Source organism: Pecten maximus, chromosome 1, assembly GCF_902652985.1.
Source record: "Pecten maximus chromosome 1, xPecMax1.1, whole genome shotgun sequence".
Taxonomy (NCBI): domain Eukaryota; kingdom Metazoa; phylum Mollusca; class Bivalvia; order Pectinida; family Pectinidae; genus Pecten; species Pecten maximus.
Window position 1 is genome coordinate 46446634 of NC_047015.1, and position 270615 is coordinate 46717248.

Genomic DNA, 270615 nt, shown 5'->3' on the forward strand with positions numbered 1-270615 from the left:
ATCCCCACTCCTATTCTTCCAAAATAATAGTTAATTTTATGATTGTCTGCCGAAGGATACCGTAATAGGAACAACGTCCCAATTTTATAAGAAGTATTAAAAGGCTTATTCCCCTTCCTTTGTGGTATATGATGTCCGTCTGTAGTTACGGACTTAAGACCCTGTTTAGATTCGGATTTAGATGCACAAGACATATTCTAGGAAGGATTGCTTCCATTTCGACGGTCATCAGGGTATAATAGATAGTGGACACACATACTGGAAGTGCATAGCGAACAATCACAAAATTTGCAAGTGAGCGGGCGCTATATTGCAGAACAGGATAGTATAACGTACTGACCTGTCGGTCGTGTAGATATGTTCTCTTAGTTGTGCGAGTGCATTTGCAAAATAAACAGTGATCTTCATAGAAAACTATTGCATATCTGGGTCTAGTTTTTGTTATAGGTCATCGTGTTGTGAGAGCAATTACTACTTATAAACGCATTCAGCAAGGTCAAAGTTCAGGTACGACGACCGAAGACTTATCGGTAAAATGACCAATGTTGACATATTGACCCTGTAAAAGGTTATCCGAGAGACGGCTTAATGAAAGTTTCTGAAGATGAGGTTGAGGTTAGGTGATTTGTTTCTGTTGACGCTAGATGCCTTAGCATGAATCAAGAGTAAAGTCTTATCATAGTCCCCTGGGGTGGATGTGACTTCCCTAAGGGTATTATAAAAGTAGTTCCAGCATATGGACATCCATACCGTCTCACCAAACTCGCTTCATGCTGCAACATCAGTATTTGATTTTCAAGTCTACTCTCCAAATGTTAAAAATCGTCTTACTGGAGTACAGCAACGTTCTCTGATAAACTGGCGGCAAGATCCAACAACTTGTTCAAAATACAAATCGACATGTCGTAAACTGTCCAGTCCTGATCAACTTAGGGTTTTTGCTGTGGTGCATTTTGATTTACATCACTGCTTCTGTTCCCGTAATTTCTTTAAATTGGCTTTTCGTTCGGTAACAGCACGGTATTTCCTCTTGAAGTTTAGTCAATGTCCAACATCCTTACAGGCATCAGCCGTAAAATGCATATCTGACAACATTACGTTCAGATAAATAAAATCGAGTTAAAAAAAAACAATCATAAAACGTGTTGCATCATTTTATAGTGTATTAATATTGACAAGCTATCATTAATCATGTTGAATATCGTGGTATCTTACATTTTTACCAAAAATTCACGGTTGATCAAGCTCTGTCACAGTAGGCGTTTTAGTGTCCGCAAAGCTCAAATACATACCCAGATAAACACATTGTACCGACGAACATGGTTGCATTTCATGCCACTGATACATTTCTCGCACCTCGGACAGGGAAATCTCACGTGATACCCAGTGCTAGATTTTTCTATCTCGTCCGATCTGTCTGGTACCTTTACGTGAGTTTTGGCGGAATCTTAACCCATTCATGTATTCATCCGCGCAAGTTAACCAATATTATTAGAAATATGTGCATTCAAACTGTTTTTGTCATGTATTTAATTACAATGCATTGCTTGGTTGGTTGTTGTTTATTATTGAAATAATATGTACCGATTGATCATTGTTTTTCTTCTTTGATATAACCGAACTATATTTTTACGCGAAAGGACTGAATTCGAAGCGCAGATGAAGTGGTTAATCGGCTTTGAACCGGGAGGCCCCAGACGGGATACTTTTACACTCTAAACGCATATATAGATGGGTTGTTATTATACAACTAGATATATGTAAAAGATGCGAGATAAAAAAATCTATTACCTGTAAGTGATCAAGATCGGGTTATCTCAGTCTCGGGCTAAGATTCTGTAACATCCCAACCTCGGCTAACGCCTCGGTTGGGATTATGTTACAGAATCTTAGCCCTCGACTGAGATAACCCGATCTCGATCACTTACAGGTAATAGATTTAATTAGTCTATCACTCTTCGGGATCGTTTAAGAATAGACTTGTACATCGCTTTTTTTGTGATTACGTAAAATGTCCACACGTATTACGATTAAAGGCAGAACAGTAACTTACGGCTAGAAAACTCTTAAACCGATGTGGCAAGAGCGATAAATGCCAACAAAAGCACAATATGTCATCTTTACAGCCATATTAGACTAACTCGTAGAAATGAACTCGAACTGGCCGACCGAAGGTTAAGACGCCACGTAAAACACTAGCAAAGTGCTAGATCACTAGCGAAGTGCTAAATTCACGTTAACACGCGCGATTCAGAACGGCACATCAACAGCAGAAGTGACACAAAAGAATACAATCATACAATAAGCTGTGATGCTGAAATGAGACAAATTGAAGGTAATTTGACACATCAACGATACACTGGCATTGTGGCCATGTCTTTTGTCGACATGCATAACGTTATATTTTAAAAGATGATCAGTGCCATGTTGCGAGATATGCAATTGACTGTTCCCGCCAAAACAATGTCTGGACACGTTTCCGTAGTCCAAATATAGTACAATCTCTTGCTAGTCCAGTGTGCCACATGTTCGATCGGTGCTTTCGAACGCACCAAAATCCACTAGAGACTCTGTGCCAGGCGCTTCTGGAAGAGTTGAATATCACCCCCATAGTATAATTAAACTGTCTTATGAACTCTATGTGAATCGCGGTATTCGGCATCAACAAATTATCCTAGAGATCATACTTCCTATTGAAGTCGGGAAACTGCAAAGCTTAGTCTGGATTCTCAGTCTGTAGACTAAGTGGGTATCGCCGGTACTGAATTAACCAGATCATCCAGTGAAATAGATACAAATCCTTAAACAGACATATTATTCAGATAATAAAATAGCAAAACAGAGAAAAGAAGTACTTTCATTGTGCGTATATCACAATGTAATATTATTCAATTTGCTAAATCGCCGACAGAGGTATTCACGACATCTCACAAAATGTACATCACAGCATCAACGTTATAGAAATAGATTAAGGTAAGACCGACAAACGAAATGATGTAATGATAACGTCCTAATGATAATCGCTTATTAGTCCGAAAACTACATACACAATAAAAAGATTTAGCATAATATAATTTCTTCCGGATGAAATTGATCATTTATTGACATTAACTTTAAAGATAAAGTCAGAAGCTCAAAATGTTGAACGCTGAAAAACGTTAAGTATTAACGATTGGTATTGAATAAGAATGTACAACAAACTATTATTTGTTTCCGTTTTGTCGGAGATGTAGAATTTAAATACAAGAGCTGTTGTAGATCAGCATAGCAAATGTTTGTCAATAAATAAACGGACTCGGATGTAAAGTGTTAAGGTCTTTTAACACTTGCACCAAAAACGTTTGGTCAGCATAAAAAGTCCACAACATGTCAAAAAGCAGTTTTCTCCCAAAAAATCTTTTAGATCGACTCCGGGAGGGAATATTATAACCATACAGGACCCTGATACCAATACACCTTTTAACTTGCACTAAAATGTTAATATACTGTAAACGTACATATTTTAGCGGTAATTTTATTTTAGCGCTTTTCGCGCTAGAAGCCTTGCGCTAAATTATGATTGCGCTAATTACTTTTTCTACGTTCTATTTCTATAGAAAGTTCTGTTGATGCGCTAATTCATCATTGCGTTAACTGGCTAAAATCTGCAAATGCGCTAAAATTTGATTGCGCTAAAATAAAAATAAATACGTTTACAGTAAATAAACCAAGGCCAACGCCAACGCCAACGCCGACGCCTGGGTACAGATATCGCAACAAAGTAAACAATTAATACAAATGACTATCTGATATTACTCTATTCCATAGAGCGAAAATACATTTAGAAATTCGCTACATGGTTTTTACAATACACAATCAATTAACTCTCCGGAAATGTCCGCATAAAAAGCTTAAATTACTTATCAAGCTAATATATTTTTAGCTTCTGTAGAGCAACACAAACAATTCTGCATATTGTTTCCGAGACTATCAAATTAAAAGGTTAAACAAAGTATTTAGGGTTTATTTGTATACTTTCTCTGCTCTAACTGTGATCAATATCGAATTTAGATTTGCATTTAATTTCGTTTCGGAAGAAAAGAAACGAAAGACTGTAGACTTTGGTTGACGTTTAATTTAATTACACAAGTCGATAACAAATCCAGCTAGAGACATGTAGGTGTGCTTTGTGTGTTTGGCGTCTCTCAACAGATTTACATAGACACCAGAACGCCGTGGTATCACATTTACTTAATAAAACTAAGGAATACCACCGTAAACATAAAACTCTGTAACTCAAATCAATAAGACAAGCCCAAAAATACCCCAACAGAGATCTAAACGGAGACTTCAACCAAACTTTATGTTTGAAGATACAATTAAGACATACAAAAAATGTTATTGATAAAAGCTAAACTGTTTTGTCTACGCTATAAAGGAAATCTTAATTGTTTGTATTGTCGTCATTCTTGTAAATGGTCTAAAAAGATATTACTGTTTTTACAACATCTCATATATGCGAAGGATAGAAGAGTTTGGTTTGGTTTGGTTTATTTTGTTTAACGTCCTATTAACAGCTAAGGTCATTTAAGGACGGCCTCCCGTGCGTGCGATATGCATGCGTGTGGCGAGTGCGTATGTGTTTTGGGAGGCTGCGGTATGTTCGTGTTAAGTCTCCTTGTGATAGGCCGGAACTTTTGCCGATTTAAAGTACTACCTCACTGAAGCATACTGCCAAAGACACCCAGCATCACACCCCACCCGGTCACATTATACTGACAACGGGCGAACCAGTCGTTCCACTCGAAATATGCTGAGCGCTAAGCAGGAGTAGCAACTACCATTTTTAAAGACTCTGGTATGTCTCGGCCAGGGGACAGAACCCAAAGCCTTCCTCACAGGGGCGAACGCTCAACTAAAGGCCAAGAGTGAGGCATTGTCAAGGGAGACATTAGGAAGAAGAAAGTTGTTCAGAAAGAAGAGAAAGATCCCAAATTTAGTCGCCTCTTACGATCATGCAATGGGGGCAACAGGTACAATTCTTACGCCCTACCTGCAGGGCAGGGATAGAAGAGGAAACTAAAATGAAATACCTCTTAAAATGGCATTGGTAAAGAATAGATATCGCATATAGTAAATTTACGGTTAATTTGATTTACACTCCGTTCAACTTAAAAATAATCAGAGCAGGCGAAGCGATAGTCGGCCCTATGTGTAATGAACGATGAAGAGGCTAATCTAGTGATTGCTCAATCTTTAACCTGTCCAATGAAATCAACTACTTTGGAACTATTAGTTTAATGTTCCGACATAAATTTAATTATGGGAGAAGTCCGTTTAAATAGGTGACACCAATAATGGCGATAAAGAATAATTGCATCAATTTATTCGACGGATCGGGACTAAGTGTAATTCAGATCAAGTGCAGGAGGATGTTTTTTCTTATTGGATGACAAAGTTTTCTGTGTTTGATAGTGCTTTATCAAGATTTTATATAGTATATGTACAATTGTATATACACATATCATTAACAATCTAAAAAGAATTATTTTAATATACCTTTCGTCCCGCATTCACTTTTGTCTTTATGGTAATATTATAACATTTTTTACTTTAATGCACGTTGTATATTGTTGAATTTGAGTAATCAGAATTAGGTTCTAATTTAAATTGATATCGTATCCACTAACCAAATTATCGGGTTAAGAAAATACTGGGTTGCAGTTCGATGAATTAAAGTGCTATTCCTAGCAACTGTAATCTGATATTTTAAACCGTTCGTCTTGTCTCTTTTTCGCCTGCCAACGTGCAGGAAATATATTATACATATGTAATAGACATGATAAATGAAATACAACCTGGGCGCCCGCGCTAGGACTCGAACTACCGTCCCCTCGTTCTGTAACTCTCACTTTGAAATTAATAAAAACCATAACATGTATGTATATAGCAATAACTCCCACAACTCAAGTTTCAGATTTCACTCGTCGATAGGGCCAATCGGTAGTCCACTCAGATCTAAGCTCTGGTGATATACTGATATCTATCCGCGTCAATACACTTGTGAGGCGACAGATCAACAAGAGTGGGAGTAGTATTACTTATTCTTCAGTTAACCTCCTCAAGTATGATCTAAAAAACAGTTGAATGCGTGTCGTGTATTAAATTATTACTAACATATAACTATCTGTAGCGATGTATTTGAGCAACGTATTTTGTGACGTAGCAGATATAATATTGTTTTCACAAGTGGCGTATTCTGTCATAATGAGACAAAGTATACTGTTAGAAGCAGTTAATATATAGATAGTAAAACAACTGTGTTCTAATTGGAATCTGCTGTACATACATCCTTGTGGTCGGAAGAATTATCAAAGACACTGGTAATTAGATCAAACCCAGTAGTTATACATGTTGTATATAAATCACGCTATAAAACCTATTTGTAGCATATGTGACGACATTACGTTTTGATGCTGCAGTACACTCACTAGTTGTGTTTTTAATGTATGGCCCCGCTCTTGCCTTATAATGAAACCATTATGTGGACGAATAAATATAAACTCATACCTGTTTATCTTTACGAGCATGCACAGAAGACCTATCAAGTTTGGATGGAATTGATATTATAGATAAACTTCTTCGGCGAGGTTTTGTTTTCATAATAGTGCATAACATGAAATATTCGCAGGTACTCATTTTCGTGGTTTGTAGCAATTCTATAACAATAATACATACAACACTATTCGGTGTATTGTTATTTGTGGTTCCATGCAACAACGAAACATAACGAAAGTTTATAACTCATTCTTTGATTTAAGGTAAAAATCTGGTATTCTGCATACTTTTCCTCTTTCCATACAAAGTACATTCTAAAATAGAAAAAGGTTTCAAAATATATGTGCTAGCAATAAAGTTGTCTTAATAAAATGCGAACAAACATAAACATCTTGTCACAGGATGTAATTTATATAATAGAAATGTAGCAATGGTATAGTTTTCTTTTTACAAAACGTTTGTTGTTTTGTCTTCTAAATGCAAGAGACAAGAGGATACAAGTAAACGAATACATAATGTTTGGTCAAAGTTGATAAAAGAAAGGTGAAACATAAACAAAATATAGATCTAAACAGTTTGTTTGCTTGCCTTTTCGCCCCGTGAACAGCCAGGGTCTTTTTTGAGGCGGTTTGTGACTACCTCACTGAAGAACGTAAGGGTGGCGCGTCACATGCTTCCCAGTGGTATAGAGTAAAGTAGGTTGCCCATGGGTTAAACGCTTCCTATACGATCTATACAGAGAAAAAGAAAAATAGTATTACGTTCCGGAAGGATAAGCGTCCTTTACATCGACCCGTCAATGAATCCAGGTGGAATTCAGGTAAATAAGTACCGGCTTGGTGAAAAAAAAATATAGTTAAAAAGTTTTTATATATGTTGTAAATCTCCTTCCCGATGTAGAAGTAACGTTTTGATTAATATATATTATATTATACACTTGAGGTGTGTGTCTTCTTATTACTTTCTCACGACAATATAACTCCTCATTGAAAGGCAACATATATAGAGACTTACAGCCTTTAACGATAGACTGATCAATGGTAAGACATAAAGTCTTAACAGCGAGAGCTTCCTCACAATTACAGAAAGCTGTCGCCCTTCTGACCCTCACAGACGGCTAACACGATTGAAATGAGACGATAAGGTGATGATATCGTATGTCTGTACACGAGTGACAATTCAATCGACGTATTTCTGAACGAATGATTACGGATTGCAGGGAAATATTTTTCATCATATAGCTATAGCAACATTTAATTGGTATTAAAGAGGGGGGTTTGCTCTACCAGTTCCGGTCAGTTGATTGCTAGTGTTTCACTTCTAATCAACGTAATTAGATCAATTACGAACGAACGGTACATGGACGAAGTAAATTACCAACCCATAAGTTAATTTGACTGCAATAACATGCCGCATATACATGGGCTTATACATGTCTCCCGAGCAATAATTCTGAAACAGGAATGAAGATGTTTCCTTGAACATCCTTTCAATGCTTAACGTCAAACAGGTAACATTTTGTATTGTCCGTAACATTTTGTATTGTCCGATCAGACCTACCTGTCGTGTTGAACATTGATTAACATATTGATTGAAGACGAGTTGATAAGCATATAGGGGTTATAGGTGCATAACATAGGTGTTTATATGCAACAGTTTTTAAATGAATGATGTACACGAGTGGGCAAAGTGGTGCCGTGTTAATGACTTTAATATGTTAAGGAGCGGTGACAAACCTGATAGCTCTCCTGAGAGGGAAGACTGGCCACCAGACCCTATTTTTTTCGTTAAAAAGCTAAATTCTAATACTAGATTATCTGCCCCTAGTTATACACTTAGATCATATCCTAGAGACCAAAATCGTAAAGCTCAAATTTATTTATGATTTTAATATTCTAGAGACAGGGAGTGGGTCGATTTACTGAGAGGGCTGAAAGCTCAACTTACATGCTAACCATGATGCGTAATCATGGCAGATATTAGAACGAAAACAGACCTAAAATGAAGATATATGGGTAAAGATATATTGATTTTACATTTTATTGTCTATAATGATGTGACTTCGGGATAAGAAATAAAATCCATACGTCCTTACAATAGCATATAGGTTCACATAACATACCAAATAAAATAATTCATCGAGAAGTACACATACTGTAAACGGGTGTGGGCTATTTTTTCATAAATACCACATACATCACACAATGAAACCCATCGGGAAAGTTCGCGGTCATGTTGCATTTTTAGTGATAATTCCGCCCTCGCGAAAAATTCAACGTTTATAATATCTATTTTGGAAAAACAAATATCTGTTTTATTAATGTCTATCAATTTCAATTATCGAATGATATGGATATTTCTGAACATTATTCATATACAGTGCAATATCAATAATGATGTAATTTTATAACTAAATTCGACCTAACGCATTCGGCAAACTATTATATTCATATAAACCAGAGTTGCTCTGTAAAACACGAACATATACACGTGTGATGTGATGAAAGAAATATAGAACTCGTAAAATCATAAGTTGGGTTCTTTATACTGCCGGAAATTACACAATTAATACAGTCACATGGACCAGGTATATTATTCTTAAGTTCTTGATTCGCAATGTGTGTTTTATATATTTGGTACTTTAAAGGCCATTTAATGTCCCGTTAAGCTATAAAGTACGGATTTTACTACCAAGTAAGCGAGGTGTTGATGAGTTGGATGTTAACACGCCCTTCACTAATAAAACAGTTTATCCCTACATCATGTGTTTTTCTACTGCAACCGCATTGGTATTTTATGGATATATTTTTGTTTGATGCAAGTCATTAATTTTTATATTTGCCAGTGCCAATTCCTTGTTTTATGGTTAATGGTATGTCAGCATACATATTCGTTAAAAGATTACAAGCTTTAAACTCAATAGATATGAGATTTATCTGTCGTGTTATTTGTAACATTTCCATCAATTCCTTCTGCAGAAAAATAACTTAAGACAGCTATGAACATATTTTGTAAATTAAGTTAAGCAATCCTACAATTTGTTGATACTCTTTTGTCAAAATAAGAAATGAGATTTGACAGCGAAGTAGTAAAATGATGGATTTCAGGATAAATTTCCGTGAGGAAGGGTGTCGTAACATATTTAGTTTTTCTTTACAAAAACTATGATATGAGTTTCATCATCACCGTATCACCCTTATTGGTTCAGACAGTATAACGCATAGTCTTGATACTCCACACCCGTTACCATTAGATATATGTTATATCTAAAGATTATACAAAATTACCTACAGTGTATCTAAAGATTGTACAAAACTCACTATCTAAATATTGTACAAAACTCACTATCGAAAGATTATACAAAACTCACTATCTAAATATTGTACAAACTTACTATCTAAATATCGTACAAAACTCACTATCTAAATATTGTACAAACTCACTATCGAAAGATTATACAAAACTCACTATCTAAATATTGTACAAAACTCACTATCTAAATATTGTACAAAACTCACTATCTCAATATTGTACAAAACTCACTATCGAAAGATTATACAAAACTCACTATCTAAATATTGTACAAAACTCACTATCGAAAGATATACAAAACCCACTATCTAAATATTGTACAAAACTCACTATCTAAATATTGTACAAAACTCAGTATCTAAAGATTGTACAAAACTGTACGTGAAGTAAATCTTTAATTATGAATATATAAAAAGATACATCATGTCGGATATAAATTTAAAATTCAAAATAAACAGTGCGACAATAGTCAGCTTACCAGCGTACATGGACACGGATAGTTTGGTAAACCAAGGATAAGAAAACCTATTATCTGTGGAACTAATTGATATCGGTAAAATACGAGCCAACATATTCGAGTGACGTTACCACGCCACCTAGCGTCCACCACTAGAGTTGCCATCGATACGTTATGAGCAAAAGTTTAGAGGATACCCTTATTATGAACCAACATCTATTCAAACAATTTTACCGTCTATTGTGGTTAAGAGGTGTTACACTGTAAAAGCCAAATGAATTAAAATCAAATCATAATGTTATTCAACACATAAATAAACGGGAAACGTGTCTCAAACATTGAAAAGCATATTTTTACAATAGATGGTAATATGATCATAGTAAATACGAGGTGTAGTAGCTTTAAAATATTAATCAACCAAAACAAATATCTGAATATTGCCATTCCTAAGTAAGGGTTTTCCCTACTTACTGACTAGTGTGCAGACCGACTTAACAAAGCATGATATTTAATTATGGTTTACCAGTTCTAGTCAAAAGGACTGACATAACAAATCAATGGGGCGTGATTTTAGCTTATTAATCATTGTTTGCAATCCCCTGGAATAACTACTGTCATTAAATATAATGTTTTGTAAACCAACGAGTCGGAAGTGTTCCTTGTTATAAATAATGAACGTGTTTATAATTAAACGTTTGCGTATAACCACACCTTAATAGCAGTAAGTAATCGATAGCAGATTGTCTCTGACAATAATCCTTTCTTTAGAAAGTGAGGTGCCCCCGTTCTTGTACAACGATGGTGAATGTCTATACAATGCTGTCATCAATAGTGCTCATTGAAGTATGTAATAGGTAATTCAACAAAAGTTATAGACTGTAAAGTAATAGCAAGGGTGATAAACTCTGAAATAACTACATAAACACCGGCCGAATTATATTGAGCGTAAATATTTTCAATAAATCATGCCAAATTTTCGGATCTCTGCATGTAATGAGGCTTGTTAAGATTTGCACATACAGTCAGGGTCATTAAGTTTCTCTCAATACAATAAATATAATGTTAAGACTCATGCGTATATATGGCATCGAATTTCTCATGTCCATCTCCCTACTGGGACTATCCCTATTCTAACATAGCAGGTTGTCGGGATATTTCTACGCAATACCATCATTTTTGTGAAGACATGTTTTTGCAGTGGAATTTCAATTGCATTATCTTGATTATCAAAAACGATAATAGAGGTTTTTGATAGAAATTGAATATATTGTATAGTATAAAGAGTTATTACAATAGACTATAATTGGTATTTAATTGAATACTGTGTACTTAGTGTTAAATTATAAACTGTTCAAGTCATTCTTACCTAACTATCCATAGTTTTATTTTATATGCTGTATAATAGTGTTGTGAAAATACTTTATATTAATGTTACATCACATGTACAACTGTTATATATTGGATTACACTATATTATATAAAACTTAAGTGATATTTGAAAAAAGAAGCTTTATATAAACTGTCATCCATAAAAAGATAAACATACTCTATTGACTTGTTTTAAGTGTTCCGGTAACATAAACAGTTTCCTGAAGATAATTCTTATGAAAATAACCCGTCCCGAATCCTTGGAGAATCCTATTTCCAAATTTTCATTTAAAAATGCATAAGAAAATGTTTTAAATGATTACTATTGCGATACTCTCTATGAATGATACATTACATCATGCCATCGTCTTGGTATTCAGTGTATTTATCAATAGATGCACATATCACAAACAATTTAAATTTGGATTTATGGTCACAGCTTTATTGCCAAGATATGGCGGCCGGTCTGTCAATAGACCATAATGGCACGCCAACAATAAATTCAATTTCAATCAAACAAATTAATCGATTGATTCTGGGAAACAGTTCTCAACCAATTAAACAATACAATTCAAATCAATTAATCAGCTGATCCTGGGAAACAGTTCTCAACCAATTCAACAACAATTCAAATCAATTAATCAGCTGATCCTGGGAAACAGATTTCAGCTGACTACAAATCAATCAGATGACAATACTGATTAGTAGATACTGGGAAACAGATATCACTGATTCGCATCAATATGCGCAATATACATCAATCAATATCAATCAATAACTCAATAATCACCAATAAATGCTTGTACCGCGAAATCTGCCGTTCCGCGAAATCTGAACAAGTCAAATTGACTTCTGAAAGTTTATAACGCGAAATCCGCCATTTGAAGCAGGTCACAATAATCGTCAATAAGGAATAGAAGTTCGTCACAATACTCGTCACTAAGGAATAGATTTCAATTGGGGCTGTGAATCCGTCGTCGAAAAGGGGTCAGGAGCTGTGACTATCCTGCCTTCTCACACCACCGCTATAACAAAAAGAAAAAACAACAGCAGAACACAGATCCTATCCTAAAGGGGAGGGATTATGGGAGGGTGAAGAAATAAAGTATTTAAGCAAGTAAATTTTTGATAAACTTAGCCTGATAACTCTCTGGCTGATCTTCACAAAGTTGTCTTCCTTTAACAAGGGAGATAACTCGATTATCACTTTTGCCAAATAGGCGTCAGGTTGCACAACACCAATAATTCATGTGCCCTCTGATAACGGCACTATATGGTTTATTGCCATAAGTGCTATTATCAATAGATGCACATATCACAAACAATTTAAATTTGGATTTATGGTCACAGCTTTATTGCCAAGATATGGCGGCCGGTCTGTCAATAGACCATAATGGCACGCCAACAATAAATTCAATTTCAATCAAACAAATTAATCGATTGATTCTGGGAAACAGTTCTCAACCAATTAAACAATACAATTCAAATCAATTAATCAGCTGATCCTGGGAAACAGTTCTCAACCAATTCAACAACAATTCAAATCAATTAATCAGCTGATCCTGGGAAACAGATTTCAGCTGACTACAAATCAATCAGATGACAATACTGATTAGTAGATACTGGGAAACAGATATCACTGATTCGCATCAATATGCGCAATATACATCAATCAATATCAATCAATAACTCAATAATCACCAATAAATGCTTGTACCGCGAAATCTGCCATATGAATGAGTTATCCACATGAAACTCATTCACAGCCAAACGAAGACAGAAGAGGAGGCGACACATTTCCCGGTACAAGGCTGTGACCAAAATCCTAACATGTCATTATTGTTCCATGTTACTTGTAACTGTGAACTAGTAACTGTTAGGGAAGAACCTGTTTTTTTTTTTTTTTTTTTTTTTTAAGGTGTTAAGAAAGAGGTCATTACCCAAAGGAGACACGTGGACCCCATCTTTCAGAAAAAAAAAAAATGGTTATCTAATTTCAAGTCTGTATAAAGTACAACAGCTCCACTATGCTATAAAACATGATCAGAAATTGTATTGTTCAATCTCTTTCAGTCTTTTTTAAGTGCTTAATGACTTATGGCTTCGGGGTAATATTTACAAGCATATCAATAATGTCCCAGGGAACTCAGACATCAGGAAATACATGATCTTCTTTAATTATATTCAATGCACCCAACCCAAGTGTTACCTATGTCATTACCCCAACAGTGTATGACAAGCCTTGCTGGTTGATCAGTTTCAAATTTCCCAAGTGACAAATTTTACTTTTGATGTCCGAAATGACCATACATGTACCTCCTTTAAACTGCCACCACACTGTTAATCCAATGCGAGACAGCCCAAGGTGTACCCCTCCTGGGCAAACCCGACTGTGAACAAAGTCATATTTAATGATTGATGACAAGAATCCAGACCTTCCCTCAGGTACCTACAAATCTTAAAATGCGTACTAACACTTTACAATTATTTTTGGGGATGGAATTATGATGTATCTTTTGTAAACACTGGATTTCCACCTACCACATTCCATAATATCTTCAGTAGACATACCACATGGGGAGGTCGATGTAGTTACCCCAATTCTGAATGAATGGGACTTGTAAGGAAAATTAATGTTACAGCCAAAGCTAGTGCATGCTTTGGTGAGGACACTACTTTAGCAGCACTTCCCTGAAGTGATACTTGTGCAACAGTTACAACCCTGTAAGCCATGTCCCTACTACTACTGACAGTAATTTTTCCAACACGAAAACAATCCATAGAAAGCCAATGAACAGGCACAACTAAACAAAGCTAACCTCATATTGGGAACTGCATATTTTACATTTTTGTCAAGACTGTATAATGCCTGCTAACAGATCAACAGTAATAGGTAATCTGGCATGTCTAATCCCAACACTAAATCCACATTACTATTCCAAGACTTTTCCCTAAAAATAACAGCATTTGCCATTGAATTCACTTAACAATTGCAACCACATCTCTAGGTCAGCTCTAATATACCAATAGCTAGAGTATTTATTCAACTTTTTTTTTTTTTTTTTTTTTTATGTCCTGTTAGGCATACAAAAACCTTACTACAGAGTAAGAATATTTCAAGAATTAGTACAAAATGACATTATCCCTGCTACAGACTGTAAATCCTGTAATCTAACCTTTACCCCCTACCTAAAACTTCCCAAATCTCTGTCCTTTATACCACAACTTTTTCCTGTGGGACCCTAATTGCCATGTCCACTGTGTCAATTTCAAGACCTAAGGATATCAGTTGTAGTTGGACCCTCAGATTTCTACTCAGCGATAGGTATACCAATGTCTCGACATGTTTCAAGCCTAGGAGGCTAGCACATGTATCCTTTTTGTCCTTCCCAGTAAATATGAAGTCATCTATATAATGATCTAAACTTTGTTCACCAGACTTCTCTCCGACAATCCACTCAATAAAAGATGAAAACTTTTCAATAAACTACCCCACACTGAGCAACCCATAGGTAAACATTTGTCCAAGTATTTGTCTTGAAACTTCAAACCTAACAATGGAAAATCAGCTGGATGGTCTCTATCTTCCCCAATAATGCACCTTTGCCCAACTCAGCTATCATCTCAACAACTTTATCCAATGATGAGTATTGGGCTGAAACCATATCAGGGTCAATATTGCTATCCATGCTATCCCCTAATTGCAATGAGAGATGTGTTAGTAGGCACGACTTTCCATCCTGTTTGAGAACTATTCCACTGTGCGATGGGTTTGTTATCAAAGTAACCTGCCACCCTACCTAATTCTACTTCCTGCATAATTTTTTTTTTTTTTTTTTTTTTTTTTCCCCTTGGGGCAAAAATAATGAAGTTTAGAAACGCTCTTAAACCCTTGGAGAAGAAGCCTCCCTACAGACATGTTTGTATATTTAGTAACCCAGTGCTTATGAGCTGGACATTTTTAAAGCCATAACTGTTTGTGTTCCTTATCTTGCTTGTTTTGTTCTGGGACCGTAGACTGAGTGTATGAAGTTTGGTTTTGACTGAAAGGAATTGGAATTTCTATTGTTTGCCTTAAAGCAATAGAGAGTGGCATACCCTCCATTACACCGAATACATTTATGAGAGTAAGTACAATGTGACAGTGCACAACTGCCCTTGTAATTGAAATCAAAGCATTTTTGTGAGTTATGATTCAGTGTCTGTGGCAACGCCTGCTTCTGTGGCTGCATATATATCAAGTACATTTCATTGTCAATAATGTCCCATGTTCATGTGGGTTTTTTTTTTTTTTTTTAAACTTTCTAAGCCAGTACTGCTCATCATACTGCAACCATCCAGTACCACCACATCATTGTGCCCCAAGGCAAACAATCTGCATATATTTCAATAGCCCATGCAGTTGCCCTGAATGAACAGAGGTGTAGATACTTATATATATTATAAATGCATCCATCCATTTACTTATACCAGATATTTTGTGGGTTCACTACTTACTTCCCATCAATCAAAGAAATTTTGTGGGTATTTTCATATACCCCCATGGAGTGTGACAACAAGTGGGCAAGCTCAATATATTCCACATTGATTATTTTTTTTGCTTAACATTAGCTGCTACATGCAAGCCTAAATTGAACAGGGGTGTAGATACTTATATCTTATAAATGCATCAGTCCATTTACTTATATCAGATATTTTAGGGGTTTGTGTTTTGGGCTTCACTACTATAACTCCCCATCAATCAAAGAAATTTTGTGTGTACCGTCAGATATCCCCATGGAGTGTGACAACATATGGGCAAGCTCAATATATTCACCATTGATATTTTTTTTTTTTTGTTTGTTCAACATTAGCTGCTATATGCAAGCCTAAATTATCATTTACACTTGTCATATATGTGTTAGTATTGTCATACCCATTGTATATGTACTCAGGTTCCCTTGATGTCTGTTAATTGCCAGCTGTGATCTGTTCCTGTTGAACCGACTGTGGCCTCACATTCTCAGCTGACACCAACGGTTGCTCTACTGTAGCCTCCTCCGGTTGACTAACAGCTGGCTCCATGGTACCCCCTGTCCTACATTTTCTGCTCCAATACATGATCACTGTTTTGATATATTATTAGCAGATGAATAGTAGAGTATACGGGTAATTTCATATATTATTAAAGTATCAACTTTTATGAATTGCTTCCAAGTTCCATAATCAATATACATTAACATACTTTGACCTAATTTCAATAAAAGACAACTCGACCCTATATACGTGATGCCATCGGTTAAGTCCGACAAAGACCCAATTTGAATAAAAGACAACTCGACCCAACGTGGTGCGATTGGGTCGAGTCGACCATTGGCGTTTGATTTAAACATGTATAAGCACGGTGCGACAAAATATGCTACAATTGGACTGAATCTCAAAATTGTTGAGCCAGATATTTCAATCCGATGGCTTGAAGATTTGTTTGACTATCATCAGCGGTCTCAAATATATCATATACGAGATATGAAGAAATATGGACGACCACGCCATTTCATATATTGAACAACGATCCGGTGCCATCAACCGGTACACATTATTAATATAAGCAATTTTTACACTGACAATATATCATCAAATATCATTGAAATGTATTACATCTGAATATTGAAGAAATAAAGTATTTAAGCAAGTAAATTTTTGATAAACTTAGCCTGATAACTCTCTGGCTGATCTTCACAAAGTTGTCTTCCTTTAACAAGGGAGATAACTCGATTATCACTTTTGCCAAATAGGCGTCAGGTTGCACAACACCAATAATTCATGTGCCCTCTGATAACGGCACTATATGGTTTATTGCCATAAGTGCTATTGTCTTTGAATATTTTTCATATGTCACTAGTGAACTGTACATGTCCAATGTAAGATGTGTCACTAGTGTACTGTACATGTACAATGTAAGATATGTCACTAGTGTACTGTACATGTACAATGTAAGATGTGTCACTATTGTACTGTACAACTAAAATGTAAGATATGTCACTAGTGTACTGTACATGTACAATGTAAGATGTGTCACTAGTGTACTGTACATGTACAATGTAAGATATGTCACTAGTATACTGTACGTGTACAATGTAAGATATGTCACTAGTGTACTGTACATGTACAATGTGAGATATGTCACTAGTATACTGTACATGTACAATGTAAGATATGTCACTAGTGTACTGTACATGTACAATGTAAGATATGTCACTAGTGTACTGTACATGTACAATGTAAGATGTGTCACTAGTGTACTGTACATGTACAATGTAAGATGTGTCACTATTGTACTGTACATATAAAATGTAAGATATGTCACTAGTGTACTGTACATGTACAATGTAAGATGTGTCACTAGTGTACTGTACATGTACAATGTAAGATATGTCACTAATATACTGTACGTGTACAATGTAAGATATGTCACTAGTGTACTGTTCATGTACAATGTAAGATATGTCACTAGTGTACTGTACATGTACAATGTAAGATGTGTCACTATTGTACTGTACATATACAATGTAAGATATGTCACTAGTGTACTGTACATGTACAATGTAAGATGTGTCACTAGTGTACTGTACATGTACAATGTAAGATATGTCACTAGTATACTGTACGTGTACAATGTAAGATATGTCACTAGTGTACTGTATATGTACAATGTGAGATATGTCACTAGTATACTGTACATGTACAATGTAAGATATGTCACTAGTGAACTGTACATGTACAATGTAAGATGTGTCACTAGTGAACTGTACATGTACAATGTAAGATGTGTCACTAGTGTACTGTACATGTACAATGTAAGATGTGTCACTAGTGTACTGTACATGTACAATGTAAGATATGTCACTAGTGTACTGTACGTGTACAATGTAAGATATGTCACTAGTGTACTGTACATGTACAATGTAAGATGTCGTAGAGCGTTTTTCGTGAGCTGCGCCAGTCGGAAATCGACGCTGACGTCATAATATTAGCAATGAGGTCATGAATTGTGTATGGCGCAACAAAATGTCTATCATCGTTAGATTAAGTCCTCCAAGCCTGTTCCTCGTTCATTGGCGAATAACACTTACCATCAAAGCCCACTTATCTTTCATTACTTCTCTGGTTCCTACCCTAGACACCCCCCTCTCCTTGGTTTACTCTCTATGTATTCTTTACCCTCCTCGCCCCCTCCCCCCGTTAGTCCCTTCCTTACCTCCAGTATACTGTCCCTGACCTTTACTTACTTACCCTATTATCTTACTTACCACCCTACATTTCCAATTCCAATGACAGACCTTATATGATGTCAACATTTGACAGTTAACTAGGATTTAGTCTATTTGTAATAGAATATTTAAACACTATCTCGTTTTACCCGTAGTCAGCATTACTGGAACCCAATACTGTTGGGAGAGATATATATATCAATGGCGATGGTCATTCTTCACATTCTACCTCGACATCCAAAACAATGTAGTTCAATCAATAAAAAATACTAAATGACAAGACAAAAGAGACTAGAACAAAAGGCTCTATTTTGTAGCACAATATAAATCATTGATAGTATCAACTAGTCATTAAATGCCCTTCTAATAAATAAATAAATAAATCATAGCGGAATGGACTGTTATAGGAGCACATTGAACTCGCTATAAATAGTTTGAGGTGAAGGACCAGATGAGGAAATAACCTACATAGAAAATCTGTCATCATAATAACTACAGAAAATTCAAATTTGAACACAAATATGTCTTTGTTGGCTAAAAATAGTATATACACAATAAGATAAAATGTGACCGACTTTCAGCTGACAATGGTTTTAGCTTCCTCGAGTATTGTTTAATTTGTGTCGTTGCATACAGATGTACCCGTGTTTATTTAAAAACAGGAAATATTCTCATGAAGTTTGTTAATCTGTTTCGTGACGATAACCAAATAGTTCAGAAGTCAAAACAAATAATTGTAAAAAAAAAAAAATTCTTTTTCACATGCTGCTTCAAATTTTCCCAATATAGCAAACCACGTTTGCATTTTTATACTGTGCCATTGCGTGACTTGACCCGAGACTTGTATGACATGAGCGGGAGACGCGAACTATTCCCGAATGAAAGTTCTTATTTCCCTTGTACTATTTAAAACAATCCCGTGGTAATAAGTCTTTGTTTATTAAAGGACTTCGTTTTTGTATTATCCTACTGTTCTGTCATGATGTTATGGGGACATATGTTATGTTTATCCATTTTGTCCCTCACACAATCACGAAATATTTTTCTAAATTAAAGTATGGTGTGATTTGTCCTCTTTAGCAATACCTTCATCGACAGAATATCACATAAATGACTTGTCATTGTTAGCTTTTGTAAAGATTCTACATAATGTTAAGCAATATGATCGTTCCTTATTACTTACAACCACACCATAGTCATAATCAAAAGGTCTGTCTACATTATAATCCAACCGAGGCTTTCCTCGTTGTTTAACAAGAGAGATTTATTTTCTAATTAAAATAACAACGTGCTTTATCAAATATATTTACATTATCGACCTGTATTGAACTATTATTAACAACGTTTTGTCTAAATAAACCAGCCATTCGAAACCTCAATACCAATGCGGTGTGTAGAAATATAAAGTAGCACATACTCAATTTCTACTGTACATATTTAGCGGTTATGTAAACACTTCAACTTAAATATAGCAATATTTCATAGGACGAAACAAATCTATATAAACAATATCATCTATTGGAAACGTTACATTAGCAAAAAAAAACTCCTAATCGCTGTACTACGCGTGGGGTATTGACAGCTCGTGCCTTGATTTGTTCCAATTAATTACTTGTATGTGCAATCGGTTTACCAGTAGAATTCCAAAGAATTCAAAAGGTATAGACATACAATTTTTTGTCACTCGTGTTTGACAAGAGGTCCTGGGTTCGATACCGAGAGAGTTACCTTCGCTACTCTGTGTTTACAGTTGAGTATAAACCACTCAATGATCTTGATCTGGGAATGGAGACTAACTCAAACCGAGGATAATTCGGCACTGAACCCGATGATTACAGTTGACCATGTACATTGGTTAAAAGATAGGTCTAATGGCGGTTTCGTTTCGGAGATTTCTGATTTGAATATCGGTCAGTTTTGTTACATCTTCTCTCTTCTGTTCCATTCGCGTGTCACATTGTTACATGCTAGACACTTGGAAATATTGACAAAATATTTAGCCCTGCACTCACAAGAATCAATGCTTTCCCACTAATCTCAGAAATGAGGAGTTTTCATGGAGGTAGAGAGGGTTTATTATTTCGTAAAGCTATTAGTGTGTTCTTGTCCCCTCAGCCAAGAATAACTTATTCTATATAGTGTTCCACAGATGTAATCTAGACACTAACAGCTCTAATCCTGGCGAAGGCCATGGATAGCAACTATCGGTTAAATATCGGTTTATAATAAATCTCATGGCAAAAATAAACATTCGCGAAATTCAACGGATTAATAGTAACAACATAAAGTGAGTGCTGTATATAAACTTAACGAAGCACGGCTATTTATCAGTTACAGTATACATATTTCGGATATAAAAGCAGTGCAATATGTCTGTATATCGACGTGGTTACAACTTCCGGTCTCTAGTTTTGAGCCTTTGTTATCAGACCTGCTTCTTCGTGATTTCAGCTTCCGTCCGTGGTATCTTTCACTCGAGCAGATATTTTCATCATTATTTACACATAGTGCAGACGATCGATGTGAGCTATTCTATCTAGTACTTAGATTTTATACATGGAACGCCATTCATGTCCTAGTGTCGAGCTAGCCGAATTCTAAGCGACAGCTGACAAATTGAATAGCCACGTTCTGTTCTAATATACCTTGCCTACAGTACACAGACCAGTGTTTGATATTGCACTAAAGGTTTGGTTTGTTAGCTTTAAACGTTTGTAGAAATATAGAAATATGGTTATTTCATAATTTACCTCTTTTCAAATCCACCCGATTAACTTATTATGAAATATTCTAGTTAGCAATGACCTTAATCACGTACATTTCAGCATTCTTCGTCTTCATTCATGTATTTCCTCTGTGGACATATAATTCTATTTAATTGTCCCAATATATTAATTGCTCGATCGTTCGCCGATCTTAAAATACTTCTTTCAGAATAACATTGTCCCTCTTCCCTTTGTCAGTTATTATGAGCTTGTTTGATTAGCAGCTACATACGTCCCATTATATATTATTTCATTATATTACATACGATAACTGTATACCAGCCACTATTATATAGGGTCAAAACACTGATCGTATAACATTACTTAATGCGCTTGCCTTGTTATCTTGTTTGACATCGTAACAAGTCCCGCTGATTGTATTCTGACTACCCGTCCGTTTAGAGCGCCGTAACCGACTACTGGTGTATAAGTGTGTATCAGTGAAGTATAGTTGGTGTATTTAGCTGTTGGGAACCATACCATTGAGCGTTCATGTTACGGCCGATCTGTAAGGTAAGTAAAGATTGAAACGTGATATTGATTATTATTTATTGTTTAAGTGTTAAATGTTTTTATTTATAATAGCATTATGATGTACCTTCTATATTGACATCATAGTGATTCGAGAACTTATAATGGCGACTTTAACCGTGATACTGAATCTCGGATGTGTATCTGGTGTGGTTTTGAACTATTCAGCTCAGTGAAATTAGTGTATAATGCTGTTTACTGACAACAAACATTTAAATCATATTATGACATATGACATGATAATTACAGTTCATCAATTAAATATGGTGAAGCTCGAGAGAAAGTTGAATTAAATAGTTTGGTTCTTAGGGAATAATTCAAAGAAACTTCTAAAGATTATACCGGGTATTGTGCATTTACATGCGATAAAGGACGTTGTTTTTTACCTTCAGTCCAGAAGTAAAAACCTGTATGTGTTATTTTTAATTGAATTAGTAATATTGACAATATCAAACGTTTTCCGTGTACAACAGTACACATTTGATAAGATTACAGTTTAACCTCATAAATCTCATTCTGGATTTCCATAATTAGCTTTTATAAGGGCACACTACTAACGCGTTTGTTCGACTGTATAAAGCAACGTGAATCAAATAAATGTGATATCTAATATAGCATAGTCATTTTGATTAAATATATATATATTATCATTTCCACTACAATATGTCATTAAATACGATCATAGTATGAGATCTTTTCCTGAGTATTATGCTCGAGTGAGTCAAATAATAGGTCTAATTATAAATGGGAACGACACCCTATACCCACACATTCCTTATAGTTTTCTGATTTAAACTTAGACCATATAACTTTGTCATCGATTCTGGCGTTCACTTAATATGATTGTGCATCATTAATTTATATTCCAAACCACGATTAAACATTAAAAGGATCAAATAACTTGAAATTACATTCGCTATTCTTTTTTGACTTCACGAGCTTCCACATGTGATGGAAAAAGTGTAAGTTAACTTTTCAGTGAACAGTATAGCTAAAGTTTTGATAGGAAAATAATCCTATATATCCATCATCCGCCCATAGATATATTATAAATGTTGTCTATTTGGAAATATATTCAATACTAATGAATACGTATAGAGAACATTTATAGAAAGTCTAACCAAGGGAATTCATTTGATTCAGCGACATAGGTAAATCATTTTATTCAATCCAATCAATGTTTTCGTCAATGACGCTCATATTGTCTACATATAAAAGTCTATAGAAAACCCGGGAGCCACATTCGTAGATTCGTTATTCATTATTCAAATTAGCGGAGCGGCTAATTTGCGTAAACTGAGCATTATGAATACAGCAAATACTAAAGAATGCTATCGCTCAATCAGTGAATGTTTTTCAATGGTTTAAATGTCGTGCTGTCCTAACCAGCTGGGTAAAGTATTCATTAGAACTACTAGTCCACAAGGTCAGACTTGGTCTAAATAGTAATTACAAATGTCAATAATACACCAGAATTTATGACTTTCTGAGTGGTAAAGAACACTTTAAGGGATGATTGTTAATCTCCTTTCCACGTAAAAAATAGATGATATTAATTTACACTTAATCAATTAGACGGGATGAAAAAGATAGCATCTATTGTTATTCAAGGATTTAAGGATTCATGCATCGCTGTAACGGATATCTGTCGATAGGTAAATGAGCGTTTATTTTGTAAAACAACACATCCTTACGTATTTATATCGCCATCTGTCAGTTTAATTGAGCTATCTAGTTAACGGCCATGTAAGCAATTATCGGGGAATGACTGACATGTGTGAGGTTTTTATTTTCTAGCGATAAATGTTTGTGTTAAAAAGATCATTCTTATTTTCGGTGTCGTAATGCAGCGCAAATATCTTATATTGATTAAGTTTTTATTTATAATCTTTCCCTGTTTTACTAAGATATCATTTGCATTTCTTGTTCGCTCAATCATTAATTATCACGTCCGTGGTGCATTTAGGTGAAACAGAAACGACTAATCAGCTGTCCCGCGTCACCTCTGGATACGCATTCCTAAACCATACGTCAGACGAATGTACATTAATATTTGTCCCTTCAGAAAGTCATATCGTCGTAGACACACGATGTGTATATAGAGGAATATGATGCTGTTCTGTATCTCCTAGCTAATCAAATTTATTTCGCCAAGAAGCAGCTCGTCATTTTTGTCAAGTGTATCTGTTGAGGCTGTCGGTGTGGGGAATTATATGTCCTTTAATAGCCGTGGTCATCTTTCTCAAGCAGATGATTGATCATGAGGAAGAGAGGAAAGATTTACAAGCGAATTGAGTGATAACAGTACTACTGCAGAGGATGCAATTGGCGACTTTATCTGCTAATGTTGCAGTGCGATGCAACAATATACAAGGCATGTTTCGTTATGACACAACACATTAAATGTTTCATCAGTAGTACATGCATTTGCAAAGGACACAAAACCAAAAATGATTAACAGCATAAACAGTCTAGTGGCAATATCGGTCTCATTGAGAGTGATATAATACTAGCTAATTATCGACAGCTCTATAACCATCTAATCTTTATAAGACTTTTTATCAAGCTTTCCACTGTTAGTAAAAGCTTATATAATATCCTTAAAGCTAATTCCATTTAAAAAATATTTTAATGCATACGTTTAATCTTAAATTTATTCCTGGCACTCTTTTTTATTTATCAAATGATCGCATGTCAAGAAAGGCACTTTTAAACTGTTTGTACTCGTACAGAATCGCCGTTTTTTATTTGTTTTGTCCGTTCATGAGTTCATGTATTTATGGTACTACAGAAGTATCGGTGAGAGTTGGCAGCGATTCCAATGTGACCTCTGTCTATATTCGCACTTACATATAAAGGTATTCGAGTGACCGTTGTACATCCCAGAGCATGCAAAGATGTGGAATCCTTCCAAATCCAAAAGCTTTTAAAACTATTTGTATCTAAATATCTGATTATGTACCTTCAAGTGAAGGAGTCAATCTTGTCAAGAAGGAGCTTCAAACTTTTGACCTCGTCTTCGTTTACGTTGTAATTCATCACAAGCGTGTTCTTCATTATGAAGTATTGGCCTTTTGGATGCAATCATTCACAGGCTGTTGTGGCTCTCATTTGATCAGGGAAACCCTTGCAATGTCCCCTGTCCACTCACGCTTGCAGACGAGTGGCTGGAGAATCGGTATTGATGATTTATTCGACAAGTGTAGAAATATGCCTTGAACCGTTTTTCCTGTGCGGTTTCCACCATATGCGCTTAGTGTTAGTCAGTAATTAAAGTGTTCCGCTGGGTTTATACGATGGGCTATTTATTCAGAGCCGGGGCTGGTGTATAAACATATAAACTGTTTGGTATGAGATGGAATTTAGCTGTCATATTTTGTGTAAATATGAGCTTGGTCTGTCCCACATGCCGACTTTATACATGTACCAATACACCAGTGAAATACGTGGTTGTGCAGGAAATTGTCATCGAAAAGGGTAAGTTATATGCACATATAAAGAGCTACATGCATAACTGTACACAACATGTGGATCAAGGATAGTAAATGCATATATGATATTAATTAACGGCTCGGCGCTGAAACCTGCTATTGGTGTATTAGCTTATCATAACGTGCAGATTTGAAGCTCGAATGACATAATATTTCATGACATTTGACGGAAAAAGCCGAAAAAGTACTAATATTCCTCCTTTCCTGTATGTACTAATTGACAATGTGCTGTAATACAAAGGATTTAGGTGAAATTTCTGTCAACCGCTGACAGAAAAAAACATACAACACATGGTTTCGATAGATGCATGTTATCAAGTCTAAGGGAAAGTTATGTAGCCGACATCAAAATCAACTCCGCAAAAAAAAAATCTTCGTTAATGTACCTGGTGGTTCCGATTATTCTATCTCGGTCTTCATTTTAAGAACACGACATTTCACGGACTTGAAATAAATGTACACTTCGGCTGAAACCTTGGACGCTTAACATTCTGAAACATGTAGTTTCATTCTTTTTATGCGTTCTCTATGGTTTTCCTATGTATATGTTCGTAAAGTAGTTTGAAATCTATAGATATATAACAATAGGACAATATTGCTAATTTCATTTCTAGTTTCTCTATGTAACTTTGTTGGGTCATTATATCTCAACCAGATCCCAGCACCGATGTCGATTCCTGATGAAAGGACTAAACTCATATGCTCATTATCAAGCATATATTGTATCTATTACTTAAAGGCGTTAGTCTTTACAATCTATGTAGAGGTCCGAATGGATACAGTTGATTGATAAGATCGTTAGCAGTATGACTGAGAAATATGTTACACTCGTTGTTGCTGTCATGCACAACATACGGAGTTCAACGGGGTGATGGTCTTATCTTCTTGTACTCAATTATATGTACTGTACTCAATTATATACTGCACTCAATTACGTCTATTGTGGGCGACATTGCAAGCTTATAAATGATGTCCGTTTAAATCAAGCGTTCAGAAGATATAGCCAGGGGGGGATCTGAAGGGTTCCTTGTCTGTGAGAATAACAACATGCTCAGTCTATGTCGACTGTCGGTGTCCATTTAGCAGACATTTGGCTGACATAATCTCACGATATAGTCCCGAGGCGTTACTTTAACATCAGGCAATTTTAAAAAATGTTACACCGCCAGCTAATGTCCACTGTATCGATAAATACCCAGCTGACCTGATCACGAGAGATTTAATTTTATATAATCTATATGGCAAATTTGTTTTCTACTCAGAAAGCATCTGAAGCATTATATTTGTCAGATTTCCTATGCAAAGACGAATGTCTACTTCCATCCTCCTTTAAACTGTTCCATCGATCAGATTCGATCAGATCATTGACCATTGATCTTAATCATAATTCCAGTATTATAAGAGTGCGATTGAGACGAAATGTTTGGAAACAATTTTGACAGCTGTTTTCACAGACTCGGCAAGCTAGTGGTTGACATGTATTTTTTATATGTACGTGGCCTATCATATGCAAGATTTTCTTACAGGCTCAGGTTAAAATCTCAACTTCTTTTCGTATAAACATGTACTCAAATCGTCTTTACGGTTCCAGTGAAGTATTTGAGAGTGCAGTCAACATTTCTTTAAGGCTGAAATGTTATCAGTCTATGCAGACCCGCTATCAATAGGGTCATCAGGTTGTTGCTCTCGCGAGACTTAACGAGAAGTTATCACCATAACATGTCTTGTCTTAGACACACCTGCAGTCAGTATTAATGTTTCTATGAACTGATGAACAGAGCAGAAATCGATAAAAAGGGCAATCGTCTTTTACGGTCGTGTATGTTCATACGATGCTTTTTCACTTCAACTTGTTTTTTATGAATGACCGAGATAAATAAAGCCAGGGCAGCTGGATCCACAGAAGGGAAAATTAAATAGCATTATACATATCAGCTTGGTCACGACAGGTGGCATGACCAAACAGCAAGTCATTTACGTATTGATGTATTTATCACAAGGAATGGATCTTCTTACATCGGTCACTCCCCTTCTCTTCTGTTCCATATTAATCGGCGAAATGTTCCACACACTGTCAATAAAGCTTATTGTAAACCTAATAAGGTTTAGACAATAGACTATACAAAGAAAACAAAATACAAGACAATTGCTTTGGAGAAATGCCTAATTCACTGTCATGGATAATGATCCGCCATGGCAAATAGAGAATAGACCATATATCCTATAAATCAAGTGTTGACGGGAAATAAGATTGTAGCAATATGTTTGATGGTCAGACCGATATATTTCCATTTCTCCATAGTTTATATTTATATCTTATTTTGTATCACATTATTGGATACAGTAACCTAATTTAGACAATGTAGAATGAAAAATCCCATATCATTAACTGACATATACACATACATATTGATCTAACAGGATAACAGATATATCCTACATATCACGCATTTTCAACATGTCTTTCGACTTATTCCGTTATCTAATATGCTTGTGTTGCCTCCTATAGACGTCAACTCTTTATGCCCTTAGCGTCACAGTCATAGAAGAGAACGAATCACCTCTATGATGCCGTTGCATATTGACTCTACTGCACTAAATCTTAATTTGATACCTTATCTGTAGTAAACTCCTTGTAGAAATATAAACAATAAACAATCACAATAAACCCATAAAATCAAGCTACTATTTCACGTAGCAAAGGATATCTACTGAATGAGACTTAATCTACACTGCATACATTTTACGGCCAATGTCATGACTATTATTCCATATACGATTTTCGATGATTTTTTTTTTAAATGTCGTTGACTTTGTGGAGCGATGTCCTTGCCTTGATTTCCCCACTAGTACGGGAGCTTAAAACAGAGTACGGTTATATTTCCCATTCTGAGAAATGAGTTTATGATCGCGCTTGTTGATTGCTTGACAGTTGTTGTCTAATTAGAAAGATGTAGTTATATATCAATTCCACGTTAACATTTAAGCTTTCTAAATCTAGTCATTAGTGTAGTGGGCAGAATAAACACATTACCTTTCAATAAAAATATGTGTATCAATCTTACGTGTGTATATTAGGCGAACACTGACCAAGGTTAATGCAGGGGTAATTTAAATAAACCCGAACACGATGGGATCGGGCTGTTATCTAATTAGGCCCAGATAATGTTGTCGTATAAAAAGTTATGTCCCACTCACTACCCAGCGTCGCTAGTAATAAGATGAGGTTATATTCGATACAGGAGTCCTCTTTTGATTATTTAATGATATTTATGTCGGCTTGAAGATTTATAAACAGTATGGGACATACTGACTATCAATAAATATCACATAACGCCTTAAAGTAAAAAAGCACAGCTTTTAAAATATGCAAAATATTCCGCATTCCATTTGCAAGACATATTGGCAAATACCCTGGTCGATACGTAGCCTCATGAAATTGACTTAGCATATTTCTTCCTATGCTTGAGTGAGTATACAGCAACTCGGACCTCCCTTATACGAACGACCGATCTGTTGATAGTGTTACATGGACCTTAGTATGACTATCATGATTCGTATAGCTTACGGTGTCATCACAAAAAGCACCAAGTAGAATGTGTTCAATGTTTTACTTGAGGACAATGTTAACAGAAATAAGATCGAGATATATGTCTACATATAAGTGAAATATCGGTATCTAAAATTTGGTCATATGATATGTGAATTAGCGTAAAGATAGATACTGACTATTTACAGCCGATTGTAAATGATGATCTGATGATATTTCGGTACAATATTTATAAACAGAAACAAATTCTTTCATGTAAAATATTGTCGTCATTCAATTGACATTTTCACCAGTGATTTGCCACGGATTTCACATTTATTATAACAAAAATATAGAACTATGATATAAAATACATTTAGTATATGGGTTACAGCTAGTCTTTGACGGATACATTATTTACTTTATTATTCAAATCTTGAATGGTATAAATTGAACAATGACATCGCCGCTCTTGAGGAAGCAATGACAGTGAAGACCCTTCTGCATAATTATGTTAGTTACATCACTCCTAATTAACAACAATGACAGCTTTCTAATAGGATTTAGGGAATACGTGACAATTTAGATTTTCTGGTCATGAAATGATACATGTTTTGTAGTTCCAACCTTGAATTTCTCACCTATGAAATCAATATACTGCAGTTGGGATAGCTTTTCATCGAGGAAGCTTTAATACAAAAATGGAGGACCTTATATCTTTTAAATATCAAAATAATGAGATAGTGAGACACGGGGACAACTATTGCAGTCAAAGTGTCCTTGACTTTATCTTAGCTCTGATTAAAAATATATATTAGCATTATAAATCGAAAAGAATATATAACTCCTTACTCACCTATGAATTGGATCTCCACAACTAGTGATGTACTCTTGATTCTCGGATCTGGTTGCAAACCTGCCATCTGAGTTTGTGCTGATTTCTAGTGCCATAGATCTTCATTGCCACCGTCAACCATTCGTCATCGGGTACAATACCATCCTAAATTAATCAGATTAGGTACTAACATTAAAAACTACCTTGGTGACCTCTTTGTCCTATCTAAACATTGTGGTTGCATTAAGATGTATTTTTCTTGTACCAAACATGAATGCTAAGTGGTTTCCGGTTAGCGCAACCGAGTCTTTTAACATTTCGCCGCGGATTACATTACTTTAACAGCTATAAATTATATCACCCAAATTCAAGCTTTAAGCTTTATAAGGATTTTTTAAACCCTAAATAACTTATTCATCTATGATTTTGAAAAATGCAAATTTGAATCTCGTTGAGGTTGTTTTGTGGCTTTTCAGAAGAACAATATTAGTGTACGACCATATACAGATGACGTATTTATTTCTAGTTCTCTTGCTAGGTTTAAGCGACTGATCATGTTAACATGTAAGATATACTGGGTGATTTTATAGTTCTATTTGCTATAGGAATATCGGCAGTTTTATTATATCCACTGGTATTACTATTCCTATGATGTTGCTAAACCGGTTCTATATTCAAGACTGCAATCTTCCTGATATATATGACAGGTGTCGTCGATAAATCAAAGGCTGTTTACCTTTCTAGGATACTTGACTCTATTCTCCTAATATTCCATTGTGCTATTTCGTTCATACTTTGACATGATATGTACTTTCATTGCGTTTATTCACATGGGTATATATATGCTTATGGTAAGTATTTACAGAAAAAATAGCCCCTACTCTTGCTATATCAACAAGGTGAAACACTTGAAGATCAGACGATGCATCGACTGTGGAACGGAAGTAGGCTATTGATTGAATGACAATTATAGTTAGTATTGTTTACAGAGCTGTCGACCAATCAGATTGTCCCTTGCGTATGGCTCTAAACCATACAAACTGCTTCCGTTCAAAAGTCGATGGATCGTCGGCTATCACGACAACTTTTGATCCATTTTCGTATCTTTAAATATTTGTCACTGGGCAAAAGAATGGCATACATTGATATTTAATTAAGGCATTTGATATTTTAGTCGAAATGAATTTAAATTCAAAGTGATTCGAATCTCATCGTAACCTCCGACTTTTCTAGTGTTACACCTTATTGATATAGCAAGATACTAACCAGAAACAGACGTCTAACATATAAAAAGGTCGATGTTCCAAAGTCATCTCTCTCATTGTTTACGCATTTTTAAAGAACAATATCGACACATTAAACAAACGTAAATGTAAAATGTTTACACTGTTCCTTATATTTTAAGCAAGGTATAACCTGGCAATGTATTGAACTTCCTTTCTTTATTTAAAACTAAATTTAGCTCAGAGTGACTGTCTTGTAATTGTTTTATAAGCTCGCTGAACATGCTTTCTAATGATATCTTGTTGTAAAAGGAAGGAATCATGCTTATTGACGAAAGTTAACTTCTAGAATAATACTATAAGAAGCATCATGGATTGTGTTTTAGCCTTTGTTATCAATCTTCTAAATCTTTATGAAACACGTGTTGCATTGAAATCAATTGTTAATAGCAAATTGCCATGCCTTTGCCTTATAAAGATTCATATTGTATAAACAAAATACTTCGTATCTATCTGAAAATCGTACGTATGTAAATTACTTGCCCAGAGACAGAACGTCCTTCTGACAGAGGAGGTCACAGCACATCTTTATGTTATCTTGTAAAATCTTCTTTTTACGAATTCATGCGGGAAATCGAAAAATCGACCTATACATTCATTGATCCTTCGACTTTGTGGATTTGCTATTGCACGAAACTAAAGTTACGAATTATTAAAGACTGGATCGTACTTCATGCTGGTTTAATCAGTTAAACTTAAGCACAATTCTACATAGCGTCCGCAATTTATTAGGTTTCAAAATGTAGTGACCGAGCGATTAGAGATGATAATGTCGAAGTCTCGACATACAGAACAGTACAGTATTATGGTTTGGTGGGAATTTTCATCCCCGTCATTTGCAAATCATGGATTTGTCAATCAACATCGATGACATTTTAGGACGACATCTCCGTTAATGTGCGATTTGGGGAGGCTGGAGTAAGTTCGTGTTTGTCTCCTTATGACAGCACGTAACTGATGCCGACTTTATAGTGCTACCTCACTGAATCGTACATCCAGCAGAACACCTCATCCGGACACATTATACTGACAGCAACCGAACCAGACGTCCCATTCCCAAAATGCAGAGCAGAAAGTATTAACTACCTTTCATTAAGACTCATGTACGTCTCGGCAAAGGGACAGGGCCAAAACACTTCCTCCTATAGGCGAACTCTCAAATTAATGCTACCCTCACTGAATCGTACAGCTTTAGACATCCAGCAGAACACCTCATCCGGACACATTATACTGACAGCAACCGAACCAGACGTCCCATTCCCAAAATGCAGAGCAGAAAGTATTAACTACCTTTTATTAAGACTCGGGTACGTCTCGGCAAAGGGACAGTGCCAAAACACGTTCTCCCATAGGCGAACACTCAAATTAATGTCAAATGTGAAGCAATTTGTCAAGGGAAACATTAGGAAAAAGTCAGAAGAAAAATATATCCCAATTAAGTGCTCTCTTACGAAACATGACATAGGGACACAGATGGTATAATCCTTGCACATGTAAAAGAAGTTGATTTCCATGCTTACACATTAGATGATTTCATCACGTAAAGGGGCCTTTCGGAACTATTATACATGTATTAGGATTGGAACGGACATGTTGGACAGTTGTCAAAGACTTGTGGATGCATACTGAGTACTTACTGACCACACTGACCACTTCTATTTTTTTGGTTTGTGATTTGCTAGTGTGTTTGTGTGTTGGGGGAGTTGATAAAGTATTTAGAAAAGATAAGAAGAAACATGCAATGATAAAGAACATGCCAACTTACAAGTCCTGTAACTAGGCTTTAATCTGAATCACAATAAAAACGATCAATTATTACATAAAAAGGTCACAGATAAACATTAGCATATAAAGTAATTAAAAACTACGAATATATATTTCGATTTGTTAGTATGATTAAAATACATTTCAGTAAATACTCTGCGACCCCAAACAGAAATATGAGCTGTAATCACATTACCTTTTCTTTGATATCTAGGGACTTGTCCATTCCTGCAGGGAAACTCGCAATGGTTTTTCTTCACATATCAAAGCCAGGAAAAACTGTTAAAAAAGAACATTTTATTTCAGATTGAATAATTTGCCTTTCAAATTGGAATGTACATATATTTTGTTTAAATCTTTTTGATATGGTTATTTTGTGTCTTTGATATGGTTATAGGGTATATATTAAGTGTTTGATTGGTACCTACAATACCATGAGGACCTTAAAAGTCTTGGAACATTACCTTATATAAATTTACAGCTATAGTTAAGTCGTAAAATACTTACAGACCTTCCACGTGGTATAGTACCCCCTAGACCGTTGATGCAGGGACATGATGAACAGCTCAGAAAAAAATACGTCAGTCGAAAGAAACGTTTTCGTACTTTAGAAAATCCGAATCTCGCTTTTTGATCGAGACAATATTCATGGTCGGCCGGTTATATTATTGAACCATCAAAAATATTGATAATAATATCAAATGTATACGGTCATATGGGGTCCCTTTAATGATCACATAGGGTACCACAATTGAGTACATGGGGTACCTATATTGATCACATTGGGTACATCTATTGATCACATGGGGTACCTCTATTGATCACATTGGGTACCTCTATTGATCACATGAGGTACCTCTATTGATCACATTGGGTACCCCTATTGATCACATGGGGTACCTCTATTGATCACATGGGGCACCTCTATTGATCACATGGGGTACCTCTATTGATCACATGGGGCACCTATATTGATCACATGGGGCACCTCTATTGATCACATGGGGTACCTCTATTGATCACATGGGGTACCTCTATTGATCACATTAGGTACACCTAATGATCACATTAGGTACACCTAATGATCACATGGGGGCACCTGTTATGATAATATTGGATACGCAGATACTCTCAGTAACCAGTTCATTTCTACTCATCCAGGATGTCTTTTTTCTATTGATCTAAAAAAATCGTAAAATAAATAGATACACACTTACACAAAATGGGACATATCAAATGGGGTCCGAATTAACATGAAACCAGTATTGGACTGTAATATACAGTATACCATCGCCTGAAACGAAGAAAAATAGCATTCAAACTTGATGCGAAGAACTTTTTTCTATCTATATATATTTTAAGTTATCCTTTTTTACTTGTAACATTAATAAAGCAATTGTATGTGACTTGTATGTGTCTCCTACCTTCATCCACACTGCTATACTGTAGACACATCTTCATCTGCAATCATTATACACCAACGCATGCTTTTCAAACTTCTAATAACAAAACAGTACTGGAGGTGATTCGGATCTCCGACTTGATTTCAAACGGTACACGAGGCGTACATGTACGGAGGACGGTTTCGGTTCGCCGAAATTCTACACACCGTCCACAGAAAGTCCGACAAGTAAAGTGGAAAAATCTTCAGGAATTTTATAATCGTTGACATACATTTGTATTATAAGTGTTATGTTCACTTTTGAAAACTATTCTTCAGAAGCGAGACTGCATATGAATTAAGGGGTGCAAAAGTCTCGGATATATAATATTATGCAAGTACCAATGTATTTTTTTTTTTTTTTAGTTTCAGCTACTGAACCCCATGAAAAAATGCTTATTGTTATTCTTTGTTAAGTTCAACAGATATTTGACATACAGCCAAGGTCATTTCGGCCAATTCGGAGAGCTCGTAGAACAATGTTGTGGCATTCATGAACGATAGGACATCGGTATCTTGTGTTACCTAGTGATGGTGTGAAACTATCAAATCCGATGACAGTGGCACTGAGCTTAGAAATAACATACCACCTGTCTACATTATACTGACGAAAACATTCCTCTTGTTAAGCAGGGGCAACAACACTGCCATTTTTTAAGACTCCGATATGGATTATTTGGACAAATACTACTTAGCAAGGGCCAAAGGGTGATGGCAAGAGAGACATTAGTAACAAATATCTAAGGATGGAAATAAAAAAAATATGGTTTGACGTGGAAAGTAAACACGGAAACTGTCAAACTCGAGTGCGTTATAAATATTTTCGATACTGCGGTGTCAAAGTAACAGTAGAGAACCGCTCGCAATGAGAAGGGTTTTATTTTCTGTCTCCCTCCACGTCTCCGAACTGTCTGGTTTGAGTGACCCGACCGAGGAGGTTGAAACTCCAGCTATCACATCGATCGGGGTCATCAGAACATGCTAGTCTCGGATCTCTCTCGGGGAAATATGTGTTTTACGTCACTTCTCGGTCTTTGAAGTAAACGTCATGGAAGGTTGTGTAATAATCATATCACCTACGCATGTCGTACTAGAAGTAATCAACCAAAGAAACAGTTTGTTTTGGTTGAATATTTTCATAGCAATGTTATTTCTTTTACATTACCATGGGGAGAATAAATATTAGTTGGAAGTGAATCAGATACCCTGTATTTCTTAGTTTGATTTCTTTGTGTGTCTTTTCCAACAAAGAGTCTACAAAATAGAAGTTTCAACTGAAATGGACTGAGAAAACGGAGGCTTTCTTAACGAGTTAAACTTTTAACATTAAAAAAACTCAAACCAAGCCCTGACAAGTAACTGAAAAAATACTTAACGAGGAAATTAATGTTTCCCCAAGACTATCATTACTGAAGTATATTAAAAAAACGTTGTTATCTTGAAGAAGATGGTGTATATCTTGATACTAATTTGTACAGGATATTTTCCGTAGAATTAGGATGTGACGGTTCATGTGACGTCACAGTATCGTCATTCTTCTGACCTCGTGAGAGAAAACTCTTGAATAGGTGGAAGCGATAGACAATTTTAAAAAAAATGCAGGCTATGTTAAAGTATTTCCTTTAGTTTTAACATAAACAGTCGTCATAACAAAAAACGGAAAGATGATAGAAACCGGAAATGTTAGTAAAACCGGAAATTGGCAGTGGGGCATGCTGGGTACTTACGTGGTCTTCTTTGAATCTTCTCTTTGCATTTCAAAACAGGTATCATTACCGCGCATTAAGTAAAACATTAACTCACAGATTTGTTTTGTTTTATTTCATGTATCAAGTTCTGCAATTAATACAAAAAATAGATTGTAAAAGGTTTCATATCAATCGGCCATACTTACAAATACATACCTTTCTGCAATCTTCTCTTGCTCTTTACTGAATAAAATCGCGTTTTATTTTTTCGAAAGAGAGAATATTGTAAAGGAAAGATAAGGAATAGAGAGAACATCGACGAACTATGTACATATTTCATTAGCCCGTAAACAAACTTTTTTAAACTTTTTTTTATTCCTTTTTGTATAATAATATGACAAAGACAAAGTAAAATATACATAAAACCACTTCAACTTTACCTTAATTTTGTAAAATTTAAAGTACAGTGTGTGTATGCATTACATTTTTGTCAACATGATACATGAAGAAGTCAGTGTTAAGCTATCATTTACATTGAAAACACGAAATTTATTGAAAACTTACTTTTACATAAAGCATTAACATATCCTCTGTGACGTCAAATAAGTAAGTCAATTTGAGTATACAGTGTATATATAATTTTGCTTGCCCGGGTAGGAATATGTACATGTTTCGTAGGGCAGTGGGACCATGCAGGGGGACTTACGTTGATTTCTTTTCTATTCGTCTTGGTCCGTTAGGTTTCATCCTCGTTCCAGTTGTAATGAGGTGTGAATATGTATGTATACCCATCTGCAAAACATACAATGTACTAAAGACAATAGTCGCTATTCCATGATGTCCAATGTCGCAATTAGTTCACGACGCATTAAACACTAACTAGGGCATAACGTCATTTAGCACAAATATTTTCATGATCAAAATAGCTTTGGATATTATACTCATGATATACAATTTCAAAAAGTATGTATGTACTATGGAATTATCAAGTTACATTTAATACGTGAATGCTGTACCTTGATATCCGCCTGGCCATAATGTAGTCTGTTACAAAACATCAACTTCTGAGTTCCTTACGTTCTTCACAAAAGAAAATCCCTTGCAGTCAAACGGCATGTCAGCAAAGTGTGATTCTCCAAGATACAGTAATATGACGTCAGAATGGAGCGATCAAGTCGAATGGCAATTATACCTTTGTGTCAAAGATGTTTTCACGGGCGTCGTTGATGAAAGAAATGCGTAAAACAAGTATCACCAATGTTCCATTTATGTGTCGTGTAACATGCATATTATTTAAATTAAGATTAGTATAAACAAATAACGCAACAAAAGAAAAATGACAGGAACCGGAAATGTAAAAGATAACCGGAAATGGGCAGTGGGCGCATGCTGGGTACTTACTGTAATCTTCTTCCTGTCTCGTGTCTCTCTTTGCCTTCTAAAAATATCGCGTAATCAAAACCATTCACACAGACTTTTATATTTTTTATTTCAAGAACAGCGTGATGCAACGTATGGTGTCACGCGCAAGCTGTAAATGTTTTCAAATTAATTAAGAACCAGCATCAATGATACGTACCTTTCTGCTATCTTCGCCGTTAATGATAAACAAACGCGACTTTTGAAAGAAAGATGAAGAAAAGAAAGAACACAGGCGTTTGCATCTGGTTTGTATTTTTTTAAATATTAGTCCGTTCTCCTACAACATCAACAAGATGCAGACGCCTGTGGAAAAACTGACAGAAAACTAACAAAACATGTACATTTGAGATTCCGCTATCCTGTAATTTAAGACACAACATCTATGTGGAAATCAGCCATTGATATAACAGCTATCTTATAATTGATCAAAATCACTTATAAAAAACCGAATAATTTTATTACGTTCAGACCATTTAAAATGACTTGTTTGAAGTTATGCAAACGCAAACAAGCAAGGTACCTATGTAATTAAGATTAAAGTTTGATATATCTTACGTATATCTATCTTTACGATTTTTATCGTTTACAAAAATAACCTTTATCTATTTTTGTAATTGCCATTACAGGTTCGAGAGACAAGTGTACATGCCTCGTCGGGCAGTGGGGACATGCTGGGGACTCACGCTGATTTTTCTTACTTCCATCATCTGTCTTCGTCCATTTCGTCGTGTCCAAGGACTTCTGAATACATAAATATGGTAAGTAAAGTTCATCTATGTAGATAGTTTCCAGGTGTTTTTTTATGTTGTCTTAAGTACATGGCTTAATATTGGTAAATGGTGCATATATTTCGCCTCGCACTGCCTTTCATTATTTTTTCTATCGATGTATGAATGCGAGTATGTACATGTACATGTATGTACAGGTACATGTACTTGTAGATTGGGTACAATGTAGATACGGGGGTACACTCGATTGAAATATTAAAAATTTCTCTCTACATTGATATGTGATAGAGTGCGACTAAGGGGGCCGTAATATACATTATACAGGTATACAAAACATGATTTAAAAAAAAAAACACGTGTTCGGTTTTCTTAATGTGGGATATACAACGGGTCGCAATATACAGGTATACAAAATATAATATGAAAAAAAAACGCTTGTTCGGTTTTCTTAACTGGGGTGATACCAGTCTTAGTACTATATATATGTGGACTATGAAATTTGAATTCATGTCAAGTTCCTGTGGATGTAAAGGTTCATAAAAGCAGATATGAATACTTCCCGGACACGTTAAGTGTATACTCGGCGGTATGTTTTACCTGCACTACACATAAATATCAAATCGTCCGATTATTAAACAATGTAGATATGAGGATTAGACGGTGAAAATGAAAATAAAACAAACCTCCGTCTGATCCAGAGTTCTATGTTAAGCATAAGACTAAGCGTCAATATCGAGTCCAATAACTTTAGGACAGTTTATGTACTCCATAGCAACACAAAAATAAATAATTACATGTTTACACTAACAATTTCAACAGACTTTCTAGATGTAAGTTTACCCTCCCACCATCGACCCATCTGTTTACTGCCAGGGGGCCGGGGCCGGGCCGGGGCCGGGGCCGGGGTGGGGGTGGGGGTGGTGGGGGGAGGGGGGGGGGGGGGGATGAGTACAGAATCGGAAGTGTCATTTTTACATAGTTGACCCTGTGGTATTGATTGTCTCAACAATGTTGCCAAATTCTTAGAATATACAACAATATCACTTTACCTGTCGGATATAGGTTTTTCAGGAAATGGTGTAATACTTCCTCGACGTCCTCGTCTATCTAGGAAGACTTCTCAGCTAATTGTACTGCACGGACATTTGCACGTGCTAGTCATGTAAGGTACGGTCGTACGGGCTGACCCCCAGCTGTATTCACCGATCTACCTGTGCGCTTACATCCTGAACTCATCGGGTATTGTCGTTGAAATACGGTAGATTCGCGCGATCGCCGATCGAGGAGTTCCGGATGGGATAAAAGCACAACATTCAATAGACTTCATTACATTTATATAGCAATGTGGTAGTTTTTCATAGTGCATTTTCTGAACCCTGTGTATGTACATGTAGCTTAAATTATTATTATTATTTTTTTAATATGTTCAATGATATCTAATATACATCCCTGATGTATTATATTTGTTTGTTTGTCTATTTAGTCACATTATTTGCAGTTCGATCCATGATGTTGTCTATTTGGATGTAAAATGCAATAAAGTGATATTGAATTTAATTTAAATTAGGAGAGGGTTGGCTGGGTTGTATGTTGGACAACATCTTTATTCTTTCGTTTTCTCAAATCCATTACATTAACTAAATGCTTTTATTTGATCCATCATGAATAAAAAATCATCAGGTTGGGAGATAAAAAGAGTGAACCGTAAATATTTTAAAACAATTTGGAAAGTTAAATCAAATTATATTAATTACTCTTGCTGGCCCGTATGGAATTTACTCAACATCCGCGTTAGCGATCCTTCCTTCCTTCCTTCCGACTTTGTGTGATTTCGTCTCCTATTAAGACTCATCATTAAGACTCTCTGTGCTTTTTTTAGCGAAGGAATGAGCGGGTATTAAAACAGAATTGACTTGTGTGGTGCACCTACAAGTTACGTAACACTTATCACTAAACCTCACAAGTCTATGTCTGTACGTCCGCGCACTAGGGGGTCGTTACTGTTGGAGAAAACGGGCGGGTAGTGGACCGGCAGGGAAATGTACGTAAACACTGAATATACATAGGCACATGATTATTATACACATGGTAGTTTTGATGTACCCTTTAGGGGACGGGGGACGGTGTGTCGCAGTTGGGCTGTCGGGGGTGGGGTTGTCGGGGATGGGTGGGTGGGTGGGGGAGGGAATGGGGGGGGGGGCTGTGGGGGGAGGGGGCTGTGTGGCTGGGGAGAGGGGGCGGGTGTGGGGGGCTGTGTGGGGTGGGGGGGGGAGGGGGAGCGGGTGTGGTGGGGGTTGGGGGGGGGGGGGGGGGCTCATTTTTATTACATGCCACTGCGGCTCTAACGTCTCCATGATGCCTGACATATTTAATACATGACGATAATAAAAGTACAAAAAAAGGTAACCCCAAATAAACCTAAAAACTTTTGAAATGGATATGCTACTTTATAAGTGAACTTGAGAACGATATACAAGACCACCAATGCGATAAAGTTTATTATAAAGCTATAGCCCACATTTCGACCTGGATAATATCCGTTTCCCCAAAACCTATAGATTTTCATGCTTGGAGACATTTGAATATGCTGGTAAATGCAGTTACGAAATGTATTGAAAATATGGGGTTGAACCTTTAACAATCAGAAATATTCAATGACATCTATAGCAGGTCTAAAAGTCAGTCACTTTAAATAGACGTGAATAGACTTAATGGCAGTGTATTATGTTCGAATGCTAGGTATCTTGGAGACGCGGCCAGTTTAAGTTTATATAAGAATGTTATCGTTTTAAAGCCTTCTAATTATAAGGCATTGTTTCTGAGGCCCCTGGTCCGCCAGTGCACGGGTGGGTGCAGATTTAACAATGGGACGGTATAGGTGTAGGCACGGAAGGAATCGTTTGGCCGCCTTGGCACGCATTGATAAGCTATATATAGGTTATTTAAATGTATAACTGACTATCAAATATACTGTGTGAAGCAAAGTAAGTGTCTAGATGTGTTTCTCGTTAGAATCTAATTTACGTATAAAGGCCCTACGGGAGATTGAAAAGATCGAAATGTGAAAGGTGAGTGTTTGGTATTATCTAAAAGAGAGTTAGTATAGGCTAGTGGTATTGGAAGGAATTTCCCACAGCGAATACCACAGTTGGAAACAATACTACGTCTGACAATGAATATTTCATTCTTTTGTGATTAATGCATGTTGATGTTCTCTGGTTAGGTAACACCAAACCATATGTAACATTCAGATGTATTTGCTTATTTAACAAAATATGTTTTGTAGTATTAAATAATGTTAAAATATACTAATAATATATACTGAACCATCGCCCTACTAACACACTTGTAGCTCAATGCACAAACGGTCCATGCTTGATTAGATGTCGTTGGTCTGTTGTTCCATCTAGTCACATTGTATGATCTTATGACACATTTGACAGACAATCGCAACATCTCGGGGAAATTTCCGCCCGGAGTAGATTTCCGAGTGTTGCTGGAAATTTCCCCGAGATGTTGCGATTGATTTGACAGAGTGTTGCCACTTTTGTCTCCGCATGCAGACTTCCGGAACTCAACCCCCAAACCCGACACTGCATTGATGTTTACTGAAAGTGTTTTCAGAAAAAAGATGTGATATAAAGTTTATATAACAACGAACTTAATTAGAGTGTTGTAAATTTATAAAACAGAAGAATAACTTCCCGATATTTCTATTTTTGAGGTTTTTATATTGCTCTGTGATTGGTTTCGTAAAGCCATATCTGTATCGAGTGAGATCGCGTAGCAATCTTTAATTTAAATTTCCAAAAATAAAGTAATTTAACTATATATATTTCTCTCCCCAAACTCTAATAAATACTTCGAAGACCGCATCTCTTATATCACATACACATATCGTTTATGTAAGTGCCAAGTTTGCCTACATATACTCTACAGCTGTCGTACTCTCAACACCACCTGTCTACAGCGAAAACCTGTCTTTCGCACATTTTGTATGTCGTTTTCTTCCAGTTCTCTGACCTGCAGCTAAATAAAGGTTTTATAGTAAGATAATTGTACATATACTAGTAAACGAATAGGTTCTGATAATTAGATAGAACATGATCGCCTCTTCTTAACAGAAGGTCTGTAAACGATGACTTCTTTAAATTCATGGGTAGTTAACTGCTGTATTTAAAAGCATGTATTTCCCCAACACTAGGGATAGTGTTTCTAAAATTGTCGTCAGAAATGTTGGTGGTTGTCTGTATATCAAATTTGTTTATGTATTCTCTCTTGTAAATAGTTACAATGTAATCCACGCCTTTATACACGTGATACCGGATTGAGCTATGCGTGGGTACTTTGTAAGATTTTATACCGTGGTGAAGCATTATGATTATATACACAAAATCATTAAACGTTTCCCGAAACAAGGTACTCAAAGACTCGTATCTGTGCGAACTGGTCTAGAATCTCCCTATCAATCTGAAACCATAACACAATCCCCATAGAAAGCTATAGTCATTGTGACGTCATTTTGTTCGTTTGGATATTATCATACCATTGTGAATACAGTGTAATTGTTTTAATATTCATTAAAATGTAACTTTGAATGTAAGGACAGTTCAAACCTGAAAATATGTGTGTTGTCTAAATAACTGAAGAGAGCAATAGCAATAACAGCAGCCAACTACAACGTTCATTAGTTACAGTTATAATAGTTTTTTATTGCATTTTTTCCAGTGATATATTGAAATTTATCAAACTGATAAAAATGGCCAATGAGAGAGAAGCTTTGTATTAACCCTTATTGAAACTTGCCGATTTTTTCAATCGAAGCGAAGAGAGATAGATGGTAATTTTGCTGTATTTCTGAAATATTCAAACTATTTTTTGACAAAATACTACCGTGACGTTAGCTTTTCATGCACAGATTCTCCGATAATAGCAGAAAATGCTGAAATATCGTAGATAAGTCCTTTCAATATGGTGCCGTCAAGTTGAAGGGGAGTAACGTCACAAAGAGACGACGTCATGAATTTTGTTATTGATGACCGCACTTTTTGACACTGTGAATTTTTCGATGTTTTCATTTGTTCAGCATAAAAATGCAACAAAAAGAAAATCGAACGGTTTCCCGTTTAATACAGCATATATTTCACTCGTATGTCAGAATAAATCGATATTTTTCGTCGTACTCGTGAAAATATCGGTATTCTGTCATATTCGTGAAATATATGTTATATTTAACGGGAAACCATTCAATATCCTCTATAAAGTACACATGTAATTCTAAGCAAGATGGCTGAAAAACATTTAAACATGCTGACATGTGTTATTTCACTCGTCTACAACCCGTTAAGCCTATAACACTTAACAACATGTTTCAGTCACGATAAACCCCTGCTTAACATAATTCCTAGTAACAGTTTGAGAAGGGAGATGGGGCACTTAGGGAATTACAAAAATGAAAGCTGGAAATGCGAAAATGGGAGCTGGATACGGTTTTAAACATTGTACTCGTTTGTGGTCACAGCTGCGTTAATGAAAAGCCATACTTAAGTGCGATATTTCATTCTAAATAATGGTGTGCACGTGCCCTGCATTTAATGAAAGAATGTGTCACCCATAGGCATTTAACAAACCAATTCATTGTCGGCCATTGCCTTATTGATACACGTCTGTTCATAGTGAAATGAAACAAAATTCCACTAGGCCTCATACTTCATGGCGTTATGTCCGAGTAGTATTTTTAGGGATATAGATATACATATGTACATTGTATATCATCCATAAACAACCATATAGACCGTATTGTCTACTATTTATCGGTACTATTGTTCTACCAACAGAATTTATGACAGCTATACTAATAGCATTTAATAAATAGAATTTATATATATAACAATATAAAAGGATGATTCTGGTCGTGAAATTAAATGTACGGAGATGTTTATCTCTGTCGGATAATGGTGTGTTCTGTCACACGTCGGTCATACTCGGTCATACCCGGTTGACTGACCACTGACCAGTGGTAAAGGAACCCAGTGATGAACTGACCTTATTTCTAAATAGATTACATGGGCTGTAAGATACAATACATGTTAGAAATGGCATTATGTTCTTAAAGCCTACGTAAGCAGTAACTGGAGACAGATCAACGTTTGTTTTAGACATGAATTCACAGTGGGACATTGAAGCGTCTAAGTAACTTGTACGGTACGGTGATGGCAGGCGAACCACATGGCGTTTATACAGTAAAGAACAGCAGTTTCCTGGATACGACAGAGTGATTTAAAGTAAAAAAAAATCCTGTTATTGAGGTGTAAGCGAGGACAAATGAACTAAAAAATCCTTTTATCCGGATCAAGTTTGACGTCATTGACAACATCGCAAATCGGTGAAAGGTAATTATTTTTCAGTAATTTTAACGCATCTGATACTATCAATTTATTTAATATTGTTATTTAATTAATGTGAAGTGGACATTTAAGAGTGACGTGACGTAGCATAGCTAAGTATCAAAGACGGATATAAAACTGACTAACCATCTATACATATTTTAACCGAATTCTAGATTCTAGCGCTGAAAATGTGGGATAGTTGAAGATCTTACATTTGATTAGATGTCGATACTTAATATAATCAAATAACAAATGAACAATAAATATGTTACTCATCTTAAAAAAACTGATAAATATCTTACTCTAAAATTATATTAATAGAAACTAAGTGTTCAAAGCTGAAATTTTCCATATAAAACACTCACTAAAACATTATACGACCATTTCTTTTAATTAACATCTTCAATAAAACAGACTTATAAAATGTCGATGCGCCTTTCTTAATCAAATGTATAAATCGACCTACAATATCCCCTGGATTCTGTCACGTACAGTCTACACTGCCCGCGTCATTATACGATGACCTGCGAATGAACTACGAATTGGAAGATTGTATCTCGCATAGAACGACATTTTACAGCTTAATTGTAACCGTCAGCTAGACGCTTGAGTAGATGATCTAGTGAAAATCACGAGATAGAATTGACAATGTTTTTAACACAAAACCTAAGTCGATTGCCCTCAAGTCGTTTGATTTATCAAAATCAATTACTACACTTTAGCTCTATCTGGTTACCCGCCACTGACGTCTAACGTAAGTAAGACATTTCTTTAAATGAAAGTCCCCGACGAGGCTTACGATTTTTTTCATTTAATTATATTTTTAATAACTGACAATACATTCAACTGCACACGACGTACTAGTTTTATTTGGTATTTCTCACGATATTGAAAAGAACAATGTTGTATTCTCAATAATTATCATTACAATGCATCTCAATCATGTAATACGATAATTATATAGCATTTTTTGTACTGCATTATTTATGATGCATTGAATTAAATAATTAACTTTTATTCGCACAATTAGTTTTTCCCATTATTTGTATAATATTTGTAGTAATCTTTTGCACGAAAGGATATCTATGAAATATATTCTTTATGCTATAGATTCATAATTCTCCTCCAAATGGAATTTCAAATGAGCAGTTGCTTGTTAAGATATAATTTGTAAACAATTTACGAGCGCTAATTTTTCTTTATTAAGGAATGTCATATGAGTTTGTGCAGTTTTCATGTCTAGCTTTTATATTCAAATTAGAGCATATCTAGTTCTGTAATTTTAGAAAACATGAACTGACTAAAGATTTGAGTTTGATAAGTGCAGTCGTTGCACACAGAAGAATTCACAGCTTAGCAGATTTAGAAGGACTAGATAAATTGATAGCTGAAAAGTATACAGAGACCTAGAAACGGTCGCCATATCTAACTTAAGTTAAACATATAATCAATTTTTCATATGACATATAATATGATTTTGATAATATGAAATCAAATTGAATTCTATGATACTTGAACAGGCGTACCGTTCGGCCTGCGTAGCATCACACCCATAGATTGTAACAATCGTTTAATAGGCCTTCCCTTTTATATTAACATTCCTTAGGGTCCACTTTGAAACTTTCGTCCTCCTTTCTGAATCTTCACCTTTCACCAATGACAATAACACTGACTTTATTCTCGTAAACTGACACAGAGTAACAACCTCTCTATGCGTATCTTATCGCCTGTATCGCTCATACATTGTTATAGCTATCGTTTGATAAACCTTCCATAATAATATCCAGACCCAATCTGATTTCCTCGTCTTCCTGTCTGGATCTTCACCCCTGGTTTCTGGCCTCGCTTACAAGTTCTAGAAGGACGAAGCAATAGAAGGATTCAGTTTATATTCATTTTTCGCCATAACATGTATTTGTTTCATCAGCTTGCATTTCTGTTTACTGAGCTCACATTCGTTTTTATGAGTTCACTTTTTTATTGCTAATGAAAAGTTTTTGTTCAATTCCTGTGTGTAAGCTTCACATTAAAGGCGATTAGTCTAGTTACCCTGGCACCTCGCTGATATGAGAGTCTAATAAACTCATTAATTTGTTTTACATTGATGTTCAGGATTGAGAATTCTTTTGAGAATTGCATAAAAATGGTCTGCTCATCGGGTCTGACATCAGTATCACACAATCATTCCTTAATGGCGTCTGTCGTCGTGAGAGGTTGCCTAAAATGTATTTTATTGCAAATACCTCTCTCTTCGCTTCCTGATTTATTTAATCCAACAAAATCCAGAGCTGACAGTCTCGTGTATCTGTCAGTGTTGAAAGATGTATTTCCCATGTGATCTGGCCTAAGTCTACTATTACTTACATTGATTTAAATACATGTATCAGTTGCAGATTTCGGTATAACACAGGCTATTCTTATATTTATATGGATCTTTATACAATAATAACTGATAATTATTATACACGAAAGTGTGAAGTTGGATTGGCGGTGTTCATACTGTAAAATGGGTAGATCGCAACTATTGTCATTACATTTCCTTTGCTTGTAGACACTAATTATTGAATAAGATTTTAAATTATTCTCGTAAATTTTATTTGAGTAATACTTGTTTGTCATGTGGGTATTAACAACATCATTAAATAGTTCCTATCAGTTAGACTGGTCCGGACGACTTTCTGGGATCGGGTAGAGGCTCGATAGGCTACACCGTCGCTGTAGATGTCGATTCAGCTTGTTACAATTTTTATTTGTAAGATTTTGGTGTCCACACCTCCATCATTATCTGCCAAAAGTGACCAAAACGTCATACATAAAATCCATATTTAATGCGATACAAACAAATCTTTTCCCATTTATACTTACCTACCCGAAGAAAATGTTTAAACGTATGTCTTGTGTTAGACGGTTCAGGACCAAATATCGGTCTTGCACTATTGCATATTCCCCCTCGTGTTAAAGTCGAGTGTATTATGCTAAAAGAAAAAACATGAGAGGATTGAAAAAGTATAATTAGACCATGCGTTCCGAACTGGTGCGTCTTCTGCTTTCATTAACGAAAACCCAAGGCATATCTAACAAATGTCACGTTCTCCAAGAGAAAACCGGGCCGGTGATAATGAAGCCCAAAACCTGGTACGGATAATCAATAGTATCATATCACACAAAGAAATATGATAATCCTTTGAAAAAGATATCAAAATAACGACCTGAAAACTTTGAAATTATTTTAAAAGTGAAGGTTAATCCAGTTGTGACGAGATATGATTATTTTGAAATAATTTGGTTTTACGCTTATCAAAAGAAACCTGTTATAAAGGAATTCTATGATAAATTGAGCGAATGTTAAGAATATGCAGACATAGTCTGGAAAATTGAAGTTCATTATATTGTAATTCAATGGATATGATTTGTATTGCTCAACCTTGAAATAAATCATTTGTCAATAAACAAAAGGAAATTGTCATATCAGAATGTTTCTCAGGCAAACAATGTAATCAATAAGTCAGTGATATTCTTTGTAATCCGTAGACTTGGACACTGGTATGAGTCTGGTAGCTTTTATGGCCTTACATTTGTTCAATTGACAGGACGCCCAGGTGGTGACACATCCGAGGATCTCCTTAGAGAAAGAGATAAGAATCTTATCAAAAAGTAGCTGGGTAATTGGCAATGTATTTAAGTGAAGCAACACATCTAATGATTATCGACGCCACCTAACACAGGAAGGTTGTGGTGACTTCGACATTTATCATCACAGCCACCGTGTTCCTAGCCAGAATAGGTCCGGCACAATTAGACAAACTGGTGATGACTAGACTTGTCAACGCGTCTTTATACGCCACTGATTTTTTCACCTGTAAAATATGTTAATAATGGCATGGATAGTTAGCTACCGTTGTACAATAACGAATGTGTATTGTCCTTTAATATGGACCACTTAGATATAATGCTGTTATCGATTTTCATGGCAGTCTAAAGAAACACGCCGAGACATATATTGTTACGGGCTAGTACGCCTAGCTGTTATTTGTTGTAATACGGGTATTATTAATGACGTTGTAAGGATGCTGACCTGGTTCTAATGACGGTTTTTGTTTCAGCTGCAGGCGCTGCTACGGATAATTATCATACCAGTCTAAGGCAGCTTTCTATAGTTCACCACCGAATAACGAAGAATTTAAACTTGTGTGAGGAAACAATTTTCACTTCTCTTGGAATATGTGTGCAATGATTGTTTATATACAAAGAGACATATCCCAAAAGTATCATGAAGATTTTAATATGTGTGTGCGCGTGCCTGTTAGTGACAACTTGGATCGAAGCGAAAGTTCACAATGTCACTGTGGGTTACCTAACTGTGGATCAGTCGGATGGATATGTGAGGAACAAACAAGCCCGACTTATTTCGGGAGCAATTTCCTATGCCATTGAGCAAATAAATCGCAGCCCTTCCCTCCTTAAAGACTACCATCTGAATTTGGTGTGGAAAGATACAAAGGCAAGTACCCTTTTGGGTACCAAACTGCTCACCCATCTATGGAGGGACGGAGCGGTGGCCTTCTTCGGTCTAGAGGACAGCTGCAATGTGGAAGCAAGGGTTGCGGCTGCCTGGGATCTTCCAATGCTATCCTATGTAAGTATGTCTTAAATCAATTCAGTCTATGGTATAAATTTGCTCTTGACATCAAGCACTATTTCTTTTCTTAAATTGTAATACTGATAACCTTAATTCACATCTGATACAAGAAGGATCTCTTCCCAAATGTTTATCAATGAGCAATATGTTGATTGAGGTTTTATTGAATAATGCATACGTAACCAACTGATTTGCAAACGGGTAAGTCGCAGTCATAACATAGAACACTATGGGTTCCCATGTAATGATTCTTATGAAAATGCTGACCAAATTGTAAAAGAAGACCGTTTTTTAGCCGCTGTGGATTGTTGCAACACATATACTGAAATTGAGTGGCCGCGGTGGCCGAGTGGTTAAGGTGTTCCAACACTTTATCACTAGCTATCAACCGCAGGGACGCGAGATTGAAACACACATGGGGCAGTTGCCAGGTACTGGTCGATGGTTTTTTCTCCTGGTACTCCGGCTTTCCTCTACCTCCAAAACCTGGCGCGTCCTTCAATGACCCTGGCTGTTAAGAGGACGTTAAGAAAATAAACCAAATACTAAAATAGTATTTTTGCAACAAGAAATAGTCTATGTAATAGCATGTTGTCATTGAACCTAACATAACTGGTGTTAGTTAGTAAAAAAACATTAGGCAGTCATATTTTCTTTTCATAAATTGACATTTTGCTTTGTGAAGCTGTGTGTGACCATACTCTAAAATTGCATTGCTTGCAATATTATACTCATTGTATAAGTATACATGAGTATATTTTGTATAAAAACACTGATTGGATTATTCTGGCTATCTATATATATTACTATTCTTTTTATTTACTGTTTTGAAGTTTTCAAATTTGAGACTCAATATCTTTATGCCCACATCTTTAACAACAGCGTTTCGAAAAGATTATGTTATTTAAGCATGCGAATCAATCTGCCTTTGTATGGTATCGTATTGGGGGCCGCGGTGGCCGAGTGGTTAAGGTGTACCGACACTTTAACACTAGCCTTCCACCACTGGGTTGCGAGTTCGAAACCTCCGTGGGGCAGTTGCCAGGTACTGACCGTAGGCCGGTGGTTTTTCTCCGTGTACTCCGGCTTTCCTCCACCTCCAAAACCTGGCACGTCCTTAAATGACCCCGGCTGTTAATAGGACGTTAAACAAAAACAAACAAACCAAAAGTATCGTATCGATGGAATAATGGCACGATTTGGGTGTCATTTATGCTATCATCAATTGCAAATTTGTCTGGATTATAAGACTTTGCTATCCAAATGTAAGAGTATTTGGTTAATCTGTGGTTTCACGATAAGTGTTGCCATTAAAACTATATTATATTCAAATATCATTACTGTTCTTGTACAAGAAAGATGTTCACATAATCTTGATCCTATTTCACACTTCAGTTGACACTCAACTCTCAACATTTACAAAAACGTAATCCTATTGTATAACATAACTCACGTGGGGTTTTCCTTAAATATTTATTATTCCAATCACAATCCAATGTTTATTAACATTTCAGTACCAGTATCAACACATCCCAAAGCAAAATTCAGCCCTCGAATTGTTGTTATGGGAAGACAAGACACATCCAATGTGTCTGGTATTGTTTACGTTGGAAATTGGAGAGGAAATATGCACCAAGACCATCAGTTACTGTTGATCCATGAATTAAAATGCCCAAGAATTACTACACTTGATAAGGGAAAAGTATATTCATGAAGGTGATAGCGTAGCTTTATCAAGATATGTTTTATGTATTGTCTTCGTAAGCCCTCTCGGTTGGAACGTAGGAGACAGAGTAAGATTAGATTTAAACCAAAAAAAAAAAAAAAGATTTCCAAACACAATTTATTGATATAGACTCAGAATATATAAGTATATTGTATATTTATAACAACATATAAACACTTTGTCATTGAAATGTACGTCAAATCGCAAAACGAACTTACATCCCTGCCTTTCGGAATATCACAGGAATACAGGTACTTTAATGAGTTATCAATATTTATAAATGCATTTTGCTATTTTAACACCGACAGCTGGTACCTATGTATTAGAAATCTGGACATCTGAATTTAAGATAAATGAGTAACATAAATAGGGTATGATACCGTATGTGGGTAGCGTTCAGGAAATTAAAAACAAGCCGTAACCTGCGACATACATTAACAAAGTAGTTTATCAGGTAGGTTACCCCATTCAGGCGAGACAATCCTAATGGTATCATATGTTTGTAGATACACTAGTAGATTAAGGGCTAATTTGTCGTAGCATTAGGTTAAAAATGATTTCCAAAAAAATCATTATCACTTTTGATATTACCTTATATCAGACCTCGTTTTCTCAAGAGAGAAAAAAATGCAACATTTTGCAAATGTCCAGATACTTTTTTTTTACCAAGCTAAGAAGAAACATTTATTATTGCCTTGGCTACACCATTTTCAACAGCACAGCTACCCATTTTAGGCTAGTCAGTAAAAACAGGTCAAAGGCCATTACTGTGGCGTAACAACTATGTCTTTACCTTGAGGCGGAAACGGTAGTTCTATCACCATGGTTACTATACTGGATCTGATGGACTAGTACACTCGTGTCCAGGTATTAACGTGAGTAGAAATCTAGGATAAGGTATTTAGCGATGCAATACGTATTGTTACTCTCGTTACTCTTGTTAAAATCTTCACATTTAAAACGCCATTAAGGATTGGCGAGGGCGTTCATTTCAATATTGATCTTTATCCACGAGTTCATGTCTCCACGAAATAGTATTTTGAAGAAAACCACGAAATTTCAACCTCACGAAAATAGACTATTTTACTGTATTACAAAAATAATTGTTCATCAGCAAGTCCTTTAGCTTACTCCGTGTTTTATTCAAGGCAATGTTTTGCTTTATTAACATATTCCAGTCAATAATAAGTGATTTATGTGATTCCATTCGCGAGGGAAATTTCCCATAAACAAAATCTGTGCAAAACATGAGTCTGAATTATATATTTCGCAGCATATTTCAAAGATTAGTTATGTTCGTAATTATGCATTTGTTATGCATTAGTCCGTACTCTGAGAATCAATTGTCAAGTCATCATTAAAAACTCATACATATTATCATAATCTAAAATGGTTGTAAATGCCTTTATGTATCCAAAATACACTGTATATGAAAGCTCCTTAGCTCCTAAATCAACGAGTCTACCACGTAGGTGAATCTATCGTTTCTAAATATTCAGTTGGATGTATGCTTTCCTAGGAGGCGACTGATGTGGCATTCTTCTGTGTTTTCTGGTGCTATCAAAATAAAAATGAAAGACAGCCATCTCCTTGAGCGTCATTCCATCCCATGCAATTTTCCCCTTAAACTTTAGTATTTTCTTTCTTTCGATATTGGATTCATACGCATGCGCTTTCATATGACTTCATTTCATGTATTGTTTTTAAGATGTTCTGTTTAATGTCTGAATACTTTTGCAAAAACAGATTACAGGTTAAGTAGACACAGGTATTTATACATGATATGAAGTGAAAGGTTACTATTACACAGACAATTAAAGTGTTCAAACATCAGGAACAAAGAAGCCATCGCAATGATTCATTCTCAATACATTCTCAGTATATATACAAACTGATCGAGTCTCGTGTCAAACTAGAACAAATGCTTCAAATACAGAGAAGTTCTGTGTTGAATTAAGCAAACTCATACATTTTTCTGTACCTCGTTGTACCTTGTAAATGAAATGACATTATTAACAAACCATGAACTTTTTTTGTTCTATAATGGGTCTATGTGTTATTTCAGTAAGAATTTCCTAAATGCATCCAGTTGTATGACCGAAATAATGAGTTTTACTTGGCTTTTGTAGTTGTTAAATGTTGGTTTAGATTTGGCCCCCAGCATGAAAGAGTAGTAGTGCTTTGTTATGCCATCTGTTTACGCCTTTCTAATTCCCGATCGTTCGGATCAATATGTAGCGTCCCAGAGTATGTTTCCCTAACGGCGTTATTTATTAGAATTATGGTGTGTTTTTTTCTGTAAGTCATTCTTTTGGAGGGATTTTCCATTTAAAACTAGCACCGAGCTGCCTTCAGATTATGCTTCTACATTAAAGTTTTGGAACGGAAAACTTAAAAGTGCATGTGATTTTTTTTTCTGTGATGAATCACTTTTAACTCTGTCGAGAACCATGATAAGTTGGTAAAGCTATGTTGGTTAATCATTTTGTTTTTTCGAGTGAATACTATATCTTGTCAGTTGTAAGGTGTTTATAGTACTTGTTAATTACATTTTTATTTTAATGTGTCTTAAGTTGAATGGAGGAGGGTCCTCGTGTATTTTCTCGCTGTTCACGTCGGTTTTTCATAACTATTATTAATGTCTGATTTTGTCCTTTGCGTAATCGATACGGTAAAAATGAAAACCTCTGACGTCGAAGTTGGTTTGCTCTGACGACGTCATAATTAATCACACAAAAAACAAATGCGACATTGTAGAATTTTAGTCATGACGTCAGAATTTTGAAAATTGACTTAATCTAACATCAATGTCTCGTTTCTATTTTCACTTTGCAAACAACATACCTTTGTCAATTATATTTTTTTTTCAATATAAAAAAAAAAAAAAAAAATTATTATTATTTTATAGTCTTTGTCTGATGGTAGTGTATCTATTTCGTACGATAAATGCAGAGAAAAATGTAGTTTGGTGACGCAGTGCCTCTCACTTCGGTAAGCGGGGTCGATTCAGCGATTGAACGGGCTTCATTGCCCGGGTACTCCGGTTTCCTCCCACAGCTAGCCCCTCGATCGCTTCGATAGTAATTACTATAAGCTAATAAATCCTGTTTTTAGATAGTAGTAAAATGAAATTATAGTGTATAATGCCGTTGTTGTTATGGTGAGGAAAAGTTGTTTCTATGAATACCGAATGCTGAATTGTCGTTTACTAACAAGTCTCACAGTGTGCCCGAGTATTCTCGGTAAACATTGCGTTCTTTTCTCTAAGGACCTAATTTTATTCGATAGCCTTGCTTTAGAGTTTTTATAACATTAATTTCTTGCTTTCTTATTTGACGTTTGATATTATTTGTCCTGTTTAAAATCCTATCTAAATTCAAAGCTGTGCTTTGGATTCATTAAATCGATATTGACTTAACAGAGCAGAAAACCGTATGAGACGTTCTGGAAACAACTGTCTTTAAGATCGATATCTTAACCTATATATACCAACAACCAAGTGCGTTATCTTAGAAATAATACTTAATCAAATAATATAAAATATGTAAAACAAAGGAAATTGCTGCGAACATAAAAATGACATAACAGTAACGGAACATTATTGTATATAATTGTTGACAATTCCCTTAATAGATTACCAGAATGTTAATGAAGTTATCCAATGTATTGATATGGGTTTTTTAAAGATTGTACGACATGCATGTTTGTAAACTATTTACCGTGCAACTTTTCATTGGAATGTATTGAAGAACAAGCTCCGAGAGATCATTTCCATAACAGCATAACATTCTTTAATATCTATTCAAAATTCTTAACTCATACAAAATTTGAACAATCTGAAAGTTTTCTATTTGTAGCACAATATATGGTTATACATATGTTTGTTGCCTTCCGAAACATCTGGTATCATTTTCCACGTTCTTTTTCCAATGGTCGCCAAGCAAATATGTAGTTTTTGCTCATATTTTGCCCTCGTTTTGCGGATTTTGAGTCAGAATTACGTTTTTTTTTTATTCTGTCGGTATTCTCTGTTGATTTTGAGTCAGAATTACGGTTTCTCGTTATTGTCTGTTGTTCGTATCGCTGACAAACTGAACATGAGATCTGGTGAACATTATTGAGTTTGTCAGCAAAACCCAATGCATGCTACAGAGCCATTACACTATCTGAAAGAACATGCAATGTTGTTGGAATGTTACTGAATTCATATTTAAAGAGGACATTCACTTACGCGACTGTTGTACAATCCTTTGAAGTTAGAGATATATTTTAGAAACCCCCTTTTATATGGGCACGTACGCTTTGATGTAACCGTTTACACGTCGGTAATGCTTGTAAATGTATCGAAAGTGAAAATTTGTTTGATTTGATCCTCCAGAACCATGCATAAATGTTAGAATTCCCCAGACAGTATACGGCTACTAGCGTATGACAATACTGGAAAACAGACTTTAAAACTTGCTATGGCAAAACTATAAATCATGGAGCGAAAATTTTCAATGTCATTAAACAAAATATATCATAACTATTATTTTTACAAGAAATATGCTATGGTTGTCTACAATCAGCTGATTGATGTTGATTGACTAAAAAATACTAGATATTAACCCATTGTTATTTGAGTATATCTAGATCGTTATTTAGAGCCTGTTAAAATGATTTATAATCTCAACGATATTTTGACTCCTCGTACCAGTCATTATAAAGGTTTTTAAAAAGGTAGGTCATAACGATCCATTTATAAAAATACAACAGAAACAGCATAGGAAGAAAAAGACGAAACTAAATGACACATACAAAGATAAGTTTTCGAAACATCATTGATAAAATAAATGTTCTCAGATCTGAAGCAACAAACATGCCTTTTTGTGTTTTTATCCGTATGAAACTGTATCAAAGGCACAAAACAACACCCAAGTTTGATACATTAGAGCCAAACTGAGTGTAACCACAGCATACAGTGGTTTTGTCCATTTATGTATATTTACCATTGTATGGCACTGCCACTATATAACCCTACCAATTCAGTTGCGAGTTCACCAGCTTATGAACTGCCAACTGAAATTTGAATTTGAAAATTTTTCAAAAAAAAATCGCACGACAAATAAAAAATCGCATATGGTAAGTATAAGCATTGAACGGCTTTCAGTTGGCATTCATAGTCAATATGAATGCCAACTGAAAGCCGTTCAATGCTTAAATAACAATGCGTAGTACTGTCATTTGGTCCTATATATAGTGTAACGTCATTAACACTCAGATTCGCTCGCCTTTAGATATTGGTTTAATCAACTAACCACGCATTTGTTTTTCTTGAAGGTTTTTTTTGCATTGGTATCATACTATTGTCATTTTATTTATTAATTTAGTTATTCATTTATTAAACATTTAATATTCTAATTTCGATCGATATCAAACTGACAGATCAATATCAAATGTTTACATCTGCCGTAGTCTATGTTTTGGTACGACTAAATACGATTATGCAACCATTAACGGCCTTATATGTTATCGCTGCCAACACAGAACTATGACTATATCATCAATGATTACATCACAACTAGAGTTCATTGGTCTTATCGTCCTGTTTCCTACCCGAAGCATAACGTCGAGATGATAAATTACTCTTTTATTATTGATGTCTATTAAAGTTCTTGGGTTTTGGTATGTGGGCTAGCTCATTGTCTCTTATAAAAAGAATGTAGACCAGTCATTCCAAAATATGATATCACCATTTTTTCAAAAATCCCAATTAGGAAGACATGTACAGTTGGGATGAAATCAAGTAAAGAATCATTGAATAAATTGCTTAATTTGAATATAAGATGAAATAATATGGGCTAGTTTGCATGTCCTATTTAAGTAGGTTTGTATCAATTAGTGTCCAATAAAGGGGTCCGCAGTCAGTTTTTAATCAATTTCAAACCCGTACACAATAATAATGAAAATGGAACGCAGATTAGAATCAGGAGATTTTTAAGTTATATCAAAATAAATAAGCGTACCCGATCCATTGTCTGTTTTAAGATTAATATTAACGTATAAATACCGAAATTCCTGGGCCCATATGATACCAAAAAAAAACAGGAAATGCCTTCACAGATGGTTTAATCCAATGAAATGCCTCCTCTTACTTGAATGGGGATATTAAAAGAATACTCCACAATTATGTACGTCATGAAAGGCTTATTATATTGGTCTTACACCAAAGCGTATTCAAATCAAGTGTTTACACTTAACAAATATCACAGACGCTTGGCAGCAAAGATCATTTACCTTCACATCTGGCGAAGCTCTACCTTCTTAGATAAATACATATAATCAATACTCTGATCTTTTTATTTGACCAGTATTGAAATAAGTGGATACATGTGAACGGCTGGGTTCATACTGAACGCTTTGTTATCTTCGAAATCAGTAATAAACAACACGTGCTTTAGACAAGTACCGTAATTATATTCAAACGAGATGCAAACGATGCGTTTGTGTGAGAAACTTAAAGAGAATATCCCTTTTGCTGTATGTTATCATAGGTGTATACTCGCGTGTGTGTCTGAGTGGGGGATGGTTTACAAAAAACCTATCCCTATATATACATATATAAATAATATACTAACGCGTTTTATACTAACGCGACATTCTCTCTTTCAAGAAATTACATTTTCATTTTATTCCATATAAATGACGCAAAGTTCTAGATTTTGACTTGATCAGTTCGAGGAGCAATTAATGACCTCGTAAACAATCTATTACGTCAATATAGCATGTCATTTTTGTCCATGATATTTTTATCATTCCGTTGGCACTTGAATGAGTTGTAAAAAAAAAAAAAAAAAAAAAGCTTGGCTCACTGCCAATTTTCAGGTGTCGTATGGCATATCCTCGCTTTATCATAGTCTAATCAGACACGTCGATAATTGCTGTTTTAAGTGACATTGACCCTTTCACTTATCCATTGTTAGTAATTGATACCTACTATCAACAGAGTGAGTGATACTATAGGTGTTATCTATATATGGTGGCATAAAATATACCTTTAAATGAGAAGAATGTGGAAATTATTTGGGTTCATCAGGATGATATTTCAGAGCACTCATTCTTGCCCCATTGCAAAGATATAACTAAGTATACAACCACTACTGAATATCAAAGATACTACAATTTTGAATTCGAGTTGTCATGTTTTTGTCTTGTTCACGGCTATAAGCAACTGTCGAAATAACTAGCATTTCTATTTTTTATTTATGAGAATACTAAATCGAAGGCTCTGTACGCGCCATCTTGCAGCTATACAAGTTGACAAGCCTGTTATCGAATCGTGCTGAGTTCTCCTTTAGATGCATTAAGGAATTGCGTGGCGAAAACATTGACATCCATCATTAGGGCGCAGCTTTCGTGAAATCTGCAAAAGACGGATATAGTAATTATCAAATTTTTTGTATGTCTTAATCAACCACTATACATACTTTGAGTTCATCACATATTCCAAAGATGCAAAGACAAATTGGCACCTTCTGATTCCAAGACATTTACTCATAATTTTTTGGAGATACAACTTCACAATGTATTACAGCTTAGCAATGTATTGATTCAATGTAATTGGTTAAACATATGTATTATCAGGGGATTAAAACGTTGCTTAATGTTTGCATAACGAGAAATAAGTAAATCAATATTGCCATGTCAAAAGAGATAATAATAAACTCTTTACAAGGTTTGATTGATATCCCATTGGAGGATGTTTCATACCCCAAAAACGCCGTTAAATAGACCACATCACTTAACACAGAATCATGTAATTAAAGTACATGTATGTTCTACAGGAGAACGCAAAATCATAAATCATAAAATCTACATTATTCACGTGTAAAAATAGTTCCAGTGTACTGAGAAGCAACTCTTAAGTTGAATAAATGAATTCAAAAATATTTGACATTGTTTTGTTACCACAGTCATAATCGTAGTTATGGAGATTTTGAAGATTGGTTTCCGCCAACTCATAAATATATTTCCTATGATGATTGCCTGTCGACATACAAAACCGCATTTCTCGAATATCATTTAAGGTAAAAGAAAGTTTTTTTTTATTACAAATAACATACTAGTAGCTATATCAATTAAAACAGACAATGTTTTGAGAGAAAATATCGTAGATCCTATGAATTTAAAGTGTTTTGTAAATAGTGGCGCATACAAAATTGGTATGTGTACGATGTGTTATCACATTACCCCTCTCAACTCATGAGAACTCTGGTTAAGATATGTTGCCACCTAAATTATCCCGTACGCTTTTAATAGTTCCGGTCGAATGTAGTGGTTTAAGCTGTAAACAGTATCTCCCTAAACACCAATCTCTGCATGACCCTTGTGTAGCAAAACAATGCTGGTAGAAGAACGCCTACGAAGGCGGTTTCGGAGTAAACAAGGAAGACATGGCCGTTATCGGTGTGTGTATTTTTAAAAGTCTAAATATGATAATCATCAATTTGGTACATTGTATCCCTTGAGACAAAGGCGTCCACAAATCAGACTAGTTATATAACTGGAATGTAGAGCATTTCATACCTAATACAAAAGGTTAATGGGGCCTACATCTCCCACCTGCGTATGTCAGTGATACTTTTCCCATTTTGGGATCTGTTTCTCAATACCATGCGTTTGATTCAACACTTTCCATTTAGTGTTATGGTTCCAAAGACATTTCAAAATAAATTAAGTTGAAAAACACTCGACATTAAAACAGATTGACTTTGTTGTAAGGCCCCACCCCTCTGCCTCCTGAAGGAAATAGACTTTAAAGTCAATCCATATTAAGTTCATGTGGCCAAAGGCATCTGCACCAGGATGTTCAGAAGTAAACATTCTTTGCTTTCCTCTACTTTATACCTAATTTACTAATATTTCCCTATTGGATCGCACACATCAGGTCCCTAGGAAGCAAGAATCGCCCTTTATAGCAATTTGGTTCCCCTTTACCCAATGATGCTTCAGACCAAATTTTGAAATCCTTTCATTTTTACATTTCTACCTATTTCGGGCCGCCCCTTAGGCCCCCAGGGGTCAGACCCTCCGTTTATACCAAATTGGTTCCCCTTCACCTAAGAATGCTTTAGGCCAAGTTTAGTAGAATCTATTTGGTCGGTCATAACTACGTGTAGTAGCGATTTTATGAATTTAATTCTGATTGACCATGACTTGGTAATATGTATGTAAATATCTTGGTACGTTAATGCAATGTCAATATTGTCTAATGACGTCCCTTCAATTATGACGTCATAGTACTGAATGATTGTACTTTTTCTTCTCTTAGTAATTTTTAAGTTCCACCTTGTTTAATTATAAGGATATCTAATGTAACAAATACTACTCTTATTTCGAATAATATACATATACATGTATAATAATATGAATTTGAAGCCTCTTCTCGGTTAGTCGTTTTATTATGTTCATGATTCATTACCATACAATGTATGTATTTTCTCCTTAACAAGAACTCGTCGATAGCTGATTAATACTTTAAACCATTGTGTCATCCGATGGCGCTGTGATTCCCTACTGTGTCCCAAAGCAACACACGTGTATATATTTAAATGTCAAAGTATGATAGACTGGCTTTAGTTGGCTTTATTTATATTTCGCAATATGACAACTCCAAACATGCTATTGCTACTTTCTAGGATTTTACGTACGTAGATCGTGTTTCAAGAACGATTTCTATTTTGAAAGACAGTTTCATCTTAAGAAGGATATCCTATCACAGGCAGCCTTATCATATCGATTCTAATGTCGTGCACAACGTAATTATCCGCATTTTCATTCGTCTTAGACGCACGAGAAATTATATTTGAGAAAGTGTTAAAATTGTTGCGCATTATGTTTGTCACTGGCGTTACACTTCCATATGCTCTCTCTTATCACACTTCTAGTAGTTTGATCCTGAGTGGAATCGGTGAGTTCTATAACTATATATGCCGATTGCAAATTACCAAAAGGTCTAATTCCACATTATACAGTAATGTTTGTTGTGGAAATAACGTTAAAAAGTCAAATCAAAGCAAGGTCAGCTCAATAAATGTTATCACAAAATGTGCATCTATTCTATACTGAACAATGCTGTAAATAACATCAAGTTTACATATATAGTATGTTAAATTGTCAACATAACAAAACCGCAATGACGTTTCTAAAACCATCGTGTTTTCTCAATTGTCATTTTCGGTCTGTTAAGCAGATTTATGTTGCTCTTGTTTGGAACAGGGGTTATTCATGTTCGAGTTAGCAATAAAATGAGGCTATAAAATATATAACCATCTTGACCGTACTGTATAGGGAGGAACTCCTGCCTCTTCGTCACTCTACAAAACCACAAGTCTGTATGCAATCAGCTCAACATTCTCGGTCAAAGTATTCCTCGTTCTTGTCGATGAAAGATATCGACAGCTGTCCATACCCTTTTGTCGATCAATGAGTGATTTAATTACACTGCCATTGAAATACAAGACACTTGTTGGTTAATAAAAGCCTCCCACGGATATGATTTGATAACTTAAACTCAGACCGGTCATGATCGCTGCAATTATTCATACCTGAATATGTCTGTTTCCTTGATGGCGCTATGTAACGATCAATAATCCGCCCGTGTTTTATAATGTACTTCCTTTTTGTTACACAAATGTTCTATAATCACCAATAAAGATGAGTAAAACTTGGTCAGACTACATACAAGTACCAGCGAAAGTCGACTTATATAGTATTTTCTAAAATACAAATTATACTTTAAAACTCTTAATAATATGAAGTTACAAAGGACCATGATATCTCGGACAAGTTTGATTTTAAGGATTGTGGGACCAAGGTCACTGTTACTATTTTTAGAAAATACTTTGTCAATACACCAGTGGCTTTATTCCTCGTGGGATTTCGATCAACTTTCACACAACGACAACCGACCATAAAAACTCGGAAAAATTCGACTTTTGAGTTTGTTGGGCAAAGGTCAAGGTCATTGTTACTATTTGTAGAAAACCTAAGGCTCTGTTAAAATCATTCCAGTGTAATAGCTGGCGGGGGCCGGTAGTAGACATGCATTGCATTATTTAGCAACACTCAGTACGCTTGTTTACTTTTATAATAGGGAACCTAGACTGACAGTTGAAGTCATTCTTTTTTTGCAGTTTTTTTCTTTCTTTTCTCTTCATTTATTTTCTAATTTTTATTATACCTGTATGGTGTGATTTTTTTATGTGCTTAAGTCTTTTCAGTGACAAATCGTTTGCGACCTTACCCCGAGACCGACTGTTTTGAAGTCAATTTAGTGATATTTTTAATCCAGGTTACCCGCTATATAACGCATACATTATCTGACTACGTAAGTGTAAAATATGACACCGTACCTTTATGACCCCTTATGACTAAAGAATATAACCAATTAAACATCATGGATAAAATTATTCTTTCAGAAATGTGCTGATTATGACGTTTCGGATAAGAAGAAATATCCAACATTTGCACGAACGTTTCCTCCAGCAACACAAGTCACCAGGTCCATCATCTCAATCCTTCTACATTTCAAATGGAGTCGGTTTTCCTTGATTGTCGGTTCGTCACATAAACAACAGACGATTGCAGAGAAACTCCTTGAGCTAGCGAAGAGCTATGACATCGTACTTAATGATCGAAAGGACTACACAGAACCTCATATCCCGCTTACAACCGGCAACCCCTTCCCCGGAATTGTCGAGAACACATTTATTGACACCCGAGGTAGGTGCCGTTGAGGTTTGAGTTTGGTCCCTTATGTCATAGTTATGCCATACGTATTAAGTACCTGTGTCTTGTATTGATGTACTAAGTAACATTTTTTTCATGTAGGTTTCAAGGTATTTTCTAGACATCCTTGTAAGGACAGAAATGAAATTTTAAAAAATGACATATCAAGCATACACTTTCTTTGTAAAGAGCCACTTAATATGCGTGCGTGCGTGCGTACGTTTCTATTTATCTTATAGTTTAATCAAGGATTTGTCAAATGCCTTTTTATCTATTAGCTTCACAGAATATTATTATGTAGTAACGTATCATGAGTTAAAGAGTTGTCTCCCTTCCATTTAGGTTTACACGACACTACTACATGATTGTATTAAAAACATAAAACATGTTATAGATTATAAACCCTAAAACAGACGGTTGAGAACAATGTTCATTGCACTAATGCCATCAATATATTGAAAGAAATATCGAGGCTTACAAATGTAATTCAACCCAAAGGGTATCGGAAATATACAGCAATGAGAAAATTATTAAACTTGCTATCATTGACGTAATTCGAGCTTGATGTCACTGTCAGGCATGTGCCATTTCCTGGCAATAATAATACACCAATCTTATTCGATCAGTAATCACTTTCTTCATTAGAAAACGGAATAAAAAATGACAATGCTAAAAACATATTGTAAACTTGAAATGAAATACTGCAATAATACATCATCAATGAAACCTTGGAATATTTCCAGCCGACAAATATGATAAAGGCAGCATGTAGATGTTTTGAAATAAACTCAAATTACTTACTAAAAGCTTAAACTAATTTCAATCGTGAATTTATTTTGTTACACCATATAACGTTGCACTATTTCAATGTTATGTTTACCCCTATCGCCTCCGTATATCTACCCCCTATCTGTCTAATATAACAATATCATGACTTCTATCAGTGTATTGAATAAATTTGCTGCGACAATGTTCCGCCTAAACAACAGATTTGAATCTCAATAGGAAAACCCACGTTAGCGGTATTTCAAAGTAACAATTCTTTGTACAAGATTAATGAGTTGTATAGTGTTCCTATATATATCTGCAAATGGCAACACCCTCTTGTATCAATTGGATATACACTTAAGGCAATGAATACAATATGTTTGCAAAAGTGAAGATACGAGCGATTTATGTGACATGCTCTTCTTCAGTTTTGTAGATAACATCTGTTTTGTCGTAAATTGTCACAAGAGTTAGAAAATGACGCCTGTAGTTCCATAGATAACGAGAAAGCAATTTATATCAAGACGCATGTTTTCCGTATCAGCGATAACATACGAGGACTCTACATGACACTAGACTGCTGATGCTGAGATTTACGCCAGTGTACAGAGCAAAAAAGACCTTTTCATTCTAGTAGTCATCAATCTTTGCCGGTAATCTTACCACAAAAAGGATGTATCATTCTTGCGTAAGAAAGCTGTCTTATTAAGTCGGTCAAATATGAAGGAGTGTGAAATGCATTAATTTTCATTATGAAACTATTATTTTTATCAGCAATGCTCTTATGCTCTTTGTCCCTACAGTGTACGTTTTCCTGGGAGATATAAATGGTGTTGTGGATTTGATGACGAATCTTTACGACCGCGGGCTGCTCGACACAGGAGAATATGTTGTCATTTTTGTCGACCATGGAATGTTCGACGTAAACGCACCTCTAAAATACTTCAGACGTACGTGATGTGAATGTGTAACAATGCTGTTTCTTTTGTTGTACAACAATCACAGCAATGTTTATATCTTTTTTGTGGTTATCAAAACAATATTGCTACTTATTATACCCCCGCAACGAAGTTAGGGGGTATACTGGAATCAGGTTGTCTGTCTGTCCGTCCGTCCGTCAGTCTGTCTGTTGACACATTTTGTACGGACAACTCCTCCTAAACCGATGGGCCGATTCCAATGAAACTTCACACAAATATAGAGGACCATGTGTAGATGTGCATACCACTTTCTTTTTCCCAAAAATTTTAATTGCTATGGCAACTGGTCACTATAAACAGGTTTTCCGATAAGAACCATAACTTTAAGTTTGTCCGGACAACTCCTCCTAAACCGAAGGCCCGATTTCAATGAAACTTCACACAAATATAGAGGACCATGTGTAGATGTGCATGCCACTTTCTTTTCTCAAATTATAGTTGCTATGGCAACTGGTCACTATATTACTGGGTTTTCTTAGTTTACCTCAAATTAATAGTTCCAATTCACCATTGACTCGTGCAGATTACGGGGGTATTAGTCAGCCAACCTAGCGACAGTTCTAGTTAACAAGCCCTTTTTTATAAGATTCGTAAAATTGAAACATGTATATAGTCATTCTTATTTTGATAATTGATTTTATTGTCAGCAATTTATCCTTAATTGAAACAAATATATATATATATATATATATATATATATGTACATGTGTAACTGCGTGATAGGCCCATGTTAAATTTTTTCTATATTATGTATTCGCTTCCAATGAAACAAACACTCATTGTGCATCAGAGCGCTTTAACACTGTATCACACAAAAACATAAAATGGCGCGCATGGTAACATATGTTATTGGTGATTATTAAAAAGGTAACCAACTCGGTTATATGCATTCTTTATACATACAGGCACAACTGACAGTCCGAACGACACGAGAAACATAGAGGCTTCCAGATCCTTACTCATTATCACCTCTAGTCCTCCATCTAACCCTGACTACGAAGACTTTGAAATCACCGTCAACGATTACAACGAAAGGCCACCTTTTAATTTCCCTAACCCATTTAGAATTAGAAAAAAGGTGAGCGCGCGTCAACGTATGAAAAGTAATTCAGATATATTGCATATTGATAATTTATTTTTTTTATTAAATTTACATGATATGAATCAGGAATCCTCTGATGAGGAAACTTCTGTGATGATGTTTAAGTTTATATAGTTCAAGCAATTACTGGAAAATGTTCGTCATTTACATGTAAAATCAATAAATAGTGCGAGGTGAAGCGTATGTTTCAGTCTTCAATTTGTTTTAAAACAAGCATTACGCTCCCTTTTAATTAATAGGTGTTGTGGGCGTTTGATATCAAAGCTATTGAAAAAAGTCACTGATTTGTAATCATCGAACATTTAATTAAATAGAGTAAGATTAAAATGTCCTCTGGAATATGTATTCATTTTGGAAACAAATGAGAAAAAATCCTTATTAAAAGAAATCCAAATACATCAATGATCTAGCGGTTTTGATTAAGTATTTTACAACCCCTTTCCGTAACAATGACATTTTAACGACATTTTTATACTGCCGGTGTTAGGTTAGTCTCTTTGCCATATATAATGTTCGTTAATATCTTTAGATCACCGTGTATGCTGCCTACCTATATGACGCTGTGATGCTGTACGCACGGGCTGCTCAGGAGGAGTTGGACAAGGGAGGGAGCATCATAAACGGAACAGCAATCATCAATAGAATACTGTCAAGAGAGTATGAAAGTATGTTTAATGGGTTAGAATGAAAATTAATAGGTTTCTGTTGCAACTGTGACTCAAAATAAATGAAATAAATCAGACTTGCACAAATAACATGGGATGATTGAAGGCGTTCAAGAATTTGACTTTTTCCTATTTTGATGACACCTACCTTGTAAACCTAGGCGAACTCACAACACGAAACGTCATGATCTCAAAGATCGAAACGGGGTTGTCATAACCGCTAAACATACTCAGAAGCAAGCCTGCAAAATGTTATGTCATACAAGGAAATGATATCAATATGGTGACTGCAAATACATACATTATCATTGTTGACAATAAACGATATACAAAGATACACTACTTACTTAGGAAGCAATTAAGTGATATGTTAATGCACATACATTCATTTGAAAGATAACCTAATCAGATACTTGATGTTACCGTGAATATTTCCTTCTCCATAGGTATCCTAGGTGTAACGACAAAGATAGACAGGAACGGTGATGCTGAGGGCAACTACACATTACTGGCTCGTGTTCCATTTGTCACTAAGTCTGCGTCCTACTCTATGTTGCCTGTGGGGCATTTTGAAATGGCAACTGGTCACCACGTAAGTCAGCATTACATTAGAAATTGCAGATATATATTGATAGGTTTCCGTCCTTCTCTGATAGAATTCACATCTTTTTACTCTTTATATTGCATATGTTTTGGCGTGATGGTAAATTATTTACCCTTACAATAGAAAAAAGACGAAATTTATTCCGTGACGTACATTGTTGGTACCATGTTCAGTAATGGGACCAAACATATTGACGTACCACACAGAAACAAAACACTTGATCAAAAGTATTAGATATCGTAATTATGTGTCTACCCAGAAATCTCCGTTGTCTACGGATTGTTGTAGTTTGATCATCCATTGGCTTCTAATGGCCGTGATTGACATCCGACTTAGAATTAGACATCGAAACTATTGAACAATCATTTAATCAATAAAAGTTACAGAATTGTTGCATTTGAATCCGAGAACTTAGCAAAATCTCTTGATATATTTAGTGAATGAACGATCCAGAAAATTGGTTGACAGATGTGGTTGTAGCCTTATTCGTGCTGTATATACATGTATTATAACGGATTAGCAGTAACTCGTATAATGTACGAATGTCACAAGAGTTAGCTATATGAATGTAGCAAAAATTTCCCCTAAATTTTGCACTGTATATCGATATGCTGCTGGAAAGCGGATTTGATAGGTAGGTTGTTTCAAAGAAGTATCAACATCGGGACAATACCTTCGGTATGAGACCTATAAATAACGTTTGAACCTTACATTGGCCCTAACAAAGTCACGATCCAAATGTAGCTAAAAATGTATTAAAAAAGATTAAAACACACATTTCGCAACATTTATAAAAGAGACGAAGTTGCCAATAACATCTGGAGTACCTTAGCCGTTTTCTCAATTCAGAATTTTCAAAGCGCATGTCACTTTCTAAGATTTCGATAATTGCTAACATGTTGAGGATTGGAATCCAAGAAACTGCTATCTCTTTCTGTCTTAATTTTGACTACAAACGCCCAAAATAATAACTTCAGTTTGACTTTAATATCAACTAATTCATTCTTATATGTCTGAGTATATTGCACAGGTACACATGGAATACATTTCTAGTAAAACATTTTAAATATCAAATGCAGGTGCTTAGATTTTTCCCTGGACAATCTGTTGACTGGGTAACAGGGGAACCCCCGATTGATCAGCCTGCGTGTGGCTACAGAGGAGAAAAGTGCATTCCTGTAAAAGGTAAGATTTGGGATATTGCGAACATCAAATTATATTCAAACAACATAAAATACTGTTGCAAGAAAGTTAGACGAACTGAAATAGCAATAACAATGTGTGCGTTCTATTTCGTTATATTCCAGTATAGTTGATATAAATCGCGCAAGAATCGGTTCAAACGACTCTTGAATTGGCTAGGTTGACGTGTACTTTGCATGCCTTCTTTTATAGAAGAAGTCTTTTCTTGATTTTCTTCTCTAGAATATTTTCAGGACAATATTTATGGGAATACATATGTCATATGTATCACGACACGTGAAGTGAAATCAAGAATACGGAAAAAATTATGATTTGTAAAATTTTCTATTTATCATCCTTTAATTATATAATGCATCAAACAATAAGTTCGAGACTCAGCGTTAAAAAAAACGAAAAACATCCGTACATGGATACAGTTATTGTGTTTACTGGCTTAGAAATAATCTATAACCGTCTTATTTTCCATATCGACCTTTTGAAATATTTGTTTTGAATTAGGCTACACACTGGAAATCATCGGTGGTGTCCTTGGAGGTATAACGATGGTGGCAATTATCATAGCTTCGGTTGTGTATCGGTAAGTCTAATACAGCTAATCATATCCCTGCTTGTAGACATTCTTGTATTCACGTACGGGCGTATAACCGGTTATTAGATACCTCGGAGGTTTGTACTAGTCATCAGAGCTATGATGATACCTAATAAAATTTTAGTAAAGACATTTTACTGCATTACGCAGAGTTAAAATCATTAGATAGTTCGTGGCATTTCTCACTTGTGAATAATTTCAAAATGTCATACCACCATGTTTACAATAAAATGTAATTATAATCACCTATTAAAGTATCACTGAAATGTTATTGTCTAGGAATTGATATTTTCTTGATTATTTCTAGGAACTGGCGTTATGAACAAGAAATTGCAGGCCTTCTGTGGAAAATCCCTATATCAGAGATACACATGCCAAATCATTCTTCCTCGCCACATGAACGCCGCGACAGCCTAAGTAGCAAGGTAAGCACGAGACCAAACGTTTTAAACTATTGAAACGTCATCAATAAACACCCGCCTGACTCAATAGTCAAACGTGTCAAAGCCATAGCGAAAAGTGTCTTTCACTAAGAATTATATTCCTTTCCTGCCTATTATTTCATGACAAAAAGTGGTATTCAACTTTGATATGTCATACACCTAAATACTTGAGATATATCAGATTACATATATTATAAGACCTTCAATATATAGTGGACCCTGCGAAATCAGATTGATATGGTACGGTTAATGCTTTCAGTGGTAATAGAAAACTTGATGTCATTCATTTTTTTCCGGTTTTTTCTCGACATAGCATTTCTTCTTTCAACCTGATTTTCCTTTGAAGGCAACTTGATATGTTGTGATACCAGAAACAATACATTTGTATGGCATACATCATGTGTTACATTTATGTATATTGATTATTACACACAGATATCCCTGAACAGCCAGCAGTCGTTTGACTCAAGGATGTCGTTTACTCAAATCTACACTAGGACGGCTACTTATAAGGGGCAAATGGTGGCTCTTAAAATTTATGAAAAGAAGGACTTTGTGTTGAGCCGCAAGATGCAGAAAGAAATGAAAACGGTGGGTTAGGGATCGGGCACATATTTTATAGGCACTAATATTTAATGCAAATGAATTTACTTACCTCTTTTTGTTTAATCACCTAAAATTGACATGGCAGAAATGAAAGTATGAAAAATAAATGCGGCTGTTTAAAACTTCAGACATCAAATTAATAATAGTCAGTTTCTAATATCTAATATTTCTTGTTGAACAAACCTTAATATATTTAATGATTCTAAATGAGGTACATTAACTAGATTTACAATATCTTAAAATAATACAGTGGAATAGGGAACTATTTTATATCATTTATTAAGAAAATTATTTTGATTTTGAGAAAGATCTACAAACTTGGTGAGAAATTATATTTTAGATATTTGCTTATTTGTAAGAAACAAGGTGGGGTGTTAGAAATTAGCTCGAGTGAATGAAATAAGTAAAGGATATCACGAATATATTTTTTTTAATTTTAGATGCGGGACATCCGGCACAATAACGTTAACCCGTTTATAGGAGCATGTGTTAATCCTCCCACATTTATCCTGCTCACCGAGTACTGCATCAAAGGCAGTCTACAGGTAAGTGTTGTTTTCCCGAAGTGTAATGTATACATATATGGCCTTTATGTATAAATGCATCACATGACGTAAGTTTCTATGAATTTCAAATCCATATACATATATATATTCAAATTAATACATCGCATACTGGTCCAATAAAACTATAATGCAAATTTGATATACACATGTATCATATAATTTTTTTCAATTATTGTATAAAGAAGCACGATCCGCCAGGTAAATACGTTTTAGTGAGAATGTAGTTGCATTAGGAATATTTTTCTTATTCAAAGGACATATTGGAAAACGAGGTCATCAAGCTGGATGAAATGTTCATTGCATCGCTAGTAAAGGATATAATACAGGTACGAGTAGATCTATATATTAGATTTATAAAATATATTGACTTTTCTAAGTCCCTTAATTATAAGTAAAAGGGCCTACCGTATTTCATTACAGCTCTAAGCCTTGATAATCTGATCTCACTCAAGAAGCAGTAACTTGTATATCTATGTTATAGGTGAAATCCCCACGTTCATTTCCTTGTCCGTTTTGATATTTTATGCATCTCAACACATTAATTGAGTAACACCAACAGAAATGCAGATAAAAAATGGCCATTCAAAAGGATGAAGTTATATTCTTTACGGAAAAGCCCCATTTATAATGCTACGCACATCAAACGGAACAGTATGCAGGGCCATGATTTCCTTAATTGGTGTCTCCAGTAATTTTACTAGAACGACGTCTTGTGTGAAACGTTAAAGGGGTGTATAACTATGTAACCTTCTGCTTTTCCCAAGTTTATCCTCTTGATGCTCAATCAAACCCTTATTTACAGGTAGTTACCCTAAGTAGTTAAATAAAAGCAAATTGGATAATTTCCTTTTGCAGTTATGAATATTGTATATGCAATAGGTAATATCAATTATTTTGACAACGATATTTATTAATTATTTTTACATTATTTTCTCAAGGGAATGTCATTTCTGCATGGGTCCGAACTTAACGTTCACGGAAACCTGAAGAGTTCAAATTGTGTGGTCAATAGCCGCTGGGCGTTACAAGTGGCAGATTTCGGACTACTGGAAGTGAGGGCTGGGACATACAAAATGGAAGACGAGCACGCGTTCTATAGGAGTAAATACATTTCACTTCATCATCATTGATAATAATTATATGTATCAATAAGTTTTATAAAATGTAAATAATTGGTTTCTGTATAATCGACATAAACTTGTTCAACAGACCTACAATTATATCAAAATTTATTTCATTGATAGTTTATAATACATTACAAGAAATAAACAAAAACATATATTAAATAGCAAATAATTGAAACAGTTAATCAGAGCTATAAGCATTGTCTTTGGAAATTGCCCGTTGGATGAATTTATTAGCAACGTGCTAAAGTGATAATGTTATGTTATTCTTCTATCAGATTCATTCTGGCGAGCTCCTGAACATATCCGTGACCTTAACAAAAGTGGGTCACAGAAAGGGGATGTTTATTCTTTCGGAATCATACTACATGAGATTATTGGGAGGGCTGGTCCCTACGGCTACTGTAATATGTCGCCGAAAGGTAAGGAGAGACAACTTCTAATCATATACTATATATTAAAAAATTTTTTGTAATATCTTATCAGAAATGTGTTTGATTTATTTCCTAAAAGGATCTAAAATTTTGTGATAAATATTTCTATTTATTTTATGCAACGCTCTTCCAGAAATAATTGACAACGTAAAGAAAGGAGGTCGTCCAATATTCCGTCCAGATACCAAGTATCTCAAATGTGAACAATATGTCATTGACTGCATGCGCAGTTGCTGGGACGAAGATCCGGAACTACGTCCTGACTTTAGAGTTATATCTAAAACTCTGTCTCCGATGCGGAAGGGGATGTAAGTTGAATACTTTACACAGAAACATGCTTGAAAAATAGCAAACTCATACGGTTACTCTCCATACACCTACATACTACGATTCGACAAATCAGAAAAAGTGAAAAATATCAGAAAAAGTATCATTTTTCACTAATGAAAAAAATATCACTTTTGCTTTGTAGAACGAATAATTTTCGATATTTCACTGCTAAAAATATGATAAATAATCTTCATATGTTAGGCGATAACGTATTTCAAATGTCTGTATGCCTCAGTTTTGTTTCGAATATTCGTCACTCTTAATTCAAAATTTATAAAGGGAAACACAGCTGTATGATATGGTATTATGAAAAGTACAGCATAAAGTTGTACTGGCACTACTGTTACAGGAAGCGGAACATCTTCGATAACATGATGACGATGATGGAAAAATACCAGTCACATCTCGAGGAGTTGGTTGAAGCCCGTACAGACCAGCTGGTGGAGGAAAAGAAAAAGACAGAGGCCCTACTGCACCGTATGCTACCTAGGTGAGCAGTGTATACATATATCATGACGTATCATATATACATTCATGTTAAAATTGATTCTGTTGTTATGTGGTGCTTAGCAGACATATATCCTGAATTTTGTGGAAGGTAAAAAGATTATGAAAAAAACATATGTATAAACAGAGAATATGTACATGCAAACGAAACCATAAAATTAATAAAACGAAGGCAAAATATGACATAATATAGGATATAGTTGATAATGTAGAAATAGGATAGAGTCAAGTTTTACGGAAATTCTTCAGCTTCATCTATGATACCCGCCATGTAAGTCTTGGTCAAATCAAGATTAAGTCATGTCTTCGTAATGAGGGTGTTGACAATGGTATCACTAAGCATTTCAACAAGCATTGACCCACTTCATTCCTCACAAGGAACTAGAATATTGCCAATTGAGATGATGAGTTAGACCATAAACCTTTCAAATGGTATCAAATAAATATAAATCCTTATATAGGGTGTTTAACAACATGCTAAATCCCTGTTCTAGAAACACCCAAACTATACTGGGTTTTTTCAATCAAAGTTTTGAGCATTTCGCGATACATATTTGCTTAGGTCATTAGTCTTGGAATATATACATGTATATGACGTAACGTGCTGTGTTATAGTTCCATTGCTGAACAGCTGAAGAGAGCAGAGTATGTAGAGCCCGAGTCCTTCCAGTCCGTCACAATATACTTCAGTGATATATGTGAATTTACGCGACTGTCTGCGGAGAGTACGCCAATGGAGGTAAGAAATTCCGTGACTAATTAGTTATGATTTTTATAGGTTTATCATGTTACAAATATCGCCACAGGCAAATAATTTACATTTAAGATTATCCGCTGAAACATGTTTTTGTTGGGTGTATAATGAATACGACAGCTATCTACGCATATATAATATAGCATATATGTATGTGTTACAGTGCATAGTATGAAATAAATACAATGTGTATGTCCATTAATGCGTTGATTTACGTTACAAAACATTTTAAAACTTTAACATATAATGTTCAGCTGTTAAATTGTCGTTTGGTCATTTATGCATTATGTATGTTGCCAAATCAATTACATTATAGAATTAATTTTCTAAAATGTGTATCATTTTAACCTGTATGTTTACGTAGGTCGTTAACCTGCTGAATGACCTTTACACGTGTTTCGACTCCATAATCCGGAACTATGACGTGTACAAAGTAGAGACAATAGGTGACGCCTACATGGTAGTCAGTGGAATCCCCAACCGAAATGGCGACAATCATGCTGGTGAGATCGCATCAATGTCATTGGAACTCTTGAGAGCAATAAAGAAATTCACAATTCGTCACCGACCTAATGAAGTACTTCGGTTACGGATCGGCATACACTCTGGTAAAGATACTCACATGTGAAATGTTATGTATAATGCTTGTCAAAATATGTCAATATTATTTGGATTGGTATTATGTGTACCATCATGAAAGAATTTATTTTATGCTTGCATTCAGCGGACACTTCAAGAAGAATATTTGGAATGTTTATGCTCTCTTAATGATATTATCCGTAACTCGGAGTTGTTATAGGTTCTCTTAGGTCACTTCTGAAGTGGTTTATTAACACATGCGGTCACTTTATGATACAATTAACTTCTTAATAGAGATGGCCTGTTGAAACAGGTGATCTCTTGGTAATGGTTACTACCTATTACAGGTGGGCTATTTTATATAGATGTAACTTACAACTGGTGAATTCGTTGTAAAGGTGATCTCTTTACGCAAGTTGTCTTCTTACTGAAGTGATTATATTTGCCTGTAGTCAGTAGTCAGTAGTCTGAAATACTAGTAGGATAAAGCATAGATGAATAGGAATTCAACTGTATTCACTATATACGCAGATCTCCTACATATGCAGTCCGTCTTCAGTAAGAATTGTTATTATCGACATAACACGATGTTTAATTTCAGGGCCGTGTGTGGCGGGAGTTGTTGGGTTGACGATGCCCCGGTATACATTGTTTGGAGATACCGTGAACACGGCTTCAAGGATGGAATCCAACGGTGAAGGTCAGTGTCATGATAATGTTCTCACAAAAACACAACATTGACGATATCATGTGTCGTTTTGTATTAAAGTACAAGTAGTGACTGCGGGGTTCAACCTTATGCATGTCATCTTCTGTTGGTGCCTTTAAGTTTACATATGTATTTATTAAGTAGTTATATGGGATTAATGTTGCTTCAGTATATTGGAATCCTAAACTTCATAAACATATTAAACGTGTTAACACTGTGTTATTGTTGGAACCTGACCTCATTCTTGCTGCACTCTTTCAAATGCTTTTATGCTATTTTTTTTGATGATCTGACTATATTGAAATATAATGGTATGTATAATACAATGGAAATATAAGAATGATTTTGCGTTTAGGGACTTCATTCGAACTAATTATATTTCTCTTTAATCCGTTCTTAGCTTTAAAGATCCACTGTAGCAAGGAATGCAAGGTATTGCTGGAAAAACAGGGAGGGTACACGATGACAGAACGAGGTTTAGTCAGCATGAAGGTGAGTTCAACAACCAAAGCATGCACCCATACTTAAATGTGTTCTTACTTCCTCACTACAATATATAGAGAAGACGAATGCTATTTTGAGGTTGTAACGCCATTATCTAATGATAAAAAAGTGTTGTTAGAGAAGAGCTTGAATATTTATGAGTGATAAAAGATAAATGTTTTAATCTTGCTTCGAAACATTAGTATTTCGAAGTTTCTGATATGTACATTTTGCATAACACTTTTTTCTAGTTCAAAGTCAACAAAATACATACAAAAATCTTTCCATTCAGAAGTATCAATAAATCTAAAGTTAAAACGATATATATCTTCAACATAACAAAATCGTTTGTAAGTCTTAATTTTTTTTATATGAATGACTTTTTTAGGGAAAGGGAGAGCTGTTTACGTACTGGCTAATAGATGAAGACCCTTCTATTCGGCATGAGAGGCTGAGGCGGTGTAGTGAACTGTTCAAATACAATTCTCCCTGGGCACGTGAGAGCAGACGAGCGTATTTGCGTCATATAAACGATGATTACATGTTGGAAGAATCCCTTCCGGATTTGTCGTATTTAGACAACAATGGTGACATTCAGAAAAAGGCAGATCAACCAATTCTGGAAATTCTAAGAGAAAGTGAAGTGAACCCAATTAGAAGTGACTCTCCGAAGCATTTCTCTTCCACTTTAGAACGCGGGGAATCCCCGAGACAACATTCTAGTAGACTTCTCAAATCACCCATTGCTAACAAGATCCGGCATGGTCCGAACGGAATTCTGTTTGATGAACGGCGTTTACGTAATGTTGACCGGGCTGGTTCCGGTCAGGACATCGTAGAAAGGGCTGCTTTAATGCTGGATATAGATGATATGGACAGTAATATGTACACATGTGAGACGCGGAGTGGTTCTGTTGGAAACAGAAACCATGTAAACGTCATCATGCCTAACTCACTCCCGGAAAACTCAAATGGACATTCGTATATGGATACTGGGACAGGAAATAACAACAATACATCTGAAAAGGGGGAAAATATCGCAATGGAGGAACATTGGCACAATTCGGACATGGTTTCATCTCCGCTGCTTTAGTTCAGCATCGGTTACATCATGTCATGTGTATAAAATACATTTCTCAACGCTCATTACAGTGGCCTATATCAATGGTGTATCTCATCATATCATTAACGAGAAACTATATTGAAAACGATGTGTACAACATTGAATCAATGACTTCCTTATGTTGTACTTTTACTTGCAAGATTACTTAAACAATCAAAGTGCATTATAATTCCTTACAATATGGGACATATGCAAAACCAAAGCTCAGTGTAGGCTGTCGACATCCTACAGATGTCTTGTTTGTGTCTGTACAAAATGTTCTAATTTAATTCTCAAGTGATGTATTTACAATTCTATATTTTTCAGTGATATCTCCTTTAGAGCAGTATTTAAGTTTTACATTCCTTTTTATTTTATTTATTTCCATTATTTGTTTGAATTGTCTCCCATTTCCGTTTATGTCGCTCCTGTCATCTGTGGCGTACTGTTGCCAGTGAGTGCCAGCAATGACACTGATTGAATTGTCTCCTCTCTCCGTCTTCGAATCCGTTGGCTTTCATTTATCGCCCATGTAACCATTGAATTCTGTTGTCAAGACTCAGCTGACAGGGTTTACCGACTGAATTGTCTCCCCTTTCCACCGTATCTCGTTTACCCCGTGACTTTCCGTTGTCAGGCTGTGCTGGCAGTGTTACCGACTCAGGCTGTATCAGTGTTACAGGGTTTATTTATACCTGTGATATTCTCAATTAAACAAATCAAATATTAAAAGTGTTTTTTCTTCTTCTTGTTCTCAATGCTAATATTCATTATAATGTGTTCGTGACATGCAGGGTAACAGCAAATATCGGTGATATCAACTCCACCAGCAGAATTTACGACCAAACCATTTCAAAAGATCAGACATACAAATGAATAGCACCTAAACATACACTCCATAACCATCGTGTTAAGAATATCAACAAAGACTTTATAAACCAAAAACTATTTTTCTCATGTTGACAGATGTAAGCTATAAATAACCAGTGTCATCAACGTTGATGTCAACGTCAATCTTCCATCGATGATACTATAGTACTATAGTAATGAAACTGTGAGGTACGAATTAAACGAAGGCCCAGATCTGTTTTACTAGTGGTGGCTGACTATCTTATTAATCTTTCTTATCTCTAGTTTGTTGAAATATGTTATGTGACCTAGATTTCTCCCAAGCACATATTCATGCGTTTGTCGGTGAGCGTTCCTATCGACATTTCGTTTTCATGTCTACCAACCATGTTTTCTCACCTATATCCGTCGTATGTCCCATATGGTTTTAAAGCATTTGATTGATAGAAATTATATGCAAGAACGGAAAAAAATAAAAAAGATGTTCTTATTTTGCAAAGAAGCAACAGTATACATTATAAACAACGCAAAATGTAATAAATGAAAAAAAATGGATTAATACAAATTATTCAACACAATGCTGCTCGTGAAAAAGGTAAAGGGGACTAACTCCAATTAACATGTTTAAATCAAAACAGAAGATGTAAACATAATTGTTGACAATTTATTTCTGTATATACAGGTATTCGCCTATACAACATACTATTGCGCATAAAATTAATCCATGCATATATATCAACTTTATTTAACGGAAATCATATCTTGCCCAACAAATGCCTTATACAATAACAAAATGCGGTATATGTCAACGAAAAGCTGGTCACTGTTTCTAACTAGGAATAGACGAGAAAGGTTCGTTGTTAGCATATTTGCACGTATTTGATTCAAGAAAACACAAACGCGTTCATTTTTCAACCGTAATTAAAATCCAAACTTTACTACACTTATAGATTTTTACTTTTATGCACTGTACATAACTATGCAGATATCAAGATCCGACCTTTTATCAAAGAAATCGAAAGTTGTGACAAAATTATCATTTGTTTTGTTGAATATTAAATTCAAATGTATTTAGTCTATGAAATATTTTACAGATGATTTCAATTGTACAAAATGGATTGATTGATATGAACAAAAGCATGCCTGTGAAAATATGAAGTAAATCTGTTGTAGTTTTACATGTAACTTTCTATAGCATTCTAAAAGATGTCATTTTTTACTGGCTTTTATATTTGCGTAAATGATTACACCAGAGAAGAAAGCAAACATTTTGTTGTGACATTTAGGTAATCTATTTCCATGGTTGTATTTGACACTTTGTTGGGTAGGATAGCTTTGTTGTAGTTGGTAGCTACCTCACTGATCATACGGCAGTCCCCTAGCTTGCTATAACGGACCATTTCCGGTAAAGTTTGTCTGGCTCAATGACACAACCAGACCGTCCTGTTGTAGATCGAACCACACACCACAAATTGTCACTCGTGCTTGCATTAGTCCGATACCATATATTCATATAAAAATGATTCAAATGCATGTAATATACAAGTAAAACAAACAAAGCATATGAATACTGTATTTAAGAGTCACCATTCGGGACTAATATATCGATGTACATTATATAAAGAAATACATATAACACTGTGCACATTGAACATTGGAACTGACTTTCCTTTCCTTTGTTGTCAAGATATTTATACTAAACACATACACAACACAAGAGGCTAATTTATTTTTGGATAACATACAAAAATTAACATTTGTCCATGAACAAATATACAAATCAACTGAAAAAAGCTGTTTTAACACATTCCATAAGCCATGCATTCACTTATCGGGTTGGTATAACAGGTACTGGTACGAATTTGCTGTACTCGTAATAGAACGCGCCGTACCAGCAGATCTAGATCCGGACCAATTCGCTTGGTTCGCTTTCTCGGTTCTAAATGGTAGAACTGCGAGTCTTCAATCGTCAAGCAAACTGTTGTTGGTTAAAGACGACGCAGAGAATCATTATTTGCTGATGAAAAAAAGAAACATAATCGGTTTATGTTTTAAGGGAATATTTTGTAGAGACGGTCGCAATCCTGCCTATTCGGTACAACAAGTACAAATCCAATAAAAGGATCACTCTGCTAGATTATCTCAATCAATGGTATCTATATCGACAAAATGGACAAGTAATTCAACTTCTTCAGTCTATCGTAAAATGTACATCTTCTCGTAAGAAACAAACATTCAGGCAAAGCTTGAACAGAGCAGAGTATTTAAAAAGGCATACATGTCGGCTTAATCTAATAATAAATGCTAGATCAACATATCTAGGGTGAAATGCTAGATCGACACATCTAGGGTGTAATATTAGATCGACATATCTAGGGTGAAATGCTAGATCGACATATATAGGGTGTAATATTAGATCGACGTATCTAGGGTGAAATGCTAGATCGACATATCTAGAGTGAAATGCTAGATCGACATATCTAGGGTGTAATCTTAGATCGACATATCTGACAATAAGGTTACGTAATTGTTGACCGTATTTCATCAGAACGTCTCGCAATATGACCTATTTCTTTAAGTAATGGAGATGAACAGATGAAAACAGGAAGTCTCTGGGCTAAAATTGTTATCCTTTTGACGTTTTTTTCTTATGGTGATGAGGATGATGATTTGCGTGGTGATGATGATGTTGGTGATGTCTGCGGATTTTCAGAGATGCCGATAGTTTCTGTTTCCTGAAAACAAAACAAAACAAATTCCTTAAAACTATACAGTGAGGCAAATACCAGGTAATTAAAGAAAATTATATATTTCATATGTGTGGATGTGTGGATATATGGATCAATGAATCAATCAAATTTAAAATTAAACATGGCAAAAGAAGGAACTGTTAATATTTTCGGCAACTGTCATGAAGTAAATGAGCTAAAACTACACTAGTATGTTAACTACGTTTTATTTGTAGAAGTATGGCCGTACTCACCTTAGGAAACAGATGAAAGCTACGATCATGATGATGATGACTAGGCCCATTCCTACCGCCCCGCCTACGACCGGTCCCATCATTGGCTCGAACCCGCTGGAAATTCTCACTGAAAAGGAGGCATGGCAAAAACATTAGCTGAATACCATCTCTATTATAATGAGAACAAAACCTACATATGTATTTCTGAGAATATAAGCAACATAAATGTCATTTCATGGCGAAGCTCGTGATTACTTATAACTTCATAATTGTCGTTAAAATTTATTTTTTTATTTTGCAACAAAACTCTAAGAAGCATATACAAGATGTATAGCACTTCAGGGGTTGATGGCTCGAGAATGTGATTAATTCAATAAAACGCATAAGAAGCGATTTATATTAAATAGTGTAGAAAATGCGCGCACACAAGAAATAAATCGTGGGCACATTGACTTGATTTTGTACATATAATTGATGATACCGATACATTTATATCAACTGGGAAAGTCTTTATTTTAGTGAGATTTCTTACATCCTTTATTCAAATTAAGATGGGATATGTCATTGAAAATATTAATCATTACGTAGCATTACTCGATCTGTTATGTTCAAAAATAGTTTTTTTTAAATAATTTATCCTCTTAGCTCACCTGGGTGGTCATATTAATGATAAAGTTACGTTTTGAATGCTTAATAAAAGTAATAGTTAGATGTTTCTTTTGGTGACAGATGACGTAAATGAACTGGGAGTGAACAATAGATCAGAGACCGGTCACGGCGCCCATGTAGCTTTTCTTTCGGAGTAAAAACTTTCGTCTGACACACGCCCTGAGAAATGTGTTTAAGATTAACATTCGTACATGGAACAATATACTGATTCCTTTTTGAGAAATGAGGTCAAACACGACTCATCATGTGGAGAGACGACAGCGTATAGACTCTGTTGTAGTATACGGTACAGCCATAAACGCCCGGATTGGTATTCATATATGCGTGAACCTTGTCAGAATGGCCCTGTCAGTGTCACGTGCTACTCATGACGAGTCTCGTCGTCGTGACAAAGGCCATTTTAATATGATGAACACATTTCCTTATCTAACATAGCACAGTAAACAACTTATACATTCTTTTGAAATGTTTGTGTCGTGTTTAAACCGTTCATATTTCATTAATTATGTGCCTGTGGTTTGGTTTTCACTATCTCGCTAGCTTCGTTTGGTAAGTAAGATAACGCTCACTGATTGCATACAAAGATACAGAAGCAAAATCTATATTCATATATATGTAAATCAGTACGTCATGCAATATCAAATGCAGCCCTTTCCTAAAATAGTAAATTATTTATTCGAAAATTAGCATCCGAAATGTTTATCAAAAGTCCTATAAAGATCAACTTATATACCTGAATTTATATACGGTATCCTTTGGAACATTGTCTTAAATACTACAGAACATTTTTTACACCGATCATACTAATAACTATCTTCAACGCGGTGTACATTTCGGCAATGAATTTATTATTGTATAATACATTAGGTTTTCCTTGCCATAAAACATTGAAGATTTACTTACTTTGGCTTGCCGTATCAAATTGTTAATTTATTTAACAGATGATTTCTATTTTATCTAAAACGGTTATTTTTAAAATACCAGTGTATCACAAAATATTGACAATGAAAATGTTCTGTCCTGATACCTGCTTCAAAAGTATGTCAGTTTTCAGCTTCTATTCTGATCATGCAACTGACATTTCCTCTACGGTTTTTTTTTTTTTTTTTTGAAGAAATCTCCTTAATGTGATACTAATCATAAGGTTATAGAAGTAATATTGCATTGTTAGAAAATCTATCTTGTGTTTGTTTTAAAAGTATATGATTATATACCGTTTACAACAGTGAAATGTATATATTATCAAACTTAAAATATTTGATACGATGCTACAAGACTTAAGGCGGACTATAGTAGTTTGTGATATTGTTGCGTTTGGAAGAAGGCAATTGACCCTATTTACAGAAGTCCTTATTTATTTTGATTAGTATTTGGAAGCGTTTGTGAAGTCAGCTGTTAATATCTCTGAACATGATTTTGCAATGTTGGTTCCGTCATGCACATATAGTATTAGACACCTTTTTGACGCATTTCGTAATTTATATATTTACAATTTTATGGTTGATCGATTATGCTACTCGGGGATTTCAATTCAGTTGTTCAATTGCATTTTTTATTTTAGAAATGAGTCTAACCTTGCAAATAGAAACATCTCTGAGCCAGGATAAATCATTAACATTTCTTATCTTCTGCATTAAAGTTAAGATAAACAGCTTTAAATGTGTATGATCATCTACATGATAACCTTGGAACTATCATAAACATAATGATAAAATGTCCTTACCATCGCAGTGAAGTCCTTTCCAGCCTTTTATACAACCCGATAGGCATTGGCCGTTCTCTTGGTCACACTTATCAAGTTTGCATCTTTTACAGTGGGTATCACACGTTTCGCCAAATAGTCCTGGATTACACCCGTATAGACAGTACCCAGATGTTCGATTGCAATAGGTCTTATCCGATCCACACTCGGCCATAGTTGACGTGCATTGTTTGCATCCTTCTTCACAAGTGTTTTCGCACTCATCCCCCCAGAAACCAGAGTCGCATGTTTCACATAGACCCAATTTCTCGTTACATTGTGCACAATGTTCATTACATCTGGTCAAACAACGCCCGCCGTGCCATCCATGTCGACATCCTTGAAGACAAATTCCGGAAATATTGTCACATTTTCTACCAGCCCCAGCACAATGACTACTGCAAGACTGGCATCCATGAATGGTGGGGTACCATCCTTCGGAACACATTAGACAGTTCTCAGATCCCGTACTGTTTACTTCACACCAATCGCAATTAGAAACAGCGCATTTTGTACTACATCCTGAAATCTCTGAGCTTTTAGGATTTGTACCACACCCATCGGAACACTTATTTATACGCTGACATATGCCTTGTCCTTGATCACATGAGGAACATGGACAGCAAGAGTGCATGTACGGAAACCAACCTTGCTCGCATGATTTACATCGCTTTGTATCTGTTTCATATTCTTTGCATTTTGAATTTGTACACTCACATGACTTTTCTTCTACGTCATATGAACTGATGCAGCTTTCACAATGCACTTCTTCAGTAAAATCATCATAAAAGCATTCTTTACATTTTTGTGGACATTTCTGCTTACACAGATTTCCAGTCAAGCCTGGCAAGCATTCCTGACAGGATTCGGGGTTATCACAAGAAAGACAACCTGGTGGGCATCGCTGACTGCATGCATCGCCAAACCAACCTTCCTTGCATCCTACGATACATATGCCAGTGTCTAACTGACATTGTTCTTCTTTACAGTTTCTACATGCGTCAGTGCAGTTTGGTCCAATGTAGCCCTTTTCACAGATAAAACAAGCTCCACTCGTGATATTGCACAGTTTACAGTTATCTGGACATAGGTTTTCACACTGAATGCCCCAATAGCCAAGATCACATGACTTACAAATACCTTGATCATTGTCACAAATGACGCATGTCTCGTTGCACTTTGAGTCGCAGTGATTGCTATGCCATCCTTCATTACACCCATTCAAACAAACACCTGTTTCGTTGTTACAAGGGTGACCGTCCCCAGCACAGTTTTCGCTACAATCATTGCACCCTTCGTTGTTAGGATACCACCCGTCCTCGCACAAAGTACATATCTTGGCATTACCTCGTGTCAATTGGCAAAGAGTACAGTGTTTGTCCCCACATGGTAAATCGCATCCAGACTCTGTGGAGTAAAACCCTTCTTCACATCCTTTTGTACAACCTTGAGTACTATGACAATTGTCATTGCCTCCGCTGCAGTGAGCACACGGACAACATGTACCCAAATACTGAACTGTTCCATTTTTGCATTTGGTACATTCACTTTTGTCCTTGCTAAACTCAAGACACATATCATCACGACATATGCAGTCCTTTGCCGGAAGTTTGAGGCCAGCAGAACACGCAGTACATGATACCAGGTCAGACGTAGGGTCGTACATACACTCACTGCATACACTGGGACATTTTATATCACATTTAATTCCTGCCAAACCTGGATGACATATTGAACATGTGTCTTGATCGATACACACAGAACAATTTTCTAGGCATCTATCTTTGCATCTGGCACCAAACCACCCTTCTTCACACTCGTAAACGCATTCGCCGGATATCCGACCACAGTCTCGTTTCCAGCAATGTCCACATGTCTCTGTACAGTTGATACCGTAATAACCTTCATTACAGGAACGACATTCTCCTGTCGCTATATCGCAAGAAATGCAGTTTTCATGACAGTTTTTGGTGCAATCCGGTCCCCATCGAGCTGCCTTGCATTTTTGACAGCTACCCTTAATAATGTCACAAGACTGGCATTTTTCTTCACATGCGAGGTCGCAAAACTCTCCATACCAACCACGAGAACATTCAATACATTCACCATTAGTGCGATTACACAAGGCACAGTTTTCATCGCAGGCGAACTGACAGAGATCACCGTACCATCCTCCAACACAGTCATCACAGATACCTGTGTCAGGGCTGCATCCCGTAAAACAGTGCTCACTGCATGTTGAATCTGTAAAATATGTCATAATCATGATAAATGGATTTCACCAAGAAACCACGCGCAATTGATATTTATCAATGATATGAAAAGAACGAATTCTTAAAGACAATATAAGTACTTGGATTTAATTAATTCCATGTAAACCTAACGAAAAGATCGGTATGAGTGCTGTTTTTCTATTCTCTGTGTAGCATCATTTTCAAACAAAACTGTACGATCTACTAGTAATGTGTAGCATTACTGTTTATCTATTCTATGTGTAGCAGCATTGGAGAGAATAATATGTAAATTATCTTTAATCACGATACCATAGCCGTTAACATGTCTCTTTTAAAGTTGTTTTGGACAACCCTTATTGTGCAATAAATCATACACTATATATAACAAAGGTAAATATGTCCAAATATCCTCATTTACGGTAGAGGTAACTACGACTACACACAAAAAATAAACACATTGAAAATAAGATTTAAGGAAATAATCACGTGCATTTTTTTTTTATAATAATGAAATCAATTATAAAAAAAGTCAAGTAACATATTATCTTTACACCGACAGACATACTAACCCGGTGATTGTAGAGACCATGGAAGGCAATAAGTTCCATCTATCAGCCAGATTGTCGTTAGGAGTAAAACAGCGGTTAGCGTTGATGTCATCTTTAATAAATTGACCATTTTTATGCTAAAATTCCAGATGTGTTCTGAAGTCACACGAATTTACGCTTGTTCACTTGCGACATACCCGTGCGTTTAGCTCACATCCCCCGGCTCCACGCTGCCCTCTGCTCCTTTTGAAAGGCACGGTGAATAGAATCCCGACAATTCACGTCGGGGCTATCATCTTAAGTTAATTATTCTTAGTTTGCATACATAACCAGACAGCCTAACTGACCTACCTGCTGTTGTTTCCGTAATAAATTTCATTATCCTCTGGCAACGAATTTAAATAGTGCCCATTGTAACGTATGGAGATATTTTGTTTCCTAACGTCCGCCCACGTATGCTGTAAAAGTATGATATAACTAATAATATATTTTTGTATGTAAATATATACAAGTCGTTTTTCCTCTGTTGCTTAATTAATGCCTTGCTTTAGTAAACATAATTAAAGAAGCAATGAAGTGAACGGTTTAAAGTAGGAGATTGACAGCCTTCTTTAATGATAACAATTACGTTAAGGTCAAGGGTCAAAGTTGAACTAGGTCGCGATGGTGACCCCCAGCTACCATTTGCCACCAATCTACAGGTGTTTACCTCAACTTATAAATCTATTTCCTCAATGTCGTATATGTTCACGGATCATAAATCACATAGTTCGACAGCATTACTTGACAAAAAAATGTTTACGACTTAAAAACATGTTTTGTTTAATATGCAAAGTATCTAGTACATTAGTCTTTTCATCAGATAAGCTTATACGTAATCTATCTTGATCCAACTTCAAAGATGAAACAATTCATTAACTAATGAGTTGTCATGTTGTGATATACTCGTTTGTCTGACGTGATATTTTCATTTGGACGTGAAGGGCATTTTTGCCAAAATGTTGATATGTTCAATCTACTTTTGCAAACAATACTCCTATTATGAAATATAATTAAAATCACAAAGCAGCTACACCATAACACCAACGCCGCCAAATAAGAACAGAATAACATTTCATGAAGTTTAATAACGTGAAGGTATGATGAAGATTAATGTTATACTACCTAGCAGATCCGTCGCTGTATATCACGCCACGTGTTAAAATTAAAACGTCCTAATTGAGGAAGTATTCCTAGGGGACGTACTGGTCAGATCGTTGATGGGACCACGTGATCAACTGGGCGTGGTACAAGATAAATGATGCATTGCCAAAGGCGTTTTGGTCACATGCATTCCCTTTTCGTCTTATGTGAACTTAAATTCATGGATGCATTGAGTATTATCAACAAGGAATCATATTTAATACATTTGTCGCCAAGATCCCTTGTTTAAAAGTTATATGTTTTCATTTAGGTTGACGCATATTAAGCTATTTTAAATAGTCATATTCCAGATTTATCTGTAATATTTCAGTGTAAAACGTCCATCACGGGATATTTGATTGTGTTTATTCCTGATAACTTGTTTACACTCCGAATGCGTGTAGTGCACTTTAACACTGACTTCTGTGTCTCCGATCGTATGTTCCTGTGCGCTTGGGGTAAAGTCATATTCAGAGACATTATGCAAATGTGCGTAGTGACCTCAGACTATAGTGTTTAACTGCACCGTTGCTAATATAAAATGATGTGTAGTCGTTCGAGATTATATTATTTAGGAATGTTTTTGGAACAAGAACATGTCCTACATTTGTACATTTTTGTATGTTGAACGCCTACGTGGGATCAATGTCATGGCCATTTTTTCTTTGTAATAATAAAGTATAACTCTATAACAATACATTACTAACTTCTGTAATTAAAACAATACATCTAGGGTACTTCTTACAACAATGTTACAATTCGGGTAAACTGTTCTCGAAAACAAACGTGAAACCATTACAAAATAAGACATTTTTTAATGCACAAGAAACACATTTAAAACAGAAAAGGCATTTATTCATGTAGTTTATCAATAATATGTACAGTTTACACAAGCATTCGAATCTAATTGAGAAATACTGATTGTCGATTACTGATGATGATCAGTCAGAAGCAATACTCTTTTACCAGACATATGACACATTTTAATGTAATAAACGTATAAACACCGTCAATCGATGTGTGTTATCACAGGACACTTACATCCGGGAGCAACCTTTCACTGGGCACACTGTCATATACTGTAAAAGTGGAAATATTCGCGGTGTGGAAATTTTCGTTTATTTCGCTATCAGTAAATCTCCGCGAAAATTTCTACACGCGAATATATTAACACATAAAAATACTAAATAGAAAAGATACAAGTTAGCGCAAAAATATCTTGACGGCGCGAAAATATCCACACCGCGAACACTTTGGAAGCTGGCTAAGCGAAAATTTCCACACGCGAAAATATCCACTTTTACAGTATATGCAGAAGTTTATTCGTTACGTCATAAATGTACTCTATGGTGCAATAACTGTACTAGATGAGGAATATTGCTTTCCGTTAACATAGATCAATCTTTACTAGAAATGTTGATAAAAAGGGCTGTTTTTCAGCACATACCACAACTTAGATATACATATCTTGACATTGATATCAGTGATATGTGTTTCGGCACACGAAGCGGAATTGATTAACTTCATCATTTTACAATACATTCGTGAAAGTAGAAGTTTGGTTTGTTTTGATTAACGTTCTATTAACAACCAGGGTCATTTAAGGACGTGCCAGGTTTTGGAGGTGGAGGAAAGCCGGAGTACCCGGAGAAAAAACCACCGGCCTACGGTCAGTACCTGGCAACTGACCCACGTAGGCTTCGAACTCGTAACCCAGAGATGGAGGGCTAGTGATAAAGTGTCGGGACACTTTAACCACTCGGCCACCGAAGTAAACGTCATAGTAAAGTATAGGCAAATTTATCGTATAAAAACTTGATTTCTCGTGATCTAATCTGGTGTTTTTTATCTATACATGTAGCCAATTATTGCCGTCAAAATTTTCCAAAAAGTTTTAAAGGTTAATTGTGTTGATGTCGCGACTCATTTCTTAGGTTACTTTCCGGATATTTTGTAGAGCATGTACATATTGTGTTGAAAATAGCACAGAAATATAAACATTTTGTGATGTATATATATTTGGTTTGGCCACTGGGCTACGCGTAATTAATTCAACTATTTATATAGACTCAAACATCATGGATACGTAAAAATACAACAACGTCTCAAGTAATATTCTCTTAACACTATATCATTTTAATGTTGCTAACGACTTGTAGGAATCACATTTGTGAATAAAGACATAATAAATACATGTATACGACCACAGTATACTTTTTAAACAGGTAAACAAAATAAATAACAAAGAATAATAGCCTGAATATTGCGTCATTGTATCAAGAACTATTCATTCTTTAAATTTAGACAATGTCGCAAAATTGATATTAATTATCCCATAATTGTTAGCTTGATTACTAACCTGGCTTTGTTTAGGATGCTTTTTAATATTGCTAATTTATAAATTAAAGATGAAAGCACAAATTATGCCAACATCCATATTGGTGAGTATCCAACCAATATGAATATGGCATTCAATTGCGAATGGCATCGTACGCTCAAAATAAGTATTTATTCTTTAAAATCGACATTTTAGAGCAAACTACCTATCCTTTTCAATGCCACCATCTAGAAGAAATTGTTATGATTGGTACTTTTAACATAAATTTAGAAATCAATAGATCATTGACCATTATAGTTTTAGTTAATTTAGACGTGACTTCGATAGAAGTTAAACTTCTCTGCGCATGCCCTACTGACAGTCTTAATGTTTACCTACTGTTAAGGGAAACTACTTCAAGAGCAGGTCAATTTATGGAGTTGGATTCAAAATGAATACAAAATATAGGTTCGACTTATATGTCTTAGATATTGTCGTCCTCTAGGAGCAACACAATCATTTTTTATTGTAAATATAATTTAACATGTCTTTAAAACTGTCGATACAACGTCGTATAAAGCAACACATACCCGTTATTTACATATCTTAGTACATTAAAGTGCATGTCAAGAACGTGAACATGTATACATACTTCATTTTCACTATATACATAGAATAATAAATTATAAATGTAAAATTTATACACATATGAATTAAATATCTAGCGAACATTATTAAATACATTTTTTTTTTAAATCTATACACAGTTCACATATTATAATGCTTTTTACTTTATGCATATTATCACAGTTATTTCAGCATTTTAACACATATTAGGCAAACTATTGTTCAATATGCGTTGTTATTTATATAGCAAACCATCTACATTAAAACTTAACTACGTCGAAGTCGAGATAAACGATAAACAAAATCGGTTTATACATTGTAAGAGTTAACACTAATGCGGTATGAGGGAACGCATACTGAATTCGTGTTTATGAATTCCACATACCATATTTAGCACACGTAATTACGACATTCGTCTATTAATCATAATGGAATGACAATAGGATAACATTTTACATAACAACATAATACTAAACAAAGAATAAACCTAATATAACTCTGTTTGGTGGCGCACAGTCCTGGTAGAATATTTTCACAGATGCGATGTCAATGAAATAATTAAGTGATACATTTGAGAATCACATAGTGTATATTAGTATTGTCCAGACACGAGACATCTTTCCTGGGACGAGCTCTTAAAATGTAAAACACTATGTCTACTGTCGATTTATGACAGCAACACAATCCATCCTTATTATTTCTTCATTCCTTTCTCAAATATGAATCAGCTGAGTATTACAGGAGGAGACGCCTTGAGTCACTACCAGTAATTTTAAGTGTATACTATCCTTTAAAATCTTCCTCCTCTCTCTGTCTTTCTCTCTCGTTCTCTTTCACTCGAAATGAAGTCAATAGAATGTTCTTACTCACACAATAAAGACATAATGAACTTTTAAACTCTGCCTCAACAACATAAAAGTGCAAATATTTCCGTCAAAGGAGAAGAGGAATTTATCGACATTCAGTGATGTTTGGACGGAAGGACCAAAAAACTGTAACGATTATGTCGTCAATGTTTTTAATGGCTGACACTTAAACTATATCCTCAGCGAGATCGGCACTCTCCGGTCCCACGTATCCATTATTGCCATCCTTTACGAGCATTAAGGGCATTGTTTCCTGTTCCCGGAAGTAAGCACACGAGTAGTTGTGCGACTGCGTATTATTGTTTTGGTGAGTGTCGGGTACACTTGACGGTTGAGTGGTTTCACACTCGACTTGTCCCTCGTTGTGGACCCGGTAATCGCTACTTGTCAAATATTTCATAGACATTTCTCGAAGTTTTAACATACACTTTTCCTTTGGAATGTGGCCGTTTTGAGTCCTGAAATTGTACTTTGAGACAGACTGGTCTGTATCAGAAGGTTGGCTATCATGCGATTCCGTTCTCCGTAGTCTTTCTGATTTTGATATTCTTCGTATTCTAACGGACGTCTCCTGGTCTTCTAGGAAATAGGTGAACTGTTCTCCTTTTCCCTGTCAAAAAATAGCAGTTCAGATTTATTGTGCTCATAATCATGAACAATTGTATTCATTATTATTCAAAAGATCATACATTTTATGAGCTCGTTCTAAAAAGCGCTCACAGTATATTTAAATACAAATTATTTTATTCTGCTTTTGGAGATCGATAGATAACGTTATTTTCGTATAATCAGATAAAAAGAAGTGGAAGTTTGAAGAACAAACCTTGAAATGGAAATGAAAGATGAAGGAGAAAGAAGATTAAGCAAGGATGGGGAAGTCTCCAGCGATAGGGTATTTTTATATGGGTTATCCCTTGGGTCACAACAGTGGTTACACGCCCAATTCACATGGAAAATTAAAAAAAAAATCACTGTAAATTTAACTTAATGGTATGTATCATCCTCACCTTCATTGAAACATATCCCCGTTCAACTAACTTGTAGCCGCCCAGTTTGTCCAGTAAAGACTTGCACTCTCGGCTACAGTGGATCCGTAATGCTGAGGAAATAGGCACATAACACATTGTATCAATAACAGCGATCACTAAATTGTATTCACATAACAATTGCCCGATTGAATTTCGGTCTTTCTGCCATATTTTTAGAGTAACTGTTGTCCAAATTCAAATTATGTCAGAAACTTCTCTGTTGTCTTCAGATTTGGTACACATATAAAACAGACCCTTAGATTGTATTTGGTATAGATTTTATCCTGAAGCTAACGAATAAACTGCGAAAGACGAAATCTATATTTCGTTGTTGATTTAAATCTTAACAAATCTGGCAGAAATCTCTATTATTTTTCTGTTCTGTTTAAGATACTACATTATAATTATTATATGTTGTTTATTATTTAGCCATTGCTAAGTTTTACATATGTACCACTGTACCATGGATTTTGATAAGTTGTCAAATATTACGTCCAATTAGTTTGTATAATGTTAATGCAATAAAATGTATTTAATTTCAAATTAATGATATTCGGTACCAACTTATCGACACAATCATTAAACACTCTAAAAACATTTAATTATACAATATGATCATTTCATCATCAAATACGATCGATTCATCATATAATACGATCATTTCATCATACAATAAGATCAATCCATCATACAATATGATCATTCCATTATACAATAAGATCATTCCATCATACAATATGATCATTCCATCATACAATAAGATCATTCCATCATACAATATGATCATTACATCATACAATATGATCATTCCATCATACAATATGATCATTACATCATACAATATGATCATTCCATCATACAATATGACCATTCCATCATACAATAAGATCATTCCATCATACAATAAGATCATTCCATCATACAATACCTTCAGTCCATCATACAATATTATCATTCCATCATACAATATGATCATTCCATCATACAATATGATCATTCCATCATACAATATGATCATTCCATCATACAATACCTTCAGTCCATCATACAATACGATCATTCCATCATACAATATGATCATTCCATCATACAATATGATCAGTTCATCATACAATATGATCATTCCATCATACAATAAGATCATTCCATCATACAATATGATCATTCCATCATACAATTTGATCATTCCATCATACACTATGATCATTCCATCATACAATAAGATCATTCCATCATACAATAAGATAATTCCATCATACAATATGATCATTCCATCACATCATACAATATCATGATTCCATCATACAATATGACCATCCCATCATACAATATGATCATCCCATCATACAATATGATCATTACATCATACAATAAGATCATTCCATCATACAATATGATCATTACATCATACAATAAGATCATTACATCATACAATAAGATCATTTCATCATACAATAGATCATTCCATCATACAATAGATCATTCCATCATACAATAAGATCATTACATCATACAATATGATCATTCCATCATACAATAAGATCATTTCATCATACAATAGATCATTCCATCATACAATAGATCATTCCATCATACAATAAGATCATTACATCATACAATATGATCATTCCATCATACAATAAGATCATTCCATCATACAATAAGATCATTCCATCATACAATACCTTCAGTCCATCATACAATATGATCATTCCATCATACAATATGATCATTCCATCATACAATATGATCAGTTCATCATACAATATGACCATCCCATCATACAATATGACCATCCCATCATACAATATGATCATTACATCATACAATAAGATCATTACATCATACAATAAGATCATTCCATCATACAATATGATCATTACATCATACAATAAGATCATTCCATCATACAATAAGATCATTACATCATACAATATGACCATCCCATCATACAATATGATCATTCCATCATACAATAAGATCATTCCATCATACAATATGATCATTCCATCATACAATAAGATCATTAAATCATACAATAAAATCATTCCATCATACAATATGATCATTACATCATACAATATGATCATTCCATCATACAATATGATCAGCACATCATACAATATGATCATTCCATCATACAATATGATCATTACATCATACAATATGATCAGCACATCATACAATATGATCATTCCATCATTCCATCATACAATATGATCATTCTATCAAACAATATGATCATTCCATCATACAATATGATCAGCACATCATACACTATGATCATTCCATCATTCCATCATACAATATGATCATTCCATCATACAATATGATCATTCCATCATACAATATAATCATTCCATCATACAATATGATCATTACATCATACAATATGATCATTCCATCATACAATATGATCAGCACATCATACACTATGATCATTCCATCATACAATATGATCATTCCATCATACAATAATATCATTCCATCATACAATATGATCATTCCATCATACAATATGATCATTCCATCATACAATAATATCATTCCATCATACAATAGATCATTCCATCATACAATATGATCATTACATCATACAATATGATCAGCACATCATACACTATGATCATTCCATCATTCCATCATACAATATGATCATTCCATCATACAATATGATCATTCCATCATACAATATAATCATTCCATCATACAATATGATCATTACATCATACAATATGAGCATTCCATCATACAATATGATCAGCACATCATACACTATGATCATTCCATCATACAATATGATCATTCCATCATACAATAATATCATTCCATTATACAATAAGATCATTACATCATACAATATGATCATTACATCATACAATATGATCATTCCATCATACAATAATATCATTCCATCATACAATAGATCATTCCATCATACAATAATATCATTCCATCATACAATAGATCATTCCATCAAACAATAAGATCATTCCATCATACAATATGATCATTCCATCATACAATATGGTCATTCCATCATACAATATGATCATTCCATCATACAATATGATCATTCCATCATACAATATGATCATTCCATCATACAATATGATCATTCCATCATACAATATGATCATTCCATCATACAATAATATCATTCCATCATACAATAGATCATTCCATCAAACAATAAGATCATTCCATCATACAATATGATCATTCCATCATACAATGATCATTCCATCATACAATAAGATCATTCCATCATACAATATGATCATTACATCATACAATATGATCATTCCATTCATACAATAGATCATTCACATCATACACTATCGATCATCCATCATACAATATATGCATTGCCATCATACAATATGATCATTCCATCATACAATATGATCAATTCCATCATACAATATGACATCCCATCATACAATATAGACTCATTACCATCATACAATATGATCAATTCTATCATACAATATGATCATTCCATCATACAATATGATCATTCACATCATACAATAAGATCATTCCATCAACAATATGATCATTCCATCATACAATATAATCATTCCATCATACATATGATCATTACATCAATACAATATGATCATTCCATCATACAATATGATCATTCATCATACAATATGATCATTCAATCATACATATGATTATTCCACTCATACAATATAGATCCTTGCATCATACAATATGATCAATCCATCATACAATATGATCATTCCATATACAATAAACTTCCATCATACAAATGATCATTTCCCTCATACAAACAATATTCCATTACAAAATGATCATTACTCTACAATAAAATCTTCCATCATAAAATATGACCTTTCATCTACAATATTCATTTATCATACAATATGATCATCCATTTTAAAAATATGTCATTCCCTCATACAAAATGATATTCCCTCATACATATTCTTCCCATAAATTGATCATTTTCCCCATACAATAATCATTCCATATACCCAATATATTTAATCATATAAATATTCCCCCCAAAAATATATCAGTCCACTACAAGTCATTACATCATACAATAAACATTCCCTCATAAATAGATCTTTCCTCAAATATGATATTCCATCAACAAATATCTTCCTATACAATAAAATATTCCCTCAACAATAATCATTCCATCATAAATAAGATATTCCATATATAAAATGTATTTCATCATACAAAAGTCATTCCACAACAATAAGATCATTCCATCATACAATATGATCATTCCATCATACAATAATGATCATTCCATCATACAATAAGATCATTCCATCATACAGTATGATCATACCATCATACAATATCATGATTCCATCATACAATAAGATCATTCCATCATACAATATGATCATTCCATCATACAATATGATCATTCCATCATACAATAAGATCATTCCATCATACAATATGATCATTACATCATACAATCAGATCATTCCATCATACAATATGATCATTACATCATACAATAAGATCATTCCATCATACAATATGATCATTTCATCATACAATATGATCATTTCATCATACAATATGATCATTCCATCATACAATATGATCATTCCATCATACAATATGATCATTCCATCATACAATATGATCATTCCATCATACAATATGATCATTCCATCATACAATATGATCATTACATCATACAATATGATCATTCCATCATACAATATGATCATTACATCATACAATATGATCATTCCATCATACATTATGATCATTCCATCATACAATATAATCATTCCATCATACACTATGATCATTCCATCATACAATAAGATCATTCCATCATACAATATGATCATTCCATCATACAATATAATCATTCCATCATACAATATAATCATTCCATCATACAATAAGATCATTCCATCATACAATAAGATCATTACATCATACAATATGATCATTACATCATACAATATGATCATTCCATCATACAATAAGATCATTCCATCATACAATATGATCATTACATCATACAATATGATCATTCCATCATACGATATGATCATTTCATCATACGATATGATCATTTCATCATACAATATGATAGTTTCATCATACACTATGATCAGTCCATCATTCAATATGATCAGTCCATCATACAATATGATCATTCCATCATACACTATGATCAGACCATCATACAATATGATCATTCCATCATACAATATGATCATTCCATCATACAATATTATCATTCCATCATACAATATGATCATTCCATCATACAATATGATCATTCCATTATACAATATGATCATTCCATCATACAATATGATCATTCAATCATACAATATGATCATTCCATCATACAATATGATCATTCAATCATACAATATGATCATTCCATCATACAATATGATCATTTAATCATACAATATGATAATTCCATCATACAATATGATAATTCCATCATACAATATCATTTAATCATACAATATGATCATTCCATAATACAATATGATCATTCCATCATACACTATGATCATTCCATCATACAATAAGATCATTCCATCATACAATATGATCATTCCACCATCATATCAGTCCGTCATACAATATGATCATTCCATCATAAAAATGATCATTCCATCATAAAATATGATCATTCCATCATACAATATGATCATTCCATCATAAAAATGATCATTCCATCATACAATATGATCATTCCATCATACAATATGATCATTCCATCATACAATATGATCCTTTCATCATACAATATGATCAGTCCATCATACAATATGGTCATTCCATCATACAATATGATCATTCCATCATACAAATGATCATTCCATCATACAATATTATCATTACATCATACAATATGATCAGACCATCATATCAATTCATCATACAATATGATCATTCCATCATATCAGTCCATCATACAATATGATCATTCCATCATACAATATGATCATTCCATCATACAACATGATCATTTCATCATACAATATGATCATTCCATCATACAAATGATCGCCTAGTTCCTTGTGGCGTACATAAGTAATATCTACCAGTCTCACCAAACAAACGTAGAAAGCAGAACTTACGGACACCAGTAGTTTCCATCCGTGAGGCTGTGTTAACGGTATCCCCAAACAGTGTATACCTTGGCATTCTTAGCCCCACCACTCCAGCCACACACGGACCTATATTGATAGCAATTGATTAGCATATATATATATAATCAGTTTCAAAATACATGTACTCATATACAAATAATTAATGTTTAAACCTCTGTTAAGCAGCAATATTTGCTAATCATATCAGACGCATAGTTTACATCTACAAGACAATGCATTTGTTATGCATAGAAACTAGAAAGACATTACGAGGCTGTCGAAACAGAAGTCGGGTGGACTTTTAATCTTTTTTTTTTTTTTTTTTGTAATTAACATTTCAGTTTACAAGGAAAATCCCATTTCTCCTTGGCCCTTTTATATACATATCTCGATCGCACTTTCCCGGTACACGCTGTCGGAATTTATTGCGCTTCTCTTCAGTTTAATAAGTGGGGAAGACTGTCAATATTTGATAACTTTTAACGATACAAATAATATCTCTATAACGAACATGTATTAATATGATTTACAAAATCAACTTTCCATATCGCGTGCAATTACTTGTGTATATGATGCTATCAAATTTGATTGAGTGAAAGTCTATTTAGATTGAATACGTATATATACACACTATCTGTTTTCGTAACGTTTTCAATTACAGGCACTCTTGATATGTATAAATCAAATACCGACCAATATATGCATATCATACGATATATACACCAGTGTCGACTACGAATCTAAAGCTGATGGATTCGAGATTCAATTTATATGTGGAGATGTTTTCTTCTTCGTCGGTTAATTATTTCCTACAGCTTCGCTTTTGATTATTTGATATCATAACAGTGAGCACTTCGGCAGATCATTAAGCAAAATCAGATGGCATGGTTAAGTAAGATTATAATATCACGTGAAATGACACGTGAGCTGTGACCTGTTGTGAGGTGTCACAAATGAAAGGGGCGTGTTATATTTAACAATTACCCGATAGGCAATGTTCTTCCGTCAAGTACATTCGCCACAAAAGTAAAACAATATATATTTAAATACCATTAACACAATCTTTACAAATAAAAGAAATCACTTTATAAGGGTTTTCCCAACAGCTAAAGATTAGCTTAGCATTAGCTTAGCATTAAAGTCTTTTTTTTCAGATTTAAAGTTTATCATTAGGTTAAAGATAAAAACATGAGTCAAAATTCATGGATATAAACAAACTCGAAACAAAATTTAAGGCCTACAATAAACAGAAACAAAGAAATTACCACAACAAAAACTTATACATGTATGAGGGCTGATTGATAAGTTGTGAGCCTCGTATTGAAAGATTTGAATTTTGCCGGACATGTTGTATTATTTTTCAACAAAATCCCCTTCAGTATCAATACACTTTTGCCAGCCGTGTTTAGGGGCCTCAATGCCACTTTTTCTCGGTTGTTCAGAGAGTCATCCACTGCATGTATGGCGTCATCATTGGACTGAAAGTGGGTGCCTGAAAATGATAGACCTCTGTTTCATCCATAGTGACAAATCTCTGAAGAAAGTTTGCAGGATCGCCCTCAAAAGATTAGCACTATCGTGTGCCCCTGGTGTGCTTCTGATCAACTGTCAGAAGTCTTGGTACCCATCGGGCTTAAAGCTTATTCATTGCAAGATCCTCTGTCAGAATGGAATGTACTCTTTCCTGTGAAATGCCAGCTCTACTGGCTATATATCTCTCTAACTCGGCTGTCAGTCATAACAATATCATGAACTTCATTGACCATTTATGAGGTTGCAACATTGACAGGCCTTCCAGGATAGGGGATCATCCTCAAGGCTCTGTCAGACGCGCTTAAATTCCGCCACCCACCTTTTCACTGTAGCATATGAAGGGGACAGCTTTCCTTGGTGCTGCTACCATATCATTATGGATATCCTTGGGTGTTAAAAAACTTTTTATACAAATAATGGAGCACTGCTCTTTCAAAGCTTCTGTCAATTTTGCAAAAGCCGCTTGTCTTGTTTACTTTAGAGTGCTACCTCGTCGATATATACTAACCAAATAAGGCGAGTCCTTAGGTACACGGCCCTATATAGTCAGAGAATAGTAGGACATCCTTGAGTACCTCCTTCAATGCGAGCTTGAGGCTCACAACATATCAATCATCCCTCGTATTATAGGGTTACGTGGAGCAATAACTTTACTATATTTCCATTGGTTATTTACTGAGAATTGAAGAGACGTGCGCACTCATTTTTGATGACGTAATAGTGATGCTATTGTTAATATGTTACGCTATTGTTGATAAACGTACCGGAGTGTATTCCTATCCGTAGTTTAAGAGTGTCATCTGGTCGATGTGATATTCGGAAAGCCTTTATTTCCTTCAGTAAATGCAGAGACATTGATGCAATTTCTCCCGCGTGATGATTTCCGTTTCTAAGGGGGAGACCACTCACAACCATATAAGCGTCTCCTATTGTTTCCACCTTGTACACGTCATAGTGTTCTATGATGGAGTCAAAGCACGTGTAAAGCTCGTTCAGCATGTCTATCACCTGTCGAAATATAGAATTATAACATTGTAAGTTTGTAGAATACATTTTAACAACTAAAGCTGACACACAGTATTACATCGAAACTAAAGGCTTGCCGTTCACTCCTTTCTTTCTGATCTATCAGAGTAACTTCCCTTCGTCTCACTCTATCAGTTAAGCGATAGCCGATGGGGGCCGAGCAGGTCGAGGACAATACTTTCGCTAGGGATTTGTTTTCCAGAAACCGAGTCTGCTTATATTAAATTGTTTATTTCGCGCAGAAAAGATACATTGCATATAAGAAATAGCATATATATATAAAGTGTTAACCATTCTTCATTTTGATCGTGGAACAATGAAATTTGAGACGAATTTCGATCGGTTCTATGAGCAAAATAGCACCAGTCATAATTATGAAGATATTATTTCTGACTTCGCCTTAACTTACACGATGTGAGCTCGATTAATACGCACTTCCTGGTAAAACAAATCCAAGTCGACATGTAATAAATCGTCATAAAGCAGTCAGAATAGAGTATTTCATAACACTTAATTGCACAATGACATGCATATCAAAACGAAACAAAATTATCTTACATATATTAATTTTGTGATGATAAACGAACATTTCCGGGCTCATTTGCCCTATCATACAAGTAATCATTGAATTACATGTACACCTTTGCATGCTGATATGAATATAATGTATAACTAGTACCTCTGCTAGATCGAGTTGTTTCAGCTCAGGACAAACAAATGTCTAATGTTCATTTACAAGAATTGATTGGGGTAAAGAAAAATATTTACCCGAGATCGATATGAACTAGAGCACTCAGCTACTGACAACTGACCTTCGTTGCCCCTCGTAGATGTTTATTTTTGTTATAGTCTACAAACAACGTGTTACACTAATGGAGTTAAGATCAAATGACTCCTGGTAACGATGTTGTCATATTAAATAAAAGAATAAACGTATCTTTATGATGATGATTATGTCAATTCCATACTATCGGGAGGATTCATTAAACAGAAAACTAAACATTTTAAAAGCGTGATTCTCCTAGTTTGTTTAATCGCACGGATGAATACATAACGGTGTGAATGGCAAACAAACAGACAATTAAAAAAATCGATTGTACTGAACTACAGATCGACTTAAAGGAATGATGGAAGGTTGGGTGGATATGATAGGAAATGAATGTAGTAATAATGGCATAATGAAACAGCACTTGTATGGCTATCATTCAAACTTATAATATAGGTTGGTGATCCGAAGATTTGAATTTCCTATCGTAGTTGTACTGTGATGAATATTTATAATATGTGTACAATTCGCATCCAGGTATGTATATACATTGCGATCCATGTATTCATATCATCTAATAGACGACTCCCACTATGATCATGCTGACCATCACTGCGCCATTGAAATGTTCATTTTAGAACGCCGATATGGCGCAGCGGTATAAGCTGCGTGTATTTCTGGCTAGGCGATTTGGGTGCCGTAGATCGTGAGTTCGAGGCCTGACCTGGGCACAAGTCATAAAGTATCTGTCAAGACAAGTGAATTACAAACGATCACATACAGTCATAGACAATGGAACAGTTACACAAGTTTAGTTGACAAACAACAAACAATATCGTTATGTTTGAGTTAATGATCCCTTCGGTCGATAATATATATATTGTAAGAGAAAAGAAGGGAATATTAAAGACACTGTCGATATTTCATTAGTCATTCAACCCAGACACTTGATTTTTTTTTTATTGAATATGGGGGTGGGGGGTCGCGACAGTCTTAGAATAACAGTAATATCATTAAATATATAGTCTACATCAATGAAATAGAATCACTCTGATACGTCAATACATGGTTTCGGCTGTCAATGATTAAACAGCTTAAGATACACAGTAACGACCTTTCGTAGGAGTTGTATTCATGTTATTGTTATACATAAAAATCCTGTCTCGGATTGGATATACAGACTTCCGATAGAAAAGTTTCCTTAGAAATAAATCTTCCATGAAATTATTTTCATGAGAAATCTAGAATCATTGAAATGGTATATACAACGTTTTAAAACGGCCTTCTGCCTGTTATCAGTGTTTTGTCTTTACGGAGTTATATCCCTTGGACCAATACAAACGTAGTTACACGTGTGTTTTTGTTAATTCTTGTTAATTATTATATTTCTGCATTGCTTTATATATTTCTAGAATACTTAATGAATATTGACATCAAACACAACGCAATACTTCAGTTAGTTTCATGGAAATAAAGTAAGCATTGGTATATGATACATGTATGTCACTCGAGTGGGTAGGACAGAAAATAAGAAGGTGGATATGATTTAATCACGGTAATCCGGTCATAACTTGACCTATGTTTCAGGTATACACAATAACAGCGGGAAATCAAATCCCATTTTATCGAATAGGGACTATCAAGCATGGTAACAGAAATATTACGTGGAGTGATTTGATGATTATATAATTAGAACCAAGAAGTAGGGCAGAGCATGACGTCACATACCTGTAATGATGTAATACTACTCTGCAGATTTGATCAAGTCCGGTATTACATTAGATCGTATTAGTAATACAAGATGCCTTTTGCGTGACTCTTGGCTATTTATCAGATATTACATAATATAATGTTACGTAAGAATGATTCTCAACCTAGAAACCCCCGGGGGGAGTTGAAAATGTGATCAATCCAAATTCAATTTTTTGTGATATAAAGCCGTCAAATAATGTACATCTTGAAACAATATACTAATGATTCTCATAAAATGTACAATGCTTTCGAGGCCTGTGTTGTTGGTTTTTTGTTGTTGTTGTTGTTGTTTTTTCCTTTTTTCTTTCTTTTTGTTATTCTTTTTTCTTTTTTTTTTTTTTTTTTGTAATTCGTCCATATTTAACAAGACATGCCACCGATTATATAGAAGAATTTCACTATTTTGTCATGAGCGATACATTAGGGGTTATTTCTTCGGATTCGTAGTTGAAACTTAATCCCCTCTCTTCAATATTTTTCAGTGCAATCCTCACAACTAAAACTCATTTTTAAAAGTAAGAACCCATTACCATGCTGCAATGCATCATCCGAATTAGTAAAACGGCATAACCGGATACTCTCTCCTCAATACTACATTAACTACAAATGGTCTGATGGGGTTTTGGTTCAATCAATATTTCAACAAGAGCCATTCAAATAGAAGTAAGATGATTGCCCTTTGTACAGCTGTTTGTTGACCATGCGTGTGCAAAGTCAAGGTAATTCAGAATGACCTTGACCTTCCGATCATTATCACACCTTCATAGAAATATCGTACCATCTGCCACTTGTACTTTGCTCAGTTGTTTATTTAAGTACACAAAGACGTAGTTCACATAAATTGGTGACGTATGACCGAGGCTATGCAATACTGGGTATTGATCGTCCTTATATGGGAACGCAGTAGTTTATTCAGCTGGTGTTCGAGCAAAATACATGACATACCCAGGTATTAATGACGTATGACTACACTATGTTCTGATGAATATTGCTGTTGTAATATGATGATATATTAACACTTGTACTACACGTGGCGGCCTATTTCACGATATCTCTGTTATATCAAATTATACTTCAGCTCCTTATCGTTATTTTACCAATAGTGCTGATACATTACAACGAAATGTAGATTTCTATAAACGACAGGAAAATTAAATGACATCCAGATGTCTTTGATGTAAAAAATCAATTCTAAATGAAGAAGCCATATGTGGAACGGATTACAATTGAAGTAGTTGTGAAGATGACAAAAACCTCTTACTGATAATTACATAACTACTTCACGTAACATCCCAAACCGACCAAATCTTTTAAAATGTGTACTTAATCAATGAAATGAAGTGCTCATTGTCGAAATTAATGACTTGCATCTATCCGGTCCTGAAACCATATCATACCAATTCTAAGCATTCAGAGCGATCCTCGACAGACCGGGACAATTATTTCTAATAGGTTTCCAATCAGCTGTCATTAATCTGTTAAAAAATCAGTATTGCTTTTATGTTTAAAGAACCGAACAACACAATATTATGACATCTTATGGGAGCCCCATTTACGTCTGTCGCCCTATAGTAGTCTCACCCTCCTTTTGTCGATCGTTATGACACCGTCCGTTGGCTTGTCGTTATGTCACCGTCCGTTGGCTTGTCGTTATGTCATCGTCAGTCGGCTTGTCGTTATGTCACCATCCGTTGGCTTGTCGTTATGTCACTTTCCGTTGGCTTGTCGTTATGTCACCGTCCGTTGGCTTGTCGTTATGTCATCGTCAATAGGCTTGTCGTTATGTCACCGTCCGTTGGCTTGTCGTTATGTCACCGTCCGTTGGCTTGTCGTTATGTCACCGTCCGTTGGCTTGTCGTTATGTCACTTTCCGTTGGCTTGTCGTTATGTCACCGTCCGTTGGCTTGTCGCTATGTCATCGTCAGTCGGCTTGTCGTTATGTCATCGTCAGTCGGCTTGTCGTTATGTCATCGTCAGTCGGCTTGTCGTTATGTCACTTTCCGTTGGCTTGTCGTTATGTCACCGTCCGTTGGCTTGTCGTTATGTCACCGTCCGTTGGCTTGTCGTTATGTCATCGTCAGTCGGCTTGTCGTTATGTCATCGTCTGTCGGCTTGTCGTTATGCCATCGTCCGTTGGCTTGTCGTTATGCCATCGTCCCTTGGCTTGTTGTTATGTTATCGTCAGTCGGATTGTCGTTATGTCACCGTCCGTTGGCTTGTCGTTATGTCACCGTCCGTTGGCTTGTCGTTATGTCATCGTCCGTTGGCTTGTCGTTATGTCATCGTCAGTCGGCTTGTCGTTATGTCATCGTCAGTCGGCTTGTCGTTATGTCATCGTCCGTTGGCTTGTCGTTATGTCATCGTCAGTCGGATTGTCGTTATGACACCATCAGTTGGCTTGTCGTTATGTCACCATCAATTGACTTGTCGTTATGTCATCGTCAGTCGGCTTGTCGTTATGTCATCGTCAGTCGGATTGTCGTTATGTCATCGTCAGTCGGCTTGTCGTTATGTCATCGTCAGTCGGCTTGTCGTTATGTATGTTATGGCATTCTAGGCAAACAAAAACCGTTTAAAGAACAAAAATCCACTGAATTAGAGCTAGCTGGTTGAGTTTTAAACTAATAGTTCCAAGCAATAGTACATTGACATGTGGTATACGTTATACGGTAGTACATTGACAGGTGATATACGTTAACCGGTACTACATTGACAGGTGATATACGTTAACCAGTAGTACATTGACAGGTGATATACGTTATACGGTAGTCCATTGACAGGTGATATACGTTATACGGTAGTACATTGACAGGTGATATACGTTAACCAGTAGTACATTGACAGGTGATATACGTTAACCAGTAGTACATTGACAGGTGATATACGTTATACGGTAGTCCATTGACAGGTGGTATACGTTAACCAGTAGTACATTGACAGGTGATATACGTTAACCAGTAGTACATTGACATGTGGTATACGTTAACCGGTAGTACATTGACAGGTGGTATACGTTAACCGGTAGTACACTGACAGGTGGTATACGTTAACCGGTAGTCCATTGACAGGTGGTATACGTTAACCGGTAGTCCATTGACAGGTGGTATACGTTAACCAGTAGTACATTGACAGGTGATATACGTTAACCAGTAGTACATTGACAGGTGATATACGTTAACCAGTAGTACATTGACAGGTGGTATACGTTAACCAGTAGTACATTGACATGTGGTATACGTTAACCGGTAGTACATTGACAGGTAATATACGTTAAACAGTAGTACATTAACAGGTGATATACGTTAACCGGTAGTACATTGACAGGTGATATACGTTAACCAGTACTACATTGACAGGTGATATACGTTAACCGGTAGTACATTGACAGGTTATATACGTTAACCGGTAGTACATTGACAGGTGATATACGTAGACTATGCTTATTCACTGTTTGTATTTGCTTTCTTCATAGTAAATGCCCTCCAATACAGTTTGCTTGTAATGGGTTCATTTTACCGAAAACTTCATTTGTTGTTTTTCATGTTTGGCAATTTGTAATGTTAGCTTCTTTGCGCATATAATGCTATTGATCGTCTGTCTTGTTAAAGGCGGTACGCACTCGTATTTCCTTGCTTATTGTACTAAGGAAGCATTATATTCTAATATATTATATTATACTGACTTTTTGGCGCGGTGACAGTTATTGTCATGACGGCGTAAACTGACCGACAAAGAGAACTACGGTTTCTTCCCAAAGTAAGATCCCTCGCGCGCAGTAATCCAGGTCAGCAAGAGTGATTAATATAAGACAACGTTACTTATTTCATAATGATTGTAAAAGAAATAAAGTTATTTTTAAACCAAATATAAACGACACAGATATTATATCGTGTCATAAGTCCATTATAAAGGACCAGTATTTCAAAACAATGGCAAAATAGAAACAAAACGAGTACAACAATAACATCGGTTGTGTGAGAGGGTTGAGTGACTTAAGCTGCCTATGAAATCCTGGTAATGTTACGTTTTAAAACTAGAGTAAGGAGACGTCAGAAAGGGTCCCGTAATGTGTGTGCCTCTAACCTGAATGTTATATAGCGATTGGCACTACAGATTCTCTATTTATAGAAACTGACCTTGACCTTTTTGTTAGGGAAAAGCTATTCCAAACAAGTGCATTCTTTGATGTAGTACATGATAATGTATGATTGCAGTTGACTTACAAAACCCTAGATAGTGTGTGCAAACGAATTTTATACATGTGTATCTATGGTTACAGTGAACTTGACCTTTGGTTTCTTGGCATATAAATGAAACCCAAGAAAGCACTATCTTTGGGAAAACTTTGGGGTAACGTTCGAGTGCTATCTGGCCTTCAGAACTTGAATTATTGTTCGTAAACTGGTTTTTCTATTTATAGCAACAGTGACCTTGACAATTTAACATACGGACCTGAAAACATTATCAAAGCAAGCACTTGCCTACTCAGATATTGTGCGCAACTAAAAAAAGCGAACAAACAGACATATAGCATGATTACTATGACATTATCATGCAGGACCCTGATAAGAGTATGTGTTGATAAGAGTATTATAAAAAGACTTGCTGATTCACTCGTGACAATAATGAAATAAACACCATTTAAGTAGTATGAAATATGTTTGTTCAATTACGTGAGAGATGTACCCACGACTTGTCATTTTTTACGTAATGCGCACTGTACTTATTTGAAATATCCTAATGAACTGGTAGTCTGTTCGTCAATACGAGAAAAGCCTTCTTGTTGTTATATGACATATCCGTGCAAGGACAGACAACAACTACCGGTTTCCGGAAGAGTGATATTTTTTAAATCACTTTTATCTTATACTCATTAAACGCTACCGATAACACAGAAAAAACATACAAGTAATCATACAAGTAAATATACAAGTAATCATACAAGTAAACATACAAGTAAATATACAAGAAATCATACAAGTAAACATACAAGTAAACATACAAGTAATCATACAAGTAAACATACAAGTAAACATACAAGTAATCATACAAGTAATCATACAAGTAATCATACAAGGGAACATACAAGGGAACATACAAGTAATCATAGAAGTAAACATACAAGGGAACATACAAGTAAACATACAAGTAAACATACAAGTAATCATACAAGGGAACATACAAGTAATCATAGAAGTAAACATACAAGTAATCATACAAGTAAACATACAAGTAAGCATACAAGTAAACATACAAGGGAACATACAAGTAAACATACAAGTAATCACACAAGTAAACATACAAGTAATCATACAAGTAAACATACAAGTAATCATACAAAGTAAACATACAGTGATCATACAAGTAATCATACAAGTAAACATACAAGTAATCATACAAGTAATCATACAAGTAAACATACAAGTAAACATACAAGGGAACATACAAGGGAACATACAAGTAAACATACAAGTAATCATACAAGTAAACATACAAGTAATCATACAAGTATTCATACAAGTAAACATACAAATAAACATACAAGGAGACATACAAATAATCATACAAGTATTCATACAAGGGAACATACAAGTAATCATACAAGTAATCATACAAGTAAACATACAAGTAATCATACAAGTATTCATACAAGTAAACATACAAGTAAACATAAAAGGAGACATACAAGTAAACATACAAGTAATCATACAAGTAATCATACAAGTAATCATACAAGTAAACATACAAGTAATCATACAAGTAAACATACAAGTAATCATACAAGTAATCATACAAGTAAACATACAAGGGAACATACAAGTAAACATACAAGGAGACATACAAGTAATCATACAAGGGAACATACAAGTAAACATACAAGGGAACATACAAATAATCATACAAGGGAACATACAAGTAAACATACAAGGGAACATACAAGTAATCATACAAGGGAACATACAAGTAATCATACAAGGGAACATACAAGTAAACATACAAGGGAACATACAAGTAAACATACAAGGGAACATACAAGTAATCATACAAGGGAACATACAAGTAATCATACAAGGGAACATACAAGTAATCATACAAGGAAACATACAAGTAAACATACAAGTAATCATACAAGTAAACATACAAGTAATCATACAAGTAATCATACAAGGGACCATACAAGTAAACATACAAGGGAACATACAAGTAATCATACAAGGGAACATACAAGTAAACATACAAGGGAACATACAAGTAAACATACAAGGGAACATACAAGTAATCATACCAGGGAACATACAAGTAATCATACAAGGGAACATACAAGTAAACATACAAGGGAACATACAAGTAAACATACAAGTAATCATACAAGTAAACATACAAGTAATCATACAAGTAAACATACAAGTAATCATACAAGTAAACATACAGGGAAACATACAAGTAATCATACAAGTAATCATACAAGTAATCATACAAGTAAACATACAAGTAATCATACAAGTAAACATACAAGTAAACATACAAGGGAACATACAAGGGAACATACAAGTAAACATACAGGTAAACATACAAGTAAACATACAAGTAAACATACAAGTAATCATACAAGTAAACATACAAGTAATCATACAAGTAAACATACAGGTAAACATACAAGTAATCATACAAGTAAACATACAAGTAAACATACAAGGGAACATACAAGGGAACATACAAGTAAACATACAAGTTATCATACAAGTAAACATACAAGTAATCATACAAGGGAACAAACAAGTAAACATGCAAGGGAACATACCAGGAGACATACAAGTAAACATACAAGGGAACATACAAGCAATCATACAAGTAATCATACAAGTAATCATACAAGTAAACATACAAGGAAACATACAGGTAAACATACAAGTAATCATACAAGTAAACATACAAGTAATCATACAAGTAATCATACAAGTAAACATACAAGTAATCATACAAGTATTCATACAAGTAAACATACAAATAAACATACAAGGAGACATACAAATAATCATACAAGTATTCATACAAGGGAACATACAAGTAAACATACAAGGGAACATACAAGTAATCATACAAGGGAACATACAAGTAATCATACAAGGGAACATACAAGTAAACATACAAGGGAACATACAAGTAATCATACAAGGGAACATACAAGTAATCATACAAGGGAACATACAAGTAAACATACAAGGGAACATACAAGTAAACATACAAGGGAACATACAAGTAATCATACAAGGGAACATACAAGTAATCATACAAGGGAACATACAAGTAATCATACAAGGAAACATACAAGTAAACATACAAGTAATCATACAAGTAAACATACAAGTAATCATACAAGTAATCATACAAGGGACCATACAAGTAAACATACAAGGGAACATACAAGTAATCATACCAGGGAACATACAAGTAATCATACAAGGGAACATACAAGTAAACATACAAGGGAACATACAAGTAAACATACAAGTAATCATACAAGTAAACATACAAGTAATCATACAAGTAAACATACAAGTAATCATACAAGTAAACATACAAGGAAACATACAGGTAAACATACAAGTAATCATACAAGTAATCATACAAGTAATCATACAAGTAAACATACAAGTAAACATACAGGTAAACATACAAGTAATCATACAAGTAAACATACAAGTAAACATACAAGGGAACATACAAGGGAACATACAAGTAAACATACAGGTAAACATACAAGTAAACATACAAGTAAACATACAAGTAATCATACAAGTAAACATACAAGTAATCATACAAGTAAACATACAAGTAAACATACAAGTAATCATACAAGTAAACATACAAGTAAACATACAAGGGAACATACAAGGGAACATACAAGTAAACATACAAGTAATCATACAAGTAAACATACAAGTAATCATACAAGGGAACAAACAAGTAAACATACAAGGGAACATACCAGGAGACATACAAGTAAACATACAAGTAAACATACAAGTAATCATACAAGTAAACATACAAGTAATCATACAAGTAAACATACAAGTAATCATACAAGTAATCATACAAGTAAACATACAAGTAAACATACAAGTAATCATAAAAGTAATCATACAAGTAATCATACAAGGGAACATACAAGTAATCATACAAGTAAACATACAAGTAATCATACAAGTAAACATACAAGTAATCATACAAGTAAACATACAAGTAAACATACAAGTAAACATACAAGTAAACATACAAGTAAACATACAAGTAATCATACAAGAAAACATACAAGAAAACATACAAGAGAACATACAAGGAAATATATAAGGAAGCATACGAAAAATTTACAAGAAGCCAAAATATCAATTACTGCATAAATACAGAATCACAAACTGTCTACCAAGACAGTACTTAACTTGTTAACGACCATTTACTGTGTCTACATAACAAAACCAGGAAGATAAGGACACTTTATAACTATATATCATAAATATAGACATAACTAAATACGTTTTATTCTCCTTCTGTAATAGCCTGACACGTAATGGCTACCATTACAGTATACCCAATATCACAAATAGAAAACTTAACTGGTTCGTAATGTTAGAGATAACATCGACATATATTATAAAAACTGCGACAGCCACATGTCAAAAGCGAAAATAACATCATCGATGTCAATTTTATCACTTGTTTAAGTGTGTTTTCTTCTAATAAAGCAAATTAAAGCCTAGTGCTGCTATTAACATAAGTCTGCTGTGTAAAAGATAAAAAGTACGGGTTTCCATTTCTACAGTTATTTTATAACGAACAGGAGGCGTACATTTTACTGTACGGTTATCAATGTAAAGTATAGGAGCTGGTATACGTCTTTAGATTTAAAGACATTTTTTCTACTTTAACTTTATGTAAAGCATGCTTTAACATTTCCAGTGGGCTATAACACAGAAAGAATAAATAAAACAAAATATAGTAGAGTTCGAATTTATGATTCTGGCTCACGCAACATGGAACGTATCAGGTGTCATTGTGAACGAACATCCAGGGCAATAACACAAGAAATAAATCACTTTTGAATCCCCGTTTAACAATTACTAATTGAGCTATTAAAATCTCCTGGGGTAGTATAACTAAGAGAAATACAAAAGGGAATATGCGTTTTTACAACTTCCTCTCCTTTTCGCAACCTCGAAATCTTCATTGTAGACGTACTAAAGTATTTTCTAGCACCAAGGGTACATTGTAGTTTAAATAAAGATCGCTTACCCCGAGATACTAAGTGCATGGTTAGAATACTACTCACTTGCATCGGTGTGCTCTCCGCTGATAATGCAGTGAAGCCGACTATATCGCTGAAGTATATGGAAACGCATTCGTAATGTTCCGGGGCAACCATGTACCCTCTCTTTAACTGATTTGCCACCGATCTGTAAAACAATAACACAAGATCAGAAGCAGACCAAACATATCCCGTTCTCTTCCCCCCAAAAATGTTCAAATGAAAAGAATTACCGAACGATCAGAAATGATATTGATAAAGTGATGACATGACGGATCCCGCTTTCAACTCATAAAGTGATGAGGTGACGAATCCCGCTTTCAACTCATAAAGTGACGACGTGACGAATCCCGCTTTCAACACATAAAGTGATGACATGACGGATCCCGCTTTCAACTCATAAAGTAATGAGGTGACGGATCATGCTTACAATACATAAAATGATGACGTGATGGATCCTGCTTAAAATACATAAAGTGATGACGTGATTGATACTGCTTACGACATCTAAAGTGATGATGTGACTGATCCTGCTAACAATACATGAAATTGATGACGCGCTAGATCCTGCTTACAACACATAAAGTGATGACGTGTTGATCCTACTTACGACACCTAAAGTGATGATGTGACTGATCCTGCTAACAATACATGAAATTGATGACGCGCTAGATCCTGCTTACAACACATAAAGTGATGACGTGACGGATCCTGCTTACAATACATAATCTATCAAATTAACTAACTACGGAAGTCGAAATTGTTCAATTTCCTGTTCTCAATTATCATATTTGGTAAAGGAAATTAATGTTTGTTTAGCATTATCCTGCGCCATTTAACAGAAGGGCATATCAACAAACCTCATTAGATATCGATGATTACACAACTCCGGATCTATAAAATTGGTGAAAAGGGGACGTTTTTATATTTCTATTATTTTACTTTTTTCCCCTTTATAACAGGTAGATAAGATAGATAACTAGTCAACTTTTAACTCAACACGTATACAAAGAGAGCCACTACTAGTGGTAGCAGTGCATGCAACTGGCTTCACGCTGAATTCTATTATGTTTGTAACTGTGCATGTCTAACTGTGAAGACATAAAATGCCAATCTCGAGTTGATTACTGTGTCAATACCGGAGCGTGGTTTTGCTCTACATTGTATTGACTTACATTTTAATGCGTTTCACTGACAGCCTGTATACACAAGACGGCATGTGTGGCCTAACAAACCCTTGGAAGAATATTTTTTCAGTTGTTGGGAAGCTAAGTTAATCGTCTTTCATGTTACTAAGAACGCATCTAAATAGACAAGTATTGAAGGTCTATCTCTACGACATGCCAATTGTCTCGTTCGGCTGAAATTTAACGGTGTTTTGTACCTTGGAAGCATTCTAAATAGGAGATTCTCGGTCATTTTCTTCTCAAGGGAGAGCTGTTCCGTCCTTTCCGCTACCAGTGCTTCAAGGTTATTTGCATACTTTTCCATTATAGCCAACATATTGTCAAATATATTAGGTTTGCTGAAAATAATAAATCAAATTATTTCATAATATGTAATGAACGACCATTAATATTTGGTTATAAATAGGCCTGTTCGGATCCCAACACAGAATAAAGAAAACCTGTAAGCGTTATTAGATTGCGTGATGGAATGCTTTGAATGTTTTCTCTAAAATGTAATTTGCTCCCAAATATTTCAATAGATATCGCAGTATAAACTAGTACATTGATATAGCTATTGATCCCATATAACCAAATTTTAAGTTATAAATTGTGTTTTCATATAGAATGAGATCACTCCGAAAGCAAATGTAAATCTTTATTTTTCTTATTTTCTATTTATGTTCCCTTTTGATTTTATTATTTTATTTTATTATAGCCCTATAATATTACTTTTTGTCAAAACAAAACTACCCGAGTATATACTCACAGACCCTGTTGCATGGGTCGTAGTCGGTATCGAATGTATTTGAAGTCTGGCCTAGCATCCGGGTTTTCGGTCCAGCTGTCGGTTATACATTGTTTAATGTACTCCTCACAATGAAGAGTTGCAACATCCGGTCTGATCACGTGTTCCCCTCCCCCTCTCAGTTTCCGGATTATTTCTTTAACCAATAGAACAAAACGTATACTTAAATTACGTATCATAGTACAGTTTTGTATATCTAAAATAAAACTGCTTTACATAGGAACTAACATGGGTTGATGATAAGCACTCAGGTCCTTTTACACATTTTGACATGTATATGAGTAAGAAAATAACTGTAAAATACTGTATCAGTAAACACTTTTTAGGAAAAGTCGATCAATCAAAACGGAAATCTGAGCAGAGCATAGCCTTAGTTTATCTTGACTTTGTCTATTGATAATGGACTAAACACTGGGTATAGGATTCAAACAATGAAATTCCACATCTAAAAGCAGCTAATTTTGGATGCCAAACACATTTTCACATTGTAAAGATACAAGAAGAATACGATCGAAGAGAAGTATCATTCCTTGTATTCTGCGTTAGAAGTACATCCGAGTTCATGGCTATGGTCAACCTTAGGGACTGCTTAAAACAGTTGGACCTTCTTACAAATACTATTAAAGGGAAATATATTGTCAAGTGTAACACTTAATGAAAGTTTATATTGAATGAGAAATGCACCTTTAGGGGGGAATTCTATATCCTCCCATGGTCCTTTCCTTGCATGAGTCTCAAACAGTATCAGTGCAAAAGAGTAGACATCACCCTTCTGGGAACCAAATGTGTTATGGCTGATGTCCCGTAGTAGTTCTGGCGCCTTCCACAGTAAACCTATATCGGTAAAATGTATATCAATGGCCGCGTGATGATGCTATGTATCATTCGTTCCGGGTATTGTCATGAAATCAGTTTTATGTCTGGTGAAGCACACTGTCAAGAAACTGAACTCAGAGGAAAACATAACTCTTATGTTCAATATCATATTGCAACCCCTTGAAATAAATCACTTCATCTGGGATTTCGAGCAAATTTTAAAGGCTTTATATTAGACGCTCGAAAACATGTCTGTCTTAAGCTAGTATAGTATCATATGTATTCATGGTTTGTCCAATTCCATGTGGATAAAAAAAAATATATCTAGTGTAAAAACACACACACACACACACACACACACACACACACACCAATACCACCAAAAGAAAATTAACGAAGAACGGCACAGCTTGCAAATTGTATATTTGTTTATATTATACTTATATCGGCATTGATATAAATGTATTATTTATAGCTTTAACGATCACTAACTAAATGTCAAACAAATAAAATTGTTATGCATCTGGCAAGCCAATCGAAAATTCAAAGTTACTGATTCAAGACCTAATATTTGCTTCACTTGTATCAACTTCTTTGGGAAGTTTTGCAGTGAAGTAAAAACAATATTGTGTAGTGATGCCTGCTAACCTTTATGATAGGTATCTGTGTCGTGTTTTGGTGAAGTGTCTTTATACATGAGGTGGTGCAGGCCAAAGTCACTGATCTGTAACACCCATCGGCTGTCTACTAGACAATTGCTGGACTTGAGATTACCGTGAAATACCAACTCACTCTCGTGGATGAATAACATTCCCTGAATGAAAAAGGTGGAAAATATTTAATTTTATTTGATAATTATACAGAAGTCGAGACAATTGAACTTTTCCTACTCGAAGAAACAATCTAAACATCTACACATTTCAAGATATTGCAGTTATAAAGGATATGGAAATGTAATGAGTCAGAACCAGTATATTCTGGAGTATAATTCCCACTGAGCTACGGAATCCCAAGGAAAATTATGTATAAACATCTACATGTGTCAAGGTATTTCGAACATTTATGGCCTGAGTGGGGGTCTGAACTGATCCAAGACATTAATGAACTTTGAAATCCCACACGACAGTAAATCAATTGTCGATATCACCATGTTTCGGGTATAAATTATATATAACGAATTTGTCTAATACGTAATGACAGGTTTACGAACGCATATATTATATGAAAACATATGATTTGCTTTAGAATTGGATTGATTAATAAAAAAATGAATGAATGAAACACGTATTGACAGGTTTACGAACGCTCATATTAAATGAAAACATATGATTTGCTTTAGAATTGGATTGATTAATAAAAAAAGATGAATAAAACCAATCTAAGTAATAATATATTTTGGAAGTAAACATATCAACCTTCGTCATTTCCGTTAGACAGCGTATCGATCGGTGTTACCAGACTCTACTGAATCAACTCTGGATGACGTCTGTTGTTTCCGTTTAACACTTAAATGAGTTATAACGAGAGGCTTTGTTGACACACACCGCAACGAGTATAATTATATCGTAGAACAATGGAATATTAAACAAACTGATGAAGCTAGTTAAATACAAATAATAAATTTCCATTGTTTGTATACAGAATGCAGATTTCTGATTGGTTGATATTTTCTTTTCATACCTCTATAAAAAGAAAAACCTAAATGGCGCGAAAAACATGACGTCACAGTACGACCATTGACGCTGCGTATTGATTTGTTGAAAATAATACATTATTAGATAAGTAAAACTGTACATAAAAAGTGTTTTAACTTTGAAATACAGCTACACAGATCCATACAGTTTGCAAACAATATCCTTTTCATACTCCTATGAAACTAAAACATATCGACATCCATGCAGAATTAAATATAGTAATTTATCGAGGACCGTTTCTGTATGCTAATCACATGCAATTTACCACGTTCAAAAGAGCGATCGTTACTGCATGATTAATCTGTATAGTGACATAAATTAGTAAAAAATGAAAACATGACCTAGAGGAAATTCGGATAGAAATAAAGTGACGCAATATATATCAAACACACATCCTTTTTTCTGAATCCTGTCCATACCCATGTATATTATGTTTGACAAACAACACAATGAAATAAAATATTATTTAAACCAAAACACAAGTGTCACCCAGTTCTTTACATGCTAAACAGTATACCGATCTATAATAAAATATCTGTATTACAAATACACTCGTGAACAAGACATCAACATCTCAAACAGTGTACCGATCTATAATGAAATATCAGTATTAACACTTTACTCGTTAACAGGGCATCAATATCTCAAACAGTGTACCGATCTATAATGAAATATCTGTATTACAAATACACTCGTGAACAAGACATTAACATCCCAAACAGTATACCGATCTATAATGGAATACAGAACATAACATCTCAAACAGTATACCGATCTATAATGGAATACAGAACATCAACATCCCAAACAGTATACCGATCTATAATGGAATACAGAACATCAACATCCCAAACAGTATACCGATCTATAATGGAATACAGAACATCAACATCCCAAACAGTATACCGATCTATAATGGAATACAGAACATCAACATCCCAAACAGTATACCGATCTATAATGGAATACAGAACATCAACATCCCAAACAGTATACCGATCTATAATGGAATACAGAACATCAACATCTCAAACAGTATACCGATCTATAATGGAATACAGAACATCAACATCTCAAACAGTATACCGATCTATAATGGAATACAGAACATCAACATCTCAAACAGTATACCGATCTATAATGGAATACAGAACATCAATATCTCAAACAGTGTACCGATCTATAATGAAATATCTGTATTACAAATACACTCGTGAACAAGACATTAACATCCCAAACAGTATACCGATCTATAATGGAATACAGAACATCACACCTCTTCCCAAACAGTGTACAGATCTATAATGGAATAAATCAACATCCCAAACAGTACCGATAAGGAACCCAAACCGATCTATAATGGAACAGAACATCCAACATCTCAAACAGTATACCGATCTATAATGAAATATCAGTATAACAAATCTACTAATGAACAAGCCATCGTTTCATTTTGTTATCCCTATATTTTAGAAAAAAAAAAAGATATTGTAGTTGATTGTATTACTATAGGTTGTAATGAGATTTTTTTTATTATTATTTCTTTTTAACAATTTCGGTTTATATTACATCATAAACATATAGCCCTAACAATTTTGGTTTATATTACATCGTAAACATATAGTCCTCAAAGCTTTCAATAAATGTTTCGTCTAGATATGTTTGAGTGCGAGTTAGTATGGGAACGATTTGCATCAATATGTTACTAAGCAATTAACGATTTTAGATGAAACTGTAAAGCATAAAATAACAAACAGACAGACAGACAAGAGAGGGAGATACTGACAGAGAAAATTGTTTTTACATAAATGTTTTGACAAATATAGACTACTGAGTGGCATGCTAATAAAGTGTTCATCTTCAAGGGAACCATGCATGTGTGAATGTAAAGTGTATGTTTTGTGGTATAACTAAATTATCATTTTATCATTGTTACTAGTACAATTATTATAATTCCGTCAAATTTAAATTATTTGTGCAATTGACAATGTTGCACACTTATTAAGATTTTTAGCAGCGCGCGCCTGATTCAGAGGACTAATGCGTGATGCGATTATCGATATATTTTATGGTAATGATCGATCTTACCTTAATCAGGTCTGCTACTAACGATGCCACGAACATGTCATCGAGATGCAGGTCTTCATTCTGAAGAATATCCTATGAAACCAGATAATAGGAAACATAATTAAAATTGATGTAAAATGATTCCTTATTGTCAGTGGGTCTAATCATATCATGGGCTCGTGCGTCTTAATAACTCAGACAGCTATTATATAGGGATAATTGATAAATATTGGCAAGGATAACAATATAACTTTCAGGTTTACGACCGAATGGCATGTGCTACCTTGAAAAAAGTTAAAGAAAATAATACAACTAATTTCAAAGTGCCAATTTCTCTCTTAACTAATATAACTTGTACGAGAATACGTTAAAGATTCATAATAATTTATCAAAGAAAACATATATTTACACACACACACACACACACACACACTAGTATGACTACGAGAGCATTGAAATAACGACAGCAAGACTGTGAGGATACTTACAATAAGTCTTATTGATAATGGATAGTCATGTTCTATAATCAAATATTCTATCGACACCATTGCTCTTTTTTCAGTCATTTTTCAATATTGCTTTATTTCCTGATAACATCTAAAGATTTGTATTTTTGCCGTATGAATTACAATGGATTGAACTAACAGGCAACAGAATGGATATGTATATCAGTAATACAGTAATAACTATGTTATTGTTTATTTCGTCTTGACAAAGGACTTTAAAGACTCGGCTTTTTTTTTTTTTTTTTTTTTCATGTGAACATCTCTTTGCTTGTGTCTATAGCAGACATTTGCTTACCGCTAGACTTCCCCTTGCACAGAACTGGGTGATGATGTAGATTCGGGGAGGATCTACTGATGCGCCAATGAATCTGTTGATATTATCGTGGTTAAGTTCTTTCCGCAACTGAAGCTGCTTTTTCAATGACCGATTAATGTCAACATTTTTCCTGTATATATGTTTTATTGCTACTATTGTTCCCTTAAACGACCCTATGGTTATGGATTTTTTTGAGTCGCCGTTTTTCATATCTTGTTTAGTGTTTCCGAGTAACGTCGCTCTTTCTGGCTCGTCGCTGGATATTAGAAACCTCCAAGGATTTGTAGATTTGCGCTAAAAAAAGGGGGGAGACATGTTCATAAGATAAATGTTATCACTTCCGATTTTATTTTTGTTATGCTTCAGACTTATTTAACCAACTGGATTGACTTAGGATACAACGTTCTTTAAGTTTCATTCATAATGTTTAAGAACCTTTTTCCTTAGAAAATTCAATCTGACAGCGTTGCAAAGAATGAATTAAAATCTAATAATGTTTGCTTGGTCTTGCCAACGTTTATCTAAAAAAAGATTACTTTTACGTGTAACTAACCTTTGGACAAGCAGGCGGGATGATGTCGTGGACTGAATCCACAAGAATCAGGTCTTTATACTCTATTTTCCATAATAACCGGGCTAACTTTTGCTCATAAAGATAATGCCTATACAAATATAAATCAATGTTATTCATTGCTTGTTCACTCATGTAATCAATAGTATTAAATGAGAACATGAATATAGTTTTAAGACATATCATGACAAAATCTAATTATTTTCAAGTTATCTAAGGAGTTAAGGAAATAGATAGAAACCATTCCTAGTCGTTACACTTCACTCGACGAATTAGAACATGTTGGGCAATTGGAGCAGACATACAACGTACCAATAAACGATCACAAAATATTGATTAATTAGTCATCTAGGACCTATGACGTGCATACCCTGATATTCATCAATAAAAATTCACATAAAGTCGTCTTCTTTTGTTGTGGCATTTTCTACGTTATTATATAAATAATGAAAGAGCTATTGTTTCACAACATTTCTCAACCATGGACAGACTGTCGTCTTTTGATAGATCGTTAATAACAGAGGAAACGTCCTTTGACTAAGCTTTCCACGATTACAAACTTCCCGTCCTTACATCCTTCTTTTATGGTATTTCAACATGATTGAAGAGACAGACCATCCGAGCTGATTTCCGTTACCGATCAAAGTGGGTTAATAATCTTTTTGGATGTTGTAAATCTATCGCCCCTCCGTCGTTTGTATTACAGGAGAAAGTCTCAAGTTAACCATTTTGACCGAAATACAAACCTGCAGGCAAATACACTGGCCACTGACAAGGCTGCGGCTACAACACTACATATGGTGGCTATCTTCCAATCTAGAAAACATGACACATGGTGAAATTAATTGTCGGTGTCATATTTCGTTTTATACCTGAGGCAAATGATTGCGAAATGCTTTTATCTAAAAGTGCAGTGAGTATATGTAGAAAGTCAAATTTATTTAATCTTAATTACAATTTCTCATACTTTTGCTCGTTTATGATTTATAAAAAAAAATAAAAATCCAAAAATTCAAATTAATTTAGATAAACCTCAAAAACGTAATTGTTAATAATGACACGTTTGACTACAACAGGTAGTTTAACTTTTATACATTGTATCCCGTGTGACCTGCTAGTTGAATCCAATCACACGTGGAACAAAACATACAAACAATAACCCCATACATGTGGAGTTTAAAAGACTTGAAGGGTTTTCTTCAATCAGTGATATCATGAAATCTGTGCATTACATCTGATGTTAAAACACCTGTTTATGATAATAATTAGTTAAATTAGTAATCAAGGGAATTGGCACACTTGGCATACCCTACCATGCTCGATCCCATTCACATGCACCTATTTGGTTTGAATGATAATTCGTTTAAGCTGCTGGACATACTCACAAGTATAACGAAGGACAAGAAATATAACAATTACATGATTCATCCCATCCTAACATGATCATATTGTGTTACGTGGAGAAGTAAAACAATACCTTTCAAAACAAGTCGGTCAGTACATAGAAATTTAAGATTTAAGTGTAATACTGTTACATTGTCGCAAAACATTGCTTGGTAATACTCGTCAAGGACGTCAAATTTCACACTATTCAAACCGAGGCTTGGAAATAAGAGATCTCGTGACATCAAAATGACACTTTTTCATACCGAATACATTGCTTGAAACAACAAAAAGAATACGCTATAAAGCTAAAGACGACGATGTCTAGAAACATTACACCATACATATACCATTTCATATTTCTATTCAGCAATTAATGCCCGTGTTATAACCAATGCTGATTTAATTATCATATTGTTTGATAGAACAAGGTCCCAAAACCGTTTTTATACATCGATGTAATTGACTCTATCAAATCGCTACTTTAATTTGTGGAATTAAAAGGGCACTTTTAAACGTAAAAACGTTTGTTCATTTAAAAGGACCAATTCTTGCAATTAAAAATGTTAAACGGGGTTTTCCTCATTTGAATTAGGGATTGAAAGGATTTAAGTAAGCTTAGATCACGGATATCAAGAGGTCATATTACAACCAAACCATGACGATTAAATAGCGTAAAGCATCAATCTTTCGGCAAGCACTTCCGCGTGTAATACAACGATTGGCGTAGAGTATCGCTATACTCAAAGGATGTAGTATGAAAATGTACTTTTGAACTAAAGCAACGATACAGTATTTACAGGGCGAAGATGCATTAGACATTAACCAATTACAGAAGACATTATTGAGCTGATGTGCTGATGTTTAATGTAATGAATATCCCACACACCAATTAAGTATCAGTGGGAACAAGATACAAGCCTGCCCTATGATCAGTTGACCAAGGAAAGTAAAGCTAAATCGCTCTGAAATTATTTAACTAACAAGATAACTGTAATTTCACTTCACCCATATATCATTTTTACATATAACAAAACATCTAACTAAATGCTGTGTTATTTTTATCTATTTTCTAAGAAATGTATAGACTATACATCACGCTATTGCCTTATTTGTTTTCATTTCATACACCAAAATTGTAATAATGGGAAAACACACCTGTAAAAAATTAATTGTCATACGAATTCTCGTTTGTGAAAAGACCACTACTGTCCAAAGCACGACGTTTTATTGGAAAATGAATTGAAAGGATGTCTTTTTCCATATAATTATCACACAAAACAAATCATGTACCAATAACTATGTCATACTGAATTTATTATGCAGTTTTATTATTTGATATGTCTCGTACATAAAAGCATGCACTTTTAAATAATTTTGTTGAATTAAATAATCAAAAGTACATGGAAACGAAAACAGACCTCTTTAAATCAATATGAAGTTGAAAATAGCGATTTTTCTTGATATCAGTCGCTTATCACAAGTGATTACTTTCAATTTATCCAAAACACCAGCCTACCACTTAGCTGTAAACTCTAATCTAAATATTTCAATTTTCACATAGTGAAATTTCCATCCTAAACCCACTTTATTTGCATGTCGAAATCGATTCCATATCAACATGGGGCTTCACAAGCTTTACTGTAGCAATGCTTAGGGAGAATTCTATTTCCTTGTGCGATGTCAAATTCGACTTGTTTGATGTTTATTAGAATTTAGCATACAAATGTCCAGATCTACATTAATCTGACCTGGATAAGCATGATTGGTGCAGTTGTGATCGGAAGACGTTACCCTTCAGGAACACCGAGACTCGTTTTCCTAAACATCCATGTATCCTAATATTACTCCTCGTTTCGTCTATACTATTTCAATTCTTGATTATATCTTTAGATATTGATAGTGGGTTTTTTTCTATTCCATTTTTTCTGAAAGTTCAATTTAGATGCATCAAATTCAGGATTAGTTCGTTTTATCAACGTCATATTCATCAATGAAGTTTTAATTGGAAATTTCTACCCTAGGTTTTCTATATCAAATGTTTATTTAAAGATACAGCACAATCGTAAAAAAAGTATGCTTTCTAATGAAGATGTGCGTGTTTATTTCAAACAGGGATTAGATTATAGAGTGTGGATTACTTACAACAGGTGTTAGATGTGACAGAATAATTCAAACCGGCTGTTCAATTGGATGCAGGAGAAACTTAATTTTCAAAACTCCAGATATCACCATATATTTTCTAAGCATCCAGTGTTTCCCCGTTGGTAACTTTGCAGTTCATGTTATCTCTGTATCAATTTCGAGTTCTGATATCATCCCCGTTACGCTACAATACATTTTAAATATTAATTCTGGCTGACCATTCTCTTTCTGGCATTATTTGTTTTATAGTTGATTACAAACTTGTAAAAGATTTACGAAAAATTAGCAATATATATACATGGGTGACAATTTTACAACTTTCCTATAGAGAGAACTTTAAGCTTGATGTCGATCGAGGCTATGACTAAAATTTCAAATATTTGAGTGAATTCCTATTCAGTGACGTTATGCAAACTTCCTTATTTAAATCGCACGTAATGATTTAGATAGATAAACGATTTCATTTCGTAACGTAAAAAACCTGAATGTTGTTCAGGAATTTGTGTGCGCCATGAAGCATATTAACATCCTCCATGTAATTGGACGCAGTTAATCTTCTTAACGACCATGTGTGTTAAATCTCTAAAATGTCGAGTTACGTTGATAACAATATTTCATCGATATTAACACAACCTGGTATGACATGTTATCATTTCCCTGTACGATTTGAAGTTAGACGTGCATTCATTGATTTACTTGATTTTCTTATTTCAACAAATTTTATTGTTAGAAAACATTTGTATTGGACAATAGGCAAGCCTATATAAGTCCTCTCCAATCATGTACTTGATTGTTTTATTGTCACAACCTTGGTTCTACTTTTGAGAACGTGACATTTTTCTTAATTCAATCCAGGGCCGCATGACGGGTGTCGTCAATGAAGCTGATGCTTTCTATTTCGGAACACCTGGTCTTTCTCGCTTTGAACATTTACAAGAGTCTAATTCGATATTTTATTCCTATTTTCGTTTATCGATTTTGATATAGCGTTAGCGTTTTGGTTTTGGCTCAGTACTCTTTTGTTTGGTTTTCAAGGGAAAAAAATCTATGTTGTCTCATCATCTAAATATTAGCAGGACTATTCTAACAAATCAATATTCTATCCCATGCTAGGATTCTTATTAAAAAATCTTCCATCTGATATCTTATTATATTTTTATGTTTTTTTCACATATCTGTTATTGAGCTTTTGTTTAGAATATTTAGGCGGCTATATATAGTAAAGGTGAGCGTCTAAATGACCGTTAGTCATCTTCGGACCGGACTATCCCTCTTTAAAATGTTAGTCCGCGACCTGTAGAACACCATATATGCACTTGCAAATCTCAGCCAGAGATCCGAAATTTTGTCATTTTCCTGACAAATGATGTCTGAACGGCATGTAAATTATACATCTCCCTAGCAGCGCCACTGTTGTAATGGTCTGTGTTTTATCAGGGGCGAATTTGGTTACTAGACCAGATTTTATTTTCAGACGGAAGTGACACTTATAATGAAAACTGATGACATGATTTGAACGATTGCATACGATTCGCTATCATTACTTCTAGGCACAAAGTTCTGATGGTTACAGTGCTATAGGTGAAGACGAGGGTATTTAGACTGATAACCTACCTGGCTCGTACTGACAGCGTTCCTCGTCAAATCCACATTCTGGTTCGTCTCGAGGCACTCTCCCCAATTGCCAATTGATATCGTGCTTGAGATAAAAGTCCTGAAGTGACAAGATGATTTATCAATTTTAGAAGACGTATTTAACCACAAGCAAAATAATCTAGGTGAAAACAGAAGAAGTTATCTCGGTCGATGAAGCTTATAATTAATCCATTACTCTGATTTTTAAATAAAGCTTCTTTAAGTCAACTTTTAGGGAATATGGCATGTAGATTAATGATGTTCTTGATAATGAAGCTATTAGGGAAGTCGAACAAAAACAAAAGAGTGGCAGTGCTGGCTTGTTTCCAGATTAAATGACTATGCTTGTCTGATCACTGAAGATATTTCATTTTTATAAGTAAGGAAGCATTCCTTAAATATGCCAGTAGTTTAAACACGGAGATACCATTGATACAGTTTAATGGCGCTTGCATACGTGTAGTTTAACACGAGAAGAGGATCGTAGAAATAAGTGAAAGGGGTCCTTATTAAATTGATTTATGTTTTTATTAATTTTTAATTAATTGATATTTTTATATTAATTAACAATTTTGTTAATTTTATTATGTAATCTTTCGTTTGAAATAGTAACGGTCCATCATTAGTTTCATAAGACAAAACTGACAAAAGGATATGTATGAAATTTAATAATAAGTGTTAAATGAATAAAACGAATATATTACAAATACACTCTACGTCTTCTTGTCAAATTAACACGCCTGCCTTATATAAGACTGTCTGCATTCAATACAACTACATTTCACATATTCCAATGTCCCGTTACAGCTGTAGACATATTCATTTCAATTGACCTGCTAGCAAAATTGATTGTCCATCAGTTGATCTAAACCTCAAAAGGACGTGATTTTGTAAATATAGCTGCGGGTAGTGATAGGTGTGTTTAACAGAGAAGTTGTACCTGTGTCATCATGTACCTTTAGGGGAAATGTTGTTGACATCTTTAAAACAATATAAATATATTTGTTTCAATCTATTTCAAATATTAAAATACCTGGTGTTAGATAACTGGATTTCTAAATACTATATGAAATATTTATTCATGAGAAACTAATCAACGTTGCCTCTTTTATCGAAAAGAAGAATAAAATGACGACGTAGCAATCGATGTAATGGGGAAGGTTCATCTAACTTCCATTCGAATATTATTGCAATAAATGAGGTCATAGAAATTGACCACAACGAACATAACGTACATCAATGTGGAAAGCGAAAATTATAAAAAAATAAGAACAGCTTGGAAGAAATAACCTATTGGCTTTTCAATTGTTGCACGTTTCCAATGGCGTAGGAGACGTTTAATTTGTATTTTGCGAGTAGATTGATTTCTTACCGAAATAGAATATATCTCTAGTCCAGTGTTTTATGTGCATATTTATAAAGAATACGAAATGGATACCATTGTATCTTTGTTGCATATTGTTCATGCTCCTATATCTAACGAGGTTGATGATTGAGGTTAAGAGAATCATTCCGTAGTAACTATGACTTTTAATATCACCAAAAATGACATTTACATTCGATATGAACAGTTTTAATCAAGTATACGATCGTACATGAGACTTTCCATACGATTTAACATTTTCATCACCCCCACCTCTTATAGAGTTTTACTTGTCACCTATATTTTGTATGTAATGGGCGTGCTTGTGTAGTGAAAATCCAGGGAGATTTAGTTTTAGTATCGGTTGTCCGTAATAGAATAGGTGTACTTTTAAAGTCTAAATAAAAGTCAAGTGGAACATATACCACAACTAAACATAATATTACAATGTGACAAAGGCAAATTTTGACAATTATTTTTCTAAGCAGGAAACAAAAAGGAAAATTATTTATATCTTTGTTTTCTTCGTGGTAGCATGACATATTACAATGAGCCAAGCATTGTACTTAATGAGTTATTAAACCAGAACCTACACGGTAAGTATCCAAGAAGGAGATAGGTATAGCGTGTAGGAAACAGAGAGAAGCATATGATAGGGGTAGTCTGCCTGGGCCGTAATGATAAATGGGTATTTTCGTTCGGCACCAGTCCATGATTGTTTATGCACGGACTGTTAAACACATCTGAGAATCCTGCTTGCGTCACTAAATGTGTCCCAAGCGTATGATCGAACACAGTAAATTAAGTGGGTTTCAGCATACCGTTCATGCTGAAAACGGTAAGCTGATGTATATGTACTGTGGGAGCAATAAGGCTATCGTCAAGGCTACTAACAAGTGTAATTTAATTATACTGTGGATTTATAACTGACATTGTTTGTATATCCTCCAAGTGTTATAAGGTTATACAGAATTACTTTTTCGTAGCAAGCAGACTATGGAAATACAGACTGCAGCAAAAATTGTGAAATTAAAGATAATAGATGCCTCAATTGGGAGTGTTTTATAATTTAACCGGCTCGTATTATCTAGCCGTGATGTTGTTATTGCATTCTCGTCCCTGTGAATATCATCTAGGCACCAGCCGAATTTATTTGGATTATCCTTCATGTATCAATTCAGTTTCAAAGCTTCTGTCTGACATTGACGCATTTTTTATTTGTTTTGTAAAAGCTACATCAAGAGTAATATCCATTTCTGAACTTGCGTATAATGGTAAAGTAGTGTATGATCTAAACAAAGTAACGGTAATGGTAAAATAAACTGACAACAAATGAAGGTGGAGGCAAGTCTAGGACACAAATCAATTCTTATCTAAAAAATGACCGCTTTTCCTGTCATTTTAAAATTCTCTTAATGATTATTGCCATTTTCAAATCCTACAAGAGATTAGAGTCAGTTTCAAATGGTGGCAATTAGCCTCTTAACAAAATATCCCAGAGGCGGGATCCCAAGAATAACTGTTAATACAGTTCCGTTGAAATTTTTCAAAAGTACGATATAAAAAATAAAAACAAAAAGCAGTAGCAATAAAGAATTGAGATTTAGTCCAACTTCCACAAAGATAGATTCAAACAACATCACGTCAAGACCAAGGAACAGCCTCAGTCTTCCATGATACTAACGTATCTCGTTGACATGGACTCAAGTGTAAACTCATTTATAGGTCTGTGACATGGTAGCATTCTTTTTCATTGTAAAATTCACCAAATAGTATTTAACTGCGCTGTGACATGAAAAACACATTTGCACATGCATGTTTATTTCTGCCGAATATGGCCATTTGCTTATGGTCTCATTTAGTCTATGAAGTATACCATAAGATTCATTGTTTCAATTTTATGGATGATACCTACCGGATACCCAAGTTCGCCCGATGTCATCTTGAAGTCGCCGACTTGCTCTAGACGACCTGGGTGCTCGCTTGTAAGACTTAGGACAGAGTAGTTCCCTTCCGCGTCACCGACCGCATCAATATACACGTCATAACCTTGGATACCTACAAGACAAAAATACTTACGTCATAACCATGCTCAAATATTCGTATCATGATCCTTTGTTTCTGCTTGGAAACAAATTGTATGTCATAACATTGAATATTAGAATTTGGCGCTGCACTCTCCCATTATCCCATTATCAATCTGGACTGCATCTAGTGATGACATAGATACAGTCTAGATCATGTGATTGGTATATCGTGTTGATCAATGTCACGGAAATGCTTCGCAATGCGCTACAGATAAAGTAAACGCAGAGAGGATTCTGATTGAGAACAATTGTATTTCTTTGATGTCATTTTTTTTGCTGCTATGTTGATATCGTCACGGCAAGGCTTTGTACTGTTTTTCAAATTGCTTGCGAATAAATCACTGAAAAGAATTGGATTTAAAGACGCTATTCTTTCGTATGAGCATAGAGGGGAATGAGTCAAAATAAAGAACGTATTCATTAAAGAAAGACAGTAAAAGATAAATAAGGGTAAATTGAACTATCAAACACCGGTTATATTGTATCTATTAATGTTTGATGACGACTGATAAGATTAATTGATGATAATAACTGATTATTTTTTATTATTAAGTTATTGTAGATAATGTTAATCAATGATGATGAAAAAATGATGATGATAAATGATGAGGACGATAGAAAATGATGAATAGTTAATTATTTCAAGTCATAACCGATGAAATGGGACAAAATATGAACAACTATATATATTTGCATGGGAACCATTGAAAGTTAAAAATCAAGGATATCTAGACCAGGAGCTCCGCAAGAGTCTGCTTCATCAACGACACTCGCCATACAATTCTAGGTGGCAACGGAATCAATGGGCAAAACAAGCTCAAGATTTGTAGGATTTTATTTTGCTCAGTCACACTTATGTGTGAGACAAGCGTTCACATGAAGTATGTATCACTAGATATTCTAAATTAATTCCTGATGCCAGCCATAAAATTCTCCTATGGTTTTCGTCAACCTGCATGTATGCAACTTTTAAGTTAAATACTGTACCTTTGTGGATACTTATTTTCTTTCCGTGTTAATAAATCCCCTCGGAAAATGAACCACAGGCATCTGGAATATGGGGCATTCCTGCCTAGGTATTCATTATGTAAATATATCCCCAATTATACAATTAGCAAAAGTTAATTATATCCAATTCAAATGTACAACTTGTGTCAAGACTCTCCAAAAGACCCATTTGAAATGCTTAGGATTTTTGGAAGAAACCACGGAATGGCAAGAAACAAATTGCTGATACATTTTTTTTCAATTTATTGCCTCAAACTTGAAAAATTTGAATATGGTTTGTCTGCATTTACATTTGTACAATTTAAAGTTAACCCTTTTGTTAATTTCAATCATATTCTCCACTTCACTAAACAACCCAACACTGCCATGAACACTGTGAATATCATTAACGTGGACTTGAAACACGCGATACATCTTTCTCAGGAAATGGATACTAGCTGTATAGTAGATTAGCGGAATATGTTACCAATAAACATGACTTGAGCAGTGCGGCAGGTACAAAATATGCTTATTTAAAATATTTATAAACTTCATTTACTAGGTTTTCTTGACATGCGATCGGTTTACAAGTGTAACTTACTTTGGAACTTGCTATTTCTGATTTGTTGTACAACTGCTGAGCCGTTCCTCGGGGAACCTCCAGTTTCTATGACTCTGGCCATTGCCTGAGCGAACACCATCACTGCATCATACAGGTAGGCCGCTGAGATAGGCACATGATGCTTTAAATAAACACAAAAAAGATATTGCTTACCATGATAACACAATGGGAAGAATGGATGGTTTGGTTTGTTTTTGTTTAACGTCCTATTAACAGCCAGGGTCATTTAAGGACGTGCCAGGTTTTGGAGGTGGAGGAAAGCCGGAGTACCCGGAGAAAACCACTGGCCTACGGTCAGTACCTGGCAACTGCCCCACGTAGGTTTCGAACTCGCAACCCAGAGGTGGAGGGCTAGTGTTAAAGTGTCGGGACACCTTAACCACTCGGCCACCGCGGCCCCATTGGGGAGAATGGAGAGACGGAACCGGAAGTGTTCCCGGAGTCAAATGTTGTATCCGTCAGTATTTTATTCACATCCGGAAAATAACTAGGTCACAAATTAATCTAAGGATACACATCAAACATATCATTATCGACAGTGAGACCATTAAAAAATTGGTTACAAATCCGAAAAGTGTTGTAAAGGTTTGAATTTAAAGTTTAGGTCAAAATTGCGGCTTCTCCATTTCCCCGACATAGACTAAAGCGTGTGAACCAAAAATGCCGTTCCACTTTCAATTAAAATCATATCCCTGATAATAAATACATACAACAAATGTATTTGAAATTGTCCGCATCAGTTAGCTTTGGACAAGTTTAATTATATCAAATGGTTTTAATGTATTTGTTTCTGTTTAACATTTTTGGTTTTCGCGGTTTCGATATCGTTAAGTTAGTAATTACTTTTTTCGGCATAGCCGTATAATTTTCTTTTGGTCCCGGATATGACGTGAAAGGTGGCGTTACTGGTCAAGATGAAGTATGTGATTGGTCAATGAAGCGGTTAATGCAAAATGCAGAAATGCAGTTAAAAACGAAACAAAATTAAGATATTGAATGCAAGCTGAATAAGTGGATGTATCTAATCAAATAACACATTAATAAAATCATATTCCTGATTCAAATGCAGTCTTATTATCACCAAAATGATTCAAACTGATATACTTTTGTTATCCGTGCTGAAACTGCGCATTTATTAATAAGTTCGTTAATTTATTTCACCAGCAGTTTTACATTATAACCACCAGCATTAAAACTATGCCGTTTATCTTTTTTAAAGATATTTCTTTTTTGAATGTAATTTATGCGTAGAAATGTCTTCAGTCCCTTGTCATGAAAACAGTAGTGTTATATTCTGGTATATGTAGTAAATTAGGAATCGAATGACCTTTGGTTAAGGAGAATGATTCGTTGACACACAGTGTATTCTCATGACTGTGTACGTAATGAAACAATCTTCACGAGATTGAAATTAGAAATTAGATTTCAAACCTAAAGTACCGTTCTCAGTGATGATAAAGAAATGGTATGGATTCAAACATATTACCATAGATACGAATTACAAAATCCAACATTTGCATCAATTGATTTTTTCAATTATTTACATATTGCATCTTTAACAATTAATCGTGTCAAGATCACATTAAATAATAGATGCAGTTTATGCCGAATAATCAATATTAAACTGCATAGTAAAATTGGATATTGGATAATTTTGAAACAATATCAATGTTTGCTATAACTAGTGACAAATAAAAAATCAATTCGGCGGTCGATGTTACAACGAATCAATTGATTTTCAGTTGATCCTTAGCATAAAGCAATTGTAGAAGTCATGCCATCAATCTCTAAAAGGTAAATTCAAAGTACTATATAGACATTTTCATTCCAACCTTAAAAACATTCTGGAGAGTTAAAACTGTACCATCAATGATCAAGCCATGACCTCCTATAGAACTTACCTTGGATACGATTGGCGGAAGAGGTGGCAAATTGATTGGAGGTTTGTGATTAAGGTCCCGGACGTTTTGGAGGAAGGTCTCCCAGGAAGGGTTGTTCGGGGCCCTTGGCACCAACAGAAGAACAGACCGGAAAGCCGAAACACATTCTTCCGTGACATTTACCTCAAACGGGGCTAAACGAAGACAAAACATACAAAGGCAGGGATCATGCTCAAGTTTCATTTAACTATGGTATGACATTTACAGTAGTGTTCTCTTTAAAATAACAATGCCAGGAGTGTATTTTTACATCTGAGTTTATCGTTTCACTAAGTGAAGTGATATACCCCATTGACCACACAGAATCCATATAATCTACATCTGCCAATAATGTTATGTCTAATCGATAACGTTGCTCGAATGTTTTATTTCTGAACGGTTTTGAAATACTTTGGACAATTATTTTCAATCTTTAAGAGTAAAACATCACTTTGTTCTTCAGAAAAGTGAATATTCCAAAAAAGGAAAAGCAAAATGGGAAATGCAACATGGTGGTGTTATCGTTCTGCAAGCGTCAGACTGTTGAATGCCTTACTTTTGATGAAGAAGTTATGATCCTCTGTATTGTATGGCCGGTCGTCTGCCGCCCGCGCAATGATTACATATTCCCCAGTGTTCGTCTCCGGCTTCCGGTCAATCGCCCGAGCAAAGTCGATAAGAGCGTAATAATCTCCCAGAAAAATGTAGACTGAAAATCGGATCATATGACAATAGTTTCTTACACGTTAATGAAACAAAAAACATGGACAGAATATATGGTGAGGATGGTATTAATACGGGAGCTTTTAGGGTTTAGACAAATCAATGTTATGTTGTACAGCAGAGATGTTGCCATCTTCAATGATTTAAAGTACCTGTGACATTTGGCATCGGTATAAACTGTGCATGCCAGTTGACAATCTATCAAAGTCTTCAATGATACAAAATACATTTTAATTGAATATATTTTTCTCGTGCTATGTGTTTCACTATTTTTAACTACTGTGAGTTATGTTCATTAGACAGAGAGCAGGAATAACAAACGCATTATAACATTGAGAGACAAACGCCTATACCGCCATCAAGTATGCAATATATCGCCAGGGGGTCGAAACATTGTTACGTAGAGACAGGGCCGGTTTTAGTATAATAGGGAGAAAATATCAGTTTAGTCTGCAATACAACCGCAAAATACGTGATACTTGTGTTTGGGTCGTCTTTGGGTTGTCCATTACCTTTGACCAAAGTGATAAGTATTTCTCTTTTTCACTCTTTAGGTAGAGTTCATATTTTACAATGAAATTAAAAAAAAATAGTAATGAGGCTTAATAATGTATCACCTCCATTCAAATTTCAATATTTATTTAGATTGGTAACCGTAGAAGTAAATCAGAATGCTATAATTATGTAACAAGAGGCCCATGGGCCTTAACGGTCATCTGACAAACACTTACAGCAGGGACACACCCCTCAATCCAGCATCATTAACAAAAATTATCTATACGCAGCCAGTTATCATAAAATATGATTGCCCACCCGAAATGATGATTCACACCAAATTTGGTTGTAATCCACTCAAAGGTTAAGGAGGAGTAGGATTTTATAGCAAAAAATCACAAAAGTTCCCCTTTTGGGGCCCCGCCCCTCAGGCCCCAGGTGTCACACTAGCCTCATTTATATAAATTATGACCGCCCTTCCCCAATGATTCTTTAAACCAAATTTGGAAGTAATTCACTTAAGGGTTAAGGAGGAGTAGCGTTTTGAAATAAAAAGTCTTACGCACGGCGCACGGCGCACGATGACGGACAGAACACGATGGCTATAGGTCATCCTGACCCTTTGGTTCAGATGACCTTAAAATGGTTGTGTTAAATAGAATCACTGATATTTGGAGATATTTGGATTTTTCACTGTAGTTCGACTGTAGAAGAATATTGATAATTTGTGTGGCAATAGTACTCCAAGGGAGCATTTTGTTTTAAAGTGACGTCCTTGTTGATGGGTTTGATTTCATAGAGAGCGTTTTCAAGGGAAAACTTGTGCATACCATCTATGAAAAGCAATAATGCCACAAAGGATTTTTCTGCATGGAAATCATTCATTGAAATATAATTACTTCTTGTTCGTCTGTACGTTTTCTCCACTATAGCTGGAAAGTTTGTGTTGGACGGGTATGGTTCCTTGAAATAAACCATTTGTGTCACTTTGATGTCATGGTCTGACGTCATTTGTTGGAGGCTGCGCGCGGTCTGGTTCCATTCGTCTGACGTACCCACCACCATGGTAATGGTCCTCCATTTGAAGTATTGTAACACTGCCAAAATCGACTTGGATACTTTAGACGTGGATGGCTGGATCTGGATAAACGACGACTGAAGTCTGGTCATGTGGGGGACACGTGACATAGCAAAGTCATGGCAACCCTGAAATGTCATGACACAATAAACTTTTCAATAAACATGTCAACAGTAGAACGTTACAAGATTATTTTCCATTATACGAAACATCATATTGGTTAAGCAGTTCATAAAATGTGGACTTCAAGGGAATTGTGTCGTATTTAAACATAAATAGGTCGCCATAATGAGCTAGCTTGGATGTTGATATGATACTGACACAACAAATGTAATCCTTTGAAAACGTGCTGCAATTAAGGTCCACAGAGGACGACCATTACCGGACGACGTCCAGTAATCAGCTGTAGAACACGATCTCGGTCCGCTAATCAGGCCATTGGGTAGCCTGGGGAGACAGACTGACCGATGAAGGCTCTCTGAAGACTCATTTAACAGCATTTCTAGGCCATGCTTGCTTCGTTTTCTAATGTTATTACAGATGGAAGATCCAATACTGGTAGTTATCCGCCAGTACTTAAACGTACTTATTTAAAATACGGTTTTACAGCTGCGATTAATGAAATACCAGCCCTTTTACCTAGACACCAAGGTTCTCATGGGATTTGCGTTAGTTTTGTATTGGCCATTTAGAAAAACACACAAAAATAACAAAATCAAAAACTTTTAAAGAAATTTAACAGTTTTAGTTCAAATTGATATGTTTCAGAGTACAGTGTTTAAAGTTTTAAAACAAATTGATAAAGATGAAACACACATGTATATATCATTTGCATTATATTTTCATTTTACTTCATGTAATAATGAAATGTTCCAATAATTTAGGGGTCTGAAGAGTAAACACATGCCGTTGGTTTAGATAAGAAAATAATGAAACACGGTACTGTCTTGAAATTAATCTGCTGTTACCAGGTTTTTATTCAATTTAAAAGAAAGAAACCGTTGCAAAAATATTTCATTGAAGCTTATTTATTTCGGCATCATTACATGACGTCATAATATGCAAGAGAATGACAGATTTCGCTAATGATATAACAATAGTTAAATCTCAAAAATAATACTTATTACAAAAGGTTTGTTTTCTGCTGACAATAACTATTGTTAAGCCTTAAGCTATTGTCAGGTTTAAATATACTTTTCAGTATGACGGTTTAGTCACGTAACCAGGGCAAATATAATAAGTTTATCGAAAATTCGATATAAAAGAATATTATCATAGCTTATATAAGGATATCACGAGTAAGTACAGTGCATTTTTTCTGTATACAATTGAAAAAGAAACCTGAAATGAGACATGGCGGGTGTCGTCGATGAAACAGGAGACGCTTACTCCTCTGGAACACATGGTTTTATACTACTAGTTCTTTTTCAATTGCTTCCATGCAAAGATATATGCTTTGCTCAGATTTCCCCCTCGTTTTCTCGATTTGGAGTTTGAATTATGGCTTGTTTTAATGTCAATATTCTAGGTATTTTATTGTTTTAGATGCGTAACCTACACTTCCATATTCTCTGTATATATGTGCGTAACATCATACCCGAATGACCTGTCATGTGGATCTGTCATCATTATACTTATTTATGTCGAGTTAACCATAGGCATTTATCAATATATATATAGCCATGCTACAACAGGTGAAAATGTCATTTTCTTTAAGTGCATGCATACTGTACTTAATCAACATAACAATGAACCGAGGACATACCTAGAGCATTACACAAAACACACAGGTGAAATACTTTTCTATCAAAATATTCATAGATATAGGTACAACATATCTAGTTTATCTCAAGATTCGTGAGTAATGCTGGAGGGGAGTGAAAAATGGCAAAACGAATGAAAAACTATGTAATGGTTGGAAGGTACCCAAATTCCATCAATTTGGTAAACATTGGACATTAAATAGATTTAGAATAACATTAAACAGTGTGTGTATATCCAAGGGGGGAAAAGCATCACCCTAAAAATATCCATCACGGTAAAGTCCAATGTAACAGGTCTGTATTGATAATGACGAGTTTGCTGTGTACAAGTCACTGACTTATGTTTGCTTCTTGAGCGCAATTATACCGATGTGTAAGTTTTCGAACAGGGCAATTGTCAATAGGGACTAGCATATTGCTCAGTGGTACTGGACACCAGCTGACGCCACTTGACCACACGATAACAACAGCATGATAAATAAACACTTTCCCGACAGAAGACAATGTTAAAAGTTCAACATCTGTCGGCGGTAGCAACATGTCGTCCTTGACACAAAACTACCGAGTAGGTAGGGGATTTGTAAAGGTGATAAGTACAATACCAAAGATACATATACATTGTTTTTTGTATCTTAAACAACCCCTTTGTTATAGAACGACGTTTTCAATCAAAAAGACTTATTCTAAAAACGAAATAATTAATTTTTCTTTGTTTCCATGGTAGATTTTCAAATGTGATTGGTCGAAAAATTCTTTTCATTCTTTTATGAAAGAAATTCCGAGAATGGCGCGAAAAATGTGACGTCACAATACGACAATTGACGTTGCGTATTGATTTGAGAAAAAGAATCCCATTTAAAACCAGTAAAATTGTACATAAAACATGTTTTAAATTAGAAAATCATTTTCAAAAATTAATTATGAGCGTTGATGTCAATTATTTTTTAGTTTCATCGGGGTATGAAACAAACTAGAATGTTCGCCCTTTTTGAGAGAACAGTGCTTGGTAACATTTGTTAGTTATTTAGGTGTAAAGGGACACTATATATAATAATTGGTAGTTTAATATACCGCTGTAATTCAGTCACATAGCCGTTTCAAAGTGGTTCCGAAATAATTATCTGTGGTTATTGGGTCTTTAGCGACCAGCCAATGTCTTTCTTGACTCCGTGGGGAGCGTACAGCCGGAGCTGCCATTTCGGCGGCAACAGCTAACACACGACATTTCTTTATTTCTTGCACTTTCCTATTTTCAATTTCAATTTCACTGTCAACAAAATTTTATCGGCTGTCGATATGTCAAAGGGATCGGACATCAGGCTTAGCCTTTCACTAACTCATTTATAGCTAAAATAAAGTGTCTTGTTTGAGAATACAAAACAGTACCCATGGCTGGACTCGAAATAGCGACCTTTTGGTCCCGTAGCCCTGCTTCCTACCACTGGACCACCGTGCCTCCATAATATGTGTACCCTTATATACATATCTACGTTTACAAAGACCTACAGAACCATCTTCATAATTTTCTATTTCAAATGTCAACTAACCGTCACCATTTGATCTTTGATTATTTTCTTAGGCAAACAGCCCTGGGCTGTATTTTCGGAATCAGATGTAATTATTTCTCCAGAAAACACGTCTATGATGTAATTAGATGCGTAAAGGTTGTCGATGCTATCTGAAGCAGGAAGAAGAAGAAAAGCATCCTTCCAAACGTAATTGTATCATTAGAAAGTCGAGAATTAGTAAGCTAAATTAATTAGTATAAGAGTGTTTGACATTTGGTGATATTCTTAAAGTATGTACAATGTGTACATCGTTGAGCTACTAATTAACTATCTTTGATTTTGTCTCACAATGCATACCATATAGTGTTATGTGGTATTCATGTATATTGCCTGTGGTAGATGCCAGACAACTCATTCTAGTAACACGAATTTTAGAGAAATAGCCATAAGACATTTTATTACATTTTTACCAGTGAAATATCAAAAATTATTCATTCTATAAAAGTGATATTTTTCACTAGTGAAAATATCACTTTTGCTGATTTGACCAATCAAATTAATGATTAGAAAATACCAAAATAATTGACCAATCAGAAAGCCCGACATATATCTCAGCACCTGGACAGGGGGAACTACATTTTTTGTTTACAAATGATCGCTGTAGGCCTAGTTAGCATACGGGGTAGGTTTTTCGTTGATAGAAAATGTAATAAACAGAATATCTAACAGTGTCTTCAGTAATACCAAATATATTTCACTCGTGTGGCTAATATTTAGATATTTTTCACTCATGCTGCGCACTCGTGAAAAATATCAAAATATTAGCCCTACTCGTGAAATATATTTGGTATTACTGAAAACACTGTTAGATATCCTCTATATATACTTTTTGCTTCACCGATTATATATCCGATGTGTGAGATATTAGGGAGCCTGAAGTTGGTTCCGAGTTCCGAGTTCCGTTTCAGAAAAACGAACTACTATGTATAAACTTTACGGGACTTGGTCCCAGTTCCGAGTTCCGTTTAAGTAAAACGGAACTCGGAACTCGGAACTCGGAACCAACTTCAGGCTCCAGATATATTAATATATCAAATAGTATTAAATAGTAAAAAAAAAAAATCAGTTTCCAACATGAAATTGAAACCATTGCAAGATTCTGTTCACTTAAAGGCCTAAATTAAAACATAAACTATCGATATCCCCACGCTTACACAATTAACGTTATCTGACATCACAATCGAGACAATGGGAAGAAATTAACATTTCATTGATATTTTGTAGGTTGATATATATCAGGTTTTTGCCATTCTGTACGTACAATGTATGTTACAGGCCATGAACTTGTTATATAAAGTATTAGTTCATTTTTCTGCAGTAATAGATACATCATTTCAGAAGAGAATATATTTTCCTTTGTTTAGTGATTTATGTGTTTAAAAGTGAGGTTCAAACTGTCATTTCGACCATACAGTAACGAAAGATGACACGCATGCGCTATGCGATGAAAAGCGCGCAAACCGGACGTAGATAACAAAGTGCTTTGTTTTCATTGCATCATTTTTGGACAAGCGTTGTCCCTCGATAGTTCTGATGTCTATCTAAATCAGTAACTCGATACTAGTGTATCTACGATATAATTATAGCAGTGTGATAAATTGAATGCCCCAGAAATAAAAGGAGGGAAACAAATACATTTGTAACAATGCCGTATTCTATATCTCATTGTTACAGACCCTTCCTCTGTCCTCACAACATTGCAGATTCTTAGGTTATGTAAACATCGGAGGTCGGCTATAGGTTTTGATCTGACAATAAAAATAGATGTTTTCCCATTTAGACCCGAATTAGCAACTCCCTCAGAATCTATATAATAATGGTACCTATTGTATGGGGGAAATATGATATGTAATACTATTGGCGATAGAGACAGATAAATTGAGATCAATGTTTGCAGTTATGGTAGGATATGTCATTGATTTCATACGCTATAAACATTATTTCTTGAAATGATCTCAATGTAATGGTTTTTGGTTGTCATCTCGATCGATTAAACATTATCAATAATATCGTAATAACTTTAACGTAATGAGTCATTTTTCAGTTACCTACCTGGAAGTATGTTGCCAATAAACGAAGTCGTAGTTTATGATAAAATACCGCTTAAACATACACGCTTAGAGTATCGAACCCATTTGGAAAATAAGCGTTGTAGCACAACATGCCCAACATGTTAGAAGTCCATGAACACCATTGTTTTTTTCAAATACAAGGTCAGTAGACAGTACTTGGACATCGAAACCTTATAACAATAGGCTATACCTGATAACAATAGGCTATACCTGATAAAAATAGTCTATACCTGGTCACAATAGGCTATACCTGGTAACAATAGGCTATACCTGATAAAAATATTCTATACCTGGTAACAATAGGCTGTACATGGTAACAATAGGCTATACCTGGTAACAATAGGCTATACCTAATAAAAATAGTCTATAAAATTTTATTTCCACCTTGTGAGAAATAAAACGCAATCCAGTTGCAATAAAAATCATGGGGGTGATATTTCAGCTGTTCCGTTAGGTACTCCTACATCTTAGCGTCCAATTTGAGTATACCATAAACAATTAAATGTCTTGACTTCCCGCGTCTATACGAGAGTCAAGAGTTCCATAACTGTGAGTTTATGTACATGGAGTGTCCACCGGCACGGACCAGCTGTCGGTCAACTAAGGAACAAAGGCGTATAAAGAAACTACAGAGCCACCAGGCAAATCAAGACAACCTACAGCAGTCAATCACTGTTGCTGAAATCCGTATAATTTAGGTTTTTGGGAGAGAAAAAAGGAAAGAAAGAAGAAATTCCGAAGCTAATGTCCTATACAGAACAAGTTTTCAAGAACACAGCTAAGAAAACTATTTTGGGTACGCATATTTCGACGCATATTAGTCTTCTAACAAACGCGCTCATTGATGAATTGGCACATTCAAACAATACAGAGATTTTAATTAGCGTAACTATGAATTAATGTTATATTTTCAATTAAAAAAAAAGTGCTGGAATATACTACCACCAAAATGTGTACGCAAACAATATCACAAATGATATGTTCTGCACTGTCTTCTTTTTTTAAAAATGATAATGGATTACTGGTGATGGTACATTGTATGTTAGTACGACGATGCTGTCAGAGACGTTTAAAAAGATGGACGAAATGTACAAAGAAAATTATTGGATACAAAAGTAGTGAAGGTTTACTCAAAAATCAATATCTTGGAAATTAAGATAATGAAATGTTTCTACCAAAGGCCCTGTTTCATAAGATATCTTCTGCTGTTGTCTCCTGAGTAAGAAACCCATAATTTATCTCGACTTCAAAAATAGAGCGTCGGTAATCTAACTCCAGTAACTATCAATGCAAACAGAACCCGAATCAAATCGGAAGTCGTGTAGTTAGTCTACTCCCCGGAGTATATCATTTGTGGCGTTTTAGGCCCCGCTCTACGCCGTCGGAGGTATTCTATTAACTCTTCAAATATTTTCCAATTTTCGGAGCGGAGATTCAGTCTCGCTAGACATGCGAGAGTGTGACAGGTTGGCACATATATATCCATTCGATACATACGATAACAGGGGCCGAAGTTATAATATGGGTCATCATGTAGATATCTATATAGACAGCTCAACTATTTATGGGTTAATTATCGTGTTGGCCACACATTGGAATCTTTATCGACACCGTCCTATTAGCCCGATAGCCTGTCGCTCACATAGATGATCAAGATATCTCCAGTTACGTCTAAGATGAGAATAAGCAGCTTCGAGTGAAAATCCCTTAACATTTTTAGTTAAATAGCAAACACCTGGATGATTAGGTTGTATGACTTGTTGAAAGCTAATTTACATACATAGCCCGTCATGTCGGGAGAAATATATGCAATGGTTATAGACGCTACACATGCATACCCTTGTCCCTCAGCAAAAAGATGGTTACACAAGCTCATATAGGCATTTTATTGTATTTTAAATATATACAGCGTGATAATGTCTTAAAAAGTTGTTTTTTTTAGCAAAAGACAGATTAAGGAGGATTTTTTTTTTGAATTTTTTGTCTGTTTGTTTTGGTTTTTTTCACGAAATTAAGGCTTTTGAAAAGACATAAATGAGAAAAACATCTAATGCTTGTACTTGGGCAACATTGTATTAGTACGGCGGCGTATTATAGCAACTGAAAAAAAAACCTTGTAGGCACAACTTAGTAGCTTGCACGTACAGCTTGATATCCTCCATGTACAACTTCGTATCTTGTACGTACGACTTGCAATCTTGCAGGTACAAGCTGCTAATTTGTACGTACAAGATAACATTTTTTTTGCAATGGCCCTAATGCGCCGCCGAATATTAGCCATGTTTACCTTTGAAGCTCTTTAGTTCACGTAATCCCGCAAAATGAAAATCAATCGCCTCAAGATGGCCACTAAATGTAGTTCTGAAAACGTTAGCAAAATTCGACTTTTCAAATCAATCCATGGATTTTACTAAGATAAAAAAAGAGCCTATGAAAAAATGAAATAAAATTTCGACAGGAAATAGAGGGCAGCCAATTAGGGAATATCAAAGCTTCCTCTATGTCTCCTGAGGGGAAATCAAATAACAAAGCATGTCGCTTATCTAAAGGTCTAAAACTTATTCATAATTTATAAATTATAATTCAAAAGTCGATAAAATGAGAGCACAAAAAAATAAGAAGAATAGATCGATATGGAGATCCTTTTAAAAAAACATACAAAGGTAAGGTAACTGAAGGTTAAGCGTCTTCTGTTTCACCGACGACACCCGTCATACAAATCTGGGTCAAATCGACGTCACCCGTCATACAAATCTGGGTTAAATCGACGACATCAGTCATACAAATCTGGGTCAAATCGACGTCACCCGTCATAAAAATCTGGGTTAAATCGACGACATTAGTCATATAAAATCTGGGTCAAATCGACGACTATCGTCATACAAATCTGGGTCAAATCGACGACACCTGTCATACAAATCAAGGCCAAATCTACAACTCTCGTTATACAAAATCTTGGTCAAACCGACGTCAACCGTCATACAAAATAATGGTCAAATCGACGTCACCCATCATACAAATCTCGGTCAAATCGACAACACCCTTCATACAAATCCTTTTTCAATCCTTAATCCCGAACAAGAACCACGTGTAACAATACCTAACCATAACGTGGACAGCTCACATTAAGTAGGTTACTGCCATGTTTACTATTTCACAGATCAAGGTTGACCGAGAAACGATACATTTCTGAATTAGTTTTCTTTCTTACATCAACTTGGCACTTCCGTGGTTGTGGTGTTTATACAATTTCTGAACATTTGGAATAAACCATAGTGGTTTTTTGTAATTCAAACTAACGAGGGAATCTTTGTATTTATGCTGACGCTGGCATTGTTGATATTAGCACGACACCGGAGCCTTGAGGTGTTTGCCAGTATGCCATGTGTACATATCGGCCCGGGATTGGATAGCTCCCAGGCGGAATAAACTTATAAACTCTTCACCTGCAGATACCTATAACTCCATGCCATATCGATCCCTACTTTTGTTACTGTCTCAATAGCACACCCGCAAAACACCGTGCTGTTGTGGTCAACTGAGTGGGCTTTACTGTACAATCACCTCTCTTGACGTAATACGGGCTAGAACGACGTTACTACATCTAAATTGAGTTTTCTGCATCTAAACCTCTCTACAGTTTTCATACAACCTAGAAGAAATCCATGAACATTTTTTTAGTAGACTGCATGACGCCCTCATAGATCTTAGTTCAGTAGAAAGACCTACACTAGACTGCGAGTGACCTTCATAACTCTAACAGGGGTAGGCTGAATGCTTTTCCTCACAGATCTAGTGAACCGTATGTTAACTTCTCAGCTCTTGAATAGACAGATTCCAACTTACATTTAATAAACTGCATCTAATTCTCTGAGCTTATAGACTGTATAATCTAAAATTCAATTTAAAAAATATTGATTTTATATTTGAAATTATTGGTTTCTGTACCTCCCCTTCCAGATTTTGACATTTCTTTTGACCTGTAGGGGTTTTGTCAACTTTTTGTGAACACTGCAGGCCCTTAGCATCACTGACGAGTCCTAGAACGACGAAGCAGTGGTATAATCCAGTTTATTACATTTTTACAAGTGAAATATCAAAAATTATTCATTCTATAAAAGTGATATTTTTCACTAGTGGTGATTTGACCAATCAAATTAATGATTAGAAAATACCAAAATAATTGACCAATCAGAAAGCCCGACATATATGTCAGCACCTGGACAGGGGAAACTACTTTTTTGTTTACAAGTTATCGCTGTAAGCCTAGTTAGCATACGGGGTAGGTTTTTCTTTGATAAAAAATGTAATAAACAGAATATCTAACAGTGTCTTCAGTAATACCAAATATATTTCACTCGTGTGGCTAATATTTTGATAGTTTTCACTCGTGCTGCGCACTCGTGAAAAATATCAAAATATTAGCCCCACTCGTGAAATATATTTGGTATTACTGAAGACACTGTTAGATATCCTCTATTTAATTCATTGTTGACTCTACTGTATCCATCTCTTGATTCGTAACAGGAGCTAATATCTGTGTTTCCTTTTTTCAATCCATTGACTCTCCCTACCCTCAACACACGTAAGTACAGTACCCCCATTAATCAATAAATGAAGTAGACTGTATCCTACCCACTCGACTCCTAAACTGATTAGATTGTATCTTACCCCCAGTCAGTTCCTAAACTGAGTAAGTTTAAGAGAGTAAGCTCTCTTAATGGTCATCTTTATAAGAGATTAATGTTGAATTTTAAAAACTAATAAAAATACGCAAATTTGCACAAAACTACCAATATACCAATTTTTTTGTCTGGCCATGTAGATTCTCAAAATCAACAATACATTGCTAGATATGCTCATAGCTTCTTCTGTAGAGTTACTTTGTAGTCGGATTGCCACCCTCCCGAGCTTTATACTACACCAAAGACTAAATCAAGTTTTCTACAGTACATAACAACCTCCAAAGCTGTGTATACTACTGATTACAATTTTATTTTCAAACCACTTAACTTGTAACTAAAACTACGCCCAGGACGGTTATAATGATTAAATCTTTATCCTATCAACAGTTTTTAAAGACCTTTGTTCTCCTGTCAATGACATAAACACATATATCTGTCAACATTTAATCAATAGTATTTTTCTACAAGTTAATTACAAAATTGTTTGATAAAATGTGGAGCGTTAATGGCAGCTGTATAAATCTGCCATTTTTTTCTGACATTAATAATTCATACTTTTTGTACCATAAAGAAAATCACGATATTCAAGTCCATATTATTTAATCAATTCCTTTACATTAATCCTTGAAATAAGGGCCATAGTTTTATTTGCGTACTAAGTACATACATTTGTATATCAAAATCGCGTAGAAAGATACAAGAAAACTAAAGTTTGTTTCACAATTAGAAAAACAAAAACGCCATCGGTTTTAAGCGAATGACGTATCATTCACGATCTTTACAATTTTGCTTTTGTTCAGCTTGTAGTTTTTAAATCCCGTTTGTTTCTTCCTCACAAAGTCGGTCGACAACTGAAGTGTCTAGTGCATTGTTTAGGCTGGGGTGTAACACGACTAGTCAATATTTAAATGTGGGCGTTTATTTATTTGAATAGCATTACTACTTCGAGAAATGACAGTGTTCTGTTAGTTTTATCAATAGATGTAGATAGTTTCGGCGCTTAAACAAATATTTATCAGAAATCTGTAAACTTATTCTTTCATAGGTTATTTCCTTCCTTAACACATCTTACTGCACGTGCAATCAACTATTAATATTGGCATGTCTCCCTGTATTGGCTACCAACTGTAAGTGTACAGGATAATTGGAGGCGTTTCTCATTCTTGCTGCGTTTGTGTTACATGTTAATATTGAGGTTGTATTGCCTTGATAAATGCACTTTACAAGGCGATTTTCAATAAGATGTTTATAAGTTTTACATCTTCCTGACAGACAAGGTCACATGAAGTCGATGTTAACAAATGACAGAAAAACTAATTGACACTTCAGTACGGTCCAAGTGAAGCGTAAGGAGAGAAACAATACAGTTGACACATTAAGTGAAAAAGGCATGCTGTCAATCGAAAACGTTTAAATGTCCCCCTTCATATACCCAAGTAGGGATCACGAATACAAATCAATATTTGAGCAGGAATTCCAACATTAGTCGCCCCTACGCACATGTATTCTGTAGAGAAACATATTATATAAACAATGTCTACCATTGGATATTTAAGTAGCATGTGATCGTGTAGTGTTGAAAATATAATACCGTTATAATGGAACCGTTGTTCTCAAGTGACATATACCCGATTTCAGCAGAATCTGAGACATTTTATTGATGTTGCCTTATTTCGTCTCCTTAGAGAAGGAAGCATAAAGTGGACAAGTTTCCTGTAATATGCATTTCAAATGATACATAGGACATACAAACCCAAAACAAAACTTAATATTATATGTGAACAATAAGTTTATCTCTACTGGCACTCAATGATGTTAAGGCTTCCGTATAAAAGATAAGGTTAAGGAAACAGAACAGGTGATGATGACCCCAAAACCGTGATAGCATCAAACAATAATTTGGAATAAATTTTAACTCAAAGTAATAATTACATCCTTTAGTATATACATTGATTTAATCAATCAGTAATAACAACCATAAAGGTAATATTAATTTGAGAGTGTATCAGAGAATAAAACCTACATGACTGTTACAAAGATTACCAGAGTATCCTAGCTACCAGAACTATTGTTTTACTCAGTGTAAAGAACGGGTACTTATTTCTGTCATAACTTGTACTGTTTTGAAGAACTGAACTATTTTCTAAGAAGCCTCCTTCAAAACCATTTTCAAACCTAACGAAAACACGAAAAGCAATCAAATAAAGAAGCATAACACTATTAAAGTTAGTCACTGACATAAAAAAAACAACAACTTCGTTTGTATAGCTATCCGTTGGATACAATGACGGCACGAACAAGGCTGTCACAATGGCGAGCTATGTATGACATGCATGCACCCTCCAAAACGTTTTGCTGATGCTTAAATGAAAAAGACTGTGTAAAGGCCAATTAGATTTCAGGAAAGGCTACATACAACACAATTAGGTTTTCAGTTCAATTAGTAGGGACACGCACGTTCACACTTAGGTCTGTGTGGTGTAAGCCACGGGGACGTTTTCATGGAGTAATGGAGATCACAACCCATTGCCATCATACATAACACTTGTATAATTAAGTTAAATCGACACTAACATTTGACCTAGTGCCCATTGTGATCTACCTAGGCGGAAATTTGTAGATAGTTTAAAGATAGCAATTATATATTCTAGTGTATATGACAAACAGTAGCAAGAAAACACTTGCTTTAGCTTTTCTATTAATCATAATCTACTTGTTAAGCCCTTCCTCTGTTTCAGAACCTAGATAACAGTTGTTTGCAATCAATATACTATAATCTAAGGATTTAAAATTCTAGGTCGATGAGTTGAAACCAGGCGAGAACATGATACATTGAAATTTGAATAGAACGATCATGAAACTATCACACGGCGTATGTGTGATCCAACAAGCGAAATATCAACACATTACAATAGAGATTTCAACACAAATTCACTACATCAACATGGTTGAGTAAGGCTGTCTCTTCTGTCCTTGTGTCTACATTAGTATGGATCCAGTCTTAGGAGTAATGTATCTATAACATGCTACATTCTATTTGTACTAGACAGTTCCTCACGTTGATTAATTCATTACACATAAGGAAATTACACACGAATCTGTCATTTGATAGCATCAGTTTACTTTTTGACTATACTTATAAGCCAAAATGTACCAATATCTCCATTCCATAAATAATCAGCAACAATTGCAGTCTTTAAAGCTATATCTATAAGGTGAATCTGATATGCTATATTGATGGAATGAAATCATAAATAACAAGCTGCTAATGATGTTTAACACCAACCACAGTATAGAGAATAATTAGTTACTATGTTCTTATTTGTGTTACAATGTTATATATCTGATTGTTATGACGATGTATTTTATGCAATGTGTTCTTGATCCGAAGATTAAAGATTTGAACTTCATGTCGTAATTGTACTGTACATTTTTTTTATATTTTCCATATACATTTGATAATCATATTACACAAATTCACAAATAACATATATCTTACACCCTCACATTCACTCACACAAATGACCCTTCGATCGTCGTCGTCGTCGTCCAATCATATACAATCTTATAATGTACACATATAAAAAAAAAATTCAATTAGATCATAATATTAGCCAAAATATGACAAAAGGCAATTTTTTAACTATTCAGTTACAACAAAACTTAAAACGGTTTGTTTTGTGACATGTTACGTTAAACTTTATATGATGGGAATTTCGATATCACATAGAGAAAAAAACATAGAATAGTTCTTTTGTATTGAAAATACTCATCCTGACATCTGATTCTTTATAACAATTTTGAATCTACAATTTGTTTTAGAAGTGTTTAAATACGTATGTGTTATTGATAATAATATGAATTGATACAAAACAACAAAAATGCACTAGCTATGTAATGCATGATAACTTGCTTAATGGAAAAATCATTGTTTTTGTTAAAATATATTATAGTGCTGAACGAGTGGACTATCTGCAAAACACTACCCGTCAATACACTCGCGTTAAATACCACGTTGGAATTCTGCAGACAAAGCGTGGAGCATTACCCTGGGTTGTACATCAATTAGTAATGTCAACATAATCCTGCTTAAAAAAATGTCCGGAATTAATGGCTATTTTTAGCTGTTTGTTTACACAAAATCGATGCATTGATGATAATGGTGTATTAGAATGTCATTCAGTCGTAACGTTTGAACCATGTATCGCTGTAATGGGCGATTGTCCCCTAAGAGGTGTTTATCCGCGTCGTTGATGAATCCATTGTTTCGTGTAATTACCTCTACGAGTAATTAGTGCCTTCAAATTTGAGCATATTTCGTGAATGGAAACATTAAAAGTAAAAACTGAATAATTTTCCTGTATCATTTAAATTTACATTGATACTTACATTGTAACTTTGAATGGACTGTCGCCTTTATGGCGTCCGTATAATTGGGATATTCTACACTAAATGTTTGTATTTAAGGTACATAAGTGTAGCGCAACCCATTTAGTTACTCTTTACAGTTCTAGAACGAGCTTCTCTTCCGTTTAATGTCGGTTGTAACCTTAATAGGTTTTCCCTGATGTCCATTTACAGTGTAAATGAAAACCTGTTCCATTATGTTAACATTTTAATATTTGAAGCAAGTAACTTGAGAATGAATACGTTTTGTTTGGCTTGGTATGGTATTGTTTAACGCCCTATCAACAACTATGGTCATTTAAGGGTAACCCCCTTGTGTGCGAGATGCGTGCGTATGGTGAAAGCGCGAAATTGTCTTCGGCTTTATAGTGCTATCTCACTGAAGCATACTGCCGAAATCATCCAGGAGGACTGAAGACGGATTAGAGCTGTAATATCCAGTGTTTTATTGAGACGTCGCTTATTTATCTCCATTGAAGTATGAAAATATGTGTGTAGTACTAAATGAATATCGGCGTCAACATAAACGCATGATCTATGTTTTTAATTCTTTAACATTACAATCCCAGTTGAACTTTCACTAATTGATATTTAAATGTGCTATTCTCTTGTGTGAAATCCTATAACTCAATCTTTTAATAATAATAATAAAATACACAATTATTGACTTTGTTTAGGTTAATACAATGAATTGTTATCCTGAAGCAGGTGACACTCCCGGAGACCGGAACCCGATGTAAATATCTGCTCACGTTTCATTGTTATTAAACAATACCACCGTTTATCTTTAACAAACATGAACTTAACACAATTCAAATCAGCAATATTCAAGAAAATCTTAATTGGCACTGGTCTGACTACGCGGAAAGGGACATTACCTATAAAACTGTATTAGCTACTAATTACTAAACTCATTATACAAGGACTAAATTCAAATTGAAAAGTTCTTTTCAGCTGGGTATCTGTACAATCTTTACATAGTGCCTGGTTGTAAGATATTCTGAGACATTATTTGTCCCGAGGTTTGCCGTAACCTTCCATGTCACGCCTAAGCTCTTATGAATTCTCAATACATACTTGATTGGTTTTTTTCCCTAATTACCTTAATTACCCCATATATCCAACATTTATAAATGTAAATTACTCTTTCGATCAATGCAATACTGGACCTAAAACATATGAGCTGCACATGAATGACACATTGTAATTGAGCCTTCGCTGGATGATGTGTCAATAATCAAATAAAAACGTTTTATTCGTCTGTGTTTATTCAGTATTCGCTAAAAAAATAGGAATGTTCACACACACGGCAGCAAAGGAAATATTTAAACACACGTCAACAACAAGAAATGTTCACACACGTCAACAACAAGAAATGTTAACACAAATGTCAACAACACGAAATATTTACACACACGTCAACAACAAGAAATGTTTACACGTACGTCAACAACAAGAAGTGTTTACACACGTCAACAACAAGAAATGTTAACACACACGTCAACAACAACAAATGTTTATACACACGTCAACAACAAGAAATGTTTATACACACGTCAACAACAAGAACTGTTTATACACACGTCAACAACAAGAAATGTTTATACTCGTCAACAACAAGAAATGTTAACACAAATGTCAACAACACGAAATATTTACACACACGTCAACAACAGGAATTGTTTACACACATGTCAACAACAAGAAATGTTTACACACACGTCAACAACAAGAAATGTTTACACACACGTCAACAACAACAAATGTTTACACACACGTCAACAACAACAAATGTTTACACACATGGGAACAACAAGAAATGTTCACACACACGTCAACAACAAGAAATCTTTACAAAAATGTGAACAACCAGAAATGTTCACACAAACGTCAACAAGAAATGTTCACACATACGTCAACAACAAGAAATGTTTACACACACGTCAACAACAAGAAATGTTTACACACACGTCAACAACAAGAAATGTTCACACAAATGTCAACAACAAGAAATGTTTACACACATGTGAACAACAAGAAATGTTAACACACGTCAACAACAAGAAATGTTTACACACATCAACAACAAGAAATGTTTACACACACGTCAACAACAAGAAATGTTCACACACGTCAACAACAAGAAATGTTTACACACACGTCAACAACAAGAAATGTTCACACACACGTCAACAACAAGAAATGTTTACACACACGTCAACAACAAGAAATGTTCACACACACGTCAACAACAAGAAATGTTTACACATACGTCAGCAACAAGAAGTGTTTATACACGTCAGCAACAAGAAATGTTTATACACACGCCAACAACAACAAATGTTTACACAAACGTCAACAACAACAAATGGTTACACGCACATAAACAACAACAAATGTTCACACACGTCAACAACAAGAAATGTTTATACACGTCAGCAACAAGAAATGTTTACACACACGACAACAACAACAAATGTTAACACACACGTCAACAACAAGAAATGTTCACACACACGTCAACAACAAGAAATGTTTATACACGTCAGCAACAAGAAATGTTTACACACACGACAACAACAACAAATGTTAACACACACGTCAACAACAAGAAATGTTCACACACACGACAACAACAACAAATGTTAACACACACGTCAACAACAAGAAATGTTCACAAACGTCAACAACAACAACTGTTCACACACACGCCAACAACAATAAATCTTTACAAAAATGTGAACAACAAGAAATGTTCACACAAACGTCAACAACAAGAAATGTTCATACAAACGTCAACAGCAAGACATGTTCACAAACGTCAACAACAACAAATGTTCACACACACGCCAACAACAATAAATCTTTGCAAAAATGTGAACAACAAGAAATGTTCACACAAACGTCAACAACAAGAAATGTTCATACAAACGTCAACAGCAAGACATGTTCACAAACGTCAACAACAACAAATGTTCACACACACGCCAACAACAATAAATCTTTACAAAAATGTGAACAACAAGAAATGTTCACACAAACGTCAACAACAAGAAATGTTCATACAAACGTCAACAGCAAGAAATGTTTACACAAACGTCAACAACAAGAAATGTTCATACAAACGTCTACAGCAAGAAATGTTCACACAAACGTCAACAACAAGAAATGTTCATACAAACGTCAACAGCAAGACATGTTCACAAACGTCAACAACAACAAATGTTCACACACACGCCAACAACAATAAATCTTTGCAAAAATGTGAACAACAAGAAATGTTCACACAAACGTCAACAACAAGAAATGTTCATACAAACGTCAACAGCAAGACATGTTCACAAACGTCAACAACAACAAATGTTCACACACACGCCAACAACAATAAATCTTTACAAAAATGTGAACAACAAGAAATGTTCACACAAACGTCAACAACAAGAAATGTTCATACAAACGTCAACAGCAAGAAATGTTTACACACATGTGAACAGCAAGAAATGTTCACACAAACGTCAACAACAAGAAATGTTCACACAAACGTCAACAACAAGAAATTCTCAGAGTCTAACGGCTACAGCGTGATCATTAAATACTATGATTCCGTAATTAAAAGAACTGAACTCATTAGATATAGCCAATGTTAACTGACTTTCTACCTGAACATTCATGTCGTTAAATTAGTAATTAGACTAATGGTGCTGCGATAAATTATATGCCATTCTATTGTCGACATTGTGAGTGATCAATTTATCTAAAACTTTACAGAACCCAGTTAACTGGGGAAAAAACAGAATACAATACATATGTTTTATCCTACCACACACCTATTTTCGTTGGAGTGTTAAAACAGATTTTAAGCAACATATAGATTCATTCATTTCAATAATCCTTCCAAATGAAGCATTTTTAGCATTATTATGATATTATCGTGGTATTGTATATTGTCCATGTGTAATGCGAAAGTTACAACATAACAAAGACTCATTATTTGTTTTAACTCTTTTAATCATCATGACAACAGGTTGCAAATCCTTCATTTACGTTAATAAAGGTTATGTCGACTTTCATATTGGGCAGCAACTGAAATCTTCTTAGCTAGCACCTATTTATGATGGGCCTATATCTGTTTTTATTTCACAATTTTTTGATTATTTTTTTTCATAAAAGTATTTGTATTTTTCTTTCGAGTTGACAGTTTTTTTTTTTTAACCGGAAGGAGTAACAGGCATTATACGATTGTATCAATACCCATTGGAACTAGAAAAGTTCCCGATAAGAATTGGTAAGGATTCATAAATAAAAGATCTGCGAGTCCTAATGGATGTCTGACTTCAGGGAAATCAAACACGTTTGACGGGTTTTATGAGACCGTAAAGTAACAACATTTATTCACGTGAGTCCCGGATTTTGGGTTTACCTACGTATACATAACATTTGATAACTTCACCCATCTTCTGTCTCTCGATAACTTCGTCCATCTTCTGTCTCTCGATAACTTCGTCCATCTTCTGTCCCTCGATATACTAAGCACTTGCCCGAACAACTCTGGTGAGCCACATCCACGATAATTCATGTATATGTCTGATACGAAAGATTCTTCGAGATATCAAGACACTAAAGATATGAAACGTTCACCATGTACCAACACGTATTTCAACCTGCCCTATAACCGTCCATTTTGTCTAAATGTCGATTAGAACACCTTTTGTACCCTTCCTGGTCAATCCTACCAAGTTACAAATAAGAAAAACCAATAGGGGACAATAGAAAAATCCATGGCAGAAGTGTCGGACACATCTAAAAATAACAAACCATGCACTGCAACCTCTTAAAACACTTCCTGGCACATTACCAAAAAAACTTTACAAGTTAATAATGACTATAATTTATGGACGACAGGTGACGGGTGTGTATAGTTCAACTTACATCAAAACTGGGGTGAGCTAGCCAGCTAAAACAACTACTGTTGTTAAAATGACAAGTCATGTGAGGAACCTTCAATATTAAATTATAAAGATTTGAAGAATCACTAATTGCGTATGACATAATTTGATTAAACACGCGAAGCAGTTCTACAGCGATGAATTGTACGTGCATATATCCCATTTTACGTCACGTCAAGTTGCCTGTTGTTGTAGAAAACTTGACCACGTGACCGATGATAGACGCCGCCTGACAACGGTATGATAGATAAAAATAGATATGCCCTATATTGAGTCATACACAGCTAATGTATGGCAGATAGTATCTTCTGATTAATGTCCATATCAGTACCAGGAAGATACCATCAACTCTGCTATTGCAATCCTAAATTGTCTTCATTGGTAACATTTTTGACCATGATTGATACATGATATGTTTACATTTTGCCATATACGTAAGAGTCGGTCGATAGACAGTGGTAAAATTCCAAATGTGACGGACACAATTAAAAAATATATATGTGTATTGTTATGTGATTATATTGCACTATATTTTCATGTTGTTTGTTTTTTTTTATTTCAAGCTGAAATTCATATAATAATGGTAATCAGCTTTATTTGTCGAGAATAAAAATAACCATGTTTCGCAAAAGCTGATCTTCCACAGGGTCCTCTGTTAGTAAAGGACACGGTTGTATCACCACAAATAAATATACATAAAATAATTGAACATGAAATAATATTGGAGGATTCTGACATTGCATCAGTCGACATTTTAATTATCGTATCAATAGACATCAAACATTGTAACGAATAATTTAAATAAATCACATGCGGATGTTTTCGGAGCGGTAATTTAAACTGAACCTGCCGACATGCCGTGTATTGCATGTAATCGTCTTGGCAGTATGAAATATATATTGAAGATCGAAATGAGTTTCTCGTAACCGTAAGGCTGTTCTTCGTAAAACCAAATAAATCCCAACATTGAAATAGAAAATGTGTTTGTGAAGCATGTTTGCACCTGTTCCGGCTTTGATGGAAATAGTGCTAAAACTCACAAAACAATTATCTAGTCTAAAAACGTGTAAATTGTAAAAACGTTCTCAGCATATCACCAGGAATGAGTGCATGAAGCACTATAAAAAATAAACCGGCCGGGCGTACAGACTTACGAAGTATGACATTATGCCTTCTTATGACCTTTTTCTCACAATCGAAGCATTTAAATTTAGGATATTTGTATTGTGAAAATACATGCATTCAAAGAAGATAAGATCGGCAACATCAATTTAATTCCCGGATGACGGCATTCGTTTGGTTGACACGACACAATGTTGTTTTTTTCGAAATCGTTATCCCAAAATAACTGTTTAAAGAATTTCTACAGTTCTTTGTGTTATATGTAATGAAATAAATCTAACAAATTCTCTCAAGCTCCATATTGATTTCCCTTGTATTTCGAAATAAATCTCCGAAAAATGTCAGTACCAACGACAGCTGCTTTCTTTGATGTTAAGACCATGAAACCATGAATATCGATGTCTATTTTCTCTTGGTGCATCCTTGTAATTAATTCCGAAACAGTTTCCCAAGAAAATTATGTTATTTGGGGAATAATCTAGACTGAATTTAAGTTCTGATATTGCAAAGTTTGCATGCAACAAAAACTAGTGTACATGTACACATGACTATAAAAACATCATCAAGTATGCCGGAGGCGAAGTGAATCAAAATTGGAGAGTGTACTGGACTTGTGTAATAGTTTAGTTTTGAAATGAAGGAGATGACTGAAATGGCAAGTCTGTTAAAGGTCCACCACATATAAATATTATAGTTTGCCATTGTACAGCAGAATCGTCTCGGTGAACCGTTCCTATTAACAAATCTTCTCTCCTGAGGGATAACCATTTAGACGTCAACACAATAAAATTTACTTTATATCACTTTTCTACTCAAAGACAACCGCTATTTAAGTGGCCATCACTATTAATGGAACAACGATATATACATAGTCTTCCATGAAAGAGAGAGCACTTCCTCTCCGCATAAAGTAGATATATCAAGAGACTAACCTTATAAAGAGAGTTTCTCTTTTAAAAACAATTTAATATATCTGTAAAGACTACACCTGTTAACAGACCAATTATGTATCTCCCTTTGGTAGCCCCATCATAGATTTCATTGAAGCCAAGGAAGACAGATTGATAAACAGTAGCATAATGACCAGCGTATTATGTCTACCTCTGGCATACGTTGGACGTGGTGAACTCAGAACACAGCGTCCGCACGTACTGAAGCTACAATAACCGATACTGTGGCTTAATTATTGAACAGTATTGTTAAAGATGGTGTGGTAAAGGTTAAGATGGATATAACATCCGTCTGTCAATCATAACGAATACAAAATACTTGTCACTTATCATCCTCAGGCCTATATATGATTACAGGCATGCTATCGATCGTATGGCAATAAGGTGCAACAGGTAAACTTAAGGAAAACGGCGATAAAAATAAATCGATGATAAAAAAATTCAGCAATGCAATTACTAATGCTAGGTAAAGAAATGCTCTTGATAGATTAAAGTAAGATTGATCAATTGACAGATTAAATATCATGTTGGACGAATCTGATCGAATGTTAATTCTATATTGCTAGAGAGTGGCTCTCTATAAGAATCCTTTATTAACTTCTGTTTTCATTCCCTTATGTACTATCAGTTAACTATTTTCCTTAGACTGGTACTAGATTATCTGCCCCTAGTTGGAGACTTAGGAATCAGACATATCCTAGGGATCAAAATCATAAAGCTCAATTTTATTTATAATTTCAATATTCTAGAGACAGGGGGCCAGTCTATATCTTCCTCTACGTGTAGGTTCTTGATATTAGTTGTAATGTTTGTCTCAGATTCGCTATCCATGTGAAATTTGAAGTTCGATTTGACCTATTTAGAAAAGGGGTATATCATGTACAGCTGAAAGATTTTTTTTTCAATTCTGAAAGGAAGAAAGATTTTTTTTTGAATCCTGAGAGGACAGCACTGTAATTAAAAAGTGGAAACATGATGAAATGAACAAGATATCAAGAGTGACTAAATTGATGTAAAAATCGATACACATGAGATAATGAGGATACTGTGACACAGAAACTAGGAGGGCATTGAATAATAATGGAGACATAGAGAGTATCATTTTACTATTATCGCCTTCCATGTCATATGTGCCAATGAAGGTACAATTAGAGCCGAGGGACATCTGTCTGTTCCGGAAGACCTTATCAAAAAGCAAGCCATGTCAACATAATGATATGGTGTAACTTACGTTTGAGCGGCTATATAAATGCACTACAACAAGATGTGTGACAAATGTGTTTACACATTTAATTATATCATATTTCTATATATGGGTCTCTATTATATAAAAAATAAAGTATGTCGACAATACGGCAAGTAAATAAATGTTATATTTCTGGAAGTTGGTAAAATACATGAACAACATAATGAAAATATGTCAAGAAGACCTTTAGGGCTTACCACTCTGTGAATGTTCGTCAAAGCCAGCATTTGCGCAACTGAGGTATATGAATTGCAATGTCATTTTGCTTCATGGTTTATTCTACCGTATGACGTATATTGAGAACGATGGATGCTTCATTGCAGTGTCTAACTCTTAGTAGTAAGTCGAAGTTATTGCCCATTAATAAATGAATACCGAACACAGCACAATCAGTTGACATACATACGCTAACAATAGGGTAAGGAAATAGTCCAATATAGTATTTGAAAATAGCTGAAACCGATACCGACAGCTCAATCAATCGTTAAAAAGTTAAAAGTAAACGTTAACAATATAATCCGGTCAATAACTGACGGTCAAGGAGCTGGGTCATTCGCATATAAAACTCATATGTGTATGACATACAGAAACCGATCGCGTATTTTATCTAAATATAAACACAAGTGGTTGGGAAGTTGTGACATGACATATATATTCCATTTCCACGACGATGCGTAAAGTGTCCCGACCCTTTATCACTAGCCCTCCATCTCTTGGTTGCGAGTTCGAAACCTACGTAGGGCAGTTGCAAGGTACTGACCGTAGGCCGGCGGTTTTTCTCGTGGTACTCCGGCTTTCCTCCACCTCCAAAACCTGGCACGTCCTTAAATGACCCTGGCTGTTAATAGGACGTTAAACAAAAACAAACCAAACAAACAACGACAATGCCAGGATATACACTAAAGAGAAGACGTGTGATTATAAGAATCCAATTTGTTATTTCATGTATAGGGATGTTTCCGTGTGGTGTATATGTAACGCTTATATACAGTGGAATGTAAAAAATTCAATTTGGAAAATAAAATAGTTTCAAATTCGCATAAGGTTACTTTTCATTATATATCGCTGTGAGTCTCGTGGCGACATCTATTGTTTTCATGATAATGACCTTAAAAGTAAGATTTTTTGGTTTAAAAAAAGGGTCAATTATATGATAGTAGACAACCAACTATACAAATAGAACTCAATTTTAGCATAACAGAATACTGACCACCCATTGGCTACAAATACGCATGTGTAGTATGAGGCGATCGTGCCCGTTCCTCTGAAAACTATCAAATATGGCGCGAGATTGAAAGTGAATCCAGAGTGGCGTTACTTTTGTGATATGGACGCAGACGACGTATTTGCTGGCAGACCTTTTTCAGTTAAATATCAAACGAAAATAGCAAGTGTGATGTACTAAACACATTATGGAGTAGTGCCCTTACGGCTACAACAGATAAACAGTGAATATCGTCTTCTCTATTACAAAAAATGCAATTAAATTTTGTCATAATCGCATTCATTATATCTAAATATGTACAAAAACAAACTGTTTCAAATCCAAATTCTAAAATATAATGTTGCCAATCATCAAGAGAGTGCGATGTCCTTATATTAACGTTGTACATTTACCACTATATGGACAAGATGCTAGATTCTGCTTCGGTTACAACGATTGTAGTCTGTCAGTACGCCCACAATAGTTTACAATCTAACTGAAGTATTTTGCGCGAGTTAGTGAAATCATGACCGGTGACTTATCAGCATGATGCCAGATTATGTTCAATGTTAAGTAGGTAGAAGCTGTTTTTAAAGGTATATCCCAAACCGACGCTTACTCATGTGATTTTCCATTGGATAACACCGAAAGCTGTTTGGACCATACTTTGATATCTTTTAAAAGACAGAAAGACTGTATGTATGAATTTTCTGTGTATGGGGTAGCGTAGCTCTGTAACGTCTGAGCACATAAAGCAAAGAAAGGACAAGTGTTGAAGATAAGGTATTTTGTTTACCATGTAAAATATGAATCATGATGTATTTGTATTGTGCTTTATATCAGGATATTAAACACGAATAAGGGTTCTCACGAGATCCTCTTATTTTAGTAGTGTCATTTAAATATAATTGTTTCTTGTTTATTTTTGTTTAATGTCCTATTAACAGCCATTGCCATTTAAGGACGTGCCATGTTTTGGAGGTGGAGGAAAGCCGGAGTACCCGGGGAAAAAAACGGTCAGTACCGGGCAACTGCCCCATGTAGGTTTCGAACTCGCAACACAGAGGTGGAGGGCTAGTGATAAAGTGTCGGGACACCTTAACCACTCGGCCACCGCGGCCCCTTTAAATAGGATCAAAGTGTCTTATGTATATGTGGTACAGAAGCTATTTCACTTAAAAAATCAAAATAATGTGTATATATTTATTAAGGTCTTCTACCACGAATCTCGTTTTGAAATCGTCATCATATGGATTTGATTCAGATATATATGGTGTATGACGTCATGGTTTAATTAACGTTTACATTCTTCCGGTCTTGACGTCATTCTTTTGTCGTAATTTTATCGATATTGAGTTTTACAGTTATATATAATATACTGTATGACATGTGCATTGTTTCCATTGCATAAATTCTGTTTTGAACAAAGGTTTGCTTACGCATAGAAAAGTTTTGATTGAATGCTGAGTGCCATTGTTTACACATAGAAAAGCTTTGATTGCATGCCGTGTGACATTGTTTCACAGATAGCGTCCCAACTTAGTGACTTCCACTTATATTTAAATTTAAGCGGTTTATTTTCGACAAATTATCGTTATGTCCTTAGCAAATTAGTAGTCTCTTTTTCATATGAAACTCAAATCTAACTCGTCACCAAATATAAATCTTAGCTCACGACAAAATTATGAGAATTATCTCCTGTAAATATTGGAAATACTTAATCCTGCCATTTAGTTTTTACTGTCTGCTATTTCCTTGAACGAAACGCCTGAAATAGATACATCACCTAAATAGGCTTGGCTCTATTCCAAAGCACCGAGACAAAATAGGCTAACTTGGGATATCACACCGTTATTTCGGCCATTTTATTACGAAAAATCGTCCCTGACCTGGCAAGCAAGTACCGATCAATAATTGATCTTTGATTAAATATAAAGATCAATGGGAGTCATGTTCATGTTTTTATACAAACAGAGAGAAGAAATAGATGTTGAGTCTGCAAGGTTGGACTACAGTACCCGACGTACGCCAGTAATGACACCGTAGGCAGAAACATTTACCTGGCGCTAATGATGAAGCAGTTGTTGCCGAGCAGCTGAGTGTAGTACAGTTTGGTTAAATACCGACCTGAAGCCCTGACGATAGCCCGAGTGATATAATCAAATACTTTATGTGCAATATAATCCCAATCATTATCACAAATAATTCAGGTGCTTCTGGCTGTATAATTTACGTGCATCTATATATGGTATGTTTGTATTACCTTACCCATGGATTGTTACTATACAATACAATGTGTAGGTAGTTTAGTTACAAGTGTTGTTATAGGGTAGAATAATACTTTTACATTGTAGAACATGATACTGTATACATTTTCTCTTTTACATTCTTAAAAGTGTACTTTAAGATATCGTATGGTATTATACAATATAAACATTGTAGACATACAGTATTATATATTGTAGGCACGGTAGAATCATTTTAAAACTAAACTGTGTGATTATTTCAATATCCCAATCATTGACTTTCCATTTCTAGTTAGTAACGTTACTCCTTCTCCTACATTAGCTATCGATACGTTACACTCTAGACGTGGTACTAATAGTTTACAGCCTACACATGGTACTGATACTAAACACTCTATATATCGTAGTGATGTTTACTTCAAAGATATAGGGGCCGCGGTGGCCGAGTGGTTAAGGTGTCCCGACACTTTATCACTAGCCCTCCACCTCTGGGTTGCGAGTTCGAAACCTACGTGGGGCAGTTGCCAGGTACTGACCGTAGGCCGGTGGTTTTTCTCCGGGTACTCCGGCTTTCCTCCACCTCCAAAACCTGGCACGTCCTTAAATGACCCTGGCTGTTAATAGGACGTTAAACAAAAACAAACCAAACTTCAAGGTATCTCATTTTATATTGTACAGATCAATCTGGGGTTTTGAACTGTATATTTGGTCATACTACACTGAAGATATATAATCGGAATTTTACACCACATATCTGATATTATACATCGAAACATGGAATTGTGCGTTGGATATTATTTGGCTGCTATTTTACATACATGGAATTACACTTTTAGACATCTTATTTTTTCAATGCAAACATTGTGCATTATACATATAGTTTTCACTGTAAACATCGTGTAGTAATTTACACTATGTGTATGTTACATACATTTTGTACTTTTATACTTGAGTCTTGGCACTAGTAGTTCACACTGCAGACGCTTACTTCACCCAAATATATATAGACAAAGATTAATTAACCAAGTGTGTGTTACTTGTACTACAACACCGGAAGTAAGTCAGGTGTATCTTTAAAACCTAAAGATACTAGTAATTCTAGTGTCAGTGATAATCTCTGTATCCGCACACTGTGTATAAGATTACACAAGTTCTGTACAATGTTTACCATCACCAAAGAACATTAGCCGACACAAAAGCAAGAAATTAGAAGAAGTTAACACATTGAGGGCCAATGACGATATAACAATAAGTGGCATTGTACAAGTACCAACGATCGTCGCATATTCCCTTTAGAAAAATTGCAATGCCTCGTGGAAAATACCTCATGTCTATTTTTGAGTGTCTGTCAAAAGCATATCGGACTTTTTGCGACCAATCGACATGATATGAAGTGGTATTGCATAATGCTTATTGGTATATCATTGCAGCATATAGGTGAAGAAACAGACTCTTAATCTCGTTTTCGACAAAGCCCTTATGGTTACACTGAGGTAGCACTGCGTGTACTTGTTCAATCATACTAGGATAATTACATAATTTTGATGTATTCATATTCTCTTTATCTTATCAATATGCTGAAATGTATTGGATAATTTTGATCATGTCATGCACTTCTTTGAATCCCTTAAATTTAAATAAGAAATCAGCCAAATCTACGATCGCAAACATGCATTTAGATAGACGTCCCAAAGTTTGTATTCATGAAGCAACCTAATTTGATATGCATTCACATCACGAATGAACGCAATTATATATATATTGTTATAGTAGTAGTCGTTGTGGTCGTCATCTTCGTCGTCGATCAACTAAGCTTGGGATTTCCTCATACATGTAAATAGTCATTATTTTTTTAGGAAACCTTTATGGGGCAGTATATTCGGTTTGCTTACTTGTTTATTTCTATTCTATATACGGGAAGGGAAAATCCGGCAAAAGAAAAAAACATGAGATATACATGTACTTACGTATGAAATCATGGGCAGATTCCAGGCTGTAGCAACCGTGGCCTCAATAGCACACGTGCCGTCCGGTCCTATAAATCCAAAGGTGCCGTTTATGTACTGGTCCGTCATAGCCTGAAGGGAATCCATTGTATCGTCCTGTGTATCTGCGAATAATGTTTCAAGAGAATATCCAGGCAACACTTTTGTTTTCTTGTTAACATCTTTGATGGCCTGAAAGTAGGCACCCCCAATCCACTTTCCCTGACCCTGTCCCCAAACTGAAGTGAGAAAAGACATCTTGACTGCACCATGAGTCGTCGTGGGGGTCACCCTAGGGGATTCCCCGTCCACACCCAAGAAAAGGGTCACACACAGGCTCAGCCAGTGCCACATTCTTGCTAAGCGTCACAGTCCAAAACATATGAATATTTCAAGGTAAATTTTCCATGGTAAACTCCTTTAGCCAACCATTTACATAAAACACACAACTGCATACATAGCCACCCTTTCCTGATCGCTGGTTATGATTCCCTGTGCTATAGTTGACTGCTGAACATCTGTGAATGAAGAAAACTACGTGTTATATCTTATCTCCGATTCCTCTGCTAATACACTAGTACCACAGATTTCAGAAATACAAGTTAAGTGATCTGTGTGGATACACAACCGGTAATCACTCACCAATATGTATTTGTTGTCACAGTACAAACAGTTCACAGATATATATCTATATGTATTAGCCCTCACATATCGCTCGTTAAAACTTGAATTGTATGCTGTATTGATCCCCAATACAACTTTAGTGCTCTTAGCAATACATATTTACACCCGCTCTTGTTACTTCAATCGCCGACAAATGGGCGATCACCTCCTCTCTTTCTTAAACAAATATCCTGCCACACTTATTAAAATCTCCTATAGTGTATCACAGTATAAAAGATCCTATTCATATCAGTTCAGCTGGAAAAAGGAAAACATTTGATCTTAATGAATAAACCAACATTATCAAACAAATGAAATATGTGTGAACGTAATTTCCCGGTATTGTTATTACTGTGTGGACTAGCTGCCGGAGACTACTTCTTAAACTGCTACAGCAACCGCTGGCCACCGCCTATTGGATAATCATGCTGAAATATACCTACGTTACGATATCACGTTATCAAAGGAAGACTAATTATGATAATATCTGCGTCCTCGAAGGAGAGCTGCAGATATCATTTCAATTCGGTCGGCCACAGTAGACATCAGTAGCACCATAAACCGGCTGATTACACAGACTTTATAATACTAAAACAGCTTTCAACATGTCACATGAGCCATATTTATCAATAAAAATTTAATCTATCGCATTTGCAGCGGGAATGTATTTGATGAAAAGTTAACAATAGTGCGATTTCAAAATATATGTCACGTACTTGCCTGTGTGATATGAATAATGGCAATAGTACTAACAGTCTTTAGTGCTAAATAACACTTCATATTAATAAAACAATAATATGTTGCATTCCTTTAAATAGATTTCTTAATAGCAAACGATTTTCATCTACTGTCAACAAAAGTTAACGTGGATTCTACCATGGTTGCTATGCAACGCCAGTTTTGATTGGTTTAAAACCATGTATTATTTTCCAATAACCCACGCTCGTGCCAATAATACACGGTTGCGAATCACGGCTGTTACAATTTTATACAATTTATATCTAATATTCACCCGTTTTATAAAAGGTTACTATAGCCGAGTGGGCTTATGGGTTAGTCTTTCAATAAATTTTTATTACGACACGAGTTCGAATCCTACGGAGGCCCCCCTTTTTTTCTTCTTTTTTTCTTCTATTTTTTTATCCTTTTTTTTTATTTTCAAAATCAATGCCATATGATAGATGCTCTTGATCGTAGTACTGTATTGCCTGTATATTTCATCAACAAATGATGCAATACTCAAGAAATAAATTACAAGATTTTCTCGGGTGTTGCTGTTTTTCTATTAAAAAGAGGTCGATCTCAGAACTAAACAGTACATGGTAGAATAGAAATAATCAACTTTGACTCGTGTATTGTTGCAGGATATACAACGAGGACGAGGATATTTTGCAATTTTAATTAATAACTCAGGCCTGCGGCCTTCGTTATTAATTTAATTGCAAAATATCCTCGTCCTCGTTGTATATCCTGCAACAATACACGAATCATCGTTAATTATTTCTTAAATAAAGAGAACGGTACTGAAAAAGACTTTTCTCCTATTCGTAAACATATAAATACTGTTAAAGAGACCAAACAAATAAATATATTTTTCAACACTTACTTTATTAAGCTTATTTTATTTAAGTTCAAACTTGCCTCATGATCCTAGGAAGAGGTGAAGGGTAAAGTTAAACTCACAACTTACAAGTAAATAAATCTAGCTGTATGTTAACCAAACACATTAAATTACATGTATTCTATATAGTAATGGATATGTATATCGATAGCCTGTCACCATAAAAATCGCACAATGTATCAGTTAGCCAACAATAAGCATGGATCTAAACATTTGATTCCTATACTAGTTTTTCATAGAAAATCACAAACACGTCATTGGAAACCTGATAGCTCTTACATGTGGCAATGATCGAATATTATTTGCGCAGAGGCTTTGTTCACGATAATCTTGAAACACAAGCTATAACAGTGAGTGCTTACACAACATAGATATATTGTTTCATGAGAATTGCGTTCATTCTCTAACATCTGTGATCTGTCCACCCACATAGGTTTACCAAGCAAAGAATTGACCAAAACTATTGTATTTTTAAACGACAATGCTCCTCGCTATTCGAGTGTTTACCTCGCTGAATAAAATAATTAAACTAAATTGCTCATGGTATAATGGACAGAAAAGACCATAACAAAGCATCTATGGAGGTTAAAATGCAGAGGTATTGGATTAAAAGTGATACAAAAGCTGCTGTTTTTCTTTGAATGCGTAGCAAAGAAAATCACTATGTTATATTAAAAAATGTGGGAGTGTTTTGCACTCAGTGGACATACCTGAATAACTACAATGAAAACATACGGACAAGTTGGTATATGGGATTAGTTTCCATCAATATATAACAGATTTGTTATTATTTCAAACGGTGATATTTATTTCATAATCCAAAATTTAATCGGAATATTTTTATCGATATTTTAAATTTGAATATATATATATATATATATATATAAAGCCAAACACAGATCTGCTGTCTCCCTAGTACTTTCGCGGCTACATTCTGCCGCTCTTCAGGGGATTATGAATGTAGCCGCGAAAGTACTAGGGAGACAGCAGATCTCCTGATTGCCAAAATATAACCAGCTTAAACTAAACTTTGAAGAATCACTGAGATGAGACGAAAACGTCTTCGAGTTAATATATATATGTATTAAACAAAAAAAAATTTTTTGGAAATACAGACTTGATATAATATTAATCAGAGTGCAATATATTTGTTACTGGGTACTGGCAAAAGAGTAGTTTGAAGCGATGTCTCTATACTCTATTTAGCCACGTTAAAATCGTTGCGCCATAGATAGACTACCCTTGTTGCAAATAAATCTATCAAATTAAAACTGGGTTATATTTTTGGTTCAATAATTTTAATCTATAAAGATTAGGTAGGATAGTAAATTGATCCATCGATATATGGACCGAAAGCCTAAAAGTACTCAGATTTGTTCGGAGTGTCCTCCAGTCGACCAATATCTATTGAAATCTTAGAATAACAATGCAGTCGTCATTTCTATCTATAAAATATCCTTATGCATAATATATTGTCTTTACTTAGGGGATTAATGCACACTCATTGGCGGAAAACAAGAAATGCATAGCTATTCTAAAATTTAACATCTTTCAACTCTCAAGTATTACAATCCTATACATTTAACAGTACTGTAATAGATTTAAACGCTTTCCGTGCATTAACTATCAATTTATTGTTTACTGTGTTAGAATTCAATAATAGGCAAAACTTAAAATAACCGTGTTTATAGTTAATCATTTTCAAAATTGGAACAAAAGATAATTTAAGTTCACCGTCCTTGTAACATCCAGGGTCATATGAGGACGTTGGGCAATCAACTTTGTGATAACAAGTGATTTGTCTGGAGAAATTTCACATGTTCAGTTAATTGGACTGAAAATGTAGCCGTGTTGATATATCTTAAAATGTCATACATTTCCTTCGTAAAGTATTCTTATCTTGGCACTAAGCTGCTATACACGCCATCCCAACACAGATTGGTGTTGAATTAACGCGGAACTTCATACTTCATATAAAGCAAACGCCCCAGCCTTTATAATCATACAGCTACTTCGTAGTCCACGGTGTAGCTATGATTGCAGAAGTGAGGGCTAGCGTAGTTATAAGGTGGTATATGTCATGAATTTAGGATCATGGGATTTTGAAATAAGTCTTTTACGAAGAAATTGTCGGTGAATGCTGTGAACACTTTTAGGGCCCTTTTTTTAGGGAGATCAGATTGACTGCAAAACATAGATTTGATATCACATTCAACTTTAAAGAAACATTTCTATGAAATATGATAAATCATTTGATTACATGCATTGCAGATCACCTTTTTTTCATTTTGGTGCTAGTTGCTATTTCATTATCAACAATTTCTGCGTTTTTTCTACACAAGTGAGGTTTACGACAGGAAATTCAAATCTTTAGCTTCGGATCAACAACACATAGTGCATATGTGCTCTTGTGCGGATACTTAGATATCTATTATAGTAACACAAATGACGAAGGAACTTCAAGGAAGACAACTTTATAACTCTTGCCCTGACCATGATTCGAACTCATGATCTACGGCACCCAATCGCCCAGCCAGAAATCTATATATATACATTGAGATCCACATCATCTGATGGACGACTTGTAACTTTGATTGTAAAAACGTTAACGAAACGCAACAGTTGTCGTTTTGAATTGATATTTTTTAACTATTTAATCGATACACAAAATATCTACAAGTTTTACTTTATAAACGAAAAATACCGAAATATTCATCTCATCGATTCATTTTTCATTGTATACAGTGTTGCTAACACTGTGCATGTTTCCTGCTTTACAACTTTTCCCGAGGCACAACATCGACAAGGCTACTCGATGATGTATTTTAACACAATAGCGACAATGGGTACATTACGTCATTAACACGCTTAATCGATTTTATGGCTTTCTACAAACTCAGCAAAGTGTCTCTAATACCTCAATTTATTCGCATTTACCAGCTGCCCAACTCATTTCCGCTATTCATAGATTTTCTTTCACTTTCGGGTTCAAATCAAATTCTGAAAAAACGATTTCAACTATTCATTTTTATTTTATTTTAAAATGCCAATATTTGGTACAGCTTACAGTGATACAATTTGAGTTTTGTATTATATATACATACATGGAACCTGCATCATTTTTCTTTCTTTGTTATCTGAACCCTGTTGATAGTGATTATATACGTCGGTATGTACGGCTTCTCCCTAAGCAATAGGTCTGCAAGTCTGGAATTGTTCACGGGATGAAATTCTGAGTGGTCTTTTTTATGAATACATTGCTTTGATATATTGCAACAGCATATTTTCTTAAAGCAGCCATTGTGTCTTGACATAATCACGAGTGATGTAGATGACATCGCCATTAGACTCCCTTTCGCTGTTTATAAACATGCAATAGTGATGTTAGAAAAGAGTCCCGAATCCCACAATGTACGTGCGTCTCGCACTTCTTCGGTTTCAAGGGAAACTCCAAAGACATCCTGTTAAGTCTGTCATTGTACTTTAAATGTCCCCTTCAGACAATAATTATCTTCTTAACTACTTTTCATTGACCATTATTATCCCCACAAGGTTACGGTGCAGTTTTTATTTACTGTACCAAAATAGCGATATGGCAGTGAAATTATAATTAACGTAGTCCGTGAGTGACCTTCTGACCTACGAACCCCAGCCTTACATGACCTTGGTGATTAGACAAACCAAATAATTATAGTAGCCAGCAATTAATTGATGAATTAAGCTAACATTTAAGCATTGATGTCAATTTTTTTTTAGTTTCATTGGGGTATGAAACAAATTTTGTTTGCAAACTGTATGAATCCGCGCGGATTCTTACAGAAGTTTGCAAACAAAATTTGTTTCATACCCCGATGAAACTAAAAAATAATTGACATTAACGCTTATAATTAATTTTTGAAAATGATTTTCTAATTCAAAACATGTTTTATGTACAATTTTACTGGTTTTAAATGGGATTCTTTTTCTCAAATCAATACGCAACGTCAATTGTCGTATTGTGACGTCACATTTTTCGCGCCATTCTCGGAATTTCATCTCGTCCTAAGCATACAACGACGAAATCAGAACTCAAGGTCAATTCAAATATTTGAGTTGAGTAATATCAAAATATTCGGCCTAATTAATACACATATTCACCAGGACTACAGGAACGTTATCGTTTTGAATAACTCAACACAAACCAACCTCAATTTCAACCGTTAATATAAATGATTATGTTTCCATAGTAACCTACCTTATTTTTATCAATATCATTTTTTACAAAATCCTTCGAGCATTGATTACCAAACCATTGTTCAACCACGGAAAATTTTCTAAATAGGAGTCTTTAACAAGTGTTTACCATTTTTAACAAGTTCTTACAGACTGGGCTTGGATTGTTCCAGAGTAGAACCATTCATCGTTAATGAATGATATTAAAATAGGCAGTTGGCATATCCTTACGCGGGCGTCATTGTAACAAACAGCATCTGTGTGCCTTCGCCACTCATGGAAACCAGGGCATTATATAACTTAGCTTAGGGTTTTAATGAATCAGATTGGAATAGCTACATATTAACATTTTCGCTGTTACGTACAAAATATAGGGAGGGATAATCAACAATTTTATATATATATCATTTTTCTTCTTGCTTTTTCTTCAATCTTGTGTTTTCTCGGGAATAAGAGAGGAATACTAAAATGAAAATCAAACTGTTACATAGAACACTTCCGGAAATATTCGCTCAATTGATGGATCAAATTTTTTAAAAAGAATTGTTGTCCCAATCCTGTGCTTGTTCAGTGCAGACAGACAAACATACAGACAGTAACCAAACAGACAGACACACAGACACACAGACAGACACACAGACACACAAAGACACAGACAGACACACAGAATTCGTCACTGTGCCATTCATACATAATGGGCCAAGAGATACAAATCATTGTACACAATAAAATTATGGATTTCAATTCTCCTAGCCATATGTTACTGATACTGACCAGACCTAGCGTGTTGTAGATATCAGTTACATGTTCTACAATAATGTACAACATGACAGCGAACAACCGACAGCTATTTAGGATAGAAACAATACAAGAAAATATTGATGGATTGGACGTTTATGGTTCATAAACACTAAATGGTCTTTCAGTGAAGGCTGTAGCGTAGGTAATAAATAACGTTACGGCAATCTATATTAGAAAAACATAAAATAAACGAAACAATGCGCGCAGCAAAACGCTGAAACCAACAATAGCATACTTACTGAGAGACGAATTATATAGACTAAAAATATGAGTGCTATATCTTTTGTTTACCAAACATTCGCGAGTCTATATTTTACTTGCATTATGATTGCACGCTAAAACGGATATATTGTGATGGTAATAGTAATAGCCTAACACTGCCATATTCGCTATAGTGTAAAGGCATTATTGAATAGTATATATGTAAAAATTGCTTCAATGTAATTAGTATTGTGTAGCAACTTACGAATGTATATTTGGTGTTCGTAGTGTGGCGTAGTTCTGCCGAATTCCCACCTTAGGATTTCTTTAAAAGGTCGTTTTTCATTTATTCATTTCATGAGGGCCTTTCTTATAATATGTTTACATTCATTATGTTTATAATGTTTCATTCTGTCTTTGTATGATGGTATGTCAATGCTATTCTTATGCATTCGTGCTATTCTTATTCTTGATACATTTTAAAAGGGCATGATGTTTTTAAATAAATTGTCATCTTGTATGAAATGTTTTCACCATATGGCCTTTAAGCAATCTACCGAGGACATAATAGATACAACCTCAATCATCGGTGAGTTATTTCTTTATAAAATGTACAAAGTAAATCAATTACGGGTTCTGTCTTGGCTGTACCAAAAGGAGTGACAATTTTAACTCGAGGCGAAAGCTTTCTTGGTTCAAAGCATCCTTTGTTGATGAAAACAATTCGCTTCCAAATAAAAAAAAATGTACACAATAGTTTATAGCTTGTTTGATATTCTTAATTAACAAGTGTTTCTCTAAAATATATAACTGACAAGAAAAAGCCACACTATTACACAATGGAACCCTCCAACCCATATATGTATATTGTTTGAAATAAAATAAAATTGAACCCTCCACCCCAAATAAATATTGTTTGAAATAAAATAAAATTGAACCCTTCACCCCAAATAAATATTGTTTGAAATAAAATAAAATTGAACCCTCCACCCCAAATAAATATTGTTTGAAGTAAAATAAAATGGAACACTCCATCCCAAATATATATTATTTGAAGTAAAATAAAATGGAACGCTCAACCTCAAATATCTGTTGTTTGAAGTAAAATAAAATGAAACCCTCCACCCCATATAAACATTGTTTTAAGTAAAATAAAATGGAACGCTCCACCTAAATTATGTATTGCTTGAAGCAAAATAAAATGGAATGCACCATCCCAAATATATAATGTTTGTAGTAAAATAAAATGGAACACTCCACCTAAAATATATATTGCTTGAAGCAAAATAAAATGGAATGCTCCATCCCAAATATATACATATATACACGAAAATAAAACAGACATTTGAACATATTATGACTATATATATGTATTTCGTTCGGTGTAATTTGTCATAGAATCCATTAGATGAATTGAACTGTAAGATATTACCCGTATGTTACTTGGGTTACTCGCAGATTGTTACGGTTTCTATATCCTTTCCATTATCGTAAATACGCAAGCAGATTTTTCTTCATTTAGTAGACCCCATGGTAGGTTTATTTGACAACAGGTTCTCGGTATATTAAATGTCATAAATAGGAGGATGGGTATCAAAATCCTTATTTTGTGTAAGAATCATTGTAACCAGAGTATAATAAATGGCACTGTTGAGCTGAGTCAAGGTTATCATAAAATGTCATCGCGAAAGTAAGATAAGTTAGCGTTCTATTACACGTGTGGATAGGGACCCACACACATCCACATTGATCCACACATCCACACGGATCCTCACATCCATCTCCCCGGGGACCCACACACACACAAGGATCTACACATCCACCCATCTCCCCGGAGACCCACACACACATAAGGATCTACACATCCACCCATCTCCCCGGGGACCCACACACACACAAGGATCTACACATCCACCCATCTCCCCGGAGACCCACACACACATAAGGATCTACACATCCACCCATCTCCCTGGGGACCCACACACACCCACAAGGATCCACACATCCACCCATCTCCCTGGGGACCCACACACACCCACAAGGATCCACACATCCACCCATCTCCCCGGGGACCCACACACACCCACAAGGATCCACACATCCACCCATCTCCCCGGAGACCCACACACACACACATAAGGATCTACACATCCACCCATCTCCCTGGGGACCCACACACACCCACAAGGATCCACACATCCACCCATCTCCCCGGGGACCCACACACACCCACAAGGATCCACACATCCACCCATCTCCCTGGGGACCCACACACACCCACAAGGATCCACACATCTCCCCGGGGACCCACACATACCCACAAGGATCCACGCATCCACCCATCCTCCGGGGACCCACACACACCCACAAGGATCCACACATCCACCCATCTCCCCGGGGACCCACACACACCCACAAGGATCCACGCATCCACCCATCCTCCGGGGACCCACACACACCCACAAGGATCCACACATCCACCCATCTCCCTGGGGACCCACACACACCCACAAGGTTCCACACATCCACCCATCTCCCTGGGGACCCACACACACATACAAGGATCCACACATCCACCCATCTCCCCGGGGACCCACACACACCCACAATCATCCTCACATCCACCCATCTCCCCGGGGACCCACACACACCCACAAGGATCCACACATTCACCCATCTCTTCGGGGACCCACACACACCCACAAGGATCCACACATTCACCCATCTCTTCGGGGACCCACACACACACACAAGGATCCACCCATCTTCCCGGGGACCCACACACACACACAAGGATCCACACATCCACCCATCTCCCCGGGGACCCACACACACACACAAGGATCCACACATCCACACATCTCCCCGGGGACCCACACACAGCCACAAGGATCCACACATCCACCCTATCTCCCTGGGGACCCACACACAACCACAAGGATCCACATATCCACACATCTCCCCGGGGACCCATAAAAACAACAAAGAATACCGACATGATAACAAAACCATAACTCAAACGCGTAATCAAGGGCAAACATATAGATTAGCATGGAGACTTCTCCCATCCCCTCACCACAAACTCCACTCTTCCAATCCAGATTGTTTCCATACTTTTGATTATGTTAGGGTGTTTTTTTTTCAAATGATCTCTAACTCTCGAGGAAAAAAATCTACGTCCCTGTCTGTTTGCCACGATGTATAAGCGTATATATATTGATATGAACCAGAGATAAAACCAAAAATAAACGGATACGAAAAGAGTTGCATGGCTTTGAAGTGAGAAAACAGGTTTATAACTGAAATGGGAAATAATAGAAGAGTTGATATACTGCTAAGATTTATCATCAAATGATTTTCTTTCCATTATTACATCACAGTTCGGTTGAACCACAATGTGATGGTTATAACACAAGAGGGCTATTAAATAGGACGGACGTTGCTGTGAGTTTTATTACAGCTGGCAAAAAAGTAATTAATCAGCAATAGGAAATTTACTTAAACAAAGATTAAGACGTATTTTTATATTATTATTCCGAGTGTGTCTTTATTGTCTACTTTATACTTATATATGAGGCGGATAGTCTGTAACATCAGTTGATAGTGGTATGCAGCCTTTATATGGGAAACTTCATTACAAAAAAATGATGATTTATTATGATTAGTTTGTTCTAGTGGCTTAACGTCCTTACAACAGCCATGGTCACGTGAGGAGGGCTGTCGAGGGGACACACTAAGAAAACAGCACAGAAAGACAAAGCGGTTTGTTTGGTTTGTTTTTATTTAACGTCCTATTAACAGCCAGGGCCATTTAAGGACGTGCCAGGTTTTGGAGGTGGAGGAAAGGCGAAGTACCCGGAGAATAACCACCGGCCTACGGTCAGTACCTGACAACTGCCCCACGTAGGTCCAGTGGTGGAGGGCTAGTGTTAAAGTGTCGGTACACCTTAACCACTCGGTCATCGCGGCCCCCTCAAGACAAAGCAGTTAGGAATAAAAAGGAAATATTTAAGATCCCAAGTATTGCACTGGGGCACAAGATCTATTTTGATCTTTTCAATCTCTTCATTGTCTCCTAATTAGAAGGCACAGAAGAAACTCCCCTGATTCTTCAGAAGGACCACTTTTAGTCGCCGTCTACGATCAACATGTAGAGGAATGCAGCTGGTCTTATTCTTGAGCTCTCCAATGTCTTCTGAATAGGAGAGAAAGGAGAAACCACCTCCACCCAACAGGGGCCCCACAGTTAGTCGCTTTTTACGACACGCAGTGAGATACAGATTCTTTACTCGCTAAATATGATTAGTAATGTCTATTTAACTATGCCGACAGCATGGTTATCATTGTAGATAGAGCCGTAAGCATTGTATAGACAAATGTTATCTAAATGTAAAGAGGCAGTGGCGTGTGTATTACAGGGAGCATATATCGGATTACCGTGAATACATAGGTCGTGTGATGAGTGTCGTTGTAATATGGACTTCATTACACAAGATCAATAATTGAATATATCATGAAATACAGTAAGATCGATTTCGTTTTAAGCAAAAGGTCAAGTGTAGCAACAACAGAGAATACCGAAATCAAAACGGCACCGTAATTCCTTTGAATAAGTATACGGGGTTTTAGACTAAGTATTCCGGAAGGAAGGCGTCTTCAGCCGACATCTGTCATGCAAATCTAGGTCAAATCCAGGTCAAGTCATTTTTCTAAATGAAATTTCATCACAAAACAAATATTCGCTAAAAGTCAACGATAATTTAAATTTGTCTCTGCATGAAACCTGTTACATTATAATTTCCAACGCGGGCGTTATCTTTGCTCCAGTAGAGACAATAACGTGATATACGTATGACGTCATAATAATGAAATCACACGTGTGCCATACGATATATGGAAGAACGGTAGGCCATCTTCACACAGAAACTTCCTCCTAATGTAGGTTTACAGTTTTGTTTACTCGTCGGAATTCTTTCTCTCAATAACAACAGCGACAGTCCATCATCTATCCCATTATTGTACTCAAAGGAAATCAAAACGCGGCACATAACTAGACAGATATAACTGTCGAAATGGCGGGTGCTTTTAAATAAAGCCAAACATGATTAGGTACACATTAAATGACAGAAAACTAATGTGTTCAACTTCGAGTTTTCTTTTAGTGAACTTTTCATTAATTTCTGCAGACTCTTATGCTCGTGTGTCCTACAGACTACAGGTTATGGAGTCAGCACTCTACTAGTGTGGTGATGAGAGGGAAAGTTGTCATCTCAGTAAGAAAGGGGAGATAATTAAAAAGTATTCGACAGAGACTTGTAATGCGAACGAAACATAACACAATATCTATAAACCGTATACGGTAAATTATAAACGTTACACAATATATATAAACCGTTCACGGTAAATTATAAACATTACACAATATATATAAACCGTTCACGGTAAATTATAAACGTTACACAATATATATAATCCGTACACGGTAAATTATAAACGTTATACAATATCTATAAACCGTATACGGTAAATTATAAACGTTATACAATATCTATAAACCGTACACGGTAAATTATAAACGTTATGCAATATCTATAAACCGTTCACGGTAAATTATAAACGTTATACAATATATATAAACCTTACACGGTAAATTATAAACGTTATACAATATGTATAAACCGTATACGGTAAATTATAAACGTTATACAATATCTATAAACCGTATACGGTAAATACATAGACGTTATACAATATCTATAAACCGTAAACGGTAAATTATAAACGTTATACAATATCTATTAACCCTATACGGTAAATTATAAACGTTATACAATATCTATAAACCGTATACGGTAAATTATAAACGTTATACAATATCTATAAACCGTACACGGTAAATTATAAACGTTATGCAATATCTATCAACCGTATACGGTAAATTATAAACGTTATACAATATCTATAAACCGTACACGGTAAATTATAAACGTTATGCAATATCTATAAACCGTTCACGGTAAATTATAAACGTTATACAATATATATAAACCTTACACGGTAAATTATAAACGTTATACAATATGTATAAACCGTATACGGTAAATTATAAACGTTATACAATATCTATAAACCGTATACGGTAAATACATAGACGTTATACAATATCTATAAACCGTAAACGGTAAATTATAAACGTTATACAATATCTATTAACCCTATACGGTAAATTATAAACGTTATACAATAGATATAATCCGTACACGGTAAATTATAAACGTTATGCAATATCTATAAACCGTACACGGTAAATTATAAACGTTATGCAATATCTATAAACCGTATACGGTAAATTATAAACGTTATACAATATCTATAAACCGTATACGGTAAATTATAAACGTTATATAATATCTATAAACCGTATACGGTAAATTATAAACGTTATATAACATCTATAAACCGTATACGGTAAATTATAACCGTTATACAATATCTATAAACCGTATACGGTAAATTATAAATGTTATACAATTTCTATAAACCGTACAAGGTAAATTATAAACGTTATGCAATATCTATAAACCGTATACGGTAAATTATAAACGTTATACAATTTCTATAAACCGTACAAGGTAAATTATAAACGTTATACAACATATATAAACCGTATACGGTAAACTATAAACATTCTACATATCTATAAACCGTAAACGGTAAATTATAAACGTTATACAATATATATAAACCGTACACGGTAAATTATAAACGCTATACAATATCTATAAACCGTATACGATAATACATAGACGTTATACAATATCTATAAACCGTATACGGTAAATTATAAACGTTATGCAACATCTATAAACCGTATACGGTAAATTATAAATGTTATACAATATATATAGACCGTTCACGGTAAATTATAAACGTAATACAATATCTATAAACCGTACACGGTAAATTATAAACGCTATGCAATATATATAATCCGTACACGGTAAATTATAAACGTAATACAATATCTATAAACCGTACACGGTAAATTATAAACGTTATGCAATATCTATAAACCGTATACGGTAAATTATCAACGTTATACAATATCTAGAAACCGTATACGGTAAATTTTAAACGTTATATAATATCTATAAACCGTATACGGTAAATTATAAACGTTATATAACATCTATAAACCGTATACGGTAAATTATAACCGTTATACAATATCTATAAACCGTATACGGTAAATTATAAATGTTATACAATTTCTATAAACCGTACAAGGTAACTTATAAACGTTATGCAATGTCTATCAACCGTATACGGTAAATTATAAACGTTATACAATTTCTATCAACCGTACAAGGTAAATTATAAACGTTATACAACATATATAAACCGTATACGGTAAACTATAAACATTCTACATATCTATAAACCGTAAACGGTAAATTATAAACGTTATACAATATATATAAACCGTACACGGTAAATTATAAACGTTATACAATATCTATAAACCGTATACGATAATACATAGACGTTATACAATATCTATAAACCGTATACGGTAAATTATAAACGTTATGCAATATCTATAAACCGTATACGGTAAATCATAAATGTTATACAATATATATAGACCGTTCACGGTAAATTATAAACGTTATACAATATCTATAAACCGTACACGGTAAATCATAAACGTTATGCAATATATATAATCCGTACACGGTAAATTATAAACGTTATGCAATTTCTATAAACCGTACACGGTAAATTATAAACGTTATGCAATATCTATAAACCGTTCACGGTAAATTATAAACGTTATGCAATATCTATAAACCGTACACGGTAAATTATAAACGTTATGCAATATATATAATCCGTACACGGTAAATTATAAACGTTATGCAATTTCTATAAACCGTACACGGTAAATTATAAACGTTATGCAATATCTATAAACCGTACACGGTAAATTATAAACGTTATGCAATATCTATTTATCGTATACGGTAAATTATAAACGTTATGCAATATCTATAAACCGTTCACGGTAAATTATAAACGTTATGCAATATCTATAAACCGTACACGGTAAATTATAAACGTTATGCAATATATATAATCCGTACACGGTAAATTATAAACGTTATGCAATTTCTATAAACCGTACACGGTAAATTATAAACGTTATGCAATATCTATAAACCGTACACGGTAAATTATAAACGTTATGCAATATCTATAAACCGTACACGGTAAATTATAAACGTTATACAATATATATAAACCTTACACGGTAAATTATAAACGTTATACAATATGTATAAACCGTATACGGTAAATTATAAACGTTATACAATATCTATAAACCGTATACGGTAAATACATAGACGTTATACAATATCTATAAACCGTAAACGGTAAATTATAAACGTTATACAATATCTATTAACCCTATACGGTAAATTATCAACGTTATACAATAGATATAATCCGTACACGGTAAATTATAAACGTTATGCAATATCTATAAACCGTACACGGTAAATTATAAACGTTATGCAATATCTATAAACCGTATACGGTAAATTATAAACGTTATACAATATCTATAAACCGTATACGGTAAATTATAAACGTTATATAATATCTATAAACCGTATACGGTAAATTATAAACGTTATATAACATCTATAAACCGTATACGGTAAATTATAACCGTTATACAATATCTATAAACCGTATACGGTAAATTATAAATGTTATACAATTTCTATAAACCGTACAAGGTAAATTATAAACGTTATGCAATATCTATAAACCGTATACGGTAAATTATAAACGTTATACAATTTCTATAAACCGTACAAGGTAAATTATAAACGTTATACAACATATATAAACCGTATACGGTAAACTATAAACATTCTACATATCTATAAACCGTAAACGGTAAATTATAAACGTTATACAATATATATAAACCGTACACGGTAAATTATAAACGTTATACAATATCTATAAACCGTATACGATAATACATAGACGTTATACAATATCTATAAACCGTATACGGTAAATTATAAACGTTATGCAATATCTATAAACCGTATACGGTAAATCATAAATGTTATACAATATATATAGACCGTTCACGGTAAATTATAAACGTTATACAATATCTATAAACCGTACACGGTAAATTATAAACGTTATGCAATATATATAATCCGTACACGGTAAATTATAAACGTTATGCAATTTCTATAAACCGTACACGGTAAATTATAAACGTTATGCAATATCTATAAACCGTTCACGGTAAATTATAAACGTTATGCAATATCTATAAACCGTACACGGTAAATTATAAACGTTATGCAATATATATAATCCGTACACGGTAAATTATAAACGTTATGCAATTTCTATAAACCGTACACGGTAAATTATAAACGTTATGCAATATCTATAAACCGTACACGGTAAATTATAAACGTTATGCAATATCTATTTATCGTATACGGTAAATTATAAACGTTATGCAATATCTATAAACCGTTCACGGTAAATTATAAACGTTATGCAATATCTATAAACCGTACACGGTAAATTATAAACGTTATGCAATATATATAATCCGTACACGGTAAATTATAAACGTTATGCAATTTCTATAAACCGTACACGGTAAATTATAAACGTTATGCAATATCTATAAACCGTACACGGTAAATTATAAACGTTATGCAATATCTATAAACCGTACACGGTAAATTATAAACGTTATGCAATATCTATTTATCGTATACGGTAAATTATAAATGTTATACAATATCTATAAACCGTTTACGGTTAATTATAAACGTTACATAATATATATAAACCGTATACGGTTAATTATAAACGTTAAACAATATGTATAATCCGTATACGGTAAATCCATAAACGGTATTTTATAAGTGTTATACAGCCTATATCAACCATTAACGGCATTTTGTAAACGCTGATCTCTCAAATGTTGACGTTATGGCAGATATAATTAAGATTGTTTATTAGGTAGGCTTTTCTGGTCTCTACTTACGGAAACAAACATACAAAATCGAAAATTGATCGACAGATTGATTGACTTTGGCAAGTGATTTGGTTAAGTAAATGTCGTAAAAAGCACGGACGACTCCGGCTGTAGCCAGTGTTAACAGACCGAGTGTTAACAACCCGATGATAATGGAGCTTTGTTGTTTTCTTTATTTGTTTTATGCTGACAAGACACTTTAAAGGCAAATGCGGAGATAACATATTACTAAGGTATGTAGGTGGCGGCCACCCACTGCGCATGCCCGTCTTACGAGGCTGGGACACTGATGCTTCCTTTCTCACGGGCTGAGACACAGCTTCCGTCGACACCCAGAGATTGGCAGTACGTTTCACTTAACCGTTTTATAAATAGAATGTTGGCAACGTGTTTAAAAGCGAGAGTGCTATTTACAATAGATATTCATCAGCTATCAGCTATTGATAAGGTACAGCAATTGTTGAAGTATTTTAAAAGAAATAAAATATGTTTGATAAAAAAAAATCTGAAATAACACGTGTATACTAAAAAAAAAAACACTTAGGAAATAGAAAGTGGGCGGATAATACGTAATTATGTACTAGACCTATATGGCGTAAAAGCATTATTCAATCAGCATTATCAAAAACTGAACAAAAAAATGTTTGTTTTTTACATAACATCAAAATGGCCTTAACGTTCTCTAAATAAAACAACCAAATCTTTGTGATATTGTAATTAAAATTGACATATTAACCACTAAACGTTGATAAACACTTACAGGACCAAATGATGACTCGGGAACTGTCGGGAAGACTGATTAGAAACAGAAACGAAGTATTAATTATGAGTTAGAAGGAATTCCGTGCAAATCTTTACCAAACTGAAATTCTAGATGTCGCTACATGAGTTTGCATTTCGTAAAATTGAAAAAAAAAAGTTTCTGGATTTCTTTGTCATTAAGTTAATACCCTAACAGCAGGGGTGGTCGCAATACATGTCGGCCACGGAAATATGAAATATACAGACAGGTTTGGAAAGTTATTCTCCTTTCCAATTCCAGTGTAAAAAGTTTAAAACAACCAATAGAGTCTTTCCAGTTCTCCGACCTTGTAACAGTAGATCTATTTACAAACTTTCATATAGACCCTAGACATTACCACAGTTTGGTATTACAAACACTTATATAGACACTAGACATTGTCACAGTTTGGTATAACAAACACTCATATAGACCCTAGACATTGTCACAGTTTGGTATTACAAACACTCATATAGACCCTAGACATTACCACAGTTTGGTATTACAAACACTTATATAGACACTAGAGATTACCACAGTTTGGTATTACAAACACTCATATAGACCCTAGACATTACCACAGTTTGGTATTACAAACGCTCATATAGACACTAGACATTACCACAGTTTGGTATTACAAACACTCATATAGACACTAAACATTGTCACAGTTTGGTATTACAAACACTCATATAGACACTAGAGATTACCACAGTTTGGTATTACAAACACTTATATAGACACTAGACATTACCACAGTTTGGTATTACAAACACTTATATAGACACTAGACATTACCACAGTTTGGTATTACAAACACTTATATAGACACTAGACATTGTCACAGTTTGGTATTACAAACACTTATATAGACACTAGACATTGTAACAATTTGGTATAACAAACACTTATATAGACACTAGAGATTACCACAGTTTGGTATTACAAACACTCATATAGACACTAGACATTGTCACAGTTTGGTATTACAAACACTCATATAGACACTAGACATTGTCACAGTTTGGTATTACAAACACTCATATAGACACTAGACATTACCATAGTTTGGTATTACAAACACTTATATAGACACTAGACATTACCACAGTTTGGTATTACAAACACTCATATAGACACTAGACATTGTCAGTTTGGTATTACAAACACTCATATAGACACTAGACATTGTCACAGTTTGGTATTACAAACACTCATATAGACACTAGACATTACCACAGTTTGGTATTACAAACACTCATATAGACACTAGACATTGTCACAGTTTGGTATTACAAACACTCATATAGACACTAGACATTGTCACAGTTTGGTATTACAAACACTCATATAGACACTAGACATTACCATAGTTTGGTATTACAAACACTTATATAGACACTAGACATTTGTCACAGTTTGGTATTACAAACACTTATATAGACACTAGACATTACCACAGTTTGGTATTACAAACACTCATATACACATTACCACAGTTTGGTATTAAAAAACACTCATATAGACACTAGACATTGTCACAGTTTGGTATTAGAAACACTCATATACACATCACCACAGTTTGGTATTACAAACACTCATATAGACCCTAGACATTACCACAGTTTGGTATTACAAACACTCATATAGACCCTAGACATTACCACAGTTTGGTATTACAAACACTCATATAGACACTAGACATTGTCAAAGTTTGGTATTACAAACACTCATATAGACACTAGACATTACCACAGTTTGGTATTACAAACACTCATATAGACACTAGACATTACCACAGTTTGGTATTACAAACACTCATATAGACACTAGACATTACCACAGTTTGGTATTACAAACACTTATATAGACACTAGACATTGTCACAGTTTGGTATTACAAACACTCATATAGACACTAGACATCACCACAGTTTGGTATTACAAACACTCATATAGACACTAGACATTGTCACAGTTTGGTATTACAAACACTCATAAAGACACTAGACATTTTCACAGTATGGTATTACAAACACTCATATAGACATCACCACAGTTTGGTATTACAAACACTCATATAGACCCTAGACATTACCACAGTTTGGTATTACAAACACTCATATAGACACTAGACATTACCACAGTTTGGTATTACAAACACTCATATAGACACTAGACATTACCACAGTTTGGTATTACAAACACTCATATAGACACTAGACATTGTCACAGTTTGGTATTACAAACACTCATATAGACACTAGACATTGTCACAGTTTGGTATTACAAACACTCATATAGACACTAGACATTACCACAGTTTGTTATTACAAACACTCATATAGACACTAGACATTGTCACAGTTTGGTATTACAAACACTCATATAGACACTAGACATTGTCACAGTTTGGTATTACAAACACTCATATAGACACTAGACATTACCACAATTTGGTATTACAAATACTCATATAAACACTTGACATTGTCACAGTTTGGTATTACAAACACTCATATAGACACTAGACATTGTCACAGTTTGGTATTACAAACACTCATATAGACACAAGACATTACCACAGTTTGGTATTACAAACACTCATATAGACACTAGACATTACCACAGTTTGGTATTACAAACACTCATATAGACACTAGACATTACCACAGTTTGGTATTACAAACACTCATATAGACACTAGACATTGTCACAGTTTGGTATTACAAACACTTATATAGACACTAGACATTACCACAGTTTGGTATTACAAACACTTATATAGACACTAGACATTACCACAGTTTGGTATTACAAACACTCATATAGACATTACCACAGTTTGGTATTACAAACACTCATATAAACACTTGACATTGTCACAGTTTGGTATTACAAACACTCATATAGACACTAGACATTACCACAGTTTGGTATTACAAACACTCATATAGACACTAGACATTGTCAAAGTTTGGTATTACAAACACTCATATAGACACTAGACATTACCACAGTTTGGTATTACAAACACTCATATAGACACTAGACATTACCACAGTTTGGTATTACAAACACTTATATAGACACTAGACATTACCACAGTTTGGTATTACAAACACTCATATAGACACTAGACATTGTCACAGTTTGGTATTACAAACACTTATATAGACACTAGACATTGTCACAGTTTGGTATTACAAAAACTCATATAGTCACTAGACATCGCCACAGTTTGGTATTACAAACACTCATATAGGCACTAGACATCACCACAGTTTGGTATTACAAACATTCATATAGACACTAGACATTGTCACAGTTTGGTATTACAAACACTTATATAGACACTAGACATTACCACAGTTTGGTATTACAAACACTCATATAGACACTAGACATTACCACAGTTTGGTATTACAAACACTTATATAGACACTAGACATTACCACAGTTTGGTATTACAAACACTTATATAGACACTAGACATTACCACAGTTTGGTATTACAAACACTCATATAGACACTAGACATTGTCACAGTTTGGTATTACAAACACTCATATAGACACTAGACATCACCACAGTTTGGTATTACAAACACTCATATAGACACTAGACATTGTCACAGTTTGGTATTACAAACACTCATATAGACACTAGACATTACCACAGTTTGGTATTACAAACACTCATATAGACACTAGACATTGTCACAGTTTGGTATTACAAACACTCATATAGACACTAGACATCATCACAGTTTGGTATTACAAACAGTTATATATACACTAGACATTGTCACAGTTTGGTATTACAAACACTCATATAGACACTAGACATTACCACAGTTTGGTATTACAAACACTTATATAGACACTAGACATTACCACAGTTTGGTATTACAAACACTCATATAGACACTAGACATTGTCACAGTTTGGTATTACAAACACTCATATAGACACTAGACATTACCACAGTTTGGTATTACAAACACTTATATAGACACTAGACATTACCACAGTTTGGTATTACAAACACTTATATAGACACTAGACATTACCACAGTTTGGTATTACAAACACTCATATAGACACTAGACATTACCACAGTTTGGTATTACAAACACTTATATAGACATCATCACAGTTTGGTATTACAAACACTCATATAGACACTAGACATTGTCACAGTTTGGTATTACAAACACTCATATAGACACTAGACATTGTCACAGTTTGGTATTACAAACACTCATATAGACACTAGACATCATCACAGTTTGGTATTACAAACAGTTATATATACACTAGACATTGTCACAGTTTGGTATTACAAACACTCATATAGACACTAGACATTACCACAGTTTGGTATTACAAACACTCATATAGACACTAGACATTGTCACAGTTTGGTATTACAAACACTCATATAGACATTACCACAGTTTGGTATTACAAACACTCATATAGACACTAGACATTGTCACAGTTTGGTATTACAAACATTCATATAGACACTAGACATTGTCACAGTTTGGTATTACAAACACTCATATAGACACAAGACATTACCACAGTTTGGTATTACAAACACTCATATAGACACTAGACATTGTCACAGTTTGGTATTACAAACACTCATATAGACACTAGACATTGTCACAGTTTGGTATTACAAACACTCATATAGACACTAGACATTACCACAGTTTGGTATTACAAACACTCATATAGACACTAGACATTACCACAGTTTGGTATTACAAACACTCATATAGACACTAGACATTGTCACAGTTTGGTATTACAAACACTCATATAGACACTAGACATTGTCACAGTTTGGTATTACAAACACTCATATAGACACAAGACATTACCACAGTTTGGTATTACAAACACTTATATAGACATCATCACAGTTTGGTATTACAAACACTCATATAGACACTTGACATTGTCACAGTTTGGTATTACAAACACTCATATAGACACTAGACATTGCCACAGTTTGGTATTACAAACACTTATATAGACACTAGACATTGTCACAGTTTGGTATTACAAACACTTATATAGACACTAGACATTACCACAGTTTGGTATTACAAACACTCATATAGACACTAGACATTGTCACAGTTTGGTATTACAAACACTCATATAGACACTAGACATTACCACAGTTTGGTATTACAGATACTCATATAGACACTAGACATCACCACAGTTTGGTATTACAAACACTCATATAGACACTAGACATTGTCACAGTTTGGTATTACAAACACTCATATAGACACTAGACATCACCACAGTTTGGTATTACAAACACTCATATAGACACTAGACATCACCACAGTTTGGTATTACAAACACTCATATAGACACTAGACATTACCACAGTTTGGTATTACAAACACTCATATAGACACTACCACAGTTTGGTATTACAAACACTCATATAGACACTAGACATTACCACAGTTTGGTATTACAAACACTCATATAGACACTAGACATTGTCACAGTTTGGTATTACAAACACTTATATAGACACTAGACATTGTCACAGTTTGGTATTACAAACACTCATATAGACACTAGACATTGTCACAGTTTGGTATTACAAACACTCATATAGACACTAGACATTGTCACAGTTTGGTATTACAAACACTCATATAGACACTAGACATTACCACAGTTTGGTATTACAAACACTCATATAGACACTAGACATCACCACAGTTTGGTATTACAAACACTCATATAGACACTAGACATTGTCACAGTTTGGTATTACAAACACTCATATAGACACTAGACATTACCACAGTTTGGTATTACAAACACTCATATAGACACTAGACATTGTCACAGTTTGGTATTACAAACACTCATATAGACACTAGACATTACCACAGTTTGGTATTACAAACACTCATATAGACACTAGACATTGTCACAGTTTGGTATTACAAACACTCATATAGACACTAGACATTACCACAGTTTGGTATTACAAACACTCATATAGACACTAGACATTGTCACAGTTTGGTATTACAAACACTCATATAGACACTAGACATCACCACAGTTTGGTATTACAAACACTCATATAGACACTAGACAATGTCACAGTTTGCTATTACAAACACTCATATAGACACTAGACATCACCACAGTTTGGTATTACATACACTCATATAGACACTAGACATTGTCACAGTTTGGTATTACAAACACTCATATAGACACTAGACAATGTCACAGTTTGCTATTACAAACACTCATATAGACACTAGACATCACCACAGTTTGGTATTACAAACACTCATATAGACACTAGACAATGTCACAGTTTGCTATTACAAACACTCATATAGACACTAGACATTCACCACAGTTTGGTATTACAAACACTCATATAGACACTAGACAATGTCACAGTTTGCTATTACAAACACTCATATAGACACTAGACATCACCACAGTTTGGTATTACAAACACTCATATAGACACTAGACAATGTCACAGTTTGCTATTACAAACACTCATATAGACACTAGACATCACCACAGTTTGGTATTACAAACACTCATATAGACACTAGACAATGTCACAGTTTGCTATTACAAACACTCATATAGACACTAGACATCACCACAGTTTGGTATTACATACACTCATACAGACACTAGACATCACCACAGTTTGGTATTACATACACTCATATAGACACTAGACATTGTCACAGTTTGGTATTACAAACACTCATATAGACACTAGACATTACCACAGTTTGGTATTACAAACACTCATATAGACACTAGACATTACCACAGTTTGGTATTACGAACACTTATATAGACACTAGACATTACCACAGTTTGGTATTACGAACACTCATATAGACACTAGACATTGTCACAGTTTGGTGTTACAAACACTCATATAGACACTAGACATTGTCACAGTTTGGTGTTACAAACACTTATATAGACACTAGACATTGTCACAGTTTGGTATTACAAACACTTATATAGACACTAGACATTACCACAGTTTGGTATTACAAACACTTATATAGACACTAGACATTACCACAGTTTGGTATTACAAACACTCATATAGACACTAGACATTGCCACAGTTTGTTTTACAAACACTCATATAGACACTAGACATTGTCACAGTTTGGTATTACAGACACTTATATAGACACTGGACATTACCACTGTTTGGTATTAAAAACACTTATATAGACACTAGACATTACCACAGTTTGGTATTACAAACACTCATATAGACACTAGACATTACCACAGTTTGGTATTACGAACACTTATATAGACACTAGACATTACCACAGTTTGGTATTACAAACACTCATATAGACACTAGACATTGTCACAGTTTGGTATTACAGACACTTATATAGACACTGGACATTACCACTGTTTGGTATTAAAAACACTTATATAGACACTAGACATTACCACAGTTTGGTATTACAAACACTCATATAGACACTAGACATTACCACAGTTTGGTATTACGAACACTTATATAGACACTAGACATTGTCACAGTTTGGTATTACAAACACTCATATAGACACTAGACATTGTCACAGTTTGGTATTACAAACACTCATATAGACACTAGACATTGTCACAGTTTGGTGTTACAAACACTTATATAGACACTAGACATTGTCACAGTTTGGTATTACAAACACTAGACATTGTCACAGTTTGGTATTACAAACACTAGACATTGTCGTGCTTTCACTGGATGTAATTTAGGTTTATTATACAAGTTTGGTATCGTTTCCAATAGATAGGTGGTGATCAGCTTACCTGGTCCAGTAGACCAATGACCTTTTGTCATTACGTTGCCTTCGTCTGCCTGTTCGTCCGTCAATCGTCTGTTTGATGTAGAATAGTTCATATTGCTTAAATTCATGATATTTTAAATGCATAACAACAGCTATATTTAATCACTGAATATATGAAGGTTTCTCGCTTTGATTCATTTTTTTCGAAATGTTTGTGGATTGCTTAAAGCTCATTTACAGCCATTGTCACTTAGGAACGGGTATCATGGAGACACAAACAGCCAGTGTCATTTAAGGACGGGTGTCAAGGAAACACAAACAGCCAGTATCATTTAAGAATGATGTCAAGAAAACACCAACAGCGAGTGTCATTTAAGGACGAATGTCAAGGAGACATAAACAGCCAGTGTCATTTAAGGACGGATGTCAAGGAAACACAAACAGTCAGTGTGATTTAACGACTAATGTCAAGAAAATACCAACAGCCAGTGTCATTAAAAGACTAGTGTCAAGGAGACACCAACAGAAAATCGTTCTCAACAAGCGGGCAGCGCCTTTATTCCTTACAGACTGAATTTGAGTGAAGAAAATAGCAAGTTAAATATAGCCTTCAACACCAAAAATGTACAGACCAAACAAAGAAGATTAATTCATATCTGTAAATTGATATATCATTTCTGATACGTTCAATCTTTCCGATTATTTCGTTGTCGAGAGAGATGTAGCAAGTCGGTATAACCTGACACGTGACGTTGCTCATTGTGATGTTATTTTAGGGACAGTCATAAATAATTATCTCATTTTACGATTTGTTTTTAGGTTGTCACCAGATCTCCAGAAATTAATTGATAACTGATGGTGATCATAGCGTCTGAATCAGTAGCTATCCTATCCGAGGCAGTCCACATCATCACACGGCGATATTGATCATTTGTGATGTTGATAAATGGTATTAAAGAGCAATCTCGTGGGAGTGTACTGGTTAAAATATGGTGTCAGTTCCTTTAACAAACAATAATACACCTCAGCATCAAATGAATCACTCGGAGAAAACACAGAAATCTTAAAACTGAAAAATCGAGGGCCGTATACCATCGCAAGGTACCTTGTTTGTTTTTATTTATTTAACGTCCTACAGTATTAACAGCCAGGGTCATTTATGGACGTGCCAGGTTTTGGAGGTGGAGGAAAGCCGAAGTACCCGGAGAAAAACCACCGGCCTATGGTCAGTACCTGGCAACTGCCCCACGTAGGTTTCGAACTCGCAACCCAGAGGTGGAGGGCTAGTGTTAAAGTGTTGGGACACCTTTTTTTTCTTTCCCAGATAAAAATCATTTTATTTTTCCCGTCAATAGGGCCCCCTTAACCACTCGGCCGCCGCAAGGTACCAAAATAGCTTATATTCTACCTCAATATATTGTACGTATGTAGACAAATTTAAAACATTTCTGGTTACGTCATTGGTAGATCTTCAGATTCAGTTACAATCATATCACGTTCATACTATTCTTTATTTTTACGTACATGTAACTTAATGCTATATTTTCCCCAAGGCATGGCCGTTATACATAATAGCTGTTTCCTAATGGCTAAGTAAATCGGAAACCTTCTTGTAAATAGCATGTCCATTCACTATCAATTGATTTTGACTATCTCTTTCTTATTACTTTGTTTTTATTCCTGTAAGCTTGTGATATATTTTCAGTACCCGTTGATTTCAGATCTGTTAGGTCACAAACTCCGTTCAAGTTTCTGTTACTATGGTGTAAATGAAATTAATCATGCGGTACTTCCGTAGCTGTGAAATACATGTGACGCAGATACTTAAACGCCGAGAACAAGGGAAATTGATTGGTTATCGAGAGAGGAATAGATTAGTTAAAATGGAAATTCAGGATGAAGTGAATTAGGAAATGAATAGTGGAGGGAGGGAGGGAACGTGAGACGAAATCTTTCCAGGGATATTTAGAACACAAAAGTACAAAAACAAAAGTAAAGAGGTTACGTGGACTCCAAGATATCAGTGTTACAGAGCATGTGTCAAGTTAACTAAAAGGTCGATGGCAGCCGAAAGGCACAGCTTGGAAGCGTTTCGATAACAATTAAAGACAAAATGCTCTATTTGTGGTTAGGTGCTTGCAGACTGATTAAGGGGATGATACTGTAAAGACATACCCGAGGAATCCACAAGTGTGTTTACCAGGAATACAAAATACGTGTTTGTAACAAGTCTTTGTATGAAATGCATATCCTTACGATTAAATGGAGACGACCATCGACATTTTAACGCGGACTGGCGGTCTTCTCATGAACTGCAATTTTACACTATGGATATTTTTGGAGTTGAACATCATCACGAAAGCCAATGCTATGGGAGTACGGATGTAATCTAGGGAGAAACCATCAGAGGAAACAGGGCAGGAATAAAATAATAAAATGATTGACAGCAGCAGCAATAACGGAAAAAGGATAGGATTACAAGTAGTGTGATATGGGTTTCTCCGACGTCCCCTAATGATGACAGAATGAAAACTCGGATTATGACCCGTATCAGTCGCATGTTATACAGTGAAATAAACAGGCCTATACCAGATTTAACAGATACTACAGGGGATATAGGCCTATACTATATTTAACGGATGCTACAGGAGATATAGGCCTTTTCTAGATTTCACGAGATACATTAGGGATTATAGGCCTATTCTAGATTTCAGAAGATATTATAGGGAATAAAGGAGTACATCAGGCCTTTCCTTTCCATCAGCCTGTACAATTATACAAAAAAAAAGAGAATAACATTAACACCAAATTCGGTTGTTACACAGCGATATTAATGAAGTTTTGCCAAAGTTCCGGAATCTCATTTGCATTTAATCATTCAAGTTTTAAATTAACGGTACAACAGATTCCCCACATTCGCTTTTCCTCAATCATAATGACAATATTACTAACCTCACTATATTTAATTTTTACGTTGCTATCTCCAGTTAACTCTGTCAATATCTTTGTCGTCACATGACCTGAGTGTTTTATGTGAAGTTGGTGTTAGAAGTACTTAGTATTAGATGGTCGAATTACTGAAGATAATGCATTGTTTAACCGTATTAGATGGTCAAATAACTGAAGATAATGCATTGTTTAACGGTATTAGATGGTCAAATAACTGAAGATAATGCATTGTTTAACGGTATTAGATGGTCGAATTACTGGAGATAATGCATTGTTTAACGGTATTAGATGGTCAAATAACTGAAGATAATGCATTGTTTAACGGTATTAGATGGTCAAATTACTGGAGATAATGCAGTGTATAACAGTATTAGATGGTCGAATAACTGAAGATAATGCATTGTTTAACGGTATTAGATGGTCGAATTACTGGAGATAATGCATTGTTTAACAGTATTAGATGGTCGAATTACTGAAGATAATGCATTGTTTAACGGTATTAGATGGTCGAATTACTGAAGATAATGCATTGTTTAACGGTATTAGATGGTCGAATTACTGAAGATAATGCATTGTTTAACGGTATTAGATGGTCGAATTACTGAAGATAATGCATGGTTTAACGGTATTAGTTGGTCGAATTACTGGAGATAATGCATTGTTTAACGGTATTAGATGGTCGAATTACTGAAGATAATGCATGGTTTAACGGTATTAGTTGGTCGAATTACTGGAGATAATGCATTGTTTAACGGTATTAGATGGTCGAATTACTGAAGATAATGCATTGTTTAACGGTATTAGATGGTCGAATTACTGAAGATAATGCATTGTTTAACGGTATTAGATGGTCTAATTACTGGAGATAATGCATGGTTTAACGGTATTAGATGGTCGAATAACTGAAGATAATGCATTGTTTAACGGTATTAGATGGTCGAATTACTGAAGATAATGCATGGTTTAACGGTATTAGATGGTCTAATTACTGGAGATAATGCATTGTTTAACGGTATTAAATGGTCGAATTACTGAAGATAATGCATGGTTTAACGGTATTAGATGGTCTAATTACTGGAGATAATGCATGGTTTAACGGTAAGGTTTTATATAACGCTCGCTGTAGGCAACATTACGATATTAGGCAGACGTTTAATACATTGTACATGTACATGTTTATGAACGTGTTACGATGTATAATTAAGTGTGTAATTGGTGCATCATGTATTTTATGTCAGGAGATGAAATTCACGTGATAATCTCGGAAATATAGCGTATTCAATATACATGTATGTACTATTTACCTAACATTATGTTTAATGTGTTTTGTGGACATGTTGACGTCATATTTAATCTAAATTTAGATTAATGTCAATCCTTTATAAGTCGATTAGGGAACCGCATATATATATATAGTTATGTGTCTTAAATAAAAACGCAAAACCAAGCCTTTGAATTTGATGCAATACACGCCTGATTATTTGCGAATAATCTGTGAAATCCTATCCTCGAGGCTAGTGAAATCCTAACGGACATCTTTCTATACAACTGTCATCCAGGTTGACAACAATTAACAATACCAATTATGATATTGGAGATTGTATATTACGATCGATAACTCCACTTATTTTTATGCCATTGCATTTTAAGACTAGAAAATAATAATAATAATGATACTATATATTCTAAGTTAGAAGAAAATTATTGAAATAAGGCATATGTATTTAATTTTTCTTAAATAAGATATTTTGCTTTAATGCAATGAAATTTATCGATCTTGCAAGTTGACCTGTGGGGCTAATAATTTGAAACTATTTCAGTCCATATTAAATAGAAAGGCCAAAGCTGAAAAGGTCATGAAACCGTTTTTGTTTTCTGTGCTTGTTCTCCTAAGCAGGAATGCGTACTTCAGATATATGGAAATCAGGAAAGAAGTCAGGTTGTTCAATACCTCTTCTCGTGTATAGTTCATCATTTTGAACAACAAAAATAGGTATACACATGTTTATTTTTTATCTGATTGCTAACTATCTTGGCATGAATAACCACAATATTATATAAGGTTACAATAAAATATCTTGGGTTTTAGTAAACGGTTGTTTTCCCTGCCAGTATTGCCAATAGTACGAAGTGAAGGGATACATTGTTTTCAATATAATTCTGAAGTTCAAATTTATATCATGAAAACATCCTTTTTATGATGAACTCTCTGACAAAGTCATCAGGTAAAAGGATACAACTTGTTCCAGAAACAAGGATTTTTGTTCTTCAGAAACGTGGACTTAATCACATAAAATGATGTCATCATTGTTAGTCCGTCGACACATCTTACCAAAATTAGTATTCAAGAAAGCCATGCGCATAAATAAATGGATAGTTTTATTAAGCATTTTCTTGCCCTATTTATAACTTACAGGTTGTAGAAATATGTACATCATTCAAAACTGACAAGAAATAATACCAAATCAGCACAACTGGAAAAATCTGATGCTGAATATTTTGTGTATATAATATGTACCATCAGTCATTGATGAACATTAAAATTAGATGTCATACATTTTTAGAAGTCCAATATAAACTGTTTTGCTTATGGTATTAGTTCATGTTATTTTCTACATAAAAAAAAAAGACAATAAAAGCCATATTAGTCGAGTTAAAATGATTTTAAGCCATATTGCTAGCTCAATAAGTTTTCTATTCAATACCCTAACTGTTTTTTTAGCAAATCTGTGCTGTATTTAAGTCTTACCTTTACCATACTGTTAATTTTCCATATCCATTATTGCACAAGAGGTAGATATTACACTTCAAAGATGGTTAAATCTTCATTTGCTTTCTTGATTTCCTAGAAGGCCTAAACACATTTTCCAAGATGAAGATTTTGGCAGACTTTTTCTTTGTCGTAATGTGGGTACCCAACATTCCAAAACAAAAACCAAGAAATAAATTGCATGTATTAATGATAATGTTGCAATTATGTCCCTTTGGACTATATTTTGAGTAACTGGACCAGACTATCATACAAGGGATCATGGTTGTGGGTAAGGGTATGAAGTTTCAGGACACATGGCTCATTAATTAATGAAATCGGTAGAGTGAAGACGTCGCTTGGTTATGTACGAGCTTTTTCCTCCCATATATCGCCGCGAGGGGATAATAAACAGCAACATGACCCTCCCAACAACGAAAGCCAAACCAGGTGTTATGTTAATATATGTGATAGACATGCATCATAAACTTTCTCCGCCATGTTCTGTTCCTCGTGCATGATAAATACATGTATATTACTATATATAAATATATATATATATAAACTATGAAGAAAACAGGTGCGACGTACATTTTTTTCACGCGCATTTATGAAGATCTCGTCACGTTCAGTTACTTGTGTCTGAATGTTAAATGATGCGTGGAAACTTTCATTAGAGAAACAGGTGTATTGTGAGATAGGTACATCGTTAAATTAGGACCAGAATATGGCGGAAACCTACTCGACTAAACCATGAACATGTTTGAACATTTTAGAATAGACAAGGTACTAGTGTAGATATCTCTGTAAGTGGTAAAACTATTGTTTATGTAGATATACCGAGTCAGGTATACGGGATATTGATATACTCCAACAGTTGGACTGATTCCTGTCATTGTTACTGTCCGAGAACTAAGACAGGCGAGAACATTGCAACGGTATTATATTTCCTAAAAAATGAATTAGAGTTCAAGTTCAAGTTCAAGTTTTTTATTTTATTTGAGTGTCACATGTCAATACAATACTTGTTTAAAAATGTACATAAGAACAATAAAATACATATTGACATCCAGCCATTATTGGCTTATGAGACACTAATTACGATTAAAATCTATTAAAAGCTATCGATTATGCTATCCGTTATTTTGTTAAATTATACAATGATTAAAATATATAGATTATCAATGTCACATACTTATTTTTTGGAGTTCAGAGAATTAGAAGTCTAGTAGCTAAATAAAAATCACGTTCACTTAATGCGGTCAACCAATGAACCTAATAAAGTGAAAATATTTGTCATAAAACGGTTAATTATGTGCACATGTGACAATGTCGATAATTTAAAAAACAAAAACCAGTCCTGTCAGATAAGGTTACACTCTGCATGTTTCCATTTAACATCCACAAGTATTATAAACACCAGATTATTTTAATTACCATTAAAATTGTGCCATTTCAGTTTGGTGAGTCATGCGAAATTAACATCCATTTCTCTATAAAAACTATTTGAATCCCAGTAATTATGGATCCCAGTCGATATGTCCCCAGAAAGAATAATTAGCTGTGTTTAATCGCCTGACCGATTACTGCAGATTCAGGCAGAAATTTAAAAACGTAATTCGATTATATTTATGTTCTCCATACAAGTTTGTTTTTAAGTAATGACAAACAATAACAATTAAGATAATACCAGTCAATCTCAACATGCTGCCGAGATTTGGTTTTAGATATCACAAGCTTTGGAAGACGCAATACCATTGGACTATCCAACGCTACCAGAATGAAAATGAGACCGTTTAATGGAAGGTGAGGTATGTTACCACAGCGCTTTATTGCACTAGATCAATAAACAAACAACGGCCGCGTGCGTTTTAGCATGCCAAACCAAACAAGATGTCTTCAGTATAGTAGACGTACTTTTAACGTTGCGATTTTGTCGGAATTTCACATCAAGGCTTAGATATTTGCACATTCAACTCCGCTGACGGTTTGAAAAAAATAACCGCTTTTATCCTAGAATAGCTTATTCTAAAAACCGCAACATTCGTCACATGACTACCGGATTCAAAAACTATAAGTGAAGTTCGGTTTCAATTTATTGCTGTCCAAACCGTTGGACCAAAGCTGTTCGTTTATGAAATAATGACGGAACTAGTGATTTTTTGTTGCTCTCAAGCGAGCCTTTACGACTTTCAATTACTGAACCGACACCTGCAGCTCCGACTTATGCCTGAAATATTACCGAACATGACCAAGTATTGCGATAACAGCCAGAGTTACTTCCCTTCGTTATCAAAAGTCGGTTGAGAATGAAATAGCTTTATAACTGTCCGAGAAATTATCTAGTTAGTATTGATCGCACAAAGGAGCACAAAAACCAACAACAAAATTAGGGGCATTATCATTTTCTTAATAAGTGTCGCGATCATTTAACGAATTAATTTAGATTTCTGATGTTTTATCTGCCTTTTAAAAATCTGATATTGGCCGACAAACAACAATGTGAGTTTGATACGGAGCTATCAGCTATAGCCCATTATAAATATAGACTATAATACTAATCCAAGCTTGATAGATGACTCCACCTCGTTGAAACAACATCTGTTTGATTTGAGGGTTGTAAAAAAACGTAAAACAAAACTTAGGAAAAAATATATCGGTGAATCTTGTTAACTAAAATGTATTTGGAATGGTATAGGGACTGACGCCAACCTCATTTTGGTGAGGTAAACCACGTGCATGACAAAAACTAGTGATTGTTTAGATGTATATCGTATGATTCCGGTGTCTAATAGATGCGTTCGGGCAGAAGGGTGGAGGTGAACACAGTCAATTAAGTAGTCAAGGATGATAACAAGTTTCACCGGTGAACATTACGGCAGGTGCTCGATTTAAACCTCCATCACTTTATGATAACAAAAAATCAAAACATTTCATTAAACATTTAAGAATTTAAGCAATGTCAAAGAATAATTGCCGGTTTTTTTAGCAGTATAATCTTATAAACTTGTTCATTGTATATGTTAACATGACTAATTAACTGGAACTAGGACAAGTTAAGAGTATGAGTATACATGGTAATACGGCTATGTCATAGATAATCGTCAATCGCATGTGTTATCTCTATTGTAACATCATAAACTCCTTATGACGTCACAATGAATATATGACGTCGGACGATTGTCTCTGAAGAGAAAGGCATGAATTGTTGAATGACTGCGTGAGAACACCAGCTCGTTCTAGGCTGACCCCATGGCTCCTCAACCCCGGCAGTCTTGTTTAAAGATCTTTACTGGGAGAATTAAAAAGTTTTTGTGCCTAAATAAAACTTCCATTTAATGATTTTCTCTGTTATCCAATAAACAATACTACATAAGTAGTGTAACCCTTCGCCACTGGCCCAACCAGGAAAATGAAGGCGGAACAAGAAGTTCTGAAAGGATACCCGTTTCATTGACAAAGCTGATCATTCGTCATGATGGGGTGGTTCCAATTATAGGTAAACAGGTAAGTCGTCAAAGATGACGTAATAATTAAACCGGAAGTCTTTAATCAAGCATTCAACACCTTAAATCATAGTTTGAAACCAAGTGCAGTCATCCTCTTTGGCAATTTATCAAGATAAAATCCCTATTTAAGTTGAGCTGCTCCCAATGAACCGCAAGCCTTTCTTGTTTATTTACATTTTAGTGCATCGTAAGACCCAAAAATGTATTTACTTTTAAGATGAAAGGAAGGCAATATGATACCACACCTTTAAAACGCAATAAATGAATTATGGTGTTATCAATTTGCTAAAAAATTTCATAAAGAACATAATTCAGAAAATTCTTGTGTTTTGATAACCCTGGATTGATATGTGTGTTTAGAATGTGATTAAGAGGCCTTATGCTGTTTCATACTTGGCACCTATAAGCCATGGGGATTACTGTTTCGGTATAAATACACCCATAAAATCGAGAGCTGCCGGAATTCTTCATTGGTAATTAAGTAACCATTAGTAAAACAAAACGCATTCTTCAAAGGATCTTTACTTCCGAGTCCCGATCAAAGTTGGTAATATTATCAAGTACTTTTCAGATCAACATATCACAATCTGGCTAATGAATCTAATTTTTGATTGACACGGGAGAAAAATGAGCGGAAAACAACTAGCGCGCTACAAAATTTGGCTATACTTAAGCTTTACTGAGATACGTTATAGTTTTCACAAAATTTAAACATTTCTGTTATAGATACTTAAAACCTTTTAACATAAAACATTTTGAATATTGCTGTTTAGATATTTGATCTTTTTAATGCAATTTAGACACCAGTTACATGTTTTAAGATCAGCTTAATATTTGAAAATGCTGAGTCAAAATTTAATTAACATGTCTTGCTACGCCCATTTTTAGATACAATTTCTACAGGAATAAAGCGTTTATGTCCCAAATAAAAACACCGTGCTTAAAAATCGGTAGCTATCACACTGTTAATGTTAAACAATAAATGTATATCTATTACTAAAAAGCAAGATTGATTTCAATTCTTGAATAATACATACTCCCTGGGGTGTCACTGAAATAATACAGCATCATCATCCCGCCCGGACGAACGAACTCCCTTCTCGGTCTGTAATTGATGACATCAAACAGTGTTTGTTAAAAGGTTCCTCCGGCGAAGTTAAATTTATTAAAGTTAATTGTTTTTTAAAGGAGGGGGGGGGGGGGGGGGGGGGGGGGGGTTCTACGTTGGTTGGGAATGCCTTTAATACACATTTTCACCTGGGAACGGAATGATATTGACTTTATACTCAGAACCACACATTATGTTTATGCCCTTTCCCAGTTCCGTAAAATTCACACATATATTGTGATCTGAGTCCAAATTCGGTACTTCACACACGAAAGTTCGCCACAACAATATATTGATTGAAACAATCATTCCGCGTTACACTTGATTGAAACATATCTTAATTGCTTCAAAAGCATAAAGGATTAGGCGCAAGTTATTCCAACATTACTAAGGCCTTCTTATAAATTGAGAAATAGTACATTGTGATCACACTGAATACCATTTTTTACAAATAATTCAAAAATATGCATATCATATCATATTACCAAAACCTTTGGCTGGATTTTAAATAATCTTGCACACTTACGTTCTGGTGGTATCACTCTTTGTGTGTCGGTCCTACACTCTGTCTTACGGTATTACACTGTCTGTCGGTATTACACTGTCTGACGGTGTTACACTTTGTATGACGGTATCACACTGTCTGACGGTATCACACTGTCTGACGGTATTACACTTTGTATGACGGTATTACACTCTGTCTTACGGTATTACACTTTGTCTGACGGTATTACACTGTCTGTCGGTATTACACTGTCTTACGGTGTTACACTGTCTGACGGTATTACACTGTCTTACGGTGTTACACTGTCTGACGGTATTACACTTTGTATGACGGTATTACACTCTGTCTTACGGTATTACACTCTGTCTGACGGTATTACACTCTGTCTTACGGTATTACACTGTCTGTCGGTATTACACTCTGTATGACGGTATTACACTGTCTGTCGGTATAACACTCTGTCTGTCGGTATTACACTCTGTCTTACGGTATTACACTCTGTCTTACGGTATTACACTGTATGACGGTATTACACTCTGTCTGACGGTGTTACACTCTGTCTTACGGTATTACACTCTGTCTGACGGTATTACATTGTCTGTCGCTATTACACTGTCTTACGGTATTACACTGTCTGACGGTATTACACTGTCTTACGGTATTACACTGTCTTACGGTATTACACTCTGTCTGACGGTATTACATTCTGTCTGACGGTATTACACTTTGTATGATGGTATTACACTGTCGTATGGTATTACATTGTCTGACGGTATTACACTGTCTTACGGTATTACACTCTGTCTGACGGTATTACACTCTGTCTGACGGTATTACACTCTGTCTGACGGCATTACACTGTCTTACGGTATTACATTGTCTAACGGTATTACACTCTGTCTTACGGTATTACACTCTGTCTTACTGTATTACACTGTTTTACAGTATTATACTGTCTTACGGTATTACACTCTGTCTTACGGTATTACACTGTCTTACATTATAACACTGTCTTACGGAATTACACTGTCTTACGGTATTACATTGTCTAACGGTATTACACTCTGTCTTACGGTATTACACTCTGTCTTACTGTATTACACTGTTTTACAGTATTATACTGTCTTACGGTATTACACTCTGTCTGACGGTATTACACTTTGTCTGACGGTGTTACACTTTGTATGACGGTATTACACTTTGTCTGACGGTATCACACTGTCTGACGGTGTAACACTGTCTGACGGTATTACACTGTCTTACGGTATTACACTGTCTTACGGTATTACACTGTCTTACGGTATTACACTCTGTCTGACGGTGTAACACTGTCTGACGGTATTACACTGTCTTACGGTATTACACTCTGTCTGACGGTATTACACTGTCTTACAATATTACACTGTCTGACGGTATTACACTGTCTTACGGTATTACACTCTGTCTGACGGTATTACACTTTGTCTTACGGTATTACACTCTGTCTTACGGTATTACACTGTCTTACGGTATTACACTGTCTTACGGTATTACACTGTCTGACGGTATTACACTGTCTTACAGTATTACACTCTGTCTGACGGTATTACACTGTCTTACAGTATTACACTGTCTGTCGGTATTACACTGTCTGACGGTATTACACTCTGTATGACGGTATTACACTGTCTGACGGTATTACACTCTGTATGACGGTATTACACTGTCTTACAGTATTACACTCTGTCTGACGGTATTACACTGTCTGACGGTATTACACTTTGTCCGACGGTATTCCACTTTGTCTGTTGGCATTACACTGTCTGATGGTATGACACGTTTCAATAGATTACACTTTCTCAGATACTCTGTGGATGGCGTGGAGATAATATCACGGCAAACTGATCTCGGGAAAGGAATTCCCAAACTGAGCTGAACTGATTTATTCATATTATGTCTTGTGTTTTATATTTGGAAACATATCTATGACGTGAAAATTCGCTTTGGAATGTCTTATTTACTGGAATGGTAGAAATATTGTTTGTTTGAGATATACCTGGGCGAGGCGCACGTACATTCGTGTTCTCTCTCTGTGATACTGGCCGTTCTGCATGTACGATATTACTTAATCATATCTGTAAGACATATCTTGAATCGTCCGACATCTGTCCTTCACGCTAATTATCGCTTATACTTTTGAACCAAAAAATGAATCCCTGCTCCCCGTTTCACCACAGTCAAAATAACAGGTTTGCTGTTTCCTGAAGTTCCTTGAATATATTGACATTAGGAGGTAAATAAAACAACAATGTCATTCCAATGTAATATTCATCCCTTATAAATACCAGGTCCATATCAACTATCGGATTATAATCATCATACATGTACATATATGTATGTATCGGTTGATACGTAGTTCACGATTAAATGGAATGTTCATATGATAACCTCTGAGTATTTCCTAAAGAGACCTACTACGCAAGTTTGCAAACCCCCTTATACAGCAATAAGATTTTAAACAGTAAAGTGGGGTTACGGAATTCCCGAGTTCTGACTTGCGCTCTCAGTAGACTGATGCCCTCCTCAGTTACACCCCTTGCGTACGCTTCACAGACGCAACTCTGGCGGAGATAAGAGATCTAGGGTAAGGAAAGTCTAGTCTGAATGTTTCCCGCGGGAGTTATCACCCCTTCTTTCGTTTGGGGAGGTAGCGCGCGAACACCGGATGTATGGCTAAAATCGAAAGTCTAGCTGTTGTTTCATTGCTGTCAAGACTTCAGCACATTTCTGCTGCGTTTCGGACTGAAATGCGTAAATGAGACATTTCAATAAAATTCGTTAAGTATTCATGATGAAAAGCGTACTTTTTTCCGTTGCCAAACTGGAAAAATATGAATATTTGGAGAAAGTGGATCTCGCTAACCAGACGAAGTCGTGACTGGCCCCCGAACAAAATTTGGCAAATTGCTCCCGTCATTTTGTGGACTGGAAACCCATCGAGACAAGTCCCGTTCCGACACGTACGCGGTACTAAGAAAACTTTCATATTTGCCCATTATTAAGTATTGTTTTGTGTACTGGGTTTTCAAGATAAACAGTTAATTATCGATTATCTTCCTATGTTTAGTTCTCTGTATGTAAGATGACTATCTACATTTCAAGTAAATCTGAGATGGTTAAGCAAGTCTGAAACGCATCAAGCTTATATTTTATATTTTTACTTCTACTGGGCCCTGTATCATGTATTCACAGTATATCGTTCTTGCTCTACCAAGCGATAAATCGGAAGCATCTCATATTTGAAGAGTTCACAAGTGGAGACTAATTCGGAAATTTGCTCTTCCGTGAAGAAATTTTAAGTGGAAATCGTGAAATATAAACATTGTAGCTCAAGGAATGATATCACATGTAATCAAGCATTGTTGTTTACAGTATATAAGACACGCTGAATATATAGCATCAAAGTCAATTTTATGCTTCTCTTCACGCTTCGAATAGCATGAAGCTGTCATAAAATGCAAACATCTTGATGATGTTTAGCAGTTCTAGTGCTCAGTAAATATAAATTTGACACTATTTATAATGTAATTCCCCTAATACATCATCGCTATAAACACACGAAAGAACGGGATATTTCTAGATGTCCATGCCGATATAACCGCCATATGGTTCAAACCATACAACATGAAGCTCGCTTTATCATAAATAGATAACATTCTAATTTTAAAATCTTTATACCCATTGGCATTTCTAAATTTAGAAGCTCCACTCTTTATAGTACCCACTACCTTAGAAATATTATAATTAACGCATGGCCCTTTTGTGAAAATACTAAATATAGAAGACGCTAAAAGTGTATGTACACATTAAGTCACCGGGAAGATGTTTAACAGCAGCTGTTGGACACGTTTACCGACTATTGTGGGGAAATCTTCAAGTATGCCGTGTTATTTATTCAATATTTTTGTACTTCATTCTTCTGTTTGTATTACGTGATCTGAATAATAAAAAAAAAACTGAAAATGAAAGTTATGAATTGTTATGATATCTAATTTTGAAGGTGCACTTGAAATATTAGCTTTATGTAATAGCCTTGAGTAAGTTCTATAACTCTATTATAAGTTTTATAAGTTCCAGACGGACATCTTGATGGCTTTTGAGTCATTTTCCTTCTTTTTTCTGTGGACTGCTTATCATGTATGCGATTTATTAGATAAATATTCTTAAAGCCAAACGTATGACCCGATTATCTAACCGCTTGCTTAATTCTACCCAATTAAGTTTCTCATGACATTACAACAAAACATACACCGTACAAGTTAGAAGCGATTTGTTCTCCTCTTTGACTAGCCGGTAACGTGATCCTTTAACCAGGAGATTAAAATAATTATTAAGTAAACGTGCCGTCTGTATGAGCATTTGCGAAGTGATTGAATTCATTCTAAACCGGCCATTACACCTAATTAAATGAGTGACATCACAAATTAAAAAACAAATGATACAACATATCCGAAATGAACATGTGACGATGTCATTAATTTGAGTTTTATAAAAAGCAAAGGCATCGTTAAGGCGTCTGAGATGTATCTATTGCATATCACAAGAATAGTAAATATGGAAATCACATCGATATCTTTGCCGGACTGACATTTTAAGAAGAATTTTTCATTGAAATCTCGCTTGAATGCTTTTGACTTGGACAATTTGCGTGAGCCCCTACTGCACGACGGTCGACATATGTACACTTCCGGTTACGTCGGGATTAACGTTATGTCAACGGAATCGTCACTGAAACGCATTTCAAAATGTAGTTTGTTCCAAAGAATAGTAAAGTGAAACAGATGGTAATTATACAGGTAATTTGTCAAAACGAACAAGGTTTTTTCCTCTCTTTTTTTTAAAGCCGCATACCTCGAATAACCTGAAATTCTAGTCATACACATGTATTAATGGCAATCCCAGATGATCATTCACGCTCTCCTAACATTAAAATGACCGTTGGACTGGACGCTTTTATTTTTATCGCGAGATTTGTCACGGAGCCGAGAACGAGACTACAACAACGTACACTACACATAAACTACACACATGGCCTTTGCTTACATATCGAGTTGCGTGAACTTGTCTATTGATGCTTTCATTTGAACATATTTGCAAAATATTCTCGTAATAACTGATCAATATAAACAAACATACAACTAAATACTTACGAGGGCTGATTGATATGTTGTGAGCATATTGAAGGATTTGAATTTTGCCAGACATATTGTGTTATTTTTCTACATGATCCCCAATCAGTATCTCTACACTTTTGCTAGCGGTGTTTAAGGGCCTCAATGCAACTTTTATAGAACTCCTTTTCTTGGCTGATCAGAAAGTCATCCACTGTATTATGACGTCATCATCGGACTGAAAGTGGGTGCCTGAAATAGCTGTTTTCAGTTTTGGAAATAGGTGAAAATCTGATGGAGTGAGATCAGGTGAATAAGGCGGATGCTCAATCAAGTTAAAGCCCAGAAAACACAGGCCATAATCTTCCCATCAGATGGAACAGTCTTTGCCTTCTTTGGCGGGGGATAGCCAGGGTGCTTCCATTGTTTCGAATGTTGTTTTGCCTCTGGGTTAAAATGATGAACCCATATTTCATCAATAGTGACAAATCTCTGAAGAAAGTTGTCAGGATCTTCCTCAAAAAGGTTAAGATAAGCATGTGATTATGTTCGCCTTTTTATGCAAATATTGGATCACTGCTCTTTCACCGAATTTGTCCATTTTCCAAAAGCCGCTTGTCTTGTTCACTTTAGTGCTACCTCGTTGATTTAAACTTACCAAATGAGACTAGTCCGTGGGTACACGGCCGTATATAGTCAGAGAATAGTAGGACTTAAAGAGACCATCCTTGAGTACCTCCTTCAATACAAGGCTCACAACATATCAATCATGCTTCGTATTTGAAATATAGCAATATCAATACTATAAAACATTGATAAAAATCAGGTCGGTAAAGTTCTATTGAATACGGAAAAAAGCTAACCAGCAATCCGATAGACGTCCAGCAAAATCGGAATTCGTGTCTATTCCCTTTTCTTCTCTTGCTAAGTTCCAACTAATCAATTCTTCTCCTAAGAAAATCATGAGGTTCTGTCGATTCCAGCCCCTTTTTACGTTTCTTTTCGGCAGAATCTGCGTTTTGGCAGACACATGATTTCGGTGTTCCGCCATTGTTGTTATTGACTGATAACCCACCCGTTGCATTGTGGGACTAGTTTGGATAGAAGCCTGGGTCCGATGGACCCAGTTATTATTTTGGGAAATTTCCCCTATACTTTCATAATACATATTTTCCTCAAGTTTTTGATTCCCGATAATTTGGTAAGTGTATATTAAGTCTGAAATCTGTAAAGAGGTCCAAATGAAAACATTTATGTATATTTCTTTGGGAGTATGTGGCTTTAAAGATACATAATAATGATACACTGGTTGTGTGATCATGGTCGCCCGGACCCCAATCAACAATTGTACAGGAAGCATGTTAAAGAATTGTTAAATCTTAAGAAACTTATCCCGGAAAATAATTCAAGACCAAATGGCGGAGTGTTGAACTTACAGTTGGATCGAGTCGAATTTTATCGCTACCTTTTCAGCTTCACTGATAGTGTCCAAGAAAACTCATCTTGTAGTATTACAGAGACAGACTGGTTTGTAGAAATATATCTCTACACATGGTATAAAACTGTTCAGACAGAATAATTACCATTAATATCACGATCTGAAGGCTAGACGACAGTAAATTGTTGAGAACATATTAATCGGACATCCATACTATTCTCGTTTATGAATGATAGTTTCGGGGAGTGATAACTTGACCTATATATCAGGTAGATATAAATGTAGGCACGATATCTTACTAGATTTATAGAGTAAACCGATATGTTTACTTTTGGCTTACACAGATAATGGGAATTGACAACACGGCTATGTATTTAAATATGAAATGATCATTGATAGGTTTATCGTCACCAGATTAATAGATATACAGGAATGTGTGATATCAGTGTCGTACGCTGAGGGATCACAACATTTTATATTTACTAATTTGCCATAGTCTAAATATACTGTACAATTGAATACTGTAGTATCATAAAGAGAGACGTACAGTATTCTACAAATTGTCTCTCTGTTTGTTAATATGATTCTAATCGAAGACATCTCCGATTATTAAGATTGAGGAAGTTTCTCAATGGGGATAGCAGACCATTTCTTTAATAACGCCTTAGCATATAACACATAACTCTTCCACCGCCATTATTAACAATCTCTGGTGTGATAAACTGCTGGTTTACGTCTGAAATCATCAAAACTGGAAACGATCGACAATATTTTCAAAGATGAAGTCAATCACATTGAACGAGTTTTTGAAAGGCCTATGGTACTGCAATCCAATGTTGATTGGATGACTTGGTGAGAGTAGCTACAGTATCTAAAGCAAACCTAATCGCCGGAGATCTTAATTAGCAAAGAAGTTACGTAGGTAAAACATAGATATGCACCAATCTAGCAAACACATACTGCCGTATCATTTTTCCGTAATTACTCAGTGTAACAGTTTGTAACCTTAAGTTGATCGTTTATAACTGAACCTGTGATAACACTGCTCTATATAGAAAACAACTGTTCATATCTGATACAAGGAAACTCGGGATGATCTATGCTGAACGAGATATCGTAATACCGAGATTGTCAAATATTGTAACAGACGTGGATATTTTAATGCAAAGGGAATAACATATAACAAATGCATTATCAGTGTTTACGAAGGATAGTTCCAATCGCTAATAATAATAAAGTCACAGGGAATTGACGCGAGAGTATTAAAAGAAAGACAAATTAAGTGGCGAGCCTTAACCTTTGTCTTTCTGTCCCGAGCCAAAAATACAGCTTATATTTTAAACCACTGAATATGTATTCTATTTATCCTGCAACAGTCATCAAAAATACGCATCTTTAAGTGAAACGGTATAAATAATGTTCCAAATATGTTCGCCTTTTGAACGTTGTTTCACTCGGAAGTAGGTAATTCGTGCTAAGATTCTAAAATACAGCTGTTTCCGTCACTGCCAAATACAGCAAAACATATACATGTATAGTGGGTGTTTTCCAACAATGCGGCGCCAGTTGCAGGATAAAAACATGTATACGGTCGTGGGGACCGGAAATTTGAGCCAAATACCTGTGCTTTTAAAGTGATGATGAAGATGGTTTTTACTTACCTAGGTATGGTTAATTCCTTTGTAATAAAACATAAACACAACACTATGAGGATGTCCAACTGCAATCAGGCGATAAACATGTAGACACTGGCCGAAGATTTGACCACAGGAGGTCGAGGGGGGTTGATGGTCAGCCGATAACGCGAGACAAGCTGTAACCCATCTCACCTGTATCACTGGCGAGTCTCTTCATCATCTGTATGGACTAATCAGTCCCAGCCGTGACGACCCGATTACAGGTACAAGGATGATTACAGGTAGAAACGAAAACGAAACAAGATATGATCTAAATATAGACATATTATCAAGCAATTTGTGATAAAATGGGTGTCATTTAAAACAGCATAAGTCTTCACTTACTGGATCAAACCACACGCCATGCTTTGTATATACGGGGAAGTATACATATGTAAACATCCCTCTTATACTAAAGAGAGTACACCTGTGACTAGTACGGATGAGTTATCATCACTCCATGTCAAATTCAGATGGTATATCAATTTATCTAAAAAAAAGATAAACAAATGGATAGAAATATTATACTTTAATGCATGCTAAAGAATGACCGAATTGGACTAACGAATCAAAAGCATAATCAACTGGTATATCTTTACATAAAATGATATCAAGTTTAAATTTTTGTTTGTCACGTTATTTCATTGCTTTTTATTTTTACGTTAATGGTGTTGATTTCCGTGTAAAGCACTGTACATGCATTATTTTCGTGACTCACATGCTATCTTAAGTACAATTCTCAAGGTATCTAATTTTCCTATTTCAGCACTGTCAGTTTATATTTTACTGATACGAGGATCACTGATATTTCGATATTACAAGTTCATCTTACATTCTTGTCAATACAGAACTGTTAGGTTTGGTTTGTTTTTTTAACGTCTTATTAACAGCCAGGGTCATTTAAGGACGTACCAGGTTTTGGAGGTGGAGGAAAGCCGGAGTGCCCGGAGAAAAACCACCGAACTGTTAGTGCTATTGTTTTGCTGAAAAATTTCACTCGGTATAATTAAAATGGTCGTCTTTATGTTTTCTGACCCAATGAGTTGTTTCGGTCAGTAACTGTTCCAGTAAGGTTTCGTTTGTCATCGGCAAATCATATCAAACCTCTTATCAACATTTCCCAAGATTCCCTTCACCAATCCCTCATATGCTTGTATTCTTTTCCCCTCTAGGCCCTGAAGTTCTGTTCCCCGCTCAGACGTATTGCCCAAGTCAGTTCGTACGTCTTAGCGGCGTCGGAGTACGAGCTCTTTATCAAAGACTGATCATTAGTTCGGACAGCTTCCATAAATGTCTTCAGCTCCGTGCTGTAGGAGTCGCTTCCTTCAAACGTGAAGTCTCTGTCCTCGTTACGCCTTCCCTTTTCCATTGTACGCACGCGCAGAATACAATTGTCCTGGTATGGCTCGATCAATGACAATTTCAGTCCGTCCAACTGGACATCAATAGTTGCTTCATATCTGGTACCAGGTAACGCGATCGAATGCATCATAGTTCCAAGACCACCGTCCTCGAATCGCCAATGACTGATGGTCACACGTGGGATTCTTTTGCGTGGCGGAATATCTTCCTCTGCACCCAACGGAACATGCGCAATGTGGCCAGCACCACTCCGGTCATCTGCTTCAAGCATAAGTGTGTGTACAGACGCTAAGTCAACGTCTCCCACAATATACCTGGCTAGATCACAGAAGTGTGTGGCTTGTTCAACTACCGGACCTCCGCTCAGATCAGCGTTATACCAATATTTGTTAGTCATTTCAGTGTACGCGTAGTAATACCGTGCGTTAAATGCCATTACCTTCCCTCCGTGTTCTTTTATCAGTTCTTTCATTTTCGTAACCGCTGCATGGTATCTGTAAAGTCAGAGCAAACATGTGGGTTATATAAATATATATGTGGGGAAATTCTTGTTTCATATGTTGACTTATGGGGGACAAATTATCAAATCATACGAATTTACAAAAAAAAAATACTTTCAAAACTAAGAGAAGAAAATTTAATACTCGTTTTCAGTAAGAAATAGTGTATTTATCTATTCATTTTTTGTTTGTTCATAGAGAGAAACATAAAAGAATCACCTATAAGGATCAAAACTATTTCTTAACTAATATATATACATTTGTATTTGGAAAGTTTTCGTATATCGAAACATGCTTTAAACTACAACAGGAACTGTTTGACATTGGGATGTTACAGAATTAAGAAATATATATATTATATATATATAAATTACCCTTGTCTATTTTTAAATAAGTATAGAGTGTCTCTCACATAGTAATTACAATACGACAAATTCTACACCTGAACATGTATCCCACAGAAAGGACTACGTTGGATTCACCAACAGCTTTCTGTATGGCAGCCGCATACGGTTGGAAGTCGTCAAGTGGCAGTACCGACATGGGCTTTTCCATGAATACGTGGATGCCAGCCCGTATACACTGCAGTTCCAGGTCCTTGTTACACTGGAGACTGCCCCGTGCTACAGGGGGTACACCTATAAAAACTGCGTCCGGATTCATGACGATTAGATCAGCAATATCGGCCAGTACCCGACACTCTGTATAGTAGCGGCCATGTTGTGACGTCAGCCTTGTCTTTAACACCTGTTCGGCTTTCTCCGTATCCGGATCGACGATTGCTATCACTTGGAAACCGCCAAGTTGTTCAAGGCGCGACGCATGATCCCAGGAAACGTTCCACCGACCGAAATTTACACAGCCGGCTCCTACAAAGCCTATCCTTAACATGTTGGTCGACATCCCTGAATGTGAAAAAATGAAAAGGGTCTGATTACCCAATTGTAAGACAGCGAAACAAATATATCAAAGTCAAAATGTAATCCATAAATCTTACTTCTTACTATTTAATATTCAGAGGTGGCGAGTCTAATCGCCCAGTTCTCTTGATTTCGAAGATTTAAACGACAGATCTAGCGACAATTTATAGATCTATTATTCTGGTATTGACAGCAAGCGATCATTTCCCTTTAACGCGGAATACGTTCACGTCCATGTAGGATCAGAAACATTTTGATGGCGAATACAAGCGGTTTGTGATAGTAATACAGTGTATATAAAATATTTGAAGCGCTATCTAGTTCATTCATTTGCTTATTTGGTTTTGTTTTCTTTGTGTAACGTCCTTTTAACGGTCAGGGTCATTTAAGGACGTGCCAGGTTTTGGAGGTGGAGGAAAGCCGAAGTACCAGGAGAAAACCCACTAACCTATTGCCAGTACTAGGCAACTATCCAACGAAGGTTTTGGACTCGCAACCAAGAGGTGGATGGCTAGTGATAAAGTGTCAGGACACTTATTATATAATTTATTCAAACGTTCCACGATGTAAAGAAGCATTTATAACAATACAAGGAATAAAAAAATCTGCTTTGCAGTTAACATCCAATTCGTTTATCTACCTGATTACACAGGTGACACGTCTGCGTTAGAGTCTAAAAAGAAAACGTAACAAAAGAGTTTAATTCCCTTTTGAATTTGGCCAGGGTTATCAGCTTCCTGGTATCAGATGGTAACCAACGTCACTGATAGCCTTACGGCATACCGGCTATTGTTAGTCAAATGACGGGAGTTTGGAACACATAATAAGAAGAGGGTGACAGGTTTAATACTGATGAGCTGTTCCGTTTAATTCCTCGTATGTATAAATCTACATCAAATTCTTGAAATGTAACCTGAATCGCACAGGTAACTAATGTAATGAACATTCGAGTGTAGGTATCCTGGCGAGTTACAGTGTTTCTGGACCCTATGCAAGTGACATATGTTTATCTGTATTAAGTTATTAAGTAACAATCAAATGCACCAGGCAAACAAGCATCTGTGGTAACAAGCTGCCTAATACTCCCAATCTTAACATGGTGATAATAGGTACTTGCAAAAACGTTTACCCTTTCGCCTCACCCAGTGGAATATTGAAGAGTAGGTGTAGTGTAGTCTAGGATTTACAACTTGAACCGCCTCAATAATTTGGCACCAACATTTAGCTCGAGAATCACGCTGACACTTAGGGCTTAAGATTTGTCTTTTCCTGATAAAGCTACACTATATTGATGTTCATCAAGGCACTGATATCTATTAGACTACTTCTATAAATCGTGGTCTGTTAAATATTAAATAATGGTTAGGATATATAAATTGTTGAAACTGTGATGAATTCTGTCCTGCATTCTTTTTATAGTCAACAGACGTTAGAATCAGTACACTAAAGTACTAGTTACCTCCCTCAGCGGTTTCCTGTATTCAGTACACTAAAGTATTAGTTACCTACCTCAGCGGTTTCCTGTATTCAGTATACTAAAGTATTAGTTACCTCCCTCAGCGGTTTCCTGTATTCAGTATACTTAAGTATTAGTTACCTCCCTCAGCGGTTTCCTGTATTCAGTATACTTAAGTATTAGTTACCTCCCTCAGCGGTTTCCTGTATTCAGTATACTTAAGTATTAGTTACCTCCCTCAGCGGTTTCCTGTATTCAGTACACTAAAGTATTAGTTACCTCCCTCAGAGGTTTCCTGTATTCAGTACACTAAAGTATTAGTTACCTCCCTCAGAGGTTTCCTGTATTCAGTACACTAAAGTATTAGTTACCTCCCTCAGAGGTTTCCTGTATTCAGTATACTAAATTATTAGTTACCTCCTTGAGCGTTTTCCTGTATTCAGTGTTGCACTGGCCCCTTGTTATTGTAATACAGATTTGGGTCATGTATTTCTTCAGATAAAGTCTGTAGCTCTTATCGTAAAGTGTTGACAGTCAGTCCACCTTCACCTCATATGTACGACCTTTGGGGCGCCACAGCTAACCAGCTAACCACAGCTAACCTGGCAATCGTTTACATTTATTCTTTTCGCTTCTCAGCCTTCCTCATGATTGCATCCAGTGACATGCCAGTATTATTTTCTGTAGGAATGTTGTGATTCTTGTCCTTGATATCTTGTAACTGTACATCTCAATTGGCGTCGTTGTACAATGGTTAGTATGTCAATATGACCTGATTTGCTTGCCATGATATGTTGATCATTGGAGATTTGGTCTCTGTAGGTGCTGTTCGTGGGAGCTTCCCGAGACATCTCATCATTGGAGATTTGGTCTCTGTAGGTGATGTTCGGGAGCTTCCCGGGATACATCATTGGAGATTTGGTCTCTGTAGGTGATGTTCGGGAGCTTCCCGGGACATCTCATCATTGGAGATTTGGTCTCTGTAGGTGATGTTCGGGAGCTTCCCGAGACACCTCATCATTGGAGATTTGGTCTCTGTAGGTGATGTTCGGGAGCTTCCCGAGACACCTTATCATTGGAGATTTGGTCTCTGTAGGTGATGTTCGGGAGCTTCCCGGGATACATCATTGGAGATTTGGTCTCTGTAGGTGATGTTCGGGAGCTTCCCGGGACATCTCATCATTGGAGATTTGGTCTCTGTAGGTGATGTTCGGGAGCTTCCCGGGACACTTCATCATTGGAGATTTGGTCTATGTGGGTGATGTTCAGGAGCTTCCCGAGACATCTCATCATTGGAGATTTGGTCTCTGTGGGTGATGTTCGGGAGATTCCCGGGACATCTTATCTCTGTGGCATGTATTCTACTTTCGAGATCTTCTGTTGTTTTCACACAGACATCGAACATTAACGAGACGTTTATTCTGATCAAAAACATCCAGATAAACTTTACCAATGCTTTATTAAACACTAATCTATGATGAACTTTTCGAGTTATATAAATGTGATTATAAGCGACATTTGTATAAATTTCATTTAAGATATTAAACCTATTACAGTTTTAAGTCTTCAATCTACATCTTGACCTCTCCTTGTCGCCGTATCGCCCAGGTCAATTCGTAGGTTTTCGTGGCGTCTTCGTACGAGCTTTTGATGAGGGATTGCTTCCTCTGACGAACAGCTTTGATGAATGTATCCAGCTCTCTCAAATACTTGTCGTCATTATCGAAAACGAAATCCTGGTCTTGGTTAGGATTTCCACCCTCTAGATTTCGGACCCTCAGTATACTGGTACTCTCGTAAGGGTCGATAAGCGAGAGTTGGAGACCGTCTAACTGAACGTCAATGGTTGCTTGGTAACGACTTCCGGGTAACGTTATGGAGTGCATCAACGTCCCAAGACCGCCGTCCTCAAACCTCCAGTGACTGAGTGTGACTCTGGGGATCCGCTTGTTGGACGGTATATCGTCCTCCGCACGGTCTAGGAGGTGATTAAGGTTACCAGCCCCGCCTTTATCGCAGTCGTTCAGCATGATAGTATGCAGTGACGTCATGTCTACATCCCCAACAATATACCGAGCCAGGTCACAGAAGTGAGTAGCTTGCTCCACGATTGGTCCACCGAAGAAATCCGTATTGAACCAAGTTTTGTTTACTCCCTCTGTGTAGGCAAAGTAATAGCGGGCATTGAAAGCCTTCACCTTCCCGCCATGGTGCGCAATCATTTCCTTCATTTTCAGGACGGCGGCGTGGTACCTAGAGAAGAACAGACAATCGCTTGATAAAATGGTATCAAAAGTTAACTTAGCTAAGTTAAATATTTCCATTTTCAAATGTATCGGCAATAAACAGCAGTGACCGTGAAAAGTAAACAAACAATTTGACTAATTAATATGAAATACATTTTTGTATACTTAAGGCTACAAGGTTCTTTTAATAACAAAGCACAATGTTCTTATGCATGTATAGGAAATCAAGATTACCGCGGGGCGACACAAAATACGTCCGTCGAATACCATATAGTGTCATACCCTATCTTGCATTAAAATAAGAGTTTCATCACATCAAGAGTGGCTAGCTGGCATGCTATAAATCTCGCATTTCACTACAAAGTCAATGTTTAATTTCTAACAAGTTGAGGAAAACTGTTCAAAAGTCTCGAACTCATTAAACACAGCTTGATTTCATGTTTATAAAGTATACCAAGTTTCAAAGAAATCAAGAGAAAACCCTGGAAGAAGATCTCCGGAAAAGATTCAAGTAATAGAAATAAACAAAAGGCAACAAAGCCTGCAAAAAAACTGAAGCAAACATTTTTTGGGGAAACATGACTTCTTATTATGATTTAATACATTCGAAGTTTTAATTATCGGTAATCGGTCTAAAATGTAGGATGTTATCTACGGGGGAAAATCAAATACTGACATGAGCAAAGGGCAATAACTTTTGCAAAAAACAATATTAATTATATAAATAAAGATTATTTTGAGACAACCACAACAACATAGCATGATTATAAAGCCTACCGAATTAAAAAGAAATCTGTTAAACAACACAGGAGAAGATTTCCGGGTAAAACAATATCAAAATAAACAAAGGGTAATAAATTGATGAAATTTGACGGACCTATAAAAAGTAGTGAAATATAACATCTTGAAGAGAAGAAGCAAGAACCCTATTTAAGGTCTTTGTATTTTGATATCTTTACGACAAAACATCGCACCTAAACAAAAGAGGAGCACAAAACCCGGAGTAAATCTGAATGACATTTGCGGAATGTTCAATTCATATTGTCGCTCTTCAATAACGTCGAGATTCCCACCAAGAAGGACGGTCTCTTCATCAATTATAAGTTAATTTGATTTGCTCATAATTATTTCATTCTCTTTGAGGATCAAGAACAAAGATTTCCAAAGATGGATATATTACCTGTATGAACATTGGAACATATATCAAATTAAAGCGACATCGCGGCTAAAACAAACTGATATCAAATAATGATGCATTTTCAGTTTTTTATTTGTGTTCGCAGCCCTTACACATTTAACGATCACGCGAATGACCAGAATGACTTGAGAGTAGTGACATAATACATTAACACCTCTTTTTCGGCAGTGCATTTTGTAATTGGTGTAGCAAACGGTTCTTAATAATTAAAATATAATACAGAATGAACGCAATAGTCTCATCGCTCGCAGTGGCAAAAGTACGAGTTCGAAAAGAGGCCCATGAGAGAAGAAATGTGATACCCCTCGGTAGTATCATTACAAGGACTTTCATTACCATCAAGTCCAATATCATATCACTTGTACGAATCCTTTACGTTACAAAGTTTCAGTGTGTAGATGGCATTGTCAACGGGCTGGATGCATCAGAAAATAGCAATGGACCAATTAGTCGGAAGCCATTAGTCAACAAGGAATGTGTTATGCGCATGCGCTTTTATACATGACGGTAAGAAATCCTTATCCGTCTTAAAAGCTGGTGATGAAAAATCCGTTACTTACTAACGCCTTGTGATCATATTTCATATATATATTAAAAACCTATCTATATTGTTCATAAGATGATGCACTTGATATCCAATAAGTTCTTATGCAGTAATTGATAAAAAGTATAAAAAAATTATGGCTTTATCGTAAAGTCTCGATCGATAAACAAAACGACAAACATTGTGTACAGTGAACAGTGTACTTGCAGTCGTTGTGTTTATTGTTTTCAATTTCGTATGAACAATTAGAATTGATCTTACCTGAACATGTAACCGACTGATAGAACGATGTTGTTCGCCCGACAAGCCTCCGACACAGAGCATGCGTAAGGCGAGAATTCTTCCGGGGGCACGATCGATAGAGGTTTTTCCACGAAAACATGTATTCCAACCCTGGAAAACTCTAATTCCAGATTCTTTCCATCTATTGGAGAGCCTCTGTAAGCTGGGGGAGCCCCAATGAAGACCACTTCCGGTTTCATTCCCAATAACTCCCGGTAGTCAGTTAGGAGTCGGCAGTGTGTATACATGTGACCGTAGTCAGGAGATGCCAATCTTTCTTTTAGTACCTCATCACTCCGACGGGTGTCGGGGTCAACAATTCCAATAACCTCCATTCCACCAATCTTCTCTAGGCGTGACGCATGATCCCAGGGCACTTCCGGTCTACCGAAGTGAATAGCTCCAGCCCCAATAAACCCAATCTTTAGCATAGTTTGACTCATAACAGCACTTCTGTTTCGGTCAGAAATAGACTAGAAAAACAAGCGAGGTTATTTTATTCATAACATACACTGACTGTTAGCGTAGGAAGCTACACGAAAAACAGGACTTAAACTTCATCGATTTGCAATATAACGTATATATTCAAAATTTGAAAGCCAGTATACATACACGACGTCTAGTTGTTTATAATTTCTACAAACACGTGTCTTTGCATACCTTTGTCAGTGCTATCATGTACCTACGCTTCAGCAGTCTGTCCGAGAATACACCAGTAGGTAAAAAAAAACACAGGTAGATAAACCCTACTGTCCAGCTAACCAATCAAAATCGCAACACTACACCAGGTCAGAAATCACTGTTAGGTACAGTAACGGCGACTGCTATAGGGGTAACATTTTATCTCCATTAATGAGATATGAAACCCTCATAAATGCTACCTCCTGTAACCGAACGTCAGACCAACGTTTGAGTACGGTTCATAAGAGTTGTCTCCCCTATGATTACGTATGTTAATGAAGTCAGGAGTTATGTTGGTCTCCCGTGTCGTACCCCCTTAACACTGCGTTTGACTATTGTATTTAACAGTTTTGATAATTCAATATGTACCAATGGTACACATCCTTCTGTCAAACTTTTCAAATATTTTATTCCGTAAATTTTATTCACGATATTTGGTTTCTGTGTACTAGTATTAGTTTTTACTCTTTTTTTTAGTTTCTAGAAATAGCTCAGTTGGTGGAGTATCAAGACTTATATAGCCTCGGTTGAAGGTCACACTGGGGGCGTTTGGCGTGTCCTATGTTGTCGTAGTAGTGTCCTTGAACAGCACACAACAATTGCTCTTGAAAGCATGCGAGGATGCGTTTTATCAAACTAGCCATCAAAACAATTATATGGGAAATAAAATAGGGATGATTTATGATGTTTTACACTCAATGTTTCTCCGAATCAAACTTCAGATAAGATTCCAACTCTACAAATGAAATTATCTATTTAATTCTTTCTTTCATATTGCGGATTGACAGTGTTAGTAGGTCCTAGTTATCTGAATTCCATCTTCCGATGTGACGGATTTGGCTACTCATGCTAATCGGCCTCTTTATCCAGTTAAAATAAACGAAGTCAGATAATTTAGTATCAGAAACCATTATCTCAGTCAGGTAGACGAAGTATATCTCGTAACTTAGGATTGTACAGAAAACAAACAAGATACTCACATATAGAGATAGTTGATGAATTGAACATTATATTGCTGTTTCGTCCTTCTAGGACTCGCCGGTGTTTATAGGGGGCGACAGGGGGAACTCCATGAGGAGGTGCAATACATTTAAGCAATGAACAGTGGTTTTAAAGTTGTTATAGTCGATATGGCAGCAATATGTATGGTGGGCAAATGGCATGGGACCCGTTAGGGTTCCCATGCTACATTTGCCAATCTTTTAACGGGTCCCATGCCATTTGCCCACCATACATCTTGCTGCCATACCGACTATAACAACTTTAAAACCATTTTTCGTTGCTTAAATGATTTCCTATATGATTTGATAAATCTCTTTATTTTCAATGTTATATTTCAAAAGAACGTATTATCATATTGTGAACCGTAAATGACACAGGAGTTAGTAGCCAAAAGCAATCTCTACTGCCCGATTGTCACTTACACAAAAAGAAATTTGAAATCATTGGATTCTTGCTAATTTGTCACGTGTTAAATCTGAACGTATCCGGAAGCTTGTTGGTTTGTTCAGGACATTAATGTCTACCAACAGCTAACGTCTGTTTTCGGTTCATTGTATACATTTATGTATATGATTTATTTGAAAAGATTGTCATACCCATTTTACTGCATGGCTGTGAGGTTTGGGTTTTACCGACCTCAAAGTAATTGAACGTGTACACTTAAAATTTTGTAAATTATTACTTGGATTTCAAAATAGTATAACTAATTATATGGTACAACTCCACTTGAAATTTCAGTAAAATCAAGAGTTAACTTATTGTAAATGGAAACCATTGCAGAAGTCCCCCAAACGCCCCCTATATACACGGTTCCAATGAAATTTTCATCAAGCCCATGCAGTTGTAGTTGTGGCCCTCTTTTACCCTCATATAGTTCCATCGAAATACACTACTATCTAAATTTCGACCAATCAGAAGACAGGAAATGACAGCCATTTTGTAAAAATGTGAAAAGGTAGTTACGAGAGTGACCGGTGTTCAATGATGTACCAAAGTACCAGATTTCATTGAAATCGGACAGTATATCAGGAACAACGAAATGGCTGTCATTTTGTTAAAATAAGAAAGTGAGGTTACCAGAGAGACCAGCTGAAGAAGAAGAACAAAAAGTCCCCCAATTCGTTTGGGGGACTTAACAATATATTGGTCACAGTTGACTCATTCTGAAATAAGTAAAGTGAATATTATTCTGTATAAAGTTCTTTTTCACTGTCATCATTTTGATGATAAACCTGTTTCATACATACATGAAAGTTTTGTTAAACGCATTTTAAATGAAGGTGGGATGCGTTACGTATGGGATATACAATATTCTTCGTATTGTAATCATGTATGGCTAGAACATGTTTAAGTTAAGACTGTATGACCAGTACTTGCAGAAATGGGAGGGTGATGTACACATTTTATCAAAAGCTATAATTATAGAGTGTTTAAGGATAAATGTCATTATGAAATTTTTATTGATACTTTAACTGATTAAGATAGAGTCCCTTAATAAATTTCGTACAACTAATTGTTGAAACTGGCAGATAGTACCAGATTGAGTATAAGGAAAGAAAGTGTCCACATTGTAATAGTCAACAAATTGATGATGAATTTCATTATTTACTTGAAAGTACAACATTGTCTGCTCGTAGAATTTTACATGTAAGACAAATAGTATCGGTAAAGATCAAATATTATTAAGTTTAATGAACTGAAGAATACACCTTATATTAAAACACTTTATTAGAATAATTAACAACATCATTTGTCTTCCTTGATAAAAATGTAAACGTTATGTTTTGAAACAGTGCTGTGTATCGACTACGAACACTGCAATAACTGTATGTACATTGTATTACATTGTAAATATGTTTTCTCTTTGCAATATCATATGAAAAAGAGAAATAAAATGAATTTGAATTGATGAAGATGGTGTGTATGGCTGCTGGTGCAAAACGACACTGAAAGTGGCATCTCACTGAAACGTCATGATCAGAAAATCTGAGCGTTCCCATACTACCCCGACCTTACTGAAAGACGTCCCTAGTATTTGACAGCATACATACGAACACACTTCGCACATTCTCCGCATATTGTCAGAAAAGCATGACAATTTGAGTACTACCAGGGCAACACGGTTAAAGCTTTAATTAAGAACCAAACCTGTGTCGCCAAAACCCAATATTCATAATGGATGTTTTATATTTGAGGTGCATGTTAGCTGCTCTTTGTTCAGAGAATGATTACAACTAATATGGTAAAATCAGTCATGTTCCAATTCACAGCTCAAGAAATGGGAAAAGGTTTTATGTAGTTGATGTCTTGTGTACTGCAATAATATGACATCAAATCAACGTTAAAGCAATTAGTCTCGTCTGTAGATTAGTTCCTGTGTTAATTGTTTCATCTCTCCGTTTTTGCATAATTGACTATCGTTTTAAGAGGTAAAGTCTTTATTCATGATTGCAAAATGTACAGACAGTGAATATTTAAAAGTACAAAAATGTTATGAATGCATGTTGTAACTCTGAACTCCATCGATTATACTCTTACCCGTTTTTACAATCAAGAGTATTCATTGAATTATTAAATATTTAATAGATGCTATATTTTAAGGACTGTGCATTAAATCCTGGTTTCTCCCTGTCCCAGTATCGCCCAGGTCAAATCGTAGGTTTTCTTGGCGTCTTCGTATGAACTTTTTATAAGAGATTGCTTCCTCTGACGAACAGCTTTGATGAATGTGTCCAGTTCCCGCAAATACATGTCGTCGTTTTCGAAAACGAAATCCTGGTCTTGGTTAGGATTTCCACCCTCTAGACTTCGGACCCTCAGTATACTGGTACTTCCGTACGGGTCTATCAGTGAGAGTTGGAGACCGTCTAACTGAACTTCAAATGTTACTTGGTAACGACTTCCGGGTAACGTAAGTGAATGCATCAACGTGCCGAGACCGCCGTCCTCAAACCTCCAGTGGCTGATTGTTACTCTGGGGATCCGCTTGTCGGACGGAATGTCGTCCTCCGCGTTGTTTAAGATGTGATTCAACTTACCAACTCCACCCTTGTCCGAGTCTTTTACCATCAGCGTGTGTAGTGACGTCATGTCTATTTCGCCGACGATGTACCGGGCGATGTCGCAGAAATGGGTAGCTTGTTCTATGATTGGTCCGCCACTTATTGCAGTGTTGAACCAGTATTTGTTGATCCCCTCTGTGTAGGCAAAGTAATAGCGGGCATTGAAAGCCATCACCTTCCCGCCATGGTGCGCAATCATTTCCTTCATTTTCAGGACGCCCGCGTGGTACCTGTAAGAAATCAATGGTAATGCAAAATAGAAACGAGATATAAGTACATTGATCTTGGAGACACATGTAAACAAAGGTGACTAAATGATAGCACGCTTCACATTTACTTTGGTTTTATCTTTCGGAAAACTATATAAAGATGATAATGCATTGTTCTTACCTAAACTTATACCCAACAGATACGACGATATTATTGGCCCGACATGCCTCCGTCACTGAGCATGCGTATGGGGAGAACTCTTCAGGAGGCAAGACCGACAGAGGTTTTTCCACGAAAACATGTATCCCAGCACGTGCAAACTCTAGTTCCAGATTCGCTCCATCCTTTGGGGACCCTCTGTAGCCTGGGGGACTCCCGATGAAAACCACTTCCGGTTTCATTCCCAGTAACTCCCTGTAGTCGGTTAGTAGTCGGCAGTGTGTATACATGTGACCGTAGTCAGGCGAGGCAAGCTTTTCTTTTAGTACCTCATCACTCCGGCGGGTGTCGGGATCTACAATTCCGATCACTTCCATTCCACCAATTTTCTCCAGGCGCGACGCATGATCCCATGGTACTTCCGGTCTACCGAAGTGAATAGCACCGGCCCCAATAAACCCAATCTTGAGAGTTGCTTGACTCATATTTTCAGTTTCACTGTGTTAAGATCTAGAACAAAAAAAAAACAAATATGATTTTGACTCCTGTGCTAGCATCAGTCACATTCGGAAATATTTTAGTTTTAGAATAAACGTTGCATAACATGTTTGTGTATCAATAAAATGGCTTAAGACAAAGAAATCTTTCTTTGAAATAACCAAATGTTTTCATGAAACACAAAGGACTTTAAAATGTTAATTTAAAATCAAAAACAACGTTTCTTCAATTTAACTTGTCAATGGATGAAGCTGTTTTGATACGTAAATTTCCAAAAGTTTATTTATGTGACACTATTATGAAATTTTGTGGGTTTCAAAGAGACTCAAAAGAGCTCTTGAACAACCCTCTACACCCACCCCCACCCTCGAATGTCTGATTTTCCACCCTGTAACTACCACACATCTTACTATTCCATCCTGTAACTACCACATATCTTACTGTTCTACCCTGTTACTACCACATCTCTTACTGTTCATCCCTGTAACTACCACACATTTTACTGTTCCAACCAGTCACTACCACACCTCTTACTGTTCCATCCTGTAAATACCACACCTCTTACTGTTCCACCCTGTAACTACCACACCTCTTACTGTTTCACCCTGTAACTACCACATCTCTTACTGTTTCACCCTGTAACTACCACATCTCTTACTGTTCCACCCTGTAACTACCACACCTCTTACTGTTCCACCCTGTAACTACCACACCTCTTACTCGTTCACCCTGTAACTACCACACATCTTACTGTTCCACCCTGTAAATACCACACCTCTTACTGTTTCACCCTGTAACTACCACACCTCTTACTGTTCCAACCAGTCACTACCACACCTCTTACTGTTCCACCCTGTAACTACCAGAGCTCTTACTGTTTCACCCTGTAACTACAACACCTCTTACTGTTCTATCCTGTAAACTACCACACATCTTACTGTCCCACCCTGTAACTACCACACATCTTACTGTTCTACCCTGTAACTACCACACCTCTTACTGTTTCACCCTGTAACTACCACACCTCTTTCTGTTCCACCCTGTAACTACCACACCTCTTACTGTTCCACCCTATAACTACCACACCTCTTACTGTTCCACCCTGTAACTACCACACCTCTTACTGTTCCAACCTGTAACTACCACATCTCTTACTGTTCCACCCTGTAACTACCAAATCTCTTACTGTTCTATCCTGTAAACTACCACACCTCTTACTGTCCCACCCTGTAACTACCACACATCTTACTGTCCCACCCTGTAACTACCACACATCTTACTGTTCTACCCTGTAACTACCACACCTCTTACTGTTCCATCCTATAACTACAACACCTCTTACTGTTCTACCCTGTAACTACCACACCTCTTACTGTTCTACCATGTAACTACCACACCTCTTTCTGTTCCACCCTGTAACTACCACACCTCTTACTGTTCCACCCTGTAACTACCACACCTCTTACTGTTTCACCCTAAACTACCACACCTCTTACTGTTCCATCCTGTAACTACCACACCTCTTACTGTTCCACCCTGTTACTACCACAGCTCTTACTGTTTCACCCTGTAACTACCACACCTCTTACTGTTTCACCCTGTAACTACCACACCTCTTACTGTTCCACCCTGTAACTATCACAACTCTTACTGCTCCAACCTGTAACTACCACACCTCTTACTGTTCTACCATGTAACTACCACACCTGTTACTGTTTCACCCTGTAACTACCACACATCTTACTGTTCTATCCTGTAACTACCACACCTCTTACTGTCCCATCCTGTAACTACCACAGCTCTTACTGTTTCATCTTGTAACTACCACACCTCTTACTGTTCCACCATGTAACTACCACACCTCTTACTGTTCCACCCTGTAACTACCACACCTCTTACTGTTTCACCCTGTAACTACCACACCTCTTACTGTTTCACCCTTTTACTACCACACCTCTTACTGTTCCACCCTGTTACTACCACAGCTCTTACTGTTTCACCCTGTAACTACCACACCTCTTACTGTTTCACCCTGTAACTACCACACCTCTTACTGTTCCACCCTGTAACTATCACAACTCTTACTGCTCCAACCTGTAACTACCACACCTCTTACTGTTCTACCATGTAACTACCACACCTGTTACTGTTTCACCCTGTAACTACCACACATCTTACTGTTCTATCCTGTAACTACCACACCTCTTACTGTCCCATCCTGTAACTACCACAGCTCTTACTGTTTCATCTTGTAACTACCACACCTCTTACTGTTCCACCCTGTAACTACCACACCTCTTACTGTTCCACCCTGTAACTACCACACCTCTTACTGTTTCACCCTGTAACTACCATACCTCTTACTGTTCCATCCTGTAACTACCACACCTCTTACTGTTTCACCCTGTAACTACCACACATCTTACTGTTCTATCCTGTAACTACCACACCTCTTACTGTCCCATCCTGTAACTACCACAGCTCTTACTGTTTCATCTTGTAACTACCACACCTCTTACTGTTCCACCATGTAACTACCACACCTCTTACTGTTCCACCCTGTAACTACCACACCTCTTACTGTTTCACCCTGTAACTACCACACCTCTTACTGTTCCATCCTGTAACTACCACACCTCTTACTGTTTCACCCTGTAACTACCACACCTCTTAATGTTCCACCCTGTAACTACCACACCTCTTACTGTCACACCCTGTAACTACCACACATTTTACTGTTCTACCCTGTAACTACCACAGCTCTTACTGTTCAACCCTGAAACTACCAAACCTCTTACTGTTTCACCCTGTAACTACCACACCTCTTAATGTTCCACCCTGTAACTACCACACCTCTTACTGTTCCAACCAGTCACTACCACACCTCTTACTGTTCCACCCTGTAACAACCACACCTCTTACTGTTTCACCCTAAACTACCACACCTCTTACTGTTCCATCCTGTAACTACCACACCTCTTACTGTTCCACCCTGTTACTACCACAGCTCTTACTGTTTCACCCTGTAACTACCACACCTCTTACTGTTTCACCCTGTAACTACCACACCTCTTACTGTTCCACCCTGTAACTATCACAACTCTTACTGCTCCAACCTGTAACTACCACACCTCTTACTGTTCTACCATGTAACTACCACACCTGTTACTGTTTCACCCTGTAACTACCACACATCTTACTGTTCTATCCTGTAACTACCACACCTCTTACTGTCCCATCCTGTAACTACCACAGCTCTTACTGTTTCATCTTGTAACTACCACACCTCTTACTGTTCCACCCTGTAACTACCACACCTCTTACTGTTCCACCCTGTAACTACCACACCTCTTACTGTTTCACCCTGTAACTACCACACCTCTTACTGTTCCACCCTGTTACTACCACACCTCTTACTGTTCCACCCTGTTACTACCACAGCTCTTACTGTTTCACCCTGTAACTACCACACCTCTTACTGTTTCACCCTGTAACTACCACACCTCTTACTGTTCCACCCTGTAACTACCACAACTCTTACTGCTCCAACCTGTAACTACCACACCTCTTACTGTTCTACCATGTAACTACCACACCTGTTACTGTTTCACCCTGTAACTACCACACATCTTACTGTTCTATCCTGTAACTACCACACCTCTTACTGTCCCATCCTGTAACTACCACAGCTCTTACTGTTTCATCTTGTAACTACCACACCTCTTACTGTTCCACCATGTAACTACCACACCTCTTACTGTTCCACCCTGTAACTACCACACCTCTTACTGTTTCACCCTGTAACTACCACACCTCTTACTGTTCCACCCTTTTACTACCACACCTTACTGTTCCACCCTGTTACTACCACAGCTCTTACTGTTTCACCCTGTAACTACCACACCTCTTACTGTTTCACCCTGTAACTACCACACCTCTTACTGTTCCACCCTGTAACTATCACAACTCTTACTGCTCCAACCTGTAACTACCACACCTCTTACTGTTCTACCATGTAACTACCACACCTGTTACTGTTTCACCCTGTAACTACCACACATCTTACTGTTCTATCCTGTAACTACCACACCTCTTACTGTCCCATCCTGTAACTACCACAGCTCTTACTGTTTCATCTTGTAACTACCACACCTCTTACTGTTCCACCATGTAACTACCACACCTCTTACTGTTCCACCCTGTAACTACCACACCTCTTACTGTTTCACCCTGTAACTACCACACCTCTTACTGTTCCATCCTGTAACTACCACACCTCTTACTGTTTCACCCTGTAACTACCACACATCTTACTGTTCTATCCTGTAACTACCACACCTCTTACTGTCCCATCCTGTAACTACCACAGCTCTTACTGTTTCATCTTGTAACTACCACACCTCTTACTGTTCCACCATGTAACTACCACACCTCTTACTGTTCCACCCTGTAACTACCACACCTCTTACTGTTTCACCCTGTAACTACCACACCTCTTACTGTTCCACCCTGTAACTACCACACCTCTTACTGTTTCACCCTGTAACTACCACACCTCTTACTGTTCCACCCTGTAACTACCACACCTCTTACTGTCACACCCTGTAACTACCACACATTTTACTGTTCTACCCTGTAACTACCACAGCTCTTACTGTTCAACCCTGAAACTACCAAACCTCTTACTGTTTCACCCTGTAACTACCACACCTCTTAATGTTCCACCCTGTAACTACCACACCTCTTACTGTTCCAACCAGTCACTACCACACCTCTTACTGTTCCACCCTGTAACAACCACACCTCTTACTGTTTCACCCTAAACTACCACACCTCTTACTGTTCCATCCTGTAACTACCACACCTCTTACTGTTCCACCCTGTTACTACCACAGCTCTTACTGTTTCACCCTGTAACTACCACACCTCTTACTGTTTCACCCTGTAACTACCACACCTCTTACTGTCCACCCTGTAACTATCACAACTCTTACTGCTCCAACCTGTAACTACCACACCTCTTACTGTTCTACCATGTAACTACCACACCTGTTACTGTTTCACCCTGTAACTACCACACATCTTACTGTTCTATCCTGTAACTACCACACCTCTTACTGTCCCATCCTGTAACTACCACAGCTCTTACTGTTTCATCTTGTAACTACCACACCTCTTACTGTTCCACCCTGTAACTACCACACCTCTTACTGTTCCACCCTGTAACTACCACACCTCTTACTGTTTCACCCTGTAACTACCACACCTCTTACTGTTCCACCCTGTTACTACCACACCTCTTACTGTTCCACCCTGTTACTACCACAGCTCTTACTGTTTCACCCTGTAACTACCACACCTCTTACTGTTTCACCCTGTAACTACCACACCTCTTACTGTTCCACCCTGTAACTATCACAACTCTTACTGCTCCAACCTGTAACTACCACACCTCTTACTGTTCTACCATGTAACTACCACACCTGTTACTGTTTCACCCTGTAACTACCACACATCTTACTGTTCTATCCTGTAACTACCACACCTCTTACTGTCCCATCCTGTAACTACCACAGCTCTTACTGTTTCATCTTGTAACTACCACACCTCTTACTGTTCCACCATGTAACTACCACACCTCTTACTGTTCCACCCTGTAACTACCACACCTCTTACTGTTTCACCCTGTAACTACCATACCTCTTACTGTTCCATCCTGTAACTACCATACCTCTTACTGTTTCACCCTGTAACTACCACACCTCTTAATGTTCCACCCTGTAACTACCACACCTCTTACTGTCACACCCTGTAACTACCACACATTTTACTGTTCTACCCTGTAACTACCACAGCTCTTACTGTTCAACCCTGTAACTACCAAACCTCTTACTGTTTCACCCTGTAACTACCACACCTCTTACTGTTTCATCTTGTAACTACCACACCTCTTACTGTTTCATCTTGTAACTACCACACCTCTTACTGCTCCACCCTGTTACTACCACACCTCTTACTGTCCCACCTTGTAACTACCACAGCTCTTACTGTTTCATCTTGTAACTACCACACCTCTTACTGTTTCACCCTGTAACTACCACACCTCTTACTGTTCCAACCTGTTACTACCACACCTCTTACTGTTCCACCCTGTAACTACCAAACCTCTTACTGCTCCACCCTGTAACTACCAAACCTCTTACTGTTCCACCCTGTAACTACCACACCTCTTACTGTTTCACCCTGTAACTACCACATCTCTTACTGTTCCACCCTGTAAACTATCACACCTCTTACTGTCCCACCCTGTAACTACCACAGCTCTTACTGTCACACCCTGTAACTACCACAGCTCTTACTGTTCCACCCTGTAACTACCACAGCTCTTACTGTTTCACCCTGTAACTACCACGCCTCTTACTGTTTCACCCTGTAACTACCACACCTCTTACTGTTCATCCTTGTAACTACCACACATTTGACTGTTCCACCCTGTAACTACCACACCTCTTACTGTTTCACCCTGTAACTACCACACCTCTTACTGTTCCATCCTGTAACTACCACACCTCTTACTGTCACACCCTGTAACTACCACACCTCTTACTGTTCCATCCTGTAACTACCACACCTCTTACTGTTCCACCCTGTAACTACCACACCTCTTACTGTCCCACCCTGTAACTACCACACCTCTTACTGTTCCACCCTGTAACTACCACACCTCTTACTGTTCCACCCTGTAACTACCACACCTCTTACTGTTCCACCCTGTAACTACCACACCTCTTACTGTTCCACCCTGTAACTACCACACATCTTACTGTTCCACCCTGTAACTACCATACCTCTTACTGTTCTACCCTGTAACTACCACACCTCTTACTGTTCCACCATGTAACTACCACACCTCTTACTGTCCCACCCTGTAACTACCACACCTCTTACTGTCACACCCTGTAACTACCACACCTCTTACTGTCCCACCCTGTAACTACCACACCTCTTACTGTTCTACCCTGTAACTACCACACCTCTTACTGTCACACCCTGTAACTACCACACCTCTTACTGTTCCACCCGTAACTACCACACCTCTTACTGTTCTACTCTGTAACTACCGCACATCTTACTGTTCTATCCTGTAACTACCACACCTCTTACTGTTCTACCCTGTAACTACCACACCTCTTACTGTCCCACCCTGTAACTACCACACCTCTTACTGTTCATCCCTGTAACTACCACACCTCTTACTGTTCTACCCTGTAACTACCACACCTCTTACTGTTTCACCCTGTAACTACCACACCTCTTACTGTTCCAACCAGTCACTACCACACCTCTTACTGTTCTACCTTGTAACTACCACACCTCTTACTGTTCTACCTTGTAACTATCACACCTCTTACTGTTCATCCCTGTAACTACCACACATCTTACTGTTCCACCCTGTAACTACCACACCTCTTACTGTCCCACCCTGTAACTACCACACCTCTTACTCGTTCACCCTGTAACTACCACACCTCTTACTGTTCTACCCTGTAACTACCACACCTCTTACTGTTCCACCCTGTAACTACCACAGCTCTTACTGTTCCACCCTGTAACTACCACACCTCTTACTGTTCCATCCTGTAACTACCACACCTCTTACTGTTCCACCCTGTAACTACCACACCTCTTACTGTTTCACCCTAAACTACCACACCTCTTACTGTTCCATCCTGTAACTACCACACCTCTTACTGTTCCACCCTGTTACTACCACAGCTCTTACTGTTTCACCCTGTAACTACCACACCTCTTACTGTTTCACCCTGTAACTACCACACCTCTTACTGTTCCACCCTGTAACTATCACAACTCTTACTGCTCCAACCTGTAACTACCACACCTCTTACTGTTCTACCATGTAACTACCACACCTGTTACTGTTTCACCCTGTAACTACCACACATCTTACTGTTCTATCCTGTAACTACCACACCTCTTACTGTCCCATCCTGTAACTACCACAGCTCTTACTGTTTCATCTTGTAACTACCACACCTCTTACTGTTCCACCATGTAACTACCACACCTCTTACTGTTCCACCCTGTAACTACCACACCTCTTACTGTTTCACCCTGTAACTACCATACCTCTTACTGTTCCATCCTGTAACTACCACACCTCTTACTGTTTGACCCTGTAACTACCACACATCTTACTGTTCTATCCTGTAACTACCACACCTCTTACTGTCCCATCCTGTAACTACCACAGCTCTTACTGTTTCATCTTGTAACTACCACACCTCTTACTGTTCCACCATGTAACTACCACACCTCTTACTGTTCCACCCTGTAACTACCACACCTCTTACTGTTTCACCCTGTAACTACCATACCTCTTACTGTTCCATCCTGTAACTACCACACCTCTTACTGTTTCACCCTGTAACTACCACACCTCTTAATGTTCCACCCTGTAACTACCACACCTCTTACTGTCACACCCTGTAACTACCACACATTTTACTGTTCTACCCTGTAACTACCACAGCTCTTACTGTTCAACCCTGTAACTACCAAACCTCTTACTGTTTCACCCTGTAACTACCACACCTCTTAATGTTCCACCCTGTAACTACCACACCTCTTACTGTTCCAACCAGTCACTACCACACCTCTTACTGTTCCACCCTGTAACAACCACACCTCTTACTGTTTCACCCTAAACTACCACACCTCTTACTGTTCCATCCTGTAACTACCACACCTCTTACTGTTCCACCCTGTTACTACCACAGCTCTTACTGTTTCACCCTGTAACTACCACACCTCTTACTGTTTCACCCTGTAACTACCACACCTCTTACTGTACCACCCTGTAACTATCACAACTCTTACTGCTCCAACCTGTAACTACCACACCTCTTACTGTTTCACCCTGTAACTACCACACCTGTTACTGTTTCACCCTGTAACTACCACACATCTTACTGTTCTATCCTGTAACTACCACACCTCTTACTGTCCCATCCTGTAACTACCACAGCTCTTACTGTTTCATCTTGTAACTACCACACCTCTTACTGTTCCACCATGTAACTACCACACCTCTTACTGTTCCACCCTGTAACTACCACACCTCTTACTGTTTCACCCTGTAACTACCACACCTCTTACTGTTCCACCCTGTAACTACCACACCTCTTACTGTTCCACCCTGTTACTACCACAGCTCTTACTGTTTCACCCTGTAACTACCACACCTCTTACTGTTTCACCCTGTAACTACCACACCTCTTACTGTTCCACCCTGTAACTATCACAACTCTTACTGCTCCAACCTGTAACTACCACACCTCTTACTGTTCTACCATGTAACTACCACACCTGTTACTGTTTCACCCTGTAACTACCACACATCTTACTGTTCTATCCTGTAACTACCACACCTCTTACTGTCCCATCCTGTAACTACCACAGCTCTTACTGTTTCATCTTGTAACTACCACACCTCTTACTGTTCCACCATGTAACTACCACACCTCTTACTGTTCCACCCTGTAACTACCACACCTCTTACTGTTTCACCCTGTAACTACCATACCTCTTACTGTTCCATCCTGTAACTACCACACCTCTTACTGTTTCACCCTGTAACTACCACACCTCTTAATGTTCCACCCTGTAACTACCACACCTCTTACTGTCACACCCTGTAACTACCACACATTTTACTGTTCTACCCTGTAACTACCACAGCTCTTACTGTTCAACCCTGTAACTACCAAACCTCTTACTGTTTCACCCTGTAACTACCACACCTCTTAATGTTCCACCCTGTAACTACCACACCTCTTATTGTTTCACCCTGTAACTACCACAGCTCTTACTGTTCCACCCTGTAACTACCACAGTTCTTACTGTTTAACCCTGTAACTACCACATCTTTACTGTTTCACTCTGTAACTACCACACCTCTTACTGTTTCACCCTGTAACTACCACAGCTCTTACTGTTCCACCCTGTAACTACCACAGTTCTTACTGTTTAACCCTGTAACTACCACATCTTTACTGTTTCACTCTGTAACTACCACACCTCTTACTGTTTCACACTGTAACTACCACACCTCTTACTGTTTCACCCTGTAACTACCACACCTCTTACTGTTTCACCCTGTAACTACCACACCTCTTACTGTTTCATCTTGTAACTACCACACCTCTTACTGTTTCATCTTGTAACTACCACACCTCTTACTGCTCCACCCTGTTACTACCACACCTCTTACTGTCCCACCTTGTAACTACCACAGCTCTTACTGTTTCATCTTGTAACTACCACACCTCTTACTGTTTCACCCTGTAACTACCACACCTCTTACTGTTCCAACCTGTTACTACCACACCTCTTACTGTTCCACCCTGTAACTACCAAACCTCTTACTGCTCCACCCTGTAACTACCAAACCTCTTACTGTTCCACCCTGTAACTACCACACCTCTTACTGTTTCACCCTGTAACTACCACATCTCTTACTGTTCCACCCTGTAAACTATCACACCTCTTACTGTCCCACCCTGTAACTACCACAGCTCTTACTGTCACACCCTGTAACTACCACAGCTCTTACTGTTCCACCCTGTAACTACCACAGCTCTTACTGTTTCACCCTGTAACTACCACGCCTCTTACTGTTTCACCCTGTAACTACCACACCTCTTACTGTTCATCCTTGTAACTACCACACATTTGACTGTTCCACCCTGTAACTACCACACCTCTTACTGTTTCACCCTGTAACTACCACACCTCTTACTGTTCCATCCTGTAACTACCACACCTCTTACTGTTCCACCCTGTAACTACCACACCTCTTACTGTTCCATCCTGTAACTACCACACCTCTTACTGTTCCACCCTGTAACTACCACACCTCTTACTGTCCCACCCTGTAACTACCACACCTCTTACTGTTCCACCCTGTAACTACCACACCTCTTACTGTTCCACCCTGTAACTACCACACCTCTTACTGTTCCACCCTGTAACTACCACACCTCTTACTGTTCCACCCTGTAACTACCACACATCTTACTGTTCCACCCTGTAACTACCACACCTCTTACTGTTCTACCCTGTAACTACCACACCTCTTACTGTTCCACCATGTAACTACCACACCTCTTACTCTCCCACCCTGTAACTACCACACCTCTTACTGTCACACCCTGTAACTACCACACCTCTTACTGTCCCACCCTGTAACTACCACACCTCTTACTGTTCTACCCTGTAACTACCACACCTCTTACTGTCACACCCTGTAACTACCACACCTCTTACTGTCCCACCCTGTAACTACCACACCTCTTACTGTTCATCACTGTTACTACCACACCTCTTAATGTTTCACCCTGTAACTACCACACCTCTTACTGTTCCACCCGTAACTACCACACCTCTTACTGTTCTACTCTGTAACTACCGCACATCTTACTGTTCTATCCTGTAACTACCACACCTCTTACTGTTCTACCCTGTAACTACCACACCTCTTACTGTCCCACCCTGTAACTACCACACCTCTTACTGTTCCATCCCTGTAACTACCCACACCTCTTACTGTTCTACTACCCTGTAACTACCGACAACCCTCTTACTGTTTCACCCTGTAACTACCACACCTCTTACTGTTCCAACCAGTCACTACCACACCTCTTACTGTTCTACCTTGTAACTACCACACCTCTTACTGTTCTACCTTGTAACTATCACACCTCTTACTGTTCATCCCTGTAACTACCACACATCTTACTGTTCCACCCTGTAACTACCACACCTCTTACTGTCCCACCCTGTAACTACCACACCTCTTACTCGTTCACCCTGTAACTACCACACCTCTTACTGTTCTACCCTGTAACTACCACACCTCTTACTGTTCCACCCTGTAACTACCACAGCTCTTACTGTTCCACCTGTAACTACCACACCTCTTACTGTTCCATCCTGTAACTACCACACCTCTTACTGTTCCACCCTGTAACTACCACACCTCTTACTGTTCTACCTTGTAACTACCACACCTCTTACTGTTCTACCCTGTAACTACCACACCTCTTACTGTTCCGTCCTGTAACTACCACACCTCTTACTGTTTCACCCTGTAACTACCACACCTCTTACTGTTCTACCTTGTAACTATCACACCTCTTACTGTTCATCCCTGTAACTACCACACATCTTACTGTTCCACCCTGTAACTACCACACCTCTTACTGTCCCACCCTGTAACTACCACACCTCTTACTCGTTCACCCTGTAACTACCACACCTCTTACTGTTCTACCCTGTAACTACCACACCTCTTACTGTTCCACCCTGTAACTACCACAGCTCTTACTGTTCCACCCTGTAACTACCACACCTCTTACTGTTCCATCCTGTAACTACCACACCTCTTACTGTTCCACCCTGTAACTACCACACCTCTTACTGTTCTACCTTGTAACTACCACACCTCTTACTGTTCTACCCTGTAACTACCACACCTCTTACTGTTCCGTCCTGTAACTACCACACCTCTTACTGTTTCACCCTGTAACTACCACACCTCTTACTGTTCTACCCTGTAACTACCACACCTCTTACTGTTCTACCCTGTGAACTACCCACACCGCGTACTGTTCCGTCCTGTAACTACCACACCTCTTACTGTTCTACCTTGTAACTACCACACCTCTTACTGTTCCACCCTGTAACTACCACACCTCTTACTGTTCTACCTTGTAACTACCACACCTCTTACTGTTCTACCTTGTAACTATCACACCTCTTACTGTTCTACCTTGTAACTATCACACATCTTACTGTTCCACCCATGTAACTACAACACCTCTTACTGTTTCACCCTGTAACTACCACATCTCTTACTGTTCTACCCTGTAACTACCACACCTCTTACTGTTCCACCCTGTAACTACCACACCTCTTACTGTTCCACTCTGTAACTACCACACCTCTTACTGTACCACCTTGTAACTACCACACCTCTTACTGTTCCACCCTGTAACTACCACACCTCTTACTGTCCCACCCTGTAACTACCACACCTCTTACTGTTCATCACTGTTACTACCACACCTCTTAATGTTTCACCCTGTAACTACCGCACCTCTTACTGTTCCACCTGTAACTACCGCACATCTTACTGTTCTATCCTGTAACTACCACACCTCTTACTGTTCTACCCTGTAACTACCACACCTCTTACTGTCCACCCTGTAACTACCACACCTCTTACTGTTCATCCCTGTAACTACCACACCTCTTACTGTTCTACCCTGTAACTACCACACCTCTTACTGTTTCACCCTGTAACTACCACACCTCTTACTGTTCACCCTGTAACTACCACACCTCTTACTGTTCTACCTTGTAACTACCACACCTCTTACTGTTCTACCTTGTAACTATCACACCTCTTACTGTTCATCCCTGTAACTACCACACATCTTACTGTTCCACCCTGTAACTACCACACCTCTTACTGTCCCACCCTGTAACTACACCACCTCTACCGTTTCACCCTGTAACTACCACACCTCTTACTGTTCTACCCTGTAACTACCACACCTCTTACTGTTCCACCCTGTAACTACCACAGCTCTTACTGTTCCACCCTGTAACTACCACACCTCTTACTGTTCCACCCTGTAACTACCACAGTTCTTACTGTTCCACCCTGTAACTACCACACCTCTTACTGTTTCATCTTGTAGCTACCACAGCTCTTACTGTTCCACCCTGTAACTACCACAGCTCTTACTGTTCCACCCTGTAACTACCACACCTCTTACTGTTTCATCTTGTAGCCACCACAGCTCTTACTGTTTCATCTTGTAACTACCACAGCTCTTCTACAGTAAAAATATACCATTTTCATACATCCTCTTATAGAAACAACCTCTATCATACAGCCTCCCACAGTAACAACTTCTATCATACAGCCTCCCACAGTATTAACTTCTATCATACATCTTTCCACAGTAACAGCCTCCTACTGTAACAATTATACCACAATCATACATCCTCTTATAGAAACTGTTTAAGTATTATGTTCAGCCATACAATACTGGCCTGCCCCCCATAAAATATACATATCATCACCACTTAAGTAATATCTACTCCCATAAAATACTGACCTACCCCCATAAAATACTTAGCTACCCCCCGATAATATTCATGTCATCACTGTTTAAGTAATATATACTGCCATAAAATACTGACCTACCCCCAATAATATACATATCATCACCAATTGGCAATATCTACTACCATAAATTACTGACCTATAGCTACTCACATAAAATACTGACCTACCCCCTATAATATACATATTCACTAATACTGTTTAAAACACACCTATCAACTCCCACAATGTATACAACCACCCTATGTTTGGCTTACTAAGGATATATCCATGAAATACAGATCATTTTTTGTAAAATACTCATATATCCTTTTTTTTATACATTTGTATGCATCCATAAATGATGACCATGTGATTTACATTATCATTATCACCATGTTACACAGTGATGTCACAAATAAAACCTTTCATTTCGCAAAAAGAACTTTTAATTGCTCTGAAAGCATGTGAAAATACATTTTTGTACTTGTCAAACATTCAGCACATTTAGGGGGAGGGGGGAGGGAAGATTTTAGGGGGGGGGGGGGGGGGGGTCAATATTTTAGGCATAAAATAATGACCCGGGTCGGTATTTCATGGGGATCATAATTGTATAGGACACCGGCATTATACTCTGCTTTCCAGTCGAATTTGATTATACATATGTAATAACCAAATCCAACTAGCTGCAGATAATACCAAAGGGGGATTTTCAATGGTCGACATTCCAACAAGTTTATCGTGATTTGTGGAAAGTCATTTCAGTCTAATGTGGCGAAGAAAGAAATTAATTGTTTTCTTTTGATGCTAAAAGTTGCTTCTTTTTTTTCGAAATGGTAGCTGATTGCCATGTATTACTTGATCAAGAGATGTTCTAACCGATTTTATCCGATTGTTTAATAGCTTCCCTGATCGGTTGTGATATATAAATAAATTAAACATAATAGTATATATACCCCGGCCCTTTATATGTATGTCATCTAGGAAGAGTCATCTCCGATATTCCAACATTTCTGTGACACTATTTTAAAGTGTTTTAATCAGTATATAATAGGTCTACATTATAGTACCACCTCCCCTTACTCGTGTGTCTGTTATCTCGAGGTGCTCCACACACCACGTGACCAGGATAAACTCGTCAGTGATTTCGTGTCTGTGCATTAACCGAAGTCGACCTTACCTAGTTTGAGAATCTTAAGTCTAATGCTAAAGTGGCTTTATAATAGACATGCGTACATGTATTGATTGACGCTAAGCATTAACATAGAAGAAAACTGATAGACTATACCCTTTCATCAATCATTTTTGTCTTTGAATAATTCTAAATCAAACTGCATTTACTCGCACACCGACGTTTCTCTCTTCCTACATGTTCTAATACGTTACCATGGAAATTAAGATTATGAATGACAGGAAATGACACCTTTGGTTACGCATGTCCTTGACTGGATGGAGATCTCCAATTTCTCCGTGTAATATACCGGTTGTTGATCAGGGGTAGTTCATATGTTGGGTCTGATGACATGCTCAGTTCCATAATCGTTGTCTCTAACCCTCCCTAGATTATCAGGTATGTAACACTTCAGAAATCAACTCGATCTAAAAAGATGGATCTAGCTATGACATTCAGGAACGAACATCTACAGGAAAGGATTACTTCACTCTTTTTAAGATTATTACTTTCGATTCAATAGACAGTATTTCTTTTTTTAAATGAAATAATCTGTGTAGAAACAAAGAATTACCGGAAATATCAGAGTTCTGTGAAGTTTGTCCAAAACAGAACGTTTCTGATTACAATTTAATTTTCCGTCCAGGAAATGTATATCTGCTGATGAAAAATACGATCGTCTGCTTTTCTAAATGAGGGTATTTTTTTCATTCTGCAGAATTGCAATTTGGATACAATCTCTCTTTGTAGTACGACTGAATTGCATTTTAACGTCTTTCCGTGCCTGTAAACCACGATTAACATTCTGTTTAAAGCCACTGTCTTGTAATGTATATGTCTGTAGATCGGACGAGACGGGCCAATGTAATGAATTGTATATAAACACTTAAAACCTCTGCTGATTTGACTGACAGTCACATTTTAGAATGATTGTCAATCTCCTTATAAGAAAAAGTTGCTCGTTATCTCCAAGTTAATGAAATAAAAATTTCATGAATATATCGTAAAATTAATATATTTCTTGTATTTGATTTTGTCAGAAACGAACAGGTAACATATATATGGATATCTGGTAGGTAATATGCAGGGCACAGGTGTGTAATACGTATGTACACAGGTATGTAATATGAAGGTACACAGGTATGTAATATGAAGGTACACAGGTATGTAATATGTAGGTACACATGTATGTAATATGAAGGTACACAGGTATGTAATATGAAGGTACACAGGTATGTAATATGCAGGTACACAGGTATGTAATATGAAGGTACACATGTATGTAATATGTAGGTACACAGATAGGTAATATGTAGGTACACAGGTATGTAATATGAAGGTACACATGTATGTAATATGAAGGTACACAGGTATGTAATATGATATGCAGGTACACAAGTATGTATTATGAAGGTACACATGTATGTAATATGAAGGTACACAGGTATGTAAAACGTAGGTACACAGGTATATCATATGTAGGTACACATGTATGCAATATGTAGGCACACAGGTATGTAATATGTAGATATACATGTATGTAGTACATATGTACATAGATATGTGATATGTAGGTACACAGGAATGTAATATGTAGGTACCCAGGTATATCATATGTAGGTACACAGGTATGTAATATGTATGTACACATGTGTATAATATGTAGGTACACAGGTATGTAATATGTAGGTACACAGGTATGTAATATGTAGGTACATAGGTATGTAATATGTAGGTGCACATGTATGTAACATATAGGTACACATGTATGTAATATGTAGGTACACAGGTATGTAATATGTAGGTACACATGTATTTAATATGTAGGTACACAGGAATGTAATATGTAGGTACACATGAATGTAATATGTAGGTACACAGGTATATCATATCTAGGTTCACATGTTTGTTATATGTAGGTACACAGGTATGTAATATATAGGTTCACAGGTATGTAATATGTAGGTACACAGATAGGTAATATGTAGGTACACAGGTATGTAATATGAAGGTACACATGTATGTAATATGAAGGTACACAGGTATGTAATATGATATGCAGGTACACAAGTATGTATTATGAAGGTACACATGTATGTAATATGAAGGTACACAGGTATGTAAAACGTAGGTACACAGGTATATCATATGTAGGTACACATGTATGCAATATGTAGGCACACAGGTATGTAATATGTAGATATACATGTATGTAGTACATATGTACATAGATATGTGATATGTAGGTACACAGGAATGTAATACGTAGGTACACAGGTATATCATATGTAGGTACACAGGTATGTAATATGTATGTACACATGTATGTAATATGTAGGTACACAGGTATGTAATATGTAGGTACACAGGTATGTAATATGTAGGTACACAGGTATGTAATATGTAGGTACACAGGTATGTAATATGTAGGTGCACATGTATGTAACATATAGGTACACATGTATGTAATTTGTAGGTTCACAGGTATGTAATATGTAGGTACACATGTATTTAATATGTAAGTACACAGGAATGTAATATGTAGGTACACATGAATGTAATATGTAGGTACACAGGTATATCATATGTAGGTTCACATGTTTGTTATATGTAGGTACACAGATAGGTAATATATAGGTTCACAGGTATGTAATATGTAGGTACACAGGTATGTAATACATATGTACACAGGTATGTAATACATATGTACACAGCTATGTAATATGTAGGTACACAGGTATATCAAATGTAGGTTCACATGTTTGTTATATGTAGGTACACAGATAGGTAATATGTAGGTACAGAGGTATGTAATATGTAGGTACACATGTATGTAATATGTAGATATACATGTATGTAGTACATATGTACATAGATATGTAATATGTAGGTACACAGGTATGTAATATGTAGGTACACAGGTATTTAATACGTATGCACACAGGTATGTAATACATATGCACACAGCTATGTAATATGTAGGTACACAGGTATATAATATGTAGGTACACAGGTATGTAATATGTAGGTATACAGGTATATCATATGTAGGCACACATGTTTGTAATATGTAGGTACACATGTATGTAATATATAGGTACACAAGTATGTAATATGTAGGTACACAGGTATATCATATGTAGGCACACATGTTTGTTATATGTAGGTACATAGGTAGGTTATATGTAGGTACACAGGTATGTTATATGAAGGTACACATGTATGTAACAGACAGGTACACTCAAGTATGTAATAGGTAGGTACACACAGGTAAAATAAAAATGAAGAATGCAAAGAAAGTTAAAAGGTAAACATGTAGATTATGTATTTCATAAACTTTTCGTGATCTCTTTTTTCGGGGTTTTAAGATATTTAGATGATTTTGGAAGAAGCTTTCATGGGTGTCCTATATAAATAATAGTTATCTATTTGTTTGGTTAAGTATTGTTTAACGTCCTATCGATATCTATTGTCGTATAAGACGGCTTCCCCTATGTTCGAGATGCATGCGTGTGGTGAATGTTATGTTCCTATTTATCTCTTTGTGATAGCACTAAAATATTGCCTACTTTATAGTGTGCTCCTTCACTGAATCATACTGCCGAAGAGACCTAGCAGGACCAAGGTCGGATACAGACTTTTCAGTTAGGGGCCGGGGCGTGCCAAATTACGGGGGGTTTGGGGGTATTCCCCCGGGGGGAAATGTTAGCAGGTAAATACAAAAGCCTGCATTCTCGTGTATTTCACGATAGATTCATACAACTTTAGGTGCCAAAATACTAAGCATTAATCAGGAATAGAACCAGTCGTCCCACTCCCAAAATGATAAGCCTTAAGCAGGAGTAGCAACTGCCTTGTTAAGAGACTTTGGTATGTCGAGCGAGACATTAGGAAGAACAAGCGCTGTTGTAGAACACCTTAGCTCGTCTGTTTGTCAATATATAATAATAATACATGTATATAAATTGGTGTTGTTTGAATATTTGATAAATAAGATTTATATTGCGTACTTGACGGAACTTATTTGTGTTACTAAACGTTAGTTGGCACCATTAATGAATAGCTGAAAATTCTCAGATATCTTCAAAAGGCAAAAAGTGTCGTAGTCCAAAGCAGGTCATAAAGAAGGTTTTTTTTCAAAAATCCCTTAGTTTGACTCCGGGAGAGGATAGTATAACCCCGACGGGAACCTAATGTCAAGTATCAGTACCCTAGTACAATTATAAAGTGATGTATTAATGCCTTTCAACACTTGCACCAAAATGCTAATATTAGAAAATCAACACCAACGCCGGTGCCGACAACTTTAGCTCTCCCTCTTCTCCGACGAGCAAAAATCGTTGTGAAAGATACGATCCCAGATTTAGTCGCCTCGTACGACCGTGAAACGGGGGCAGGAGATTCAATTCTGACGCCAGCCTGCAGTGTAGTAGTATGTTATCTTTTTAATTGCATAATTTCTTATAGACAACAAAAAATTGTGCTTGTTTTTTGACAAATACCGTTAGAACAATCAATATACCGATCGGGTAGTGAAGTATCATGATTCATTGTAGAATTTATCAAAATTAAAAATGCTATGAAAATGTATTTTATCTGAACTAGTTTCACCCAAAATATTCCTAAGTCAGTACATAAATACGTACACATACACAAGGCCACTGGTCAGTTTTACATGGTCAAATTAACCGTCGATATATAGTCATTTACATGTAACTGTATTAATGAGTTATACAGTTGACTTCGACCTCTGGTACCTTAGGTCGCCGTATTCAGTTATATCAGTGATATTGCTTCACTTTCTCTGTAGTGACTATAAACAACAGGCCCAGTGGGCCTGAATCGCTTACCTGGCTAGTTTGGTTTGGTTTGGTTTATTTTGTTTAACGTCCTATTAACAGCTAAGGTCATTTAAGGACGGCCTCCCGTGCGTGCGACATGCATGCGTGTGGTATATAGCAATATAACCAAATTGCCTCTTTTTGGCACGCCTCTTATCCCCTTTGGTTAGCCCTACTATTTGTACTTAGGGGTGCTATCAGTAAAATATCATTGATATCTATGCCGAGTTCAAGACAAGAAGTCGTCTAAAGCAATATAACCAAAGTGTTCCCTTTTGGCCGTGCCAAAAGGTCATTTTTGTTAAATTTTTGACAGACGAACGAAGGAAGACGGTCAACACGGTGACCTGGTGAGATGATAAGTGGTGTACGCAACACATAACAATCGACACAGTTGAATAGCCAGTAACAGATAACAAGGAACCTGTGAGTACTTTAAATTGCTTGACAACAATCTTTGTCTCAACATCAATAACCCATCTTTGGATACGCACTACCTGTGGGGCTTGAGATTGGCGCGTCCCTCAAACCACATTTTATCAGTCGGTATAGCGAACGAATCGCACTAGTTTTCGGGTCAGGATACCAGATATGTGACCTGATGATATCTCTAAATATTGATACAGTAATAAATACCGTAAATTAATGCTAGACAATCTTATACATCATTTGACTACTGTAATAAATACCGTAAATTAATGCTAGACAATCTTATACATCATTTTACATTTTACAATAGAGAAAATGATAAAAGAGTGACTATCCATTCCATTCTTTGATACTCCATTCCATAATGAAACTCATCAAGACTATGTTGACCTACAATGTATACGGTATTTTAAATAGCTTAATACGAAGTAATAACAAATATTCTAAAACTGCTGTTACGCAATGCTATCCTTACCAGATCAGATATGTTCGGGAGTTTCATTTTGATATTAAAATTATTGTAGATCTGAGATAAACACACCTTAAACCGTCATTATGTAAGAAGACCAAGCATGATAAAACTATCAGTGTTACTGTCGTCAGAAATTACAAAGGAATGGGCTGCAAAGCTCTAAGTAAAGGTTGCTTTTATAAGGGGATCTATATATCGTAATCCGATAGGGTAGAATTAAAAATTAAAAGTCCTTGAAAGCAAAATCGACAGAGGAAAGCAATTTAATCATTTTTATTTTTGATCAAAACGGGAAATATTTAGTAAACAAAATATCTCATGCAACATGCGAGGAATGTTCAAAGAAACTCGGCGGTCATACGAATTATTATTTCCTATCGGTTATGAAATGGAAAAGCGTTGAGTTCATTTAATTCACTAGTATGGGGCTAGGAATTGATATATATATATATACAGTAATATAAAGTCTCGTAGTGATGTTTGTCCATTCAGAATTTTAATAAACACGTGCAGATAATGTACAGTATTTATGGGGCTCTGTCGATACAAAAAAATAATGTCAATTATAGGCGATATCCTCATAGGATAATTTACACATAAACGAGTGTAGAAACGACACCATATATTAACAGATATGAGAAAAACAGTAGCAGGATTAATTCGGAGAAAAGAACAAAGATATTTTCAAAGTATGTGTAACGGGGACAGTAGATTAACTTCCTGTTTTCCAATGTTTCCCAATTAATAGAAAATAGCAGTATATACAGACATGTTTTCATTTTATAGATAGGTTACAATGAACAACATAGAAAGGATAGAACAGTTACTACACAAATAGTACGCCATTAAGCTAGTCTAACCGGTTGAACCTTCAGACTGAAGCCGCCATAATGTACTGTTTGTTGTATATCAGTCCAGAAATAACAAATAAAAATACATATGCTAAAACTTCATTTAACTCTGTATTTTATAAAATTAACTAGAGAAACGATGAACAAAGAGAATAATGCTAAAAGTATTTAAGTCAGTTTCGTCGTCCGGTTTATTGTCATCTTATGTGCAGGAACATTATCAGATTAGTGGTAGGTTATATACTAAAACATGGCATATAGGTAGGCAATTGGAGGGTAGATTGAATTGAATGATCTTTGACTACACTTATTAAAAAATTAGTTACCTCCGTGTATGTCTGCTGTGTAAGCTGCTACTTCATACGAGATCTGGGTCACAAATGTAAGGGCAACCAGACATAGATAGGGTGTCCTTATCGCGGACAAGGGATGTCTTGAGGTCTGGTGTTCGAGTGTTGGCGAGCATTAATAATGTGTTTGATACACTCACTAGACAAACAATGATAATGTTTTAATATGCGTGACAATGTTCATCGTCAGTGACGGTAGAGTTGAAATCCACCAGCAATGCAATTAAAATCACAATGGGCCTAAACAAAGGGTTGCTGTAATACTTAAAAGGGCACGTGCAATATCCCCATTAGTTATTTAATTTGGAACATTTTGGATATTGGATCCCTTTGAAATCACATGACATACGCCTTTCTACAGCACAAGTCAGGTTGATAATTGTACATACTAAATATGATTATGTAGTAATTTATACACGCACGTTTGTTTATCTGTCTATAAAATTTTGACTTATCAAACGACATTTTTAATACATGAAATATTAAAAACATTTAAGAGTTCAAATGCCTGACACTACATCTTGACCTCTCCCTGTCGCCGTACCGCCCAGGTCAAATCGTAGGTTTTCATGGCGTCTTCGTACGAGCTCTTGATAAGGGATTGCTTCCTCTGACGAACAGCTTTGATGAATGTATCAAGCTCTCTCAAATACGTGTCGTCATTTTCGAAAACGGAAATCCTGGTCCTGGTTGGGATTTCCACCCTCTAGATTTCGGACCCTCAGTATACTGGTACTCTCGTAAGGGTCTATAAGCGAGAGTTGGAGACCGTCTAACTGAACGTCAATGGTTGCTTGGTAACGACTTCCGGGTAACGTTATTGAGTGCATCAACGTCCCGAGACCGCCGTCCTCAAACCTCCAGTGACTGAGTGTGACTCTGGGGATCCGCTTGTTGGACGGTATATCGTCTTCCGCGTTGCCTGGTACGTGTTTTAGCTTTCCAACCCCGCTTTTGTCCGAGTCGTTCAGCATGATAGTATGCAGTGACGTCATGTCTACATCCCCAACAATATACCGAGCCAGGTCACAGAAATGAGTAGCTTGTTCTACGATTGGTCCGCCACTGAACTCCGTGTTGAACCAGTATTTGTTGATCCCCTCTGTGTAGGCAAAGTAATAGCGGGCATTGAAAGCCATCACCTTCCCGCCATGGTGCGCAATCATTTCCTTCATTTTCAGGACGGCGGCGTGGTACCTGCCAGCAATCAACGGAAAATTAACATTTGCTTTAAAATGATAATCATTTGGAAAGTGATGCGAGATATTGACGTAAAATGATCATTATTAGCAAGATATTTAAAGTTGCCGTGATATTAAGTCGATTTCAACACGTAATTAGGACAAGAGGAGACACCAATAACCAATGTCTTATGAGGACAAGTGTCAAGGAGACACAAAAAAAACAAGGTCTAATGAGGACCATGGCAAGGAGACACCACAACCAAGGTCTTATGAGGACCATGGCAAAGAGACACCAACAACCAAGGTCTATTGAGGACGAGTGTCAAGGAGACATCAACAACCAAGGTGTAATTAGGACAACTGCCAAGGAGACACCACAACCAAGGTCTTATGAGGACCATGGCAAGGAGACACCAACAACCAAGGTCTAAAAAGGACAAGTGTCAAGGAGACACCAACAACCAATGTCTAAAGAGGACGACTATCAAGCAGACACCACAACCAAGGTCTAATGAAGACGAGTGATTGGAGACACTGAAACAAAACCTTGCACAGAAGAAAGAACAAACAGTGAATACACGGGAAGTCGGGAAAGACAAGATAGCATGAAAATCAAAAGCGATGAAAAGGAGTGGTGGATTAACAAGTTTTCTTCCAGTGCTGAAAGAAAACTTGTAAGAAAATATCTTGAAGGAATATCCTTAACCTCTTACGACATACAGTGTGAGATGCAATTGGTGTATTTCCCTGCTACTGGAGGGGTTTCATGAAAGGCAAAGCAATGACAAAAATATCGCATTTTGGAAAAAAAAATTCTGATAACAATTTGTTATATCGCAAAACAGTTGCATGTCAACCAAACTAAGTTCAAATGTGTCATCACACTATCTTACTACTCTAGCCCTATTGTTTCTCAAACCTAATATAACATAATCAACTTAATAATAGTCGCGTACCTGAACATATACCCCACAGATAGAACGACGTCGTTTGTCCGACAGGCCTCTGTTACTGAACGTGCGTAAGGAATGAACCCCTCAGGTGGCACAAGCGATAGAGGTTTTTCAACAAAAGCATGTATCCCAGCTCTTGTGAACTCTAGTTCCAGATTTTCCCCTTCCTTTGGAGAACCCCTGAAGGCTGGTGGTATTCCTATGAAGACTATATCCGGTTTCATTCCCAGTAGTTCCCTATAGTCTGTAAGGAGTCGGCAGTGTGTATACATGTGACCGTAGTCAGGAGATGCCAATCTTTCTTTTAGTACCTCATCACTCCGGCGGGTGTCGGGGTCCACAATTCCAATAACCTCCAATCCGCCAATCTTCTCAAGGCGTGACGCATGATCCCAGGGCACTTCCGGTCTACCGAAGTGAATAGCTCCAGCCCCAACAAAACCAATCTTCAGGGTGGCTCGACTCATTATTGCACTGTGACGTTATTCAACTAAAACAGAAGAACAAACAGGACGTTAGCGAGAGTTCCATTAATGTTCAATAAGATGTAGGTAAATGGATTTGGAGAATGATATATTTATTCTGAAGGTCACATCGGGTATGGATGATGGGAATGTTTAATAATTAGTTTTGAACCATTGAAAGTCTTACTTAGTAAAGATAAAACGAGTAAGTAATGAAGGAATCGAATAATTAATGGAAAAGTTGAATAAGAAATAAGGTATGGATAAGGAACATAATGTTCGAATAGGTTATAGGGAACGTTTGATTATAAGTTTTGAAGTATTAGTAAAGGGGAAACGAATATGTAATGATGGGATCGAATAAGTAATGGAATAAGGAATAAGTAATCAACTGCACGGAGGTGAATAATATATCTATTCTGAAGGTCACATCGGGTATTTTTGTTCAAGTTCTGTATCACGCAAACAGAATAAGTACTAGCTGCAATGTCAGGGCTAACTGGGATGATTGAAAGCCCCTAACAGATAGTCACTAGATACACGGAATAAGAGAATACCTGTTTTATAAGTTAGTAACATGGTATGGAGAGAGGTCACATGGGTTAAGTATCTATACATAAATGTTTGTGCAACTTTTAGAACTTAAAAGTAGTCCACAGGTCAAAAGAATCAAATCCGTGTGATTCTAAACATCTCCTTAAGGAATTATATTAACTCTTATAAAGTAACAACTGTACAGCTCTTTACTACATCATCTACTCATTAAAGTCCATTGTATGTGCAATGTAATTAAACCGTGTCGTAATTTAAAACAGCTTAAACACTTCAGGTAAGGTCCATATGATCAATCCATGTGTTCTTTTATGAACTTGATCAATATGGGCAAAGTATCTACATGGTTCCTATATGCTTATTTTACACAGGTGTGTTTACATCGACTCAATGACGTAACAATAGGTGTATTGATTCTATTTCTAGGGAACAGGTATATTGCGAAATGGTCGCCCTTGCAATGTGCACAAAGAAGCGTTGTTTACACCTGTACAAAGGCCATACATAACAATGTTTCTGTAGATGTTGGGAGTCTGTAATGACAAAAGACAATTTTAAAGTGCTGCCATACTTAAAGTCATAACATGGAAATTACAGTAGAACGTAGTATCAGCGGACGTTTGTGAAACAAATAAAGCCTTGTTAATATCATTCAATACGAGATAAACTTTCGACGGAGTGTTGCGCGTGCAGTCTTTTAATCGGCTACCTACATGCTATATTAAACGATTAGGTGATGTCACTTAAATGTTTTTAATGTGATGTCTTAAAAACAAATGTAAAGATAATATCGACAATTCGTTGTACATAGTGATATTCGTCATAGTGATGTCACTTGTCCAGCTTGAATTGACTATAATCAATAAGTGATATCATTATAGTGGTATCGCTTTAATGAGATGATGACATCACTCACTCATTCATTAGTACGGGTGGGGCGATTAGATTTGAACCAACGTCACATTATACTTATGTACAACGGAAGAACCAATCGTCCCACACCCAAAAATGTTAAGCGATAAGCATGTGTAGCTACTACCATTTTAATAGACTCTGGTATGTCTCGGCCAGGGGACAGAACCCAAGCCTTCATCTGGTATGTCTCGGCCAGGAGGGCAGAACCCAAGCCTTCCTCACTGGGGCGAACGCTCATCTAATGGACAAATGTGAGGCAGTCTTAGGCGAGACATTTGGAAGAATAAAGTTACTAGAAAGAAGAGAAATGACAAGATCCCAAATTAAGTCGCCTCTCACGATCATGCAATGGGGGCAGCAGGTACAATTCTTACGCCCTACCTGCAGGGCAGGGATGAAGGCAGATAGGCGAGCACACAAAAACGCCATGTCTTGCTTTGTTTTGTTTTTCAAAGTAGATGTAAATAAAAAAATCCAAAACTAGTCAGTATTTGCGCAGTAAACGTTTGTGTTGAAAACATAATGCAATCGTCCGCAGACGGCTCTGATTCCGAAAATATGGTGACCACTTTTGAGATGCGGAGAAACAAGTTCACGTACGATCGAATCGGTATATAACAGGACTAAGAGTGATGTGAAACATTTCCTTACGCGAGCGAAAATGACATCGATAATCATCGGAGGTAAACAGGGAAATAGTGAACTCTGGAAAATGGGGACATATCGAAGGCCTGACGGGGCAGAGAAACGGTATATTTAGTTAGGCTGTGATGTGCAGGAGTTCGTCATTTCTAAAGAAAAAGATGTCCAGTTCGATGTACGATAGATAATTCTATCCGTGAGGAATACGTAGTGCAACACGGTCATCACATCCGGTTTCTATTTTAAGAATCATTATAACTTTGCCCACGACTCCAGCACACACCAAACAGCGCGGATGTATTTTATTTTATATTCAGAAAACTAGTGATACGTATAGCGTTACGTGTAGTATATTAGGGGAAATAGAATATGCAGGGATGGTTTGCTAGTTGGCTAGGTTACTCTAGCTGTTTTTTTCGCCAAAACGGACACCGATTTCCGGCGGCAATCGCAGGTTTTATCTTTCTCGATGGAACCCAATTGGAAAACCACTCAGGCCTTTCTGTTGAAATTCTGTAGAGATTGATTCTCAATAACAGCAAAACTTCAAGAATTTATCTCGATGATATGAACTGGAACTTTCAGGAGATTTTACGTCTTATTTTCTGTTTTCGAGTATTTTGTCAAAACACAATAACACAGGAACTTGTCGATTTATAGTTTGTAGGACCTAAAAGATATAGAGAGTGACCTATCCCTGTGCCGCAGCAAAAAAAGTTGCTGCCATGCTGTCCCTGGATCGTGTTACATTATGGGCCTACATGTTACATGGGGCCGACGGGAAAACGTTAAATACCACATCTTACCAAAGACACTTACAGAAACTATTATTGTACTTGTTAAATGTTACACATGTATGTGTAACGATGCGGGGTGTTTTTGTTTAAAAAAAACCCAGAGAATAATTAGTTTGTGGTAAATGTAAGATTTCCCTTTTTATTTCTTGTTAATATCGGCCCCGTTAGATTCAATTAAGGAAACCATTTTTAAAGTGCACGAAAAAATAACCACAAGCAAAATGGGCGTATCAATTTACCAAAGGCATGTAATGTATATGATAATCATTTAACAACTGTTTAACAGTGTGTTATTTGCGTGGTGCATTAACTTGCAGGTCTTCAGCTAAACTCTGAAATCGTGAATTTTTTCATGCGCAAGTTGGGCATTTAATCTGGGCCAAGTGATTACACTGTCGGAGTTAATCACGTCCAGAGAGCTAGGAGGCCATTAGTCTTCTGTTTTCTGTGCTGAAGGTTGAGTTGAAGGCGGCGAGTTTTGGCGGTAATATACTACACCGATATATTTTTGTACAATGCTGAACTGTAGAACGTGTGTATAAACGCCGAGTGCACTATGGTCACATGGGCTAGTAAAGCAAATATAGATTTGTGTGTGAAGCAGCGGAGAGAAAGACACGGTATATATTACAATGTACATTCATAAATACCATGAATATGTCCACAATATCTGCGTCGTCAATAAATCCGTGTAGGTGGTCCAGAATACAGTACAGCAAGTGACAATAGCTTGATCTGTTCATTTAACGATATTTAAAGCGTTATTTACGAACGAGGCGTCGACACATTACCCTTATTCTGCTATCTACCTGTCTAGAGTGTCTGGGGCTCTTCCCGATTTGTTGTCGGACATGGCAGTGGGAGAGATACCGCTGGCAATGGGAGTTATCGCCCTTTGTAATCTGTTTCGTTTGATTCAACAGTTATGGTCGATACGTGGTAGGGTGTATATTATGTGTGTGCATGCTTATTTATTTGGTAAAATTTATTGTGAAAAATGTTTGGCCGTGTGAAAAAAAAAATCGTAAATACAAATGTATATTATCCTTCAAAAGTTTTAAGAAATTGCAAGTGTCCAATACTTAAAAATTCATAAATGTGTCGTGACAAATGATTTTTTTTCAATAATACTATATATATACATTTTGTATGTATATGCCGCATCACAAGATCCTCCATATATTATGTGGAAAACAAAAATGCCTCTCAACTTATCAAAATTTCTGAAAGGACACATAATGTAACAAATATTTTGCAATTTGAGGATTTAATACTTTCAATAACACATAGACTACAAGCATTTTAACAAGTGCAATCAATGATTGCGAAAGCTCACCGGCGGCAGCAATCACACTTTGCATTTATTTTTTATGTATGTATAAGCATGTCATTTTCAAATTGTATGTCACATAATATCGCTCCTAGACCTCTAATGGATGTATAAACCAAATAAAAAGGGTGTGGACTTACAAGCTTTTCAAAACTAACCCCCAAAATCTTTAAAGTTAGTTTTTGTGTCAAAAAAAGTAAGTCCACTAAATAATAAAATGCCAAAATGCCATTTTTTTCTGCATGATTTGCCACAGCATCACTCCTGGATCTCTAATGAATGTATAAACTAAATTAGAAGGGTGCAAAATTTAAAGTGAGTTTTGGTGCCAAAAAAGTTAAGTCCACAAAATGGTAAAATGCGAAAAAATCACTATTTTTTCTGCATGATTTTGCCATAACATCACTCCTAGACCTCTAATGAATGTATAAACCAATTTAGAAGGGCATGAGGTGTATACTTTTGGACTCACGAACTTTCCAAAACATGACCCCAAAAACTTTAAAGTGGGTTTTGGTGCCAAAAAAGTTAAGTCCACAAAATGGTAAAATGCGAAAGTATCACAATTTTTTTCTGCTTGATTTTGCCATAACATCATTCCTAGACCTCTAATGAATGTATAAACTAAATAAGAAGGGCATGAGGTGTATACTTTTGGACATACAAGCTTTCAAAAAACTTACTCCAAAATCTTTAAAGTTTTGGGGTGGGACGCCGACGCCGACGCCGACGCGGACGCCGGGGTGACAGCATTAGCTCTCGGTTACTCGTAACCGGTAAGCTAATAACAAAACTGTGGAAAACACCGCTGTGAAAATCATTTAAAATAAATCTTATTCATTTCTGAAAACCGTCACCTATAAAGATTCCAATTTTCGCGACTTATTTTGGCGGCAGTCCTTCGAACCATGTACACGCCAGGATCTGAACAATAAAAACACATACATGAAGAAACATTGTCGAATACATTTGATGAAAACCTCTCCGCGACACCTGAAAACTCAGACAAACAGGTCGCTAAGTAAAAGGTCCATATGGACCTTACCGGTCACATGAGTTCTGATATGTATACTGATAGATGTTTGCTTAAGATTTAACACATTTGACCTATGTGATCTTGAAAGTAGGCCAAAGTCATTCAAATTAATTAACTTCATACCAGCATGCATACTGGTGCAATATCATATTTACTCAAGTTATTCTCACAAGGTCAAATACAGAAACAAAGGACCGTAACTCTGTAAGTTATAATTGAACAGCCAAGTTGTAAATTCGTTGGTGATCTTAGTGATATAAGGCGGCATACCATGTTTCATGAAAGGGCGTTCATATTAACTGAAGTTATCGTGTTCACACAGTTCAATGGCAATAATGTCACAAAGGGTCATAACTCGGCAAATTACAATCAAATCGGTCCCATGGCCTAACTTGTTCGAGATATTTTTGATATAAGGCGGCATACCTTGCAAGATGTATGAAAGGTCGTTCATATTTTCTCAAGTTACTGTGTTCGCTATATCCAGTGGTAATAAAACAAAGGGCCATAACTCTATATATTACAACTGATTGGTTTGGTTTGATTTGTTTAATATCCTATCAACAGCTAAGGTCATTTAAGGACAGCTTCCCGTGCGTACAGTATGCGTGTGTGCGGTGGTTGCGTATGTGTGTTTTGGGAGGCTGCGGTATGTACGTGTTAAGTCTTCTTGTGGTAAGCCGGAACTTTTGCCGATTTAAAGTGCCACCTCATTGAGGCATACTGCCGAAGACACCCAACAGGACGCCACACCCGGTTACCGTATACTGACAACGGGCGAACCATTCGTCCCACTTCTTATATGTTGGGCGCTAAGCAGGAGTAGAAACTACCATTTTTAAAGGCTCTGGTAAATGATGTATGTCTCGGCAAGGGAACAGAACCCAAAGCCTCCCTTACAGGGGCGAGCACTCAACTCAATTCAAGGCCAAAAGTGAGGCATCGTCAAGGGAGACATTAGGATGAAGAAAGTTGTTCAGAAAGAAGAGAAAATATATTATCCCAAATTTAGTCGTCTCTTACGATCATGCAATGGGGGCAGCAGGTACAATTCTAACGCCCTACAGCTAAGGTCATTTGAGAACGGCCTTCTCTGTTAGCGAGATGCATGCGTATGGCGGGGGGGGGGGGGGGGGGGGGGGGGGTGGAAAGGCTGTGGTATGTTCGTGTTTGTCTCCTTGTGATAACCCGGACCTGATGCCTACTTTATAGTCCTGCCTCACTGAACCATACACTAGAAACCACCAAACAGGCCAACCCACCCAGTCACATTATACTGACAACGGAATCGACGAAATTCGTTCGAGATGTTATTGATATTAAGCTGTATACGAAGTTTCATCAAAACCCGTTCATATTTACTAGGTTATCGTTTTCACAAGAAAAAAAATAACAAAAGGCGATTACAATAGGTCACCATGAGCCTTCGATATTTAAACGAGGCTATTGAATACCAGTATCGATTCATGAAAAAAATGATATCATTAAAAATTTGGAAGAATTTTTAAGTTCATAAATGACAACCGATCTGCTGATTCTTAGCGTTCATCGCTTATTTTCGTTAATTTCTCCATTGTGTACATAAGAAATATTTACTCGATCATATAAATTGGGATACAATCTTTCATTTTGTTTGATATATTTTTATTGTCAAAAAACAAAAGGATTTGGCAGAAGTTACACGAATCTTTCAATTCAACGCGCATACAAGATATGGTATCTCATTTACATTGGTACAACCAGACGAAATCAGAAGTTGGGTTATAGCAAACAGTTGAATACATTGCTGTCAAATTCCTCACTCTCAAAGAGAAAGTCTAAAACATTTGAATCAATCATTATATGATTGTTATATATAGCATGATCTAACGACACGCTTATCAGTCGGTCAGTATACAATGAAATGCCGGGGTGTACAGGCTTTCAAAACGACGCCGAATCAACGTGTTATTAAAACTTAACCGTTGTCTGAACGATTTAGTGTGATAAACGAGATGGTGTAATGTAAAGTGAATCCCAATATAATCACATAAATCCTCGGAGATTTTTTTTTAAATTCATATGTTTGTTATATAAGGGAATCGGGCATTAGTTATCTAATTCAATCCCTTTAGAATTTTACAACATGTATTTTTACAAGATGAATTATTTACATATTAATTCCCATGACTACGCGGAGATCACGTCGTTATCACGTACATGTGACAGTGTATACCAAACTATCAACAAACTATTCCCATGGCGCGGAGATCTCGTCGTAACCGTTTCGAACTCGCAACCCAGAGGTGGAAGGCTAATGATAAAGTGTCGGAACACCTCAACTACGCCCGCGGTGGCCGAGTGGTTAAGGTGTCCCGACACTTTAACGCTAGCCTTCCACCTCTGGGTTGCGAGTTCGAAACCTACGTGGGGCAGTTGCCAGGTACTGACTGTAGGCCGGTGGTTTTTCTCCGGGTACTCCGGCTTTCCTCCACCTCCAAACCTGGCACGTCCTTAAATGACCCTGACTGTTAATAGGACGTTAAACAAAAACAAACCAAACAAACCAAACCACCGCGGCCCCATAAAACATACGGGAGAAACATTTGTGACCAGCACCAGTGTTGTGATCGTTTCGGGGATCGACTTGATTTATACTTGTCAGTGGCGTAGGAAGTCGTCAAAAAGTGGGGGGGCAAAATTTTTTTTTTACGCACTAAACAAATCGTATGCCATCTCCGCAAAATTAGGCAATAATTATCATTTCAACATCCCATGATAATTTTGATAATTTATGAAGTACAAAATAAGTTATGTACGCAAATCAGGATATATTATTTATGGCAAAACATGAATCACCAGGCCCGGCCAGAATTTTCGAAAGGGCGGGGGGTCTAGTAATTAGTAATAATGCGAGCGCCGTAGGCGCGAGCCGTTTTTTTTTTTTTTGCTTTTTTTTTTTACGAGGGGTCTGAGGGGCCGCCTAGCGGGTCCAGGGCAGCGCCCTGATAGGGGGTTCAAGGGGGTCCAAGCCCCCCGCGGAAAATGAATATAGCACATTTCCAATAATTCGGGATCAGGCGCGGATCCAGGAGTTTTCGAAAGGGGGTCCAGTAATTAAGTGATCATGCGAGCGCCGTAGGCGCGAACCGATTTTTTTCCCCTTTTTGCGAGAGGTCTGGGGGCCGCCCAGCGGGTCCCAGGGTGGCGAAGCACCCCTGTGGATCTGCAATCGAAAGGGGGGGGGCAGTAATTTAGTGATAAAGCGAGCGCCGTAGGCGCGAGCCGAATCTTTTTTGTATTTCCTCGTACCTGTCGGTAATTAGTATCACTCTATTCACGTTAAAACCGCGCATTCTTATGCTGTGTTTCTGTCTTGTTCTCATTATGAACTCAATTAACTTCACAAATTATCATCAACTTATTGAATCTATGTGATGAAGTTAAGCAAAATTTCGTATTAAGATATAAATATTGACTTACCAGGCTATTGCAGACGACCGACACACAGGTCTGAGGATTGATATACCAGTATAAAAGTCGGAATGTTCCGGATGTACAAGATAAAGTTTTCATCGTTGCCTTCAAGAAAACATTATCGGTTCGAAAATATACAGATATTTATCGAAATGAATATATAAATTCGTATTTTTTCCCCTTTTTTAGATTTTGGATGTCAAAAAGTGGGGGGGGCAAAAAGATATGTTTGCCCCCCCCACTGAAAAAAGTGGGGGGGCAATTGCCCCCCCTGCCCCCCCGCTTCCTACGCCACTGCTTGTACTTATACTTTTTGATATACATGTACACGAGAAGGACCGATAATTAAAATGAAAATAAACAAAAAAATTTAGTTGGGGTTTGGTGTTGTTTTTTTGGAGGGGGGGGGGGGGGGGGGGTTCTTATATGAAAAATATATTGTTTTAACTGGAACACTTACCTTTTCCCGCGTCAATGTTTACTTAGCATGGTGTACTGTTTAGGTGTGCGTCTTTTGATAACAGTCGTTGTTTAATCAAATGCGAATTAGATAGAAAGCAGAAACAGAAACAGAAACTCGGTGCAACTTCAGTTCCAACATTTTTCGCTAATCCTGATTAACCGATTTCCCGGTCTCACTCGGCGCCTTTCCTCGTAATCGTGACATGTACATGTACTTAATAACCCGTATGTCTGCATGGTAAGTTTAGTACAGTTGAGTATTGGCATGTTTAGTTTCCTCTGAGTCGCTATCGCTTGTTGGTGGAAAATCGTATGACTTTATCACAGGGACTAGGCACACATTCCCAACCCAATGCCTATGTGTGTTACAGTATTAATTACTACAAATATATATATAAATAGATCGTGGGTTGGCCATTTGTGCCAAGTTCCTGTGGGCTTGACGGGCTTTGGTTGTCTTGAGTCAGTACCCGTAACTCCCACGTTATTGCGACCGTGCAACCCTAAACCAAGTAAGTTTCTGTAGCTATATACATCGTGTTGCCATTGAAGGAATTTAGAAAGAACAAATGCCTTACGTTGAAATAAAACAAATAACTTCGCTCATAGATGCCTGTGCCTAGTGTAACAAGTGTGAAGAGTATTTTGTTTCTCTTTAGGGTCCCCAAAACAGACTCCCTAAGTTAGGCGCGATTTTCCAACAAATATATTGTCATTCCCTGGTCAGTATAGAGGTGAAACATTATGATATCACTGGTCCGAGGGCAATAGAGAATTGTGAAACCCCTTGCCTAATTGGTTTCTCAGTTTCCGACCTAGAGCATTACATCTTTGCTAGCCAAGGGTGTTCAGTACGATATTCTCCTTCTCAGAAGATAGTTTAGTTTAGTTCACGCCCTGTCAACAGCTAAGGTCATTTCAGGAGGGCACGGGATCGTAAGTGAGGATGGCAGTATTAAAGATCAGTGTATATAGTTTTTTTAATACTTACTTTTCTAGTTTTGACATATAGGCCTGGCATACACGGATGTCAAATGTATAAGCATATAGGCTCCTACGGACGTCACGCAACTACAATGTACGTATACCAGTACCCCTGGCAGATCACACCAGCTCATGAATCTAAAACTCTAATCTGACTCAAATCTTAATAGCACTATTCTGCTAGCAATTGCATGTAACAAATAGAAATTTGCATTTCGTCAGAATTTTGCAAACGACATTGAAATCTAATTTTACGTGGCGAATTTCTACTTGTATATTTCTGTATTCGATATCTGCATTGTCCGAAATATATCGCCATGTTTTATTTAAATTGATTTAAATAATTGATTTAAAGGATACAATTAAGCATATTGGCAGATTACCTAGTAATGCAGCACTGAGAGAATGGTAAGATAGAAGGTATTAGTTTTTAAAGCTCACCTCTTCCCGGACTGGCTGGTGTCGGTTAGACTTGGTGCACGCTGATCATCTGTTATCTATGTGACACGGATACCCGAAATAAATACCTGGGTAGTCCCGGGAACGGGATAGTAAATAAGAGGGTTGAGTAGCTTATGATAAAGCGCGCTACAACACCATCATATCGTGGTTTTGGGGACCATGTCCATTGCGTTGTGTGTTTTAGACATATTGTGAGCCGACTAGGCAGAGGAACCGATATACAATAACTTACATGTAGTGAGTGATGTTGGAACGACAATTCTTTATGACAAGCCAAATTGTCATTTATTCATAAAATATGAATAATATATAATATATAGGTAGAAATTGAATTTTTACTGGGGCTACACGGTCAGGATCAGGTTTCTTTCTTTCTTTGGGGTTTTGTTTTTTTCGCGAAAGATAAAGTCATTTGAAAATGATATACGTTCGTGGATGATAAGATATTTAAGTGTAACTTTAAAGTGTAATCTCACTGAAATGTAGCAAGACACTTGCGCAAAATAGATAGTCAAAACGATTTCTAGATGTCCGTCAATCGATATATCCATATATCGATTTATAGGTATTTTTTTTATTAATCAGCAGGGTAGATCATTCGTGTGGTTTCCCCATCGGAACTCCTCCTATACTACATGTAATATCTTTAGTCCAGCTAAAATGTCTGCCTTCGACTAATTATCTCCCCTGCCTGGTCTAAGATAGACAACATGACAAACTGCATGCCCGTAATAATGTATTCGATTACGCAACATTGATATAAGAATGTTATAAATATAACAGAGGTACAATGCTCAACCTCGTTTAGAATGTCTCTATTAATATCGAACGTGAATGTCCAAATGAGCATAGAAACCCCTAAATAGTTGACCACTTCTATAGCATATTATGACGAACATACAGGTAATACATTTACATAAAAAAGCGAGCTCAAAATTAAACACAAGATAAATTAGATACACATCAGGAAAATGATAACAACTACATAACTTATACACCAAACTAAGCACCAAGACACAAATACAAGCAATTAGCTCTCTAAGGGCCTATATATAGGCCCTATACCTACATTTAGACAAGGGAGAGAAGGGGAGAGGGAGGGGAAAGACTTTAAAGGTGAGGGGGGAATCTGAATGTCCAAAAAGCGCTCACTCGACCTAGCCTGGGACTAATCTTCGAGGAAGGCACTGATTAGATCATGGAAGTGAACATCAGTCCACTGAAGCCAGACCAATGGACAAGCTACGATGTACATGTATCACCTCTTTGGATCCCCAAGCTTATGGGCATGTTTTAATAAAAAAATACAATCGGTGGCTGCACCTTTCTTTAAGTTTATTCATAAAGGACCATTATCATATTCTATAGCGTCTTAACTATTATTCACTTTCATTTGATAGTTATCAATCAACTTTTATTTTTTTGATTGCGGAAAAAGCACATGTTGTTGGTTGATGTCGGTACCACCGCATTTATTAGACAAAAGAATCAAACGTTTGTGAGACATCGATGTTTCCATATCGCAGAGAAGCTTGAACACGTGAAAGTTGTCAACATTGATATTGTTGTAACATTATGGGAAACGACAAGAAGAAAAAAGCCCCAAGAAACAAACGGACGAAACAAGTACTGGTTTTTGATGAAACTGCACGATTGTAAGAACATCTTATTGTTGAAATTACAATAGTAATCAGAATGATTTGATATTCACTGGCTATACACTACGGTAACGTTATGAATTTCTGCCAACCAAAATGTTATTCTTCTTACGCACGTATTCATAAAGATACCTTTTGGTATTCTTCAAATAGTAACTGTATCTTTAAGCAGTTATATAGCACACGACAAATTAAGTTTGCTCTCTGCATTTCTGAATGAAATACGTAAGTATGCATGTAGGTCTGGTTATAACAGGGGAAAGGGAGGTAACTTTACAGTGTGCCTTTGTAAAATATCCTAAGCTTGTGGGACTCACACAATTAAATATTTTAATATATGTTATTACTAGGAATTCAATCTCCTGAATCGCTCATTTGAAGTCGAAATCACGTGAAATTTGTTATTAAATTTTAAAGTGTTTGCTATGTGATAAATGATGTATAGGTTTGATATTAAATTAAATTAGAGCACACAGATATTCGAAAGTAAGTAACCCTATATGCCTCACATTTACAATGGATGGGGGAAACCCCACCTTGGGTTTCCAGTCTTTTCAGTAGGAGTGTTTATAATTCTTAATTTACGTATATAGGAAGTACCTATTCCATATGTTATTATTAGTTACTCAAGAAAATAGCTACAAGAAACACATTTTTGTTAGCTATATGGACTTCATTCAGGTCAAACAGCAACTGATTGACAGTGGAAAGACCATTCGGTTTTAATGACACGTTGCAATATAAGGAATGATTGAAACTGCACTTTACAATGCAAACGTGGGCAATTGAACCATTTTTTGTATTGTGTTTTTAGGGAATACTTGACAGGGTTTAGGAAAAGGAAAAATGAAAGACGGAAGAAGGCTAAAGACGAAAAGGAGATACAACTTAAGGAAGATAGGAAGGAATTTAAAAGAAAGGTATAACATTCTTATGGGATTATACATTGTAATTTGTTAATGTAATGATGTGAAATTCAAGCATTATGATTATTGCCTGTACTAGATTTTGATCGAGACATAAAAATCGATTTTCCTTTCAGAGAAAAGAGCTGATAGAGAAGAGCTTCTTTTTCAAAGGTAAATCCAAACAAAAGGGTCCTGAGTTAGATGACATTGGAAAACCATCTGTTACAGAACTGCCAGAACACACTGTCACCATTACAGACATATCAGAGTTAGACATGGTGGGTCACTCTGGTCTACGACTTGGCCAAAATCAGGTACATACATACATGTACTTACTACTACTAGATCACCCTATATAATCTACTTAGTAACATGTACGATAATGGCTCATTAGATAAGATAATAAATGAATAGTTATAATTAATATGCAGCATTCTATAATGATTTTAATTTGGAAATAGAAAAAGATATACAGGGGGGTAAAATATTGACTTTAGATAAGGAAGATAATTTGGTTTTTTATCTAACTAGTCCTTCATTACCCAATCATTATAAACCCACGGGACTTGCACAACAAAGCAGTCTCATGGGTTCTGATGATGAGACTCACATGATAGAGGGGTCTCATGGGTTCTGATGATGAGACACATGATAGAGGGGTCTCATGGGTTCTGATGATGAGCTAGACTCACATGATAGAGGGGTCTCATGGGTTCTGATGATGAGACTCACATGGTAGAGGGGTCTCATGGGTTCTGATGATGAGACTCACACGATAGAGCGGTCTCATGGGTTCTGATGATGAGACTCACACGATAGAGCGGTCTCATGGGTTCTGATGATGAGACTCACATGATAGAGGGGTCTCATGGGTTCTGATGATGAGACTCACATGATAGAGGGGTCTCATGGGTTCTGATGATGAGACTCACATGATAGAGCGGTCTCATGGGTTCTGATGATGAGACTCACATGATAGAGCGGTCTCATGGGTTCTGATGATGAGACTCACATGATAGAGTTGTCTGATATGTTCTGATTACCCCAACAAACCAAATGCCCCACCTGAATATGTTTTAGCTATTCTAAACCTGATTTATATAATTACTGTAGATAAAGATATAACGAGTTTATTGGTGCAAAAAGGATAGCTGCACACATGGTACCTTATATGTTTATCATGCTATCGTCAGCTGATTTACACCTTGTTGTCTCACAAAACATGTTTCACTCAAGCCTACGGTACTACTAACAGTTTTGTATTAAAGGTATCACTTTTGCTTGTTTAGTTTGAAGAGGAACAGAAAACTGGAACATTCCCGTCAGCTGAATTTGATCCACAGGAGCAAGCAAAGTTAAAACGAGATATAAAGAAGCTTCAGCGCAAGTAAGTACTCCCTATATCTAAAAACATTTTTTATAGTCCTGAATAATAAAGCAGATCAAATCATTTTAAATGCTATTGTTAATCATGTGGAAAATGGGTCATTCAGCATGCATTATATGTATCAAAATTAGTTGTCACTGGTACAGAATTTTGTCCGTGGATACCCAAGTTTTAATACCCGACCTGTACCCCGGGTACCTGCCATATTTCAACCAAATCAAATTTATAACAGGGAAGCAATAATAGAATAAACACTTTTTTGGTGATAGTATTTTATTCTTTTCCTGCAGGCATTAATTGACTGTAAATAAGTTTGCAGTAATTTTGTCTTTGATCAGTTCATCACAAGCAAATATTGACTTCATGCACAGCATGAAATATGTAATAATTTCTTACAGACACCGTCTTGTGTTATCCATACCTTTGGACATGAACAAAGGTTGTCAGGATGAAATCTGTTATAAGAAATCAAAATTATAACTATGTTGCATTTGAACACATTAATAAAGCTCTGTTGAGTGTAAACAGAATAAATGACTGGGATATTGTATTTTTGTTTATGTTTTTGACCATTGACACTTGATGATGACAGAGTATTTCCCATTTTGATGGGTAAATAATGTACCTGGGGGCACATTTTTGAACCAGGGACGGGTTCTCGTCAAACCAGACCCGTGTTTGGGTACTCAACGGCCCTAATCAAAATTGATCTTTTCTTATTTTTTTTACAGAGAGGTTGCATTGCTGAACAAAGAATTACCCAAGAAGAAGTCCAAACGTCCATCGCAGTTAGGTCATATCAAAGAGAAGAAGTCCAAAAAGAAATTTCAGATAAAAAGAGTGAAGGAAAAAAATAAAAAGAAAGGAAAACATTAGAAAACATGTTGTTACTTTTTTGTATAGTTTTGTTTTAATGATCGTATCCAGACTGTCTACAGATGATGAGGCCATTCAAGGGCCAATGAGCCATCCAAATTAAGTGTCATAACTTGACATGGTAAAGCACTTCACTCAATAACATTACACTGAAAACAGGTTTGAAAGAACCCAACCCATTAGAAGTTGAATTTTAAAACAATAGTAAATACCAACTTAAGGACTTTGTCTTATGTGACAAATGCCATCCTTGGGTGAATGCTCTGAACCAAGCAAAAAGTGGGGATTTGTGATGTTGAGTAATTAGTAAATGAGAAAACAAAAGATAGCCCATATTTTAATCAGATGTTTTTGTCGCTGTTTTAGCCCCAGGGGAAGGCACAAAAGAAAGTCTATTATGTAGGATTCGCACATGAGTCGCCTCTTACGACATGCAGTGGATAGCAGCAGTTGTATTCTTTTATAAATCCCCAACCTGCAGGGATTTATTGATATCTAGGGGGAAATGTCAATATTAATCCGCTGAGCCTTTTTTCACTGCGCATATGCTAATTTATTCGCAGTACCAGTTTACTAAGTTAAAGAAGGGAGAGGTGTAAATATGCTTTTGATAAATCTCCAACCTGCAGGGATTTATCGATATCTAGGGGGAAATGTCGATATTAATCCGCTGAGCCTTTTTTCACTGCGCATATGCTAATTTATGTCTATGATTCCTAAAATAACTGATTTTACCAATGCCATTGAAATCCACTGGAATCAGGATTGCCATCAACCCTTTCCTTTATTATATTTTACATATTTTGAAGAAGAATTAAGCATTGAAATCACATAGTCCCTGTTCAGCTTAAACAGAAAAGATAGAATATGTATCAGAGATCTTGGCACCATGTATCTTACAAATTACCCACAAGAGTAGGATCATACACAATATATTATCCGGAGACTCGTCTTTATAACCAAAATTTTATTTTACGCATTGTTGGCTCACCTGCCCAAAGGTTAATTGTCTGTGGAGCCCCAGCTTTTCCCTTTAAGAATTTCTTCTCAATAACCAAGAGGCCCAGGCCGATATTGGGCCAGTAGTATGCTGGGACAAATGGCTACCAATTCTTTTTACCCTAGTAAATGAATGACTTTGACCTGATATCAAGTTCACAGGGTCAAATGTGTTTAAATCTTTTAAAAAAACTTAATCTTAAAGGTGCAGGTTCATGGTATGTGTGTAGCAACATTCTATGCTAGGATGAAGAGTTACCAAGTTTATTAAAATGAATTACCTTTGCCAACTTTCATAGTCATGGGGGTCAAATGTGCAGAATTCTTTGAACAAAATCTTTTTATTAACCTAATACCAAGGGCCCTGATATAGGCCAAGTAGCATACTTAATTGGATGAGGGGCTACCAATTAAAGTTTGTTCAAATGAATGACCTTGATCTACTATGAAGGTTACGGTGGTCAAATATGTTACCTCTTTAGTAAACTTAATTGATTTAAATGAGAGACACAGAGTCATTGTATTGGTCTGTGTTCGGAAATGAATTTTTGGTCTTTGATCTTCCGAATTCAAAAAAGGCTGTCCAAAGCAAGATTTAAGTTAGAAACCACCATGCATACAAAGATTGAATTTGATTTTCCTAATAAAGCTTAAGATATTGTGCAAAACCATTTTTCATATATGCATGTACATGTATATACAAAAATGTATATTTAGAATGGTAATGGATATAAAAGCAGTCAAAAAGCACACTTCCATAATAAAGCAAGTAATTTGATTGTTCCTAAGGAAATTTAATACAAAGCAATTGTGTCTAAACTAATTTTCTGTTAATAGTAAAGGACCTTCATAGTTGATCTTCACACAAGATAAACAATCCAAAGAAAGCACTTTAATTACAGATACAAAAAAAAATGCAGATTTTATTTATTTTATAACAATTACAAAACAAGTTCTATCAGTTTATATTAATCACTCTTATGAGTCCGGATGGAAGAACGTGAAGGGTCTTACTGTGGGAGGAAACCCGGAGAACCAGAGAAAACCAATATGGTCAGGCAGGTGATCACATACCTTTTTACCTTCGATCAGATAATTGAACCCCGGCTGCCTAGGAGAAAGGCACGTGTGTTACCACTGTGCCACCTGATGACCCTAGGTATAAGTATATAAGTTCAGTTACCACATCCAATGGTATTATTACACAGCATTACACAGAAAGTCCTTATTTGGGAAGGAGACACAACCAATGGCCGATGCCAGCAAAATGATAAAATGATTTGGTTTGGTTTGGTTTATTTTGTTTAACCTCCTATTAACAGCTAAGGTCATTTAGGGACGGCCTCCCGTGCATGCGATATGCATGTTTGTGGTGAGTGCGTATGTGTGTTTTGGGAGGCTGAGGTATGTTCGTGTTAAGTCTCCTTGTGATAGGCCGGAACTTTTGTCGTTTTATAGTGCTACCTCACTGAAGCATACTGCCGAAGACACCCAGCAGCACACCCCACCCGGTCACATTATACTGACAACGGGCGAACCAGTCGTCCCACTCTGTGTATGCTGAGCGCTAAGCAGGAGCAGCAACTACCATTTTTAAAGACTCTGGTATGTCTCGGCCAGGGGACAGAACCCAAAGCCTTCCTCACAGGGGCGAACGCTCAACTAAAGGCCAAAAGTGAGGCAGTGTCATGGGAGACGTTAGGAAGAAGAAAGTTGTTAAGAAAGAAGAGAAAAGATAAGATCCCAAATTTAGTCGCCTCTTACGATCATGCAATGGGGGCAGCAGGTACAATTCTTACGCCCTACCTGCATTCCCAATTTTGACAATACACAATGCTTGAATATAGATTTTTTTTCAAAATATATAGTGATTTAATTTGAAATTCTGCAATTCAGCGATTAGGACAATCTGTCTTTATAATATAGTATAGTTGCTCTTGACAGTTACATATATTAAACATTAAACATTCATAATTCAGAAATCTATTTTAATGTTTAGCAAAAAAAAAAAAACACATACACACACACAAATTAATATAATAGTTCTGTTTATTGAGATTCGGCTACCAAACATTGAGAACATACAATTAATGCAGTGTAAGAAAATTTACATCAAACATTGTATACAATATGAAATTGACATTACTGCTTGCACACATTGTACACATATGTATATTATATATAATGAGAAACAAGATATCAACAATATAATATTTACAATATATAATAACCATGGTCATCTCTCAATAATAATTGGACATTTTTAACATCTTTCTTTTTCCAAAAATAGATGTACATTGAACTACATATCAGTATTTTAATATTAATAATACATGAAAATAAAATTGATTTACTTTCATACTTCCAATACATGAAAATAAAATTTATTTATTTTGAAATCCATACTTCAAATTACAATGTACTTGCAAAATGTAATTTTATATCAACTCTACATGTAATATCTTGATTTTCATTTCAAATTATATTTTCTTCAAGTAAATTCTAAACATTAATTTGCAATTTTGTATGAAAATAATTCGGATTACGACAACAGAAATTATTACTTTCAAGGCATGTCTTCAATAACAAATTACACAACATTGAGATTCATCATAGTTACAAAGAGGGCAAACCTTGTGTAGATATATATAAACTAGTATTATGCTGATGAAGATAATATCAATGAAGATATACAATAATTCACTCTTCATATAGAGTAACAAGGGGAATGTCTATATAGTAAACAACGTGGCTGGACATGTTTACACAAAACATATCACAGAAAATTAGCACATACAATCACCCTTATTTTCGGAAACTTTTTCTTCGGTTAGTAGATATAAATCGTATATCAGCCTACATACATGAATGTGATATGTACTAGCACAGCCAATGTTCATGTGTGACATTTCAATTGATGTGTGACATTTCCAAGCCTTCTGTATAATGTGATTTTTACTTTCTTCTACTAGTCACTGAAAGTCACATATAAATATTTCTGTGACTTGTTATGTGTGCCTATATAATGAAAGGCCACCTAAACTTTCATGGTCCATAAAACCTATCAACAACTTAAGACTTATGCCTTACAACCTGGGTAAGTTTTTCACATCTGCAGTTCAACATAAAACATATACTGTATATACTTGTCCAATAATAACCCCACATCTTCATCAATTTCAAAAAAGTGGTACGCAAATAATCGATAATAATGATTGTGTACATGTTGTCCCCATCATGTCCTTCATGCTCCTGAATGGTTGTTGAGACTTTCTATCAATTCTTAATTTTCCATGTCTAAATCAAAACAAGCAAGAGGCCCAGAGGGCCTCAATCGCTCACCTTGGTAGTGATCCTTTAGACCAGGTAAGCTAAAAATGGTTGAAATTTGAATTTCAATTCTCTACTGTCCATGATAACAAGCTTTTAATGCATCCTGTATAACAGTAAGGTCAGCTTGGTAAGAATTGATCCTCCTTCAAAATTTTTTTTTTTTTTTTGCTCAGTGGAAATACAAGATGTACTGCATCATTGCAGGTACATCAAAGTGATATGTTTTATGAGAAAGTTTGGTATGTTTGTGTCAACGTATTTTTTGTTTCGATATATTGTGTTTCTAAGTTTGCATTATGTGTGTAAATATGGTACAGTTTGTGTCGGTATATATTTGCATGGCTATGTGTATGAGTATACAAGTATATTTGTTAATATACATATATGTTAATGTATGAATATAGTTAAATATTTGTTTGATACATGGCGAAAAAAAATGGAAATCTAACCAAAAAAATCACAATTATTTGAGGAGGTGGTGAAATCTAGCCAAAAAAATCACAATCATTTGAGGAGGTGGTATCAATTTGAGAACAGATAGCTGTACTTACTACATACTAATCAATATCAATTAGGCGATGTTTTGAGATTACAACAATTAATGCAAAATTTAATCTAAATGAGCAAATCAGAAAAGACACCAGCTGAACAGGATATGTGCACATGATTTTGTTATATCTAATGTGTATCAAAAATAACTTCATATAAAAAATAATGGCTCATGCGGATAGAATCTAATCTAATTCAGACTGTGATGTTCATAATACACACGAAACTCTGTTGTACAAATGAACTGTCCAAGCTGCTAATACCATTCATGTATCATGCATCAACTTTCTGAATTTCTGAATTTTTAGCTGTAGACTAACAGTTTTACTTATCAACAGTAAAAACTACCCATGCATCAATTCGCCAATCTGTTTTATCAATTAATCATTTCAACAGTAAGTCTGCAGAACAGTCTTGCTAATTAAACTTCTAAAGTTCATACATATTGACAATGATGGGGAATTATTGAAATACTTTGTGTAAATAAAGTAATATCTAAATGTTATTCTTACTATTTTATTATAAGGGGTGGTCAACTGCAATCACAGGATATATATTGCATAATTATGAAAATATGTATCTCATTATTATATATAAGTACTTACTTTTATACTGGTTATTCTGATTTTAACTTCCATGATCAATAACCCTATACAAAGTAGAATATCTGGTCGAGTATTAACAACTGTGTCAGTCTAGGTGTTATATGATACATCTTCCTGTTTTAATTGTCAATACCCTTAAACATTACGTTATATATGAAAAATAAGTCTCTGATCTACAGGTATTAAAGATAGATATAGGAAAGACTTAATCTTAGGCAATATTGGAATATGTCACCAGACCTGTTTCATATATATATCAAGGAATTTAACTGGTATTAATATATCAAACCAAACAGACCGGACACCGCGATGTGATATTATACATCTCTACTGGACATGATATACAACAATATATATTCATCTAGTTATGGTGACACAAAAGTACATTGGAAACAAGTTATTTCATATAAACAGATATTTGCATAAATGTAAACAATGAGGCGAGTTTTAGGTACACAAAATAATGCTGCATGACATTATCAGAAGTTTTACACCAACTAAGGATAACTGACTGCATAATAAAATTCAATAACAACCACCTTTCCACCCTCCCTTCTGTAACAACCTGTTTGATATTTTGAGTTGACAACTACCAACTTCCCACTGTCCACACCCAAATCCCACCCTCCCTTCTGTAACAACCTTCCAACTGTCCACACCCAAATCCCACCCTCCCTTTCGTAACAACCTTCCCACTGTTCACACCTAAATCCCATCCTCCCTTCTGTAACAACCTTCCAACTGTCCACACCCAAATCCCACCCTCCCTTCTGTAACAACCTTCCAACTGTCCACACCCAAATCCTACCCTCCCTTCTGTAACAACCTTCCAACTGTCCACACCCAAATCCCACCCTCCCTTCTGTAACAACCTTCCCACTGTCCACACCCAAATCCCACCCTCCCTTCCATAACAACCTTCCAACTGTCCACACCCAAATCCCACCCTCCCTTCCCTAACAACCTTCCAACTGTCCACACCCAAATCCCACCCTCCCTTCCGTAACAACCTTCCAACTGTCCACACCCAAATCCCACCCTCCCTTCCATAACAACCTTTCAACTGTCCACACCGAAATCCCACCCTCCCTTCCCTAACAACCTTCCAACTGTCCACACCCAAATCCCACCCTCCCTTCCGTAACAACCTTCCCACTGTCCACACCCAAATCCCACCCTCCCTTCCGTAACAACATTCCAACTGTCCACACCCAAATCCCATCCTCCCTTCTGTAACAACCTTCCCACTGTCCACACCCAAATCCCACCCTCCCTTCCATAACAACCTTCCAACTGTTCACACCCAAATACCACCCTCCCTTCTGTAACAACCTTCCCACTGTCCACACCCAAATCCCACCCTCCCTTCCATAACAATCTTCCCACTGTCCACACCCAAATCCCACCCTCCCTTCCGTAACAACCTTCCCACTGTCCACACCCAAATCCCACCCTCCCTTCCGTAACAACCTTCCAACTGTCCACACCCAAATACCACCCTCCCTTCCGTAACAACCTTCCCACTGTCCACACCCAAATCCCACCCTCCCTTCCATAACAACCTTCCCACTGTCCACACCCAAATCCCACCCTCCCTTCCGTAACAACCTTCCCACTGTCCACACCCAAATCCCACCCTCCCTTCCGTAACAACCTTCCAACTGTCCACACCCAAATCCCACCCTCCCTTCCGTAACAACCTTCCCACTGTCCACACCCAAATCCCACCCTCCCTTCCCTAACAACCTTCCAACTGTCCACACCCAAATCCCACCCTCCCTTCCGTAACAACCTTCCAACTGTCCACACCCAAATCCCACCCTCCCTCCCGTAACAACCTTCCAACTGTCCACACCCAAATCCCACCCTCCCTTCCGTAACAACCTTCCAACTGTCCACACCCAAATCCCACCCTCCCTTCCGTAACAACCTTCCAACTGTCCACACCCAAAGCCGACCCTCCCTTCCCTAACAACCTTCCAACTGTCCACACCCAAATCCCACCCTCCCTTCCGTAACAACCTTCCAACTGTCCACACCCAAATCCCACCCTCCCTTCCCTAACAACCCTTTGCAGTTATAAACAACATAAATGGTCCAAAAGCAATATCGAAAAGGCAATTTTTGAAAAAAGATTAACAATCAAAAAGCTGTTCTGTCAGCTTCAGTTGAAACTTATTTATAAAGTACATATTTAACAACATTCTAAGTATTTAAGTGATCCAAATACACTGTATCAACAAAACCTATAAACCAATCTGAATTTAATTTTTAAACACAGTTACTGATACCATTAAAAAGTTCAATGAAAAATCACATATCTTTTGAATTTTGTTCCTCAGATTCAACTTGACTGATTGGCATTACTTTATACAGAAAAAATGGTTTACAGACAGAATGTAAAGAAAAAAAATTTTTTTTTTAGAAAGTTTGCATGATAAAAATTCTAGAAAGGTTGCATGATAAACGGAGAATTTACAGATTCGTTGACTCACTATTTTAATTAGTTTGATCATCAACTCATTAATGAACCACTGTACAGAGTGTACATTTGTAATATACATAAGCTTGAGGACACACAGATCTTTTGAAATTGTTTTGATATATAGGAACGATATACATTTTAAGAACATATTAATATGTAAGCAATGGAAATGAATAACTGGGTACATGAATCTATATCAGCAAAATCTAATATACTATATACTGGCCGATATAAATGTATAACAAAAAGCATA

At 36.0% G+C, this 270615-nt stretch overlaps 9 protein-coding genes across 11 annotated transcripts; 2 read left to right on the forward strand and 7 right to left on the reverse strand.

The window, feature by feature from the left end:
• The first annotated feature begins 22005 nt into the window (after positions 1-22005).
• Positions 22006-77204, forward strand: LOC117335512 (receptor-type guanylate cyclase Gyc76C-like). Its single transcript, XM_033895555.1, has 23 exons — positions 22006-22202; positions 38300-38431; positions 48894-49426; positions 62615-62918; positions 64496-64642; positions 65578-65750; positions 66304-66439; positions 66886-67031; positions 68123-68228; positions 68745-68823; positions 69143-69260; positions 69714-69869; positions 70325-70429; positions 70705-70776; positions 71389-71551; positions 71853-71996; positions 72142-72316; positions 72688-72828; positions 73461-73584; positions 73964-74207; positions 74780-74878; positions 75288-75379; positions 75759-77204. The coding sequence occupies exons 3-23, from the start codon at positions 49061-49063 to the stop codon at positions 76461-76463; spliced, it is 3795 nt and encodes a 1264-aa protein (XP_033751446.1). The 5' UTR covers positions 22006-22202; positions 38300-38431; positions 48894-49060; the 3' UTR covers positions 76464-77204.
• Positions 77205-77969: 765 nt separating this feature from the next.
• LOC117335522 (multiple epidermal growth factor-like domains protein 6) lies at positions 77970-85838 on the reverse strand. The gene is made up of 4 exons (XM_033895563.1): positions 85500-85838; positions 82679-84940; positions 80305-80413; positions 77970-80056 (listed from the first exon to the last, which is right to left on the reverse strand). The coding sequence occupies exons 1-4, from the start codon at positions 85606-85608 to the stop codon at positions 79948-79950; spliced, it is 2589 nt and encodes an 862-aa protein (XP_033751454.1). The 5' UTR covers positions 85609-85838; the 3' UTR covers positions 77970-79947.
• Positions 85839-88514: 2676 nt separating this feature from the next.
• LOC117335526 (guanylate cyclase 32E-like) lies at positions 88515-207958 on the reverse strand. Of its 2 annotated transcripts, XM_033895582.1 has the most exons (21): positions 207883-207958; positions 162568-163103; positions 134213-134519; positions 132652-132804; positions 132078-132250; positions 130156-130297; positions 128396-128538; positions 125097-125196; positions 120701-120770; positions 119937-120045; positions 119363-119677; positions 118583-118654; positions 115449-115614; positions 114669-114818; positions 113946-114120; positions 113395-113535; positions 112035-112158; positions 99927-100170; positions 97618-97716; positions 91478-91569; positions 88515-91080 (listed from the first exon to the last, which is right to left on the reverse strand). In XM_033895582.1, the coding sequence occupies exons 2-21, from the start codon at positions 162937-162939 to the stop codon at positions 90637-90639; spliced, it is 3591 nt and encodes a 1196-aa protein (XP_033751473.1). In that variant the 5' UTR covers positions 162940-163103; positions 207883-207958; the 3' UTR covers positions 88515-90636. The 2 variants fall into 2 exon arrangements, with proteins under 2 accessions (XP_033751473.1, XP_033751463.1); XM_033895572.1 differs by lacking the exon at positions 207883-207958 and having other exon boundaries at positions 162568-163345.
• LOC117314939 lies at positions 172227-173081 on the reverse strand. The gene has a single exon (XM_033869075.1). The coding sequence runs from the start codon at positions 173079-173081 to the stop codon at positions 172227-172229; it is 855 nt and encodes a 284-aa protein (XP_033724966.1).
• Positions 207959-208411: 453 nt separating the features above from the next.
• Positions 208412-212654, reverse strand: LOC117335533 (uncharacterized protein UNK4.17-like). The gene is made up of 3 exons (XM_033895597.1): positions 212553-212654; positions 210202-210664; positions 208412-209753 (listed from the first exon to the last, which is right to left on the reverse strand). Exons 2-3 carry the CDS (start codon positions 210660-210662, stop codon positions 209066-209068), a joined length of 1149 nt encoding a protein of 382 aa, XP_033751488.1. The 5' UTR covers positions 210663-210664; positions 212553-212654; the 3' UTR covers positions 208412-209065.
• A 923-nt stretch (positions 212655-213577) lies between these two features.
• LOC117328129 (uncharacterized protein UNK4.17-like) lies at positions 213578-216871 on the reverse strand. Its single transcript, XM_033885550.1, has 2 exons — positions 216385-216871; positions 213578-214388 (listed from the first exon to the last, which is right to left on the reverse strand). The coding sequence occupies exons 1-2, from the start codon at positions 216846-216848 to the stop codon at positions 213707-213709; spliced, it is 1146 nt and encodes a 381-aa protein (XP_033741441.1). The 5' UTR covers positions 216849-216871; the 3' UTR covers positions 213578-213706.
• A 3827-nt stretch (positions 216872-220698) lies between these two features.
• Positions 220699-222004, reverse strand: LOC117315020 (uncharacterized protein UNK4.17-like). The gene is made up of 2 exons (XM_033869185.1): positions 221541-222004; positions 220699-221380 (listed from the first exon to the last, which is right to left on the reverse strand). The coding sequence occupies exons 1-2, from the start codon at positions 222002-222004 to the stop codon at positions 220699-220701; spliced, it is 1146 nt and encodes a 381-aa protein (XP_033725076.1).
• A 21378-nt stretch (positions 222005-243382) lies between these two features.
• Positions 243383-257603, reverse strand: LOC117335537 (uncharacterized protein UNK4.17-like). 2 transcript variants are annotated; one of them, XM_033895617.1, is made up of 3 exons: positions 257542-257603; positions 246466-246952; positions 243383-245522 (listed from the first exon to the last, which is right to left on the reverse strand). In XM_033895617.1, the coding sequence occupies exons 2-3, from the start codon at positions 246927-246929 to the stop codon at positions 244985-244987; spliced, it is 1002 nt and encodes a 333-aa protein (XP_033751508.1). In that variant the 5' UTR covers positions 246930-246952; positions 257542-257603; the 3' UTR covers positions 243383-244984. The 2 variants fall into 2 exon arrangements, with proteins under 2 accessions (XP_033751508.1, XP_033751501.1); XM_033895610.1 differs by lacking the exon at positions 257542-257603 and adding an exon at positions 250483-250785.
• A 1460-nt stretch (positions 257604-259063) lies between these two features.
• On the forward strand, positions 259064-262391 carry LOC117335553 (nucleolar protein 12-like). Its single transcript, XM_033895629.1, has 5 exons — positions 259064-259217; positions 260035-260140; positions 260263-260442; positions 261418-261515; positions 262247-262391. The coding sequence occupies exons 1-5, from the start codon at positions 259138-259140 to the stop codon at positions 262389-262391; spliced, it is 609 nt and encodes a 202-aa protein (XP_033751520.1). The 5' UTR covers positions 259064-259137.
• The last annotated feature ends 8224 nt before the right edge of the window (positions 262392-270615 follow it).

Excerpts from the sequence above, each read along its gene's own strand:
- LOC117335537 (XM_033895617.1), bottom strand. The coding sequence starts at position 246,929 with ATGAGTCGAGCCACCCTGAAGATTGGTTTTGTTGGGGCTGGAGCTATT. Across the intron at positions 245,523-246,465 it reads TCTGTGGGGTATATGTTCAG|GTACCACGCCGCCGTCCTGA; the intron begins GTACGCGACTAT and ends GATTGCTGGCAG.
- LOC117335526 (XM_033895582.1), bottom strand. The coding sequence starts at position 162,939 with ATGTGGCACTGGCTGAGCCTGTGTGTGACCCTTTTCTTGGGTGTGGAC. Across the intron at positions 120,771-125,096 it reads ACGCTGTCAGTACGAGCCAG|ATTGGAAGATAGCCACCATA; the intron begins GTAGGTTATCAG and ends CATGTTTTCTAG. Across the intron at positions 114,819-115,448 it reads CACAGATACCTATCATAAAG|GTTTACTGTGGAAGGCGCCA; the intron begins GTTAGCAGGCAT and ends TTACCGATATAG.
- LOC117314939 (XM_033869075.1), bottom strand. The coding sequence starts at position 173,081 with ATGTCGGTATTCTTTGTTGTTTTTATGGGTCCCCGGGGAGATGTGTGG.
- LOC117328129 (XM_033885550.1), bottom strand. The coding sequence starts at position 216,848 with ATGAGTCAAACTATGCTAAAGATTGGGTTTATTGGGGCTGGAGCTATT. Across the intron at positions 214,389-216,384 it reads TCAGTCGGTTACATGTTCAG|GTACCACGCCGCCGTCCTGA; the intron begins GTAAGATCAATT and ends GTTCTTCTCTAG.
- LOC117335533 (XM_033895597.1), bottom strand. The coding sequence starts at position 210,662 with ATGTCGACCAACATGTTAAGGATAGGCTTTGTAGGAGCCGGCTGTGTA. Across the intron at positions 209,754-210,201 it reads TCTGTGGGATACATGTTCAG|ATACCATGCAGCGGTTACGA; the intron begins GTGTAGAATTTG and ends CTGACTTTACAG.
- LOC117315020 (XM_033869185.1), bottom strand. The coding sequence starts at position 222,004 with ATGAGTCAAGCAACTCTCAAGATTGGGTTTATTGGGGCCGGTGCTATT. Across the intron at positions 221,381-221,540 it reads TCTGTTGGGTATAAGTTTAG|GTACCACGCGGGCGTCCTGA; the intron begins GTAAGAACAATG and ends GATTTCTTACAG.
- LOC117335522 (XM_033895563.1), bottom strand. The coding sequence starts at position 85,608 with ATGGTCAATTTATTAAAGATGACATCAACGCTAACCGCTGTTTTACTC. Across the intron at positions 84,941-85,499 it reads ATGGTCTCTACAATCACCGG|ATTCAACATGCAGTGAGCAC; the intron begins GTTAGTATGTCT and ends CATATTTTACAG. Across the intron at positions 80,057-80,304 it reads GCTTTCATCTGTTTCCTAAG|GAAACAGAAACTATCGGCAT; the intron begins GTGAGTACGGCC and ends TTTTGTTTTCAG.
- LOC117335512 (XM_033895555.1), top strand. The coding sequence starts at position 49,061 with ATGAAGATTTTAATATGTGTGTGCGCGTGCCTGTTAGTGACAACTTGG. Across the intron at positions 65,751-66,303 it reads CATTTAGAATTAGAAAAAAG|ATCACCGTGTATGCTGCCTA; the intron begins GTGAGCGCGCGT and ends TAATATCTTTAG. Across the intron at positions 68,824-69,142 it reads ATAGCTTCGGTTGTGTATCG|GAACTGGCGTTATGAACAAG; the intron begins GTAAGTCTAATA and ends GATTATTTCTAG.
- LOC117335553 (XM_033895629.1), top strand. The coding sequence starts at position 259,138 with ATGGGAAACGACAAGAAGAAAAAAGCCCCAAGAAACAAACGGACGAAA. Across the intron at positions 260,141-260,262 it reads GGAAGGAATTTAAAAGAAAG|AGAAAAGAGCTGATAGAGAA; the intron begins GTATAACATTCT and ends TTTTCCTTTCAG. Across the intron at positions 261,516-262,246 it reads ATAAAGAAGCTTCAGCGCAA|AGAGGTTGCATTGCTGAACA; the intron begins GTAAGTACTCCC and ends TTTTTTTTACAG.